This window comes from Watersipora subatra, chromosome 11, assembly GCF_963576615.1.
Source record: "Watersipora subatra chromosome 11, tzWatSuba1.1, whole genome shotgun sequence".
NCBI lineage: Eukaryota > Metazoa > Bryozoa > Gymnolaemata > Cheilostomatida > Watersiporidae > Watersipora > Watersipora subatra.
In genome coordinates this window covers 3,419,366-3,671,580 of record NC_088718.1, presented here as the reverse complement: position 1 = coordinate 3,671,580, position 252,215 = coordinate 3,419,366, and the positions used below count along the sequence as shown (strand labels likewise).

At 35.0% G+C, this 252,215-nt stretch overlaps 7 protein-coding genes, 1 long non-coding RNA gene and 1 other non-coding gene across 11 annotated transcripts; 8 read left to right on the top strand and 1 right to left on the bottom strand.

Annotated features, from left to right (window-relative positions):
* The first annotated feature begins 13,415 nt into the window (after positions 1 to 13,415).
* LOC137408775 (uncharacterized) lies at positions 13,416 to 28,543 on the top strand. The gene is made up of 6 exons (XM_068095358.1): positions 13,416 to 13,578; positions 20,897 to 21,008; positions 23,548 to 23,731; positions 25,191 to 25,329; positions 26,466 to 26,623; positions 27,921 to 28,543. The coding sequence occupies exons 1-6, from the start codon at positions 13,439 to 13,441 to the stop codon at positions 28,238 to 28,240; spliced, it is 1,053 nt and encodes a 350-aa protein (XP_067951459.1). The 5' UTR covers positions 13,416 to 13,438; the 3' UTR covers positions 28,241 to 28,543.
* Positions 28,544 to 32,895: 4,352 nt separating this feature from the next.
* Positions 32,896 to 55,676, top strand: LOC137408408 (uncharacterized). The gene is made up of 9 exons (XM_068094928.1): positions 32,896 to 33,552; positions 33,966 to 34,038; positions 37,391 to 37,523; positions 38,139 to 38,241; positions 41,461 to 41,547; positions 42,191 to 42,321; positions 54,067 to 54,198; positions 55,217 to 55,306; positions 55,478 to 55,676. The coding sequence occupies exons 1-9, from the start codon at positions 33,012 to 33,014 to the stop codon at positions 55,532 to 55,534; spliced, it is 1,347 nt and encodes a 448-aa protein (XP_067951029.1). The 5' UTR covers positions 32,896 to 33,011; the 3' UTR covers positions 55,535 to 55,676.
* Positions 55,677 to 58,766: 3,090 nt separating this feature from the next.
* Positions 58,767 to 62,983, top strand: LOC137408626 (uncharacterized). The gene is made up of 5 exons (XM_068095216.1): positions 58,767 to 58,824; positions 59,362 to 59,397; positions 60,935 to 61,072; positions 62,300 to 62,443; positions 62,759 to 62,983. Exons 1-5 carry the CDS (start codon positions 58,767 to 58,769, stop codon positions 62,953 to 62,955), a joined length of 573 nt encoding a protein of 190 aa, XP_067951317.1. The 3' UTR covers positions 62,956 to 62,983.
* A 22-nt stretch (positions 62,984 to 63,005) lies between these two features.
* Positions 63,006 to 91,981, bottom strand: LOC137408177 (tyrosine--tRNA ligase, cytoplasmic-like). The gene is made up of 12 exons (XM_068094577.1): positions 91,939 to 91,981; positions 89,687 to 89,786; positions 87,567 to 87,713; positions 74,243 to 74,442; positions 72,405 to 72,487; positions 71,276 to 71,431; positions 70,431 to 70,613; positions 69,390 to 69,475; positions 68,803 to 69,042; positions 68,089 to 68,282; positions 65,922 to 66,060; positions 63,006 to 63,513 (listed from the first exon to the last, which is right to left on the bottom strand). The coding sequence occupies exons 2-12, from the start codon at positions 89,738 to 89,740 to the stop codon at positions 63,403 to 63,405; spliced, it is 1,593 nt and encodes a 530-aa protein (XP_067950678.1). The 5' UTR covers positions 89,741 to 89,786; positions 91,939 to 91,981; the 3' UTR covers positions 63,006 to 63,402.
* A 3,101-nt stretch (positions 91,982 to 95,082) lies between these two features.
* LOC137408624 (armadillo repeat-containing protein 2-like) lies at positions 95,083 to 140,111 on the top strand. The gene is made up of 18 exons (XM_068095215.1): positions 95,083 to 95,223; positions 97,453 to 97,574; positions 98,294 to 98,588; positions 101,818 to 101,976; positions 112,371 to 112,530; positions 113,175 to 113,312; positions 114,530 to 114,648; positions 116,106 to 116,208; positions 117,442 to 117,614; positions 118,854 to 119,050; positions 120,166 to 120,268; positions 123,224 to 123,364; positions 125,310 to 125,463; positions 128,259 to 128,381; positions 130,491 to 130,604; positions 134,010 to 134,142; positions 136,057 to 136,217; positions 139,421 to 140,111. Exons 1-18 carry the CDS (start codon positions 95,083 to 95,085, stop codon positions 139,585 to 139,587), a joined length of 2,703 nt encoding a protein of 900 aa, XP_067951316.1. The 3' UTR covers positions 139,588 to 140,111.
* A 9,670-nt stretch (positions 140,112 to 149,781) lies between these two features.
* On the top strand, positions 149,782 to 168,733 carry LOC137408346 (lachesin-like). Its single transcript, XM_068094843.1, has 8 exons — positions 149,782 to 149,813; positions 151,434 to 151,549; positions 154,138 to 154,375; positions 155,061 to 155,221; positions 157,061 to 157,172; positions 165,204 to 165,351; positions 165,911 to 166,062; positions 168,123 to 168,733. The coding sequence occupies exons 2-8, from the start codon at positions 151,508 to 151,510 to the stop codon at positions 168,233 to 168,235; spliced, it is 966 nt and encodes a 321-aa protein (XP_067950944.1). The 5' UTR covers positions 149,782 to 149,813; positions 151,434 to 151,507; the 3' UTR covers positions 168,236 to 168,733.
* Positions 168,734 to 179,164: 10,431 nt separating this feature from the next.
* On the top strand, positions 179,165 to 239,852 carry LOC137408345 (lachesin-like). Of its 3 annotated transcripts, none has more exons than XM_068094842.1 (8): positions 179,165 to 179,236; positions 180,406 to 180,521; positions 184,247 to 184,484; positions 185,348 to 185,508; positions 187,618 to 187,733; positions 235,978 to 236,121; positions 237,036 to 237,187; positions 239,225 to 239,852. In XM_068094842.1, the coding sequence occupies exons 1-8, from the start codon at positions 179,173 to 179,175 to the stop codon at positions 239,335 to 239,337; spliced, it is 1,104 nt and encodes a 367-aa protein (XP_067950943.1). In that variant the 5' UTR covers positions 179,165 to 179,172; the 3' UTR covers positions 239,338 to 239,852. The 3 variants fall into 3 exon arrangements, with proteins under 3 accessions (XP_067950943.1, XP_067950941.1, XP_067950942.1); XM_068094840.1 differs by lacking the exons at positions 235,978 to 236,121; positions 237,036 to 237,187; positions 239,225 to 239,852 and adding exons at positions 195,078 to 195,225; positions 196,141 to 196,292; positions 196,962 to 197,254 and having other exon boundaries at positions 187,618 to 187,729; XM_068094841.1 differs by lacking the exons at positions 235,978 to 236,121; positions 237,036 to 237,187; positions 239,225 to 239,852 and adding exons at positions 195,082 to 195,225; positions 196,141 to 196,292; positions 196,962 to 197,254.
* LOC137408348 (uncharacterized) lies at positions 226,267 to 230,042 on the top strand. Its single transcript, XR_010980078.1, has 3 exons — positions 226,267 to 226,490; positions 226,698 to 226,858; positions 229,926 to 230,042. It is a non-coding gene; the product is annotated as an uncharacterized lncRNA (long non-coding RNA).
* Positions 232,249 to 232,333, top strand: Trnay-gua (transfer RNA tyrosine (anticodon GUA)). Its single transcript is given in 2 exon segments — positions 232,249 to 232,285; positions 232,298 to 232,333. It is a non-coding gene; the product is annotated as a tRNA-Tyr (tRNA).
* Positions 239,853 to 252,215: the final 12,363 nt, after the last annotated feature.

The following is a 252,215-nucleotide window of genomic DNA, read 5'->3' as shown; positions in this document are numbered from 1 at the left end:
TTTCCTGTTTTTAAGTGATGTATTTAAAAAAGAAATATCCCGATCATCTACATTACCACGTAGTTTCTCTTTGCTAGATATATTATATTTCAAGAAGCCTATTTTCGAGAGGCCAATGCTACAGACTCCCGCATGCCTAAATGTGGAGGGGAGCCTAAGGCTTCAGCTGACTTACACGCTCGCGGCCTCTTTGACAAACCAACACCTGGTCCGCCTCCTTCAACAACAACTACATATATTTGTTGGTGGCCTTGGGCTCCTCCTTCCACACTCCCACTTCCACCGAACAATTAAATTGACATATTATAAAGCTGTAGCATTATCTAAATATCAATACAATTAATGTTTATTATTAATAGTATTAATATTTAATATTAATCCCATCTTCCATCACTACTATATACAAATTTTACGCATCAATCTTTTTAAGTGTGTCGTGTTTGTGAGTTTAGTAGAAGTGAAAGAAGTGTATGATGTAACGCAAGCAGATATCGTTTGTATTCTTTGAAGCCTGTGCAGCAACTGACTGGTATAACAACAAGGTTGTGGTTTGTAGGCAGTAAGAAACACAAGTTCATAAGGTCAAAGAGTCAAAGGGTCAGATACCTCCTTAGCATTGACAAGACTATTCTAAGTGCAGCATTGTTCTAGCCAAATGCCGCTGTAGCATGGATATTAAAAACAGCTTATAAACAGTGGCAGACTGCTATGCGCATTTTAACCAACATAGCGACTCATATCACCTAATGAAATCATTACATTTCACATAGCTCAATTGGTAGGATTATCATCTCCCGATCAGGAGGTTCCGAGATCAAACCCAGCATGAAGCGGATAATTTTAATGCCTATAGCTGGACACACCGAATGATGGATTTTGAGATTTATATATATATATGTATATATATATATAACTATTATATATGGATATAATGGTTGAAGCAAGCTACAGAGAATCATGAGAAGCAAGCAATGAGAGAAACATAGGCTAAATAAAGGGATAATGGACTGTAAGCAACTCGTCCATTACAGTGTCAAGATCTTGCATTGTGGAGTTGTTCTCTCTAGCACAAAGCCCTCGTTATATTTTAAAACAATCACAAGTAATGTATTTTCTCAGTCTATCTTAATATTTTGGCATGATTGATTAATTTCCAGTCATCAATATTTAGATACCGTGACTAATACTGCTTATTTACCAAAAAATTGCATCTATTTTCAAGCTTGTCAAACTTTTGCTTGCGAGACTAAGATCCCATTATAGGATCCAGTTTTTATCTCATAAGACATGAAGCTTCCATAATTTCCGTAGTCACTTAAATTCATTATATTCTCAACCCTGTTTGCTCAAAATACTTTGCAAAAGCCTGCATACCAAATATGGCGCATACAATTTTATTTGAACGCCATGGCGCTCTATTTTCCAACCCTTTTCTGAGAGTAGCAGTTAAATGGAGGTGCCGTTCAAATAGAGGGTGGCGTTGTATTTTTAAAATAGCTCATCAGAAATTAGAAAAAAAAATTTAACTCTTTTACGGGCGAAGCAATTGTTGCCTATATTTTGCACTTTCCTTTGGGCGGAGCGACATTAACCCTTTTAGATGTAATGAATCTGTCAACTTGTCAAAGATCTCAAAATAAATATGCATTGGGAACCCAAGAAATAACCAGTTGATATCTAGTGCTTACAATTAAACTGTGATGATATTATAGCCTGTGCACCACTTTCAAATATGTTGGAGCTTTGATTTTTTATTTTATTCTAAATTTGAAGACATAATTTGGTTTTATAACTATATTTAACAATTTGCATAAAAGGCTAAAAACTCATTGCACTCATTGATATGTTTGCTACAGTTTGCAGTTAAAACTGGGTTTTCGTGTGCAATATAAAAAAGTTATGAGCGTTGATCCATCGTAAGCTTTATGTAACTGCAATGAGGCCATCAAATAGTACATGTATGTTATAAATCTGCAAATTTCTAAGTTATATAATAATAATAATCTATCAAAAGCTATAAATATATATTCAAAAACAAGTGAAATCAACAAACCATACTTATAATACATGCAGAAACAAAAATTAACATTTTTGAAACAAAAATATTTTCATCGTTTGCTCGACCAGTTGCGTTCTGATTGTTGCTTTCAATGGAACAAACACCTTCTAGTTGTGCAATACCTTGCACAATTTTTTGTGATCTCAGCTTTTCTTCTGCACTGCTAAACTAGTCAATATTAGTATCCAAACAATTTTTTAAGCAGAGTAAAACTTTTACGCGTTGCATTTCACACAAATGACAAACTTAGCAGCATCGCTAAGCGCAACTTTTGCCTAAAAATAGTCGTTCATATACCATTGTAAATGTAAACTTTTTTCCACCTACGTCGAAGTATCAAGACCATGTTACACAAGAAGCTGCTATTAGCCTGATACAGTTATTACTTTTTCTGTAATGTTGCTTTTAGAGTTTTAACCAAAAAAACGAAAAGCTTGGGAGTTGGAAGACGGACTTCAGTTAGAACAGAAACAACAAATGAATTAATTGTTATTGATGTAACCGAATCATTATTAATACAATTTTAAGGACATTTTTCTACTGATTACTTGCTATTATAGATTCATAAAGATCAAAGAATGTCATAGCGGCGGTCAAATGGAGGTGGTGTTCAAATAAAGGGCGACGCTCTATTTTGATACTCTTCTCCTATAGTAGCAGTAAAATGGAGGTGGCGTTCAAATAAAGGTGGCGTTCAATTAGAGGTTTTACGGAGTGTGTCTTATGTGTGTAAGACACAGAATCATAAGTTTGTAATAGAGTAAAAATAGAAAGCCTTTTTTTCCTAGTCTTGTCAATAAGGCTATTCAATGTAGTTCTTTGCTTCTTTGCTGTGTACATCTGATGCTGAACCAATTGAGCATGGTGTGGAGATGATGTGCTAAACATGACTTTTCAAGTAAGTTCTTTCTCCGACTACCTTACTAATTGGGAGATGATTGTGTCTCGTGTTAGCTTTAAAAATACTGATGCTTTGAGTGAATGCTCCTTTGATTGTTGTATAGGCAACCCTGTGCCTATAAAGCAAGCTATTAAACTATGAGAGAACCATGCATGGCATGCGTTGTGAAAATTCATGCCTTGATGGCTAGCAGGATGTCATGTAAGAGATGATGAGAGCAGCCGTGACCTGGTGGTCTATAACAGCTGACTCCAAAACAGACAGGTTTGGGTTCAATTCCTAAGAAAGGCTACTGGTGGTGACAGTAGTGAAATCCAAATGACCTTAAATTGCTCTCTGCAACTCTGTATGTCTCATGTATGTCTCCTTGCTACCAGACTCAAACAAGTCTAGCCAAGATTATAGAGCCGCTGTTTGTGCAACAATGCTCTCTAGTGTAAGCAGACATACTCGCTCTTCAAGGTACTGCATAAAAGATATGAAGTCAATTTATAGATGTTTTTAAAAGGCTTCACTAGTGAAGTGATTTCATCTTTTAAAATGTGCTTGCAAGAAAAAGAATATGTACTGGCAATATGATGGTTGGCTGTAATTGGTGTACACTCAAAACTACATCAAGCAAGTACTCATCTTGTCTTAGGTCAGAGCTACGTTTTCATTTGAGGCGCTACTGACCTCAACCCTTACTATAATAAGAACCGTGCCCGTCTGTCCAAAGCCACACCAAAAGCATTTGGGGAAAAAGATGGAACCACACAGGAGTCGACCACGGACATTTGGACATTTTGCACCACTCGACCACCTTTCCAAATCTAAGAATTATTGTGCACATAGTTATTACACATGACAATTTCTCAGGGCGCATGGAGCAGCCAGTGTACTAGTTACTGATAAGAAAAAAGGAAAGCACTTCAGTAGTTAATAACTAGATGAAAGGTATTCTAGGCTGTTAGCTAAGATGTGGGACCACTCGATTGATTGAAATTAATTAGAATTCTGTATTAATACCCAGATTAGGGGCTCTATAGGACAATAATAATAATAATAATAATAAGATCAAGAAGGAATACCTTCACAGGCTTACGAAAGTGCTGAAATCAAAGCTGACTGCTGGAAATCTCATTACCGCTATCAATACATGGGCTGTGTCCTTGTACAGATACGGAGCAGGGATTATTCAGTGGACGAAGGCTGAGTTACAGCAACTGGACAGAAGAACGCGGAAACTGATGACAATGCATAAAGGTTTTCATCCAAGATCTGGTGTAGATAGAGTATATTTTGAAAGAGACCAAGGAGGAAGAGGATTAATGAGTGTTGAGGAAACTGTGAATTACGAAAGACACAGTCTGAAAAAGTACACAGAAGGCAGCCCAGTCAAATTTATAAGAACAGCGGGTAAGATCATAAATACCAACAGTGAAGATGGAAGACAAGAGTAAAGAAACCATCAGAAAACTGAACGAAAGCAAAACTGGCATGATAAGCCAATGAACGGACAACATCTAAGACAGACAGAGGATCAAGCAGCAAAGGAGACATGGCAATGGATGAAGAAGGGATGTCTCAAATGAGAGACTGAAAGCCTGATCATTGCTGCCCAGGATCAAGCATTAAGAACCAACTATAGGAAGGCCAAGATGGTAAAGTCAACAAACGATCTGAAATGCAGATTGTGCAAGCAGAAAGATGAAACAGTGTCCAACATAGTCAGCGAATGCAGTAAGATCGCACCGACAGAATATAAAGGGCCGCATGACAAAATGGCAAGTACAGTGCACTGGAGCATATGCAAAAAACATGAGTTGCCCCACACAGAAAAATGGTATGACCACCGTGCAGAAGCTGTATTGGAGAACAAGAAAGTGAAGCTGCTATGGGACTTCAATGTGCAGACAGACAAGGTTATTGAAGCTAGAAGACCAGACCTGATACTAATAAATAAAGAAACCAAACAGTGTCAGGTCATAGACATAGCAATACTTGGAGACACAAGGGTAGTACAGAAAGAAGATGAGAAGATTGGTAAATAAAAAGAGCTTGGGTTTGAGATAAACAGACTGTGGAAAGGGAAGACCGAAGTGATACCAATAGTAACTGGTGCACTCGGAACAATTTCAATGAGGCATATAGTATACTTGGCGGAGGTGGGAGTGAACATGTCTTTTGAGACTATACAGAAGATGGCCATCTTAAAAACAGCTCACATTTTAAGGAAGGTCCTCTCTTAGTGGAATTGAGGAAGATGTTAGATCCTTTGGCCTTGTTTTAAGACCCGGACTCAACATGGACTATAACCAGTCACCTACCACCACACGACTGTGAAGAAAAACTTTTCAATGATAATAATAATACATCTGTGATAATAACGATAATAATCAGCTGCTTGTTTTATCAATTTTATGAAATGCAAGTCAAAGCCAGGTTTATTGAGACCATTTCCATATTTATTTATGTATATCATGTTCATGATATACCTAGGGGTGCTATTTCTGGGCACATCAACACTAAAGTTCAGAAAAACACCTTGAAGTACCGGGTTATGGTCTATTAGTTTAATCTAATAGTTACCTAATCATTCAAGTTCCGTCTCTGCACTACTAGGTACTAGTATAAAAGTAATACATAAATAAATATTTAACATTTGTTTTGCTACAAACATAAAAATTTAACCCGGTTTATAGTATACCCCAACTTTTCTACACAAACTATGGCACTTGGTATTTGGTTACCATCACTAGCTATGGCACTTGATAGCAGGTTACAGTAATAAAGTTTCACATCACCCCTTAAATGGTGCAAGCAGAAAGTTTGTTAGTTTTCGTAACTCACTATAATAATATTGAGTATAGCCTATCTTTACTCCACTTTATTTCTGTGGACAGTGAATAGTGATAATTCTCACAGCAGAATCAGAATGTTCACTTTTCCTGGAAGAGCACGCCTCATAGAGCCAGCTATTAAAAAGATCAAAGCTTCACAGTGTGTGTTTCGGACATGGCGGACTTGCATTGTTTTTATAGAAAAAGATAATCATAGTTTTATTAAGTTAGACAACTTACATACATATATTTAGCTCAACATATTTATATGCAAATGTCTGTTCGAATGTTTGTAACTATAGCCCAGTTTATAAAACAACCAGGCAGAGCCAAAAAAACTCAGTTCATGTGAAAATTATTTACAACTTCAATATGAAGAACAATCTGATAATATAAAAATGATGGCTAAAAGTAGATTAAGGTGTAATTCTAAAACTAAATCAAAGCTGAAAAATTGATGTTTATTGCCAAAAAAACTGACCTAAATATGAATACATGGTAAAATGACTCGTTGATTAGGGTATGGCAGTCAAGTGAGTCTAACGCTCTATAATCTATGAATCTCAGTGTTTGTCTTTTTGTTAAACTTTGTGTCCAGTTACAGCAATTAAAATCTAGTAATGAAATATAGGCTTTGCTCTCAGCCTTCCAGATCTAGAGGCAGCGAACTTAACCCTTACGCTACGCCGAATACAATGGCTTCATTCAGCCAATAGTCATTACATTGGTTCAGATACTCATTCTTGACAAGCTTGTTTGGGGTTACTAACTAGAACTGTTGACCATAACGCGTAGCAATTGTTAAGCTAGCCCAAAACACGGATATTGATTTAGTAAAGATTTTAGTAAAGATCTAGACTTACCAGGGTTGCCTTTGAGAGCTGGGATACATTGTACAACATTGAAAACCCACACACAGTAAGAGCTCATCTGCTCATCAGCTGGTGGTTTAAACCTCTCTGAATTTGTTGACATTTATCACAAAAATAATTTTTGGTTTATATAAACACAGTAAAGTTTATGGTAATTAAAAGGATACAGGTTTTCAAGCCTGCCAATGTTTCAATTTATCAAGCCAGTCATTCTAAGCCTAATAAACAGTCGCTGAAATATATATTACTATTCTCTCAGTATGTATTAGTTAAAATCCTATCACTTAGTGAAATTACTGCCCTTGCTAATCTATATAGATCTCAGTTTGTCGTCAGTGGTTTGGTCTGTCCAGCTATTATGATTAGTACCTAGCAATGACAAATTTGTATCACAGAAGAGTTGATCTTGGAACCTACACCTGTATCGTTCACCAGCCGATAACTTAACCAGTATTGCTACGCAAGAAGCAGCGAAAGATTTTAGTAAAAATCTAGCTTTCCAGGTAAGTTACTCAAATTCAGTGAGTAATATTCTATCACCTGTGCAATGCCGGGCATTAAGCTAGTCTTTACTATAATAAGAGCTGTGTCTGTCTGTCCGTTTGTTCAAAGTCGCACTAAGAGCGTTGGGAAAAAATTGTCTCCCACGGTAATTAAGCCCGGATACAGTGATTTACAGGTAGGCAGCTAACCTCTACACCACTTGGCCACCTTGCCAATTCACAAATTAATTATGGGCGTAGTGATTACTAATTACGATCTCTCACAGTGCATGGAACTGCCAAGAGTACTAATAAAGTCTAATTTTATTAATTTAAAAGAAAATTTATTTGTATGGATGGGTATAGATTATTGGTAATTTGTCTTTTATGAAGGATTAAACTCAATATATCATTAAAAGGCTTTTCAGTTAAAAGCTTGTCAGCATCTTGGATTAATATTTTAAAATGCTTTTATATTTTGTAGTGGGTCCTGTTTACAAATAGCTGTAATGATGTTTTATGAGGGTATTGCCCTTGCTTCCTACAAATGTTTTTATGAGTTCTAGCTTGTGAGGCATTTTATTCAAGTTTTTAAAGATGCTGATTTTCAAAATATGATGATTGATCACAGTACTATACCAAATTAAAGACAAGCAATGTTTTTAAAATGCAATACATTAAAACTAGAAAAGGTAAGAGATTTATATATGTTGTGCACAGCAGCAAAACTATTCAATAAATAATAATTTGACTTTCAAGACTTGGCTTCAAATGTTATAAAAGTGAAGCTGGCTGAGTGTTTTGGAGGCGGCTGGTGACAATGGTGCTACTGGTGCTCACTCATAACTGGCAGTTGGGCTGTACTACTGCTAGTCTCGAACTATCAGATGGTCTCTTTTGCTTTATATTTGTACTTACGTTAGTTTCTGTTTCACCTATAAATTACACGCAATAAAACATCAGACACACACATTGTTTTTTTGTGCTACTTGTCTTGATATGTAAAAAGCCACTCATAGTTTTATTAATTTTTCTCAAGTGATAATGGAAAAGCTAATTAAAATAGGCATGGAATTATTTAAGAGGTAATAGCCCTGACCACTCAGAAGAAAGTGGGATTCAACTGCCATACATCAAGGGTAACTCATGGTAAATGAATTGCTGTCAATATTATAATGCTATCTTTTCTGGAGGTTAAAAGGGTCAGGTACCTTTTCAATGACTTCATAACAGCATTATTCATAATTGTTTGTGTTAGCATTTCTGTAGATACGTGTATTATTGTAGTGCTTATTGCTAGAATAGATACAGCAATGTGTGAAATAAACTGGACCTCTTTGTTGTTAAAGTAAATTTTTCATTTACACTATATTGTTATTAATTGTGAATTCAGACAATAGCCAATAATTACATATTAAATTATATCTTATTTTGTCCATTTTTTAAATATATATAAACCAAACAGCTGTAAAATTATGTTTTGAATGATTATGTAGGCTAAATTCTGAACATTTAATTTTTTAATGGTCAAAGATAACAATCTGTACAAAAGTGATCCCACAACATTCTCAAGTCATATACATGTACATGACTCGAAAGCAGCATTTTTATTTGCTGCTTTCAAGTCATGTATATGTATATGACTGAACATAAACCAATAATAATGATTACTTTTTTATATATTTTAAAATAGTTTTTAGTATATTGGGAACTTGTGGCTAGTGAATTAATTCGCAATAAGTAACAATGTTGTAAATGAGAATTTAAGTTTTTTAACAAAAAGGTTCAGTTTATTTCGCCCCACGAGATATCAAAATTAAGAGTATTATATTATAATAGCAAAGCGCTTCACAACTTTCTCTTGCCATAAAATAATAAAGAATTTTATTTAATTCATGCAATCGTAAAGAAAAATACACTTCAATAGTGATCACTAACAATTGTAATGTAACAATTATGCAACTGTAATTGCATTAATTTATGAACTTTAAAATGAGTTCATAAATTTCTTATTTTTTTAATTTAAGTTCAAAAACTATTTTATTCAATTATTAAATCAAAAGTGTATTATTACCATTTTTGTTCAGAAAAGCTCATTATTTAATTTTTAGCAAAATAAATGTTTGAAAATGAGATATATTTTAGCCAGATATCTTACATCATACATCTTTTCTTCTACCAAATATCCGTTCTCTTAGCAGAGAAAAGCATTTTAAACACTATTTGTCAGACTATTTATTCAATTTTAATGGCTAACTGTTGCTTTTTTCCCCTTTTTTTACTATTGTTGTATCACCTAATTTGAAAAACATTTCTATTTGTGAAATGAAATTATTGCCAATAAAGTACTATATATATACATCATGTAACGTGAGAATACATATTGGTAGTTGTGGGAGTTGGTTTATCTCCTAAACCATAAAAGCATTTCAGGAACAAGAAGGCAGACTGAAGGTGAAATTTTATTATCATATACTATTACAGTGGAAGTCCTGCATGCTGTGAGAGAATCGCCAATTGAAATAAGTATGGCCACAATTATTCATCACCTTCGCAAGGCGGTCCAGTAGCGTGCGTGGCTGAGAACCTAAATACCTCAGGCTGATTCCCGTGTGAGGCAATCTTTGTTCTTTATCTTCGAACCATGACTTTGGACAGACACCGCTCTTATCATAGTAAAAGCTACATTATATAAGACATGTGAACACTTGTGTTTGCTCAAGTCTAACTATGTAATCATTACAAGCAGGTTTCTACCTTTCTGCAAATATTTTGGTGATGTCAGTAAATTCTTCGGACATATCCCGGTTGCCTTCAAGAGCTAGAGTACATTGTGCGACATTGAAAACCCACACACACAGTAAGAGCTCATCTGCTCATCAGCTGGTGGTTTAAACCTCTCAGAATTTGTTGAAATTTATCACAAAATAGTTTTTGGTTTATATAAACACAGTAAAGTCAATGGCAATTGAAAAGAATACAGGTTTTCAAGTTTAGCCGATGTTTCGATTTATCACTCCAGCTATTTTATGCATAATAAATAGTAACTGAAATATATACATGTATTAATATTTTTTCAGTATGTATTAGTTAAAGTCCTATCACTCAATAAAATTACCGCCCTTGCTAATCTATATAAATCTCAAAGTTTGTCATCTGTGGGTCAGTTTGTCCAGCTACAGCTATTAGGTAATATCTAGAAATGACAAATTTGTATCACAGAAGAGTTGATCTTGGAAACTATCGTTCACCAGGTGATAACTTAACCAATAAAGCTATGCAAGATGCAATGATTCATTGGGCGATATGAGTTGTTATCCCGGTTAAAATACACATAACGACTCTGCGTTACGCAACATCACTAAAAATCGTGCTTTCACGGTTTTTATTAGTAAGTTTAGCAACATGAATAGGTGTACTAGCTTACTCAAATTAAGCATTGGCAATGCGCCGGGCTTATGGCAAGTAGCAGACAACTGCATTACCTGCCACTGCATATAAGCGTCTTTTTAATACCCGTGCAATGCCAGTTATTTGGCTAGTAAGCAGGTAAATCCTATGCTCTTATTATGGTACATTTGCATGTCCATTTGGGCCTTTACAGTAATTTCGAGTCACTCAAGCAAATATTTGAGTGCTTACAGTACCTTAATTAAGTGTTCGTAAGCAAATATTTGCTGTTGTGCGTTGTGATTGGAAGTGATATGGTGTTGATTAACCTGGTTTAGCTGGCCTCGGTACTCAGCCATGGGATAGCGGCTGACACGGAGCAGCTAGCTCAGTTCTTGCAAGTATCACTATATTTTTATTACTGCATCATTTTTAAGCATCACAAGAAGCTTTGTTTCTACCGTAGGGTTATGTCTTATACTTTGTATTGTTTGTTAAACATTTCTCGCTAGAAACCTAATAAAGTTATTTTCTAGATAGACAACCTCAAAGTTAATCAACATTGTTTTAACTGATTTAATGAAGCAATTTGCAGCTCAAAAGAAATTTACTCATTGGTATAGTAGGAAAAAACCAATGACATTCCCTTCTAAACTGTTATTAGGTTACCTTCTTGTCAGAAAGTGCTACTTTACATGTTCAGTAGTGAGAAGAGGTAGTTTCGCTGAATACGGTTTGAATTCAGTGAATATTTCGTATTTATAGACCAGCTTGAGAAGACAACAAGATACAAGTATTCCTAACTTGCAGTTAGCTCCAGTATTGAATGGCCACATTGCAACAAACGTGATATTAATTTTTTACTTTTTTCACAGTATGATTTACAATCAGTTGGGTTTCACATATCATGCTGATATGTTGATACCATGATAGCATACTTTCTCTGATGCAGTAAAAACAATAACTTGCAGTTATTTTAAGATTGACGCAGACAACCTGGTAGAGCGATGTGTCACTTATAATTATACTTAACATGTACACAAATAACTGCACTTATCGCCACACATATTTGAGTAAAACTACGCATTTGTTTAAAGGACGTCAAGATGAGCAAACAATTCCAAATAGCAAACATGCTCAAACAACTTGTACTATCCTTTGATGTGCTGTAACCTCAGAGAGGGCATGATAACTGCCTATAGCTGGTAATAGTGTTATCTTTTTATGGTTAGAGCCATGTCTACCTGTTTGTCAGAAGATACGCTCAGAGGTTAGGAAATAAATGCATCACACAGGAATTGAACCCACATGTCCAGCTTTGCACCCAGGCACGCTATCAACTGCACCACTGGACCATATTTTAGCATCAAGGAATATTTATGCACATACTTATTAGACATGATAATCTCTCACGGCGCACAAACTATAATATAATATAGAAGAGGAGTAAATAGGAGCTCAACCACCATGATTATTGACTTTCACAACAGCATCTCTTGTATAGTTTTACCATATTTCTCATTTGATAAGGCAGCTTACAGTTCATTTAATGAACCTGCAACTAAACGTTATCATGAGTATGTGCCAAATCCTTATAGCTGTAAGCTTTCACTTCCTGTTGCCCCGATGACGATAATAATATATGGTAAAAATAGTAGTTCCTTTAGACGTCATGGAAAACTTACCTCTTTGATTGGTTATTTCATTACTAGTAAAGTGCAGTGAAGTGTAAGTGTAACAGCATGTAAAGTAAGTTATCTAAATTATTTAAAATTATTTAAATTAAAATTATTTAAATTTAAATAATCTAAATTGACTTTTCTCACAGGTTTCAAAGTTTCAGTTACTTGGAGAGTTTTTTCAGAGCAGAATCTAATCTCTGAAGTCAAAAACTCAGAATTTTTTTTCAAAGTTCTCTTAAGCAAGTTTCTTTTGGTATTTGGTAGGTGACATAGTTTTGTAAACTTGCTATGATAGTTTTAGAACCACAGCTTTAAACGAAAATAATTATTTATGTGATGATGCAAATCAACTTCAAAAGGTGTTAAGCACATTTTGAGGTGAGATAGATATGTATAAAAGAGAGCAAATGTAACAAAAGATAATAGTGTTTTAAATTTGATAAATTTAGAAGTTTGGAATTTGAAAAATCAGCATACAAGTCCTTACCAGTTCTTTAAGTTTAAATTTAAACTGGTTTTGTGAGTCAAAAAAATTCTTCATAGATATATGTTGATTTCTCACAACCTTCCGTTCTTATTTAGGCGTTGGTTGATTTTTAAGAGTATTCACTGGCAATTTGTTAATCTTCCATGTTTTTAGCCGATAAAATATTATTGTAAAATTTTCAGAGTCGCTTTGAACTACTGCTGTTTAGCATTTTGGATGTAACCAATCACTTACAATTTTGTAACCTTTGGCAATGAATCTAGCCAATGAGCTGCTATTTTACACTTCTCAGACTTCTTAATAACTTACTCGCAGCAAGCCCAGTGCTGCCCAATATTTCCTTTTTTTCAACCAGATAGCCAACAGCAAGCGTGTAGATTTTCAATGTAATTTTCTACACTGTTTTCACTTCAACAAACCGTTAGCAAGTTTATTGAGGACAACTGTCCTTAATGCATGCAAAAGCCTATTCTTGGTTTACTAATAAGGTAGGTCTTTAAGGAGCTGCTCTTCAGCAACCAGACAAAGTTTGGAGGCCAAATATTTTGAGACCATGAGCGTGTGATTCTTAAGTTTTAACAAATTGGGCAAGAAATGTGGAAATGCCTAGTGTTTACGCAGATTAACAGACAGATTAACAAGTGAATTTATTAATACAGAGATCCATCATTGCCTTATTTCAAAGACAATTAATTTAAAATGCTTCTTTTCTAGGATAGAGAAAAGGCGTCTTCAAGTGAGCCATGGAGTCATCCCGTGTCGAGTTCATGGCACAGAAGCAGAATAAGATAGCTCAGCACCTTCTCCTCCATAAGATTGGGGAGATCGATAAAGAGTTCACTCTCTCTAAACTCCAACACAGGATGTTCATCAAGCAGCTCAGGTTAGTAATAATTAAATGTATCCATTCAGAAACAATTGTGAATTTATATGTTAAAATAGTGAAGAATGACCGGCTAACTAATTCTAGTCCTTGTAATATTTTTTTCATCAAACTTCAGTTAGCCGATTCCATGTCAGAGTGTAGACAACTCCGCATTGTTGAATTGCGCAAGTGAGTAATGTACAGATGCCCTTTTTTCACCACCAGGGACCTTCTTATAAACTAAACACTAACAAGTTGTTCTCAGACCAAACACTCTAGATCACTAAATTTTTTCTGCTCCTTACATAATAACTAAAGTTTTGGATGTATACTGGTCAATACGCTTCCTATATAGAATGGTAGCCTGTGTGTTCAGTCACTGCCATAACCTAACACTGGTAAGCAAATAGTAGAATCTGATCTCTGAAATCAAAAACTTAGAGCTAGAAACAACAAAGATTGAGTGACGTTGTTCTTGGAAGCGACCTCTCAAATGCTTAGCCGCTCGAAAATTGGCTCATACGCTCGATTCTCAAATTTGTTTCATATTTCAAAATTAAAGCTAAGTCGAAATTTTGCTCGTCTCTCAACTTTTTCGTATATATGTGCACTCATTTGTCAAGGTATGACTGTATTGCTTTTCTGCTATTGAAAACATTTTGCTGTAAAAAATAGTTTGATGTATTTTTGTAGAAAGTTTGCAAACAACATGCTAGTTGACTTCAGCCTAAAAACCACAATCTGTAAAAACACAAAAGAGGTTTGACTATTTCAGACATAACTACATACAGTCTACATACATGTATATCAAGGTTATGTCAATATTGGCACACTAGTTGAAGACACTTGCATGTGCATGTTGAAGTTACTTATATATTCATATGAAAGCGGATCACATCCTCAAAGTTCACTACATGATGGATTTGCATTAACTCAAGAGCCATTGAGTGTATTACAACATTCAGTTGTGCTAATCATGAGAGGAATTGAACACGTCGGATCTCATTGCAATAAATGTATTTTGCACTCTATGAGTGTTTGTCAAAGGCGCTAGTATTGTCTGCTTTAATCATTCGTACACGATGATAATATAATTCTACATCATAACTATTGAGTTGCTATGCAAATGCTAAACTTAAATTTATAGATATATAAATTTCAAAGCCCATCATTTGGTGTGTTCAGCTGTAGCAATTAAAATCTAAGAATGAAAGATACGCTTCATGCTAGAGTTGATCTCAGGACTTCCCATTCACCAGGCAATAGTCTAATCAATTAAGCTACGCAAGACGCAGTGGATTCATTAGGCAACATGGGTCATTATGTCGGTGAAAATATGCATAGCACTCTGCATTACACGCAGCGTCACTAAAGCTCACTCTCACAGTTCTTATTACTAAGTTTAACAATAGGAACAGTAGCTTACTTAAATCATTTATTGGCAATGTGCCAGGCTAATGGCAAGTGACAGCCAACTACATTACCTACCACCGTTTATAAGGTGTTTTTAATACCTATGCAACGGCAGCCATTCAGCTATTCATTACTATAATAAGAGCTGTGTCTGTCTGTCCCAAACCATGGTTGGAGGTTGGGATGAAATTACGCTTCCTTCAGGAATCGAACTTGTGAAAGCCGGCTTAGTGGCCCAGCTCTTTAACAGCTGCGCTAATCATGTGCCTTCTAACAATTTTAAATAGCTGTGCGCATACTGAATCTCTATGTTTTATTGGTCCACCTGATGATCTCTCATGGCACTTAAACCATAACTGTCACGAACAACTTTTATCGTAATTACTAGGTAAATCAGACACGCTGATTCCGATTTCGTACTCAAAATAAAGATTAGTCCACTAACCTTCAAAGTCATTTAGGCTTTTTTAAAGCGTTTCAATATCCGTTTCGAAAACAACACTGTCGGCATTGCAAGCTCCGACCATAAATATGTGACGAAACCTAGCTTTTTCAGAAACGGAAGTTAGGAATGTTTAGTCCGATTTAAAATAATAGAGATGGGTGTCTTAAAACCCATTATTATCTAAATCCAGCCTATAAAATAATTTCAGTTTTTTATGAAAGGGATATAAACTATTTAAAATTGCTTGCAGCTTGTTACATGACGTTTAAATAGGCTGGACGCCGAGAAAAATGAGCTCAAAAAGCGCCGTTTTAGCACAAGCTAGCGTTGTTATCGCGCTTTTTAAATATGCAATGCTAAATAGCTTATCTACCTTTCAGAAAAGACTGATATTATTTTTAAGGCTGAATTTAGATATTAATGGATTTTAAAACACCTATCTCTATTATTCTAAATCGGTCTAAACATCCCTACATAATTTCTGTTCCTAAAAAGCTAGGTTACGTCACGTATTTATGGGCGGAGCTTGTTATGCCGATCGTGTTGTTTTCGAGACCGATATTAAAACGCTATAAAAAATCCTTCATTACTCTGAAAGTTAGTCGACTAATCTTTATTTTGATTACAAAATTGGAATCAGCGTGTTTGATTTACCTAGTAAATACGATAAAAGTTGTTTGTGGCAGTTATGGTTTAAGACTGCATGGGTGCTAGTGAGAGTAATCTGCTCTTGACAAAGTATTTTACAGAAGCAAAGCTCATGATTTTTTAATACCAGCATTTGGATGAATGTTAATTTGATAAAAAAGCTTCTTGTTTAGACTTCATTTTTTCTCAGTAAATCATGCCGAGTAGGTATGTGAGGCGTTCGATTACTGGCTAACTTATTGGAATTCGCAGTCAGACATTTCAAATTGTAGAAATTTAGGCAGAATAATCCATAATTGTCATTGCACCCTGCTTTGATGTTTTAAAAAGATTTTTGAGAATAGCTAATTTCTACTTAGCGCACTCCACAAAATGTGCGTAACAGCCGATTAGTGTAATTTTACAACCTTCCCTCGAGAGTTGATGCTGGGACATAATTATAAATACAGCACAGACTTTTCCAACATTTGTGAAATCTGCTTTGATATTGCATTATAATTACCTAACATGGTGGGCAACTAAAGAATGTAGCATGGTGACTAAATGTGGAAAATGTATTAAAATGTCAGGGAACAGAAGTGATTTTGTACAAAAAATAGACTGTTTCTTTCTGTTGTTCATCAACTAGTTGAACAGCTCATCTTCTTCTGACTTAATCTGTCTGCTCATTACTCACTCGTATCGCCATATTTATTTATTACCAGAGTGTGTCATCTGCGTGAAAAACACAAGCAGTGACACAAATCATGAATGCCTTAACTTCATTACTGAATGAGTTTAGTGGAAATTGAGTTGAGTATTTTTAACTTTATTTGTAGTTGTCACTCCTGCCAAAGTTGAGTTGGATATTATTAACTTTATTTGTAGTTATCACCCCTGCCAAAGTTGAGTTGGATATTATTAATTTTATTTGTAATCGTCACCTCTGCCAAAGTTGAGTTGGATATTATTAACTTTATTTGTAGTTATCACCCATGCCAAAATGGATTATAAGAAAATTGTACATTATCTGATTAGCTGATGGTTAAGCTATGCATTTTTGCATATTGATATTGTCACAACTCGCCCAATTTGTTGTACATTATCAACTCTGATGTGAATGGTCCTTTCATTTTTTCTCTTATGCCATGCCATCACGCAGTGACAAGCTTTGTATTGTTTAATTTTGATACTAAAATTCATAGAATGATTTATCACACAGTCTAGGTAATGCATCCTCTCTGACTAGTAACATTCAATTAAATAGTATTTATTATAGTTTTGTGTAAAAATTCAAATCGTATCTCGAATTTGACTGACCATCCATTGAATTCTTACTTTTCCCTAAAACCACTACACTTTATACCAGACACCAACACCTTGTTGATCCACATTATAGTACAGTGCTATGAAAAAAAGCTTTTGTCAATACACATAATTTACTTTAGTATTTTTTGTTTTTGTCTCATGTTATAACTTGCTTTAGTTGGCTCTGACAGGTGCAAATAGAGTTAATATTTATCTAAAGCAAATGTCTTTTTACTAAGCCTTCAAGCATTTGTATGTAATGAACACATCACAATAGCCTGTTTCAACCAATTATACTCTGTGTTTAACATGTCTGCTTGCTTTAGCATCTGATGTACAAAGTCAATTCTTAGGAATCTATATCCGTTTGTAGTACGTGAGAGTTAAACTTATATCTGCTATTTGCTCACTTACAAAGGTCTGGAAAATTAACTTGTTGAAACGTTATCAACTTTCCTTCAAGACAAACAACGATAAAACTTCAGATGAAGATAAATATTTGAACTTTTATGAAAAGAATTAATAAATAACACTGAGTAAATATGTTATCAGTAGTTAGTAGACAATGCGTCATACCTGGTTGCAGTGTATACAAGATGCCTTTTATGTCTTGCTACCTGATAGTCTTACACCAATGAGCACAAGCTAAGAGGCTTCCAATACAAACTTACAAACTTATCCTCTTACAAGCTTGCTGGTAACCATTGCACTAAAGAAATACGAAAGACAGTAAAAAGGGTTATAAAAAGATTGCTTTGAGCAGGAATCGAACTCATAACCTTTAGCTTTGTTGATCAATGCTCTACCAGTCACACTAATTGACCATCTTCCTCCAGGCAGAGTTATCTTTACTGTAATAGAAGTGTTGCTCCATAACATTAAAAAATTCTTGCGGGGAGAATAATCCTATGAGCAAACCATCAGAGATCTATGTATTACCTATGACTTATTTAAAGTAAAAATGCAGAGCTAGTCGGAAATCTTAGAACTTTCATTTTACATATAATGCGCTATCATCTATCTGATTAAAAATTCAATAATGTGCCTTCGCAAGCCTTATAGACAACTGCTTTCAATAAACGCATATATGAATTGTTGTCTTGAAAGCAGGATGCCAGTTTGGTTTGAAGATCTACACATGGGCTGCAGGTTATCTGATGGAAGATGAAAAAACCCTAGCTGTTGAGCTGTGCCGGTAGCATAAAGACGCTAGTAAAGCTGTATAATAATAGTTACAAATTTATAATCATTGATTTTGCCAAATAAACTCATTATATTCCTATGATGTGATTTTAAAAAGCAACAGAAACCTATCTGATTTAGTTTTAGTGGTTAAATCATATCTAGAATATTTCAGTCTTGAACAAATTTTCCTCAAGATAATTTTGTGCTTTCACAAGTATACTTGTGAAGTTGATTGTCTCCTCTTGCATATTACTTCTATTGTTTATCTTATATACTTACCAAGAGGATATTTTACACCTGACTGTCTTTGTGCAATCAGACTAGTAGAATGCCCTGCGTTGCACGAATATTAAAAATCAGCTTATTAACCATGACAGGTGAGTAGATGCCTGCTACTTGCCATTAGCTTGGCAAATTACCAATGCATAATGTGAGTAAGCTAGTTAGTAAACTTATTTGCAAATTTACTAATAAGAACCATGAGAGCAAGCTGTAATGACCTGCGTATCGTATCGCAGCGTGGCATGCGTATTTTTACCCACATAGCGACATATGTCACCCTACAAAGCCCTTAATCTCGTGTAGCTAAATTGGTACGATATTTATCTGGTGAACGAGAAATTCCAAGATCGAATACATTATGAATCGGATGTTTCATTTTTAAATTTTAATAGCTATGGTTGAACACACCAAGTCACACACAAACTTGTGAGATTTATCGTATATATATAGGGTAATAACATTAAATATCAACATTTACATCTTTACACTTGAGGAAGTCCCTAATCTAGTATAATTACCCAGCTTGCATCACCTATAAATATGTATGTTTACTATGACACAACGTAATCTACTTGGCAAAGAGATTTCAATATGCGGTACCTTGCGTTGTTTAAAACCATAAGTGTACTTCAAACTGTATATCATTTCAATCCTCAGGATACCTGGCAACACAAACATGTCACTGTTTAACTGTACTGAACTGAGGCTAGGATAAACTTGCAGAATCGCTTGAGGTAGTGTTACATGGAAGGGTTAAGTTACACAGAAACTGATAGACTACTATTACAGTACTATCTGCTCAGGAATATGGTGGTAAAACCTTCCTGCTGTTCATAACCTTTGTTAATCTCAGCACTCGAAGGTAACCAACCACCTCGGTATGTACCGGGAACTAAGTAGGAAAGGTCATGAAGCATTAGAATCTTTCTAGTTTATTTGTGGCCATTGTTCATGACATGTGTCTAAGCCAGTGTTATCAATAACATTTGCATATATATAATCTGCAGATGTCTGTGTAGAGCTTTATTAGACTTATCTAAACAAGTAGCCTTTTAGCTTTCTGTTGAAACAACTTTATCAGTAGAACTCTGCATATGTGATCAGGGCTGGTGACACATTTGTTGCCAAATAATTAGCAGAACAGAAAGTTGTGACAAGTGAAGAGACCCTCCATTTTTAAAAATTCAGATATTGTTTGATAATTACCCTATCAAGCATCATGAATAATGCTAATCTTTCATGTAATAAGAGCGGTGTACGTTTGTCCATCTGTCCGCCCAAAGCCATACGCGTTGGGAGGAAAGTGGGTGTAGAGCGTTGGGAAAAAAGTTTCCTTCGCATGGGTATTGAATCCCAGGTGTCATATTCAAAGGCAAACTCACTACAACTACACTATTTCAGCACCTCAGTGCTTTAAAAGATGATTCTCTATGTACTGATTACTCATGACAATCTCTCACAGTACACAGGACTGGCCAGTGTACTAATACTAATGACAGCATAAGTTTATGTTATTAAATAAAAATAATTTATTTAATAACGATAAGATCAATAACTTATACATTGAACCGCACGACTGTTTACTGTCTACAAACTGTCAATCAAGTGTTGAACACAAAATGACCTCCGATAGGAGGCTAATATTTCCATTCAATGACAGTTAGTGTCTTACCCATGGAGCAGGTCATGATTTTTATTTGCATCTCAAAAATGAGACTTGACTACTGGGTGCAAAAAAATTTAATGAATGATTCAGATGCATATCTAACTTGTCAAAAACTATAACTTGGTCAACTGTGTCTGTGAATTGCACTGTGCTGGCAATGTTGAGTACAAAAAAATGTCTGTAACGTCAACAAAACATTTCAATAAGTTTAGATGTTTGTACTTGTTTTTATATGCGCGCTAGTTCTTGTTTTTGTAACAAGAACTTGTTACAACCAACTTAACTTGTTTTTTCGCATGTTTTTGTAACCATGTATGTGTAGCAACTTTATTTATATGTTTAGCAAGAGAGTTGATGTTGGTTGTTAAACTGAACACACAGTCAATGATTACATGAGTTTTCCTTTGCAGGTATGACTTGTCACAGTTCAGGAAATCTACAGGTAACAGTATACTGGCCAGACCACCTACTGGGGAAGAGGATACTAGGAATACTAAAACCATCTCTTGGAATATTCCTAAGGTATGTCTGTTGGCACATCAATCCTATCCGATGTCATTGTTTCTGCAGAGTATAAGTGCTATTCATTAATGTTTTTGAAAATTTAAAATCATGTAATTTTACCAATTTTAAGCGATAAGTTTTGGAACCATCTTTGCTTCCAAACTCAGCAGTACAGAAACAAGTCGGTTTATTAGTTGTCATTTTTTTGTTAAAAGTTGAATCCAACTTACTTATATCTCTTTGAATATATGAAATCCTTGCCTATTGTATTATGTTGTAATTTTAGAAGACATTAAATTTAGGTTATTTGTTCACATACTTCCGTATGTAAAAAAAACAAAGGCAAAAACAATGTTTTTATATTGCTACTAAAGTTAGCCATCACCATTAAGCTAATGATATGTTGTAAAAACAACTGCAAACAATTAAATCATGTGTCCTCTTGCAAATATTTTTTGGTAACAACCTGCCTACTGTCTGCTTTTCACTAGCGATACCAATAACTACACACCCATCCTTAGTGTATCAGATTTTGTGGCTACTAAACTGGCACCTGTAATTAGTGCTGTTAGAGTGTGTCTAGTATTAAGTTGTGAATATATAAAGACTTTTATGAAATACTTATGGTACTGAATAAATCACCCAACTTTCATTTCGGAGGTCAGGAGGTTAGAATCTGGGTGATTCGAAGACAAAAGAATATTAATGTCTACCAACAGTACCAGTAAAGGTAGATTGTCAATGATAGAAGCACCCCCATTAACTAACCAAGCAAATATTATAAAATCATGTTACCACTGATGTAAACTTGTGGCAGATTTGGCAATCTGCCAAAATATTTCTTGGAATTGATTTTATTTATAGTTTACAACTTAGAATATGTCATTAGTTTTGTAAGTATATGTATGTGTCAAAGTTTTGCAAGTGTATGTAAACTAGCAGAATGATCAGTGTTGCACGGGTATTAAAAAGCAGCTTATAAACAGTAACAGGTAATTTAGTTGCCTGCCACTTGCCATTAGCCTGGCACATTGCCAATGGCTAATTTGAGTAAGCTAGTATCCGTATTGCTAAACTTACTTATAAGAGTCGTGAGAGCAAGCTTTAGTGACATTACCCCGTAACGTAATGCAGAGTCGCAATTCATATTTTAACCTAAATAGTCACTCATATCACCCAATGAATCTAATGCATCTCGATCAATCGCTTAGCTTATTGCTTGTGAAAGGGAGGCTTCAAGATCAAATCTTCTATACATGGATTCTTCATTCCACGATTCTAGTAGCTATAGCTGGACAGACTGAATCACAGACGGACAGACACTGAGATTTATATACAGTTAAACATGGATAACTCGAACTTCACGGGACCGAGCAAAAGTGTTCGAATTATCAGAGCGTTCAAGTTATCAGAGCACTGTCACAAGTCCATGAATTTACTTATTTATTAGTAGATGCATGTACATATGCAAACTATAATATAAATCAAAAGCACAAATGGCTTGTTTCAAATTAAATGCTTCTAATGTAAAGTTTAAAACGTTTTTATCAAAAAGTATAGAGATTTTTTTATCACTTGAGATTGGTTTGTTGTTTGAGGTGATGTTATTGCCAGGACGTTTTTTTAGATTGACATTGGCAAAACTTGATCGTTGTTGAAATGCTCAAAAGAAAAGACATCTTTTTCTTTTGAGCGTTTTACCCACGATCAATTTTGCCGATTTTTCTTGAAGTTTTTGCAACTTCAAGAAAAGGTTACCAAAGAAAAATCCCTTACTTTACCTGGGATTCGTTAAGAGCAACACTCCGAGGCAGTTCAATTAAAAGTTTTACGAGGTTTAACGGTACATTATATATCACTCACGCTTTTTGAATGGATACTTATTGAATGTACACACGTATTCTGTGTTTAGGTCAAACGATGAATAGTTTTTTTAGCTAAGACACGTATACGTTTAATAAAAACAATTTTTAAGACGTTTTAAACATTCAACATTCCGACGTTGATTCAACACGGAATTAACGTCGGAAAACTATTCGTCACGGGCTAGCCGGGTCACGCACTCAAGGATTTTCGCCACGCACATACAAAACAACATGCTGTTTTTGTTTTGTATGTGCGTGGCAAAAATCCTTGCGCGCGTGACCCGGCAAGCCCGTGCTATTAATCGTATTGCAGTATAAATCAAATTTGACCAAACCTTTAGAAAAGTCGTTGACAAAATTATTTTGCCGATGGTGGTAATAACAACGCTTATGAATTACGAAAAGATGAGGTTTACCTCTATGGCTATGAATAAAGTGATTTTCTAAAGCGATAACAACCATTCCGGTAGCCGTTGGGCAAAAAAACAGTTCGAATTAACAGTGTTGAGTTCGAGTTATCTATAGCAATTTATCATTACGTGGGAACGGACCAAAGAAACCGTTCGAATTAACCATGTGTTCGAGCTATCCGTGGACGAGTTATCTATGTTTGACTGTATATAGATATATGACACCAATGTCAGCTTGCCAAAACTCTAATGCCAATGTTTGGGTATTTGGTTGCTATACAGTTCAAAAGGACACGACTGCCATTGGTAAATCAAGGAACAAGTTCAGCAGATCGAGCACTGGTTTCTCAGTCCCATGATTCAGTTTTCCTCACACAAACTGCAGATGATGGAGATAAGAGTATCTCTATGGAACACTTAGACAGTTTCAACAGCCTAGGTTCTTCATCAGCATTCCTAGATAGAGGTATTACTAGTTGGTTCGTTGAGTCAGCAGGTCTATTACAGAAGTAAACTGTATCTAGAGCTTACAGGTAGAAGGGCTTAGAGAAATCATTTAGTAGTTTGGCAAATTGCCACATTATGTCGGATATTTTATGATAATAATGTATTGGTCTTGATAGAATTTTATAACAATTACGATTCACCTTAACCCTTTGAACCCTAACAGCTGGTATTCCGGCATTGCGTAGAGTGTGTCAGAAACCCTAATGGCTAAAATACCAGCACCCGCATGGCTGTTTACAAGGGCTGTTTTGAAGCAACAGCGTAAATCAATCAAATTAATTCTTGCACAGGGTGTTAGAATAGAAATTTCACTTCCATTTTTAACAGTTTTCAAATATCTTCATCTACTTCCTTTATTATAATAACTATTTTGCTTGGACGATACTGTGAAACAAATTGATACAACTCATGGTCATGGATGGCTATGACGCAGATGAAGAACTATACAATACAGACTAAAATTTTTCAAATTATTTGAGTCATGAAATGATGATGAACGTTTGTGTGATGAATATGATACTACTGTAAAAACTTTTAGGAGTTTTCAAAACAGTACAAATTTTTACGGTTTTAGCCTGAAGAGCTGTGAAACACTTTTTTTCTTTGATGACATTTGCTGTGTGTTATCGGACTTTTTTTTACTAGTGTTTTACCAGATATTATTGTATTATGAGCATATTAGATATACTTGATAGAAGTTTTAAAATTTCGAATCGTTAGACAAATTATCTAGGGATACTGACACACATTGGCATGAACGGCCAGGGTTCAAAGGGTTAACAAAGTCTGCTAAATGTTATTTTTTAATTTTTAAATAATTTTAAAACATGATAAATAGTACTAAGCCTTTGTCTTAGAGTATTTGCAAATAGCTCTGACATCTAAAGTAGAGTTGTCTCTACAATAAGTAGACAGTCTTAAAACAAACATTGATAAATGTTATGTTAGAAGATGCTGTTATGAACTTACTTTTATTTTACTTGAAACTTACTGATCAAATTAAAAAATTATTAAGTTGGCTGAACAAACATGCTTTGAAAGTTTATCTAATGGTGGTGCAGAGGATTCAAGATAACGAATTGAAGTTTGTAGTAACAAAGAGCTCATAAACTGAAACATACGATCATGGATGTAGCATGTTAGTGTCACGAAATAGCAACATACTACTGTATATTGTATGTTTTTATATGCTTACATGATTGCGGTAAAATGTTCATCATTAACTCAGGCTAAAGCAGAGTTGTAAATAATACAATATTTTATATTTATTATCAAATTTTGACTTCATGTTTAGAAGGTTATACAATAGAACGTGACTTCTCTGTTTGTACCAAAAATCATTTGCTATGAACTGGTCTTGAACTGCTTGTGCACAACTTACATAGTAATAATTTATAAATTCTCAACTTTTTGTCAAGAGAAACGGACCTCAACCATAAGCCTACCAACTACTCAAGTGCTGAACAAGATGAAGACTGCCAATGCGGTTATAAAAATGCCTTCCGTTTTCCAAACAACCTCACGAAAATTTGAGCACGGCGCCAAATCTTTTAGTAGGTGTGTATCTGCATGCAGCATCTTCTTCTTGGTGAAAATTTTATGAAACATAAGAATAGGCCTAGACATATACTAGCTAGTATAGTACACTTTTCTATGTCAAACTTTGTTAACTGAAAAAATAAAACTGATTAACAACTGCAAAGCTTATAAGGATTTGTTGATTAGCACGAGAATAAACATTCGGTTTGTTTGGGTGTATGAATTATTCATGTTCATTATCTCTTCTGCATGCAGAAAGGAAGCAGTGTGTTAGGGTAGCCTTTACAAATCTAAGATTAAAGACTTTGAACTCATAGTCTATATGTCAAGACAGGATAACTCGTAATTTCTTTCAATTAGATTTATCCGTATTTTATTAGAATCAGGCAACAAGACAAAGTTTCCTTTTATCAATTGTTACAACAGTAAAGTACAAGATTTTGGGTTTATCAAATATATTTTTGTGTTTTGGACTCTTTATTAAAAGTGGACTATTTACATTACTATTATTAGTATTGTTGTAGTATTAATATTATTACTATTAGTACACAATAAAAGTATTATTAGTAGTAGTGGTAATAGTAGTAATAATAGTAGTAGTAATAGTAGTAGTATTAGTAGTAGTAATAGTAGCAGTAGGAGTAGTAGTATTAGTAGTAGTAATAGTAGTAGTAATAGTAGTAGTAATAGCAGTAGTAATAATAGTAGTAGTAATAGTATTAGTAGTAGTAATAGTAGTAGTAATAGTAGTAGTAGTAATAGTAGTAATAGTGGTACTGGTTTCAATAGGTGAGTTTAAGGTTTGTTGTCATTTATGTTTGTTACTGCTTTTTATTTTTTTATATTTTGTACGTAAGCCAAAAGATTTAGAAAAATTTAAATCAGTTAAAATCTAGTGAATGTGAATTTTGAGTTTAATCAAAAATTAAAATAAATCAAATTAGTTTAAAATTTCATTTTAAACTAATTTGAGAAAATGCCAATTGCATGCAGGTGTTTCTTCAACCAGATCTTTAAAACAAGGAAAACACTTGCCCATAGCCTGACAAATAATAGCTAATCAAAAATGTTTATTTTGCTGTTTCCAAGAAACTGTTTTATTCAATTTGTGCCAAATTTTTGCCAAGGTTTTTACTTGAGATGTCTCTGAATAGGTTTTTACCAGATATAAAGACGGAGCTAGCTGAAGAGGTCAAATCCGCTGATCCAGTTCAGACCTCACAGCCGGAGGAGTCCAATTCTTCTCATAAAGACAAAAAAGAGATTCGAATCAGTTTTACACCTAAAACTAAAACAAAACCAACAAATCAAGGTAAATAATGCGTTTTAATTCCCAATGTTACTTCTTTGTTCCTAATGTCGTCTACAATTTGCTGTCAACCTTCGAAATAATACTTTTTATAAGTATTTGCCTCTGTAGCTAGTAGTGAGCTCATTCTGTATTGTTTTTAAATAACTGTTAAGAAGGCTACAATACAAACTATGATATTTTCTAAATAAATAAAACTAGAGCTTCTTAAATATCATCCTTTAGTTCGAAATTACATGCGATTCTAAATCGATTAAGTGCAGTGAGTTTATTGCATCATTTTGTCAAATATATTAAATATGAAGTGTAGTCAAAACACCATAGAAGTTGTTTTGACTAATTTTCTTTTTTTCTTACACCTATTCTTATCGTGAGTCTGTAGACATGTGCATCCTTAGCCTGAGTCCGTAGACATGTGCATCCTTAGCCTGAGTCCATAGAGATGTGCATCCTTAGCCCAAGTCCGTAGACATTTGCATCCCTAGCCTAAGCTCGATGTCTCAAGGGCTAACATTAGCTTCTGATAATTTTAAAGCTCACAGAAATCTAGAGTCTGACACACCGTCTACTTGCATTTTTCTAGTATTGCATTTAACATTGCAATGTTAAATGCAATATTAGCAATGCAATACAACAATGCAATACATTGCAATGTATGCAATACGTTGCATACATGCAAGACATTGAACTACGTTAGGCTAGCCTTTACAACAACTGTAGGATTGAGGACTTTAATCTCATAGCTTATACGCCAAGGTAGGACAACTTCTAATAGCTTCCAACTAGATTCATTCTTATTTTCTTAGGATTAGGCAACATGACAAAGTTTCATTTAATCAATTGTTACAACAGGATAGAACAAGTTTTTTTGTTTATCAAATACATTTCTGTATTTTAGTTACTCATGGCAATCTAACAATCTGACCTCTGCTGAGGTAGAACACTCTTTGTCACCATTGATGTAATGAGAGTACCTCCTATGTTTAACAGTGTCCTATGATGTATTGTGCCTGCAGTTCAGTAATGCCGCTGATCACGTTTAGCCGTCAGCTGGAAGCCCCTCATTTTATATGGTTCTTACGAGCATTTGGAGTTTGCAAAAGTTGATGTTGGCTTACCACGAGCTGATGATCTTGTAGAATAGGAAAAGGCTTATTTTCCGCAAATTTCTCAAATGCTCAAGAATACACTTGAGAGCTTGTCTTCTGTCAGTTGCACAAGTTTGCCTATGCGCACGCATGTACTGCTGGAGTAAAATCATGGTTCATAGGCTATTGCAATGTGATTATTGTTTTATTAGAACAAGAAAGAAAGAAGCCTGGTATAGATGAGATACTCCAGAAGTCACTTAAGAAAGCATCAAGAAAAAGAAAAGAAGACGCAAGAGTGCAGCAAAGACGCAAGACTAAAACAAAGTTGGCCATCGAAGAACCATTCGGACTTTATAGACCTGAAAATGTGAAACTAATAAACAAGTTGTTCAAGCAAGAAGACTTGCACAATCAGCACCGAGTTCTCCTCGAGCAAAACAACACAGCATCTGTTCCGCGTATAGTGCCTAAACCTGGCCTTAGCAAGTTGGAAGGACGACTCCAAGCATTTCTAAATGAGTCCTCATAATTCCTCCTTCGCTGTGCCTGATCACATCTTATTAGATAATATTAATACAATCACCAACATTAGTGGTCATTTTCCTACCTCAATAACTTCTTGCGGTGGCATTTCTGCAACATATATCGTCCAACATCTAAAATTTATGATAAACCTTTTTGGTCCTTTTTCCCTTTTCATGTGACTGGCTAGAATATCAACTCTGAACTTTTGCCGTCTGATCTCAGTCGCAATGTTTTATGTAACATAAGCTATAAGGGTAGCTGTCCTATTCTCACTATTATTTCTAATGCTAGTATTTGAGCTACTATTGCTGCCACTACAACTACAAGTCAGATAAAACTGATTCCACAAGCAGTGATTTTCTGTAGCTGTGAAAAACTGTTAACTCCTTATATATCTGCAAATAACGCTTTCTTGTATCATTTTTACTGCCATTGAACCCACTGGGTACAACAAATGTTTGTTGTACTGCTCAACTTCTGTACATCAAATACAATTATGCATGCATTTCCTGCTAGCATCAATTCAAAGTGCGTATTTAGAGAGATAAACAGGTGCATTATTTTTGAAGTGGGGCACCTAGTTCTGAAAGAAATTTCGATGTGTACTAGAGTACAGTATTTTACTTGTATACTTGCAGTCATTAACTATAACCTATTCTAAACTAGTGAAAAATTCAATGTTTTGATCACAGACCAACATACTAATCACATTTTAAATAAACTCAAGGCGCCAGGTTATATCCAAACAGTTGTTGGATTCCTACTCGTCACTTACAAGTAAGAAGATATCAAGTAAGAAAACTTCATTGCGTGGTCACTTCATATATATAGCCTTTAGGTCATGTGATGCCCTGATCCTAATATGGCGTAGCATCGTAGCTTATAATATGCATAAGCACATATATAACATGCCCTTTTTTTTTTTGAGCCCTGAACCTAGACACTGTAACCATCGGGGTTCAAACATGGGTCCCACCACCACCAGGATGCATGTTAAGAAGCAACTAGCTTCAGACACGGTGGCTAAAATGTGTGTATACTAGCCGCTAGCTCACTTATAGGGCCTGCAGTGATCATTAGGGCTCTTAGGGATTCCTGCAACTTCACCTGATTAGCTCAAGAAGTGTGTTTTTGGGCCGCCACGTCACCTGTTTGACATGGCTAGCCTAACGGCTAGTACAGGATGCTGCGAGAACATCATCTTTTACATCTTCCTGTTTCAAGAGGTGGGAATCTATTTGAGTCTCCCCACTGGCAGACAGTTAATTGTCTGCAAGTAATTTTGATTGAGCTTGAACTCAGCGAGTCGCATAGCTAATATTGGTTGCTGCTAGAACAACATCCTCCGCATCGCCCTTATTTGAGATGTGGGGATCTGAGTCTCCCACCCGGTGGTCACCCTGGTTGTGAGCAGGTAATTTGGTTGTGATCAGGTAATTTTGCCTAAACCTGGTTAGCAGGTACCTTTCCAGCATCTTCAAAACCTAGTATTTCAGGGTACCAAATTTGCAAAGGCATCCTTGAACTCCTGCTCATTCTTGATTTCCAACTAGAGTTGCCGTTTTTTACTTCTACAGCTGCAATAACTTTCCTAGACTGATCTTCAATCATTTACCTGCATTCAGCAAGGGAATTTGTACTCTGCTGAATAACTTCACGTGACATGAAACCTGACTGAACATCATTAAGGAAGCTGCTCACCTGATTCAGGAAAGATTGAGGCCTACCTTGAGCTGCCTGTAGATAGCGCTCCTGCCTACAGAGCTAGATGTAGGCCTAGTTTTTGCTGCTGACTCTGAAGAGATCTTAGCCTTCCATTTACTACCTGAAAGGTAGTCCTTATCTCCATTGAGACAGATGGCCATCCTATGTATCCCCTGGGCACACCAATCATGAACCTGTGCAAAGCACTCTTTAAACCAGTGTATTGACTTGCCACACTTGTTGCAGATGTTGCTACAGCAGGTAGCTGCAACATAGTCTCTAAAAGCCTGAGAAAGAGAGCCACGTTTGTTGTCTGACTCACCATATACTTTTCAAGTGGAAGAATTCCCATCATTCTTGCCCGCCTTGGAGGACTTATTTGTCTCCTTGAAGAGTCTGTCTCTTGTTCTGTCCTTGAATCGTTGATCCTTTCCTGCACCAGAACTAGAGCTCGACATATGTATTTGCATCTAAAACTACAAATAGACCTCAGTTAACCTCAAAGTCTCCCAGTCTAATGAGTGGTTTGCTAACTCTGCCATATCTTGTAACTTGAACACTAATTTAGCTTGCACCCTGAGCGCTTATGGGTCATTGGGTTGCTCAATTTGTAGTGGTATCCCATTCTCTGATGGCATTACATTATCAACCTGTTGTTCAAGCTTGGGTCATTCACTATCTCCTGGTCTCACATTCTCAGTGGGTATGACATCCTCAAACTAATGCTCATATCTGGGGAATGAGATTTTAGTCCTGGTATCTCTGGGAGTGCCTGACGGCTGGCTTTCCTCACCCTCACCATCATTGGATAGTCACAGCCACCAAAAAAATGAGGGTATAACACAAAAAGGTTAATCTGTTCTTCGGAATTTTACTCTGTTCCATCCTAACCCAGTAACTTTCAGAAGAGGTGTCTTCTCTCAGCAAAGTACCTCTAATTCCTAAGTCAGTAAGAGCCTTGACATACACAACTTGCCCAGGTGAAAGTTTATAAAGCTTTTTGCCCTGCATTTTCTATCATAATTGGACTTAACTTTATGTCTAGGTGATTAGTCGGAGTCTTTGAACTGACCATAGTGTACATCGCTTTCATAGGATATGCCTAAGGTTGACCTTATTGGTAGGCGAAACATGAATTCACTAGATTAATACCCTGATGGCAATAAAATTGTTTTATAAGCTGACAAAGCTTCACATCTATGGTGGGTTTTCCGCCACAAAAATTTGAACATGGATACCTCTGGCTACTATTAGCCAATCTAAAACCCCGTTGCTTTGCAAAATCTCTTAACTCGTAGCTGCCACACCAAGGGCCATTGTCTGACCTTACACTTAAGGATTTCAAACTTATAAAACTCATCTTTCATGACATTAACCACCTCTCTAGATGTTTGAGTTTTTATTGGTAAAGTATCAATGCATTTAGAGAAGTAGTCAATGATAACCAAATACAAGTCACCCTTGAAGGTGAATGCATTTGTGCCTATAACTTCTCACGGTTGTGTGGGTAGCTCATGTTCCTGCATCAGATGATGCTTAACCTGGAAATGCATAATACAAATATTGCATCTGCCTACTATATCTGCAATTTCATCGCTGACACCTGGCAACCAAAAATGTTGCTGTGAGCGTCTAAGACATTTTGTAAAATTTTTATGGCCCTCAATGACATTTCTTTAAAAACTCAGTTCACTTTAGTTTACATACATATATTTAGACCTTAGAATTGTATAATACAAGTCCATTCTGCACACTGAGCCTGTCCCTAGCAGCATATAGCATAATATGGCAGAATGATTTATACTGGTTGCTTATCAGTAAGAAGATGTCAAGGGAGAAAACTCTGTGATTTGGTCATTTTGCATATATAGCCTTTTTGTCAAGGGAAGTTCTGACTTAATCCAAGATTCAACGAGTCCCACAGAACCTCTGAGCCTATAATATGCATAGGCGCATAAATGACAACAGTAAGAGTGAATGTAGAAAAAGTGTGCTTTTTATCCCTGAATAAATAAAAGCTGTTACCTTTTAAATTAATAATTACTTGCTGTGCCAAGGTTTTAATGCGCTTACAATTGTGCATAATCTTTAGAAATTTGACAAAACTAATGATAAGCTTTTTGCAGTCTTGTTTGTAGGCTATATATAAGACTTCAATTGACACAAGCACACGTATTTTTAATATGTTTTGTAGGTTCAAATTGTAAAAGATAACTGCATTCTAAAGAATAACAAAGAAAAGATTGGAAGATCCTAACAACTGATAGAATTAGAGATCGAAGCCGTTGCTTTTTACATGCTTTATGCATTCAGTTCCAACATTATTATATTAGTTAGACCAATGATATACAGCCCCCATGGGGGGCTGTATATCCATACCTGCCAACTCTCACGCATTGGGCGTGAGACTCACGCAATCACCCCAAAGAAAAAATGAAAATGCGTGAGATTTTTGCCCCAATTTCCACAAATTTATATATACTATCATTGATACATCAATTGCCCCAAAACCAAATCTCACGCATTGCCCCACTCTTGGGTTGGCAGGTCTGTGTATATCATTGGTTAAACTGTTAGTTTTTTAGTTAAACTATACAGTAGTTTCTTCAATGATATAAAGCTGATATATGATGTATAAAGCTAATGATATAGAAAGCTGTATATCATTGGTTTCTTTGTGTTGTTCTTTTTTATTTTTTTGTTGTACGCTGCTTTTTAGTTAGCTTACTTGCTGTGGTACCTTGTGGAAAACATGTTGTAAAATATGACTATTGATTATCACAATAAAGATTGCTCATATATAAGCCGTTAATTTATTTATCAACCATTGCAAGGGGTTGAGTCAACACATTTTAGTGTTCGTTTACATAACAACACAACTATTCAAATAACGTAGCTTTCTTCGTTTAGTACGAAGGCGCACGCGTATCATCGAGTTCATCCGGATATAGCCGACATGTTGCTTTAAAAAGTCAAAGTTGCCAATGTTTGTGTAGATATTGAACGCATAACTACAATAATTGTTATTATGTAAAAGATACATAGTTAATTATGAGTTTAGTAAAACACTTATGGTTTCTCAGAGTTGTTCTCAAGTATCCAAGCTGATTTTGTTAGGAGGGAATATAACGATGACAGACGAAGTGGACATCGGTGGAGATTTGGCGAATGAAGCCGAACGTTTTACTGGACAACACGAGCACGTGGTTGATGAAAGTATTAGAATTTCTAGCATTGACTCAAACGGGAGTAAGATTACGATTGCTAATCCAACATCCGAGCTAAACGCTGATCAGTTTTTCGTAGCAACTAGTCAAGGTATTTTTCCAGCTGAGCAGCTAACCAATGGTGGCGGGCATTCGCTAAAAAGCTGTATTATCGTTCAAGATCAAGCTGCATTTGACAATCTAAACATCAATTTAAATCAACTGCAACAAGGAGGTCTGAGAGCAATTGGCGTTGGATCTAATCCTTTAATTGCTTCAGCACAAGTAGATGATAGAGCTAGACCGATAACCAAATATCAGTGGGATGATTCGGTTTATGAAGCAGCTTTACCAGTAAGATGTAAGAATACAAATGGGGAACTACACAAGAGAAAGTTTGGATCTGGTTAGTATTCAGGAATGTATGCAATGTATCGTTTTCTCTCAATAGTGTCAGCAAACAAAGATTGTCCGTTTGCGTAGTTATTTCAAGTTCACTCTTTTTACTAATTCAGTGAACATGTTTTTCTTTTCTCCTAATACGTGTTCTAGTATGGTGACGCATGCATTGGCCCACCCGTGGCTCAATAAATAAAACATGTATCGCCGGTTTTTAATCTGGCTGGTTGGTTTTGTGACTTTGATAATTTACTATGATTTCACCATTGAGTGGCAAGTTTCTGTTAACTCTGTGACCTCGGTCCTTGGTCTACCCGACTATATGTCTTCATCTAAAATATCTACTATACGCATATCTAGGGCGTTCAATTACTAGCTTGTTGAACTGAAATAGGCAGATACGTACAATCTTCTCTGCAGGTGGAAGAGGAAAGTGTATAAGATCAAATGGCCAATGGTTTACGCCTAATGAATGGGAAGTCTACTGTGGCAGGTAAAAAGTAAAACTTTTAGCATGTTTATTTTAACATGTTAAAAAAACTTGATCATAGTTAAAACACTCAGATGTGAACGAAAGTACAATATGTTGTCTATGGTTGCACTTCGGCAATGAGATCGACAAAATAGAGCTGCAACTTGAATGCAATAGCTGATATCAATAATGAGAGAGACAAGCAGCCGTATAACTAGTGACATCATTTCAGCAAATATTTTTCTTTTCAGCGTTTGAACCATGATCAAGTCTTGCCGATTTTATTCTTAAAACATCCTGGCGGTCAAGTCACCTCAAACATCAGAAACAATCGTAAGGATAGAAAAATACTGATACTTTCTGATAAAATCTACTTAAATTTTATCTAAGTTGGTCTTTAACATGCTATTGTGTTTGTTTTACTCAAATAATTCATTACATATAATGCCAGCTGTTTTGACCCATACGCATAGGAGTTGACTAATTGAGATACTGCTCTTGAACGGCAAGCCCTTCACTAAAGTGAAGTATTAGGATCAGAGACTATTTAAATGAATGAAAAGTAATTTAAAATAACAACTGGCAATTTCTCACAGACTTCTATCTGCTTTTGATGTCCGTTCACTTATGACGTCTAATAGGTAACTCGTCCTTCTAAAGACAAGCTTGTGGGATCAGGATGAACATATTGTGAATGTGTCTTACAAACAGATTTTGATGATCATCGGAGCACTTTAGAGCGTTGGAAGAGTTCAGCAGTGCAATTGTTTTAGTTAAAGGTTGACTTGCAACAAAATTCACATTACAGTTATTTGATATGAAAAGATTCACCATGTCTTACTCTGTTGTGTTGTAGGTGCAAAATATGTGGGAATGTGATTACAAGCTCTTAAAAGCTCAAAAACGAACAGAAAATCGCAGCCACACGAGACCGCAGTAGTTTGGATTGTCTTTCCAAAACGGCTCAAATATGACGTAGCTGTGGTAGATGGTTTCTGTTTACACTTTCATGCAACCGAAAATTCGTTGAAATATTTTCACAAATATACTTCACGCATTCAATAAAACCATGTCTATTGTTCTTACGCGTCTGTTTTATCGTCATTGCAATGCTGTCACTTTTAGCAGTGATATCTTATAACTTACCGTAAAAATTCATTTAATTTTTTAACCTCATCTCGAAGGAGTACATATCATTGTCTGATAATCATGATGAGCCTGTTGGTCACCTGTGATAATCGAAAAGTGCTGCAAAAATTATTTGTGAAGTATTGGGTCACATGATCAGATTACGACTTGACGATTAGTTCAAGCCGAAACAAAACTGTAAAGTAGCAAGCATCTATATTTGATACGGGGTCTTCGGTAAAACCCGAAGTGTTCGTCATAAACTAGTGCTACGATAAGTTTATATTAAGCTTTTTATTACATCACGTGACAAGACAACAACCAAACTTTCATGGCTACGTCAGAAAAATAAACGGATTCCAATCTACGGCAGCTTTTCGTTTTTGAGCTTTTAAGAGCTTGTAATCACATTTCCACATATTTGGCACCTACAACACAACAGAGTAAGACATTGTGAATCTTTTGATACCAAATAACTGTAATGTGAATTTTATTGCTAGTCAACCTTTAAATTCTAAAAAAAGGCTGAGTTGGAAACTGTTAACACTAATAGACTTGTTTAAGCTAATTTTTTACACAGTTGTTTTCTGTTTGAATCTCTAATGTCTTTTAAGTACTATTAAGTATATCAAAATTAAGTCTATTAGGTACCTGAAAAATTAAGTACCTATGTCTAACCTGAAAAATTGTGTAAAAAATCTAGTCTGTCATGTCCAAGATGGTGTTTACATTTTTATAGTTAAACTTCTTTAAAAGTATGACTTAGGCACTTGACTTGACCTCATGACTTGGCTATAAATCTCAGTGTTTGTCTATTTTTTTGTCATTCTGTGTTCAGTTATTGCGATTAAAATCTCGCAATGAAAAATTGTCTTCGCAGAGGATTTGATCGCAGTACCTCCAGGTCTGAAAACCGGCGATCGAAACCACTACACTATGATCATTCAACTGACCATATTGATGAATGATTGCGATTAATAACATTGGTTAAAACACTCATACTTATAGCGCTTAGGGTTATTAACTAGCACAGTTGATCATTACGCGTCACGTAACAATTATTAACCCGACTTAGAACACTGCTATTGTTTTAGTCAAGATTTAGACTGCTAGCTTACCAAGTAAGTTACTCAAATTCATTTGGTGATTATTTTATTATTTGTGCAACGCCGGGCATTCGGCTAGTCGAATATATGCTTGTCAGTTTTTACAACTTTTTACAAGTATTTGTTTTCTGAGCAGCTATTTTATCGCGTTTGATTTTAGATTAACTGACAGCGCAAATTGCTTTTTGTGTTAACAGTAGCAGATAGCATTGCAAATTGGTGTTTGATATATATTTTTGCGTAATTCACACTAAATATCATTTAACATTACACTTGCCAACTTGACACATTTACCTTTAATAACAGAAAGATCTGCGATTTTTGCACAATATCAACTGAAAACAGCTGCGACGCTATATAATTTTATTAAACAGCTCATTTTTTCAACTAGATTATCTAAAAATCATCTGTTCGAAATAATTATTTATTCCTAAAAGCAGAGCAAGCTTTAATGTTTTAAAATGTGACTTCCGAGAGCAGCTAATGTTCATGAAAGTTTTTCTATTTCTAATTTGTGTGAAGGAAGAATGTCTTACTAACAAATTTCACAAGTTACACACACACACACACACACACCAATTGGTGTAATTTTATAACCACCTCTCGATTTTGCTAGGCTTATTTTTAGAATCTGCTTCGACCTTGTGCTATAATTATCTGCCATGTTGGGTAACCAAAAAGTTTTGTCTCAAACTAGTTTTTTGTGTTTTTAACATCAAAATAATGGCACAAAAGAACAAAATATCTTGATTCTATTGCTATAAATAAGTGTAATTTTGAAGTTTTGTCACTTAACTATTAAGTTACATTAGTGCGTGAAATGTACGCTGTTCAGAGCTGGAAGGACTGAGAGTTGTCCTCACTTATATATGTTGTGCAAATTGATAGCATACATGCCGTTGTTAGCCTGTATTCTTCTATTTGTATGCCAGCCATTCATTTGTCGTTTGGAGTTTTGGATACTTTCTTACAATTTGTTTAACGGCTGAGAGGTCAAGCAAGGTAAGTTGCAATGACCCTTTTGACTTATCAATAGATTTATGAAATCTTCACACTGAGGAATAGTAAGACAACTCCTAGTTTACTACTCGGTTTACTCTATGTTGTCGCTGGTGTCATCTATAGCAGTATATTTTTAGGGCTAACAGCAAGGACTGGAAAAGAAGCATTCGGTATGCAGGAAGGCCGGTCGTCTCTCTCATTGAGGATGGAATCCTCCAGCCACATGCCGGCTGCTGCACGTGTGCTGCCTGCTGTGATGATGAGCATGCAGTGAGTAGACATTGAACCAACAGTTGTAGAACGGCAGCTTTAAAGATAGATTAGTTCAACTCGCTTGTAGTCTAGTGTTATGTAGACCAACCAGTAGCACGTCTGTCCATTACTTTTACACATCTCTTATTGAGTCTGAGATTTTTTACTTGATATCTGGAGAAGATTTTTATTTTTTTGGGTTGTCGAAAGATTTTATGAGTATTAGGAAAAATGTCTTGGAAACCTGCAATGCGTATCAATGCTTGTCATGAGTCTAAGTGTAAAACAAAAACTAGAGTTGCATCCCATTGATAAATCTAATTTTATTTTTATATTTTGGTATTTGTCTCTTAAGACGACTCGATCTATTGATTTGCTACAGATTGTATGACATTTTAACTCCTTTAGAGCTCGATGAGGCATCACTGAATATATGTTTTTTAGATGACAAGTTGTGTTCCATGGCTTGTTCTTAGCATCTTCTATTGTGTGTTCAAGCAGCCAAATAACCATAGCTATGCAGTCATCTTAGTTAGATATCAGCAGAGGATACGGGTTAGGATTGAGGTTGCTTTTAAATGGAAAATAAATGGATACAATAGTCGTTGCTGTATATCTTCATGGTGCTTTCAGACTGGACCGGTGCGGCTCTTCACTCCTTACCGCAAGAGAAGACCAGTATCACCTTCGAGGATTGAATCCCGATCTAAAAATCGTCGAAAAGTCACAGTGGAAGGTACAAAATCTGCAACTTTTTCTGTTAAATGGCAGTCCAGTTAAACTCTTTCAATTTCAACTAATGCCTGTTGCCATGCTGTTGATGTCTGTGGTCCGTTAACATGTTATTGATACCTGGGGTAGTATCTGTATTGCTAAATTTACTAACAAGAGCCGTGAGAGCAAGCTTTTGTGATGTTGCGCTTAACACAGAGCTTTAACCCATGATGACTCATCGCCCAATAATCCATTGCATCCATTTATCTTAAAGGTTGTCTCGCAACAAAATTCACATTACATTTATTTGGTATCAAAAGATTCACCATGTCTTACTCTGTTGTGTTGTAAGTGCCAAATATGTGGAAATGTGATTACAAGCTCTTAAAAGCTCAAAAACGAAAAGCCGCCGTAGATTGGAATCTCTTTATTTCGATGACGTAACCACGAAATTTGGTTATCGTCTTGTCACGTATGTTCTCACGTGAATTGAAAGGCCAATACAAAGCTCAATATAAAACTTATCGTAGTACTAGTTTATGACAAACACTTCGGGTTTTACCGAAGACCCCGTATCAAATATAGATGCTCGCTACTTTACAGTTTTGTTTCGGCCTGGTCTAATCGGCAAGTCGTAATCTGATCATGTGATCCAATACTTCACAAATAATTTCTGCAGCACTTTTCGATTATCACAAGTGACCAACAGGCTCGTCATGATTATCAGACAATGATATGTACTCCTTCAAGCTAAGGCTAAAAAATTAAACGAATTTTTACCGTAAGTTATAAGATATCACTGCTAAAAGTGACAGCATTACGATGACGATAAAATAGACGCGTAAGAACAATAGACATAGTTTTATTGAATGCGTGAAGTATATTTGTGAAAATATTTCGACGAATAAGGTTGCAAGAAAGTGTAAACAGAAACCATCTCTCACAACTACATCACATTTGAGCCGTTTTGGAAAGGGAATCTAAACCACGGCGGTCTCGTGTGGCTGCGATTTTCTGTTCGTTTTTGAGCTTTTAAGAGCTTGTAATCACCTTTCCACATATTTTGCACCTACAACACAACAGAGTAAGACATGGTGAATCTTTTCATATCAAATAACGGTAATGTGAATTTTGTTGCAAGTCAACCTTTAATGGGTTAGTTTGTCGCCTTGTGAACTGGAGGTTCAAAGATCAAATCTTCTGTGAAACCTGATTTTCATTGCTAGATTTTTAATCGGTATAACCGGACAGACACCGAATGATGACAGACGTTGACAAACTCTGAGATCTATATATATAGACTAGCATTTTCAGTCTGATAACTTGCAGCACATGAGTATTACTGCAAGTTACTAGCACGAAGACCTACTAATCATGACCATGTTTTTTGTTTTTAGTCAGATAGTCCCTGTGTAGATTTTCAACACAAATTCTCACATCACTTTCACAACAATAGTTTATTGAAGGCAATTGTCCCTCTTGTACGCAAGAGCATTTTCTTGATTTTTTAGTCGGATAGAGAGTGACGCATATAGAAAATGAAAGTTTTGAGATTGCCATTTGAGTCCGGCATTGCTTGTAGTAGACCTATTTGTTTCATATTAATTGAGTTGTGGGTAACAAGTGGACCTCTGACTGTCTGCTCTCATAACCCATTTGAGCGAGAATTTTTAACTTGATGAAGCACGGCTTTTATTATAGTAATGGTTAGTCTGCAAAGTCGGAAGGCAGTCGATTGCTAATACTTGTAAAACTCTGATCGTGTAAACTTACTTGAAACTGTTATACTAAAGAAATAGCGTAGAAGGTAATTAAAGCGCTCAATAAAAGATTTGCTTTGTACAGCTTTTGAACTCATGACATTCAACATAGTAGACCAACACTCCATTACATATACCTGCAATAATCAACTATCTCTGATTTACTGTCGGGCTAATAGTAAGCCAGGTGATGCCCAGGGTATCTTTCATTCTCAATCATATAGCCTGTTGATTGGTGTTTAAGAGGCTGGTTCCTGAGAACCAGACAGAAATTGGAGACCAAATACTTTCAGTGATCCGGCGGAAGGCATGGAGTAGATGCGTGTCAAGTTTGGATGAAATCTGACAAATGATGTGAATATGGATAGGGTTTTTACGAACCAACAGACATACACATGCACGATTACACTTTTGGCTTTTTAATATAGTTGTTATACTAAATGCTCTATATTTAGCACACATCTTTCAGTTTTCGTCTGAAGATGTAAGGGCACCATGATATTGAGAAAAAACAAGAAGTCAATACAAAGTTATTTCTATTGTAGTCTTGTTCAGGTGCTTTACAGTTTGACAGTGCTTGACAGGTGCTTCGATTGGAACCGCGATGAAAATGTTTAGCAGCTGTAATTCAAATAGTGTTGACAGTTTTCGTTTTCTTTTAATGTAAATTTGTTTAAAAATAGATTTGCTTCGCTGTGCTGAAAATCTTTTCTGCTTTTACCATTTTTACAAAATTATGTATAAAATATGATTGATAATGGCATTATTAACAGTTGATCGAATATGTTAAAGCAGTTTTCATTCCAATGTGGGCCTGACAGTCAAACTTCGATTTAACAAATTTGTTTCGGGGGTGGACTGTAGAGTCAATTAGAATCCTTGATCACAGATAACTTAAATATAAACTTACACAAAATTTTAGTAGATTTTATCAGAAAGTATCGATATTTTTCTACCATTTGAGATTGTTTTTGATGTTTCAGGAGATCTGACTGCCAGGATGTTTCAAAATTAAAATCAACACAACTTGATCATGGTTAAAATGCTCAAAAGAAAAATATGTGCGAAATGATATCACTTGTTGCTATCGTTGATATCGGCTATTACTTTAAAGTTGCAGCGAAGTTGCTCTGTTCTGTCGGCCTCTTTCCAACTATAGATGTCATATTCCCTCTTTTGCTTTATCCAAGTGTTTTAACCGCGAGAAAATTATATTGATTCCAATATTGAAGCATCCTGGCAGTCTGATCACATTAAACATAAAAAACAATCGCAAATGATAGAAAAATACTGATACTTTCTGATAAAATCTACTAAAATTTTGTGTAAGTTCATCTTTATTGGCAGCTCTGGTGCAATGTTAATCCTGATGTAGTCATCTTATGGAATGTTACAACATGTGTGCTATTGTTATCGCCTAACTTTTGTGGCATATGTCTCATGTTATGCTGGTGCCTCTATGTTGACTTGGTTTTTTATAGGATTGAAGGCTGGTGATGTAGATCATGTATCAAGTAACCTCACTCATGAGACAGTTCATGTGAATGACAGTGAAGGAAACCTTGTTGGTGAGTGCTTGATGCTCGTTAGCCTTAGTGCGTTAGAATGTTTTATGCTTCAGATATAGTAAAAAGATTTAAGTTTACTCTATGGCTCAGATCTAATGGAGAGCGGTAAGTTTACTCTATGGTTCAGATCTAATAGAGATATCTAAGTTTACTCTATGGTTCAGATCTAATAGAGAGATTTAAGTTTACTCTATGTTTCAGATGTAATAGACAGATGTAATGTAGGTTTACTCTAGGTTCAGATCTAATAGAGGTATGCAAGTTTACTTAATAGAGGAATCATCATTGTTATGATATAGTAGTATTATTCAATCGGTTTCTATTATTTATCCTCTATAATTTACAGTCTTGATATTCAGCAGATGTTAAATATGAGATACTAGTTTGCTATTGTATCATTTGATCTGGAACTTGTTCAATAGCACTCTCTTTGGGCTTAGTGGAAGCATTAGAAGTTTCGTAAACACGTAGTCACGTGTTTCTTCTCTCTTCATTATACATTTGGCTAGATCATATTGCCACGTAGTTCTGCGGTGGGGTAGTTCTTGTGAAGTTCTTGTAGAGTACTTAATATTACATAGCTGCTCAGTTATGGTGTAACTCTAACAGCACATCAGCTTATATTAATGCTGTCACATTGCAGAGATGCAATTGCACATTCAGCATGCTGATAATTCTACCTCAGATGGTAAAGAGCCATCCACAAAAGCCTCCGTTTCAGAAGATGTCACAGTCAGTGCTGCTGATGATGACTGCTTTACACACTTGGACAGGGTACAGCATGCTCTTTCTTTTTACTCTAGCGAATGTATATGAGTCGTGTCCTAATTCAACTGTCTTCTGCAGTTTATTCTATATAGGAGAGATGTTTATTAAAGATAGAGCAGACAACTCCCCTTTCCTACATAGTTTATGTAGGTGTTAGCAATATGTTGCAAGAAGGTGTGAAGCTTCCAATCTAGACAAAAAGGTGGAAATCAATCTTATATTAGTTCTGTTTAAACTAGAGCAACATATGACAGTTTTCATTGTTATTGAAACTGTCATATGAGTATGCTTGTTAAAGATTATCTGATATTCATAATCAGATAATCTGTTAGGAAGCTAGCATTAGTGCTCCAACATCTTTAGCAGGCGTTTAAGTCTGGTTCTCATTTAGACTGCCAGCACTAGCTACACGCTTGTCGGACTATGTCGTTGAAATACGAACCTGCGCCTCGAGTGTTGTCAGCAGCTGCCAATGATCAGCATGGTGGCTGAGTCCTGTTTCACTTTTTTACGGAATCGCAGACATGCAATGTATATAGACAAGTGAGCCTCTTTGCTGTGCGAGATCGCTGCTGCAGTCACTCGGTTGATGATGGACTCAATTCTTCAAAATTCCTTTGAATTAATATTTTAATGAAAATATTTGTTGGCACTAGTCAGTCGAAACCAAATGTATCAATGAAATAAGAGTTATATGTTACGTGAACTAGAGGACAGACTTGTGTAGTGCTTGAGACAACTAACTTTTTTATAACATTGAAGTCGGCATTTATAAATCTGATGGACCAAGGTTGGATTTCTAAGGATGGATGTTTTGACTGGTAAGTCAATTTGTGATCGACAAGTGAAGTCAATTCATTATTCCTTGCAAAAATATGTAAATTATGTAATAGAAATATAGATTGGCTATTGGACAATAAAAGAAAGCGATGTATGCAGCAAAAGGGGATTTTTCTGAGGCAACCACTAATGTGGCTTGTACGTAACAGAAATTAACAGAAAGGCACCTTATGCATGTGTTGCGAGGCGTAAAACCTACCCAGGGCCTATGCTCAGTGATGCTAAGTCGACAGACATGAAAGACAACTGGTTATTTTCATAACTCGGCCTCTCTTCTAAAGCTCTAACCTTTCAGGGTAGCTAGCACCGTATATACCATGCATTTTGTGAGTTGTTTTAGTCATTTTTTATGCAAAATGTAGGTGTTCTCACTATATGCAGGTAACATTTTTTAGAGGTTACAGACGCTTGCATTATCAGTGACATTCTCACGGTACTTTCAGCAAACCCTGGCGTTACCAGTAAACCTGTTAACATCTCATAGTGTACAGTCTTCTTTCCACTGCTACATGTATAGGGCTAGCCGAGTGGTATTGAGCTTATGGGTACCTCATATAACTTGCAAATGCCTTATTTAAATGAAAACAATGTTTTCTTTTTCTTCTTTAATCAATGCATCTGTTCATTCACATGTGTTTACATTACTGAGGTAATGCCTTGCCCATTGCAACTCTTTTCTGATATGTGCCTGCAATACCTACCCTATCTTTCACCTCTACTCCTTCTGCTTTTTTCATATTTGATTGAGTTTGTTATATTTCTTGCATTTACTTGCATTATTTTATGCTGTAATTCTGTTAGATAATACCATCAAGTCGATTTCTGTTTGTGTATTCACAAGTTACACCAGTTTTAGCTTTAGGTTTTAAATGCCTGACGAGGGCTACCAGAGGTCACATGAGCGTACCTTGTACTAGCTAGGTCAGTCGCGCAGTATCAACTAGATTCTACCTGCATTGATACAAGCCTGTTGCCCTTTTTTATAAAACATGCGGAATGTAAAAGACTGATATACCAAAAGCATGAGTTACATTATACAAAAAGTACATGAAAATGTGTCAGATTTTTATCCAAAAAAATCAGGTGTTGCGCTATACATGCAATAATTGTTGCACAAGAGTATATGCAATAAGTTACCAGAGATAGTGCAAGCTTTTGTATAGAAAAACAAGTAGTACAGTTTCTGCATTCAGTATTGAATTCACCAGACAGAGTGCAGAAATGCTATTCCACGAGACTAGCTGTAGTTTACTCCTATAAACATTGGAGGCTTTAATAGTAGTGAATAAGACGTCTGCTTGTCAATAATTTAGATTTTTCACCCATTTTTATCTTTATTTATTGTCACCGCGCAGGTTATTTATTTATATTTTAATTTTGAACCTTATTGAATTTTGCTTGTGAATTTGTGTATTCGTATAAATGTAGTGTTTATCTACAGTGACTTGCCTCTCCATATAGTGTTTATCTATAGTGACTTGTCTCTCCATAAAATGTTTATCTACAGTGACTTGTCTCTCCATAAAATGTTTATCTACAGTGACTTGTCTCTCCATAAAATGTTTATCTATAGTGACTTGTCTCTCCATAAAGTGTTTATCTACAGTGACTTGTCTCTCCATAAAATGTTTATCTACAGTGACTTGTCTCTCCATAAAATGTTTATCTACAGTGACTTGTCTCTCCATAAAATGTTTATCTACAGTGACTTGTCTCTCCATAAAATGTTTATCTACAGTGACTTGTCTCTCCATAAAGTGTTTATCTACAGTGACTTGTCTCTCCATAAAGTGTTTATCTATAGTGACTGGTCTCTCCATAAAGTGTTTATCTATAGTGACTGGTCTCTCCATAAAGTGTTTATCTACAGTGACTTGTCTCTCCATATAGTGTTCATCTACAGTGACTTGTCTCTCCATATAGTGTTTATCTATAGTGACTTGTCTCTCCATAAAATGTTTATCTACAGTGACTTGTCTCTCCATAAAATGTTTATCTACAGCGGCTTGTCTCTTCATATAGTGTTTTTCTACAGTGACATGTCTCTCCATATAGTGTTTATCTACAGTGACTTGTCTCTCCATAAAATGTTTATCTACAGTGACTTGTCTCTCCATAAAATGTTTATCTACAGTGACTTGTCTCTCCATAAAATGTTTATCTACAGCGGCTTGTCTCTTCATATAATGTTTTTCTACAGTGACTTGTCTCTCCATATAGTGTTTATCTACAGTGACTTGTCTCTCCATATAGTGTTTATCTATAGTGACTTGTCTCTCCATATAGTGTTTATCTACAGTGACTTGTCTCTCCATATAGTGTTTATCTACAGTGACTTGTCTCTCCATAAAATGTTTATCTACAGTGACTTGTCTCTCCATATAGTGTTTATCTACAGTGACTTGTCTCTCCATATAGTGTTTATCTATAGTGACTTGTCTCTCCATATAGTGTTCATCTACAGTGACTTGTCTCTCCATATAGTGTTTATCTATAGTGACTTGTCTCTCCATATAGTGTTTATCTACAGTGACTTGTCTCTCCATATAGTGTTTATCTATAGTGACTTGTCTCTCCATATAGTGTTTATCTATAGTGACTTGTCTCTCCATATAGTGTTCATCTATAGTGACTTGTCTCTCCATATAGTGTTCATCTATAGTGACTTGTCTCTCCATATAGTGTTCATCTATAGTGACTTGTCTCTCCATATAGTGTTCATCTATAGTGACTTGTCTCTCCATATAGTGTTTATCTATAGTGACTTGTCTCTCCATAAAGTGTTTATCTACAGTGACTTGTCTCTCCATATAGTGTTCATCTACAGTGACTTGTCTCTCCATATAGTGTTTATCTATAGTGACTTGTCTCTCCATAAAATGTTTATCTACAGTGACTTGTCTCTCCATAAAATGTTTATCTACAGCGGCTTGTCTCTTCATATAGTGTTTTTCTACAGTGACATGTCTCTCCATATAGTGTTTATCTACAGTGACTTGTCTCTCCATAAAATGTTTATCTACAGTGACTTGTCTCTCCATAAAATGTTTATCTACAGTGACTTGTCTCTCCATAAAATGTTTATCTACAGCGGCTTGTCTCTTCATATAGTGTTTTTCTACAGTGACTTGTCTCTCCATATAGTGTTTATCTACAGTGACTTGTCTCTCCATATAGTGTTTATCTATAGTGACTTGTCTCTCCATATAGTGTTTATCTACAGTGACTTGTCTCTCCATATAGTGTTTATCTACAGTGACTTGTCTCTCCATAAAATGTTTATCTACAGTGACTTGTCTCTCCATATAGTGTTTATCTACAGTGACTTGTCTCTCCATATAGTGTTTATCTATAGTGACTTGTCTCTCCATATAGTGTTCATCTACAGTGACTTGTCTCTCCATATAGTGTTTATCTATAGTGACTTGTCTCTCCAGATAGTGTTTATCTACAGTGACTTGTCTCTCCATATAGTGTTTATCTATAGTGACTTGTCTCTCCATATAGTGTTTATCTATAGTGACTTGTCTCTCCATATAGTGTTCATCTATAGTGACTTGTCTCTCCATATAGTGTTCATCTATAGTGACTTGTCTCTCCATATAGTGTTCATCTATAGTGACTTGTCTCTCCATATAGTGTTCATCTATAGTGACTTGTCTCTCCATATAGTGTTTATCTATAGTGACTTGTCTCTCCATATAGTGTTTATCTATAGTGACTTGTCTCTCCATATAGTGTTTATCTATCACACACACTATCATTCACACACACTATCATTCACACACACTATCATTCACACACACTATCATTCACACACACTATCATTCACACACACTATCATTCAAATCAACATTTATCTGTGCATTGGATTGCAATGATTAGCTGCTATGACATCATTGTGCAATGAGTACCCAACATAGAGTTATTTCCCCCTAGAGTGATAATTGTGCATTCAACAACACGAGCGTTTCCGGTGCCATCAAGGAGCGTTTAGGCCACGCCCATTTTTTGTGCTAGTCGCTCGTAGTGATTGACAGAACAATAACATCAGCCGTGAGAATGATCATGAATTTGCACAGTTAAGATAGTAATTATTGCTCATATTAAAGAGATGATGATTATAGTTTATTACTCTAATATATGCTTATCATTTAAAGCAATTCAATACTTACATAACTTGCAAAGACACTGAATAGACAGTGTTAAGTAAGTGAGTTAATGAAATCAGTAGATAGATACTCAGATACTGCATCCCCATACATATATATATATATATATATATATATATATTACTGGTGTTTATAAATTATCAGTCGTGAGAGAACTGATCTTTCCTTCCCTCCCTCTACAATCAGCCTGTTGTGCTTTGTGATGTAGTGCTTTATCCTGATGTCAAGATATTTGCTGGCTACCATTCTCACAAGCTGGAGCCTATGTTCCAACTCCATCTCAACCAGCTCACATTGGTGTGTAAAAAGCCTGGCTGGTTGATCCTCCATCAGGCTTTTGAACACCAATGCTTCTAGCTTAGCGACTACACACTTTTGAGTCAAAAACATAGGGTCCAGGAATGTGAGAATGACCTGCTCACACCGCTGCAGAATGGTTGTTACTGGCTGTGAAGGAATGATAAGACCCCCCCTATCTTTCGTCTTGATAAGGCGATAATGGCTATCATTGATAGCAAAAAATCCATCATCACAATACGTGGGTGGTTTGAGGTAGGTTAGAGCAGAAGCACAGGTATCACATTTGACTCTACCACTCAGTGATCTTACAATATAACCTCCTATGTATACAAGAATGTTTTCCCTGTGAGTGTTTGACCGGGAAACAAGAGTGCTGAGTCGGTCAACTAAATCTTGAGAAAGCTGGCAATCTTGGTTTGGTAGGGGAGCAGACCGTTTGCTCCATTCAAGGGAAAAAACCCCAGATGTAGACCCACAATCAACAACACTGGCTGCTTTGGAGGCTTTGATGGATTGATTGCACAACAGCTTGCGCAGTGCAGCCTTGAAGTGTTGAGCTGAAGGATTGGAGTTATGGCCACCCATTCTCCTAACCTTGCTGAAAAGGGTTTCAACAAAATCTTGACTTATCCTAAATGTAGAAAAATAACCTAGACCTTTGGAAAACATTTCCTCCGCCAACATTAACACTGCCTTGAATGTACAAAGGAAACCAACAACAAAAGTTTTCCTTCTTGAAGTGTGAAGTGGCTGCCCTTCGATTGTTTTCAGACCCAGTAAGTAATTCTTGAATCTGTCGTAGAACTGCTTCTTGGACTCTAGATTAGATGGTGTGAGAGGTTCCTTGGTCCACTTTCCATAAACACTCTTTGAATTGAGACAGTCAAATGCCTGATCAATCTACAAAAATATATTAGTGTTGAATCAATGGTGAACAAAATGTATGAGCAAAATTTTTTGAGCTTGGATGAGCTGAGTAGGTTATAGCTGGGTGGATTAAAAGTTAGAGGAAGAATAGTGAGCCAGGTTCAAAACAAAGAGGGATAGATAAATATTTAGGTTCATAGCTAGAATCAGTGAGTGGATAAACACTTACAGAGGGTAAAGTCAGTTAGATTTACAGTTTGGTAGGCATAAAGCAGATTGTAAGTTGGTACAAAAAAATAGGCTTCTGACCTGTTTGGTAAACTTGATAGTAGGGCCACAATCCAAAAATCCTTCAGTCTTGCTATCCTGTAGATACTGTAGAGCATCAGCCACAGACTGACTGAATGTTTGGGCCGCAAGCTTGACCTTCATCTTCTGTTTTCTCCAAGATATATGGCGAGAGTTGAGCTTGTTTCCTAGGTGGAGGCCTATGTTATCCTGAAGCTCTGACAGACTGGCGAAGTAGCTCCAACAAATCCTCTCATCACCACACTCAAAAGATCTTGCATCAGCTAGAGCATTCCTGGCAAGCTTTAACATGTGACATATATCTAATGTACAATATATGTTGTAGTTTAATATAGGGTGCATGAAGTAGGGTTTAGGGTTGAGGGGATCTAGATTGGCACCAAGCTTGACCAACATAGACTGATTAGCTGCAGCACCATCACGTGTAATGTTACGGATTTTGATGCCTTTCTCTGCTGTTATACTGAGCAAAGTGTTTACAAGTTCAAGTTGGACTTGAGCATTAACCTTATCAACTAAAAAGTAGCCAACAGGATACTGCATCCGACTGAAGTGCAATGGAACCAGCAGGAAAACAAGTGCTTCTGTGGCAAGATTGACGCTGTCTTCACCTATCAGCCCACCATAATCACAATAACCTGTGAAATTTCCATTCGAGTATGAGGTGCCCTTCATAAGGGACATGCTGTCTACTACAAGCGAGAAATCCTTACAGGTGGACTGAGAACAAACTTCAACAACATTTGCAAGAAAACCTGGCTCACAATCAATGTTACTGAGCCAGTTGCGCAAGGATGAAGAGTGGGGTAAGGATAGGATGGAGCGGCAATACTCATATGCCTGAGGACTATAGTAGTGAAGGGTCATAGCAAATTGTTTTACTTGCTGTGAATACCTCCTTCCCTTTAGAGCTTTACGGGTGTTGTTGAGCTCACTCTTGACCAAATCCAAAATATCTCCATCAAATGCATTCTCAATGACTGATGCTTGCTCCATTTCAATCAGATTCTTTTTTTTGAGCTCCAACATCAAGTCTTTAAGCTTCGTGAGTGTTTGGCTTTGCCTTCTGATTTTGTTGGAAAGTGTCTTAACCTTCTTAGTAAGTTTTTCTTTTGACATTTTCAGCTTCAGGAGAGATTCATCTGAAATCACAGTCAGTTGTATCCAAACAGACTCGCGTATTAATAATAATAACCTTTATACAAAATAGATTTACTGCCACGTAACTTTCATGATGATGGATTATATTTCTTCCAACTAATATTTGTTGGACAGGATGACTCCGACAAGTAACATAGATGAATACTTTTGTCATGCGTCTAATTGGTCATGGTATGATGACTACTGCAATAGTGATTTTGCCAACCTTTATCAGCAAAGTAGTCATGTTCTGATGCTACAGAGGGAGATGGGTCAATAAAGCTAGCTGTTGCAGAGTCTTCTATTGTCTCATCACCGGAGCTCGAGAGTGGTCTCTTCTTCCTTGGTTGAGATTTCTTCGGCTAGGGACATAAACATTGTATTAAACTAATACTATGTAGTTTGCGTCTTGGGCGATCAATATTGAAAATTATGTTAATAATTCCGTGATAATTCATGGGTCTCCACCTGGTATGGAAACACTACAAGAATACCAAAGATCTAAGCCAAACCGGGTGCATACATAAAAGCATTTATAAAAAATCAAGAAGCTTTACATGCACAGTCTATTTTGGATGATAACACTGTTCATAACAAACTAACCTGCATGTGTTCTGGGAAGTTGAAGATAGTAGGAACAGCAGTTGGAAACAATCTTGATTGTTTTGGAGGACCTGTGTAGTCAGCATCTGTGAAATGATCTGAGCACAGTTTGGTTGACGGAGTAAGTTTTAAATTTACTCTCTTGGTTGCAAGAACCCATCTATTTGCCATCTTCTCATTCTTCAGCGGGAATCTGTATACATTATAAAAAATGAACTGAATAGTGAATGAGTGACAAATGAAGGAGGGTCAGTCGCATTAGGTCATAGATAACACAAACTAACAGTAATCAACTCCAGTGGCTGGTAGTGGAAGGACACAGACAAAGGGTAGTGAGGGTTCAGAATCAAACAAGTAACTGACTTGCTTGCATACCTACTACACCATAACAATGATTGATAGAACAAGGGACATGATTCAAATCAATCATCTCTCTAGGTACACCTCTGATCATTCATTTCAGTTGTTGATACAGCTTAATCAAGCCTTTTTAATTTCAACTACTGATGATATTATTGTGTGAATATAAAATATACCGGAAAAAATGAACGAGTAACTTGACAAAACTAAACTACAACGACTCACCCATGGAATTTTCTGTCTGGTGTCTTGCTATTAGAATTGGAGCAGCCAAAGGCTGCACAAAAACTACCATTTGGCATACTGTTAATGTGATGATCACAGTCATAGAATAAGCAAAGCAAACGTAGAAGAAATAGCAGTACTAAAGAACAGTCTGTCTTCTGGAACAGTTTGTTCCAGTCTTCTCTGGAACGGCTGGGCGGCTGAGCCGCCCCAACTTTTTAGTGATTGTCGGCGGCTATGTACTAAGAATTACGTTCTAAGCTCATTCACTTGGGATTTCCAAGTTGGAAATTCCAAGACCGGCTGGAAATTCCAATAACTAATCTATTAGCTACTAGCATTCTACTACTAATGTCTCCGTGGTGATTTCGCCAAATGAGTGATCTTGTAAGACTTTGTTAAGACTTATAAACTGAACTTTATTGCTTTTAATTGGGGAGAAAGGGTGTGAAGACCCCAAACTTGCATTTTCACTAATTTCCAGGCTCACTAATCTAGTATTGGTTTTGACTGCCAGTAATGTAGTGAGTGAGAGATCCTTTTCTGCATTGAAGCAAATCAAAACATCGACGAGGAGCACCATGGAGCAGGCTCGGCTAAATAATCTTCTAATATTTTACATATATAAAGATGTTGAAAGAGATACAGAATCAGTTATGAAATATTTTTGTCATCGAAACATTGACAGAACTAGAGCTATTGCAATAAATAAGTAATAGCTCTTGTTCTGTCAATTTCCCTTACAGAAATCTGTAGTGTCATAAGTTTTATATTGGTCGTTGAATAAAAAAAACGTTTTGCCTACTATGAACCATAAACAATATATTTATATAGATTTTGATACTTACAATTGATTGCCTTTATGCATACTTTGAAGGTTGCTGATGCTTAAAAGGTCTAAAGCTTCGGGGCGCTGCCCCAAACCCCATTGGGGGCTGCCACCACCCCCCAAACCCCCAGGTGTTCATAACGAGTTGCCTAACATTTACAGTTCCAATTTGCAACCAGGGAATAGAGTTTAAAAGTTAGAATGGTAAATGTTGTATACAGTATGTTATAATATGTAAAAATAAATTTTCTGTCCAAAGACTTCTTTATTACTCGAGCAACGCCCGGTAGTACAGCTCATAGTTGATAGCAGTCAATTAGCTTTCTATCACACTAATGTAATACAACCCCAGTATGACCATCTATCTTATCTATGAGTAACTGATTGCATTAACTCACTTACTTAACACTGTCTATTCAGTGTCTTTGCAAGTTATGTAAGTATTGAATTGCTTTAAATGATAAGCATATATTAGAGTAATAAACTATAATCATCATCTCTTTAATATGAGCAATAATTACTATCTTAACTGTGCAAATTCATGATCATTCTAATGGCTGATGTTATTGTTCTGCCAATCACTACGAGCGACTAGCACAAAAAATGGGCGTGGCCTAAACGCTCCTTGATGGCACCGGAAACTCTAGGGTAGTTATCACTCTAGGGGGAGATAACTCTATGGTACCCAATGTCATTGTTGCTAGCGGACTTTCAACGTGTTGAACTTTGACACCGATGAACGCAATTGTTACCATTTTGATTCGCTGTTTGTTGATGGTTGCGGTTTCTGTGATGCCGTAAAGATCTACGTAAACATAAAAGGATTCGCAATAGTTCACCGACAGCTAATCGCTCATAGTGTGTACACCTTATCTTTGTTGCTGATGTAAAAACAGATCATCGTTGCGGTTCATCGTACAGTTGAACGTTGAATTGAACGATAGTGTCCTCGGGCCTTGAAGGTTGACTTGCAACAATATTCACATTACAGTTATTTGGTATCAAAAGATTCACCATGTTTCACTCTCCTGTGTTGTAGGTGCAAAATATGTGAAAATGTGATTACAAGCTTTTGAAAGCTAAAAAACAAACAGTTAATCGCTGCCATCACGAAAATGTCGTAGGTTGGCATACCTTTATTTCGATGACGCGCTCTACTCGGCGTGGTTATTGTTTTGACATGTGATGTTGAATTGAAAGGCCAATAAAAGGCTCGATATAAATTGTCTCGTAGTACTGGTTTATGACAAACATTTTGGGTTCGACTGGAAAGCCCTTATCAAATATAATAGATGCTCGCTACTTTACAGTTTCCTTTCAGTTTGGTCTAATCATCTAGTCGTAATCTGATCGTGTAACCCATACTTCCTGCCAAATGGCACGAACAATTCCTGCAGCATTGTTCGACTATCACAGGTGACCAACAGGCTCCTTATGTTTATCAGAGGTTGATATGCACTTCTTCGAGCTAAGGTTAAAAGAATAAACTAATTTTTAGGCTAGGTTTTTAGATATCAGTGCTCAAAGTGACAGCATTGCAATGATGATGAAATAGATGTGTAAGGACAATAGACATGGTTCTATTGAATGCGTGAAGTATATTTGTGAAAATATTTCGACAAATGAGGTTGCACTAAAGTGTAAACAGAAGCTATCTTGTTCAGCTACATCCCATTCGAGCCGTTTTGGAAAGGGATTCCTATCTACGGCGGTTTTGTGATGACGGCGATTAACTGTTCGTTTTTGAGCTTTTAAGACCTTGTAATCACATTTCCACATATTTTGCACCTACAACACAGCAGAGTAAGACATGGTGAATCTTTTGATAATAAATAACTGTAAAGTAAACTTTGTTGCAAGTCAACCTTTAAAAGGCCGGTTCTCAGGAACCAGGCTGGAGTTTTGAAATTATATAGTTTTCGTAATAGTTCTACAGGTTCTAAACTAATTGGATCCCCGTGTTTGTTTCACATGAGTAGCATTTGTTTGTGTTGGATTGTTTTAAGTTGGAGTGTGTTGAAGCCAATTCTATTTTATCTTCCCTATATAACACGTTATGCCTGTGCATAAAACTTTTCCCACATTGTTTTGTTTTTTTCATTGTAGATGGTGGATAATCTCCAACAGCAAGTTACGGCCCTGAAACACATGATCAAAGCAGCACGGCAGCAGAGTCTCGCTACGACAGCGAGTGCTTTAGAGCAGCAAAGGCAGCAAATGGAAAAAGAAAAGGCAGAGGTGGGTGCTTTTATGCAGTATCTATATTTTGGTGTTCTCTTTTTTCCATGAAAGTTGTCATGAGTTTTATGACCATACTCTCGTCTCCTATCATTGCCTTGGTTGTTTGTATTTATGTAATGCAATTAAGAAAATCTCAGCCATGAAAACCAACAAACAAATGATACCAGCTCAACTCTGTGGGGGCAAATTTATTTTCTGAGTTCCCATTTGTGGGCAACTTAATTTTGAAAAAATTATTGTCATTTTGTTCGCTCACTATTTTTGTCGTAACACAAAACCGGTGTGTTTAATATATTAACCCATAATGAAGTGATCATCGAAAAATTCTTCACAAATTGATACTAATAGTGACTGGATTACATCAATATTCAAGATTTTCTTTTGTTGTCATTGCTGTGGTTTAAGTGAAGGTGTGCCAGAGAAGATCGATTGACAGAATCGTCAGAACTGCAGTATGATTTGAAGTCACTAAGGTTTAAATCTGATCGACTGTTTTCAGATTCGTCCTGAATAGAATGGTTTATAACCTGAAGGCTTTAAAACGTTTTATCAAAACTTTGAAAAAATAAACCATTAAAATAAGTTGTAAATCTATCAGTATACAAAGTTTTTCATGAAATAGTTCCTTGTTTGACTTCGTCTGATGCTTCAACGTATATGACAAACTATTACTTTTAAAATGCTGTGACATAAATGTTGCTCTGCCCGTGGGAGGATGCAGAGGGTTAAATAAGCACGTGGTAAAATCTCTTATATTGACCCCCATATGCACTTTCTCCATGTCTACAGCTTGCAAACTTGTTTTTTATGACTTGTTACAGATTTTATAACCTGATGAAATTGTCTGCTGCTGTTGGTTTTACTGTATTAGTTCCACCAGGTGCTCCCAGTAAGCGGTTGATGGTTAGCGGTTGGTGGTTAGCTGTTAGCACTGGTTGGTGTTTAGTTGTTGATGTTCAGCCTTTAGTTAACAGTTGATGGTTAATGTTTAACAACAGTTTCATTCACATCTCAGGCTCTGAATACTGCTAGACTCTCATGCCAGCTGCAGGTGACACGAGCTCTCAATGAGTTTGGCAAAACAGAGATAGCATCTACAGTGAGCGTAAGTCATTCTCCATACTTTTCCATACATGGAATGCTATTTTCACCTAGAGTAGATGGTGTCAGAACCAAAGAGAGTTTGTTCAGGAGGTGGGATACAATTTTCCATTACTGCACCTTTCTAACATAGTTTTTCATCTTGAAACGGAACAATGTTTTTTTGTTTTGTCAGGTTTATGATGATGAGTCGACACCGTGCAACCTCGATGCAGTTCAGTCCCCAAAATAAGCTCTCTGCAGCCTTGACCTCAACTAGTCATATTCTTTCTCTATAGCTTATTGTTGTACTCTTTGCGCTTTACACTTTTTGTAAATACTATTTATCATTTCCGTTATTGTATCAAATACATACAGTATGAACACTAGTAATTAGTAGCTTCTCTTGTTTGAAAGAAAAGTGTCTACCATAGACAGATTCCTCAGTGATCATTCATCAATGACCAGCAATGAGCTTTCAGTACGGTTTAAGGTTTAAATATGGCTGAAAAAAACTTTTTGTTAATAAAACAATTTGGAAAACCTACAAAATTAGATTGATTCAATATTAAAAATATAAATTTTTATTTTAATTGATCAGTGGTATGTAGAAGATGATGCAGTTACTCAATGATCAGCATCTACTGGTCGACAGAGTGGACTTAATTCAACAAAAGTTCTTCTCTATGGATTTTCTGAGCTGTTCACCGAATTTTTGAACCAAACGGCTAGCAGAATATTGTTGACAAATACTCATTAAATTGGTGGGCACTACAGCATTTATGCCAAGGAATTGTATGCAAATTACATAATTTTAGAATTCAAGTTAAATCGAAAAGAATTCTTAATTTGTATTTTGTGATTCATGGATAACTCAAGTAAATGCTTATTGAATGAAATGAATGTCAAAGCCAATTAATTTATTTCAGGTTACATATATGTCCTATCACTTGCCATATTAATGGTGTGTGTGTGTAGGAATGTTACTATCAGTGTATTGTAGCTATCACAGAAAAAAAACTTTTAACAGTTATTAATACTTCTGCTATTAATTTAATATTGTTATGCTTAGATATCCCAGCTATGGCTATCATACCTGTTACGATAGCGATCAAAAAGTAACTATGGTGATTATGCACTTTAATTTTGGTGTGTATTTGCATGCTTTGGTTTAGGACTAGTGTTTTAATACAACAAAGCTTTCTAGCAAAACCAATTCACTACATTATTACTGATATCAGTAGTAGTTGGGAGTTGTCTGCATGGTGGAGGAATAATTCCCTCTTGTAAATGCTTTCATTTTTTGTTGGATTCTACCGTATTTTCTAATTAAATATGTTTGCATCAATCAGTACTGGGTCAACAATGTCAGAGCTGCTGATCAATAAGAATCAACATAGAATGCAGGAGTTGAACGGGTTGCCAAAGTGAATCAATAAGCTATAAATTATTAATGAGGGTGACATTGTTGTGATTGTCATGTCTTTTCATGCAGACAGCTGCTAGTTCATTTGCCTTGCAAGATAAGTATTAGCTCATCAAAGCGACGATCTGAAGGTAAGTTGAGGTTTATATAAAATATTCCAGTTTTCGAGAATGATTGAAGCATGTTTTAGACATCACTAGAATGGAGATGGCAATGCTGGATTTCCGAATGTCAATTTTGGGGTCGTTGCGACAAGGAATGACTGGAATGTGGCCTCTATGTGAGTATGCAAGTAACGAATGAGAGACTAGCTACTTTTTTAATCCACACATTTCTCTAAAACACAGTATGTTTATTAGAACTCTTGACTTCAAGAATAACCAAACTAAAAGTCATTGTTGGGCCCACCGACTTTGTGAGACAGTCAAAGAAGTCACTAGCTGCTTGTTTAATCCCCATTAATCATGGCTAACTGTTTTACAAGAAAATCAAATTATCCGAGATGTGTAAATCACAGAGATTATATCGACTTCTTCGCACATAGCCGTGCCATGGTAAATATAAACGCTATGCTATTGTCGGGTAGACAGTAACTGTGTTAAAAATGTGTAAGCAACATTGCAAATCGTTGGGCATTTGAATTGATCATTTTTGAAAAGCTCAATTGCATAAAAAATCAAAGTTGTAAAATGGCTGAATATTGAAAACTCTATTGCAAGTGTTAGTATCAGTAGTCACAGTCAGATATAGTCTGGAAGAGTCAAAAAGCGGGATAGCTGAAATATCGATTAAAAATAAACTGGCACTAAATAATCACGGGAGGTAATGATGGTAACCTAACTAGACATTGATGATAGAATTTATACTCTTTTTGCCAATATTTGAGGCCCTTATGCAGTTTTTCACTGCTGCTTGTACTCCTACTAAGTAAAATTTCAATATAATAGCTTGTACTAATTTTTTTCCTAATGTAATAATGAATAATATAATTGTCTCAAACAGTAATTATTATATTATCATTAAAGTATTTAGAGCAATAACATTACCATTGGCATTCTAAGGGTGTGAATGTGTAGTGTTTTCAGGAATGCTTGGAGTAAAACTACAAATGAGCGGTTGAACAAGTATATTACCCATCAGGTTATAAAGAAACTTGGGACAAAGCAATGAAAAATCTAATAAAAGCTGTTGCTCAATAATAAATAAACTTTAATTATTGATGGAAGATATCCTGTGTTTTTCTTTGATTAGTTTGTGGTGTTGCCACTTAGCTAAATCATGCACATACCTAGTTACTACCTGGTAGTAATGGACTGGTAGAAGTACCACTTAGTTAAGTCATACGCATACATAGTTACTACCGGGTAGTAATGGACTTGTAGAAGTATCACCTAGTTAAGTCACACACATACATAGTTACTACCTGGTAGTAATGGACTTGTAGATGTACCACAGGTCTAGTTAAGTCATACGCATACATAGTTACTACCTGGTAGTAATGGACTTGTAGAAGTACCACCTAGTTAAGTCACACACATACATAGTTACTACCTGGTAGTAATGGACTTGTAGAAGTACCCCTTAGTTAAGTCATACACATACATAGTTACTACCCGGTAGTAATGGACTTGTAGAAGTACCACTTAGTTAAGTCACACACATACATAGTTACTACCCGGTAGTAATGGACTTGTAGAAGTACCACCTAGTTAAGTCACACGCATGCATAGTTACTACCCGGTAGCAATGGACTTGTAGAAGTACCACCTAGTTAAGTCACATGCATACATAGTTACTACCCGGTAGTAATAGACTTGTAGAAGTACCACCTAGTTAAGTCACATGCATACATAGTTACTACCTGGTAGTAATGGACTTGTAGAAGTACCACCTAGTTAAGTCATGTACAGTTATAGATGCTCTGTAGTAACCATGAACTGGCATATTTGTAAATCCTGGCTCATAATGCCTGTAGACCAACTTGTCATGCAGTTGTAAACGTTAATGAAAGGTGAAAATATCTATCTATGAGATGGTTACTTGGTAGGGCTCCGGTGAAATGGCCGACGCTGATAAAGATAATATTGCTGCCACTCATGATTACAATCCTTCTCATGGTAAGTTATTTACATGTTCTACACCCCTGCTGTAAATTGTCAGTCATTGTCTACCCTTTCCATCTTATCTACATGTATTTGCCTTCTCTAAAATGCTAGTCAAGGCAAGTAATTTCATATAACAGTGATAGCTCTTGTTTGGCACCAAACTGACTCATTAACATTCAAATTCATTAACTGTTTTACCAAAGGAACTATTAAACTGAACACCAGTAGTACCTTGTTACCAAAATAAATATTTGATTGCTTATGTAAAATAATAAGATTTATAATAAGTATTATTATATAACTATAATATTTTATTGTTATTATATTGTTGTTATATTGTAATTATATTGTTATATAATTTATTGTACACAACTTAGAAGATATAAAAGCTTCCTGAATAGGAGTTGTTCTTGATTATTGGAGTTGTTCTCTTCTTTTCAAAAATGTTAATAGACCTCACACAGTGAGTCTGTGTGTCGAAATATTTGCTACATAGATGATTCATTTTCAACAGCTTTTAACGACTTAACTATCTGTGTACACTTGTAGGAAGCAAGCGAGATGAAGATGAAATTCTCAAACGAGGTATGACTATCTAAATTATACAAACAGAAAATAAAATGGTGTCGTCGGTTTGGTATTCTTTGGTTATCACTGATCCAAAATTCGGTAATTTGGGTAACCAATCAAAAACAATTAGTTGTTGAATTAATTGAAACATTGTCTCAAATGTTTTATCAAATCTTTGCAAAAGACAAAAATTTGTTTTTTTGCGCAAGTTTAAACTGATGCAGTAAAATGGTGTGAAAACTATGAAAAAGACATTCCACCTCTAGGGCGAAGGCGTAACTCCTATTAGATGTTGGTGGCACTGAGAAGGGCTGAGGAGAAGATTGGAGTACGAGCTAAAACTGTACTAGCGAATCAATCTGTGGATATATACCCAACCAGGTGATTTAAGGCGAAACCATTGACGGAGACTAAGGCGCTCGCTGGAATAAATAGAGGCCAGACCCGAACGTGCCTGGTAAAAAAAATATACGGCGCTAGCTACCTTGGACCTGAAAGCAGAAAGAAGAAAAGGAATATTCATTGGTTGTTTGTTTTGCTACCAACCCTCATCTCATATTAAATAATGTATTACAAAAGTGTAGCCAAATTTTCATATTATATATTTACAGTACCTGTAAATTATGTTTCTTTTAAAAACAACCATAATTTTGACCTAAAAGTTTCAACTACTTGTAACCACCAATCACACGTTGAGTTTGCTGTTGCACACTTATGGAAACAGTCATTTTTGCATTTGAGAGTGAGTTGGAATTTAGCTTCATGAGACACTCTACGATACTATAACAAATTTATTCAAGTATAACACACCTTCTTTAGTAAGTTAGACAGCTTAGATCAAAGAGTTGCACTAGTATTTATTCAGTCTGTTATTGACTGTGATATAGAGTCCAAATTATTGGCTCTTGCTGGAGTTGCACTGATATAGTATGCTATTGGCTGTGATATATAGTCCATTCGATCCACTATTGCTTGATTTACACTGATTTATGCAGTCTGTTATTGGATGTGATATAGTCTGTAGTGTCGGTTCTTGCTGGAGTTGCATTGATATATACACAGTCTGCTATCGGCTGTAATATAGAGACTGTATCAATATCATCAATGTATGTATATTTTGACCTGTCTTTGTTGCAGAGCTGCATGGTTTTATTGATGAATTTCATTGCATTATTTCACTGCAGGGTTTTTATTATAGAGTTCTAGATATAGTAGTTTTTCTCTCTTAACCTTTTGGTATAAATGAGCTCTTTGGTAAGAATTCCTAAGCAGTGTTGTGTATTTCTCAAGCCAAAACATGCAGCTACGTCACGTACATCTGTGGTGTAGATACTGTTTTGAAACAAAAAACTATGATATTTAAAACAAATATTATCGTTTGTACAATTTTAAAAGGGGAAGATAAATCGGAAAGTATCATAAATACAACAGATACAGCGTAGCTCTATGTCAATTACATCTGTGGTGTAGATACAGCACTTCTCTAGCTATGTCAGTTATATACACGGTGTAGATACACTATATTTCTGATAGTTTCATTTGTATTATTCAGACAAACCACCAACTATCTTATATGACGACAGATCAACTTACAGACAGAACTACACGAACATTGGACCACCATACTCTGATGAGCTACCATGGAAACCCAATGAGGCTAGATTAACTGGCCGCGAGGTCAGAGGTTCATGTGAGTGATTAACATCTATAATGACAGCTTCTTAGGTTTGAGATAATTTTTGCAATGTTATCATTTTATCTTCTGTCACATGGCTTCAGTAATTGCAGCATATTTCCCCGAATACTCATGTCAAGCTGCATGTATACTGGCTGATAATCTGTTATCGGCTTTACGCCTATTTCTGTGACTGCCTAGTTGGGTTGCGCATCGAGTGATCCATGCTCTCATTATGAGCACAAATAAATTCATAATTATTATTGGTTGTTGATACATGCATTACAAAGCGGTCATATCAATCTAAATATTTACTATGATTATACTTGTCTATGTTATACCATAACATAGAAAAGTTGATCAAATTGTCTATAGAATGTTCAGTGATATTGGAATTGCAAAGAATGATGATTAAAAAGATATTAAATTTTGCATTGGCAAAGTAAAACCAAGCTCGTTTTGCCTGAGAAATTGATGGGAGCCGGCCGACCTACATCTCAGCCTGATGCTTGGCGGTCCGGCCGGCAAGAAGACGACTTGGCCCCGCCAGGCCAAAAGGAAGGAGAGCCGACCTGGCCGAAAGAGAAACCGGTCGACACCGGCTTCTGGAAATAAGTGGGCAAGGCCAAAACTGAAAAAGAGGGCAGCCAGAACCAGAGAAAGGCAGAGCACAAGCCTCCAAGCAGAGAGTTGTATTTTTTTTGCATGCTCTACACTATAAATATACTGTATTATCTTACGCAAACAAGGAGATTTTACATTCTACATGTACATGGAGAAGTACAGAGTCTCTGTGGATCCTTTTTAACTGCGCTCGATATGCTCTGGTTGTCACGACTCGCCGTTCGTCTACAAGTGAACAATGTTCAAACTGCAGTTTGGCCAACTTTATGAAGCACTTTTAGTTGGCCGAACATGACTCTTGTAAAATTTATCAGAAATTCAAGATTTTGGATAAAATCTGGTTGATTATTAGCTTGCAGTACAGCTTTTGCCTCTACGTGTATATGTCTATGTGTCTATGTGTATATAGATATGTCTATATAGATATGTGTATATAGATATGTGTATATAGATATGTGTATATAGATATATACAGTAGATGGAGCCTCCTCGTGAACACAGGGCTGTAAGATGTGACGTGAACACAGGGCTGTAATACAATGCTAGTTCTACTAGCAGTACAAGTGTTTTGTTGGCCTTTGTATCAAGTGCCTGCGTGAATATTTGCATGAATTTCAGTACCTGGGTTCTTTGGACCGGCGTATACCGACCCCTACAGCAGGCTGAATAATGGAGGGCACGTGACCTATGAGAGCAGCGGTGCAGAAAGAATGAAACAGGATATTGCTGAAGAACTGGAACAACAAAGAATACATGGCAAAGGTACACTGGCCTATCTTCTTTTCTTCAAAAAAACTGAGCATGACGACCACCAACAATCTAAAAGTGTGACATAAAATAGTAAATGATAATAATAATAAATTGTTTTTATATAATTTACCAACATAAAATTATTAGAACCTTTTGTGTGACTCCACAAATAATTTTGTGATCATTGTATGATGGTATAGGCTGTTTCCTAAGAACACTTTTAAAAATTCAAGAAAGGAAAGAAAACTCTTAACATAAGAGTGGATGAGAGACAGCTCGACTCTCTCCCAATCCTAATCACATTATAACAATACTACACTATTACAGCGATTCCCGCCGCAAGAATAACATTGCCGGAGGAACCAGTAGAAAAGTTTACGGAGTATCGATCTGTCTACTGTAAAACAGTAGATGGCCAGGAGCCTTTACCAGATGTGAAACCGATGGCAGAGGGCTTGTATAAATACTACCAAGGAGAAGACAACTTTTCATATAACAGCCAACACAGAAACAAGGCCTATTAGCCTTACACTGAAATACCAAAACGCTGAAATATTATTTCTTTATACATAAAAAACAGAAAAAGAAATGCGAACTTCTGCATCGTTCATGCTATTGCTGCCAAAGAATCACACAATTACAGTGATGTACATTTTGTCTATTCCACAATATCATTACGAGTGATGATAAAAACAGAGATCGCTTCACACAACTGATACCTTTTCATACTCTTTCTAAAATTGTAATATCAAACACCAGCCATGGAAAAACTAAAAAGTTGGTTCAAACCATGATTATGAAAATTTTATACATAATTTCAGAAGACATCATTGACATCTGTTGGTGGAACTGAAATGACGTCAACCATTTGATCTAAGATGACTGCTTCTCACCAGAGGTAGCAGGTTCATACAGAGGTTAATGCTATCACATTGAAGGAGTGCAATTACCTATAATACCACAAATAAGGGTTATTTTATGGGGGCTCCTTTCAGTGATGCAGTACCGATGCTTCCTTTATTGGTACGCATGGAACAGTCTCTCCAGAGTGCCTGACATAATGAATCAATCTTTAGGTCAGCCTGAAACATAAATATTCTATTCATAGTGATGACTCCATAAGTAGTTACTCGTATCAATGAGTGTTTTACTGTTGGGGATTGATAATACCAAGCGGTTTAGGTTACAAAAGGAGCTACATAAGCTGGAACATTATTTTCTTGAACAAATTTAGTTAAAAGTTATGAACTTGTGTAGTAATTTTTAAAAGCTTCTTCCACTCCTGTCCTGTGCTCATTACAAGAAGTGTCCTTTTGATAAAAACAAAATATGAGCTACAACAATAGTTTTCGTATACTGTCAAAGAGGTAATTGCGACATTATTAGTTCTGATTAACTGGCCGCAAGTAGAAACAGCCACAAATAGAATCGCATTTCAAGAGATCGTGGATATCAATGTTTGCAACAAATAGCTTAAACATGATCAAATGATAATTTTTTCATGTTAAATATTCAAGGTGTCTCCAGATTGCTATGAATAGCTAAAATAGGCCTTGACAGCTGTTTATGCCTGGTTTACATTGGGCAATGCTCAAACATCCAATTATGTGCAGTTCTTGTCTACGGGAAATTATGTACAGAAGTTTCTTTCAACTGACCAGTTTAAGAGCTAATTTAGCTACCACCTATTACTACATGTTTACTGCCAGATTTGTGTATGTAAAGGTTGGCATGCTGACTGGTTTTTCTGAATAAACCATTTTTATTTGCAAACAGAAATGACATCATGTAGATGAATGGATGTAGTTTGTAAGATGAAAAAGACATCTCCATGATCAGTATTATTTATGAGATCCAGTAAAAAAACCTCCTTTTTTTGAGTATATTTGTGACATCTGCAAGAATATTAATTTGTCCGACGCACTCTCTAAAGGCTGGTTTACACTATATCGCCATATGTCAGCGTTCATCGTTGATTATGTGAGCCGCAAACTGATGGCCTCAACAAAGCCACGCAGATAAGTTGGGAAAGTTTGTAACTGTTAAACTTTTCCAATATTTTTCCGAGCATCGATGACAGCCTGTACAACGTGAACCATTTCGGCGACTAGCGATAGCGAATAGCGTGATTTATTCATTTCCATTTATAATAGTTGCTGAGGAACTAGCATTTGATTCAAGCACGAGCAAACTAAGAGGTTTCTTCACAAAAAGTTAAAAAGAAAAATGAAAACACTACGTCACGGAGTTTGTGTTTTACGTCACGGAAGGGTTTGTGATAGCGTGAACGTGTGTGTGTGTATCATCGGCGATCACCGAAGTAAAGCGCTGAGATACGGCGATATAGTGTGAATCAGCCTTCACTGGTACAACTCCACCTTGAAACTGTTGGCTTGATCTTTTCAGTGCTGATTAATATAAACTATAAGAGAAATTGAATCGCTTAAATATCAGTAGCTGTTAGCAAATATCCTTGCACAAAATTTTGAAATTTTAATTCGGCAAATACAACATAGCTGCAACTAGAGATACAATGTCTGACTATCACAGTTCACACTGGTTGCGCAGGGTGTAAAGGATTGACATTTATATCCATATTCACATTGACGTTCCGATAGTTTCTTGTTAGTTTGTACGTATACAGCGACCATTGTAAACAAGATCTGAAGTATTCCGATGAGGAAGACTGATTTATAACAAGACTAACAGTAGCCTGGTGATGACCAGGAGTTCTTTCATTTTTAAACAGACAGGAACCAGACGATGTTGAGACCAAATATTTTAGCCACCTGGTGAAAGGCACAGAGAATATGGCTGTGAAGTTTGAATGAAAATTGACCAATAACAATGGTTGATTTACTGACACAAATGTGGATGAGTAGCGTTTACACCGACCAACCTACACACACACAATAAAAATGGCTGATTTACTGACACAAATGAATAAGTGCAATTTTTATATTGATAAATATATTGCAATGGCAATAATTATTCAGTGTTAGTTTTCAACAAAGTAGATGTATGCTAGGGTGAATAGCTTGACGAAGCATATGCATATTGCCATGGTTGAATGAATTGGCATACAAAAGACGAGATTTTTAGCTGAGCAATGCTAGCAAATATTTTACAAGTTGTCAACTAGCCAATTTTTATTATTTTTTCATTTTGCCTAAAGCTTTCCGTTTTATATTCATTATTTTATTTCGATTTTGGCATCTTATATAAGAGCGGTTTTAACACGCCCACATCCTCATTACTCGGTATCTTGAATTAGTAAAACATCAACTCAGCAAATCCTTGATTTTATGTTGTTAATAAAGTAATGATTTAGGGTAGAAGAGAGCAATTAAGTAGTAAAGTACTTGATAGAAATCAACTTGATAACTACTTGCACCCTAATGCATATCAACTTGGGAAACATCATTTCTGCGCTAAAATGTGGCAGTTAATTTCACACAAAAATTGATAACGTGTGAGATAGCAACGTTACCTGCAGAGCTTCCCATATTTTCTTCTTTGGATTTAACCTTTCGTCGGGGGCACAACTCTCTACGCCTTCAAATGTGACTCTGTCACCAACTTTACTACCTTCAGGAACATTGAGTGGTTCAACTGCTCTGGGCTCATCACTAAAATATGGCTGTACTCTATCAGCGCCCAAAAGTAATAGCTTACGCGATGCGTTCAGAAAGTGATACGATGTCTTCGTCAGTAACGAAAGCTAAACACTGCACAGATGCAAGTAATAGTCATATTAAATATTCAGTATATCTTCTTGAGTGGTATTTTGTGAAACGCTATCATTCAGGAGGTTTCCTTGCTTCGAATGGGTTTGGAGTTGCTTCCACTCCAAATCATAGAACTGGTTAAATCCGTATTCGACGCCATTTTGCTTCGCAAATTTGTGTGAAGTCATTCGATGCAGGATGGATCTAAATCGATAATATTTGACTAAGCTCAACTACTCGACTACGCATGAATTAAAAAGAGGCCGTGACCAGACAACGAGTCTACTCTTGTTTTAAGGGATGCATCGCAAATCTTGGAAAGATCAATACAGTGCAATTCCGAATCTTTAAAACAGTAAAATGCAAATTCATCAGCAGTGGGCAACTCCGAACCAATTCAAAGCATGAAAACAGTGATAATCTAAGACTTGTCATATGCTGTTTTTATTTTTTTAGCGGCCACTCAGTGAAGCTGTAATGATAGTCCAGCATTTTATAGTCAGCATCAGGGTGATCATCCTTATCTTCTAAACGCACCTTGTCTATTTGAATTTTAAACTGAATTTTATTTTTCATCAAGTAGGACAATTGCTAAAAATACACCATAAAAATTATTGATGGAGGCTCCATGTTCATAATAGCTTGGCTAATTGAGGTGCAGAGAGAATCGGGTCATAAAATACCAACATTGTATTACATGAACATTGTAATGCATTTAAAACAATAGAAATGCATACTGAATCTACGTACATATTGCTGTGTGTAAGTACAATGAGAAATGTTCCATTATTCTAGTACTATGTCTCATTACATGTTTCAACTTATAAATAGCTAAATATCCAGCTAATTAAATTATGCTGTGAACAAGGCATTATTATTGTCATCTATTTATCCAAGAATTCCTTTTTTGCAGAAATTTGATTAAAATAGCTTAATATTTGAAACAAAAGCAAGCAATATAATTATATGTGCATTTCTATTGAAATTATTATTATCAGTAATAATATATCGCTATTGCAGTAGTTCGAGCATCTGCAAAGTATATCACTATTCAATTTTTAGTTTGATTTTTACCAAAATTTGTAAATATTGCAAAAACAAAAAATGCAAAATATTCAATTTTTACGGAATATGAAAATTATCTTATTCTCACGATATGAAGTCTTGTGCAGGAATAAATCGCATAATAATAAGTAACAAATAAGTAACAAATAAGTAACATAATAGTACTATTATGTTATACTATTATGCTATTATGCGACTACAGGTGCAATGTCTGATTGACGGTTTACATTAGTCGAGCAGGGCGAAAGGTTTGATTATAACATTATATCCATGTTCACAAAAATGTTCCGACAGTTTCTTCTCAGTTTTGTACACATTCAGACACACTATCCAATTTAAAGTAGAACGAGGGAGATAAATCCTAATCTGGCTTTGACGTACCTCGGACAATTATGTATTCGCCTCATCTAACTTTCGCATTTTCGCGGAGTCATCCTCTCGCGAAAATTTCATGTGCAAAACTAAACTATCATAACGAACGGGCGAAAACGCGAAATTAAATAGCTTTGTTCATTGATAGTCCAAGAAACAAATGGCAGCAAGCGATCAAATTGCATTATCGATCTCACCCACACCATTCTACCTGCGGTTTACAATTACAAACTAGTCCCAAATTGAAATTTTTTTCTTATCGGTGAACCGAATCTGAGAAATCTAATTATGTTTGTTCCATTGCATTTATTTTCACGTCACTATATTTTCGCAGTCATCAGAGCTGCGAAATTAAGTTGCAGCGGAATTTTACTTTGTATGCTACTCATGAAACTAAATACTAGCGAAATATAAGTGTCCTAGGGTAGATATATACATGAGAACGATATGACGAGATAAAATATTTAACATGATTGGCTAGTGATTACTTGCCTGGAAGCGCATAACAACATAGCTTGTGATTCTATTCCTCTCATCTTCTGCGGTTTGAGATTACAGAGAAATACCCCCAACCTATCTCGAAGACTTTCCTCGGTTACCAGACCAGCTAAACCGCTGACAACGGTGCGTGGTGTGTCTTCGCCCAAGTCTACCGTCTCCACAAACAAGGCATCCGCATCAGGATGCTGCAAGCAAACAATCAAACAAGTGTAGGCGAAATAGCCTGAGATTTCAGTACAACATAAGAAGGGAGGGCACTTATACTAGAAGAATGTCCCACAATGGGGTTTTATTACCAACCAGAGGAATATTAAATTGTTGATTTTAATACTTTAAAAAACTGTTGCTTGTTTTCAATATGCTGAAATCAATGATCGTCTTAAGAACATCACCTAAATACCGTCCAATAAAGTTGGGAAAAAGGTCTTTCAACTCAGACAGCAGTAATTACTCAGATTATATGGCATTATTTGCTGCTGGACCAACGAGCTATTAGCTATTACAGTAAAACCTCGAGAGATGAAATTAGCTCAACAGTTCATTAGAAACCTCATGAAAAATAAATGAAAAATACCTCAGAAAATAAACTGCCGCAACAAAGTAATATCCACAACCATAACATTATTGTACTTATTCAGAGCTAAGTAAAGAAGAATTTAAAAGATTAGAAGGTTGCAATTGCGAATGGTGTAGAACAGATCCTACCTTTTCTACATTTGTGATGCGGCCAATCCTAATATCTAGTCTATTTGGAGTCATGGCATCATTCTTATCTCCAGCAGCAGCGCCCTTTGCCGCTGGTGGCCCTTTTTTCTTTTTTTCTACTGGATATGCCTCAGCGACTAGTTTTTTGTTTTCCGTTGACTCGAACTCGTCTCTGATGGGCTGAAGAAGCTTGTCCAGATCTCTGCACACGGCCATCTTCAAGTCGGCAGGATGAAGTACCTTGAAACGAGCAAACGCTATTAATCAGGGGCCTACAATAGACTGACACTAATTTCAGTGAGTAGAGAAGCAGGTTTTGGATGTTTTTGAACAAGAAGGTGAGTACTGCATGAGTTTCACATCTCAATCGATCCTACAGATATTGCTAAATATAGTTTTACAAAAAATCTCAACACGTCAGGCTAAATCAATAAAATACTAAAACCAAATATTTATCTATTAGCTCTACAGCCTGTCGAGCCGAATGGAGCAACAATCAGCTCGGGGCAAATGACGTTAAAAAAATAAACAAGAAACTACAGAAAGTTATCTCAGCTCCAACCAGTTTAGATGCCCGTGTATATTACTTTTTGACTGAAGTCCTTTTCTACATCCTCAAAGCTAGAGTACGTCTTATTGCCACCATTGGCTTCCTTCCGCTCTATTAGGAACTCTATAAAAATTGCAAAAGATTAAAATCACAGCACAATAACAAGAAAATTCGTTGAGCAAAAACACAAAAATACAGGAAAAAATAATATAAAATAAAGGCTAGTACACAAACTCCTATGCTTGTAAATGGAAAAGATAGCTAAAAGAAGACAACTTCTAAAATCCTACTTTTGCAAAATGAATGAGCTAATAAAACCAGTATAAGATATTTTATGAAGCAACAACTGTTCTTTTTTATGGTTTTCTATTAACATGTTTGTCAAAGGCTGCTGGTTACCTAATTTACAGCCACTTGGGCAAACGTTTGCATAAGCCTATACCACAAAATATTGAAAAAAAAACAAGAAATGCTGCGATTTTTGTGACTTCAATATTTCCACATGCTCTATAAATTAGACTAGGGGAAGAGAACCGTGTCAGTCTTTTGATCACGGATAGCTACTCAGGGATATTAAGTGATATCAAATATGAACAAACAACATGACCTGTAGTACATACATACCCTGAATTATAGACCAAATTATTCCCTGAGTATATATATCGCCTCAATGTGCGACCAAGCTGCCCAACATTTAAAGGAAAGCAAACTATGTAAGAAGATAGCAACCGCAAGGTTGCAAAACTAAAGTCTTAACATTTTTACAGAGCAGTAAGAAAACTACATGCAATATGTACTGTTAAACATCACAATCTGGAGGTCATGTTGAAATCTAACAACTTCCAGATAACTTGAGGGAAGTGAGCCTATGCCCCTAATTTTGCATCTATGAAACTCTAAAACCTGGACAGAGAAGGAACACTTCCAGCCGGATAAAGTCACAAACAAAAGTGAAAACAGTCTACCAAATCCCCCTGTCAAGGCATCAAGTCTGATCCAGTCACAGCTGACTAGTAAAGGAAGTATCTACTGAGGCCCATCTACACGGTGCGCTTATTTATGGATAGTAGAGTCAAACCTTGAGATCTTTGCACGCTGAAAAGGACATATCGAAGGAAAGCGAGAACTCCGTTGTCCTTGACATTTCCTGGCTCACAAAAAGCCATCTTGAGTTTCTTCTTTACTTGAGGGGCCGAGTCGAGCAAGTTTATCTTTGATGACTCATCAGAGGAACTCATCTTGGAGCCAGTCAGGCCAGGAACTACAAAAGACAAGAGTGAAAAGCTTTGCAAAAACAACAGCTACATTCAGGTTTAGCATTGGCAAGGCTTAGCATCAGCGAGGCTATCCATCAAGTCTGAAAGATCGTTTGATGTATAACAACAGGCGTAAGCTGAGAAGTGCATCAGCTAGTTATTCCAGTTACTAATCTTTACTATAATAAGGGTCGTGTCCGTCCAAAGCCGAGCTAAGAGCATTAGGAAAAAATATTACCTTCCACGGGAATTCAACTCCCATAATTGGTTTAGCAGCCAGATATGCTATCAACTGTACCACTTCACTACCTTGCCGAAATGAAAAATTGTACATATAGTTATTGCACATGATGATCTCTCGCGTAGCACAGGACTGTCAGCAAACTACTGGTAGTAAATTATAGAAATAACAAGGGCAGACTCTAGAGATAATTGTTTCCTCAACAGCTCAACTGGGACCAATCAATGCTAAGGTAATGATTGAGCTCTGTAACAACAAGTCTTCAGAATCCAGCTAGTCAATCCTGTATCAAGGTCATTGGACGCAAAGGTTCTCTTCTATTCTCATAACTCCATGAAGTATCACCTCATATGCGCTTTATGGCATCTCATTAATTTTAACAATAAAAGTTCCATAACTTGTTGACCAAAAGACTGTGTTCCTTACCCATTGGATTCATAAGATGGGCCCTTTGAGAGTAGCCCAGCTTGGGGAGATACTTCTCAGAAAAGGTAAAAATCTTTCTCTGATCAACACCTCCAAATTGTGCATCTACCATGAGGTATTCCTCGTCCAGGGCCTGCAGGCCCGGGTAAAGCATCCCTGAGGTAGAGGCACAACAAACATCATCAGCATAGCAAGATATGCGACGGACATTATAATATTATTAACAATATAATTATGAATTATAATTTGATTATAATACCACAGGTGCCTTGGTCAATGATGACAAGAGAAAGCAAGATTTGGGTGTAACATAACATGAGATATTTTCAATGCACCACATTTTTGAACAGCCGAAGTCAATTATGCTGATTGGTCCACAGCTAACGGAAAGAGCTTCAAGACATTTATGTATAGCCTAACATATTCCAACTTGCAAGGAAAACAACAACAACTACATGATAGACCAACATTAAAATATCTTTTGGAAGCCGAGGAGTGTGTAAGAAAAGAGATCTTAACTCTATAACTTGGTTTATTGCAGGATTAGCAGCAAAAATTTAAAATAAAAAATTATAGACTCCGAACTCGTGGCAACATCATCTAACAATAGACCATGGATTACTATTAATTCATATGATCCAGAAATTGATACTGTACTGACATTTACTAAATGTTGTTTCTTTCCACTAAAGTTCTCTTTGAGACGACTTATGCTAGTTTGGATTATTTGAAAAGTAAGATCACTTTTCAATATTGTCACTGAAATAATCAGCATCATACAAAATGTACTTCAAACGAAAAACTAAGTAATTAAAACCGCCACAGAAAGTGATATACTTACCTCAAGTTACTTAAATACAATAATGAGACTTGCTTGAGAGTAACTTACCTCAACTTACTCAATTGCAATAGTGAGACTTGATTGAGAGTAACTTACCTTAACTTACTTAAATACAATAGTGAGACTTGATTGAGAGTAACTTACCTCAACTTATTTAAATACAATAGGGAGACTTGATTGAGAGTAACTTACCTCAACTTATTTAAATACAATAGGGAGACTTGATTGGGAGTAACTTACCTCAACTTATTTAAATACAATAGTGAGACTTGATTGAGAGAAACTTACCGCTGAGGAATGGATGGTCGACTTGCTTGACCACCTCTGCACCGGCCTTCTTCGCATCATGTTCAGTGACAATAGATGAGAGCCTGAGAAGGATGTGAGAGGATGAGGACAGAGCAAGAAGTAATAGAGCTACGTACTGTGACACTTTCCTCATAATTCAGCAACTCTATGTGACATGTAGGAAGTTGTGGGAGTATTTAAAATACATTTCTCCTTCAGGAAGGGTTGGAAAAATCAGAGCTTTTTTATTTAAATCGATATTTTTGATATTTATGATTATTTTGATAAATTTGATTTTTTCGCTATTTTTTTCTCATGCAAACTGTCAGTGTATTGCACTTTTCAGTAGTAATGACGTACATGCTTCAATTTGACAAATTCTTGTATTACTAGTATTCAACAGTCGTACAAAATCATTCTCGTATGTGCAAATTACATGGCAGTTAGTGTAGTAGAGCTACTCGCAGTTTCACACAAAGTGCGAACAGGAATGAATTCTTCTTGAGTGTGATCAATGCTGTTGATCATGGTCCACGTTTCAAAGATCCTTCCATTGCATTGTACTACACATGCAGTCAATTATCTCCATTCGTAACAGAGGAGTGTTTACAGATTTGTTACACAGATATCAGAACAAGGTGGTTTGTCAAAAAATTGTTTGTCAAAAGACACTGATTGCTGCTATTTATAAAATCCATCGTTTTTTTTACGTCATCAAGCCGGTTGCACATGCGCTCGTTCACGAAAAAGCTGCCATATTTGTAAAAAAACGATCGTCATTCTCTTATTTAATAGTATTTTTTGGTGTTGTTTTGATATCATAATAAAAAAAATTGCAAACAAAAGCATCCTTTTCGAAAATTCATTGCGAAAGCTTCGTGTTTTTAACGATAAAAGTTGTCTATAAAGATGGCCAACAACGATAAAATGACGTCGCAAAAAAACAAAGGATAATTGAAAAACTAAAAAAAATCATGATTTTCTCCCCAAAAAATGATTATGTAAATCGTTGGATTTTTTTGCGTCAGCCCTGCTTTTGTCTACCCAAACAATTATTTTTATGAGATTGTAAAACAAGGTACTAAAACAGAAGCAATTAGGAAGGTTTTAAAGAAACAATCATTCTATATTTCATTAAATTAGAATTGTTTGGAAAACACCCTCACATTTATTTACTTATAAAAAAGATTTTATGCCCAAGGACTTTGCCAAGTACAACATAATTGAGTTGTAAAATGTTTATGTCTACATGTAGATGATTCACACTGACAACCAATTTTTGGATGAGAGAACGTATAGTCTATGACAGAGCATACAAATGTTTGATGAACATAAAACAAAGTCTTTAGCAAATGTTTAGTTCCAGAAGCCATGACACTTCTTACAGCTAACTGTTGTGTATTTGACGGAGGTTTTGAAGGGATACAACTGCCTGTTGAAGCCCTAACAACCTTTCATTCATATTGGGTTCAGTGTTGTATCTGGCATTACGCCCGGCATTGTGTTGTCAAATGATCGTATGAGGAAGGAGATACCATTGTCTCCGCTTCCAACCAGTGTTACCTGGCGTGATTGTTCAAAACATTTAAAATGACCAGTTTAACAGTTAATTGAAACACAAATGAGTGCTGTTATTAAGAAACCACTTAGCTGACTAATGAATGTTGAAAAGGTTTGTCTAATGCTGTGCGAACCCAAATTAACTGGACATAAAAGCGTTAATAAAATTTGAAGTCGTTGCCATTTAATTTAAATTTCAGATTTATTAAAGCCTTGAGTCATGTATAGCAACTATACTCCAGCATAAATTCGCAATACTGTATAGCCTGCGAGCCTACTTGTATACGTCGAGAGTGTATTCCCTGCTCAACTGGTAGTCGGTTCCTTTGATAAACCGAAGCTTCTCGAGAGGAACTCCGATAGACTTAAGCATCGACTTGATGGCCCGCTGGTAGTACTCACAACGCTTCTCAAGGAGAGTCCACGGAGCTTTCATATTGTCAAGGAAGGCATGAAGATCAGCAAAAAGAATTGTGACCTGCAAGTGTCCAACTGAACCCTTAGCACTGGCCAGACACGATACGCAGCAGCCATGATCACCTCTATTCAAGTTCTATCAACAACCTGAAAGGTGGACTTCCTCTAATGGTCAAATAGGGATATATAATAATGATATATAATAATATATAATAATGATATATAATAATGATATATAATAATGATGATAATGATATATAATAATGATATATAATAACGATGATAATGATATATAATAATGATATATAATAATGATATATAATGATATATAATAATGATATATAATAATGATATATAACAGTGATATATAATAATGATATATAATAATGATATATAATAACGATGATAATGATTTATAATAATGATATGTAATAATGATATATAACAATGATATACAATAATGATATTTAGTAATGATATATAATAACAATGATAATGATATATAATAACGATGATACTGCACACAGTAATCCCTCGCTTTTCACATTTTTGGGACTGGTGAGCCCGATTGCCCAGCGAAAAGTAAAAATCTGTAAAAAAAATTACTAAACTCATATCTAATAAAGTCACTTTTTATCAACTGTAAGCATTTTCCTTATTTTTCTCAGGCTCAAGAGATGATTTTGAGGGTCAGAGGGCATTTTAGAGACACAATGAAGGGTGTCACAGGAACTTTGTGTACTTGCACTCACAAAATGTAATAAAAAACAGTGAACTGTGACACAGGCTATCACAATGGAGGGATCCCACTGGGCCAGAGTATGAGATTTTCACATTTTTTTGATTTATTAAATTTTTCATGAATATTTTTCACCTCACAAAACGCTAAAGATTCAAAGTAGTAAAGGATTACTTAAGCAGCTGCTAATAGTATTAAGAGACTCTTGCAACTACTGACCATATGCCATCATTTGCTAATAGTATTAAGAGACTCTTGCAACTACTGACCATATGCCATCATTTGCTAATAGTATTAAGAGACTCTTGCAACTACTGACCATATGCCATCATTTGCTAATAGTATTAAGAGACTCTTGCAACTACTGACCATATGCCATCATTTGCTAATAGTATTAAGAGACTCTTGCAACTACTGACCATATGCCATCATTTGCTAATAGTATTAAGAGACTCTTGCAACTACTGACCATATGCCATCATTTGCTAATAGTATTAAGAGACTCTTGCAACTACTGACCATATGCCATCATTTGCTAATAGTATTAAGAGACTCTTGCAACTACTGACCATATGCCATCATTTGCTAATAGTATTAAGAGACTCTTGCAACTACTGACCATATGCCATCATTTGCTAATAGTATTAAGAGACTCTTGCAACTACTGACCATATGCCATCATTTGCTAATAGTATTAAGAGACTCTTGCAACTACTGACCATATGCCATCATTTGCTAATAGTATTAAGAGACTCTTGCAACTACTGACCATATGCCATCATTTGCTAATAGTATTAAGAGACTCTTGCAACTACTGACCATATGCCATCATTTGCTAATAGTATTAAGAGACTCTTGCAACTACTGACCATATGCCATCATTTGCTAATAGTATTAAGAGACTCTTGCAACTACTGACCATATGCCATCATTTGCTAATAGTATTAAGAGACTCTTGCAACTACTGACCATATGCCATCATTTGCTAATAGTATTAAGAGGCTCTTGCAACTACTGACCATATGCCATCATTTGCTAATAGTATTAAGAGACTCTTGCAACTACTGACCATATGCCATCATTTGCTAATAGTATTAAGAGGCTCTTGCAACTACTGACCATATGCCATCATTTGCTAATAGTATTAAGAGACTCTTGCAACTACTGACCATATGCCATCATTTGCTAATAGTATTAAAAGGCTCTTGCAACTACTGACCATATGCCATCATTTGGTAATAGTATTAAGAGACTCTTGCAACTACTGACCATATGCCATCATTTGCTAATAGTATTAAGAGACTCTTGCAACTACTGACCATATGCCATCATTTGCTAATAGTATTAAGAGACTCTTGCAACTACTGACCATATGCCATCATTTGCTAATAGTATTAAGAGGCTCTTGCAACTACTGACCATATGCCATCATTTGCTAATAGTATTAAGAGACTCTTGCAACTACTGACCATATGCCATCATTTGCTAATAGTATTAAGAGACTCTTGCAACTACTGACCATATGCCATCATTTGCTAATAGTATTAAGAGGCTCTTGCAACTACTGACCATATGCCATCATTTGCTAATAGTATTAAGAGACTCTTGCAACTACTGACCATATGCCATCATTTGCTAATAGTATTAAGAGGCTCTTGCAACTACTGACCATATGCCATCATTTGCTAATAGTATTAAGAGGCTCTTGCAACTACTGACCATATGCCATCATTTGCTAATAGTATTAAGAGACTCTTGCAACTACTGACCATATGCCATCATTTGCTAATAGTATTAAGAGACTCTTGCAACTACTGACCATATGCCATCATTTGCTAATAGTATTAAGAGGCTCTTGCAACTACTGACCATATGCCATCATTTGCTAATAGTATTAAGAGACTCTTGCAACTACTGACCATATGCCATCATTTGCTAATAGTATTAAGAGACTCTTGCAACTACTGACCATATGCCATCATTTGCTAATAGTATTAAGAGGCTCTTGCAACTACTGACCATATGCCATCATTTGCTAATAGTATTAAGAGACTCTTGCAACTACTGACCATATGCCATCATTTGCTAATAGTATTAAGAGACTCTTGCAACTACTGACCATATGCCATCATTTGCTAATAGTATTAAGAGACTCTTGCAACTACTGACCATATGCCATCATTTGCTAATAGTATTAAGAGACTCTTGCAACTACTGACCATATGCCATCATTTGCTAATAGTATTAAGAGACTCTTGCAACTACTGACCATATGCCATCATTTGCTAATAGTATTAAGAGACTCTTGCAACTACTGACCATATGCCATCATTTGCTAATAGTATTAAGAGACTCTTGCAACTACTGACCATATGCCATCATTTCTAATAGTATTAAGAGACTCTTGCAACTACTGACCATATGCCATCATTTGCTAATAGTATTAAGAGACTCTTGCAACTACTGACCATATGCCATCATTTGCTAATAGTATTAAGAGACTCTTGCAACTACTGACCATATGCCATCATTTGCTAATAGTATTAAGAGACTCTTGCAACTACTGACCATATGCCATCATTTGCTAATAGTATTAAGAGACTCTTGCAACTACTGACCATATGCCATCATTTGCTAATAGTATTAAGAGACTCTTGCAACTACTGACCATATGCCATCATTTGCTAATAGTATTAAGAGACTCTTGCAACTACTGACCATATGCCATCATTTGCTAATAGTATTAAGAGACTCTTGCAACTACTGACCATATGCCATCATTTGCTAATAGTATTAAGAGACTCTTGCAACTACTGACCATATGCCATCATTTGCTAATAGTATTAAGAGGCTCTTGCAACTACTGACCATATGCCATCATTTGCTAATAGTATTAAGAGACTCTTGCAACTACTGACCATATGCCATCATTTGCTAATAGTATTAAGAGACTCTTGCAACTACTGACCATATGCCATCATTTGCTAATAGTATTAAGAGACTCTTGCAACTACTGACCATATGCCATCATTTGCTAATAGTATTAAGAGACTCTTGCAACTACTGACCATATGCCATCATTTGCTAATAGTATTAAGAGACTCTTGCAACTACTGACCATATGCCATCATTTGCTAATAGTATTAAGAGGCTCTTGCAACTACTGACCATATGCCATCATTTGCTAATAGTATTAAGAGACTCTTGCAACTACTGACCATATGCCATCATTTGCTAATAGTATTAAGAGACTCTAGCAACTACTGACCATATGCCATCATTTGCTAATAGTATTAAGAGACTCTAGCAACTACTGACCATATGCCATCATTTGCTAATAGTATTAAGAGACTCTTGCAACTACTGACCATATGCCATCATTTGCTAATAGTATTAAGAGACTCTTGCAACTACTGACCATATGCCATCATTTGCTAATAGTATTAAGAGACTCTTGCAACTACTGACCATATGCCATCATTTGCTAATAGTATTAAGAGACTCTTGCAACTACTGACCATATGCCATCATTTGCTAATAGTATTAAGAGACTCTTGCAACTACTGACCATATGCCATCATTTGCTAATAGTATTAAGAGACTCTTGCAACTACTGACCATATGCCATCATTTGCTAATAGTATTAAGAGACTCTTGCAACTACTGACCATATGCCATCATTTGCTAATAGTATTAAGAGACTCTTGCAACTACTGACCATATGCCATCATTTGCTAATAGTATTAAGAGACTCTTGCAACTACTGACCATATGCCATCATTTGCTAATAGTATTAAGAGACTCTTGCAACTACTGACCATATGCCATCATTTGCTAATAGTATTAAGAGACTCTTGCAACTACTGACCATATGCCATCATTTGCTAATAGTATTAAGAGACTCTTGCAACTACTGACCATATGCCATCATTTGCTAATAGTATTAAGAGACTCTTGCAACTACTGACCATATGCCATCATTTGCTAATAGTATTAAGAGGCTCTTGCAACTACTGACCATATGCCATCATTTGCTAATAGTATTAAGAGACTCTTGCAACTACTGACCATATGCCATCATTTGCTAATAGTATTAAGAGACTTTTGCAACTACTGACCATATGCCATCATTTGCTAATAGTATTAAGAGACTCTTGCAACTACTGACCATATGCCATCATTTGCTAATAGTATTAAGAGACTCTTGCAACTACTGACCATATGCCATCATTTGCTAATAGTATTAAGAGACTCTTGCAACTACTGACCATATGCCATCATTTGCTAATAGTATTAAGAGACTCTTGCAACTACTGACCATATGCCATCATTTGCTAATAGTATTAAGAGACTCTTGCAACTACTGACCATATGCCATCATTTGCTAATAGTATTAAGAGACTCTTGCAACTACTGACCATATGCCATCATTTGCTAATAGTATTAAGAGACTCTTGCAACTACTGACCATATGCCATCATTTGCTAATAGTATTAAGAGACTCTTGCAACTACTGACCATATGCCATCATTTGCTAATAGTATTAAGAGACTCTTGCAACTACTGACCATATGCCATCATTTGCTAATAGTATTAAGAGACTCTTGCAACTACTGACCATATGCCATCATTTGCTAATAGTATTAAGAGACTCTTGCAACTACTGACCATATGCCATCATTTGCTAATAGTATTAAGAGACTCTTGCAACTACTGACCATATGCCATCATTTGCTAATAGTATTAAGAGACTCTTGCAACTACTGACCATATGCCATCATTTGCTAATAGTATTAAGAGACTCTTGCAACTACTGACCATATGCCATCATTTGCTAATAGTATTAAGAGACTCTTGCAACTACTGACCATATGCCATCATTTGCTAATAGTATTAAGAGACTCTTGCAACTACTGACCATATGCCATCATTTGCTAATAGTATTAAGAGACTCTTGCAACTACTGACCATATGCCATCATTTGCTAATAGTATTAAGAGACTCTTGCAACTACTGACCATATGCCATCATTTGCTAATAGTATTAAGAGACTCTTGCAACTACTGACCATATGCCATCATTTGCTAATAGTATTAAGAGACTCTTGCAACTACTGACCATATGCCATCATTTGCTAATAGTATTAAGAGACTCTTGCAACTACTGACCATATGCCATCATTTGCTAATAGTATTAAGAGACTCTTGCAACTACTGACCATATGCCATCATTTGCTAATAGTATTAAGAGACTTTTGCAACTACTGACCATATGCCATCATTTGCTAATAGTATTAAGAGACTCTTGCAACTACTGACCATATGCCATCATTTGCTAATAGTATTAAGAGACTCTTGCAACTACTGACCATATGCCATCATTTGCTAATAGTATTAAGAGACTCTTGCAACTACTGACCATATGCCATCATTTGCTAATAGTATTAAGAGACTCTTGCAACTACTGACCATATGCCATCATTTGCTAATAGTATTAAGAGACTCTTGCAACTACTGACCATATGCCATCATTTGCTAATAGTATTAAGAGACTCTTGCAACTACTGACCATATGCCATCATTTGCTAATAGTATTAAGAGACTCTTGCAACTACTGACCATATGCCATCATTTGCTAATAGTATTAAGAGACTCTTGCAACTACTGACCATATGCCATCATTTGCTAATAGTATTAAGAGACTCTTGCAACTACTGACCATATGCCATCATTTGCTAATAGTATTAAGAGGCTCTTGCAACTACTGACCATATGCCATCATTTGCTAATAGTATTAAGAGACTCTTGCAACTACTGACCATATGCCATCATTTGCTAATAGTATTAAGAGACTCTTGCAACTACTGACCATATGCCATCATTTGCTAATAGTATTAAGAGACTCTTGCAACTACTGACCATATGCCATCATTTGCTAATAGTATTAAGAGACTCTTGCAACTACTGACCATATGCCATCATTTGCTAATAGTATTAAGAGACTCTTGCAACTACTGACCATATGCCATCATTTGCTAATAGTATTAAGAGACTCTTGCAACTACTGACCATATGCCATCATTTGCTAATAGTATTAAGAGACTCTTGCAACTACTGACCATATGCCATCATTTGCTAATAGTATTAAGAGACTCTTGCAACTACTGACCATATGCCATCATTTGCTAATAGTATTAAGAGGCTCTTGCAACTACTGACCATATGCCATCATTTGCTAATAGTATTAAGAGACTCTTGCAACTACTGACCATATGCCATCATTTGCTAATAGTATTAAGAGACTCTTGCAACTACTGACCATATGCCATCATTTGCTAATAGTATTAAGAGGCTCTTGCAACTACTGACCATATGCCATCATTTGCTAATAGTATTAAGAGACTCTTGCAACTACTGACCATATGCCATCATTTGCTAATAGTATTAAGAGACTCTTGCAACTACTGACCATATGCCATCATTTGCTAATAGTATTAAGAGACTCTTGCAACTACTGACCATATGCCATCATTTGCTAATAGTATTAAGAGACTCTTGCAACTACTGACCATATGCCATCATTTGCTAATAGTATTAAGAGACTCTTGCAACTACTGACCATATGCCATCATTTGCTAATAGTATTAAGAGACTCTTGCAACTACTGACCATATGCCATCATTTGCTAATAGTATTAAGAGACTCTTGCAACTACTGACCATATGCCATCATTTGCTAATAGTATTAAGAGACTCTTGCAACTACTGACCATATGCCATCATTTGCTAATAGTATTAAGAGGCTCTTGCAACTACTGACCATATGCCATCATTTGCTAATAGTATTAAGAGGCTCTTGCAACTACTGACCATATGCCATCATTTGCTAATAGTATTAAGAGGCTCTTGCAACTACTGACCATATTAGTGCTGGGCACGAGTACTTCTTGGTCAACAGGTTTAGACCCGCCCCCTTCTGTTCGGGTTTTTCGAGTATCGGGTAGCTAGTAGTGCTAGGCTCGGGTATTCCTTTGCCTACGGGTTTTTCGGGTATCGGGTTTGTTGATATGGATTTTATGTTTAAATTTTCTAAACAGATATATCTTCAAATTTACAAAGCAATTATATTTCTTTTCAATTTATTTATCATTTTTCAGTTTTCACTGACTGACATTCGTACTCGTAGCGTTAACAGGTGGATTGTTAAACAGTCAAGATAGTCTGGGGCTACAGGGCATTTTCGTGTCAACAGGTGGCAAAAGATAGGGTCTATGGTAGCTTAATACTTAAGCATGTTCTATGTACCTCTCTGACTTTTTGTAGATGGTGCTCCAAATATCATAAAAAACTTTACATTATCGGCTTTTTCCGTTAGTAAGGCTTGTTGGCTTAGTAAAACTTGGTTATAATGAATTATGTAATCCATAATAGCTAGCTGTGGTAATCAATTTAAACAGAGTTATTAAATTTTCACTGCTACTATCAACGCTATAATAGCTGTTTCTAACGAGGTATTTTTACGCACCAAATATGGCTAACAGACTTTTTAACAGACTTTTGTATGATCTCTATTTATATTAGTATATTTTGCTCTTTTTAAATATTTAATGATTAGATAAGTCAATTGTGAATAGCTGAGATAAGTATTTATTGAAAAATAATGACGTTTTTGGTTGTTTTCTGATCACAATCTCACTCAGTCAAAACCACCGTAACGCCATGGAAAACTTTGGGAAATCCTTTTCGCGAATGCTATATGATCTCTGAATGAGATCCGCAGTTTCGCATGAGTGAGATAGTGATCAGAAAACAACCAAAAACGTCATTATTTTTCAATAAATACTTATCTCAGCTATTCGAAATTGACTTATTTAGCCATTAAATATTTAAAAATAGCAAAATATACTAATATAAATAGAGATCATACAAAAGTCTGTTAAAAAGTCTGTAAGCCAATTTCGGTGCGGAAACATATCTGTTCTAACAAGGCGATAGCGGAAACAGACTAAGGACCTATGTGTTATCGGCGATAGCGAACACGCGCCGTATTAAAAATGGCATAGATTTGTTTACGAAGCCGATTTGGCTAATTGCGCAAATAAAATTTGATGTAAGTATTTCTTCTTACCTTTTAATGACAAGTAATCGCTGCTTGACTACAATATTTCTAGTAGGCATAGTAAATAAGGTATGATATATTTTATTCTATCTATTAAATTAATGACTCGTTAAACCCCATTGTCATGTCTCCTTAGCAAAAATGACACAAAAATGCCCTGTGGGCCCAGACTAAGAGCGCAGGGTGCAATAGACCGAGTTTTTTGTTAACACTACCCGACGGATCCGCGTACCAAAACCCGAACTTGAAAGTCAAAACCCGAAACCGAAGGACCGGAATACCCGAAATCTCTATTACCCGATACTCGAGAGAAGATAAACCCGCGAGTTCAACGAGTATTACTACCCGTGCCCAGCACTAGACCATATGCCATCATTTGCTAATAGTATTAAGAGACTCTTGCAACTACTGACCATATGCCATCATTTGCTAATAGTATTAAGAGACTCTAGCAACTACTGACCATATGCCATCATTTGCTAATAGTATTAAGAGACTCTTGCAACTACTGACCATATGCCATCATTTGCTAATAGTATTAAGAGACTCTTGCAACTACTGACCATATGCCATCATTTGCTAATAGTATTAAGAGACTCTTGCAACTACTGACCATATGCCATCATTTGCTAATAGTATTAAGAGACTCTTGCAACTACTGACCATATGCCATCATTTGCTAATAGTATTAAGAGACTCTTGCAACTACTGACCATATGCCATCATTTGCTAATAGTATTAAGAGACTCTTGCAACTACTGACCATATGCCATCATTTGCTAATAGTATTAAGAGACTCTTGCAACTACTGACCATATGCCATCATTTGCTAATAGTATTAAGAGACTCTTGCAACTACTGACCATATGCCATCATTTGCTAATAGTATTAAGAGACTCTTGCAACTACTGACCATATGCCATCATTTGCTAATAGTATTAAGAGACTCTTGCAACTACTGACCATATGCCATCATTTGCTAATAGTATTAAGAGGCTCTTGCAACTACTGACCATATGCCATCATTTGCTAATAGTATTAAGAGACTCTTGCAACTACTGACCATATGCCATCATTTGCTAATAGTATTAAGAGACTCTTGCAACTACTGACCATATGCCATCATTTGCTAATAGTATTAAGAGACTCTTGCAACTACTGACCATATGCCATCATTTGCTAATAGTATTAAGAGACTCTTGCAACTACTGACCATATGCCATCATTTGCTAATAGTATTAAGAGACTCTTGCAACTACTGACCATATGCCATCATTTGCTAATAGTATTAAGAGACTCTTGCAACTACTGACCATATGCCATCATTTGCTAATAGTATTAAGAGACTCTTGCAACTACTGACCATATGCCATCATTTGCTAATAGTATTAAGAGACTCTAGCAACTACTGACCATATGCCATCATTTGCTAATAGTATTAAGAGACTCTTGCAACTACTGACCATATGCCATCATTTGCTAATAGTATTAAGAGACTCTTGCAACTACTGACCATATGCCATCATTTGCTAATAGTATTAAGAGACTCTTGCAACTACTGACCATATGCCATCATTTGCTAATAGTATTAAGAGACTCTTGCAACTACTGACCATATGCCATCATTTGCTAATAGTATTAAGAGACTCTTGCAACTACTGACCATATGCCATCATTTGCTAATAGTATTAAGAGACTCTTGCAACTACTGACCATATGCCATCATTTGCTAATAGTATTAAGAGACTCTTGCAACTACTGACCATATGCCATCATTTGCTAATAGTATTAAGAGACTCTTGCAACTACTGACCATATGCCATCATTTGCTAATAGTATTAAGAGACTCTTGCAACTACTGACCATATGCCATCATTTGCTAATAGTATTAAGAGACTCTTGCAACTACTGACCATATGCCATCATTTGCTAATAGTATTAAGAGGCTCTTGCAACTACTGACCATATGCCATCATTTGCTAATAGTATTAAGAGACTCTTGCAACTACTGACCATATGCCATCATTTGCTAATAGTATTAAGAGACTCTTGCAACTACTGACCATATGCCATCATTTGCTAATAGTATTAAGAGACTCTTGCAACTACTGACCATATGCCATCATTTGCTAATAGTATTAAGAGACTCTTGCAACTACTGACCATATGCCATCATTTGCTAATAGTATTAAGAGACTCTTGCAACTACTGACCATATGCCATCATTTGCTAATAGTATTAAGAGACTCTTGCAACTACTGACCATATGCCATCATTTGCTAATAGTATTAAGAGACTCTTGCAACTACTGACCATATGCCATCATTTGCTAATAGTATTAAGAGACTCTTGCAACTACTGACCATATGCCATCATTTGGCTCTACTATATGCAGCCATGTTAACAGCTTATGGATAGCATACAATATTATAACCGTATATAAAGGTATGTAAAACTAATAGCATTAAACAACTGCATCACGGTGTACAAAGACGGTCAAGAGAAGTAAATATAATATTTGAACATATCACTACATCTATCAACATACAGGATAATAACTAAGAATAACAACACAAACATACAATTTACTAGTTTTTAAAATGAGAATGTTTGCCAGAACCACGATAGTGGCAAATTAACACTTGCACCAGTCGCTTTTCAATATTGTCACTGAAATAATCAGCATCATACAAAATGTACTTCAAAGGAAAAACTAAGTAATTAAAACCGCCACAGAGAGAGATATACTTACCTCAACTTACTTAAATACAATAATGAGACTTGCTTAAGAGTAACTTACCTCAACTTACTTAAACACAATAGTGAGACTTGATTGAGAGTAACTTACCTCAACTTACTTAAATACAATAGTGAGACTTGATTGAGAGTAACTTACCTCAACTTATTTAAATACAATAGTGAGACTTGATTGAGAGTAACTTACCTCAACCTAAATACAATAGTGAAACTTGATTGAGAGTAACTTACCTCAACTTACTTAAATACAATAGTGAGACTTGATTGAGAGTAACTTACCTTAACTTACTTAAATACAATAGTGAGACTTGATTGAGAGTAACTTACCTCAACTTACTTAAATACAATAGTGAGACTTGATTGAGAGAAACTTACCTTAACTTACTTAAATACAATAGTGAGACTTGATTGAGAGTAACTTACCTCAACTTACTTAAATACAATAGTGAGACTTGATTGAGAGTAACTTACCTTAACTTACTTAAATACAATAGTGAGACTTGATTGAGAGTAACTTACCTCAACTTACTTAAATACAATAGTGAGACTTGATTGAGAGAAACTTACCTCAACTTATTTAAATACAATAGTGAGACTTGATTGAGAGTAACTTACCTCAACTTACTTAAATACAATAGTGAGACTTGATTGAGAGTAACTTACCTTAACTTACTTAAATACAATAGTGAGACTTGATTGAGAGTAACTTACCTCAACTTTCTTAAATACAATAGTGAGACTTGATTGAGAGAAACTTACCTCAACTTATTTAAATACAATAGTGAGACTTGATTGTGAGTAACTTACCTCAACTTACTTAAATACAATAGTGAGACTTGATTGAGAGTAACTATGTGGTTACAATTGACAATGCATGCAATGAGCAGTCATTAATTGAATTATCAGGCAGCTGCACAAGGAATATATACATAGTGGTATGCAGAATGAACTGCACCACTTAGTTCATTGACCAAATTTCTCAAACTTATTTATTATAATTGGTTGTTCCCGTCTATGTTACTAGTGAAAAAACAAATTATATGAACTATTGGATTCAAAATCTTGTCAAGATTCAGAATATCCCATCGAATAATGTGTAGGATGCCCCTAATTCAGATCTTTGCTTATAAAATTTATTTGTAATGCTAATTGAAGAGTTGTTCAAACTATATTACTTAATATAATTGAATAAAAATTGGTGCAGTGTGATCATATCTGAACAGATTGTTATCGTCAACCATGAAAAAATGACATGTTCAGAATTTAGCCTACATAATCATTCAAAAACTATTTTACAGATGCTCGGTTTAAATATTTGAAATCGGGGCAAAATGAGTATTAATTTAATATATAATTTATGGCTATTGACTAAACTCTCAATGAGTAACAGAGTAACAATATTGTAAATAAGAATAATAGTTTGCCAAGAAAAAGTTCCAGTCTATTTCCAACACCAGTGTATATTCACTATATGCTTCATGTTATACAATATATACACAAATATAACAGTGATAGCACGTTATCATAGTAATACAGTATAGGCTATATATGATGGTGGGACACGACCCGTACCTCACATCCAGCGTTAAGGAAATCAGCTATCTTAGTCATGGGCACAAAGTAGGCTATGTGAATCATGCCAGTCGTTGCAGTGCCCCAGTAGATTTTAAGGTCTCTCACTGCTAATATCGACTTTATCCTATCCTCTCCCAGCACTTCCTGCAGGAAAAATAGACCAACACTGACTTGCGCGGTCCTCAGTGTCATAGATGTAAGACGCGTGGTTGAGTTACATGGTGAATTATAACAATGATAAAAAACAGTCTTTGACATATCACATCAAAAGTCATGCAGTAAATAAAAAATATTAAAAAAATCAAGGCATTTCTTAATATCACGTATGTGACGTGACTAGATAGATCCGCAGCACAAGTGTAGTGAGCTGTTTAACGCGATGATGTTTAAATTTAGCATACCATGCAGCGTCACCTTCGCCAACCACAGCATCAAGAACTGCATACCTCATGAAGCTCATTCATAAATTCATAAAAAAGTTGAATGAAAACTACAATGAGACCTTCAACATGAAGCCACTGTGAGAAAACAACTCCTTATTAAGAGTGTCTAGAAAATAGACAAGGAATTTCAATGACCTCAATCAATGGTTGATTTCGTTAATCATCTGACTTTAAAGACAACCGACAGCAATAATAAAAACACAACTTTTAATACACATAGCCTACATATTTTCAAATGATAATAAAAATACAATTGATCTAATATATAATAGTGGTTGGCTGGATATCACTCGATAGCTACCGTATGACTAACATATAGTCATGTGAACAGGCAGAGAGTCAATTGACCTTTTAGGCAATGGGTTGAACTACATGTTCACGCATAACAGTACATAACAACCATGTCCCTCACATGGTGATGTTAACCATTTATGACAGATGCATGACCGACCCTTCACTTTGTAAAGAAGAAACAACTAAAAAATGCATACAACGCCACAGCGCTTGTACGTTCAGACTATTTCTCTGAAGCTGAAATTAAGAGAAAACTAGGTAATGTTGAGCTGTGTTGAATTGGGTCTTTTTAATTATCATTATCCAAAGTTGGGAATCTCACAGTAATGAGTTATCATCTCCTGCACTTGAATAAGCTGGGTGCATATGATGTAGGTAGGCTATAAGCAACTGGCTGCATATTGTTATATATTTTCTGTATTGAAGATTGATGAGAAGTTTAACGACATCTCATTCGGTATGTTCAATCAGCCATTAAAGGTACGCACGTGCAAATTATCATATTTTTACAAGTATCAGACTGGCTCATCATCATCATCATCAGAGTATCACCTCAGCTGTGAATATAGTCACGAGAATGAAAGAAAAGACTTTCTCTTTAAAGAAACCAGAATTATTGCCAAAAGTTTTAAAGCATAAAAGATAAAACTTAAATGTGACCACTCAGATGATCCAATATGCACATGCTTCCCTATAGCTATTGTCGTCTCCTGGAGTCACACAAATCAATAATCAATTAGATTAATCTCTTATAACAAGCTTGATCAATCAGCTATCCCTGTGAATAGCAGTCCACAAAACCTGAGCGTTTGTACATAATACCTACTTATACATTGGCCTTTATACATAGGAGTAACCAAGTTTTTGCAGACCACATTTAATGTCATTCATGGTGATTTTTGATAATCATTTTGAATGCCTGAAGACAATATGAAATATTTATTAAATTTGATGGTGGTCCAACATACATCAAGCTGGTAAATTTGGAATTAGCTAAGTGATGACAGAGCAATGAAAAGATGATACAATTTAAACAAACCAGACGAAATGAAGATATTTTAACGCATGCGCAATGAAAACTTTGTGCATTTATTAGATCAACCGAAAATTGAACGCTAAACAAAAAGGAAATAGCTTCAACACAAATATCATTAATAAGTACTCTGGCAGCATCTGTTCAATCACAACCTCTGCCTACCAATTATATCCCTAAATGCTAGAAAACTGACAATTTAGGACAAAACTTCAGGTTTTGTCTCTCCTTCAGGATGAAGAGTTGAACATTTACAACGGCATGCACACACCTGTTAGGAAAGACTGTGACGTCAATAAGGAAAAAATAAGTGACTATGTTCAGTGAACGCCAATAACATGCCTTACTTGGAGGTTTCTTGAGATAAGTTCATACTTCTGGTCCACAGTCAATCCTGCCATAGTCTTTTGAGCGTAAAAAGTAGTCAGGTTTCTTTAGAGGCAAAGGCTATTAAAAACAGGAAATAGATAAATTATTTTCAATGGTAACCATCATGTTAATGTCTTTAATGACCGAATACAGACCTACTGACAAAATAACTGTTTAGCTTTCATATAAGCACAATATCTGCACAAACGCAAAACTACATGAACGGCATTTGAGAAAGGGAAAATGAAACTAAAAAAGGACAAAGCTGGATATTAACTTACCAACGTTGATTACAAATTGAAAAGGTTGTATAAAACCTATCAGCGCTTACAATGGCTGGGAGTTCTTTTTAGTACACAGCCTTAACTCCGCATGCACTAAAGCTAAATACACTCTGGTCTGATTCAAATGCCAAGGGCAATATTTGAAGTTAGTAATGCAACAATGAGCAAATAGATTTGACAAATCAGATGATCCTGTATGCACATACTTCCCTATTGCTATTGTCTTCTCCTGGAGTCAGAATGATCAACAACCAATTAGATTAGCCAATTACAAAAGGCTTGACATATGAACCATCCATATGAATAACCGTATAGAAAACCTGGATATTTGTACATAGCATCTACTCACATTTTCACAAGCAATAACATAGTACATAATGCACTGAAGTTTGAGTACTAAAGAGCTAGTTGAACTCAGGAAGTTGATCCAACCATAGAGTTATTTTCCCTAGAGTGATAACAGTGCCTTCAACAATTTTCATTTAACTCTTCAACAATTTAACCAATCCCTACGTTTGACTAGCACAAAAAAGAGGCGTGGCCTAAACGCTCCTTGTTGGCAAAGGAAGCGCTCGTGTTGTTATCGCTCTAGGTGAAGATAACTCTATGGATCCAACAGTGCTTGCTGACAGTTTCCTATTCTAAACACGCAAACAACCTTTCCATAGCTTCACTGTGATAACTTCAATATTATAGTTCAACATATTTTATCTACACTTCTCCAATCAACATCCTTACTCGCTGTACAGTATACTAACTTTTTCAAAATATGCCAATGAATTTTCACTTTTTCAGTTACTATACACAGAGGTTTTTTCCCGGCCTGCTCTTTTCTCCTTTCTAATATAGGCCTATAATAATTAGTGATATCTAAATAGAAAAAGGTTAAACATTTTATGGATACCGCTGTCCAATGCTGCACTTGGTTGAACTGCCAATTAGGTTTAAGTGAAGTTATTTGGAAATCCTTTTATAATCATAATACATGTATTACACACATATCTAATAACGCAATCCCATTGCATTGACTTTTCACAAACTTTCAACCACTAGGATATTGTATAAGTATAAGAAAATGATATGATAGATGTGCTAAGGATGATGTGCAAAAGGGTGCAGGCACACTATTTTGCACTCATGGCAATATCATGGTACAATCTCTCATAAAACATAAAAATTATATAAAAGATAATGTTAAGTTAAATCATGTCTAATGTCAATTAGAGTAAATTGAACCATGTATTCTTATCATTCGCTACTGAACCCTAGGCATCACGGAGCCTACACTACACTGAGCCTACTATGTGGTGGCCTACTCAGTGTAGTCATGTCTAAAGCCAATAAAAAGTCAAAACAATAATGCGTACTTGAAAGCTTTTATTGTATTTATGCACAAAATCACGGTCTAGAAACCTTTGATCTTGATTCATACTGCCATTAAATAAAAGGGCGTTTCAACATCTTAGACAACTAAGGTTAGATAAACAAACAATAAGGACATATCACCTTTCGGATAATAAGTGCTATAGTAGACCATTCGTGCTATTTAAAAAAATGCTGTACGGACAACGACAGCATACTTGATAGGCGTAATTTCGATTTATAACAACAAGGCATATTTTCTCAATCTATCCATGTCCGGAGTTTCTTAAATTAAATGTCTACATTTTGTATCATATATATATATTCAAATTTCTTACGTGGCACTAACAAAACATAAAAAATTTGACAGAAATCAAATGTTGGGCAGTCTCGACGTTTCCCTAAAATAAAGGAGGCAACACACTCATATTCTATAGCCTGTTTATTAAAAGGGCTTTTGTTATAAATGTTGGCATTGACATTCGGTTAACTCTCTAACTTTTAAAGACTGGAATATAAATGCTCATTTGATAAATTGCGTTGTACAGAATAAATACATTCGAAGCCTAAAACGAAAACAATACCTTTGTTTTCACAAAAGCTCTTCAGTATTACACATGTGGCACGAGAAAGTTTTCAATATCTAGAGTAAATCCTTGCGTCATAGGCTTAGCTTACGGTCGGAGTAAGCGCCGAGATTAATAGAAATTTAGCATGGCATTCTTACTAATTGAATCGTGTGAGGCTTTATAACCGTAGCACAAGATAATTTTACGGGCGTTTTCAAGTTACTCCTATCGTTATAGAATCGAGCTAGAAATCTTATTCGGTTGTTGTTCCGTCGCTTCCGGTAAGAACATTCTTTCCTCTGTTAAGCTGTAAGTTGATTATATTACGCTAACTGTAACGGACAATGCTTTTTGTCGTTGTTATTGCGAATATAATATCATACATGCTAACATCAGATGTTAAAGGGGTAGCATTTTAGCTTCAGCGTTCAATAATTGTGCCAATAAATCGTTCTAAATACGCTTGGCTCGAACAGTTATTTCTGTCAACGCCTTTAGTATTTTATTACAAAATCAAGCTTTTTGTACTAAAAGTGTATCATTTTGATGGGAAAACAGTGATGAGTGCAACAGTGTTTTTACCATGTGTGCGCGGTTTCAAGCAAAACAAACATCAGTGGTGGATTTTCAACAATATGGAAGGATGTTTTAATAAGCTGGCCCACGGGTGTTCCATTTAGAAGTTGCTGAAGTTTGATATATAGCTTATGATTTTATGCACGCGCTTGGAGTGTTAGTAGATCTCTAATTTTTGCTCACTATAGTTCTCATGTATGCGTGACATGCAATATTTCTGTAATTCTGAGCACAAAAACTGCTTTAGGTCTACTGCAGCGTTTTATTGACAAGTTACCGTGCCAGATGAATAAACATGCACACAAATAGACTGGTTATTGAGGATTGTTGGTGGCTAAATACTGCAAGGCAGTAGGTTGTATCTTAGGTATAGTATATCCTTTTATGAAGGCAGCCCTAACCTGCTTCTGCTGTTCAAATACCCGATGTTTCTGAATTTGAAAAAAATAAAAATGTTTAGCGTGCAGCAGATGGAAGCAAATAACTTCTACCATTTTTTTGTTTCTTGATAGAATGTATGTTTTACCTTTTATCGATTGTAGCTATATTTCTTTGGTTTGGGTGCCATATTGTTGGTATAGAAACAAAAAGCTGGTTGGACTATTTCTTATTGCTTGTTTAACAGTAAGATAAAATCATTTTTGCTATAAAATTAATAGCAAAAAGGGTCGACCGACATTTGTGTTCGATTGCATAAAAAGATCGCGAATGGACATCCAAGTGTTTATTATGTTGCTCAGCAACACATTAACTGCTTTATGATTGAAAATAGCAATAGGAGTTGTGGTGCCCATTCAGCTTTTATAATATGGGAAAGATGCTGCAAGACCTTTCTGTAGCAATACCAAAACGTACCCAAGTATCAAAAAATATTTTTCTGCCTCAGACAAGATACAAGTTGAATAATCATGATCTAAAGATATGTTATATAAAATATAATATTACCATGAACTCTTTTTTATGAAAGACATGACAAAAGCTATTATTACAATATTTGTCATTTTATTACCATTATTGTGTTACAGAATTTGAATGATCGAGCTCAATTTTTGGTTTTGCATAAACCTGCTTGTGACTCCAATGTTAAGTTGGTCACTTAACTCTGAGGCTAGGAAATGAGTAATTTAGCATGGAAATAATACAACTACAAATGATTGCGGTATTTTGTTAGGTCGGTTGTTATACAAGCAAGGGGCAACCTTTTGCTGACTTGAAATAAGTTGCTAAACATAATGTATTTTGTTAAATTATGCGGTAAAGACATTGTGATTTTGATGAAAACAATATACTCATATATAATACTGCAGTTGATTTTTACCAAAATTGGATGTGCCAATGAGAACCTGATCGTATAAATAGGTACAAATTATTTTAGTTTGTATTCAATTAGGCAGTTGTTAAGCCAAAGTTAAAAAGAAACACTCGAGTTTAAACTGTCAGTTTTGGTAATGCTCGACTAAATGCAAAAACTCCATACAAACAAGAGTGGACAATAGTAAACAAGAAACACAAAACATGATATTATGACTACTCTGTTTACTCCTAACACAGAAGTTACTTACAGTTGTTCAGTTGGAACTATATGATGATGTGTATATAAGCATGAAGGTTCACAACTTGTTTCTTTGGATAAAAGTATGAGTTCGCCATCATTAAAGAATAGAGAAAGCATAATATTATTATGCTTTATTATTTATCTTGAGGTGTTGAATGGTGTTTTAAAAAAAGAATCAATGAGATTGACCAACCAGAAGCTGAGATATAGCCAGCCAAACATAGGTCTACCTAAAAACGAATCGGAGGAAAAACCCTTAAGCATGAAGGTTCACAACTTGTTTCTTTGGATAAGAGTATGAGTTCACCATCATTAAACATGTTTTTACTTTCACCAGGTGAAACTAGCTGATTTTCTGTCGTGTTTTAAAATACCAGTAAGTAATATGAAGTATAATTTTACCATGCTGACTATAAAAGTAACTCTATTTATTTTAAAAATTCATATTTATACACAGATCGTTTTTGGTTGATAGAGGAAATTAGAAATGCGAGTGAACATTTTCAATTAAGTTTAGAGACTATGTTTTTGGCATTTTGTGTATGCTTAAATATTATATTGTTTGGATTGCTAATGCTTTTCATTTCAAGGGCACCTGTTATGCTTGTCATACAAGTTGGGCAAATTGTTCAGGTGTTTCAATTGACATTAATATTTAAGACTAGCAAAATTCTGTGAGATGGTTAAATGTTCGTGTAATGCAATAGTGCTACTAAATATGTACGTGTGTACGTGTACAATAACACAAATAATCAGTTGCTATAAAATGAACTCTAATAAACAGATTAGAAAATGTATCATTTCAAAAGCATTGCATTTACAGAAATATAGGAGCTATGTTCAAATCAAGAGCATCTCCATTCTCTAGATATAAAGAGTATAGAGATAGATGTAGGCTTAAAGAGAAATATCATTTTTGTGATAGACATGGGAGCTTTATGATAGACCCAGTCCAATCCTGTGATTAGGTCATCACAGATGTTAAGTATTACCTATTTTTTGCCACGAAATTTCATCTCTTAATAGCAATGGATCCCAAACCTCCTGATGAGCCAAAAGGCAAAGATAAGGGAAAGGGAAGGCCTTCACAACAGAGGCCATTCTATGAAGTTCCAAGAGATGTGATAACTCCTGCTCAGATAGTAAGCAAAGCCAAACAAGAACTTGAGGTAGGTTTGTCTTCTCAGCTGCATCTTACTACAGGAATTTTAAAACGAAGGATTGTAAACGAAGCTTAGATTTCAGCCAGTTTAGCGACTCGGACCTATTAGAATCTTTAAATTTTACAATTGCTATCAACTATTGCAGTATTGGCAATATTAAGTTTTTATAGTTTTAATTGTATATTTATATTATATATTTTTTATTTATAAATATGCTCGCCGAATCCCGGCATTGCACGGGTAATAAAAAACGGCTTATAAACCGTGTCAGGTAATGTAGTTGCCACTGGCTAAGTTAACTAATTAACCAATGGCAAAGTTAGTAAATTGGCTAAATTGAGTAACTTAAGCTAGTAATTTAAGCTTGTAAGTTAGTAGCATCACTGTATTAAGAGCTGTGAAGCCGGCTTGTAATCGTTACATGTGATGTTACCTGCTAGTATCTTCACAAGCGCTTCAAGATTGCGCATTTTATCCGATGTAATTAATATGACCACAATTATTCTGTTGTATAGCATTGTAGCCACTTGGCCTAGTAGATAGAATGTTTGCCTGCAGACCAGGAGGATGTATGTTCAAATTTAGTGCCAAACAGATTTTTTGGTCATAAAACTTTATTGCTAAAACCGAACACGCAAATTACAAACACTGAAATTTATATATATATAGGTTTATATGATAAATATATTTGTGCTTAACCAAAAGTGAATATGATCACAGGCGTCACATGATCTTGGAAGGGCTTCATCTTTTATATCATTCTCCTCTGGTTCTTCTATCCCCGAGTGTTCCACGTGGCTGGTTTGTACGTTGGGTATCCGACTGGCGGCATATTTGAAAAACACAGCCGTTTGGCTGAATGGTTTTAGCTGTTACATCCTGTTGGTTTTCACCACAGTAGTAATATTTTATGTAAACATAGTGAATCGCCAGTCCAAATTGAAAATATGGCAGTACGCGGATTTTCTCTCACAGATGTCACTGTTTTCATATATTGTTTTTCCATCATTCTTTTGAGTGAAATTGCTAGTAAGATATGGTCTGTCTGCCAGAAGGATGGATATTTCATAGAATGCTTAAAGACTTCCTTTGTTAGCAGGCTTGTTTACAAATTACTCATACTAATGGAAATGGAGGAGCCTCCGGTAGTAATACAAGGAGAACTAGTTTGTTATATTTATATGCAATATTTAGAGTTGTCTATTTTTGGATCTTTTCCGTCAGCTTTTATGCGCTAGTCAATGCTGTTCTCCCACCAATACGTGGACTCAATGCACACTTGCTGGCAAGTTTTCTGCCAGCATGCGTGCATTGAGCTCGGCTTTCAATCTGCATAATTTATAGTTCAACCAATCACTGAATACTACTAAATTTAATACATTGACTTGTTTTCTTATCATAATATAAATTTTTCTCCTTTTAGTTATTTCAAAGATTTCTACAGATTAAAGGAACTATGATTAAGTGTGTAGCATTGGATTGGGATGTCATTTAATACATGAGATTGATTTCTCCACTTATTTGAGTTGGCTCTTTTTTAAAATCCTTACTTTGTAACGAAGTTAACCGAAACTACAATTCAAAGACTTTTTTTGTAATGTACTGCCTTGAAAATTATGCCAAGGAACACAGCAAAGCAATTCAAAATTTATTGACTATTGTGTTAGTGCGCAGAGATAAGAGATCATTGTAGAGGATTGTAATCACGGTTTGTGATTTATATATTTGTAATGATCTACTGCTGATATCTAGGAGTGGATAATTACAAACCCATAATACCATTACTGAGTCTTTGAAATCAGCTTCTTATTTAGACATGGCAAACAGTTGGCACTTTCTTTTTGAAAGGGGTTTTTCTCTCATGTTCACTTTTAAAGGATTGATGAGTGAAAAAAAATTTGTAACATTCTGTTCATTTTATTAGCGCTGAAATTTTCAAGATTTTTGTGTTTTTTGTGTGCAATGGCAGCACCGCTTTAATTGTGCCATCTATAATTAAGCAAAGTCCTGAAGGTGCAACTGCTAGGATTCTGTTCTGGCCCTGAAAGTTTGTACAGTGATTTTACTTTAGTTTTTACTTGAAGATGTTTATGTTAATATCCCTTTTTTCTGTCAAATTAAACCTGTTTGACACTAAACTCTTCAGGCCTCAAACTGTTCAGTTTGATAAGCCTTGCAAAAAATACATTTTAGCTCTTTGATAATTTAATTTAAGCCCCACTAATTGACTTGCAGGCAAGATCAAACAGGGATAAAGCGAGGGGAGTCAGGGCTCAGCGTCCATTCACCCCTAGAGATGATGATAGAAGTCTATTTGGTGGAGGGGGCGCCTCTGAAAGACCATCCAGTACTGTTAGGTACTTCACTACTTTCATCTCGTATTCACGGAATATTTAATTTGGTCTATAATATTTACTACTGTGTACTAGTTATCATATTTACTACTGGAAACTAGTCTATCATATTTACTACTGTGTACTAGTCTATAATATTTACTACTGTGTACTAGTTATCATATTTACTACTGTATACTAGTATGTCATATTTACTACTGTGTACTAGTCCATCATATTTACTACTGTGTGCTAGTCTATCATATTTTCTACTGTGTACTAGTCTATCATAATTACTACTGTGTACTAGTCTAGCATATTTACTACTGTGTACTAGTCTATCATATTTACTACTGTATACTAGTATATCATATTTACTACTGTGTACTAGTCTATCATATTTACTACTGTATACTAGTCTATTATATTTACTACTGTATACTAGTCCATCATATTTACTACTGTGTACTAGTCTATCATATTTACTACTGTATACTAGTCTATCATATTTACTACTGTATACTAGTCTATCATATTTACTACTGTATACTAGTCTATCATATTTACTACTGTATACTAGTCTATCATATTTACTACTGTATATAAGTCTATCATATTTACTACTGTATACTAGTCTATCATATTTACTACTGTATATAAGTCTATAATATTTGCTACTGTACCCTAGTCTATTATATTAACTTCTGCAATTAAAACATGAGGTAGGCTGTTTACTCTTTTAGCATTGATACTCAGCTGGCAGAAGATTTAACGTTTGATTTCGATCGCTCACGCCCCCCTTCTACTGTATCTGGAACTGCTGCCGACTCTGGTTTGTCCGGTGTTGCTGGCGCATATAGTTCATCTTACCTGTCTTCCGGCTCCTACAACAAACTTCCAATAGATACAAACCCGTCAGTAGGCTCCTCTTCTCACCGTCCACCTTCTACAAGTGGCACCCGTCGGCCAATCTCAGCTTCCACTGGGCGTGTGCGTTTGGAGCCATTACAAACTGGCGATGATACCATGACAGTGACAGTGAGCATTTTACTGAGAGTTCTACTAGCTGAGTTTCCAGCACTTAGATCTGTATAAATATATGTGTGTACTTTAGTTAAATGTCAGGCGTTGCCCTAGTAACAAATAAGTCTTTGGACAGAAAATCTTTTTTTATTTAACATATACAACATTTACCATTTCAACTTTTAAACTTCATATCATGAAAAAAGTGTTTTTTGGGCAGTTCAAATGAATAAAGAGAAAAAAATTAAACAACTGTGAAGGTTTTTAAACCTTTTCAAACAACTAACTTTTAAAATTCATATCATTAAAGAATTTCATATCATGTTTTGTTGAAATAAGTTAGGAGGAAAAATGAAACTAAAAGTGCTTAAAGAATAGAGAAAGCATAATATTATTATGCTTTATTAGTTATCTTGAGGTGTTGACTGATGTTCTAAAAAAAGAATCAAGGAGATTGACCCACTAGAAGCTGAGATATAGCCAGCCAAACACAGGTCTGCCTAATAAAGAATCAGAGGAAAACCCTTCGAAACTCCCGAAAACTGTGACGTATAAAATCGACTCAATGTTCATGTGCCGGAGTTGCGCACTCTTACCGCCGTTACGTATAATGATTGTTTTGGCTACGAGATGTGAAACGCTTCTCGCGATAGTAAATAATTTACAGACTAGCTCTGGTTTCTCAAGAAAATCAAGCAAACATTGTGTGGTAAAGGCATTTGCCCACAACCCCTCGCCGTGATTTTTCAAAACAGAAGAGCAGATTTTGACTATTGGGCGTCAAATTTTAACTCGATCTCCACGGATATGCTCCGAAGATCCTCTGTTCAACGAACGGCGCGTGTATAGTCTATATGCGACATCCGCGATTGCAGTTTGTTTAGAATACGAAATAGGAATGGGACTTTTTGTTGCTTCATCATTTTTCTACTGTGTATCTACTGCAGCATTCAGTTGATTTTCATGATTATCGTCACTGTTAACAGACTGTAAGTTCACTACAGCCATAATCTTAAAAAGAAAAACTTGACCGTGCTGCTCTTGCTGTAAGAAAAGAAAACGATAACTATTGATTTGATTTTTCTATTGATCTATTATCTTATCTATGATTATTTTTTATGATTAATATAATAATCATAATGCATATTATACAAAATAATAATATAACTGCATATAGAATAAATGATGTAACTAATATAATTTGTAGAAAGTGATAGCAGAATGTTGCGAAATAATAGATGCGTGTAATTATTTATTCTAAAACTAATCTACACGTCAGAGGGACTGGTTCGGAATTCTCAGAGCAATGATTGTTAGGCCCAATTTGATTGTTCTATACTTCCAGGGATTAAACCAATTAAAACGCCGTGATTGTTATAGGAGAGCGCATTAGTTGGCTTAATTGACCAATGACACACAAGTCGATTTCATACGTCATATATTGATGATTACCAAAACACTTGTTTTTTGGTAGACCTGTGTTTGGCTGGCTATATCTCAGCTTCTGGTTGGTCGATCTCCTTGATTCTTTTTTTAGAACATCAGTCAACACCTCAAGATAAATAATAAAGCATAATAATATTATGCTTTCTCTATTCTTTAAATATAAATGTGAAATAATTAGCTGGTAATAGCTAAATTAAGTCTGTTTGGCTACGATTACAATAAAAAATGATTTGGTAATAATAGAATTAATACAAACTTAGAAAACAAAATCTAAATCCTGAATATGTTGAATTAATAATAACAATTTTTGCCTAGAAATGGGTGTGTGTGTATAAAAAAGGTTATTATTCCACTAGATATTCATCAAAACTTTGAATACGACGATACTGGTACCTCTCAATACTGGTACAAACGCAAAAATGAGATATCGTAGTCTTTTTCTGACTGAGCGGAGAGCGAATGTCGAGGCTCTTTCTATGGACGTAATACAATTGTCCGTGGGAAAAAGATTGGCATTGACAGCAATTTTTAGCACGTTAACCAAAAATAGTTGAAGAAAACACAAAAGCATTGCTTTCCATAGCGTTAATAGAGTTTATAGTTTTTATTAATACGTTATATAGCGTGTGCATACGTTATACAGTATATGATAGCGTCTTTGATCAATACTCCTTGTTTAGCTCGGTGGTAGTGCATGAGAATATATAACTTGTGGTTACAAATTACGGAAGTTCAAACCCACCAGAATGTGAAATTTCAATTCCAATATTTTAATAGCTATCGCTGGACATATCAAAGGACAGACGACCAACATTTAAATATATATACGTACATAAAAGTGTGTATTGTCTATCAATAGTAAATACAATATACTGTATTTATATTTGTTCGCTTGTATCGGTTGTTTCTGGTTTTTTATATCAATACAAGAACCAGAAACAGCTGATTACAAACAAACAAAGATAATAACAGGCTGTATGAATTTAGAGATTTAGATTGAATATTCAATTAAATACAGATATCATGTGTAACAGTGTTTGAAAGATGCAGTTACATGTATTTGCCAAAAGCTGTCATCCAATTATAGCGGACTCCAAGGCTCATAACCAACTACAGAGTCGTAACCGAAACCCAAGTTTCTATATTTGTACTGATTTTAGATTTTTCTGTCATTCATTTCACAAAAATAGTTACAAATCCTCTACTAATAGAGATTGTACTTTTTATCTTGATTATAGCATTCATGAGTGCTGATGGCTACTGCAGGAGGCATGTAAATGTTACATCGTACGAATGCGTGAAAATCTAGTTACAAAGTCGGAGAATTGTTTTTGTTTTATTAATGACGAGGAAGAGTAAAATTCTAAGTTCTGAGTTTGGCCGCTTTAATGAAAAATCGCATCATTTCTTGTACTAAAATGAAATAATAGATTTTCAAACTGTTATTTTAAATGAAAAACTATAAATCCTTTGATTGGATATTTGTGTACAGTATATTTACGATTTATAAATTCATGAATCTATAAAAAGAATGAGTTTGCATTTGCATTGCAGATGCATTGAATTTGCATTGCAGATGCAATGCATTTGCTTTGCAAAGCAAATGCAATGCAAATGCAATTTTATTCTTTCATGTCATCAGACTGTTTCATTTCTATTTGTTCATATTTAAAATTCCTATATGTAAGTTGCTATACAATGAGCTCTCTGGATATGCTATAAGTGTCATACATTGTGATTTATTTTCAATCCTCAACTTTCATCGTGGCATTATTCACATTGCTATTTACCCTGCCAGCCCCCGAAGAGTTCACGGCCCCCGTCTGGTGATGTCCGGCGAAGACACAAAGTTTTAACAAAGCCAAGTCCGTCACAATCTGACAGCACTGCACCATTAGAACTGGCTGCGGCCGCTAGGTCAGGGTCATGTGGTGACCTCAAGGAAGCATCTGATAAGGTCAGAACAATCAATTCTGTGAGTTTTAATTGTCAGCTTGTAGTGTTTAGGCATTTAGACTGATGGTCACTAGCTTTGGTGGTCTTGTTTAACAACGTACTTGTTTAACGTATCATATCATTGATATGTATGTAACACTGTAAGATTCACCATCAGTTTGCTTTGGGGAATCCTTCTGCATCAGATCTGTTCATTTCCCGTCTCACAACTTATCAAGTAGCCCGTATATTGCCGTAAGCTTCTTTCTCCTGACTTATTTCATTATTAGGCAAATGTGCTTGTGTCTAAAACTCGGGTGTGAGATGCAAAGGTGATGATTTACCCAATCTACTAAGAACTAAGGAGAGACAACTTTCCAAATCCTTCAGTTACTTAGTCCAACCTCTAGCCTTTGCGATTTTTAACATGCTTTTTAAAATATTATTATGCAGCATTTATGATGATCAAAAAATTAAATCATTAAAAATAGATGATTGATCGCGACCCGCTATCATTTAATGTTTTTGCCTCCGTCATTGCTCAAAAGTTACTTCGCATTGCTGTTTCCAATACATACTAATACCATGACAGTCCAGTTGGTCTATCAGCATGACAGATCGTCAAGTGTAATAACTATCATCACAATAATTCTAAAATGTGGCAAGTTGCTTGATTGGTACAGGTGTGGGAGTTCCAGCCTGCTAAGCTGAATGTCATGGGTTCGAATCCCGTAGGAAACCATCCTTTTTCTCGCAACCTTCAACCTTTAACAGTTTTGAACAAATATGGTTCTCATTGTAGGTAAGATATTTTTTTGTTAGATGACATATAGCAGTTCACTTCCAAAATAGTTAGCCAAACCTTTCTAGATGTCTTTACTGCTTACAAGTCATCGCGTCTGATGAATTTAAAGTTTTATAATATGTTTTTGTCTATTATTATTACTAAAATAAAATGATTGTACATCCCTACATAAGTAAAATTATCAAATAGCGACGAAGTAAACACAAGATTAGGCTATGTCTGCTCTGAAGACCATCTAAAATGAGTCTTAGTAAATTCATATCCAAAAGAGAATACTTATAATATGAGCCATGTCTGTCTGTTTGTTTGTCGGAAACCACAATTAGAAGTTGAAAACAAAAGCCTACTTTCAATGGGACTTAAATTTTCAACCTGGTTGATCGACACTCCAAAACCTGCACCAATCGACCACTGCCTGCCTAACATAGCTGAGTAGTCGTGCGGATAGCTGTGATCCTGCTTCATCAGCGCACCTGATGACCTCACAGCGCTCAGAGAGGGTACTAGTCTATGATAGATATGCTTATCCTAGTGTATCCTCATAAAAACCCTGAGCTTAGAAACTGTTCTTTATTCACAACTAGCTGTGCTACCGGGCGTTGCCCGGGTAATAAAAAAGTTTTTTGGACAGAAATTTGATTTGTATTTAACATACAACAACATTAAAACGACTATACAAAAGGTTAGATGTAAATGTGAAATAATTCGCGAGTAATAGCCAAATTAAGTCTGTTTTTCTACGATTACAATAACAGATGATTTGGTAATGATACAATTAATACGAACTGAGAAAACAAAATAAAAATCCTGAATATGTTGAATTAATAACAATTCTTGCATAGAAGTGCGTGTATATAAAAAATGTTACTGTTCCACCAGAAGCTATCCATCAAAACTATGAATACGACGATACTGGTACCTCTCGATACTGGTACAAATGTAAAAAGTGAGATATCGTACTGTCTTTGTCTGGCCGAACCGAGAGATAATGTCTAGGCTCTTCCCACAGAGACGATATAATTTTCCGCGTGAGAAGAATTGGCCTTGACACCAGATATAGTAATTGAACCTTATGAAAAATATTTCTTAATATGGGCATTGTAACGCCCCTATTGAGAAATATTCAGCGTGTGCCATAGTTATATCTATTATTATATATATTATTATATATATTAGTGCATCCAGCTATAATAGCTGGACGCACTAATATGTACACACCTACATATATATACACACACCAACACTGAGAAATATATATATATATATAATGTATATATATAGAATAGTAACAACGAACAGACCCTGAGTTTTTTTGTGAACACTCTACAAATTTCATCCCTAAGACACATGGTGATGCTGGGAGATTTGTTAATGTGTAGTTAATTGAAGCATTTATTGTTGGGCTTTTGGGTTGTGGAATGGATTAAGCTAATTACAGTATATTTTTCTGAGAATATTTGTTTTTACATGCGAGAATTTTAACATATGAAGCCAATATTGGAATGTATCAACTTCGCATTCTTGACTGTCTGTAGCAAAAAAGCTTTGATCATCATTGCGATGTTTCATGCACAAGTCTCAACAATAAAATAACTACTACTCGACTTGCTCTAGTGAAACTGGTTCTTGGTCATGTTAAACTGATACCTAATTCATTCGATGTGTAGGTCATTCCTGATTGGTTATTGCGACGTAATAACTATTTCAAAGTAAACTCGAGCTATTTTGATTTACAACTGGTTGGTTGACTAGTTTTTGATTGGTTCAAAAACTGCTCTAAATGATCAGCTGATCAAGCTTTAGTGAAATCTGTCTTATTATTGGCTAGTGTGGAGCCAGTTCTATCATTTTTTATTCAACTAGCTATGTAATGGCTATTATAACTGAAAACCTTGACAGAGGAGCGTGAAATTTGTAACGGCAATATTGTGTAAATTGATAAATCATGATTAATCAAAAATCTTGCATTCTGTTCTGGCTAGTATGGTGCAGCTCTATCTAAGTCTTTTTTCTAACTATTTGATGATCAGCGTATGTACCGGGAAAAAAATATGATACTTTACTCGCTTCATTCGGTGAACTAAACTACATGTACATTTGCACCGCAAGCAGGGTGAAGGCCAGTGAGTTGACCTTCAGGAAAAACTGCTGGTAAACATGACTAGCCACAAATTTGGTAAGGCTTCGCGCTATCTCACTCTCGAGTGCCCGTTACTCGAGTAACGGAGTCACTTGACTGGAGTACATGTGCGATGTTTGTATTCCAATCACTATTTTCATACTTGTAGGAAATTGATGTTAGTTTGTGCCTTGGTTTAGGTACATTAAGCTACACGATAGTTAATTATTTGACAGTGGATAATTGTGTGTGTCAATGCATTTAAAGCTAAGCCTGAGATCTTTATAAATAGTTTAAGTAAAGCTTTAGTAAGTAGTTAAATAAAGTCTATAGCCTGCCATAACCAAATATGTTCCTTATGACGAACGAGTTTGATATTATGTTAGAATATTTCATCAGGATAGTTTGTGTGTTGTTGAAATACTAAGTGTTGGTTGCATATTGTTAAAAGTTGTATGTAGAGGATAACTCCGAATTTAGGAATACTTTGAGGACTGACCAACTGCTTATCCTGTACTTTATTCTATGATAGATATTTTTTGATCTTTTTTCTAATGTGCCCATGGGAATACGAAATGAAACTACAAAACTATAATTATCTAATTATAGTTTATCTAACTATAGTATATTAATAATTATCTGCAAGCCCACATTTGATTTATTTGATTTTTCAAATGATACAAAATCACAAAATGATAAGATAAACTATCCTTCGCTTTTCGTGATGTCATTTCATCGTTGTCAGCCATCCTTATAGACAATTTTATCGTTAAATACACGAAGTTTTTGCAATGATAATTTGAAAACGATGTTTTTGTTTGCAATTTTTTTATGATAGTATCAAAACAACACCTAAAAGTACTAGTAAATATAAGAAAAACGATCGTTTTCTACAAAATGGCGGCTTTTTCGTGAACGAGCGCATGTGCAAACGACTTGCAAAAACGATGGATTTGGACTAAAGCATTTATTTCCTGCACTCCACAAAGTTCTATTTCAGCTTGTATGCCCAATGCCTATTACTAGTATTACATGTTTTTATTGGTAACAAATGGTTTGATAGAAGTACCTCGTACCCTAATTATCAGTTGCTTATCACTACTGCTGCCAGTTTCTGCGGCCTGGGCGACCTTTCTGCCTCTAGCACCTGGCCATTTAGCGATGGTGATAGGGTTATCTTTAATCAGTCAATAGTCGCTTTCCGCTTGCTCGTGTTATTAGCGCTTTCATAATGCCAATTTCTTGTTTGTGTTTTTTCCATGATTTAATCATGATTGTCGTTAGCCTTTGAGATCAACTCTAAAAAGGGGGAGAAGTAGGCCAAGTCATGCTACTAGCTCCTGGTCTTCATGCGAAGGAACCAAGGTTAGCGCAGATGTAATGATAATATTGCTTACACTAAATACCATGCATCATGCGCTTCTGCCATCTTTATCACTTTATTCTTATGAATGCCAGTTGTTTTTGCTGATTGCTTTGCTAGTGGCTTAGCGCTTATGCCAATCCTGTTCTCATATGTGAACAACTACTTTTGCTAGCATTATTCAAAACAGATCAGAAGAGTAAAGGCGTGTTTACACCAGGACGATTTGTCGGAGTTATGTTTCCGCTGAGAAAGTTGGAATGGCTTCTTGTCGGTTTATAAATTGAAATACATTCTTGCAAAGACTTTACACTAAACAAACTCCAACTATTCAATATGGGTCACTTTTAGCCAATGAAATACAACATCAGTATTCATTCTATTTTGACTATTTATCACCACCAATTGATGATGCTTGTATTTTTGATATTATTGTGAGATATGATTGATCAATTCCATGTTGTACTACATCATTGGCCGTCGTCAAAAATTGACAAACATAGTATAAAACATTTCACCAATCTTGTGTCAGAGACTGGGACAAACCCGTTTTTACAACTGTTCTTTGTTTTATAAATCGTCCTGGTGTCAACGCATCTTTAGACCAAATCAGCAGTCGTTTAATAGAGAAGATAAGCTTGCGACATAAAAATTGTTTTTGGAAAATGTTATTTTTTTATGTTCTAACTGCTGTTAACAAATTCTAGTTGCTTTTTGCGAACTGCTTGTAAAATTGCTAGCGCTATTGCAATTTTCACTTTCTAATCGCAACTGTTGGTAGTCTCCAAGACCTCCGCCCTCAAGTCATGCTAGAAGATGTAGACTAACTCAGCAGCGAGCCATGCCTGTCGCTGCCAACAAAAAGGTTAGCTCAAATAGATTTGGTCAGCTCGCTCATTATTTAAGCAAATCGCTACTTGAAAAAAAAACATTATTTTTGGCACTGGTTGGCTGTAATTGCTATGTAAATGAATAGAGAACGCTAGGCAATGCTAACTGCTGCATATAGAGAAGATAACTCCAAGGTTATAGATGCATGTAGGACTAAATAAATGCTTTTCACATGCCCGACTGCATGAAAGAAAATTTTTCAAAATTTTATCACAATACCTTCTAAGGTACCCATAGAAAAAATGAAATGAAACTACAATTTACAAATTTGTAGTTAAAATCTGTAAACCTACATGTACATTCGATTTATCTCATTTTCCGAATTTTTTATGCGTGGCAATTATGGCTGTTGGCTACAGATATTTCATGTTTGCCAGTCGCATGTCTCTGAACCACCTAGACGGAGAATTAGAGTCAGGCATCAGCTATCTGCTAGCGTTGATGTAGCAAAACCTGCTGTCACTGATAGTTCAGTGACATACACTGAAACCAGGGCTGTCGACCTTCCAAAGGTTAGCGATAAAATAATCGGGTTATTAATCTCAAAATGGTTACTTTTAATATTAACATTGTCCTGCCTATCGATGGATGAACAGTTTTAAAGTATCATTTATGATCTCTGATGCCAGCTGCCACTTTGTTAACAATTGTCCACATTGTGTACTAGCCATCGCGACTTTCTCAAGATCCATGGAGAAGGGTTCAACCGAGTGGCAATGAGCCATTTCCCAAATTTGTTTCTACCGCTTCTGGACAAGCCAGCCCGAAAGATAAGGTCAGCAGACCAGTAGAAGCGCTACATTTTTTATTTGATGCAAACCGATGTGATTATTGAATTTAATAAATGTCATCTTGCTGATTGCTGAATGAATTACTAAATGATTTTTATACTAATTGTTGCCAGTCACCAGGATGGCCGTCTGGCTTTGTTTTGCTACCGCAAATACCTGCTGCCACATGCTCCCGTTCTTGTGAAGATGTAACTGCTGCCGAAGATGAAGACCAGGTCAGCTGGAGCCTTTTTTTTGCAACTGTAAATTAATGATAAAAGTTAGTTATGCTGCCAATTATATGGCAGCATAACTAATATTCAACATCATTCGTTACTCAATTGTTAGTTGTCTTCACTTTTGCTTATTGATTTGCTTTTGGTAGCTTCCAGCAAACGCTTTTGCCAATTGCCTTTACCAATGGTCCATGCTTTTGCCAAATGCTAATTCGTTTGCCAAGCGCTTATTCTTTTATTGACTGCCAATGCTTTTGCCAAATGCTTTATAATGCTTCTGCCTTGCATAAATGCTTTATCACATGCTGATGCTTTTGCTAATTGATGATACTTTTGCCATATGCTACTGCTTTGTTAATGCCTTTGCTCAATGCTTTCGCCATTTGCCAATCATAATTATTTGCCAGTTGCCGAGGGCTTCATCTACGGACTCTTTCAGCAGATATAAGCTAAGCTCTGATAGCGATGAAGATCAGGTTTGCTCAAAGAAATAGCTAGCTGATACATCCTTGACTTGACAGCACCCTGTATAACTCCCCTGTATAACTCCCCTGTATAACTCCCCTGTATAACTCCCCTAATACCTTTATTATTTTGCTATGGCTTTAGATTCATTGATTCTTAATCATTTTTATCCCATTTTATAATTTTCACCGAGTATTATATTTAAAAGCTACAAGTGGTTTTGGGTGTAAACACGGTCACTCTGCCAAACTTGTATGCATCAAATATTTCTTCCGTGCCATTAAGGTTTCAATAACAATATAACTTGTTTTTAAGACAGTTTGTTTACCTTACCTAGTCAATACTTTTGTATGGTTTTTTGACATATTCTTAGCACTCTCACCATGTATGTGTCTCATAGTTGTATAATAAATTATTCATCTCTTTTTCAATACCAACCAATTGTAGTTTTCATCCAAGCTATCAGCTCATCGTCTTTAAAGTAAAGAGTTTCAATTTTAATTAAAAATGAATTGCTTGTTGGGCTGCCTAAGAATCTTGAGTGTCGGAAGTTTAGTTTCCCAGAGTGTTCAACAAATTATATATACATACCGTAAAAGCTCTATTTAAAAGCCACCTTTATTTGACTGCCACCTCTAATAAAACGCCACTATAAAGGGTTTGAAAATTGCAGCGCCATCCTTTGAATGCCACCTCTATTTGCCCGTCACTTTGACATGCTTTGATTTTTACGAAACTATATTAGAAAGTGATCAGTAGGAAAATGTCCACAATAGTATAATAATGACTCGATTACATCAATAATAATAAATTCTTTCATTGTTGCTGTAGTAGTTCCCATGGTTTTAGTGACAGTGTCCCCGAGAAGATCAATCGTTACAATCATCAGAATTACCCTCTCATTTGAAGTCACTAAGGTTTAAATCCTATTAAGTGTTTTCAGATTCGTCCATAATGTGCTTTACAATCTTACTTTTAGAATTTTGATGATTGATGAGAATACTCTTCAAGAACACCTTATGATGTAATAGCAGCCATTCCGATGGCGTATTGTAACTTTAAAACGTTAAAAACACCTTTAAAATTTACAAACGTTATGTCCATTTTCTAACTCCAAATTTTAACAGTTTTTTTAAACTTTGAAAGCAGTACCATCAAAATAATTAGTATTTGTAGCCCGCTAATATTTTATAATCAAAGTAGTTCCTTGTTTAACTCGGTCTGATATTTTGACATATATGAGAAACGGTTTAGTAAAAATGCTGAGGCCAATGGCATTAATGTCAATCTGCCCAAAGGAGAGTGCAAAGAATAGGCAACATTAGCATCGCTTCACCCATAAAAGGGTTAAATTTATCTTTCCATAATTCTGATAAGCTTGTCGAAAAATGCACCGCCACCCTTTATTTAAACGTCACCGTCAACAACACACCACTCTAAGGGAGTGGTTGAAATATAGAGCACCATGGCGTTCAAATACAGATTTAGTGATATACATGTATATATATGTAATATTTGTTATATATATGTATAAATAACTAGCGTGTGGGAATAGATTCACAGTACTTACTGTTTTTTAGCTTGATGTTTTTTCTGTGTTCACCACAGTTCTGTTTCGTGCTTTTGCATATTTACCCTGAAAAGTGCAAAAGTATGAAACAGAACTGTAGTGACTCCAGAAGGAAACATCAAGAAAAGAACATCAAACTGAATGTGATAAGTACAGTTAACCTATTCCAACACTAGTTACGCATACATAAATATACACATATAAAGTGATGTTTTGTGTGTGCCAGTAAGATACAGTTGGTTAGGTGTTGTTTTGTGTGAGTGAGTGAGATACAGTTGGTGAGATGATGTTTTTTATTGTAACCCAGAGATAGCAAAGTTACCAAAATAAGATCACTCAAGAACACTCACCAAAATAAGATAGTACCCACCTTGTATAAGGGTATTATTTCAGTTTGGGAAATGCCAATCCTTTAGCATGACTCTAATCCTTTAGCATGGCTGTAATCCTTTAGCTATGTGACACCCACATACATATACAGATACATATACATAGAGGTATGTCATTTGTTTAGTCGAGGGGACTAACTCTTTTTTTAACCTTTTCTGTTCATCTCTTCCCTTTATCGTATTCTTTTTAGTCGCATGTTTCATCCCACTCATTCATTCTGCCGGGGTTTTTCATTTATCTAGGGCCTATACTTTTGAGGTCATTCACTCGTACCAGTGACAGCTTTAGCGGCAGTTTCTTTATCAGTATAAAAGGCAATACTTTTTGATACACATGAGTTGCTGAGATGTACTTTCAGAGCTTATATTTGCATTAGGTATTTTTCTCTCCAAACGAATTCCTGGCGGTTGTCTGTTTATTAGACATAGATGTATCATTTAAATTTGCAATTACTCAAACACATTATCGTAGAGTTACCATGAGTTTTTGCTTTATTATTTCATTCAGAGTGTTGTGAATAACTTTGAATTTTGACCGGTAGGACTACGTGGCTGAGCAAAAGGTCTCAAAGCTCATAAGTTGAAAACTGCCTAATTTTCCTCGTCGACTTGAGGTGCTAAATTAAAAAGGTAGTAGAGGTTCTCATAAGCTGCATATTACAAATGTCAGCCTATTTGGTTATACCATTTTCTTTACATTTAATCGCGTATTATGCTCTACTCTATGCCTAGCAGTTTCCTTTTTTAAGCAGTAGCCTTTATTCTATACATCAAAGATGTTGTTGTAATTTTTTTTAAACTGTTATTGTTGACACAGATCTTAATATATTTGTATTAACTAAAATTCATTCTAATGAACTCCATGTACATATGTGTGTGTATGTGTGTATATATGCCTGATGAGAGCAGATCTATATCTACTTTAAACGAACTTTCAGGGATTGACTAACCGCCAAGTGCTTTTTATATTATATCTATTAATCTCCGTGTCCGTCTGTCCAGTTATGGCGATAGTGTTTTAGTGACGAAAAACCTGCTTTGCAGAGGACTATGTGTTCAACTGAGCATTGCTATCAGTAATGGTGTAGATATTCATTATATCCGCTAAAATACGCATAAAGACATTGCATCACACGTAATGATTACCAGCTTTCCTCACGAGGAGAATGCCCAGCGTTGCATGGGTAATAAAAATAGCTTGCGGGTAATGTAGTAGGTAAGGTAATGTAATGTTTATAAGCTGTTTTTATTACCCCTGCAGCGCAGGGCTTTCATCTAGTTATAGCATACTTCACTCGGCACATGGAGAATTAAGTGCTCTTTATTATTCTTTATGAAACTAATGTTTCTAACAATAATATATAAATATACATAAAAAATTGTTTTTGTATATCCATTATCGTACAATGTACTACATATATATTATATAATATAGATATTGCATAAAATATATTATTTGAAAATAATAATCTGAAGGATAATTTCTTATATTAAGCTATTACAGAGTGCTCAACACTGAAGGTAGAGCTAAAACTATAATTAGTGTAAAGAATAGTATGTACTTAGCTTTCAGCTGCTGTCAGTTTTCAATATGTATCATATCGTCTCATCAGGCTGAACTCGATTCTCTCAACAGGGCGAAAGTTTTTTAATCACATGAATGCGTTGTAAGAGACCCTATTGTGAGCTCAAGGCTCGCTGTAGCATCAAAAATACAATTTTCCAAGCTTAAATAACTTGAATGATTTATATTGCCGAGAGCAATTAGCATACATTATTGTGTAATGCAAGCAACCATCTTTTGACAGATGGTAGGAGGTAGGAGGGTGCATAGCGGACCAAAGGAGCGGACATCTACCCACTGTTCGCAGGTGTCAGGCTTGGTCAGACGCGACTCTTCTGGTCCATTGGAAGAACGAGGGGAAGGAGATGGTCAAGTTTCCCAGTCAAGAGAAATCACCAGTGCTGGTAATGATCATTTATTCCAACCATCTTTTCTTTAAAACCTGGTCAAATATAAGGCTAAAAGTTTGCTGGAAAGTGTTACTGTCAAAACTTCCGACCTTCGCGATGTCCGAATCTTTCAACCTAGGATGTAAAACTTGAGCAAATATTTAAATCTTTTTCAAGGTCATTTTTAACATACATGATCGATCTTTGAAGTTTTGCGACATGTTGCAGTTTCAAAAGTAAAAAGGTCATTGATAAATTAAAAGTAAAACGTTAGCAGTTGTCAAAACAATGAAAAAGCAAATTTAAATTTTAGCTATATGAACATATGAAGAAAATTGCTGGACAAATTAACTACATATGTACATGTAGATGCTTGGATGACCTTGGCATTTTTAGGACTACCTGCTAATGTGATGCTATAAGGCACATAAAATGCTTTCAGGCATATAAAAAGTTATATAGCAAGCGTTGATCTTTTCTTAAATTACCGGTATATTTTTATATATTATTTTGTAGTTGTTTTTTGATATAATTCGTCTGATACATTTTACTCACATTTGTGGATCGATTTTTATAACCTAGATTATACTTGGTATTGCTGATGTAAATATGTGGCCCATTTTCGGTAGCAGATGCTAATCTAGCCTCTGTACTAACAGGAGAGAGAAGCAAGCTGAAAGGTGTTGATCACATTGATTCAGATGTTCAGTCTCTCGTGGACATACTGAAGACACCAGATGTCACTGAGGCAGTAATTTGTTCTACCTGCAGTAAAATCTATGAGAAACTGGATTCAGGTCGGTTTCTAAATTTGCTATCAATACTATATATCTATTGCTATTAATAGATATATCCTACTTTATATATCTATTGTTATCAATAGATATATCCTATATTATATGGATACATCTTTTGTGAAACTTGTTGTACAATTCATAAAGTTATCCATCGATATTTCTTGCAGGAAGCTTTTATATATAGTCAGTATGTGCATAATTAACTCTACCAAATTAATTTCTTTATCAGCACTTAGTTACATATTTGGCAAAAACCTAATATTTGATAAGGTCACATATAAACCGTCATAACTTTTGAACCACTTGGTTTATAAAAATATTTTGATACCAATTTAATCATCATAAAATTTTACATCAGTTGATGCCGTGAAAAGTACCACAAATGTGTTGCAGAATGAGAATGGACACTTTTTCAGCCATTTTCGAAAAAACCGTGAGCTTGCTAAGTCGGACGATTTATCAATATTATTACAGTTTACGGCATGATTGTTACTAATAAAATATGAATAATAATTATCAGTATTAGTTTTGTTCATTTAAAATCACCCAAAGTCCACAGATCTAAAATTAGTAAAATAGTGTAGCCATATTGCATCGAGCACGACTGGTCATCGCTAACAATGAATTGCTATAAAAAATTAGGTTTTTGCATGCAAAGCGAAACAACACTCAAGATGAGTTGTTATCATGTTTTTTATTGGCAAAGCAAAACTACACTCAGGATGAGTTGTTACCATGTTTTTTATTGCATGCAAACAATTGTTTTCTTTCGTTTAAGTACAGATACGATAGGTTAATTTACGTATTAACTATTCACTAATCAGAAATGATTTGTACGAAGCCTATTAAAGCCCCGTCATGAGGCTCTTGGCCATATGAGAACACGTTGCTGAGCCCTGCTCGGCAAAGCTTTTTCATATGGCAACATTTTCTCGCTGCTCATAAACTCACGATTTAATGCAGTTGTAGGTTTAATGCAGTTGTAAGGTGACCGAGTCAAATAATGGCTACGTTATTGCCTATGAATCTGATGCCTCGGGTTCGATTTCGTTCGAGGTTGTCTTTTTTCCTAATGCTCTTTATTGAATAGTTGAACAATCTTTTTGTTTGTCTCGGCCTGCGGCCTATCTGCAGACGGTTTAAATGTTAAACTCAGTCTACGGTTATATGACTAGGATGTATCAAATGGCTGAGTGACTCTACGGTGTATATTTCAGCTCACCTCCTTGGATGTGCATCTACTAAACGCAGCCATATTCTCAAGGCTGTTGTTGGTTTACTGCGAGAAAGATCTAATGCCCGGGTGCTGCTCTCACTTGCATCTCTTGCACTCGCTGTACGTTACACTCTTCTACTTCTTTATCAACTTATTTGACTACGAGTTGGCTGATAGAATGGCTGCCAGTGAACTATTAAATAAATTACTGAATTATTAGATTCAATAAGTACAACAACAATGAGAGAGTTCAACAAACAATGTACAGTATATATACACTATATATACTGTATATGTGTACAGTTAATGTGTACAGTATATATACACTAAATATACAGTATATGTGTACAGTATTTAGCCACTATATATACATTATATGTTTACATTATATATACACTATATATACAGTATATGTGTACAGTATATATACAGTATATATATACAGTATCTGTGTACAGTATATATATACAGTATTTGTGTACAGTATATATATACAGTATCTATGTACAGTATATATATACAGTATATGTGTACAGTATATATACAGTATATGTATAGGTAAGATTGCTGGTAGGCAAAGTTTAGAGCTGAAGATGTTCTGTATTCGAAATCTCAGCAAATTGTAACATTTAGTACTTGATATATATATATATATTACAGTAAGGATTAAATTATATATAGATATACATGTAGATATATATATATGTAGATATCTATATATATATGTAGATATCTATATACATACATGTATATATATATATAAATATATATATATATATAATTATTAAATGTTACAATTTTCTGAGCTTTCAAATACAAAAAATCTTCAGCTCTAAATTTCACCTACCAACAAAGCATATTGAGAGAAAATTAATGATGTTATAGAACACAGATCTAGTTTTTTTAATGTTATTTGAGCCATTATATGTATATATATATATATATATCTATGTATAATGGCTGCAAATATATATATCATAAATGCTGTATATGTATTTATTTAATATATATTTATCTTATATATCATTAATAACGCTAGTTTCATATAGACTAATAAAGAAAAAGCACTCAATACGCTATATGAATTAGTGCAGAGTGAATTATAGTAAAATATGAAGAGTCCTTAGCTGTTAGTCAATTCAATACAAATTTGTTTCAAGCAGACATAGATCTACACTCATAAGTTGGTAACTTCAGAAAGTTACCAAGGTAACTTCAGAAAGTTACCAAGCTCAGAAATTTTTATGAAGTGTTTTTAAGTGAATACTGATTTGGGATTGACAAACTAACTTGACCCTCATCTATATATGGTAGTAGGTGAATGAAGTACTATATATGTACTAGATGCATACATGAGCATCACTATTCAAGCATTATATTATATTCAATATGTTCTAACATTCAACATAGTTAGTTCATAAGTCTAATGTTTAGATAATTATTTCTTGCTTTATCTAACGAGTTTTCTATTCCAGCGAATGAGACTTTGCAAAAAATGTTTTTCATTTGTTTTGCTAGTAGTTTTTACACATAATGTACGTTGTGAGTAAATGTTGACATTCACTCATGCTGTACAGGTACGAGTCAGTGGAAAGCATCTGACAGCTGTCTGTAAAATAATATTCAAAGTCAGTAAACAGGGAAACAATGATCAGCTCTTTATATCAACAAATGTTTTGGGTGAGTATCAGTCCCCTGTATGTTTAGGATTAGATATGATCATTCCCTTGTATGTTTAGGATTAGGCATGACCAGTTCCTTGTTATATTGTGGTTTGAGGCGATACGTAAGACATTGTGATTAAACGGTGCAGTTGTTTACTTATGTATGCAGTAAGTTTGGTTAAATATAAAATTACTCATGTGTCCTTTAAGGGTAGATTGACTGTAGGTGATCTGGCGATACAATTTGTGTTGCAAAAACGCATCTGTACACTGGTGGTACATCATGCGCAATAAGTGTGGCTATGGTGTGGGCCAATGGAAATAAAAAATCACCATATGGACTATCGTCTTTTTGGCAATTTGCTATGAATCAAAATATTTGCAAGTTAACAGGGTTGTGCGAATAATCAAGAAGAAATGTGCAATCGTTGAAAAATAATTATAACCTACTGTTAGTCGATAGGTCGCTATATAGCTTTGCCTCAACCAAGCTGTTACCGTCACTACTGATGATGCGAGACATAATTTACAGCTTATATATATGTAAACTATTCTTGTGGCGGTTGTTTTAAAACTACTTTGCTGCTCATGAATAGTCTCTTATCATCTAACCATAGCGTGTAGTGCTTATTATGAATGTCAAGGACTGTTCCCTGGAATCATGCTAGAATGGTAAAGTACAACAACAGGCGAGTCTCAGTTCACGATGAGCGCCTTTCAAAGCAAAATTGACCGGAAACCTGTGGACATAGGCATACTAGCCATACGCCTGTCATATGATAAAACTATGAATGTTTATGTTGGTCAAACTCGCTAACTTCATGTGACCCATGCCAATCCTGAAGGAATCTGTGTAGGTGCAGTTACAGCCAAACCTCTACTTACAAAGTTAATCTATTCTGGTATTTTATTTGTATGTCAAATCAAATATACAAGTACAATGCATTTTGTGAAACTTTTTCCATGACTCAATGTTTTTGGTTCAAGTTGCAAGTCTCTGCTCATTTTTTATTAGTAGGTACGCAACTATAAGGACAAACATACAAATGTGCTTACTTTTTATACCGGATATGATAAAGAATCTAGAGACATAAGTGCTTCTCATATTAGACCATTAAATTTGTGTGCATGTCACAACTTAATATTAGGCAATTGTTTTTAATTTCGCGATAAATTTCACCAATTTCATTACAAAATAAACCGTCAAACATTTGCCATATGTTATCTCTATATTTACTGAACTTTACAGAGCTCTTGTATGATACAATGACAAGCATAGAGTATGAACATAACCGTGAAGCTCTCCTCTACTGCTGCGGGGTCATAAAGAATCTTGCAGGAAATCCGAGTCTTTCCGAGACTCTATCCAGAAAATACACTTTGTATACCCTGGCAACCATCCTAGCCAAAGTGAACAAACTAGTAAGTGGGGATAAACACTCAACAAAGGAAGTTCCTCAGTCTAGGTAGCTCATTACACGCTCTAGTGTTTTTAAGCATAGCTTTTATTTCCTCTTGCGAACCCTAACTTCTCGTTGCTGTGCTGGGTGCAATAAAGAAATTACTGAATGATAGTTGCTTGTGATTCGCCAATTGCTATGGATGTGAGCCACTAGTTGTTAAGGGGGAGAGTTGGTAGTTGTTTTGGGTGTGAGTCGGTAGCTGTTTTGGGTGTGAGTCGGTAGTTGTTCTGGGTGTGAGTTGGTAGTTGTTTTGGGTGTGAGTTGGTAGTTGTTTTGGGTGTGAGTCGGTAGTTGTTTTGGGTGTGAGTCACTAATTTTTATGGATGTGAGTTATTAGTTATGGGTGTGATTCACTAGTCGTTATGGGTGTGAGTTGCTATTTACTATAGATTTGAATTGGTAATAGCTCTGAGTAGACTTGATGTGCCCAACAATCACGTTCCTATGTACCCCATAAATGCTGTCATGTTTATTAGACCTATTCATATTAAGTGCAGCTCTATTCAGAAAATATTTGCGTATATATATATATATATATTGATGTCACTAGTTTTGTGCCGTAATGTGATAGTTTCTTAATTATTAGTGAGCATTAGACTGGAAATGCAGTTATGTTTGTTAGTCATGCGCCTATTGGAAGGCTTTGATGTACGATTCATTGTTTCTGGCTAATAGGACTGTGTGCCCAAGTTTACTTACCATATTTCAATGTAGAATCAAACCTCTACATTCATTTCATTACAAAGTTAGTTTATTTCAACATTTTCTTTGTATATCTAGAGTTGATCCTAAGTAGAGATTTCACTGCACGTATTCCTCTGGATCAGTGGTTCTTAACCTTGTTGGACATACTGAACCCCCACTAGTTTCATATGCGCTTTCACCAAACCCTTCTATATATTAAAAAGTAAAATATGATTCTTTTTCTAATTCGAGACAGGTATATGTTTTACTGGTGCTCAAAGTGAACTGTGTATTAACATCCCTGTGTTCAAAGAACAAGCCAATACAATGCATGAACTTGGAAACAAATTACATATCTTTTCATAAAGAAATGACCTTGCAAATCAGTGTGACTTTTGCTGTTGCCTATGAGAGACCTCCACTGAATCTCTGAGACTCACTCATCAAACCCAAAGGGCTAGTTCGAACCCATGTTAAGAATCACTGTTCTAGAATGATCTAGTCTTTTCTTCAGGTACTTGACTCAAGCAACGGCGATGAGAAGCTAACGCAAGTGTTGAACCAGCTGACATCAGCGCTGAGGAAGTTCGCTTCTCAGACAGTCTTTGTTAGTCAGTTTGTCTCTCATTCCATCATAGATGAGCTTTGTGTTACAAGCGTTGCGTGCTCCTCCGATTACGAGCTCATGCTGAATATATGCAGCACTCTAGGGTTGGTAACTCTATTATCATATGTATTATATACATAGCACCCTAGGGTTGGTAACTTAATTCTCATTTGTATTATATATGTAGCACTCTAGGGTTGAATTTAGCCGAGATTTTGCAAGACACGTGCAACAAATTTTCTAAGCACGAGCAGACAATTGCTGTTGCTGAATTTCATCACTTTAGTTCTACCTATTTGAGTAGCAGGCATGTCGAAGTTATTTTGTTCAGGCCAGCTGATGAGAGGATTGATGATTGCAAAAATTTCTTGTCCTATACTTGTATTAGTTGCTTAAACTAGACAAGCGATGAATCAAATCAGTTGCAAGGGTATAATTGAATAATGTTGCCTTTTCTCTAAACACAATAGATAGTTGATCTTAGAGAGGATTTTCAATGTTGTTGTATTGACATGCTTGTAAAACAGAAGTCTAGCTAATGGAATACTTTTGATGAGGTTAGTACTATAATAGCAGTCCTACTGACTAGTTATAGTCAACTAATTGTAGAGTTATTTCATTATTGTGGGAGTCATCATCACTGCATTGGAGACAACTTCTAATATTGTGGGCATTTTTACTAAAGCCATCATCACTATGTAGGGGACAAATTGTCTTCTAGTATGGTGGGCCTTGTTAATAAAGTCATCATTACTACATAGGAGACAACTTGGCTTCTGGTATGACGGATGTTTCTCCTAAAGTCATCACTACTACGAAGGAGACAACTTGTCTCTGGATATGGTGGTCATTTTTCCTAAACCATCATTACTACGTAGGAGACAACTTGTCTTTTAATATGGTGGTCATTTTACTAAAGCCATCATTACTACATGGGAGACACTTTATTTCTAATATGGTGGGTATTTTTACTAAAGCCATCGTTTGTACGTAGGAGACTGCTCATCTCTTCATGATGTGGGCGGTTTATCCTTAAGCCATCATTACGACATAGGAAGCTATTTGTCTCCCGGTAGGGTAGGCGTCATTCTCATAGCCCGCAAACATTGAATCTTTTTCCAAGGGGCAGCAAACTGGGCAGTTTTGTGTTAAAGCTTTTGTATGCTATAGATTCTAGATGGCATGTATCAATTATCTTCCTATGTTCCCTTGGTTGCAGGAAGTTGACAGATCACACGCCCCTTTGCTGTACGGCTCTCAGTAAACACCCTTCCTGCTACAGATCACTTCTCAAGCTCCTTACTATCTACACACATAAGAAGGTGTGTATCATTGTCATGCATGTTCATAGCTGCTAGTATGACACGGTGGAGTGTCTTTATAGCTGACGTTGAGTTATGATTTCATCTGTACTGAGATACTAACTTGCTTTCAGTCATTAGTGATAGGAAATGCATCTGACTACAAAAAGGATTTTATATCGGGAAGAAAACGACATAAAAAAAAATTTTTGTATCAGTATTTCATGTTGTGCCAAATGATCTGTACATTGGAATTGTTTGCTCTTTGTTTATAATGTTTGCTTGATTGGCTATATGTGTGCCTGGACTTTTTCTAATATAGGAGAGGTGTCTCTAAATCACACCATAAAAGTTGCTATATTGTATATCACTAAGGAGCCTCAATGTGAATTCTTCAATTGACTAAACCTAGTTTATTCAGTTACAATTGATAATGTTTTTGTAGCCCAGCTAGTCAAGAGGTGAGAGGTGCAGGTTCAATTTCCATGCTGGTCACATTTTTTTATGATATGAGCTGTGTGATTTTAATATATTTAAAGATTTGACTTGTCAAACTGCAGTTTCTATTGTCTAAATGTACGGACGTCTATGTGTGGCATCTTGCGAGTCTAAGTACAGTCAAACCGCAGCATATGAAGTTCATTTCCTCTGGGATCGGTTTCATAGGTGCAATTTGTCATCTGTTTGAAAAAAACATTCTTATGAGAATGCACTATATATTCCTATAATTGGTGGTATTTTCTAAAGACTTATGATACCTCTTTAATAAATTTACATAGAATTAAGTCAAATGCATCATATAAAACTACAGTCGTCTTCGGGCTACAACGATTTCGACTTACGTTGTTTCGAGGTTACGAATGCGCCCCAAGAAAATATCATTTTCTCGTGGCGCGTTCAAAACAAAAGTATGTTAATTAATATTTAACATGGTTTTGTTCTGTGCATTTTATGACAGGTGGGAACTAATATCCAGGGTGCGGGAAATAAATACGCTTGGTTGTGCTTGTGGTGGAAGAGGACAGCGTCAGTGTGTCACTCAGTTTTAGTGTTACACTATTTTGGTTGTGTTTACCGGTTCTCATTCCGTCGCCTGTTTGAGGTTGTTCTTTTTTTTTGTCCTTCATTTTGATGTTAAAGCACAATGCAGATATTTTTAATGGTATCAGAGAAAAGAAAGGCCATTACCATAGAGATGAAACTAGATAATACCAGGAGTATAGAGTAATTCGTTAAGGTTGTTCTGACATACACTGAAATTTGAGTTACACCACGTCTTAGAAACAGATCAACGATGTAATTGAAGACCCCCTGCATGTGAAAGATTACATTTTACGTAAAAATCTAAATTAACAAAATAAATATCAGTAAAAAGGAGTTTTTATTATTTCTTTGCCATAGAGACACTAAAAGGAAATGTAGACTGTGTGATGCGTAGGTTCAGAAGGGAGGTAAACATGCCCCAACTAAAACTAGGTTATGTTAAACCATTTTAGCTTTAAGTATTTTCTATTATTTGTGTCTTTTTGTGCTTCGTTTTTAATTTTAATAGGTTCTTCACATTCACTGCGATACTGCAATGCTTAAAAAAACTTTGTATGTCACATTTTGGATATTACTTCAAGTGCAGCATTAAATATTTGCTCGAATTTTAAATGGTCTTTTAAAAAAACCACAAGTTGAGGTGATCTTAAAGGTTGACTTGCAACAAAATTCACATTACAGTTATTTGATATGAGAAGATTCACCATGTCTTACTCTGTTGTGTTGTAGGTGCAAAATATGTGGAAAGGTGATTACAAGCTCTTAAAAGCTCAAAAACGAACAGAAAATCGCAGCCACACAAGACCGCTGTAGTTTGGATTCTCTTTCCAAAACGGCTCAAATGTGACATAGTTGTGAGAGATAGTTTCTGTTTACACTTTCATGCAACCTTATTCGTCGAAATATTTTCACAAATATACTTCACGCATTCAATAAAACCATGTCTATTGATCTTACGCGTCTGTTTTATCGTCATCGTAATGCTGTCACTTTTAGCAGTGATATCCTATAACTTACCGTAAAAATTCGTTTAATTTTTTAGCGTTAGTTTGAAGGAGTATATATCATTGTCTGATAATCATGACGAGCCTGTTGGTCACTTGTGATAATCGAAGAGTGCTGCAGAATTTATTTGCGAAGTATAGGGTCACATGATCAGATTACGACTCACCGATTAGACCAAACTGAAACAAAACTGTAAAGTAGCGAGCATCTATATTTGATACGGGGTCTTCGGTAAAACCCGAAGTGTTTGTCATAAACTAGTGCTACGATAAGTTTTATATTGAACTTTTTATTGGCCTTTCAATTCACGTGAGAACATCACGTGACAAATAAAGAGATTCCAATCTACGGCGGCTTTCGTTTTTGAGATTTTAAGAGCTTGTAATCACATTTCCACATATTTGGCACCTACAACACAACAGAGTAAGACATGGTGAATCTTTTGATACCAAATAACTGTAGTGTGAATTTTATTGCAAGTTAACCTCTAAGGAAAGGCTTTACTGTTATAACTGCGCTGGAGATGGTTTTTCAACAGTTAAATCTCGAAGGAGTCCATATTATAAGTAGTAACTTGTTGGTTCATTAAATGAATCTGCATTTTTTGTGCTTCCCATATCAAAGTTTGACAGTAATTAAGGAATGTCTGTCCTAGTCTTATATTTGCCAATAAAGTTACTTTTTTCATGCCTTTTCAACTCTTTTCACCCTATTGATAACTTTCCAAAAAGCACAAAAGATGTGTTCGTCACTAACAGCATTATTCAATGAGCGCAGATGTCAGACATGTGTTGATGCCATCAGTGCCACGAATTGGCTCGTATAAACCAATTCCGACGGTGGTTTTTCATTCATCAATATGTCGTATTTTAATCAACGTTTCTCTGCTCTAAAGACCATTCTAACTTGTTTTGTTTGTGGCTTTAGGATTTGGTGCTGAGGATAGCCTTTGTGCTCGGAAATCTTGCTGACCAGGATGAGGAGTGCAGACTAGCTCTCTTCAATGAGAAGGATTCTATACTAACTCTGATGAATGTGTTTGAGCACTACATGCAGCTGAGCCTCAAGGTCAGTGTCATCAGTTAAGGCGCTGTTTTGTACCGCAAGCAGCCACCAGTTCACATGTAGACTTCGTTACACCTTGCTATTGTTTTATTGGATTCCCTGGACAGCCACCACAATTTAAAGCTCTCGTTGTGCAATTGGTTTAGACAAAAAGAAATGTTTTGCACCAAAAAGTTAATCGTTAACCGAAAATTTACTTGCATTTCATGATGAGCTGTATGCACAAATCTTTGAACATTTTTTGGACTAATGATCATACTATAGAAAATACTTTTTTAAGAAGATATACTTTTTTAATCTAACACGCTAACAAATATAATAAATGGAGTTTTTCTACCCATCAGATATAAATATCTAATGAATTATAATCTTATTGAATTACTGTTATTTTTACCTGAGCAACAGAGCAATGTAGTAAATAATACATGTTGTACTTCTCAAATTTCTAAAATTCCTCTAGGCACATGTTTTTGTTGTTATGAACCCATTGCTTGCTTAGCTAGCTGTATTTCCAAAAGCTAGTTATAAGTACGGCATCAAATTTGTAATTGTTTGAAATCGCTATAAATTCGTAACATGAAAAATGTTATAAAATTAAGCAAAATTTGCTTCCAATTTTAAAGAAAAATGTTTGCCATTTTGTTTAACTCTTTTAGGGCTGATGGCTGTTTATTGTAACAAAATTAAAGGTTTATAGTAGGATAGTTGATAACTCACCTTCTCAAGGTCATGGAGCTAAAGACAAGGTACTACACAGCAGATGCTGTTGAATGTAAAACCTGTTACACAGTGGAACCTCGGTTCTCGAACGCTTGGGTTCTCGACCAAAAAAATTGAGATTTGTTCGTTTCGGATCTCGAACATAAATTTGGTTCTCGATCAAACCAGAACATGCGCATTAGAATTAAACATTCAGAGCAGCTCCGGAAACAGCATGGAAACATTCGTTAACAGAGGGAGAAGCAAATTGTGCCTCATAAATTCTTTACAAAAGGGAAGGAATCATCTGGGACGACGTTCCTCTACCGAACAGATTTGCTAGAGAGGCAACTCCTCCAGTCGAGTTCTCCTAAATTGTTTTGGAGGAGGATTCTCCTTTAAAGATGTGAAGTAAACATATTATTGCTGTTTATATTTCTTTTTTCAAATGATTTTTGATGTAACTGATCTGTTGTATTTTTCGCTGTTTCGTTATCAATTTCTGCAATTTTTGATATTGTATCTTATTGTAGATTGTTTTCGATGTTTTAGAGCAAAACATACAAAATTTTTACTTTTTGTTTTTTGTTTTCATCATCATAGATGGAAAACCTTTTATTAAAAATAAACACGATCTATATTTTTTTATAGTATGCAGTATACAGTACAGTGTATGGTGTAAAATGTTAAAAAAATACTTTACTAAAGTTGTTATCTTGGCTTGGAACGGACTAAAATTCACATACATTAATTCTAATGGGAATAATTGTTTCGGATCTCGAACAACTTGGTTTTTGAACAACCTTCTGGAACGGTTTGAGAACCGAGGTTCCATTGTATTACGTTTCCGTAAGCTCTCTTTGTTGCAGAGCACTAGTAGTAATAGTCTGCATTGCTCACTGATCTTCACTACTGCCTATAGCTAATTGGTTAAAAGTGTTTTTATAAGGAATACATACCGGATAGGAATTAGGATGTCTCTCTCTACATTTTCCCAAAATCTGTACTTTGCTGGTATACCTTAGAGTGGTCGTAGCCATCATGAAAGTTTAAAATTTGAATTTGCTTCATCTAAATGGACGTATCTACGAACATGTTGCACGAAACTCTGAAATGATTATTTTGGAGTCGGTAAGTGCCAATCTTTCCAAACGCTGCCAAATTTCAACTCTTTCAATGGGGCTAAAATACTCTACCTATTCAATAGAATCTATTGCTTACTTTGTCATAAATATTATCTGATATACAGGACACTAGCGAGGTCGGTTCAGGGAGCAGGAAGTCATTAAATGATGTTCTGACGAGGCTCATCAGGGTGATAGCAAATCTCTCTATAAGTGAGCATGTTGGCACTATGCTGGCAGATGACAGGCGGTGTGTGGAGTATCTTCTGCATATTCTTGGTGAGCCATTATACTGCTGCCTTTACTAGCTCGAACTATGGCTTCATTGCTGATAAGAAAGTGTTGGAAACAGGCTCTTGCAATTGTTAAATGTAACGTTTAGTCAAGTAGTAAAGTAACTCTAATGTTTCATGTATATACTCATATGTTGGAGTTATCCTCTCATCCCGGTCAAATGATCGAGATTATTGACCTCTGATTGGAGGGTTTTTATCATTTGAGCTTGGATGAAAATTGAAAGTTGAATTTGTTTTTATTAAACTTAAATCTGGAACCGCTTGTTATTGTGAAGGACTAGATTTTACATCAAGGAACGTTTTCATTTTCTAAGTTACTTAAACTAAATTTAGATTTGCTTCTCTTTGTCTGCCTTTTACATGAGGGTACACTCAAGTCCTGCTGACTGTACATTCGTGTCGCTGCCTCTGCCAGTTCATATAAGCCTATATCATGAAAAGTAAAAAATTTAGTTTTCAATTTTTTGTATTATCTCAAAATGAGAAATTCCAAATTTTTGTTTGTGTACAATTTGAAGCCCTTTATTAAAAATCGTAAAAAAAACATCAATTTGAACTGGTATTGAGCTGAGAATCGCTTAGAATTGTTAGAATGGTGTCATAACAAGGTACTATAATAGAGCATAATTAAATTATTAGAATCTCAACTTGATGAGAGAATCCTTCATTTCTATGAGTCTACAGTAACAGTAATAAAGAAGCTATCTTGTTAGATTGTTGAACAATTACTCCTGGAATGCATTGTTAACTTATGAGATAGGGGGAGATAACTTTAGGGGGAGATAACTCTATGGTGTAAACACCATATGGTGATATCACACCTAATTGTGATGATGGGGCCAAAACCTTTTTGGCATATTCATGCGTTACTGTTTGATTACCAAAGATTGTATCAGGTTATAGTGAATAGAGCACTGCACTGGCTATCAGCATTTGAGGTGTTACTGTACCACTTACTAGACTGATTATATCAGCACTTGAGGTGTTACTGTACCACTTGCTAGACTGATTGTAAAACTTCTAAACTTCTCAGTTAGGTATAGCTAGCATAGTTTACATTTCATCTCCACATTTCCATAAGATTACAAAGGCTGCTTGGAAAGTACCAGGCAGATCAAAGGGGAAGAAAAAGCACTCCGTGTTCATTAAGAAGCTACTGACACTATTTGATGAGTTTGTCACAACTACCATTAAATTCTTTATGTAGTTTATTATATTTAAAACTGATTTAAGTTAGAACCCGGACTATATAATTCACTTAAATACTACCCCTACCTTGACAACTGTAACTAAGGTAAAGGTACAATATACACTTCCGCATAACCTTTTTACTTAGCACAGCATCATTAATTTATTTTTATCTAGAATCTAGTTTTTACATTTAGAATTTTGCATAGTCTGAGAAAATAGTTGTTTATGTCAGGTTTAATTACTTGTAGTTTTTATTGAGGAGTTGTTGTAGATGTTTGGGCTGGGGAACAAATTCAGCAAATTGCAATGTATTCTTATGGAAATATTTACTGTATATGTTTCAAACTTGTCTGTGATGGTACATGCTGAGATATAATGCAACTAAAACATTCATTATGTTTTCGGAGCAATCGGAGTAATTTTAAAGGTTGGCTTGCAACAAAATTCACATTACAATTATTTGGTATCAAAAGATTCACCATGTCTTACTCTGTTGTGTTGTAGGTGCCAAACATGTGGATATGTGCTTACAAGCTCTTAAAAGCTCAAAAACGAAAAGCCGCCGTAGATTGGAATCTCTTTATTTCTCTGACATAGTCATGAAATTTATTTATTGTTTTGTCATGTGATGTTCTCATGTGAATAGAAAGGCCAATAAAAAGCTCTATATAAACTTATCGTAGTACTAGTTTATGACAAACATTTCAGGTTTTACCGAGGACCCCGTATCAAATATACATGTAGATGCTCGCTACGTTACAGTTTTGTTTCGGTTTGGTCTAATCAGCAAGTCATAATCTGATCATGTGACCCAATACTTTGCAAATAATTTTTGCAGCACTTTTCGATTATCACGGGTGACTAACAGGCTCGTCATGATTATCAGACAATGATATGTACTTCTTTGAGGTAAGGCTAAAGAATTAAATGTATTTTTATAGTAAGTTATAAGATATCACTGCTAAAAGTGACAGCATTACAATGATGATAAAACAGACGCGTAAGAACAATAGACATGGTTTTATTGAATGCGTAAAGTATATTTGTGAAAATATTTCGACGAATAAGGTTGCATGAAAGTGTAAACAGAAACCATCTCCCACAGCTACGTCACATTTGAGCCATTTTGGAAAGAGAATCCAAACTACGGCGATCTCGTGTGGCCACGATTAACTGTTCGTTTTTTAGCTTTTAAGAGCTTGTTAATCACATTCCCACATATTTGGCACCTACAACACAACAGAGTAAGACATGGTGAATCTTTTAATATCAAATAACTGTAATGTGAATTTTGTTGCAAGTCAACCTTTAAAGAGGTCACAAGAACAAATGGCCTGCTTGGCGCACTCTATTCATGTGTTGATAACTCCAATTTAGATTTCGGAGATCCAATAACTGCTATTTAATATGCTGTTGCACTTTAGTAGTGTGTCTGATGTCGGTCAGGGAATTTGAGTTCTTACTACCTCAACTCTTTGGAGTTATGTTCTCTCAAAGTAGTGAGTATTGCTCTTACAGTAAAGAGATGACAGGGTGACAATGTCTCAAACGTTTGGTATGATATTGTGATGGTAAACTGTTCTGTAGATGTCAAGGACATTACAGAACATGAGGAGCTCATGCTCACGGCCATGGTAGCGATGAACAATTTGAGTTTTTACAACTCTCCTGCTACTGTCATGGAGGAGAAAGAAATAGAAGCATCTAGATGTAAGTCACATGATCATTATGTCCTGTCTGATTGGTCAAGTCGCTGGAATCTGGGCATTGATTGGCTAAAATGTATAAGGTACCAATTCTTGCTAATTTTTGAATGATCACATCTCTTCTTAGCCTTAGCCTCTCAGCAGGCAATCCTAACAAGTATAGAGACTTGATAACTCTGTGAACCATAGCTCTCGCTAATTTTGGTTGTCAAATATCTTCATCCTAAATTGATAACTAATACCGTACAGGATGAATTTATTCGCGGAGTTATATTTTGCCAAAATTGTCTTTTCATGCATATTCGCGGATACATTTATTCGCGGCTGAAAACTGCCACTCTCTAGGAAAAGTTAACTCTATTGCGGCTAGTAATAGTTATTCCTACGCATGCGCACACTGCGTGTTCTGGTTTATATTTAGCTTACGACTGCCAGGCGATCATGCTATTCTACGTTACACAATTTTTGCTGCGTTCAGGGGTTTTCACGAATATTCATCGCTTTGGATGCCTTTGATAAGCCAACAACTTGTGGTAAGTAATGAGTTTTTTACATTTACTAAATTAGTTGAATTTTACTTTGGTTCTTCGGTAAAACGCAATACTATTTTTTTCCATCCCTACTGCTTTATTATTTGTTTTAGTGTGAGAGAGAGATTTTTCATCATACACCGAAGAACAATGATTGCAAGGGTGGTAGATGTCATTCTTAGAAGATTACCAATCATTCAGGGAGGTCTGGAAATTGAGGTTGAAGTGGCCGCAGCTACTTACGAGAAGAATATATCTGTTTTTAAATAAGGAACAAAAACGCCTTTACGAGCACAAATCTTTGGCCAACCGGCAGAACTTTGCAATAGTAAGCCACAAAGAGAGTTCTGATGATAACTTCCTTACCAGCCATGTAGTAGCGAGAGAATCGCCTTCAACACCTACCCAAGACAGTGACAGCGACAGAGCTGCTATTACCAAAATAACTAGTCAGGAAGCACCATTACACGCTAGTAGTCTCTTATCAAGAGTACCAGTTTAATTTGATTGCTAGACAACCGCCATATGGACTAAACTGTTTATATTTACTCCATTCATCGTTTGTAAAATTTTATTTGTATTTGAAATATTTTATTTGTACACGCAAGTTTGTAATAAATTATAATACATCTATACATGAAATAAAATATATAATTTAATCATGTTTCTACAGCGATATCAAGGAGTTGTTGTCGATGAAGGGGTCTAGGTTGACTGGTTGCCTCTCTGCCAATATTCCTGCCTTGATGAATATTAATACTTGTCTCTAGTTTTCGTAATCGGAGTAGGTTGTTTCATTCTCAATCTGCAGTAAACACAAAAAAGAAAAAATATTAACGAGTGTTGAGGAAGTACAAAAACAATAGCTGAAGTATTTGATGAAAGCGATCAGTTTTTAAACAAAAGAATTAACTAATGCAGTTGATTATGGAAAAACGTATCTGCACTACAAATCAAATACATACCATTATGTCCAGATCAGAATCATGATCGTCCTTGACTTCGGTATTAGAGATTGATGGAGTTGATTCTAATGTAAAAAGACTAGGAGAGCTTTTTTGCTATGCTGAAGCCATGCCGAATAACTTGTAAAATCCTTGAATAATTTTGTAAAGTTTGACGCAATGGCAATAAAGCTTGAAGCCTGGCGATGATTTTAAAGAAGTTTTGGAACTCGGCTACGTTTAGTACTTCTGCCTCGCGGCTATTTTCGCGATGACGCCATTCTGCATATCTTGTACAACCTCAAATAATTTTGTAAATAAATGTGATGTATTGCCCATGGTGTTAGCTCAAAGCTCAGGCAATGATCTTAAAAATGTTTTGGAACTCAATTACGTTTAGTATTTACATTAAAAACTAGGCTAGCGACTAGTTTTCAATTTGATGCAGTAGTTATTCTCTCTTGTGATTAAAAATAGAACTAATTATTCACTGAATTTAACAATTCGCGAAACCGCGAATTTTTATGACCAACGAATATTTTCATCCTGTAGGGTATACATATCTGCTAGCTTATGCTTGGATGAAACAACTCCAAGTAATTTATTTGGCTGAGTCAATGAATAGCTGTGTTTTACCAGGTCTTATGAAGCTGCTATTGAAAGACCACAAAGAGGGACTGGCTGAGGTCTGTAGGATCTATGGCAATCTAACAAGGAGCAGACGTGTTCGTGACTTTCTTGCAGCTAATACTGGTTAGTGTATTAAATCTGTTGGCAAGGTTTTAACCTTTTAGCGAGCAAAGTGACATTTGTGTTTTGTATATTTTGCACTCTTCCAAGGACAGGGCAACAATGTCGCCGGTGTCAGCATTTTTCTAAAGCTTTTTTCTCGTATAGGTGAAAATATCAGACAGAGTTAAACAACGGATTATTTAAAGTAAAACGTACTAGACTAATAGAATTATAACTTATTTGGGTCATGTTACTTAGAAAGTTTTGGGAAAACACCAAAATATTTTAAAGTTTGAAGAAGACATGCCGTATTATTTTAAAAATTTATCAAAAGGCATTTACAAGTCTTCAGATATGATTGTAAGCCACTCATAGCACTTCATGGATGAATCTGAAGGCAGTGGATGAGATTTAGACTTTAGTGACTTCGTATCAGAGTGTAGTTCTGATAATTCTGGTGATCGATCCTCTCAGTCATTAAAACCGCCACGATGACAACAACGAAAAAATTTCATGTATATCTGCATGAAATATATATTACATATAAACATATATAATATTCATACATATATTACATGTAAACTAATCTAATCTATTTGCAGCTCTGAAACTCTAAAACAAAATTGTCCACCAAATGGTTAAGATCGCTGTAATTGCGGCAGCAATTCCTATGTTTCCTGTTTCTTATGACATCGTTTTAACTTAATAGCAATCACAGCAACGCATCATTCAGCTCAAAAGTACCTCCTTTTGTGCATTAAACTCAATTTGCTAAATGGAAAAATTAATTTAGTTTTAAGTATATTGAGCTTTGTAAAACATTTTTATTTTTATTGGAAAACTTTGACCGATTAAAACATTTTTGTGCAAAAACTTTTCGCATTTTATAAGAATTGCTATGAATTCCTAGACCTGTTGGTCTCCAAAGCTTCCAATACTCGCTATGACGTTTGATTTTGCTTCAAAAATACTTATGTTTGGATGAGACAACTCCAAATTATTTATTTGGAGTTGTCTCATCTTAGACAACATATGGTCTAGCATTTCATATTAGAGAATGTCACGAGTGCATTCTTATCATAAACTTAGAACTCTCTGTTTTGTGTTCACCAACAATTACTTTACTGCCAACTCTTGTCTCTGCAAACACTGACTTACAATTGCGTTACCTTTCTAGCAGCAGTACAGTTGCAACTCAAGGAGTTGTGTTCACTATGCCGTGTATTGCGAGTGATTGGTATTTTACTGCCAAGGCTATTATTTCGGTTCACTTCACTTAATTATATAGTAAGTTATTTCCAACTGTCTAGTGTAAGGTAGGGTAAGTAGGTAGGTAGAGTAAGTTAAACCGCGTACTTTTATTACTCATTCAAACTCTCGTTTTAAGTATTGCCGAGCCTGCGCTTCTATTCACCAATCTCTAAGATGAAATATGAAAACCTCTTTACTGCTTACTCCTTTATTATTTTTGTTTTTATACACAACTAGCTGAATTTTGACTATATCCACCATTGCACGGGTAATAAAATGTTTTTTGCTCAGAAAATTTATGTTTATTTAACACGTACAACATTTACCGCTCTAACTTTTAAACTTCATATAATGAGAAATTTAATAAAATATGATATCTTTAGTGATATCTTTAGACATCGGAAGTATCTAAAGATATCACTGAAGTAGCGTAGCACACGAAACTACCTTGCAGAGGCAATTCCTATTCGAGATAACACAACATACAACTGTTCGTGTGAAATGATTCAAGTTTTTAGTTTTTAGCGATTGATCTTAGGATTAGTTGCTAGTAGAAAATGAAGGAATTGAAATGGCACATTTAGAAATGACAAGCTAAAAAAATAGGTTACGGCGATAAGACTTAAAAACTTTCAAAAGAAAGTCCCCGCTAAAAGTAAAAGTGGTTATACAACTCCAATATGCCGAACCGATGCAATGTGAAAAAGCAATGCAGAACCAATGGATTTTAGATAGCAATAGATAACCAAAATTAGTAAGGATAGTTTAGCGTAGTGGTTACGAGTGCCTGTTTGTACACCAGATGTTGTAAGTTCAAATCCAGTGTAATGCAGATTTTTCATTAAACTAAATAACTGGACAGATGACAGACAGTCAAACACTGAGAGAGATATATACAGTATATATATATATATATATATATATATATATATATATATATATATATATACACTAGCTGTGCCTCCCGGTGTTGCCCGGGTATTAAAAATCGGCTTATCAACAATGAGAAGTGATGAAAGTTGCCTACCACTTGCAATTAGCCTGGCACATTGCCAATGGAAAATGGCAATAAAAATCAGTTTACAAACAATGAGAAGTGGTGAGAGTTGCCTACCACTTGCTCACATACCTCTATCAGCCTGGCACATTGCCAATGGAAAGTTCCAGTAAGCTAGTTAATAAGCGCTAGGCTTCTAATGGCGGTAAGCCATGAAGTTGCATCAGCATTGTCCAGCTACGCTGTTCTAATAATAGCTATAGCCTTGATGACACACAGATATATCCGCGTCCATACTTTGAGAAATATATATATATATATATAGATGTAGATATTGATTCAGGTTTTACATACTTAAATATATTACATTTTAATACAATATGTAACCACTTGAAAGATCTGTAGTTTTTTAGCTCTGTAAAGAATTAAGCCAAAACATAATGTATGCATATACTAATACTAGAAAATAAAATAAAGGATATTTAAGCAAAATTATGTGTAATGGAAGAAAAAGCTTTTTTGGCGCAACACTGTTCTATAATGTAGATTTATCTTCTCTCTGGGTTTGACTGCAAAGATTGATATGAACTTTATTACCATCAGTCAATGCTGTTGAAATCAAATTATACCATGAGACAGAAATAGAATTCAAATAAAGTAAAGAATAGTAAATGAATTATGTGTATTGAAAGAAAAAGCTATTTTTGCATAACACTGTTCTATGAAATGGATTGGCAAGGTGTTGGTGTCTGATATAAGGTTTAGTGGTTTTTTGGGGAAGCAGGAATGTAATGGATGGTCAGGCAGATTGGAGATGCTCATCAGCATTAAGGGCATTTAGAGGCTGGTTGTGACTGTCCATATCAGGTAGCATAACCCTAAAGTATAATTTTGGAAAACATTCTAATGTTTCTTTGTCTTTAATACAAAGGGCTACCAGCTTGGAACAGCATATAACAGGAAGGACAATGTTTGATTCTGGTGAATGAGTGATGGGCGTTTCGGTTTTACACCTATCTTTCTGAGCTGAATTAGAACAGGAGTTGATGGTCTATTTTTAGAAATAATAAAGTCTACATGGCTTGTGAACCTTAAATGACTGTCTATTTGTATGCATAACCGGAATGCATCAAGCAGTCAGGAATGAGCATATATAAACTTTGAGTTCTCTGACACAGTTCTAGAGATAATGGTGACACTGCTAGACTCCGGAGACCAAGACCTCGTGTATTTCTGCTGCGGAGTTCTTGTCAACTGTATGCTTGATGAAGATAAGAGACCAGTGCTAAAAAGAGAAGGAGGCATTTCCAAGTAAGTCAGTCGATTTTCGTGCATGTCATCAGAGTGAAATGTACTGGTGTAACAAATGTCTTTTAATTTATAGTTCGGCTTTCGTAGAACAGTTGATGCTTGCACATGAGCAGTAGTAGCGGGAGTCAATCTAGCCAATCATCTTATTAGCAAATTTACAGTTTTTATGTTGTTTGTTACTGCATAGTTTTTAGTTATCTAAGGCCTTTATCAAACTCTGTTTAAGATAGCCTGATATCCATCATGAAACAGATCATACCACCATATAATTGTGGATGCGTTGTTATCAAACCTCATGCTTCTGGTATGCAATGCTCAAGAATTTAGCTGAGTATTATATTTCTTATCTGCAATCATTTATTATTACGATCAATCTTGTATTGCTGTCAAAGTATTTTGTGTCTGTCTACTCAGTTTTGAATATTTTTTTAATCCGACTTGTTCAAATGTTGTAAAACATTGCATGCAGGAGCTTTAATTATAAGTCCCATGAATACGTAAACATTTTGTCATTTAAAATTTTTTTAAATATAAACGCTAATATAGAATATTGAATAGGCATCGGTAAAAGTGTGTAGTTATCAGCATTTCACTGCGCCATCAAGCAGAGATCATTTCAAGGAGAAAAAACCTTTAAAAAATTGAAAATTTTTAAACAGCAAATCTTTGCATATAGTTTTTAAAATTTTGCTGCCAAATGGTCAGTCACGCCTTCTGCTACTTTAAATTCAGCTCTAATGGATTTAGGAAACCGCAATTTCTTTTATTGAATATCAAATACTTTTTCGCTTCAAACTAATTAATATTTATGTTGTCACTTCCTCACATATTTGTGAATTCTATTAAACTCTAATATACTGTCACGGAAATCAAATATCACACCGAGAATCTGATTAAATATTTTTTGCTTGTTCAGAGAGAAGCCCTGAACAAGCTTCCAATGATTTTCAATAAGCAGTCACTTGCCTCATTTGATTAGTTGATAAACTCATTCGTTCATTCATTATTTTAAAAAAACTATTAAATAATTTTCTTTGTGAATATATAATATTTTAACTCTTTCTTGACACCACAAAAACTTGTGATTTAAACCAATGATCAACTTCGCAATCAAAGCGTCATTTTTCCTATTAATTTTATTAATGACGAACAAAGAAGTACTTTAGCCTAAAATCCTATTTTATATGAGAGAAAAAATTGTCTCAAACTTCATGAAACTGGTCAGTTTTTACGGTTGCTTCTAGAAGATTGCCAGCATCTGAAGTTTAAGTGGTAATCTTTTTTTGTGAATATACAATATTTTAACTCTTTCGTGACACCACAAAAAACTTGTGATTTAAACCAAAGATTAACATAGCAATCAAAGCATCATTTTTCCTATTTATTAACAACTAACAAAAAAGGAGTTTAGCCTAAAATCCTATTTTATATGAGAGAGAAAACATTCGTCTCAGACTTCATGAAACTGGTAAGTTTCTGAGGCTGCTTCTAGAAGAATGCCAGCATCTGAAGATTAAGTGAAACATTCAGAAAAGGTTTTTAGTCGGTAGGAAATGAACACATGGTCTATTGTACAGGAAGGTGAAGGATTAGAATTCCTGGATTGTGAGTCGACAAAATTAAAGCCTTGCTCCACAATTTAATTAGCTAACTTCATTGATTCAAGCGTACATACCAAAATATAGCTATAGCTTTCTACTGCATGGGGCAGACAAATCCAAATGTTAGGTAAAGTTTTGTCTACCATAAAAAGGTTCATTGGCCGATTAGTTGTAGCATTGCATGTTGTACTAACTGCAGTTTTCAATCTAAACCTACAGTTCGTGTTATAAATGTAGCCTTAGACAGGACCCATTGATCTCTTATAGTTCTACTGTGTCTAATAACCATCAGATGAATCATATCTCTCTGTAGACTAGCAGACGTATTAAAGGACTTCGCAATGCTAGACTGGTCGCTCGCAGGACTCGTCTGCCAGGTTCTCTGGAACTACAGCACCAATATTAGAAGTAGCAACAACACCTTTGGTGATGCTGATTCACATAAGCTTATCACATTGCTCACAGATTATATAGGTCAGTGTTTTACTATGTATCGCTTGATAACATAATAAGCAATAAACATATACAATGTATGTCTATATAAATCTCAATGTTTGTCTGTCTTCTGTCATTCGTCTGTCCGGTTATAGCGCTACAGTTGTAACATTGCAAAATCACTGTCGCAATGGAATTGAACTCACGACAGTCAAATTGCAAGTCTACTAACAAGTGCCCATAACCACAAGGCAAGGCCATTCTTATTATTCCCATCGCTTTTACCATATACTGTATATCCTTTTACAATATACTGTATATATATATATATCTATATATATAAATACAGTATATTTTTTGCGATTGCACTTGCTAAGGTATTAATTAATAAAGTGCATCTTCGGGTTACGATGCCTCTGTTATAAAAAAATTTTCGTCTCAGAATATGGAACAAAATGTTTTTCGTCCTCGCCATATGAGGACGAAAAAACATGCATATACATACATATATACAGTTACTATTACTAAAATAGTAACTGAAGAGAACTCTACACAAAAGAAAAAAAAAAGAATTTCCTTCGAGTACGATAATAATAACACGGGTAAGAATGACCAAATTATATCTTGCATAGTTATCTTCTTTCTTGAAAGGACAACTCCCAAACTTTCCGTAAATGTGTTTTACCATTACATTATTTTCGTTTTAGTTGCCCTGTAATATATTAAAGATGCTTAAAGGTTCCACATTCTATGGCAATTTCATCATCTAATTTGGATTCCTCTTTTCTCTTGTTTCTTGCATCTAAAATACATTAGATAGGGTTGGATTGACGAAATATGAACATAATGATTTTGTGTGTCATTTCGTCAGAGTTTCATCAAGTTTAATAAGTCACATCAACCTGGATGTAAACTATCACATGTCTATCACTAAGTAGAGTATCCCCGTAGAGTACATAATTATTTGTGTGAGCAGAGGTATGCATTTATTGTGGTATTTCTCATAAAAATAAATCGGATGAAGACATCTTATTGCCTTTGCTTCAACTTTTGAAAATGGACACTCTGACAGGAAATATAATTTTTTGGATTTTACGGTGTTTTTGGCTTTTTTATCTTAACGGTTTATTGCTTTGTGTAAAACTGTTTTTTAAGAATTCTATGCTCATGTTCAGTTGGTAAACAATTACTGATTAGTACCAAAGCTTGTTTGTTTTTAAAAAATGAGTAAATAACTTTATATTTTGGCTGCACTCACAATTACAACATTCTTTTTGGTGATAACTGTCAGCTGAATACTAGTAGTATTAGCTGAATACTAGTGGTACTAGCTGAATACTAGTGGTACTAGCTGAATACTAGTAGTACTAGCTGAATACTAGTAGTGCTAGCTGAATACTAGTAGTACTAGATGAATGCTAGTAGTACTGACTGAATACTAGTAATACTAGCTGAATACTAGTAACACTAGCTGAATACTAGTAATACTAGCTTAATACTAGTAGTACTAGCTATATACTAGTAGTACTAACTGAATACTAGTAGTACTAGATGAATGCTAGTAGTACTGACTGAATACTAGTAATACTAGCTGAATACTAGTAACACTAGCTGAATACTAGTAATACTAGCTTAATACTAGTAGTACTAGCTATATACTAGTAGTACTAACTGAATACTAGTAGTACTAGCTGAATACTAGTGGTACTAGCTGAATACTAGTAGTACTAGCTGAATACTAGTGGTACTAGCTGAATACTAGTGGTACTAGCTGAATACTAGTAGTACTAGCTGAATACTAGTAGGACTAACTGAATACTAGTAGGACTAACTGAATACTAGTAGGACTAGCTGAATACTAGTAGTACCAGCTGAATGCTAGTAGTACTGACTGAATACTAGTAATATTAGTCAAATACTAGTAGTACTAGCCGAATACTAGTAGTACTAGCTGATTACTAGTAGTACTAGATGATTACTAGTAATACTAGCTGAATACTAGTAACACTAGCTGAATACTAGTAATACTAGCTTAATACTAGTAGTACTAGCTATATACTAGTAGTACTAACTGAATACTAGTAGTACCAGCTGAATACTAGTAGTACTAGCTGAATACTAGTAGTACTAGCTGAATATTAGTAGTACTGCTGAATACTAGTAGTACCAGCTGAATACTAGTAGTACTAGATGAATACTAGTAGTACTAGATGAATACTAGTAGTACTAGCTTAATACTAGTAGTACTAGCTTAATACTAGTAGTACCAGCAGAATACTAGTAGTACCAGCTGAATTCTACTAGTACGAGCTTAATACTAATAGTACTAGCTGAATACTAGTAGTACCAGCTGAATACTAATAGTACGAGCTTCATACTAGTAGTACTAGCTGAATACTAATAGTACGAGCTTAATACTAGTAGTACTAGCTGAATACTAATAGTATGAGCTTAATACTAGTAGTACCAGCTGAATACTAATAGTACTAGTTGAGTACTGGTAGTAGTAGGTGAGTAATAGTAGCATGAGCTGGATGAGAACATGTTAGGCATCATGTCAGGTTTCAACTATTGCACCAATTTTTCATTCTGTTTATGTTCTTATTACTTAAAATGTCAAAACTTTGGGGAACTTGTATATATTCCGGAATAGAATGAGATTTTCTCACTCTCTGGCATTTGTGTACGTAAATCGAACTTGATTAAATACACTGTCAAGTTCATTACAGTATTTTCCATAGAGGGGTAGCAGTGGGTGAAACTGGAATGCTAGTAGCAAAAGGTTTGTGCTTCTGGTATTATATAGTTGTCAGTTGATATTATTCAAACAATGACTTGCCATGACAGTTTCTCGCATTCACTTTTCGAGGTTATCCAAATATTTGTAAATACACAGAAAAAAAAATTTTCAACGTTGCAGTATCTGAATAGTGTCATTAACAATTTATTTTAGATTATATTTTTAAAAACTTGGCAATGACAGTAGGCCTACCCATATGAAATCCCAAATCATTTTTTTCTTCTCTGAGTTTCTTGGAAAAAAATGAGTTGCTCAGCCAAGGGTCTGAGATGTGCTGCCTTGATTGTTTTGTAAAAACTAGCTATCGCTAACCTCACAGACAAATTAATGTTTCTATAACACTTTTTCAATGTATAAAATTTTTCTGCCTAAAAGCTTACCAATGATGTCTAACAATCTCATAAAGCATGACGTGATGCTGTTTTGTTTGATATCTTTGTAGACAATGCCCATCTACCACCAGTAGATGGTTCAACAGAAGAGATGAGATCGTATTTACATGATACTTGGAGGATGGAGTTCTGTTCGGTAGCGGCACAACTTCGCAAACGTATCAAATCCAACCTGTCTAAACTTGTCGAGCTGTCAGCGCCATCCAGTGACCCATAGAACAACATTCCAATCTATTTTAATGTAATATATTTTATATTTATTTCCTTTCGTTATTTGTTCTTTCCTTAGGTAATGTTTTGTTTGTATTTTTGCAAGTTGTTATTTTTTGTTAGGTGATCGTGTCAAATCTTTTTGCGTCCAAACAATTGCAGTATTATATATGGTTCGCTGTTTACTGGCTGCCAGATACCAAACTTAAATATTCTTGAATACAAAAAAATTAATTTCTTTCATGCTTAAAACATTTAGTTAAAACTAATACTTGAAATCATAAAAATGATCCTGTCATGGCTTGGAAATTCCTCATGCTGTAGCGTGTTACTAATTTCTGTATCGACAGTCATTCCATCCTGACCCCATTGAATTCAGATAACTTTTTCAATCAATCTTTTGGTGCAGCTAAGCTGCTTGTGTTCACTAGACTTAAACATTTAATTACCAGACTTCTCAAGAGCTTCTCAAGCAGCACAGCCATAATAACTTAAGCCCACACAGGTCAGCCCTGAAATCTTGATAAATTATCACCCAGACACTCTTGAGAGCTCAACAAATTTACATGTGCCCCATCATCTAAGTGTTATTTATTGCTCTCAACTTATATGAACAAATTTAAATCAAAACCTGTTGGTTCTGTTTAAATTGCTGGAAGACTGTTGTTGCTCAACTCTGCTTATGGTTCTATGGCTAAAGTTTGGTTATAATCACCATGCTTAGCCTGAGGGTATGGGATTGGAGCATTCATGTTGTGAAAAGTTTTTAAACTGGATGTTAAAGCTAGTCGAAGTTTTTTTAATATTTCGATTACAAAGAGTCCCTACATTCCTTTGCCAAACATCTTTAGATATTAATGTCTGGAGAGCTGCCATTACGATTATATTAAATATATTTTGGCAGTGTATTTTGTGTATAAAACATGACTAGTATTTTTCTGTTGCTAGGTTGTATTGTTATTTTAATGACAAGGTCCGTCCATTTGTTATTGCCTAGCCGTGTTTCTGAGTTGCCTAGGATATCTGTCTATTAGTGAGCTATATATAACAATATTTTATAAATAAACTTGTGATTGACCACAAATGCTTGTAATACATGTTTGCACATTCTTGTTTCATCACTGTTAGTTGGCAGGAATTATTAGCCGCCACCCATCCTTATTTCATGTCACGTTTTAGCATTGAGTTTCCTTATTGTTTCAAGTAAATAATGTAAAGCAGGACATGTGACTACTTAGTGTCTACAATATGAAACAGTCACCTGTTGACACTGATCATTATCTATTTATGGAAACGACCCTGATCCAATGTTTAGAAATCTTTTAAGCCTATCTAGCTGATTTTCACATAGCTTACATTAGTGTTGTGTTTTTATGAAACTTGCATTAAAAATGATTGGAGAAGTTTCCCCTACTCAAATGAGACAGAATTGATGGTTTATCATGATATACTGAGATGATAATATGTAGATCTTACAATAATACCGTATAAAACTATGTCATTTAACAGAACTCTGAAAACGTTAGGCGTCGGCCAAACTGTACTAACAACAGATAACAAGTTTAAAACTAAAGAAATTTGCAATATTTTTTGTCATGAAACAAAATGTGTAATCAGCCCTGATTTACTGAAGTATGCTGTTTTATCCAACGCAGCTCAATCACTGGATGGGATTGTTATCTATATAAACTTGGCTCGATAAAATTCTGATTTGGGGACAAATTAGCACTCAAGAATGGAAATTATTTTTGCTCAAGTTTTTGTATTTTTGGCTCCAGAGAAGCTGGGAGTATTAGGAGACTAGTTTCAAAAAATATTGGAGAAGCTAAGTTTAGCTAAATGAGACGTTTGCCTGTGCAGTCAGACTCCCTACTCTAAATGCTAGTTCACACTATATTGCCATATCTCGGCGCTGATGCCACAATACTTCGGTGATCGTCAATGATAACGATGTTCACACTATATCCAACCCTTCCGTAGCCCTTCCATGACGTAGTGCTTTCAGTTTTCTTTTAATATTTTGCGAAGAAACTTCCCTGTTTTTGCATGCTTGAATCAAATACTAATCTCGCAGCAACTATCATAAACGGAAATAAATCACGCTATCAGCGACTGCGAATTGCTGTCACCAAAGTGATTCACATTGTACAGGTGCACAAATATCAGGAAATTTTGACAGCTGCAAACTTTCCCAACGTGTCTGCATTGCTTTGTCCGATTCCACTGGATTATGGTTCACATAATCGACCATGAACGCCGAAAGGAAAACACCGTCACATGGCAATATAATGTGAACCAGCTTCAAGGATATTGTGAAAAAAATTGGGTAGGTTCGAAGTGTTTCACTGCATAGTGACTCATTGGCTGGAATGATTGTAATTTACCCAAGGTTATTATCTAAGGTTACATAATGTGTGTTTTTGTTCTATTTCTAACTGTCCGTTTATACCTACTCTTGTTATATGGACAGCATGGGCTGTCCATATAACAAGAGTCATATATAACGCATATAATAACACACCTGACATATAATAGCACACCTCTCAGCCCATGGCTGAGTGGTGTTATTATATTTAAGGTGTGGAACAAACTGCGAAAATGGCAAAGCTATCAACTTTTTTGTACAGGAATTCGCAGCCTACTATGGTTACAGCATGAATAGTATGTATTACTCGCATGGATAACTCCTGTCATTTTGCGATAGCTCGAGATCTGGTGTTTATGACATATCTGAACAGTGCATGTAACATTGGTAAATAATTGTAATACATGGTAATGGGGCGAAAACCCGCCTTGCGTTAAAATTCTTGTTAAATTTAAATAGCAGTTAGTTTTTTTATGGGACTTTGGAAAAATAAAACAAAGTAGCATACAAATTTTTTATTATCTGACAAGGAAGCAACCTACAAAATTTGTAAAAATCATAAAATATGGTTGCGCGGTCAAGCAGTGAAAACAATTTTAATTTTATTGTTCAATAATAAATATTATTATTGCTAGAATCACCTAATTTTTCATTTTATTATCAATTTTTGTAGTTACTGTTGTTTTACTTTGCATCGGTCTGATCAGCTGGTTGTTGAGTTTTTTAATTTACACAAAATTGGGTATTTTCCATCTTATTCTGGTGAATCTAATAAATAAGGTAGATAATATCTGTATATGCAAAGAAAGGTTATTATCTAGCAATAGAATGTTCTAGTCTATTTAATGTAAGGATCAGCTATGGGTCATTAATTTTAATACCGGTGGGTTGTATCACGCCATGACCGGTGCGCAGAAATGTCTGGCCACTTTTCTATCAGCTAAGGTTACAGCTAAAGCTCCTTTGTGTACAATGTTACTAATTTTACACTGGCTATGATTTGACATTGTTAGGCAGCATGGCACCACCAGGTATAGCATATTCCTAAATTCAATACTAAAAAATATTATATATCTTTATTAGTAAGATATTGAAAGGTGTTGTTAATCCTATCACACATTTCGTGTCAAAAATTTGTGTCAAATTTGTCAAATCCTGTCAAATTTGTGTCAAAAATCTAAGTTCAGATGCCCGACCTTGAGAATAAAATGGCCATGATTTGATTGGCTATCAAAGTAATTATTCGTTGCTTGTATGCATGTAAGCACATGTACTATGCTATATACATTCATATAAAGTATATTTCACTATATATGTATATGTAATTATATAGTAATTTGCATGTTATATTTTTTGCAACAGATATAACACATCATGTAATATATACGTAATATGTTGTATGCTATAACATATTATTTATATGTTATAATATGTTATATGTTATAATATGTAATTTGTTATATCGCATTATAAAAATTAGTTGCAGTAGGTGTTAAATACTGTGATTATGTTTAATTCTGCTATAATCTGCCCATCTATTGAGCAACAGAAGTATATGTATAGGAAGTTGGAGTATTTACCGCTAGTTTATTGCATTTCTTTGTACTTTCACTCGAGGATGACATGAGTTGTAGCGCTCTATGAGCAGACTGCCGGGTAAATCACTTTCAAGTGGGTTTTCTACCAGTGGATTGCTCCGGGCGAAAATAGAAATTTGATGGGCGCCGCTACACTCTAGCCTATAAGGCACTTTAAATCAACTTACTGCAAACTTACTCTTTTAGTTAAACTGTATTCCTTATGGCAGACCAGGGCAGTACTTGACATGAATATTACTATTAAGCTTGCTATCAGTTTGAGTAAACAAGTTTATATGTCGTGACAAAACAAACTCAAATAACTCGCAAATGATTCGCTCATTTAACTTAAAATTTTAACAGACACAAAACTGCATTCATAGTCTTGCACCGACTATCATAAATGGAAATAAATCATGGTATCAGCGACTGTGAATTACTATTGCCAATGTGGTTCAAATTGGACAGGTGGTCAAAATTTAAAATAAAAAGTCATTTGTGAACAACATTTCTTGTTTTGTGTTTTTGTCATAGGTTCGTGATTCAAGCCCGGAATTAAAAGTTCTAAAAATATCTCCTTGTAGTTATAATATTTGCCCAGCCATAGACAGGCCCTTGATATGACAGATTAGAGATTATTATTCCGCCAGTGTTTCTTTTGAAGTCACGAGTAGATTGAGATTTTTTTTTTATTCCAATGTAACTGTGCACTTCGACCTGTTCACCCATCTATTAAAAAATTCTAGCAGACACACAAAATGGCATTTATTTGTTATTTACATTTGAAATAACAATTCACCCATGAACAACATTTCTTGTTTTGTGTTTTCATCACGGATTCATGATTCAAGCCTGAAAATTAAAAGTCCTAAAACATCTCATTGTAGTTATAATACTTGCCCAGCCATCGACAGTCCCCTGATATGACAGATTAGTGATTATTATTCCGCCAGGGGTTACCTTTAAAGTCAGGTGTAAATTGAGATGTTTTTCATTCCTGGGTAACTGTGTACTTTGATTTGTTCACTCATCTAAAAAACAAGTTCATAGCTCTGTTTTCAGAGATTGACAAGTTTTACTGTCAAACTAGACACAGTTTAAGAAGTGAATGTAGAAATGTGCACGGGCGCAGAGAAGTCCCGAAAGTTAGAATAAAAGCTTAAGTAACTCAGTCTAAACCTATTCATATAATAACAATAAATTATATGTTATTTTTTAATATTACCAACACTGTGGCATACATTACACTGTCAGATTCAGCATGAAACCAACAATTTTAATCAATTTGAAGGGTTCCTAGTTGCATAGTGTGTAACAAATAGTACAAGTTGTATTGTTACCTGATGTGTTGTTAGCATACAGAAATTAGTCTAAGTGTGTGTACCAACAAAACTAATAGTTTTATTACTTACTAGCGGTGAGTCTGGTGATGCCTGAAGTTTCTTTTATCTTCAATGAGAAAACTAGCAGATGGGTCTTTAAGGAGCTAGTTCTCAGGCTAATTGTCAAATACCAGATGAACATTTGATACCTAATGTTTTAGAAACCTGTTGAAAGGCACGGAGTATAGGCGCGTGAAGTTTGAATCAAATCGACAAATAATGTGTAAATGGATAGCGTTTACACTAGTGCTGGGCACGACCACTTTTTTTTTCTTCACTTTTTTTTCTCTTTTTTTTGCCAACGGGTTTTTTGCGCATCGGGTTTGTTGATGCGAGTATTTTATGTAAAGTTTCTAAACATCAGACTTATCATAAAAATTACAATGCAATTATAATTCTATTCAATTTATTTATTATTGTTTGCTATTTTCTATCAACTGATATTAACAGGTGGGTTAAACAGAGCTTAGAGCACAGGGCGTGGTAGATCGAGATTTTGCCTACTCTGCTCTGCGGATCCGTGTACCAAAACCCGAACTCACAAATCAAAACCCAAACCTGCAAAATCAAATTGCTCAAAATTTTTATTACTTGAGACTCGAGAGAAGATAAACTCGCAAATTTTACGAGTTTTATTACTTGTGCCCAGCACTAGTTTACACAGACTAACAGACAGACACAATGACAAACTGGGATTTATTAATATAGATTGTAAGGACAACTCCTGTCATTCATGTACCCTATGTAAAATTTAATTAATTTTGTGGCTCATTCTTGATCTAGTGGTTCCATATTTTCCATACAGCATTAATACAAAAGCTCGGAAATAGTTTTCTTCCATCAAGCGTTACATAGATACCAGAAGGAGTAGAACTAATGTTTCTTTATCTTGAGTATTTATCTTAGCAGAGGATGAATAGTCTAATCTGTTTTAAAAATACACTTCAAACAGAGTATGAAGTGCCCTTGATTGCTTTATCATCATCGACTCTATACAAGTAGATAAAACCTGTAGTCGTAGCAACAGTTAAATATCAACTAGATCATGCTGTGCTCTCTGGTGTACTGCTGTTAAGTAGCAGTGAGAATTACAGCAGCAAGTGAACTTTTATGGATCACAGGCATCTGAAATAATGGCTCCTTCGTAGACGGTACTTTCTGTTTTCATGAAGGGTTTGTGATTCTAGCCCGGAAACAATTAAAAGTTCTAAAAATAGCTTACAATAGTGATAGTCCTTATCCAACCATAAACAAGCCTCTGATATGACAGATTAAAGATTATTATTGATCTAGTGTTTCCTTTGATGTCAGAAGTGGATTGACATGTTTTCTCTGACTCTTAGGTAACTGCGCATTCTGATTGAACGATATTAACTAAAGATTCTAATCAGCATTTTATATTTTATACCTAAATCTTCAGGTAGCCTTGTGATTGGTCAATTCTTTCCATCAAGCAATGATTCTATAAATAACTACATCATCCATTCGTTTAATAAAATTGTTTTGAGAGCAAATGCTTTATAATTAGTTGATGAATTTTGTGTCAACATCTGTACTGTTGTGTGCTAGGATGAACTTTCTCCCTTTCATCGATCTGCATGCGAGTTTGTAGTTAGTTTATCATTATAACTGCACTCCACTCTTACCTGTGCTAAGTTGTGTCAACAAATTGGTTGGGTTATTAGATTGTAACAGAGTGTTGCCTGAAGTTTTTCACATTTTTAATCAGATAACCCGCAGAACGCGTGTAGATTTTCAACCCAAACTGCTACATTTCTTTCACCATAATGATTCATGAATGCGTTCATCGAGGGCAATCATTTGTTTTGCATGTGAAGGCCCACTTTGGTGCTGTTTAAGTGGCTGGATCTCAAGAACCAGGAGGGTTTTGAACCAAATATTTCTGACTTGGCAAAGAGCATGGAGCATATGCATGTGAATTTATGACTAAATTGCCTATTCTACTTATGGCTATCACAACTTAGACTCATACTATTCAGTCTCTATTTAGAGTATTTACTTAGCCTTTAGGTGAACACATTGAAAACCTTCATGTTGATCCTGTTACTTAAAAGAAACCCTCCAGTCATGAGAGTATCAGCTGATAGAGTTTGAGAACTTATTTGTAGATAAAGCCTAGTTCCAATATCGATTGCCAGACTTCGGCGGTTACTTGCGCAGCAAAACGCTTGCGATGCTAGGCTCGGCGGCTTCTGTTCTCATATAAAGCTGCGTCGCTTACCATATCGCATAATCAAATAAAATGTTCGCTCGCCATGCCGTTTCGATAATGGTGACCTTCACTTGTACAGTGCATTTCGGGAAGGTTTTGCCTGCGGCTTTTTGCAAAATTTGAACAGTACTAAACTCTTGTGTTGACCACTGGCAACTACCGGCGGTACTCGGCGGTATCCGGCATGTAGGTTCACATTTCACCGCAATAGCCTGCGGTGCTGTCGCCGGTGCTTTGCGACCTATATGGGAACCAGGCTTGAGCGAGCTTTATTGTGACCACCCAAGTAGAGAACAGAAAGCAAAGTGACTGTCATTATAACATGTAAAGAATGCTAGAACAATGCTGGAACACTAACTGTGAACTATAAAGTTACAAACAATTTTTATAACAACACGCCCACTTAGTTCACAGTTAACAACATTAGCAAGATTCTATGCTCTCATAGTTAGTTAAGATTGTTTTTGCGATAGATAGGTCTCTCGTGTCATAACCTTCTCCAAGTGCTCGACATTTCACGAGTTTTCTTGAAAAGTACTGATTCGAAGTGGATTTCCGTGTCTTGCCTAAGGTTTTCTGTCAGAGTCTCCTATGTCCTCAAAGCTACCAAATTTTGTTTAATGATAATTAATATTTGTTTGCTCTTTCCCTGTCAAAGTACTGCACTATTGACCTGTGTAACCTTGACCCTTTATTAAAAGTCTGCAATGTAGCCATTACCCTTTATTTATATTTCCTGTTTGTATGTAGCAACAACTATGTTCAGAAAGTGCAAGACCGTGCAACTTGTATAGAATATTGCTACAGTGGTAAGGGTGTCATCTTTAGGAGTGTTTTATATACTACGGAAATGTGTAGTCATCTGTAATTGAGTATGTCCATGCCATACAAATGAATAAAAACTAGAATAAATTGAAATTTAACACAAACATGGTTTTGCCTTTGTAATTAATCAATAGACTACATATGAGGCACTCATTGGTTATAAGGTAAAATGCTTGGAGTTGTCTGTCTATGCTCATGTTCATTTATTTTAGGTGGATGGCTGTAAGTTCTCCAGTTAGTTTTTTCAAAAGATGGAGCATGGTTAATCTTATTTTCAGATTTTTTCTTTTAATGACATATTAAGTAAGTCATTTGTTTTTTTATTTGTCATCTAGGTTCCTGTAAGCGATACGACTAGAATGTGTACCAGTTTTGTGTTTAAGACCAAATGAGGTCAAAAGGCATCAATTACCATTTTGTTTAACATTGTTATAAATGTAGTGGATATTTATATTATATACTAGACTAATGCCCGGTATTGCACATGTATTAAAACAGCTTATAAACAGTGACATGTAATGAAGTTGCCAATGGCTAGTTTGGGTAAGCTAGTATCCTTATTGCTAAACTTACTAATAAGAGCTGTGAGAGCAAGCTCTAGTGATGTTGCGTGTAACGCAGAGTCATTAAGCGTATTTTAACCCAGATAATGACTCATATCACCCAAAGAATCCATTTCATCCGGTGTAGCTTAATTGATTAGCTTATCACCTTGTGAATGGGAGGTTCCGAGATCAAATCTTCTGTGATGCGAATTTTCATTTTTTGATTTAAATCGCTATAGCGATTAAATAACTACAAACATTGAGATTTATATATTCAGATACATTAAACATGAAATTAATCTTACATGTTTGATAGCATAACTTCATTTTTATTTGTTCTAGCTTGGTTTCCAATCTTCGCTGATTGGAGAATATGATACAGGGATAGGGTGAGGCTCTTTTATGGAAAGTGATTGATACTGCTTTCAGAGGTTGTTTATAAAATGCTTATAGCAGCACGGTCAACATTAGCTAGTAGCGCTGGTGATGGTGGTTGTTGTGGTGGCAGTTGGATGATGGAGGTGGTTGTGGTAATATATTCGCGATGTTTTTCGGTGGTTGTAGCGGTGACAGAAGTTTGGTGTTGGCGATGGTTTAGGTGTACAATAAATTATGGCGGGTTTTAATGATAACTCATGAAGAATTTATATAAAAAATCATGTTGCTTTTTAGCAGTTGGATAGGCTTATAGATCAAAAACAATTTTGTTCAATTGAGACTACCAAACTGAGATGTGATTAGTTGGTATGTCTCATATGACTAGTAAATCTTCTAGTTACGTTCTTTATTACCGGTGCCATTTTTCAACTCAGCTATTCAAAGCAACAAAAGCTGCTTTTCCTCTTTCTCCTGCAGATATTTGTGTATTTTGGTTCTCTTTCTTCATGACTTTAAATTCCTATGGTTTCCTTCGCTAACAAGAAGTCACTATTTCAGGTAAGTGCGATGACACTCCTCGATGTAGCAAGCCTTTCTAATTAATGCTACGACTGAAAAAAAGGCCTATTTCTCTTTAGTGAACTCTAATATTATACATTTTCTCTAGTTTAAGCTAGATTATTATTTTCTTGCCATGATTATCATCATACGATACCAGAAGATCTTATCGTGTCATTTAGAAAGCGAGCCGTCACGCGAGCGCAGATGTTAATAACTATGATTAATGTTTAATTCTGCTGATATATAAATGGACTGCCCGCAACACGGACACATTTACTGAAGGAAAAGAGCAATAACTACAGGATGGGTCTCAGATGGCAGTTATTTGTATCTTTCTCATTGGTGGCAGCATTTTGGAATTGCTTTGGTAAGTTTATCGCTTTAAACATGCAGTTTAATTCAGTCGTATAACGTTGGCAGGTTGTCAAAAAAGTGGTAGATCCTAAAACATAATCAAACCACTAATGTTACCAGCACTGAACTGGGGTTAATAGATCTCTCATGTTTGTCAACTCTGGAATGATAGTGAAAGTCGATAGATGTCTAAGCTGATTTTAACAATTCAAACACTAAATATATACAGACATCAATGCAATGCAGTTCTCTGTCTAAACTAATATTGAATTAATACATGTATTAGTAAAATAAATCAAGTTAAGATTAATAAACTATAGAAACTCTATTTAAGATGAAATTTAAGTTTTGTGACTAGAATGGAGACGTGAATAGTTGTCTTACCCATATATTCACAGTGTCTCGTGTCTAGGGGTGAGACAGGTCTAGAGAGAAGCAACTTCTAAGTAACTATTCACATTGCAAGCTTTACATTTCATGAGAAGTGACATCATCATTCCTGTCAGAGGTTTACTATTTCTGCAGTTCTGCAAGGAGTATGAGATTGTGTGCGATCTTGTAAATATTTCTGGTTGCATTCAATTTTTCAAATATTTCTTTTTAAATTTGAAAGTCAACTCTTACGTATTTAACAAAATAATTTTTCTATTACTACTTTGTTTGTCAATAAAAGTGGACATCAGTCTATGGTCTTAAAATATGATAAAAAGCATGAAGTTTTTTTAGATTCAAACTTTATGCTATCTGTAAGATTTTGGTGATCTGAGTTTTGGATTTCAGCAGATTCTTATTTGGTGTGTTAATAGTAGTTTAATCTATATTAGTAACTTGGTGCAAATAGCAATTTTAGGTTCAGATGCCATTCATGTTATCATCAGTTGTCTTTCTAGAAATCCATCCTTAAATATAAACTTGTACAAAATTTTAATAGATTTTATCAGAAGGTTTCGCTATTTTCTATCATTTCTGTTTGTTTTTGATAATTGAGGTGATCTGACTGCCAAGTTATTTTAAGATTAAAATCGACAAAACATGATCGCAGTTGAAACGCTCGAAAAAAAAATATGTGTGAAATGACATCACTATTTGTTATTGTTAGTATAGAAGATATCAGCTATTGTGTTCAAGTGGCAGCATTACTCGCCTTTATTCTGTCAGTCTCTTAGCAACTATAGACATCATAATTGGTGTTTTCACTTGATCTGTTTTAACCGCATCAAATTTTGTCGATTTTAATCATGAAACACCCTGACAGTCAGATCACTTCAAACAACAACAATAATTACAAAGGATAGAGAAATACCAATACTCGCTAATAAAATGTACTAAATTATTGTGCAAGTTATTCTTTAACCCATTTTGCGCAGATTAAATGATCTAGATTGTTTTGGCGTGAAAGTTGTCACCTTATGCCAAGAATAAATGTACTCAAGAAGAGACAAATATGTAAATCGTTCAATTATTTGGTTGTATTTTTTGTAATGTAATCTCTATTTATGTTAGCCTTACTTTTTGACCTTGTTTTGTTGCCTCGGAGACACTTATAAAAAACTTAGATAAGTTTTAAAAGTTTTTTTCCAAAATCATAGTCTGTCAACATAGAGTTGCGGAGTATATGGTTTTATGTCTGCAGTAACAGGGTTGGATCCTTGGCCCATTGTAAAAAGTTCTGGAAGGACTATCACAGCAGAAGCTGGAGACTCTGTGATGCTTGAGTGTGAAGTAGAGAATGTTCCCAGGAAGCTCAAGGTATGAGTGTTTTTGTCATAAATCCAATAAACCTAGAAGAACAAGACAATAATATGCTTTTATTTGAACTATGAATAATGTAACTTTGTTAACAATGTAGCTCTACTAATGGTGTAACTCTATTGATAGTGTGGTTTTACTTATAGTGTAGCTCTACTAATGGTGTAACTCTATTGATAGTGTGGTTTTACTTATGGTGTAGCTCTACATATAGCGTAGCTCTACTAATGGTGTAACTATATTAATAGTATAGCTCTTCTAAGGGTGTAACTCTATTGATAGTGTAATTCTAATCATAGTGTAACTCTATTGATAGTGTAGCTCTACTAATGGTGTAACCCTATTGATAGTGTAATTCTAATTCTAGTGTAACTCTACTTATAGTGTAACTCTATGGATGGTGTAGTTCTAATCATAGTATAACTCTACTATCAGTGTATCTCTATTATTGATGTAACTCTATTATTAGCGTAACTATACTAATAGTTTAGTTCTATCAGTAGGGTAGTTTTATTGTTACCAGTTTTCTATGGAAAAGAAATACGTGAGGATATGCTATATTCAGCTTTTGATATAAATGATAGTCTTCCACATTGATTACACTAGGCGTACTTGCTAATGCATTGTTCTTATTGGTTAAGGTTTGGCAAAAAAGTTTTACTCTGTCTTACATTCCTGTCTTGTACCCTAAAGTTCACATAGCTTCTCTGTCAGTTTCCTGGCAGTTTTGCATGTAAACAGTAACTAATGTGAACCAAGCTGAAAGACTTTTATTCTTTTGTGTTATCACAGTTTATTAGGACTCAACAGATAAATAAAAGCTGTCATACTCATGCTTCAGTTTGACTCACTTAGTCAATAAAGGTAGTCACACCAATAAAGGTAGTCACACTCATGCCTGGGGTTGACTCACTCAGTTCTTTGAGGTACCATTTCATCATACTTGTTGCTTCATACAGTTAACTAATTGTCTGACTAAATCAAACAGCTGCGATTATTTTGTCATCCAATAAGGAGCAACATCTAAGAAGAGATTTGTAAATTTTTGTATATTTTACGGCTATTGACTAAATTTACAATGAGTGGCAATGTTATTAATAGAAATTTTAGTTTTTCAACAAAGAGTTCTAATGTCAATCTACAGCTAATCTGAATGCAGCGGGATTCGATCCCACTACATTCAGAATAGTAGACCAACACTAGCACCTGAAACAATCAACCGTTTGTTAAACTAATAGTGCAGGTGTTTAATCTCTGTGCTTTATCAGTCCACCTGACAATCTCTTACGGCACACTGCACTGACTTATAGTGATGTTAAAATATCAGTTGCTCATATTTTTCTAAATTATTTCAATTAGGTTGTACATTATACTGTTTACCATCAGCTGTAGTGTAGATCACTGTCTTTAACAAATAGCCTAGCATCGTCAATTGCTGACCCTTTTGGCTTCTCTAAAACAGACTTATGCACAGATACTAGACAATCATCTTTTGAATGAACTAGCAGAAGACTCGGAATTGCTGGGATTTCCTTATTTCCAACCAGATAGCCCGCAGCAACCGGGTATAGATTTTCAACACAAATTGCTACATTATTTTTGAAGGCATTTATTTATTAAGACAGTTATCTTAATTATCTTTAATGCATTTTTGTGTTTCTAATAGGATAGATGTTGGCGCATTTATATGGAAAACGAAAGTTCTAAATTTGCCAATCTAGCCTAGCATTGTTTGAAGTTGTCTGCTTTTTCACATTAAAATTATGAGTCGTAGATAGCACATGAAGCTCTGGAAGTATTTTCTTATAACTCTGGCCTTTACTCTCTTATTATAGTACAGATTATTTTCATGACATGTTAGGGTGGTTGAGTAGTGCAGATAATAAAGTTTTGGTTTACTAAGCAGAATGTCATGAGTTCTAGTCCACCGCTGAGCAATCTTTTTTGAAGCACTTTAATTACTACGTCTATTTTTTCTTCAGTGAGACAGTATTAAGCAAGTTTACATGTTCATAGTTTTATAGGTATATACGTAGAAAATAGTTGACATAGGCAAAGACATGTAGACACATGTAGTAATCTTTAATCTAAAATTTGATTTAAAAGTTAGTTGAACTAGATCATTTATTGAAAGAACGAGACGGCTAAATTAAGGCCAACTAAAGGGTTACAGCAGACATCTGTTCTTTTAGGTTTAAGTACCAGCAGATGATGCAGTCTACCAAACACGTAAATGTCATTTTATTCAAAAAAAAACAAAATTTTAAATTATTCTGTTAAAAAGAAAGAAACTTAGCAAATTGTGTTATTTTAATCAAAATATGGCTCATATTTTGATTTTGGCACAGTTATATGCCCGGAAACAAGACTACATTTATGTAGTGGTATATTGTGAGTTATCTCCTTTTCTTTTAGAATACTCAGACTAAATACGTATTATGTAAGTTGTCTCCTACTACTGTTTAAGATTTTTTAAATTTAGAATTTACAAACCTGCAGTAATTTGTATAAATTACTTAAACAGTTTCAAAACGTTAGACTGATTATAGCTAAATTGTTTTATAGTTTTTCAGACTTCGGTTTTCTAGGTCAAGTGGGAACGGTGCAAACGCTTCAACTCAGTTGGTAGGTGCACAGCCTATTCAGGTATTTCTTCCCGTGACAAGGTTAAGTATGCAAGAGATTATGGGATGCGTCAGGAGGGTGCTGAGATGTATATATTGTATATATATGACATCCAGCCCAACCAAGCCGGCACCTATTTCTGTTCAATTAGAACACGGATATATGCCCGGACGGAAGACTACATTCATGTGTTGGTATATCGTGAGTTATCCCCTTTTCTTTTGGAATACTCAGTCTATAATTTGTATTATGTAAGCTGTCTTCTCTTTCTTAGAATACCTATTTAACATGGCATGCCAAGAGTTCTTTTATACTTTCCTAGGACTTTATTAATTTTTATGTTACAATCGTGCTTCGGCGTACAAGCTTGATGCGTCCCAGAACTGAGCTCGTATGTCAATTCTCTTGTATCTCAAAGCAATATTTCTTATATAAAGTAACTAAATACAAAGGAATCTGTAATCGCTTTCTAAAAAAACACCTAAACTGGTATACTATAATAAAAAATGAGTTTGAAGTCAGCCTCAACCGCAAATATAATACTTTTTGCTTGAAACCAAAAATGAAAAATGCTGCCTTATTCCGAAAAATGACCTCTTTGGTGAAAAATTCCATATTTGTTGTTTTCTTTATAACTGAGAAAACCGAAGCTTAGCAAACTGAAATTTTGTTCTCCTAAATAAATTAAAGTCAAACGATCAAGCGATGAAAAGTTAAAAATTTAAGAGCCATTGTGGTTTGAGTAATTGCTTTGTTCCGCTGCATGTAAATAGCAACATTAGTTTATTGTTGTTGTAATTGGCTTGTTTAGATGCTTAAAAATGGAAAGTATTTAAATAATTTCATCTCTAAGAATTATTGGAATTCATTTCCTACTTTTTCATAGAAAAGCCAGTGATAGACAACATGGAAACCACTTCAGACCTAGTGGCTCGTGAGGGCGATGCTGTTACACTGGATTGTTTAGCATCGGGTACACCAGAGCCACTCGTCATGTGGCAAAGAGCCGGGGCTAGAGTTATTCCAGACGTTGGATATCATAAGCTAGTAAGTATTTTTGTATACTTTTTTCTTTAATAAAAGACATATTATTATTTTATTGACTAAAATAGTATAATAAACAATACTGAATATATCATATACTAATTATTACTTCAGCCCGATATGCACAGACATCCTCTCGGCAGCACTGAACAGAACCGTCTTTGACACTTGAGAGCCAACAAGACTTGAAAAACAATTTTTGTTGGAAGAAAATTCTAAACACGAAAAGTTTTGCCATGTCATCATCAGCTTTTGTATCAAGTACCAAGCTTTACCTATAGTCAACCATATTAGTATAAAGCATGTCGTGTACCTAAGAGAAATACGCAAAGCCTAAGAGCTTGGAAAAAGGTTAAATTAGAACAGCCATTTTTATCAAGTAGTCATTTGAGACCGAAAAGCTCTTTTTGTGGTATTTCTGTTCATTTATTTATTAACAAGCATTACATTTATTAAATGTAAAGAATTGTCTTCTTTTGATTGGCCGCAGTAAAAGCAGAGTTTAAAAAAATCCAGACGGAGTTTTGAAACCAAATATTTTAACAAACTGGTGAAAGGCACTCTGCATATGCATATGAAGTTTGTATGAAATCAGCCAAAAAATGTGGAAATGCATAGCATTTGGACATACTGACACACGCCCACACAGACACAGACACAAGCAATGACAAAGTGTGCTTTATTAATATAGTGTATGATACAGAAAATTACAGAATAAAAATACTGCCGTTTAAGGTGTTCAAAAGTGAAACTTGCCGCTGTTCATGGTAAAATGACACCGCATACACTTCCTGTTGAGCCCTTATTAGTTGACTAGCTCTGAATGCTCAGTGTGACTCAGGCGATAAAAAGTTTTTGCAAAGAAAATTTATTTTTAATACATATACAAAATTTACCATTCTAATTTTCAAATGAAGGTGTCTGTCTATTTTTGTGTGTGCTATAAGTTTACTTAGGTTTATGCTATATATACATATATTTATAACATTTTGGGGAAGTCTGGGCACATATGTTTTTTTCTAATAATTCAAGTGCGCTAGCTGAAGCCTTAGTATTTTAACCAATCGCCATTAAAGACTGCCAGATGTAATAAGTATGTCAACAATTATTCCATAGTATGGGAAGGTGACCGTGTGGCATAGTGGTACGGGTGCTTGTTTAAAAAACCGGTGTTTTGAAGTTCAATATCAGTAAGAAGCAGTTATTTCGTTTCTATAACTTTATTGTCATAGCTGGACATACGAATAACAGACCAACAAATGGTTAGATATAGATAGATTACCACAATAAAATTATCTTTTTAACATAAAACACTAACAATAAGAGCTTTGATTAATTCTTCAGCAAGTCCATTATTATATGGTCATAAATTTATGGGAATTATTTGATTACCAATTTTAGCAAACTCTGTCTGATTGCATATTATAGACTGCGTACTCTCTCTGATTCATGTTTATTTAGTAATACGTACATGGGGTTGTCCTCTATAATTAAATATTTTTTGGCGCGATAAATGGCCGTCTTGTTTTTGGAAAAAAGACTAAATTAGCATTTATTTGGTTTCTCTCAATTCTCATGATGGTAACCACAATGTCAAATTTCCTCCTATTTAACATTTAGCTTGACAAAAGCAGATTTCTACAAACGTAGCGTCACCAGCCATCTAACGTATTTATAACAACTGTCTAAATTTTTGCAGGTTGTAAAGAGAGTTTCTAATTGTAAATTGAAGTCAGAGTTTGTTGTTGATTGATTTCCCAGACTGCTATAAATGATCTGAGATGTAATCGAGCGGCTGAAATTATATTATATTAGTAGGGTGATTTATATTATATTTTACAGAATAAAAGCCTCACGATAGCGAGTTGTGATCAAGATGCAAAAGGTCTGTATGTTTGCACTGCATCGAACGCGTATGGAAAAACTATCCGAACAATCTCTGTTGACTGCTTAGGTAAGTTTTTACAAATTTTGAAACTTTGAAAACCTTTATTTACCTTAACAAATCTATCAAAGCAATTTCAACTCAATACAAACACTAGAATCACCCATTATTATTGTATCTCTCTTCTCATTCCCGTATGAACAGAGCGAAAATGTTCTCTATGTTTAACACTAGGCATATGTCAATGTATACAACATTACCAATGTTATATACATAACAATGTATATAACTATTTTTGTTTTAAATTTTATCTGTGTAGCATATGTTAGACTATCTGTATAATTTGTCATTGATGTCAATTTTCTATGGTGACAAAATTAATTATAAATTAAAATGAAGCAATTACAATCTGAGAAGTCTATGCAAAGTATATGAGAAGTATCTGGAAAGTTGGTAATACGGTTTAAGGTCAGAGGGTTTGTTTGTATATACAAGACTAGGCTTCAAAGTGTTAAAGGATGCAAATGTGAAAGCATAATTGTCATACAAAAACATCTTTCAAGTTTTTATAATTTATGTGTTTACATGTGGTGAGTATTGCCATGCAGGATCAACCATTGAAGCATGAGTTGTTATGATTATGTTGGTCAGAATCAAAGCAATATATTATAAATATAAACAGTTAAATATAACAATTCCTTTTGCAAATTAAAATCACGAGCTGAGGTTACATCAGCTCATCAAATCTCTTTCATCAGCGTTACTGCTGGTACTTGCAATGATTGATAGCTGTAATGAAATCACTCTTTCAAGGAAAAATTATTTAAGAAAACAACAAAACGCATTTTATAATTGAACTTTTGTTATGGTACAAGAACTTGAAAAAATTTTTGCGAAAGTTTTAGTTTGATGACACATCTGTGTTTTGTATTATGCATAAGTTTATTATTTAATTAAACACGCCTGCTCAGTTTGAGAATGTAAAACCAAAATCATAGCATTATTTTTTGGCAAAACAAACAGGGCAGATTTATTACAGCTGGTTGTAGTATTTGCTATATTATAAGTAATAGTTCCCTGGTAGTTTAGAGTGCCATGAGAGATTGTCAGGTGTGTTGATAAAACACAGAGAATAAGTGTCTGTGCAATTGTTCTTCATCTCAGTGCAGGGGATACAGGGTTGGTCTACCAAGTTGAAAATCAAGATTTCAAATCCTGTTGAAAGCAATCTTTTTCCTAATATGTTTGTGCGGCTTCAGACAGTAACGACTCTTATTATAGTAAAGATAATAAAGAAAAAGATTAATATTTCATTTATTAATAATAATAATATTAATATTGATATCTATTTATTAATAATATAGTTTTTGCTGTAAATTTTAATACAGTAAACTTTGAACTTACTTGGTGATGAGATTTAATCTTTTATGCAAGCTTTAAAAATTTAATGATTTTTTAGGGAAAATTGTTGAACTCGCAATTAGCCAAAATCAGTTCATCAAATTAGTTTTAAACATAATTCAACAATGAAGTGTGCATGAGTGAATCGATTTTCTGATACAGCTGGGGCTGGTCACGCTATTAAGCCAGTTTAGACAAACATAGCTTTAGGGCTTTAGGAAATTAGGCTATGATTAAACAATGAACTGAATAAATATACTGGTACTAATGGGCTAGTCACAAACATAACCATAAGAACTTAGGCTACATGACCAGGATTAAAATCAATTTTAATCTAAATCAGTTTTCATGTTAACTTAAGTATATAATTTTCATTTTCTGACCTCCAAGTGAAATGAGGTTATGATGGTGTCTTGCCAACTGGTCATTTAAAGCAAAGAATCATTTCATCAACTGAATGCTATGAGATGCATTACATTGAAAATAATTCACTTCCCTGAGCAAAGTGAGAAAGAATTTGCTGCATAGCAAGTATGGTACATAACAAATTTGAAAGTATAAACTAAAAAATTTTTTATTTGCTCAATTCTCATCTCTCTAGCTTTCCTAATGTCTAAAATATTTTATTTGACTGAAAAGAATTTAAATCTATTTATTCCTGAGTAAATATAACTTGTGGCAAGTGGTTGTTTAGTTTATTTAAGAGCTGAAGTCTATGAAGTTTTATATGGAGTAGAACTAGTTTGGTTAAAATCTTTTTTACAAATTAATTAAATTTTATTTTCGTTTAGTGTATAGAAGTATTATAACAAATCAAGTAAATTTTCAAGGGTCAAAATTGTGGCCTGCAATAGCTCAGTTGGTAGAATGGAGGACTGTAGTGGGATGAAGGAATCTTTAGGTCACCGGTTCAAATCTGGTTTGCAGGACTGTTTTTTTCTACTGCGAATTGGACTCAGTCGACAAGCATATAGTTTTTTTACAAATCAAGTAAATTTTTAAAGGTAAAAGCTGAGGTGTGCAGTAGCTCATTTGTAATAGTGGGGGGGGAATGTGAAGGTAGAGTGGGATCCTTAGGCCACTGCTTCAAAGCTGCTTTGCAGTAGTTGTTTTTCTGTTGGGGATAGGACTCATTAAACCGTATAGTACATGTTTGAGTCATGTGTGACCCACTCGACAGCGCTATTTAATCTGACCAAATCAGATAGCAAATTTAATAACAGATAATCTCATTCAAGTCAGCTGAGACTTTTCTTCACTCCGACTGCGTAACCATAGAAACAGTTTCATGATAAATTATACAATAAGCTACAGTGATATAAAAATGAAATTAACCTTACAAAGTGTAAAAATAGAATCGATGTTGAACGACCACCAAAAATGACATTGACAAATATACAATAATACCCCTAGTAATTTATTACCCTGATCTGATTACTATGTTACGATGTTGTCTGATTACTAATCTTTTTAAAAATTCTCAATATTTTCCGCGGTCAGCCTTTCTTTGAAGATGGTTTCATAACACTGTTGTCAGATACAGCTTGAACAATAATAACTCTTTTTAAGCAATACATCTTCATTTTTAAGAAATGCGTAGCATTGTACTTGATACCATTAATCCACAATAGCTGGAAAGAAAAGATTGATTTAAAATAATAATTTCTGTAGTTTCATGTGTGGTGATAACAATAATAATAATAATGGAATAATTAATAATAAATGGAATAAATAGAAAAATGGAATAATAAAGATAAAAAGGAATACATTCACAGGCTCATGAAAGTGCTGAAATCAAAGCTGACTGCTGGAAATATCATTACCGCTATCAATACATAGGCTGTGTCCCTGTACAGATACGAAGCAGGGATTATTCAGTGGACGAAGGCTGAGTTACAGCAACTGGACAAAAGAACACGGAAACTGATGACAATGCATAAAGGTCTTCATCCAAGATCTGATGTAGATAGAGTATATGTTGAAAGAGACCAAGGAGGAAGAGGATTAATGAGGGTTGAGGAAACTGTAAATTACGAAAGTCACAGTCTGAAAAAGTACACAGAAGGCAGCCCAGTCGAATTTATAAGAACAGCGGGTAAGATCATAAATACCAACAGTGAAGATGGAAGACAAGAGTATAGAAACCATCGGAAAACTGAACGAAAGCAAAACTGGCATGGAACAGTTGCCAATGAACGGACAACATCTAAGGCAGACAGAGGATCAAGCAGCAAAGGAGACATGGCAATGGATGAAGAGGGGATGTCTCAAACGAGAGACTGAAAGCCTCATCATTGCTGCCCAGGATCAAGCATTAAGAACCAACTATAGGAAGGCCAAGATAGAAAAGTCAACAAACGATCCAAAATGCAAATTGTGCAAGCAGAAAGATGAAACGGTGTCCCACATAGTCAGCGAATGCAGTAAGATCGCACAGACAGAATATAAAGGGCGGCATGACAAAGTGGCCAGTGCAGTGCACTGGAGCATATGCAAGAAACATGAGTTGCCCCACACAGAAAAATGGTACGACCACCGTGCAAAAGCTGTATTGGAGAACGAGAAAGTGAAGCTGCTATGGGACTTCAACGTGCAGACAGACAAGGTTATCGAAGCTAGAAGACCAGATCTGATACTAATAAACAAAGAAATCAAACAGTGTCAGGTCATAGACATAGCAATACCTGGAGACACAAGGGTAGTACAGAAGGAAGATGAGAAGATTGCTAAATACAAAGAGCTTGGGTTCGAGATAAACAGACTGTGGAAGGTGAAGACCGAAGTGATACCAATAGTAATTGGTGCACTCGAAACAATATCAATGAGGCATATAGCATACTTGGCGGAGGTGGGAGTGAACATGTCTTTTGAGACTATACAGAAAACAGCCATCTTAGGAACAGCTCACACTTTGAGGAAGGTCCTCTCTTAGTGGAATTAAAGAAGATGTTGGCCTTTTGTTAAGACACGGATTCAACACGGACTAAAACCAGTCACCTACCACCACACGACTGTGAAGAAAAACCTTTACACCAACAACAATAATAATAATAATGGAACAGCTCACATAATAATTAGTAACAGCTCACATATTTAGGAAGGTCCTCTCTTAGTGGAATTGAGGAAGATGTTGGATCGTTTAGCCTTTTGTTAAGACTCGGACTCATCACGGACTAAAACCAGTCACCTACCACCACACGACTGTGAAGAAAAACTTTTACAATAATAATAGTAGTAAAAATAATAATAATAATAATAGTAATAAATAATAATAATATTAGATTCTGTGGCCTTTTGTTAAGGCCCGGACTCAACTTGGACTAAAACCAGTTACCTACCCACCACACAATTGTGAAGAAAAACTCTATTTACAGTAATAATAATAATAATGACGGTAATAAAGAGAATGTATTGGTGTTCCTGGCTCTCCACCAAATTGATTTTGCTGGAGGTTAACCAAATCTCAAAAATTCTGGTCACATGAAAGAACTCGGTGCATACATAGAGCTGGGATAATTTTAGAAATATAATTTAGAATTCCACCAAAGGAAAAAACTCATCTATCTTTTGTTTAGCTCAACGATTGTGACAAACTTTCTGCTCAGGTACTAGAAACACTCACTGGAAGTAAACCTATCTTTTAATAAAATCTTAGTGTTTAGTTTGTATGAAGTCACCTCTCTCCATGGTTCAGTTTTAGAAGAGTCCACAGTTGCCAGTAGATACCGAGGTACTGCTGTAAATATTTGGTGTTATGTTGGGTGTGCTCAGCAATTGCACATTTGTTGGAAGGCAAACACAATTTTATTTTTTATTTTGATCTTGCAAGTTCGAGACTCCTAACAAATACATTGTTCGGTGTTGAACATTGGGTGGTCATACCCTGGGCATGGCTCTCGTGGGGAATTGGGAGAGAGAGCCTGGGACACATAGCAACACGCGGGGAAGACAACTCTAAAAGTCGACTTCTGCAGTCGCTAATATCACAATCGTTATTTCCGAAGGAGTATCATGTGACGGTCTTTTTTATGATCTTCGCGAGTCTTATGTATTATTTTTAATCTGAATTGGTAGCAAACAAACGCTGGTTGGTAAGTATGAAATGTCGGTTGCATAATAAATCAATCACGGGAGTTATATTATTTCAAATGTTTAATTAATTAGGTTTTGATTCAATTATAATCAAAAAATAAATCTATTGAATGAAATATTTTCACAATAACAATACAAATGAATAGCAATAGAACAACAAAAATGAATCACACGCTGCTAGTAAAGAAAAGTTTATCTAGTAAAAAGTAATCTCAGTTTTATTTTACTCGCGAGTATTGCTATTACTTGCGATAGTTATTGTGAACAACTCGGGCCTACCACTGCAAAACGGTGCCATCTGAAAGCAAATACTCTTTCCAAAGCCAGTAGGAAGAACTATAAATTAGTCAAAACCTACAATAATATGTTGTAAAGCTTGAGACTGTTTTGGTCTCAGCGCAGACCTGCCAACCCAAAAGTGGGGCAATGCGTGAGATTTGGTTTTGGGGCAGTTGATGTATCAATGATAGTATATATAAAGTTGTGGAAATTGGTGCAAAAATCTCACGCATTTCTCACGCATTTTCATTTTTTATTTGGGGTGATTGCATGAGTCTCACGCCCAATGCGTGAGAGTTGGCAGGTATGTCTCAGCATGACTATGCCTAGCTTTGATAGACGATTTTTGAATCGCTCCATTTTTTATCAGTAAATGAAATGAAACCGCAAACGTGAAAACGCAAGAAAATAGTAACCTATGGTTCTTATCGTTTTGTAATCAAACGGGGTATTGCATAACTACCTAGTCTATCAAAAACATAGGGCCTTTCACTAGATCAAGTCACATTACCGTGACGATAGACTTTTAAACGCGCCACATCTAATACATCGTGAGATCTGAATCTATCGACACGCTTTCATTAGTATCAGTCTGAGCGTCATATGTAACATATGTCGCTCGTTTTGCCGAAGTTATCTTACCTTTTTTTGCTATGTGTCCCAGGCTCTCTCTCCCAATCCCCCACGAGAGCCATGCCCAGGCAAGGGTGGTCACATGAGAGATGACTGGAGAGATAAGAATACAATGTATAAGGAATTGTGCATAGTTGAACATGTGACACCTGGCATCTGTCCAAGAGAATAGATATGGTATTATCAAAGTAGGCCAGCCAAGATTTTGCAAACCGGTTATTGCTCAGACATAAAACATCGAAACATTTGGTTTCAAATGTATGTTTGTGTTTGTTATATATACAGCTTTTTTATATACAACTTTTTTGCTTTTTTTGTCGCAAAAATAATTGCATTTTCTTTGTGTAATCAAACAACATTTTAAGACATGTTTATAAAAGTAGGCTATTTTACATTTCATCCATAGTTTTTTAGTTTTTACAATATTAAAAGTTTAAACTTGGTGGAGAAAGATATAACCATAGTCAGATATAGAACAAAGATATGTACTGATAAAAAGTGATGAATGTTGAACCTAGTTAAAACTGGTTATGTAATCGTTCTACCTTATGTAGGCAACTTGTTTTATTGAAGTCCATGAAACCTGTAAAATGGTTGTATACATATTTGTATAAGATAAAAATAGGTGAAGTTGCAGATCTAATGGGTGAAAGCTTGAATCATTCTTATTGCTTTCTTCTCTTCTCTGCTTTGACCCCATTAATCAGATTATCAATAGATGAGATAATCAGAGCTTATGTATTGAGATTCAATTAAGGATAAAACTAAGAGGTATGGTTTTATGTCTCTCGCCTACATTAATAGCATTTTATAAATTCCTCTAGGATTCCAGTCCAGGAGAACTTTTCACCGGGTTGACCTCCTTTATATTCAAATGGCTAGGGTATCCATAACAACCTACACTAACTATAAGAACATTGGTAGACATTCTTAACAGTGTCCGACGGTGTTTTCTTACGCTTCATGATGTGATAAGGCAGCTAATTCGGCTGCCGTTTTCAAGATTCAGCTCATGTGTAACATAATCATGCTTTACATACAAATATCTTTTGTTAAACCTTGTGTCCAGTTATAGCAATTAAAACCTAGCAATGAAAAATTTGCACAGCATCGGATTTGATCTCAGGACCTCTGGATCCAGAGGTGGCAAACATAACCATTAAATTACATGGAATATACCAATTCCATCATGCTAATAGTCATTACATTGATTAAGATACTCATGTCTAAAGCGTTTGCTTGGGATTATTAACTAGTACTGCTAACCATTACATGTAACGATTGTTAAGCTGACCCAAAACATACATGTAGGTATTGTTTTAGTAAAGATTTTAGTAAATATTTAGCTTTCCAGGTAAGTTACTTGAATTCATTAGGTAATAATTTTATTACCTGGGCAATGTTGCGCATTTGGCTAATATTAAGTATAAACTGATAACTGCTGATAGCAGCTAACACTTTTTAAAGTTACCTTTCAGCAAAACCAGTTTTTAAAGAATACATCTTGCAATTGTATGAGCAGTTTTTTATAAAATTTAATCCTCACATTGATATAAAGACCCGTTAATTAAAGCCGGGAAATACATCAATTCGCAATAGATCTGTAATATAGTAGCATGTAATTTTTAATAGCCTTTGTAAATATACTTCTAACAATATTTTGCAATAACAGCATTGATGATTTATTCTTTTAAGGAAAGCCAAGTGTTCGTCCCACTACTAGCCACATATACCAAATGGTTGGATACCAGACTAAACTCACATGCACTATAGAGTCATCTCCCTTGGCTACCAACTTTTGGTGGACGAGAAATGGAGAGATGATAACACCTGACAATGGAAGGTATGTTAGTTGTTTGATAGTGGGAATGTTTTATACATCACTGAATATTAGTTTTTATAACTTGCACACACATGACTATGGTTCCCTTCAAAGCACGAAACTAATTTCGAGCTTAAATTTTAAAAATGGGTTGGGATTTTGCAAGTTTTAATTCTTTGTGTTCAACATGGTTGCCAATTAACGTAACCAGCATGGATTTAGGACAATGACATGCTGACTGAACTAATTGGCAGCCATGTTGAACATTGTGTGTATAATTAAAAAAGTGTCACACCGATGATTCCAACTTCCTTCTTTGACAGCATTAAAAAAATGAGCAGCATTCATATTATTTGGGTTTAGTTACATGGGGGTTTATCCACTAATTGGTGGCCGTGTTGAACAGTGCAAGTATAATAAAAAAAGTATCATACTGATGATTCATCCATAGAAAGCGTTCATATTCATTTGGTTTAATCATGGTGAAGTGTATTCACTAGTAACTTAGAATATAGAATTCTGACGATTACTTCACTCCCTATAGTTAGGTGGAGCAAAGAATATGTATTGTCTTGTGTAGGTACATAACTGGTAACACGCGTGCAGCACTCGGAAGGGTCATTTCCAAGCTAGTCTTAATAAAAGGAGTAGTAGCATCGGATTACACTGCCATATACTCGTGTCATGCAGAAAACTTTTATGGAGTTGCTTCCTACAACATCACTATAGAAGGTGAGAGCAGACAACTATTTTTACTGATTTTACATAATGTTAGCTATTTAATAATACGGTAATAGATTTAATATTACAGTAATAGTTAAGTGTTGTGAAAGGAGTGTCATAACTGTTCAACAAGTTAAATTTGGTACTTATAGACTAGTATGTTACTATTTAAAATTATAATTTATGGAGTTTAATATCGCTCAACAAGGTTAAATAAAGAAACTATAAATATGAGGCAGGGTGGTTCAACTCAATCAACCCCAATTATATGCAGTTCAAGTTTAAATTCTTCAAGACAAGTTCACAGTGTTTAAAGGATTCAAAGGCCAAAGTTTAAACAACACCTTGTATATGTCATGACTCCTTCATTAGCTTATTTGTGTAAGTATGCAGTGTCTATCATCTCAGATACAGTATTTGTATTTTAATGTAGAGTAAACTGGTACACTACTTTTAAAGATATTGTAGAGACTTTTTTTAGTTGTCTCCTCATGTACAAAAATCATTACACATTACACAATATTGACACTTATTATAGTGCATTTCATAATGTGTTATGCTATGTTATTATTTTTTATTTTATCCTTTTGAACTAAAATTGTATTATTACATCACTGTATGTATATCATATTATATGTTTATGTGATTTACACACTTGTTGCCTAACTGTTTCTGTGGGCCTTGGTCAGACAGTGATTTCTGCTTGTGCTAGCTTTATCTTGACTGATTGCATTATCAGTGACCAATGCAGAAATGCTATCTGGAATCTGACTGTCTCTCTTGTCGAGGTTTTTCTTAAAGTCCCCCTAGTAAACTTTATAATTTAAAATGTTATAATAATAAGATAATCAAACAAAATATAATAAAAACTAAATAGTTTCATTACTTTTAGATATTTCTTGAAAATTAGTTTTTACACCTTTGAGCTAAAAGTGCAGTCTGATAATAGTATTATATTTAATATTTTTAAACAGACTTTAATCAGTTTTAATTTTATTCATTCACTTTAGTAAAATGTGAAGATTTTGTTTCAAATGCCACTAGTTCATTGTCAACAGGAAACTGCTAGGACCATATTTTAGAATTCTAGACTTTGGCATTACTCGTCGTAACTTCTGCCTACATAATTTTCTCTAAGAGACTCTCAACAATAAAACCACTTGATTTTGTTGTTTATATGATTGTAGTTTTTAGGGAAGAGTTTCCATCAGATACATAAACGTAGTGCTACTCAGTTGGCTAGCTTTAAGTGACTAAACTTCGAAAAATATTTTTTTGATAGTAAAGAATTTTGAGAAGTTCATTAGAGAGTTAAACATATTTGAAACTCATTGTTTTAAACTTGACAGTCCGAGTTGATGGCTAGTGGAAGATAAATCTTATCACATCATTATTAATAATACTTTATTAATAATACGATTATGTATTGGATATAGATAACACTCTGCATGCATATGCTACAGTTTATATAGTTCAACTAAAATCTTTGTCATTATTTACAAATAGAACAGACTATAAAATACCATTTATACACATATTTAAATTATTACAAATCTTTTTACATTTGAGTTTGTCAAACATTGTAATGAGTAGATATATTGGCAGTAAAACATCCAATCCGTCCCTTACTATTCACTAAATATAAATATAATGTTACATCTTTTTAAATGCTATTTTATATATAATTGTGTTTGTTTAGTTAAGTGTTTTTATTATTATATGATTTTGTATGAGAGTTCATTTTTTCTTGTCGATAGCTCTTTTCAATAATATTAAAATTAATAATTGTTTCAAATGTGTCAGGCATTTTCATTCTCATGTAAACAATATTTTATATGCAATATAAAATAATATAAAAATACATATTTTATATGCAATATATTTTCATTCTTATGTAACCAATATTTAGAAAATCAGCAAGCATCTGTTACAATATTTTTATTATAAAGCTGATCAGCCTCATGAGAATATATTGATTATTAGAAGAATAAGGAATGACAAAGGAAAATTGGTCAATTTCATCCTTACGAATGTTTACACCATGGTTTCACCTAGACTCGTTTTTGTAGAGTCAAACACACCCCAGTCAATGGAGGGAAGGCTACTCCAAGCATCATCAGCATCTCATGCAAGCTTTTTGTCCTTTCTGTATATTTTCACCCTGTGCCAGTTGGTTAGTTGAAACGGATGGGTGGCAATGTATAGGGGTAGACTTGGCTGACAGAATGTTGCTGTACAACGTGTCTATGTACATCTGTTCAATTTGAACTTGGATGTAAGTTCTCCTTGATTGTTTTGTGATGTTAGATTCTTTGTAATACTTTTAAAGATATCACTGGTTAGCCAAATTGTACAATGAATGGGCTAGGGCCACTAAGGGAGTTGTTTTCCCATTGTGAAGACTAACCCAATTGTCTACTGAGCTGGTTGGCACATTTGAGAACCAGCCTTTTTGCTTTGCTCACTTTGTAAAAGAAACTTTTTATGTTGCTCAGTTTATTCAAGTGAAGCTTTAGAGACCTGAGCTACATATAGCTGCATAGAATTGCTACATATAGCTATTGACAATGTTTTTTGCAGATATTTAAACTGACTTAGAGGCAAGCTAAAGTAGTGTGTATTTCTCGAGCTAATTTTTTGGTTTCTGTTAAGTTTTGCTTCTGATGCATGTTTTGATTACCACTCCAGCACTTGTAGCAGTAGTGAATTTATGTATTTTTTAAGTTTCTAGTTTTAATAAAAATTCCTTGATTTTTAAAAAGTTTTTAGTGGTTAAAAAATTCAATATGTTGATACTGGCTTATAGCTCATATTAGAAATGCATCAAAGTTATACCAATTGATTGACTTATGAAGTGAGACCACCAACTCTCTTGATACTACTGATACATTGATATACTGATACATTGATACATTGATGCATTGATACATTGATACATTGATACACTGATACACTGATACATTGATACATTGGTACATTGATATATTGATACATTGATACATTGATACATTGATACATGATACATTGATACACGATACAATGATACATTGATACATTGGTACATTCATACATTCATACATTGATGCATCGATACATTGATACATTGATACGCGATACAATGATACATTGATACATTGGTACATTCATACATTGATACATTGATGCATCGATACAGTGATACATTGATACATTGATACATTCATACATGCAAACATTTATGCATTCATACTTTGATGCATTGATGCGTTGATACATTGATACATTGATACATTGATACATTGATACAGTGATACACGATACACGATACACGATACAATGATACATTGATACACGATACATTGATACATTGATACAATGATACATCGATGCAGTGATACATTGATACATTGATATATTGATACGTTCATACATTCAAACATTTATGCATTCATACTTTGATGCATTGATGCGTTGATACATTGATACATTGATACATTGATACAGTGATACACAATACACGATACAATGATACAATGATACATTGATACACGATACATTGATACATTGATACATTGATACAATGATACATCGATGCAGTGATACATTGATACAGTGATACATTGATACAGTGATACATTGATATATTGATACATTGATACAGTGATACATTGATACAGTGATACATTGTTACATTCAAACATTCATACTTTGATGCATTGATGCATTGATGTGTTGATGCGTTGATACATTGATACATTGATATATTGATAAATCGATATATCGATATATTGATAAATCGATATAACGATATATTGATAAATCGATATATCGATATATTGATAAATCGATATGTTGATACACGGATACATGGATACACGGATACACGGATACACGTATACACGGATACACGAATACACGGATACACGGAAACACGGATACACGGATACACAGATATCATGTTTTCCAGGTTGCAATGTTTTTGTCATTCTGTGTATGTTCCTATTACTTAAAAGATCAAATCTTTGTAGAACTTTTGTATATTCCGGAATACAATGAGATTTTCTCACTCACTGGCATTTGTGTACGGAAATAGAACTTGAATAAATATATTGCCAAGTCCATTACAATATTTTCCATAAAGGGGTTGTGAATTTAATTGTACGTAAAAGAATACCATGGAAAAAATGATAAGTGTGAAGCAAAACACTTTTTTTGAGTTATACCTGTGTTAGTTACACTGTTTGGGCTAATAAAAAGTGTTGCTGTCCTATAACAAGGCAGTTGCTATGAGTTCAGCAACGAACGTTCTGTATACCAGGAACGGCTTGATTTTGGCAACAACTTTTTATGTCATGTTTTAATTTACATCGTATCAATCAACGTTTGCTTCAACATCAGATTTATCCTATTGTCTTCAACTTGGCTGATAATCTTTCATAGTGTCACCAATAATGTTGTATAGTCTCCTTTTCCATCCATACGAGATGGCAAACATTTGAAAGTTTTGTAATTGGCTGTTCAAATCTTAATAAGCCTAAAGAAGAATCCAAGAGCCAATTCAGTTGGTCATCATCAGCAATTTGTACAAAATTTTGAACTATTGACCCTTTAAATGTCATTTACCATTGTTACATCGCTCATTAGGGGTTAAGCGAGATTGGTGCAAGACTTAGAGTCTGTCATGCGAAAACAAAAGTTTTAGGGTTGTTCTGGAGCAATATTGTTTGTGGTAGTAATAAATACTGTGGCATAGTTTATGAATGTTTACAAGGAAGCTAAATCTGCATGCAATTAAATTTGCACTATATAATTATGCTTACCTTGCACAAGAAGAGATAAATCTAATGACATTTTCATCACGTTTTTGTAGCAGTGGTGAAACTGAAATGCTAGTAGCAATAAATTCGTGCCTCTGGTATTAGCTGTCAGTTGATATTATTCAAACAATGACTTGCCATGACAGTTGCTCGCGTGAAATTTTCGAGACTATTGAAATATTCAAAAATACATCAAAATCTTTTTATTTTTGTCAGCGTTGCAGTATCTGAATAGTGTCATTAACAATTTGACGAATTTGACGAATTTAAAAAGTTGGCAATAACAGTACCCATATTGAATCCGAAATCGTTCTGTTCTTTTCAGAGCTTCTTGGAAACAAATGAGTTGCTCAGCCAAGGGTCTGAGATGTGCTGTCTTGATCGTTGTGTAAAAACTAGCTATTGCCAACCTCACAGACAGATTAATGTTTCATTAACACTTTTTCAATATATAAAACTTTTCTGCCAAAAAGCTTACTAATGATGTCTAACAGTCTCATAAAGCTTCATGTGATGTTGTTTTGTTGAATATCTCTGTAGAAAATGCTCACCTACTACCAGTAGATGGTTCAACAGAGGATACAGTTTACATGATACATGGAGGGTGGAGTTCTGTTCGGTAGCGGCACAACTTCGCAAACGTATCAAATCCAACCTGTCTAAACTTGTCGAGCTGCCAGCGCTAACCAGTGACTCATAGAACAACCTTCTAGTCTATTGCAATGTAATATGTTTTATATTTATTTTTTTAAGTTATTTGTTCTTTCCTTAGGTAATGTTTTGTTTGTATTTTTGCAAGTTGTTATTTTTTGTTAGGTGATCGTGTCAAATCTTTTTGGATCCAAACAACTGAAGTATTATATATGGCCCGCTGTTTACTGGCTGCCAGATACCAAACCTAAATATTCTTGAATACAAAAAAAAACTTTAATTTCTTTCATGCTTAAAACATTTAGTTAAAACTAATACTTGAAATCATAAAAATGATCCTGTCATGGCTTGGAGATTTTTCGTGCTGTAGCGTGTTACTAATTTCTGTATCAACAGTCTTTCCATCTTGACTCCTTTGAACTCAGATAACTTTTTCAATCAATCTTTTGCTACAGCTAAGCTGCTTGTGTTCACTAGACTTTAACATTTAGTTACCAAACGTCTCAAGAGCCTCTCAAGCAGCACAGCCATAATAACCTAAGCCCACACAGGTCAGCCATGAAATCTTGATAAATTATCATCCAGACACTCTTAAGGGTTTCACCAAATTTACAAGTGCTCCCATTATCTAAGCATTATTTATTGCACTCAACCTGTATGAACAAATTTAAATTCAAATCGGATGGTTCTGTTCAAATTGCTGGAAGTCTGTTGTTGCTCAATTCTGCTTATGGTTCTATGGCTAAACTTTGGTTAAAATCACCATGATTAGCCTGAGGATATGGGATTAGAATATTCATGTTGTGAAAAAGTTTTGAACTGGATATGAAAACTAGTCAAAGATTTTTTATAACCTGGTAACAAAGAGTCTTTACGCTCCTTTGCCAAACATCCTTAGGTATTAATGTCTGTGAGAGCTGCCATTACAACTGTTTTAAGTATATATTGGCAGTCTATTTTGTGTATGAAAACATGACAAGTATTTTTCTGTTGCTAAGTTGTATTGTTATTTTAATAACAAGGTCCGTCCATTTGTTATTGCCTAGCCGTGTTTCTGAATTGCTTAGGATATCTGTCTATTAGTGAGCTATATATAACAATATTTTACAAATAAACTTGTGATTGACCACAAATAGTTGTAATACATGTTTGCGCATTCTTGTTTCATCACTGTTAGTTGGCAGGAATTATTAGTCGCCACCCATCCTTACTTCAAGTCACGTTTCATCATCCAGTTTCCTTAACCCTTCAAGTAAATAATGTAGAACAGGACGTGTGACTACTTGAGTGTCTACAATATGAAACACTCACCTGTTGACACTGGCCATCATCTATTTATGGAAACAACCTTAATCAAAGGTTTAGGAACTTTTTAAGCCTATCTAGATGATTTTCACATAGCTTACATTAGTGTTGTGTTTTCAGGGAGACAGAATTGATGGTTTATCATGATCTACCGAGATGGTAATATGTAGATCTTACAATAATACCATATAAAACTATGTTATTTAATAGAATTGTGAAAACGATAGGCGTCAGCCAGACTGTACTGACAACAGATGACAAGTTTAAAACTAAAGAAGCTTGCAATATTTTTTGCCATGAAATAGCATGGGGGGACTCAAGTTAGAGTTCTACATGGTATGAGGTCTGTGAGAGAGCTTTCTCTTTGAGCCGCTTGACAAGGGAGCTGCCAGCTAGGTCACTCATGAGCAGACATTCTATGAGTATGTCACTCGGAGTGGATCACTCTATGAGAGGGACATTCTATGAGTGGTTCATTTTATGAGTGGTCCAATTTGTGAGTTGGACATTCTAAAGGCGTGGTCACACGATCACCGAATCGACGTAGGATCGGTTCGGAGGCTGGTTCGGTTCGTGGCACATGTCACACGGCATCCGAAGTAACTTCGCTTCCTAGATACCATACGTATAGAGATAGGACATGGTTTCATTAGTAGTTGTTATGTATTTGAGTTAAATATATTTCTATTGTAAACAAAAAACTTTGAGGAACAATTATAATTACACAGCAGATTTATTAGAAGATCGTTCAGCTGCTCAAAATAAATCACTCGATACAAAAATTTTGTCAACCCTTCCCATCAACATAATTATATTTTTTTATTAACATATGAATGTTTTTCTATGCTGAGTACATAACAAACAAAAACATTCTTTATCATAGTAATGTGGTTTTACATAAATTAATCGGTCAACGATACTTCATCAGGATGAATATGACACATTACTTATATTCTACACGAAAGAAAATCACAACCATTCTCTTACATTTATGCAAAACTTAAGTGCAACATCTTACATTTATGCAACACATTCACAAGTCCGGGTGAACTTTGTCATAAATTGCTTCATGTTGTTTATTTAACGAAATAAAAGTATCGTCCCATTTCTTTTTTAACTTTACTCACACGCACGTAAGGAGAAATGTGAAGCGTGCTCGCTAGTATTCTAGAAATTTAACCAGCCAATAAGAGCAAGGGTTCGGCCACGAAATTTCGAGCAGTACCGAAATGGTTCGTTTCGGCTTGAAATGTCTTCGGCCGAACTTTTTACAGCTGAGAGCGACGTCGTTTTGCGTCATTTAGTTCGGTTCGGTGCTCGTGTGACCACGCCTTAAGAGTGACCCACTCTATGAGTGGGCTGCAGCTTGCGAGAGAAGAAAAGTGGTATGTGCCACTTTTCTGGGGTTAAAGGCATCATTTGCAATTGAAGTCCCACTAAAAATTTCTTCTCAATTGGTCATTTAATTCCCATGCAACGTGTTTCAAGTTATTGGCAATGCCATCCCTCTAACTTCGATAAACCCACTACAAAATGCTATTGCATTTGCATCTTTGCAGTTTGTTTTAATAACAAATTAACTCAGTGCAAATGTGTTCGCATAATTTCAAAAGTTTTATTCTTTTTTCCAATACAGAGGTAGCACATTTGAAAGCTGGTTTAAAAAGTTGAATGTAGCACTAAACATAATTAAATTGATAATAAAGTAATATATACATATGTACATTATGCTACAGACAGTAATGTTTTGGCTATTGAGGCTTCATCAGTGCAGCTCAGCTATATATATAATGAATACACACCAAAATTTTACTTATCCCATTATAAATTCAACTTTCACACTTTAGAATACCTAATCAACAATTAACATAAGTTTCGCAGTCCAACTAAAGATAAAATATTAGATTTCTCAGTCAATCTAAGAGCTGAGTCTACAAATTAGCCTGTAGCAAAGAGGCTTATCGAAAGCTGAAAAAAAGTTGAATAAATCTGTCCAAACTTGCTCATATAACTATAGTATTATACATGTGTTTTCTTATTTGAATACTTAAGCATCACTAAAACATAAATTTTACTGTCAAACTTTGCATGAGATGTTGCCAAATTATTTTGAAGTGGCCCATGGCTGAGAAATGTGGAACAAACTGAAAATAGCAAAGCTATCAACTTTTTTGTATAGAAATCAGTCAAAATCGTATGAATTCGCAGCCTGCTATGATTACAGCATAAATAGTTTGTATTACTTGCATGGATAACTCTTGTCATATTGTGATAGCTTGAGATCTAGCATTTATGACATATCTTAGCAGGCCATATAGTGTTGGTAAACAATTGTAATACATGGTATTGGGTGAAAACCCGCTTTCTGATAAGTTATTGTCAGTTTTAAATGGTAGTTTGTTCCTTGTCGGATTTTGAAAAAATAAACCAAAGTAAGGTACAAGGGTTTTATTATCCAACATGAAACAACCTACAAAATTTGTAAAAATCATAAAATATGGTTGCCAGATCAAGTAGTTAAAACAGTTTTAATTTTATTGTATAATAATAATTTATACTATTGCTAGAGTCATCTAGTTTTTCATTTTATTATCAATTTTTTAGTTTCTGTTAGTTTTATTTTGCATCAGTCTGCTCAGCTGCTTGTTGAGTTTTTTCATTTACACAAAATTGGGTATTTTCCATCTTATTTTGGTCACTCTAATAAATAAGGTAGATAACATCTGTATATGCAAAGAAAGGTTATTATCTAGCAATAGAATGTTCTAGTCTATTTAATCTAAGGATCAGCTATGGGTCATTAATTTTAATATCGGTGAGTTGTATCACCCATGACCTATGCCCAGAAATGTCTGGCCACTTTGCTATCCGCTAGGGTTACAGCTAAAGCTCCTTTGTGTACAATGTTAATAATTTTACACAGGCTATGATTCGACATTGTTAAGCAGTATGGCACCACCAGTTATAGCATATTCCTAGGTTCAATACTAATAAATATTGTATAGCTTTATTAGTAGGATATCGAAAGGTGTTGTTAATCCTACCGCGCATTTCACAAGTTGTTGTTATCATCAACGGAGAATTTGTGTGAAAAACCCAAGTTCAGACAGAGCCTCGAACTTGAGAATAAAATGGCCATGATTTTATTGGCCATCAAAGTAATTATTCATTGTTTGTATGCATGTAAGCACATGTACTATGTTATATGCATTCATATAAAGTATATTTCACCATATTTGTATAAGTAATTATATAATAATTTGCATTTTATGTGTTTTGCAATAGGTATAATACATTATGTAATATATACGTAATATTTTGTATGCTATAGCATATTATATATATGTTATAATATATTATATGTTATAATATGTAATATGTTATATCGCATTATAAAAATTGGTTGCAGTAGATGTTAAATACTGTAATTATGTTTAATTCTGCTATAATCTGCCCATCTATAAAGCAACAGAAGTATATGTATAGGAAGTTGGAGTATTTACCGCCAGTTTATTGCATTTCTTTTTACTTTCACCAAAGGATGACATAAGTTATAGCACTCTATGAGCAAACTGCCAGGTAAATCGCTCCTAAGTGGGTGTCCTACCAGTGGATCGCTCCGTGTGAAAACAGAAATTTGGTGGGCATCGCTGCACTTTAGTTCATTAGGCACTTTAAATCAACTCCTTGCAAACTTACTCTTCTAGTTAAACTGTATTCCTTATGGCAGACTGGGGCAGCACTTGACATGAATATTACTATTAAGCTTGTTATCTGTTTGAGTAAACAAGTTTGTAAGTTGAGACAAAATAAACTCAACTCGCAGATGATTCGCTCATCTAACTTAAAATTTAACAGACGCGCAAAACTGCATTTATAGTCTCGCAGTGACTATCATAAACGGAAATAAATCACGCTATCAGTGACTGCGAATTACTATTGCCAAAGTGGTTAACATTGGACAGGTGGTCGAAATTTAAAATAAAAAGTCATTCGTGAACAACATTTCTTGTTTTCTGTTTTCATCATGGGTTCGTGATTCAAGTCCGGAAATTAGAAATTCTAAAAATAACACATTGTAGTTATAATACTGGTCCAGCTATAGACAGGACCCTGATATGACAGATTAGTGATTTGACAGACTAGTGTTTCTTTTGAAGGCAGAAGTAGATTGAGATGTTTTTTTTACTCCAAGGTAACTGTGCGCTTCGATCTGTTTAACTATCTAACGAAAAATTCTAACAGATACACAAATTGGCATTTGCTAGTTATTTACATGTAAAAAACAATCTATCGTGAACATTATTTCTTGCATCGTGTTTTCATCACGAATTTGTGATTCTACTCTGAAAGAAATCAGAAGTTCTAACGATAGGTCATAGTCATGATAATCCTTGCGCAGTCATAGACAGGTTATTAGCATACAGAGATTAATCCAAGTATGTGTACCAACGAAACTAATAGATTTGTTACTTATTTAGCGGTAAACCAGGTGATACCCAAGAGCTCTTTCCTTGTCAACCAGATTGCCTGCAGGTGGGTCTGTAGGAGGCTGACTCTCAGGAACCATATGAAAATTGGAAACCGAATATTTTAAAAACCTGGTGGAAGGCACTGGAAAATAGGCTTGTCGAGTTTGAATCAAATCAGCAAAAAATGCTGAAACGCATAGAATTTATCCAGCATGGAAAACACACATAGTGACAAAGTGGGATTTATTAATATAGATTGTAAGGACAACTCCTGTCATACATGAGCCCAATGTAAGATTTAATTAATTTTGTGGCTCATTCCTGATCTAGTGGTTCTATATTTTCCATACAGCATTAATACAAAATCTCGAAAATAGTTTTCTTCCATAATGCATTACATAGATACCAGAAGAAGTAAAACTGATGTTTCTTTATCTTGATTAATTATCTTAGTAGAGGATGAATAGTCTAATCTGTTTTAAAAATACCCTTCAAACAGAGCATGAAGTGCCCTTGATTGCTTTATCATCATCGGCTCTATACAAGTAGATAAAACCTGTAGTCGTAGCAACAGTTAAATATCAATTAGATCATGCTGTACTCTCTGGTGTACTGCTGTTAAGTAGCAGCGAGAATTACAGCAGCAAGCGTGCTTTTATGGATCACAAGCATATGAAATAATGGCTCCTTCGTGGACGGTACTTTCTGTTTTCATGAAGGGTTTGTGATTCTAGCCCGGAAAAAATCAAAAGTTCCAAAAATAGCTTATAATAGTGCTAGTCCTTATCCAACCATAAACAAGCCTCTGATATGACAGATTAAAGATTATTATTGCTCTAGTGTTTCCTTTGAAATCAGGAGTAGATTGACATGTTTTCTCTCACTCTTAGGTAACTGTGCATTCTGATTGAACATATTCACTAAAGATTCTAATCAACATTTTTATATTTTATACCTAAATCTTCAGGTAGCCTGGTGATTGGTCAATTATCTCCATCAAGCAATGGTTCTATTAATAACTACATCATCCATTCGTTTAATAATATTACTATGAGAGTGAATGCTTTATAGTTAGTTGATGAATTTTGTGTCAACATCTGTACTGTTGTGTGCTAGGATGAACTTTCTCTCTTTCATCAACCTGCATGCAAGTTTGTCATTAGTTTATCATCATAGCTGCACTCCACTCTTACCTATGCTAAGTTATATCTACACAATTGTTGGAGTATTAAATTTTAACAGTGTTGCCTGAAATTTCTCACATTTTAAATCAAATAGCCCGCATAGATTTTCAACACAAATTGCTACATTTCTTTTTCCATTGAGACCAAACTGAGATGTGATAAGCTGGTATGTCTCATATGACTAGTAAATCATTCTGTTACATTCTTTATTACGTTGCCATTTTTCAACTCAGCTATTCAAAGCATCAAAAGCTGCCTCCTTGATTCTTTTTCTCTGCTTTTCCTTTACTCTTCTTCATGCAGATATTTGCGTATTCTGGTCTTCCTCCTTCATGTCTTTAAATTTCTATGGTTTCCTATGCTAATAAGATACCCTAACCGCTAAAGAGATAACCGCTAACCCTAACGGCTAAAAAGATATTCCTCCATGTAACAAGCCTTTCTAATTAATGCTACAAGGGAATGAAAGGCATATTTCTCTTTAGTAAGCTCTAAAATTATACATGTTTTCTAGTCTAAGCTAGATTATTATTTTCTTGCCATCGTTATTATCATACGATACCAAAGGATCTTATCGTGCCATTCAGAAAGCGAGCCGTCACGCGAGCGCAGATGTTAAAAACTATGATTAATGTTTAATTCTGCTGATATATAAATGGACTCCCCGCAATACGGACACATTTACTGAAGGAAAATAGCAATAACTACAGGATGGGTCTCAGCTGGCAGCTATTCGTATCTTTCTCAGTGATGGCAGCATTTTGGAATTGCTTTGGTAAGTTTATCGCTTTAAACATGAGGTTTTATTAAATTGTATAACGTTGGCAGGTTGTCAAAAAAGTGGTAGATCCTAAAACATAATCAAACCACTAATGTTACCAGCACTGAACTGGGGTTAATTGATCTCTCATGTTTGTCAACTTTGGAACGATAGTGAAAGTCGATAGATTTCTAAGTTGACTTTGTTTGTCAATAAAAGTATACATCAGTCTATGGTCTTAAAATACGATAAAAAGTATGAATTTTTTTTAGATTCAAACTTTTTGCTATCCATAAGATTTTGGTGATCCGAGTTTTTGATTTCAGCAGATTCTTATTTGGTATGGTAATATTAGTTTAAATCTGTATTAGTAATTCGGTAAAGATAGCAATTTTAAGTTCAGATGCCATTCATGCTATCATCAGTTGTCTTTCTAGAAATCCATCCTTAAATATAAACTTATGCAAAATTTTAGTAGATTTTATCAAAAGGTATCGATATTTTTTTATCATTTGCGATTGTTTTTGATGTTTGAAGTGATCTGACTGCCAAGTTATTTTAAGATTAAAATCGACAAAACATGAGCGCAGTTAAAAGTCTCAGAAGGAAAATACGTGCTAAATGATGTCACTATTTGCTATCATTAGTATAGTTGATAGTGTGTTGTGTTCAAGTGGCAGCATTAAACGTCTCTATTCTGTCAGTCTCTTAGCAACTATAGATGTCATAATTGGTGTTTTCACTTGATCTGAGCATTCTAACCGCAATCAAGTTTTGTCTATTTTATTCTTGACACATCTTGGTAATCGGATCACCTCGAGCATCAAAAACAATTGCAAATCATATTAAAATACTGATATTTTCTGATAAAATCTACTAAAATATTGTGCAAGTTAATCTTTAACCCATTTTGCGCAGATTAAATAATCCAGATCCTTTTGGCATAAAAATTGTTACTTTATGCCTAAAAAATGCAATCAAGGAAAGGTAAATATGTAATTAATTCAATTATTTGGTTGTATTTTTTCTAATGTAGTTTCTATTCATGTTAGCCTTACTTTTTGACCTTGCTTTGTTGCCTCAGAGACGCTTATAAAAATAACTTAAATTAGTTTCAAAAGTTTTTCCACAAATCTATAGTCTGTCAACACAGAGTTACGGAGTATATGGTTTTATGTCTGCAGTAACAGGGTTAGATCCTTGGCCTATTGTAAAAGGTTCTAGAAGGACTATCAAAGCGGAAGCTGGAGATTCCGTGATGCTTGAGTGTGAAGTAGAGAATGTTCCCAGGAAGCTCAAGGTATGAATGTTTTAGTTATAAATCAATTATATCTAGAGGAACAAGACAATAATATGCTTTTATTTGAACTATGAATAATGTAACCTTGTTAACAATGTAGCTCTACTAATGGTGTAACTCTATTGATAGTGTAGTTCTACTTATAGCGTAACTCTATTGATGGTGTAGTTTTAATCATAGTGTAACTCTATTTATAGTGTAATTTTAATTATAGTGTAACTCTATTGATAGTGTAGCTTTAATCATAGTGTAACTCTATTGATAGTGTAGCTTTAATCATAGTGTAACTCTATTTATAGTGTAATTTTAATCATAGTGTAACTCTATTGATAGTGTAATTTTAATCATAGTGTAACTCTATTGATAGTGTAGCTTTAATCATAGTGTAACTCTATTGATAGTGTAGCTTTAATCATAGTGTAACTCTATCTATAGTGTAGCTTTTGTAAGAGAACCCTAGCAACATTCCCTGTCTATGGAAGAACTTGTAAATATGTTAATCAATTGTAGATTTCACGTTTCGGTGTTGACTGAATAAAACAGCAACGAGTCATTTCCAAATCAGTGAATCAATTCCAGCTTAATACACTTGCCAGCTACGAACCTAGCGTAAACCCCTATAGCTTTGCTAATAGTGTACCTTCATTGATAGTCTGGCTCTACTAATGGTGTAATTACATTGATAGTGTAGTTCTACCAACGGTATAACTCTGTGAATGGTGCAATTCTAATCATAGTGTAATACTACTATCGGTGTAACTCTATTATAGGTGTAACTACGTATACTAATAATTTAGTTCTATCAGTAGTGTAGCTCTATTGTTACCAATTTTCTATGGAATAGAAATATGTGAGGAAGAACTACATTAAGCTTCTCATATCAATGATAACCTTCCACGTTGATTATACTAGGCGTACTTGCTGATGCATCGTTCTCATTGGTTAAAGTTAGGCAAAAAAGTTTTACTCTGTCTTACATTCCTGTCTTGTACCCCAAAGTTCATAGCCATTCTGTCAGTTTCCTTGCAGCTTTGCATGTAAACAGTGACCAATGTTGAACCAAGCTGAATGACTTTTGTGCTATCACAGTTTATCAGGGCTCAACAGATAAATAAAGGCTGTCATACTCATGCCTCAGTTTGACTAATTCAGTTCTTTGAGGTACCATTTCATCATACTTGTTACTTCATACAGTTAACTAATTGTGTGACTAAATCAAACAGCTGTGATTATTTTGCCATCCAGTAAGGAGCAACATTTAAGAAGATATTTGTAGCCTTTTATATATTTTACGGCTGTTGATTAAATTTACAATGAGTGGCAATGTTGTTAATGGAAAATTTAGTTTTCCAACAAAGAGTTCAGTTTATTCCGCACATCACTGTATGTTCCACTGATGTTGTTATACAGAGTAAAGAACAAAAAAGTATTGCGCTAGTAATTACTAGACCTCAAGTGCATTCCTTGTAAAATATCCGTGATGACACATCGGTTGTCGACTGCATGGTAAAATAATCGTCACTATATATCAAAGTTACAACTTCAGCTCTTAATAGTAACGTACTATTACAGGTTAGAAGATTTACATCCTGGAAGCTACACTATAATTTTTTGTATTAGTTAATAGCCCATTACTTATCAAATACTTGCTATTTATTAAAAATCTCTTCTTAAATGTAGCTCCTTACTGGATGGCAAAATAATCACAGCTGTTTGATTTAGTCACACAGTTAGTTAACTGTATGAAGTAACAAGTATGATGAAATGGTACCTCAAAGAACTGAGTGAGTCAAACTGAGGCATGAGTGTGACACCCTTTATTTCTCCGTTGAGCCCTAGAATAACACCAAAGAATAAAAGTTTTTTCAGCTTGGTTCACATTGTTTACTGTTTACATGCCATTTAGTGTCATTTAGAAGTCACTTATTTTTCCAACAAAGACGTCCAGTTTATTTCACACACCACTGTAATTGAAATGAATTCTAACTTATATAAGAGATGCAAAAGTGATGCTACCAGTGCTTGTCACAGATATGATAAAAAGGAGCGCATGGCTCTCTGTGTCTTTTGCCACCATCCACGCTTGTCAAACCAAATGTTACTGAGGCGCTTTGTTGCGGTTGGTTCAGATTAAATCCTACCTCATTCTATGAACGCATTGAAAGTTTGATAGTGCTAGCAACATAAAATTATTTTTGATCAAATGAAATAATCTTTGCTATAATAAAGTCCATGTCTGTCTGTTCGAAGCCATGACTGAAGGATGGAAAAAAGATTGTTTTGCACAAGATTTGAACCCACTACATTCAAAATAGTAGACCAACACACTAGTACCTGCATCAATCAACCGTTAGTTAAAATAATGGTGCAGGTGTTTAATCTCTGTGCTTTATCAGCCTACCTGACAATCTCTTACGGCACACTGGACTGCCTGATAGTGATGTTAAAATGTCAGTTGTTCATATTTTTCTAAATCATTCCAATCAGGTTGTACATTGCACTGTTTATCGTCAGTAGTGTAGATCACTGTCTTCAACAAATAGCTCAGCATCATCAAACGCTGACACTTTTGGCTTCTCTAAAATAGATTTATGCATAGATACTAGACAAACAGCTTTTGAATGGACTCGCAGTAAGCTCGGCATTGCTTGGGATTTCCTTATTTTCAATCAGATAGCCTGCAGCAAACGTGTTAATTTTCAACGCAAATTGTTACATTATTTTCACAACACCAATCCCTGAACACATTTATTTATTGAGACAATTATCTTAATTATCTTTAAGGCATTTTTGACTTTCTAATAGGATAGATCGTGACGCATTTATATGGAAAACGGAAGTTCTAAATTTGCCAATCGAGTCCAGCATGCTTGAAGTTGTCTGCTTTCTCACATTAAATAAGCCGGAGATAGCACATGCAGCTCCAGCAGTATAATCTTATGACTCTTGCCTCTCCTCTCTTATTATAGTACAGATTATTTTCATGACATGTTAGGGTGGTTGAGTAGTGCAGGTAATAAAGTGTTGGTCTACTAAGCAGAATGTCATGAGTTCTAGTCCAGCTCCGAGCAATCTTTTTTGAAGCACTTTAATTACTACCTCTAGTATTTCTTCAATGGGACAGTATTAAGCAAGTTTACATGTTCATAGTTTTATAAGCATATACGTAGAAAATAGTTGACATAGGCAAAGACATGTAGACACATGTAGTAATCTTTAACCTAAAATTTGATTTAAAAGTTAGTTGAAAATCACTTATTGAAAATAGGATACGGCTAAATTAGGACTGACTAAAGGAACTCAGCAGACATCTGTTCTCGAAGGTTAAGTACCAGCAGATGATGCGGCCTACCAAACACATAAATGTCTTTTTATTGGAAAAAACACATTTTACAAATTATTAAATTTTTCTGTTAAAAAGAAAGACACTTAGTAAATTGTGTTGTTTTAATTAAAATATGGCTCATATTAAGATTTTGGCACAGTTATATGCCCGGAAAGAGGACTACATTCATGTAGTGGTATATTGTGAGTTATCTCCTTTGATTTTGGAATACTCAGACTAGATACGTATTATGTAAGTTGTCTCCTACTACTATGTAATATTTTTTAAATTTAGAATTTACAAACCTGCAGTAATTAGAATGAATTACTAAAACAGTTTCAAAGCGTTAGACTGATTATAACTAAATTGTTTTATAGTTTTTCAGACTTGGGTTTTCTAGGTCAAGTGGGAACGGTGCAAACGCTTCAACTCAGTTGGTAGGTGCACAACCTATTCAGGTATGTCTTCCCGTGACAAGGTCAAGTACGCAAGGGATTATGGGATGCGTCAGGAGGGTGCTGAGATGTATACATTGTATATATATGACATCCAGCCCAATCAAGCCGGCACCTATTTCTGTTCAATTAGAACACGGATATATGCCCGGACGGAGGACTACATTCATGTGGTAGTATATCGTGAGTTATCCCCTTTTCCTTTGGAATACTCAGCCTATAATTCGTATTATGTAAGTTGTCTCCTCCTTCTTAGAATACCTATTTAATATGGCATGCTAAATAATGTATCTGACAAATGGTAAATACATGTATTTATCACTTAGTACAGTGTGACAGTTTTTTACCTTTTGCTGTATTCAAGTCCTCATTCATTTGTAACAATTTTAACTGTGTGTTGTCTTCTCTTTTGGAATGTTCAATTTTGGAGGCGGTTATATAAAGATCACGATGCACTCTCTGCCAAATTCTGACAGGCAATCATCTAGCTAGTTTAGTGAGAAATGCTTGCACTGAGTTTAAAGTCAGCCTCAATCACAAATATAATACTTTTTTGCTTGAAACTAAAGATAAAAAATGCTGCCTTATTGTGAAAAATGATTTCTTTGGTGAAAAATTCCATATTTGTTGTTTTCTTTATAACTGAAAAAAAACAGAAGTTTAGCAAACTGAGATTTTGTTCTCCAAAATAAATTAAAGTCAAACCTCATATGAGAACTGCCTCATATGCTCGTATCTCAAATGTGTCTCATATCTTAAAGCAAAAAGTTGAGCAAAATTTTGTTCTCTTAAATAAGTTAAACTCAAACGATCAAGCAATGAAAAGTTAGAAATTCATTGTGGTTTGAGTAATTGCTTTGTTATAGGCTACTATTATAATAGACCGCTGCATATGTTAATAAAGTGATAATTTAAATGCTGCATATAGATAGCAACATTTCTTTTATTGTGATTGTAATTGGCTTGTTTAGATGCTTAAAAATAGAAAATATTTAAATAATTCCATCTCTAAGAATTATTGGAATTCATTTCCTACTTTTTCATAGAAAAGCCTGTGATAGACAACATGGAAACAACTTCAGATCTGGTGGCTCGTGAGGGTGATTCTGTTACACTGGATTGTTTAGCATCGGGTACGCCGGAGCCACTCGTCATGTGGCAAAGAGCCGGGGCTAGAGTTATTCCAGACATTGGATATCATAAGCTAGTAAGTATTTTTGTATACTTTTTCTTTAATAAAATACATATTATTATCTTATTGATAGAAACAGCATCATAAACTATACTGAATATATCAAATCACTAACTATTACTTCAGCCCGATATGAGCAGACATCCTTTCGGCAACACTGAACAGAAATGAGTTTGGCATTTGAAAGCCGACAAGCTTTGAAAACAATTTTTGTAAGAAAACAATTCTGAACACGAAAAGTTCAGCCATGTCATCATCAGCTTTTGTATCGAGTACCAAGCTTTACTTATAGTCAGCCATATTAGTACAAAACATGGCGTGTATCTAAGTACAAATCAGCAAAGCTTAAGGGCTTGGAAAAAAGGCTAAATTAGAATAGTCAATTTTATTAAGTAGTCATTTGAGAAAAAAAGCTCTTTTTGTGGTATTTCTGTTCATTTATTTATTAAAAAGCACCTGTCATTTATAAGGAAATGCAAGGAATTGTCTCCTTTCAATTTGCGGCAGTAAAAGCAGAGTTTTAAAAAGCCGGTTCTCAGAATCCAGACGGAGTTTTAAAACTAAATATTTTAGCAAACTGGTGGAAGGCACTCGGTGTATGCGTATGAAGTTTGAATAAAAATTGGCCAAGGAAATGTGCGAATAAAAAAGGTTAGTGCTGTAACAGAAGTTATCCATCAAAACTTTGAATATGACGAAACTGATACCTCTTGATATTGGGTATCTCAAAAATGAGATATCAGACTGTTTCTGTCTGATATCTTGTCTGACCGAATAGAAAGAAAATGAAGATACAATTCCTATTTGAGATAATACGACAGTCCACAAGTAAAAGTTTAAGTTGCTTTTTTTATGGCGATAGCCCTAAGGAAGAACCGGAAATTGAAACTGGTCACGGGACATTTGAAATTGAAACATCATACTCGAAAACCACAGATTAAAGAAATAGGTATTGAATTTTGAAATACTTTTAAAATTTTTTAAAAAGGATTACAAACGCAAAAGGTAATATTAATTAGTAATAAAAAGTGCATCTCTATTTAGTTTGTAACCTGCAATAAGGATACCGTTGATAAAATAGATAAAATTGATAAGATCGGTTTAGCCTTGTGGTTAGGTGGTGAGTTTGTCGCCTTGCAATTGCAAGTGTCATGAGTTCAAATTCTGTGTGGTTTTTCATTGCTGGATTTTAGTTCCTATAACTTGACAAAGCGATGAAAACAGACAGACCAACAAAAGACAAATAAAACAGGAATTAATATATATTGGTTTATAGTATTTTGGAGAAGTCTGGGCACATATTGTTCTTCTAATAATTAAAACCTGCTAGCTGAAGCGTTGCTAATTTAACCAATCACCATTAAAGACTGGCAGGTGTAATGAGTATCTCTACAATTGTTCCATAGTATGGCAAGGTGACAGTGTGGCGTAGTGGTAAGGGTGCTTGTCTGCAAAACTGGTGTTTAGAAGTTCAATTTCAGTAGGAAGCAGTTATTTCATTTCTATAACTCAGTTATAACTGAACATACAAATAACAGACCAACAAATACTAAATATATATAAATTATCGTGATGAAATTATCTTTCTAAAATAAAAGACTAAAAATAAGAGCTTTGATTAATTCTTCAGCAAGTCCACATATCATATGGTCATAAGTTTATTAGAATTGTCAGATCACCACTTTTAGCGAAATCTGTCTGATTGCATGTTATAGACTGCATAGTCTTTTTGATCTATATGTTTATTTAGTAATACGTACATGAAGTTGTCCTCTATTGTTTATATATTTTTTGGCGTGATAAACGTCCATCATGGTTTCGAAAAAAAAGGACTAAATTAGTATTAATTTGGTTTCTCTTAATGCTCATTATGGTAACCACAATGTAAAATTTTCTACTATTTGACATTCAGCTTGACAAAAGCAGATTTCTACCAACGTAGCGTCACCAGCCATCTAACCTATTTATAAAAACTATGAATTTCTGCAGGTTATAGAGGGAGTTTCTAATTGTAAATTGAGGTCAGACTTTGTTGTTAATTGATTTCCCAGACTGTCATAAATGGCTTGTGATGTAATCAAGCAGCTGAAATTATATTATATATATTTATATTAAATTTTACAGAATAAAAGCCTCACGATAGCGAGTTGTGATCAAGATGCAAAAGGTCTGTATATTTGCACTGCATCGAACGCGTATGGAAAGGCTATTCGAACAATCTCCGTTGACTGCTTAGGTAAGTTTTTACAAAGTTTAAAATTTCAAAAAACTTTATCTACCTTAACAAATCTATGAAAGCAATTTTAACTCAATACAAACACTAGAATCACCCATTATTATTGTATCTCTCTTCTCATACCGTATGAACAGAGCGAAAATGTTCTCTATGTTTAACACTAGGCATATAAATTATTGGTGATACTTTCTACGCTCTTTCAATTCTCATTCTGATAAGGTTTTATTTAGCTTGTCAAAGCTGCTAGTAGACAGCATTTAGCTAAACTATGTATCTAAACATAATATCAAACAGTTCTGTTACCAACTAGCTCGAAGTTTGTAAGTTTGATAGTTGGCTTTATTATTTTTGACAGTTTGTTCTTAACAAATGTTTTGTCCAACGACTTTAAAGAAAAACTTGGCAAAACAGTTATATATTGCGATTTAAGGCAGCTGGTTTTTAATGTTTATTCAACATTCTTTACTATTAGTTATTATAAAAATGCTAGTGAGATTTGAAAATCGTCTGCAATACTGCATTTCAGTGTTTCAAAGTTGGTTGTCTCTAGCATCAATCACTGCATGAGAAATAAAATAACTGTTAAGATAAGATGTACAGTGCTTCAAGTCAATCATGATTCTTAATCATGTCTACGTATTTCTAGACCAGCAAAAAGAAGGAGATTTGCATGTGCTCTTTTTGCCGTACTCAGGAAAAATCTATAATGCAAAAACTGGTCATATAAACATAATATATAAATATAGGTAATATTAGCTCTGCTAGTTTTTAAGCTATTACAATAGCAATATAATATTGGCTGCCTTGATGGACAGTAGCACACCATTAATTATTAATACAATTTTTAAAAGTTAGGAGCAATAACAATGTATATAGCTATGTTTGTGTTAAAACATATTTTTGTGGCATATGTTAGACTATTTGTATAATTTGTCAATTATGTGAGTTTTATATGATGACAAAATAAACAATAAATTAAAATGAAGCAATAAAAATTTGTGTACTTGTAAATTTTTTAATATAAAAAAGAATTAACAGTGAAAGTGTCAAACAACTAGAATATGTTAACAACCAACCTCAACAGCTCTTTAGTTCCTGAACCTAGTTCTGTCTCACCAAAACTATCAACTGGAGTTTCTGAAATTTAGCTATAAACAATTTCTATGTTTGTATGAAGATACTCCTGAAGTTGTTTTCATAAAGGAATAAAAATTCTGATGTCTTTAACAGTTTGAAGTCTGGCGCTAAAATAATTTAGGGAGTTGTCTCTCCACCAGAGCCCACGCTCGCGTAAACTCGATTGATTAGTTTCACTTTAATTTTCCGCACTTCCAGTTTACATAAGATCACAAAATTTTGCTTGCTTCCTGTGTAATAATTATGTTTCAGTTAATTCCAAAGTTTCAGGTTGATTGGACTATTAGTTCTGGTTTGATATTGTCGAAATAGTGAGTGCATTTCTTATTGACCACGAAATGATAAATGGCTGCAGACAGAACATTAGATTCTAATGACACACTGATTGACATTCTTAGTAATGATGGATTAAAAATAGACAAAGTTAGAGAAGTTCTTTTCCTTAGCAACAAGAACTTCACAGTAAAACATTTTGTTTTTCTATTCATAACAAAAACACTAATTACTCTGTTTCCTTTTGGTTTTTTCTTTGAGTCTTGCAAGCTATGTGCTTCACAATGTCATTCAGTTCAACAGGAACTGTGCTATTTTAAGTGCTTCTACAGTAAATTGAAAGTTGTTAGTATAGTCAAGGATTAGGGGGTTTGTTTGTGTATACAAGACTAGGCTTCATAAAAGTTAAAGGATGCAAATGTGAAAGCATAATTGTCATACAAAAACATCTTTCAAGTTTTTTATAGTTTTCTATGTGTACATGTGGTGAGTATTGCCAGCAAGGATCAACCATTGAAGCATGAGTTGCCACGATTATGTTGGTCAGAATCAAAGCAATACGTTATAAATATAAACAGCTGGTTAGCTCTGACAGAATAACAATTCCTTTTGCAAATTAAAATCACGAGCTGAGATTACATCAGCTCACCAAATCTCTTTCATCAGCGTTACTGCTAGTACTTGTGATGATTGATGGCTGTAATGAAATCACTCTTTCAAGGAAAATTTATTTAAGAAAACAACAAAATGTATTTTATAATTTAACTTTTGTTATGGTACTAGAACTTTAAAATTTTTGCAAAGAATTTAGTTTGATGATACATCTGTGTTTTGCATTATGCATAAGTTTATTATTTAATTAAACACACCTGCTCAGTTGGAGAATGTAAAACCAAAAACATAGCATTAGATATCGGCAAAACAAACAGAGCAAAATTATTACAGCTAGTTGTTTTAGTATTTTGTATATTATAAGTACAAATGTCCTGGCATTAGTTACATGCCCTATTATATATACTAGTACCCTTGCCATGAGTGCCATGAGAGATCATCAGGTGTGCTGATAATGCAGAGAGAATAAGTGGTTGTGCAATTAATCTAATCTCTGACAGTGTTACAACAGTGCAGGGGTTACAGTGTTGGTCTGCAAAGTTGAAATCATAAGTTCAAATCTCGTTGAAAACGATCTTTTTTCCTAACATTCTATTGTGGCTTCAGCTAGATGGTCACGGCCCTTATTATAGTTAAGATGATAAAAAAAATTAATATATCTATAATATAGTTTTTGCTGTAAAGTTTAATACACTAAACTTCGAACTTACTAGGTGTTGACATTTAATCTTTTTTGCAAGATTTAAAAGTTGTATAATTTTTCCGAGAAGATTATCAAATTCACAGTTAGCCAATATCAGCTCAGAAAATTAGTTTTAAGCATAATTAAGCAATAAAGTGTGCATGAGTGAAATGATATTCTGATACAGCTGGGGCTGTTCACGCTATTCAGCCAGTTTAGACAAACATATAACTTTAGGAAATTAGGCTATGATTAAACGATGAAATGAATAGATGTACTGATACTGGTGGGTTGGTCACAAACATAACCATAAGAACTTAGGCTACTAGACCAAGATTAAAATAAATTTTAATCTAATCAGATCAGTTTTCATAACAATAAAGGAATCCTTAGGTCGTCGGTTCAAATCCGGTTTGCAGGACTATTTTTTCCAACTGCAGATAAGACCCTGTCGACAAACATTAGTTTTTTAAGTGTATTGAGCTATTTTCACAGATCAAGTAAATTTGAAAGATTGGAAATTGTGGCCTGAAATATCTCAGTTGGTGGAGCGGAGGACTGTAGTGGCTTGAAGGAATCCTTAGGTCACTGATTCAAATTCAGTTTGCAGGACTGTTTTTTTCTACTGTGGATAGAACTCAGTCAAGCATAATATGCTTGACTGAGTGAGACTTGACTGAGAATAAACTATATTATAGTTTCTACTTGAGCAATGTGTGACCCACTCGACAGTGCTGTTTAATCTGGCAAAAGTGCAAAAGTATTACGTTTTATTTGCATAAGATAGCAAATTTAATAACGGATAATCTCATTCAAGTCAGCTGAGACTTTTGACTGCTACTGCGTAACCATAGAAACAGTTCCATGATAAATTACACATTAAGCTACAGTTAAATAAAAATGACATTAACCTTACAAATTGTAAAAATAGAATCGATGTTGAATGGCCACCAAAAATGACATTGAAAGATATACACTACAATCCCTAGTAATCTATTACCCTGATCTGATAACTATGTTACAATGTTGCCTAATTAGTATTCTTTTTGAAAATTCTCAGTCTTTTTCGCTGTCAGCCTTTCTTTGAAAATGGTTCCATAACACTGCTGTCAGATACGACTTGAACATTAAAAACTCTTTTATAACAGTACACCTTCACTTTTTGAGAAAAGTGTAAAATTGTACTTGATACCATTAATCCACAATATCTGGAAAAAGAAGATTGATTTAAAATGATAGTTACTATAGTTTCATGCGTGATAATAATAGTAATATTTTAGGTACATAATTCAAAACTCCATCAAAAGAAAAGTTCATCTGTCTTTTGTTTAATTCAACAACAGTAACAAACTTTCTGCTCAAGTACTAAAAACACTCACTAGACATGAATTGTCTCCTAATAAAATCTTAGTGTTTAGTTTCTAGGAAGTCACCTCTCTCCATGGTTCAGCTTTAGAAAAGTCCACAGTTGCCAATAGATACCGAGGTACAGCTGCAAATATTTGGTGTTATGTTGGGTACGTTCAGCGATTGGGCATTTGTTGGAAGGCAAACACAATTTTATTTTTGACTTTGATCTTGTAAGTTGGAGACTTCTAGCAAATAAATTAGATATGCAGCTTCACCTCTTTTTGTCTTATACATAACTAGATGAATGCCTGATGTGGCAAAAGTAATGAAATACCCAATTAATTTGAGTCACTTGAACTAGTCTAAATCTTTACTATAATAAGGGTCGTGGGGCCAGCTTGATGTTGTGAGACATCATGATGTCACGTGTTAGTTATGCTAATTAAATAGTTAAATATGTGCACAGTTATTACTTAGTATTACCAATTGGATGCGTAGTTTAGTGTATATTATGCCTATCTAGAGAACTGAGGTTCTGAGTTCAAATCCAGTGCCAAGCAGAGTTCGCATGACTAAAGCTTTTTCCCTGTAATTGGACTGGAAGGTTAATGACAAACACTGGGATGATAGATAGGCTATTGGTTCAACTAAAAGGGGCTGATCCTTATTGCAATGGTTGATGAAAAATAATTACAAATATGCATACAACCATTTTACAGGTTTCCTTAACATCAAAAAAAATAAGTTGCCTACATAAGGTAGAAAGCTTACGTAACCATTTTTAACTAGGTTCAACATTCATCACTTTTTATCAGTACATATCTTTGTTTCATATCTGACTATGGTTATATCTTTCTCCACCAAGTTTGAAATCATAGTATTGTAAAAACTAAAAAACCATGAGTGACATGTAAAATAGCCTACTTTCATAAACACGTATTAAAATGTTGTTTGATTACACAAATAAAATTTAAATGTGTTTGTGACAAAAAATCAAAATAAAGCAAAAAACTTGTATATAAAAATGCTATGTATATGAAACCATGGTTAAGTCGGGTGTGTGAGATTTAGAGTTATCTACACTAGCAGAAGGAGAAAATTCTCAGTTATTTTGCAAAATCAATTGATTTCATTTAATTACAGCAGATTTTATGGTCAATAAACTGAATGCATGTTTACCATTAGTGCGAAAACATAGTTCTGTGAAAACTGGTGTTTAAGTTTGAGAAGCGAAAACCAATGCACAATTTTGTTTACATTTCAAAACGTCATAGCAACCAATATCAAGAAGTTGTGATATTTATCTAGATTTTTGTATTTATTTCCAAAAAATTATGCTGAATTTAAAAATCTAAACATATTTTAGTTGGTTGTCATAAAAACAGCTGTATATCTATAAGAAAATGGAAGCCTATTACTTAATTTTGCAGATATTAAAAACGGCTTGGCAGTACCGCGATATTGGGCATAGCCGTAGTATCATCAATAAAATCTTTAGAAAAAAATAACAGTAACATATTGCACACCATCAGTTGCTATATACTTCAATCTTGTAAATTCGAATGATTATTCTTATAATTAAATCTTATAATAATCTTATAAAATCAAATAATCATTCTTATAATTAAATATTGTAATAATCTTATAAGAATCGTTAGAAAAATATCATCATTTCCTTTACTTTCACTGCTTTGGACATCAGTTGGAATACCAAAGTACTCATTATAAGTGTCCAAAATGTCAGAGTTATCTTTAAAATCGACAAAACAGAAACGAATACTTTTCAGTACTTCTATGTTAATTACAGAAACCTTCGGCAATTGGACAATGCCATAGACTGGTGAAATGTGCACATTTTTCTTATGAAATGCGCACGGCTTTAAGGTTCTACTATCTGTCGCATGGCTTTATCAGCGTTTTGTTGGCCGGTCTTAATTTTAATTAAAACAGGCTTGTCAGGTTTTAATAGCGATTTTAGGCCAATTTAATCTTTCTAGTTATGTATAGTTTGATCAGATGGGTAAGTTTTAGGACATTGTCTACACTTTTCAAAGACTTGGTAACATATTTAAATAGCTTTATATGTGTTTTGTATCGTTATTATACTTAAACGACTCCACACAAAAATGGTTAAATTTTTGATAAGATTCCGGTACAAGGGTTTGGGTACGGCCATTGATGAATAATTTTTGGGATTTGTGTGCACATATGCATTTATCATAAAGCTCCCAAACACTTGTTTCGCTCGTGCTTGGTTGTGAGATTATAATCTATGAGTACCATGGCAGTTTAGTGTGCAATGGGAAATGGTCAGGAGTGCCGATAAAGCACAGAGAATAAATGTCTTCATGATTATTCCAAACTGTGGTTGGAATCCAAAGATTGGCGCATATGGTAGACCATATGTTTGTTAAGCTGAAAATTAAGCATGGCTTTTATTATAGTAAACAATTGAAATCCACTGCTGTATTCTGGCAAATAACATTGTTTATTTTACTTCTTACTAAAAGACCTGCTGTGATAATGCAGTAAATTTCCTTAGTACTGCATGTGTAAGATTTTTATCTGGTTCATTATGAATCAGCTGTTTTCTTTTATTTATTTCAAAAAGGTTATCTAAAACTATTCATTAATCAATTAATATTATACTAGTGATTATGCAGGACTACTGTGGTCACCAACAAAGACATAGATTCAATGAAATTTATTATAGTGAACTGTCATGAGCAACCATGATAACAACTGCAACATAATCTCTATATATATCCAGTGTTTGTCTTTATGACTTTTTATTAAACCTTGTGTCCAGTTAGAACCATTAAAATCTAGTAATGAAACATCCGCTCAGTGCTGGATTTGATCTCAGGACCTTCAGATCAAGGAACAGCGAACATGACCATTAAGCTACACGGAATACACCAATTTCATTTGGCTTTTCATACAAACTTCATTGCAATTTCATTCGGCTTTTCATGCAAATTTTATTGCAATTTCATTCATGGGCATTCGGCTAATTTTAAGTATAAACTGAACACTGCTGATAGCAGCGAACACTTTTTAAAGTTACATTTCAGGAAAACCAGTTTTTAAAGGAAACATCTGGCGATTGTATGAGTAGTTTTCTATAAGATTTAATCATCACAATGCTACAGAGACCCGTTAATCAAAACAGGGAAACACATCAATTTACAACAGGCCTGTAATATAGGAGTATGTAATTTTTAATAGCCTCTGTAAATATACTTCTTTTAACAATATTTTGCAATAACAGCATTGATGATTTGTTGTTTTAAGGAAGGCCAAGTGTTCGTCCCACTACTAGCCACATATACCAAATGGTAGGATACCAGATTAAACTCACATGCACTATAGAGTCATCTCCCTTGGCTACCAACTTTTGGTGGACTAGAAATGGAGAGATGATTACACCTGAAAATGGAAGGTATGTTAGTTGTTAGATAGTGAAAAGGTTTTATAAATCACTGGATATTAGTTTTTATATCTTGCACACATATGACTATGGTTACCTTTAAAGCATGAAACAAATTGTTAGCTTAAATTTTAAAAATGAGTTGGCATTTTACAATTTCAAAATACTACAATACTGGTTTTGAAAAATTCACAAAAATGATGGTAGTTGTGTTCACCGGTAAAACTTCATGAACAGATAAACCTAGTATTAGGCATACATTAATAAAAATACACTCTAGTTATGCTTTTTCATAAAGAGCTTGAGCAATCTGGCTCAAACCTAATACCCTTTTTTGGCGTACTAACTATCAATTAGCGGTGCTTCTCTTGCAGTCCTCAGGGTCTGACAACCTTTTCCAATCTTATGGGCTAATAAATATGTAACCGGTTGTTAAGCTGTGACTCAAGCTAAAGGTTTTATTAGTCAAAAAGGTTTTTCCTAAAACTAACTCTAAAATTTGACTCCCAAGGATTAATTGTTTATGTTCAACATGGCTGCCAATTAACATAACCAACATGGCTTTAGGAAAAAGCTATGCTGACTGTACTAATCGGCGGCCATGTTGAACATTGTGTGTGTATAATTAAAAAAAGCGTCACACTGATTATTCCAACTTCCTTCTTTAACAGCTTTAAAAAACTGAACAGCATTTATATTTTTTGGTTTTAGCTACATAGAAGTGAATACACAAATTGTCGACCATTTTGAACAGTGCAAGTATAATAAAAAAATATCATACTGATGATTCATTCGTAGAAAGCGTTCATATTTATTTGGTTTAATCAGGGTGAAGTGTATTCACTAGTAACTTGGTATATAGAATTCCGACGATTACTTCACCTCCTATAGTTTGGTAGAGCAAAGAATATGTATCGTCTTATGTAGGTACATAACTGGTAATATGCATGCAGCACTTGGAAGAGTCATTACCAAGCTAGTCTTAGTGAAAGGAGTAGCAACATCGGATTATACTGCCATATACTCGTGTCATGCAGAAAACTTTTATGGAGTTGCTTCCTCCAACATCACTATAGAAGGTGAGAGCAGACAACTATTTTCACTGATTTAATAATACTAGCCAGCATTAAATGGTAATAGCTAGGTGTTGTGAAAGGAGAGTCACAACTGTTTAATAAATAAAACTTTGTACTTTTAGACTAGTATGTTGCTATTTAAAATAATACTCTATGTAATTTAATATCGCTCAACAGGGTTAAATAAAGAAATTGTAAATATGAGACAGAGTGGTTCAACTCAATTAATCTTAAAGTATATGCAGTTCAAGTTTAAACTATTCAAGTCAAGTTCACATAGTTTAAAGGGTTCAAAGTTCAAAGTTTATTTGTTTAGTTAAATGTTTTTATCATTATGTGGTTTTGTATGAGAGCTCATTTTTCCCTGTCGGCAGCTCTCTTCAATAATATTACAACTGATACCTGCTTCAAATGTGCCAGGAATTTTTATTCTTATAGATGTAACCAATATTTAGAAAGTCAGCAAGCATATTTTACATTATTTTTATTATAAAGCTGAGCAGTCTCATGAGAATATTTTGATTATTAGAAAAATAAGGAATGACAAAAGAAAAGTGGTCAATTTCCTGTTTTACAAAAACATTTCTTTTAGCCATTCGAATCCTTCCTTGTGTAGATCTGCAATCCTTATGAATGTCTACACCCTTGTTTCACCTAGTCTTATTTTTGTAGAGTCAAACACACCCCAGTCAATGGAGGGAAGGCTACTCCAAGCATCATCAGCATTTCATACAAGCTTTTTCTCCTTTCTGTATATTTTCACCCTGTGTCAGTTGGTTAGTTGAAACGGATGGGTGGCAATGTATAGGGGTAGACTCGGCTGACAGAATGTTGGTGTACAAGGTGTCTATGTACATCTGTTCAAATTGAACTTACATGTAAGTTCTACTTGGTTGTCTTTTGATGTTAGATTCTTTGTAATACTTTTAATGACATCACTGGTTAGCCAAATTATACAATGAATGGGCTAGCGCTACTAAAGGAGTTGTTTTCCCATTGTGAAGACTAACCCAATTTTCTACTGAGCCAGTTGGCACATTCAAGAACCAACCTTTTTGCTTCGTTCATTTTGTAAAAAGGAACTTTTTATGTGGCTCATTCAATTCAAGTAAAGCTTTAGAGACCTGTTCTTATTTTGAACTAAAAACTTGACAAGTTTGTTATTTTTCTTATATTCAAAAGAAACTGCCTGTTTGCAATTGCTGCATATTTTTGAAAGCTATTCCTATAGCTGCATAGCTACATAGAATAGCTACATATAGCTATTGACAATGTTTTTTGCAGATAGATAAGCTGACTTAGAGGCAAGCTAAAGAAGTTTGTATTTCTCGAGCTAATTTTTTGGTTTCTGTTAAGTTTCGCTTCTGATGCATGTTTTGATTACAACTTCAGCTTGTGTAGCTGTAGTGAATTTATGTATTTTGTTGAAGTTTTTAGTTTTAATAAAAATTCCACGAGTTCCAAAAACTTCTTACATACAAGGATACATTGATAAATTGGTATGTCGATATATTGATACACGGATACACGGATACACGGATACACAGATACGCGGATACACGGATACACGTTATAAATGGATACATATATATACATGGGTACATGAATACATAGATACATTGATACATAGATACATGTGTCCATTGTAATTCATTTAATTTATTATATTTAAAACTGAATCAAGTTAGAACCTGGGCTATATAATTCATTTAAATACTATCAATACATTGACATTTGTAACTCAGGTTGTAGCGGATTCCACTGAAATTTTGCAGTAGCTGAAACTGCTGTGCTGTGTACAATCATACCTGTTTATTTTACAAGCATGCAATCACGCTTCCACCTAATACCTATTATACCCATCACACTATCAACCTATTTTCATTACGACATGTTATTGGCAGCAAGGTGCAAAGTACAAATATCGCTATAATCACATCATCATAAACAATTCCAAGCACAGCGCGCAGTTGACCACAGAATATGATTCAGGCAGTGTTTTGTCAGCATTTGCAAAATAGAAAAGAATCGTTTGACGATGATTCCATAGGAAGTTATCTGAACCTTCTGCTTGGGGATTGGCTGGGGTTGGTGGCCCAGGTTCAATAACCAATGAGACAAAACTCTTGTTTTTTTGTTTTGTTTTTGTTTACTGAATTCTCCCCTGAAGCTCTGGTAGATGGTAAGCTCTCCTGGTCAGTAGGCATCAATATCTTCAGCTGATCACCAGCATTTTATTTTACCCTTACTTATATTGAGTGGTTACATTTAAATACGTTAGTCTACTCACCAACAACTATTTACTTAGTGCAAGCCAAGGAGAACAAAAGGTTCGTTTTTGTTTGTTTATCAATGGATTATTTCTCGTCTTGTCACTGCTTTTGGGAAAATGGTTAAGATCTGATTTTTGCTGTTATAATCTTTGCTTACTTCAATTATCATTTATGTCTTAATTTATATTCTAGCATCGTGATTTGTGTTTTATTCATGTTAACCATTTTCCTATAAACTTTACGTTGCTGACTTTAATAAGAAAATACAATATAGAAACAGCGTCAATCAACAAACAAATCAAGCTGCTTCTTATTGTTATATGTATATTGGATAGCATAAGTAAAGTTCCACGCTCTCCAATTAAGCTTGCAGGGTGTCTAGCAGACCCAAACTGCTATACAGGCAAAGGTTCAATATACACTTCTGCATAGCCTTTTACACGGATTGCTAAATCATTAATTTGTTTTTACCTAAAATTTAGTTTTTTACATTTGGAATTTTGCATAGTCTGGGTAAATAGTTCTTTATCTTATGTTTAATTACCTGTAATTTTTATTCAGGAGTTTTTGTAGATGTTTTGGTTGCACAACAAGTTCAGCAAATTACAACGTATTCTTATAGAAATCTTTGCTTCAACATACAAAGGTTTTAATATAGGATATGTGACATATCTCGTCATTCCATCTATAGTGTATTTATGTGGAATGAATTACCGTAAAACCTATAATTGAATGCCACCTCTATTTGAATGCTACTCTCCAATTGACTGCCACTTTGACATTACTTGATCTTTACGAGCCCGTAATATCAACTGACCAGTAGAAAAGTGTCTATAAAATTGTACTAATAATTAATCATTTATATCAATAACAATTAAGTCTCTCGTTGTCCAATTCCAAAGCTTTTTGGTTTTTTGTCACTAAATCTTTGAAAGCAATAGAATAGCAATAATCAATAATGGTCTCAAGCTAGTAGTAATTCTCTCTTTAATGCAGTCTTTGTATTTTGAAGTAGCCTACATATATAAAAGAAACGGCTTAAATTTACAATGGTAGATTAACTTTCAAAGCAACACTAAAGAAATAATTACTGTCTCAGGCTAATAGTGGTTCCTTGTTTAACGCCGTTCTGATACTTCGGAGTACATGTGCACATATAAACAGCGGTTTAAATTTATAATAGTAGATGGAACTTTGAAAGGAGCGCCATAGAAATAACTACTGACTGTCTCAGGTTAATAGTAGTTCCCTGTTTAATGTGGTCTCAATACTTTGAAGGACACGCATATAAAAAACCGGTTTGCAAGTTTTGGACCAAAGGAGCATATACCGAGCATACTATCATTGTGCTTAATGCAGCGCGTAAAAGTATTGCTCTGCCATAAATTGTTTGGATGCTAATATCAACTAGTTTAGCAATTCAAAAGAAGAGTTGAGGTCAGAAGATATTGTGGAAGGTATTGGACAACTAAAAGATGTTCACTCCATCGAAAACAACAATCAGAACGCAGCTATCCGAGCAATAGAGGAAAGCTTTTTATTTTTTCAAATGTTAATTTTTTGTTTCTGTATGTACTATATGTATGATTCGTTTATATCACTTGTTCATTAATGTATATTTGTATCATTTGATAGATTATTATTGTGCAGACTTATAAACAGACTTATATAAATATGCAGATTCATAGCATGTTATTTAATAGCATCCTTATGGCTATCTTAAAACAGCTTACACTGGATCGATGCTGTCATGCAAGTGCCAAGTATTACTGGTACTTTGCCAACAAACATTATGCTTTTTAGCTAAAGCTTTATACAAGCTAATATTATATAGTACTGTCTCATTATAGCTATTAATAATGCTTGTAGCTTTTTACAAAGCTTTTCTATGACCAAACATATAAATACTTGGGTTTTCTGTTATCAAATCAGTTGTCTCTGGAGTGTGCAATAAACCATTTCTCTAATTTAATACTCTATTTAATTGCTTCTGTGCAGAAACATAACAGAAGCTAATTGGCAACAATGATTTCTCTTTTGAACAGTTACAAAGAGTTTTGTTCAGATTTTATCATTGATAAAATCGATACAAAGAGTTCTGGTTTATTACAAGAGTAACTGTTCAAAATTGCACCACTACAATGGCAGAAGTAGCAGACCTGATCAAGCTAATGCAGAAGCAGCAGGAGGACCAGAGACAGCAGCAAGAGGAGCAGAGAAAGCAGCAAGAAGAGCATAGACAACAGCAGCATGAGGAGTTCAAGCAGCAACAAGAGGAATACAGACGTCAGCAAGATGAAAGAATGGAGAAGAATAAGAAACTGATGGAGCTACTACTACAAAACCTACAACGGAAACAAGAAACAGCTGCAACCGCTGTTCCAGCCTTCCCAGGTTTTGACCCAACAGCAGAGCTACTAACAGATTACATAGACAGATTCAACACATTCATTGCAGCAAATTCTATTCATCAAGACAAGATTGCTGGCACTTTTCTCACCAACCAACAGCCTACACTCTACAAGCAGCTTAGTAATATGGCAGCTCAGCTTTCAACACCCAAGCAGATCAACGACCTCAACATGGATGAAATACTGGAATTTCTCAAAGACCAGTATGACCCTAAGCGCTTCATTGTTAGAGAGCGTTACAAGTATTGGAGTGACATGCAGAGGAAACCTGGAGAAACTATTCAAGAGTTAGCTGCCAGAATTCGTCAAGATGCAACTACATGTGCCTTCATAGACATTACAGATCCATTAGATGAGGCTCTCAGAACAAGATTTATCTGCTCTGTAAACAATGAAGCAGTTCTCAAATCTCTCTTCAAGGTCAAGGACAATGAACTCAACTTCAACAAAGCTATACAGGTAGCACAGGAAACAGAAGAAGCAGCTAAAGTTGCCAAAGAGACAGTTTATGGAAACTCGTCTAAAGTCAACAAGGTTGCTCAACAGAAATCAAGATACAAACCAATCCAGAAAAACAACTCTACACCTGACAAGCAGAAGGAAGGAAAGCTATGCTACAGATGTGACCGAACTAACCATACAGCGGATGACTGCAGATTCAAAGCAGCCACCTGCAACTTTTGTTCTAAACAAGGTCACATAGAAAGAGCATGCAAGAAAAAGAAATCATCTGCAGCAGAAAAACCAGTAAAGATGATAGAATGCACATCAACCAAGATGGTGAAACTTGCTGAAAACATCAAACTGGAGGGAGACAACTTCACACTTGAACTGGACACTGGAGCATGTGACAACTTCATCTGTAAATCAATATGGGAGAAGCTAGGAAAGCCAAACCTAAAACCTACTACAGTTAACTACAAATCAGCCTCAGGACATCTCATAGAGACGCTTGGCAGATGTGAGCTAACTGCCCAATTGGATGCACAGAAAGAAGTCAGACTACCATTTGTGATTAGTGCTGTACAAGATCTCAACCTACTAGGAAGAACTGCTATACAGCAACTAGGCATCTCTATTGATGACAAGCTACAACAGAACCTTGTATCAACAATCACAGAGAACCAGCCAGATGGGAGGTTACAAATCAAGTGTAAGGAGATGTGCAAAGAATTTCCAGATATATTCAAAGACAAGCTAGGATGTCTCAAGAACTTTGAACTAGAGATAAACTTCAAACCTTCAACAAAGCCAGTCTTCTGCCGACCCAGACCAGTTCCTATTGCCTTGACAGAAGAGCTCAACCAAGCATACGAAGCAGGTGTAGCTAAAGGCATATGGGAACCAACTCAATTCAACCAGTATGGAACACCAGTTGTACCTGTACGCAAATCTACAACAGGTCAAGCTGCAGGGAAGATCAGAGTATGTGGAGACTACTCCAAGACTATCAATAATCAGCTAGAAACACATAGGAAACCTATCCCACTACCAGAAGATCTAATCAGAAAACTAGGTGGAGGCTATTGCTACACAAAGATTGATTTAGCAGATGCCTACAATCAAATATTGTTGGCACCAGAAAGTCAACGACTAGCACTATCAACACACCGAGGAGTACTACTACAGAAGAGGTTGCCCTTTGGCATAAGCTCAGCACCAGGGTATTTTCAAGAAATCATGGAGCAACTGACACAAGACCTCCCAGGAGTAGCAGTATACCTAGATGATATACTAGTGAGTGGAGCCAATGCAGAGAGCCATCTACAAAACTTACGTCGACTTCTTCAAAGATTAGAAGAAAGAGGACTCAGATGTAGAAAAGACAAGTGCTGTTTTGCTCAACCTACAGTAGAGTATCTGGGACACAAACTCACTTCAAAGGGAATCACTAAAGGAAAGAAGGCAGATGCAGTACAACAGATGCCAGTCCCAACAGACTTAACTCAGCTAAGATCTTTCTTAGGAGCTACACAATTCTACAGCAAGTTCATACCCAATCTGTCACAACTCACAGGACCATTGCACAAACTGACACGCAAAGGAGAGACCTGGAAGTGGGGCACTGAACAAGAAAAGAGCTTCAACAAACTGAAAGATATGCTATCAACTGATAGTGTCTTAGCACACTTCAACCCAGATCTTGACATTGGAATCTCATGTGATGCTTCAGAAACTGGACTGAGAGCTGTACTATTTCATCATCCTGATGGAAGTGAGAGACCAATAGCCAATGTTTCAAAAACACTGACCAGCACACAGAGGAAATATGGACAAGTACAAAAAGAAGCTCTCTCAATCATATTTGCTCTAAAGAAGTATCACCAGTACCTGTATGGTCGACGGTTTATCTTGGTAACTGACCACAGACCTCTTCTCACACTTCTAGGACCTACCAAAGGAGTTCCAGCTCTAGCAGCCAACAGACTAGCAAGATGGGCACTGGTACTAAATCAGTATGACTACACCATAGAATACAGATCTACCCAGCATCATCAAAATGCAGATGTCCTCTCAAGACTGCCAGTTGGACCTGATAAAGAGTTTGATGCAAGAGAAGATGAGGATGATGTTGATACAGTATGCACTATTCACACTATTGGGCAACAGCTCAACTCTACAGACTACAATGTTCTAGCAAAAGATACAAAGAAAGACACAACACTAGCCACAGTAATGCGCTACACAGCAGAAGGATGGCCTGGTAACAAAGAGATGAAGGAGACTCAGCTGTCACTCTTCCACAAGATCTCAGATTCACTTTCTATCACTGAAGGTTGTCTTCTATATGGCAACAGAGTAGTCATTCCTGTCAAGTTACAACAGGAAGTATTAAAGATCCTTCACCTTGGACACTTTGGAATGGAAAGAATGAAAAAGCTAGCTCGAACTGCTGTCTATTGGCCTCGCATTGACTCTGATATAGAGGAGACAAGCCGACAGTGCACTGCCTGTGCTGAACACCAGAAGCTTCCACAGAAGTATCCTATACATCCCTGGATGCTACCTGAGAAGCCATGGAGTCGTCTTCACTTAGATCATGCAGTGAACTTCATGGGCAGCCAATGGCTAGTGATGATAGATGCCTACTCAAAGTATCCATGCATACACAGGACGTCATCTACTTCTACCAGAGCTACCACAGACATCTTAGAGGAGATATTCGCACACTTTGGATACCCTCACACCATAGTCACTGACAATGCTACCAGCTTCACCTCAGGAGAGTTTCAGCAGTGGTGTCAAGAGAGAAGCATTGTACACCTCACTGGAGCACCCTACCATCCAGCTACAAATGGCGCAGCTGAAAGACTAGTACAATCCTTCAAACAAGCCATGAAGAAATCGTCACTCTCACCTAAATCTGCACTACAACAGTTCCTGATGCACTATAGAAGGACACCACTTCCTACAGGATACTCTCCCAGTCAGCTGCTGAATGGAAGACAGATGAGATGCAAGATTGACACCCTATTGCCATCACCCGCACACATAGCACAGTTTCATCAATCCAGAGAAGTCAACAGATCGGCAGAAAAGACAGTTAGCAAGATACACAGCTACAATCTTGGAGCACCATGCTATGCCTTGTATCATGGACCTAAACGCAACAGACAACCTAGATGGGTTCCAGCCATTGTTACTAAGATATATAGAACTCGTAGTCTCAATGTCAAAGTGGTACCAAAGGGACCTACTTGGAGAAGACATGTTGAACAACTCAGACCAAGATACTCAACAGAAGAAGATCAAGACCCTGGAGATAAACCTGATATAACAGAGGAGACAAAACTGCAACTACCAGCCCCTACAACTGTAACAGAGCAACCTCCGTCTAGAAGAAGACCACGCAACCCTCGTCTACCTGATGGAGATGAGTATAGCAGAGACAAACCCCGAAGGTCTAAGAGAACCAGAAAGAACCTTTAGCTTAGTGAGGAGGTGTCATGCAAGTGCCAAGTATTACTGGTACTTTGCCAACAAACATTATGCTTTTTAGCTAAAGCTTTATACAAGCTAATATTATATAGTACTGTCTCATTATAGCTATTAATAATGCTTGTAGCTTTTTACAAAGCTTTTCTATGACCAAACATATAAATACTTGGGTTTTCTGTTATCAAATCAGTTGTCTCTGGAGTGTGCAATAAACCATTTCTCTAATTTAATACTCTATTTAATTGCTTCTGTGCAGAAACATAACAGATGCTCATAACTACGCTTGAGCTACAAAGCTAGTTTTTACCATAAACTGTAGCAAACATATCATTGAGTGCAATGAGCCTTTATTCAGCCATGTTAGATATAGATATAGAATAAAATTATGTCTTCAAATTTAGAATGAAATAAAAATTGAAAATGACAACAAATTGCAAAGAAGAATACAGGCTATAATATCATTGCAGGTCAATCGCAAGCAATAAATATCAATGGTAAAGAGATTTTTCAGTTTCTTGATGCACATTTATTAAGAGATCTTTGGCAAGTTAGAGGTAAGTTAGAGGTAAGTTAGAGGTAAGTTAGAGGTAAGTTAGAGGTAAGTTAGCATATTTATTGCATCCAAAAGGTTTAATGGTTTAAAGGTCCAAAAGGCTCCTCCGAAAAAACAGAGCAAAATATGAGCGACATTCGCTTCACCCGTAATAGGGCTAAAGCTATCTTTGAAAAATTCTGACGAGCCACTTAGAAAATAGACTGCCAGCCTTTATTGGAACGCCACTTCCAATTGACCACCACTATAGAGGAAGAATTGAAAAATAGAGCGCCATGGCGTTCGATTAGAGGTTTTACGGTAACTCAGTGTATCAAGGTTATGAAGAGCCGCACTAATCATTGGTAATCAACTCAAATAGATGTCCTACTGACCTCCCTTTAATCAGTGGCACTTAGGTGTGAGGATTGTGGGAATAGATCGCGCGTGTGCCGTAGTTTTAAGTGCACACAACTCCATTGATTGGTATGTTTGGAGGAAACTTTGGATATGGAGGGAATGAGGAATATTGTTTAATAGTTGATGCATACTATACAACTTATGAGTTATTTATATTATTTAATTTCACATTGTCATTGCGTGTCTGTCTATTAGTCCGTGTAAACGCAGTGTGTTTTCACATTTTTCACCTGATTTCACTCAAACTTCACATGCATATGCTCCGTGCCTTCCATCAAGTGGCTAAAAATATTTGATTTCAAAACTCTATCTGGTTCCTGAGGACCACCCACTTAGACGCTCACCTGCAGGCTATCTTATTGAAAATGAAATTGATGTCATGTAAATCAAAAATCACCTGTTTATCAAAGCTTTGTTATTGGTCAATGTCAAAAACTCTATCACAAGTCATGAAGAAATGTTTCAAACCTGTCTGTGATGACACATGCTGAGATATAATGCAATTAAAACATTCAATATGGAGCAAATGGAGTAATCTTAAAAAGGTCACTAGAACAAAATAATAGGCTTCTTGGTGCACTCTATTCACGAGTTGATAACTCCAATTTAGATTTCAGAGACTCATTGACTTCTATTTGATATGTTGTTACACTTTAGTAGTATGTCTTATGTGGGTCAGAAAATTTGAGTTCTTACTAGCTCAACTCTTTAGAGTTATGTTCTCTCGAAGTCGTGAGTATTACTCATACAGTAAAGATATGACGGGGAAGATAAAGCTGAATGGAGATGCTCATCAGCATAAAGGGCATTTAGAAGCTGGTTGTAACTGTCCATTTCGGTTGCACAACCCTATAGCATAATTTTTGAAAGCATTCTAATTTTTCTTTGTCTTTGATGCAAAAGGCTACCAGCTTGGAACAGCATATAACAGAATGGGCAATATTGGACTCTGGTAAATGAAGGATGGGCCTTTTGGTTTTACACCTATCTTTCCAAGCTGAACTAGAGCATGAGTTGTTGGTCTAGTTTTAGAAATAATACACTCGCCATTGCTTGAGAACCTTAAATGATTGTCTATTTGTATGCATAACCGGAATGCATCAAGCAGACAGGAATGAGCATATATAAACATATATATATATATACAGTGCTAGAGATAATGGTGACACTGCTAGACTCCGGAGACCAAGACCTCGTGTATTTCCGCTGCGGAGTTTTTGTCAACTGTATGCTCGATGAAGATAAGAGACCAGTGCTAAAAAGGGAGGGAGGCATTTCCAAGTAAGACTGTAGACTGTCGTGCATATCATCAGAGTAAAATGTGCTGGTGTAGCAAACGTTTTTTAATTTATAGTTCATCTCTAGTAGAACAGTTGATGCTTGCACATGAGCAGTAGTAGCGTGAGTCAATCTAGCCAATCATCTTATTAGCAAATTTGCAATTTTTATGCTGTTTGCTTCTGCGTAGTTTTTTGTATCCAATCCTTTTATCAAACTTTGTTTAAGATAGCCTGATATCCATCATGAAACACATCATACTACCGATATAGTTGTGGATGCGTTGTTATCAAACCTCATGTTTCTGGTATGCAATGCTCAAGAATTTAGCTGAATTGTCTACTTTTTATCTGCAATCTATTTTATTATTATGAGCAATCTTGTATTGCTATTAAAGTATTTTGTGTCTGTCTACTCAATTTTGAATATTTTTTTAATTCAATTCGTTCAACTGTTGTAAAACAGTGTATGCAGGAGCTTTAATTATAATCGTGCCATGAATATGTAAACATTTTGGCATTTAAAAAATTTTCAATATAAGCACTAATATAGAATATTGAATATGCATCGATAAAAGTGTGTAGTCATCAGCATTTTACCCCACCATTACGCAGAGATCAAATCAAGGAGAAAAAACTTTAAAAAAACTGAAAATTTTTACACAGCAAATTTTCGTATATTAAGTTTTTAAAATTCTGCTACCAAATAGTCAGTCACGCCTTCTGCTACTTTAAATTCAGCTCATATGGATTTAGGAAGCCTCAATTTCTATTATTGAGTATCAAACAATTTTTTGCTTCAAACTAATTAATATTTATGTTGTCACTTCCTCACATATTTGTGAATTCTATTAAATTCTAATTTACTGCCACGGAAATCAAATATCACACCGAGAATCTGATTAAATATTTTTTTCCTGTTCAGAGAGAAGCCCTGAACTATCTTCCAATGATTTTCAATAACCAGTAACTTGCCTCATTTCATCAGTTGATAAACTCATTCGTTCATTATTTGAAAAAAACTATTTAATAATTTTTCTTTGTGAATATATAATATTTTAACTCTTTCTTGACACTACAAAAGGAACTTGTGATTTAAACCAATGATCAACTTAGCAATCAAAGCATCGTTTTTCCTATTTATTAACGACAAACCAAAAGTAGTTTAGACTAAAGTCCTATTTTATATGAGAGAAAACATTCGTCTCAAATTTCATGAAACTGGTAGGTATCTAAGGTTGCTTCTAGAAGAATGCCAGCAGCTTAAGTTTAAGCGGAACATTTAGAAAAGGTTATTAGTCGGTAGAAATTGAACACATGGTCAATTGTACAGGAAAGTGAAGGATTAGAGTTCCTGGATTGTGAATCGACAAAAATCAAGCCTTGCTCCACAATTGAATTAGCTAACTTCATTGATTCAAGTGTACATACATAAATATGGCTATAGCTTTCTACTGCAGAGGGTAGATAAATCCAAATGTTAGGTAAAGTTTTGTCTACCATAAAAAGGTTCATTGGCCGATTAGTTGTAATATTGCATGTTGTAATAACTGCAGTTTTCAATCTAAACCTACAGTTCGTGTTATAAATATAACTTTAGACAGGACCCATTGAGCTCTTATGATTCTACTGTGTCTAATAATCATCAGATGAATCATATCTCTCTGTAGACTAGCAGACATACTAAAGGACTTCGCAATGCTAGACTGGTCGCTCGCAGGACTCGTCTGTCAGGTTCTCTGGAACTACAGCACCAATATTAGAAGTACCAACAACACCGTTGGTGACGCTGATTCACATAAGCTAATAACATTGCTCACAGATTATGTAGGTCAGTGTCTTGCTATATATTGCTTATTAATATAATACGCAATACATGTATATAAATCTTGAAGTTTGTTGTCGTCTGTTCGGATATCTGCCTGTCCAGTTATAGCTATTAAAATCTTGGAATGAAAAGCTTGCTGAATTTGAATTCACAGAGATTGCAACTGCAAGTTTCATAATCACGTGTTTAACAACTGAGCTATACAGTCCTTAGCATTCACTGCTTTTACCATTATGGTAAAAGAACCTTACTATTGACAACCGTTTTTGTCATTTTGTGTTGTTATTACTTAAAATGTGAAAGCTTTGTGGAACTTGTGTATATTCTGGAATAAAATGAGTTTTCTCACTTGTTACGTATAATACGTAAAGTACATAAAGTAAGTAAATAGATCTTGAATAAATATACTGCCAAGTCCATTACAATATTTTCTATAGAGGCGCTGTGAAATTAATTGTACGTAAAAGAATACCATAGAAAAATGATAAGCGTGAAGCAAAACACTCTTTTTGAGTTATACCTGCATTAGTTACACTGTTTAGGCTAATAAAAAATGTTGTTGTCCTAAAACAAGGCAGTTGCTATGAGTTCAGCAACGAGCGTTCTGTATGACAGGAATGGCTTAGTTTTGGTAACGACGTTTTATGTAGTGTTTTAATTTACATCTTATCCATCAACATTCGCTTCAACATTAGATTTACCTTATTGTCTTCAACTTGGCTGATAATCTTTTATAGTGTCACCAATAATGTTGTATATTCTCCTTTTTCATCCATCGAGATGGCAAACATTAAAAAAATTGTGTAGGTTTTTGGTTTTTGTTGCGTAATTGGTTGTTCAACTCCTAATAAGCCTAAAGCCCAATATAAATGTTTACCTTGCACAAGAAGGGATAAATCTGATGACATTTGCTCAGCATTCTTGTCGCAGTGGGTGAAAATGAAATGCTAGTAGCAATAATTTCGTGCCTCTGGTATTAGCTGTCAGTTGATATTATTCAAACAATGACTTGCCATGACAGTTACTATTGTGCACTTTTCGAGACTATTAAAATATTCGTAAATACATAAAGATTTTTTTATGTTTGTCAACGTAGCAGTATCTGAATAGTTCATTAACAATTTATTTTAGATTATATTTTTAAAAACTTGGCAATGACAGTACCCATATGAAATCCGAAATCATTCTGTTCTTTGCAGAGCTTCTTGAAATGAAATGAGTTGCTCAGCCAAGGGTCTGAGATGTGCTGCCTTGATAGTTTTGTAAAAACTAGCTATTGCCAACCTCACAGACAGATTAATGTTTCTTTAACACTTTTTCAATATATAAAACTTTTCTGCCAAAAAGCTTACCAATGATGTCTAACAGTCTCATAAATCGTGATGTGATGTTGTTTTGTTGGATATCTCTGTAGACAATGCCCACCTACCACCAGTAGATGGTTCAACAGAGGAGATGAAATCGTATTTACATGATACTTGGAGGATGGAGTTCTGTTCGGTAGCAGCACAACTTCGCAAATGTATCAAATCCAACTTGTCTAAACTTGTCGAGCTGTCAGCACCATCCAGTGACCCATAGAACAACATTCCAGTCTATTTTAATGTAATATATTTTATATTTATTTCCTTTCGTTATTTGTTCTTTCTTTAGGTAATGTTTTGTTTGTATTTTTGCAAGTTGTTATTTTTTGTTAGGTGATCGTGTCAAATCCTTTGGTGTCCAAACAATTGCAGTATTATATATGGCCCGCTGTTTACTGGCTGCCGGATACCAAACTTAAATATTCTTGAATACAAAAAAATTTAATTTCTTTCATGCTTAAAACATTTAGTTAAAAACTAATACTTGAAATCATAAAAATGATTCTGTCATGACTTGGAAATTTCTTGTGCTGCAGCGTGTTACTAATTTCTGTATCGACAGTCTTTTAATCTTGACCCCATTGAATTCAGATAACTTTTTCAATCAATCTTTTGGTGCAGCTAAGCTGCTTGTGTTCACTAGACTTAAACGTTTAATTACCAAACTTCTCAAGAGCCTCTCAAGCAGCACAGCCATAATAGCCTAAGCCCACACAGGTCAGCTCTCAAATCTTGATAAATTATCATCCAGACACTCTTAAGGGTTTCACCAAATTTACAAGTGCCCCATCATCTAAGCGTTATTTATTGCCCTCAACTTATATGAACAAATTTAAATTAAAACGTGATGGTTCTGTTTAAATTGCTGGAAGACTGTTGTTGCTCAATTTTGCTTATGGTTCTATGGCTAAAGTTTGGTTATAATCACCATGCTTAGCCTGAGGGTATGGGATTGGAATATTCATGCTATGAAAAGTTTTTAAACTGAATGTTTAAGCTAGTCGAAGATTTTTTTGATATCTCGATAAAAACGAGTCCCTACATTCCTTTGCCAAACATCTTTAGATATTAATGTCTGTGAGAGTTGCCATTACGATTATATTAAATGTATTTTGGCAGTCTATTTTGTGTATAAAAACATGACTAGTATTTTTCTGTTGCTAGGTTGTATTGTTATTTTAATGACAAGGTCCGTCCATTTGTTATTGCCTAGCCGTGTTTCTGAATTGTCTAGGATGTCTGTCTATTAGTGAGCTATATATAACAATATTTTACAAATAAACATGTGATTGACCCCAAATGGTTGTAATGCATGTTTGCACATTCTTGTTTCATCACTGTTAGTTGGCAGGAATTATTAGCCGCCACCCATCCTTGCTTCATGTCACGTTTTAGCACCCAGTCTCTTTATTCCTTCAAGTAAATAATGTAAAACAGGATATGTGACTACTGAGTGTCTGCAATATGAAACATTCACCTGTTGACACTGATCATCACCTATTAATGGAAACGACCCTGATCCAAGGTTTAGAAACCTTCTTAAGCCTATCTAGGTTGTTTTCACATAGCTTACATTAGTGTTGTGTTTTTATGAAACTTGCATTAAAAAGGTTGGAGAAGCTTCACTTACTCAAAGGAGACAGAATTGATGGTTTATCATGATATACCGAAATGGTAATATGTAGATCTTACAATAATACCGTATAAAACTATGTTATTTAACATAATTCTGAAAACGTCAGGCGTCAGCCAAACTGTACTGACAACAGATAACAAGTTTTAAAGTAAAGAAGTTCGCAATATTTTTTGCTATGAAATAGCATGGGGCACCCAAATTAGAGTTCTATATGGTATGAGCTGTGTGAGAGAGCTTTCTCTCTGAGCCGCTTGACAAGGGAGCTGCTAGCTAGGTCACTCATGAGCAGACACTTTATGGGTGGGTCATTCTATGAGTTGGACATTCTATGAGTGACCACTCTACGAGTCGGACACTCTATGAGTGACCACTCTACGAGTTGGAGATTCTATGAGTGACCACTCTATGAGTTGGACATTGTATGAGTAACCACTCTACAAGTGGGTTGCAGCTGGCGAGAAAAGAAAATCGGTATGCGCCACATTTCTTGGGTTAAAGGCAGCATTTTGCAATTAAAATGCCACTGAAAATTTTTTTCCAATTGGCTATTTTATTCTTATGTAATGTGTTTCAAGTTATTGGCAATGCCATCCCTCTAACTTCAATTAGAACCCACAACAAAATGCTATTGCATTTGCAATATTTTTTTGCGGTATAGTGTTAAAATAACAAAATAACCCAGCGCAAATCTACTCGCATAACTTTAAAAATTTATTTCTTTTTTGAATACAGAGATAGTACTTAATATAACTTGTCCTGTTCAACTTCAGATAGAACGCTAGAACACGTAATGCGTTTGAAAGCTGGTTTAAAAAGTTGAATGTAGCACTAATCATAATTAAATTGATAATAAAGTATATATTTATATATACAATAAAGTATAGGCTAAAAGTCAGCATAGAGTGCTCAATACTAAAGTAGAGCTTACTATAAATTTGGTAAAATTTATTAAAATTTGACTAAGCAAAAATTACTAAAAGTTTCATATTACACAAAAGGTTTGTAACACTCATCAGATAAAATGCTTAGCCTAAGCATTTCATCTGATGAGTGTTACACACCTTTTGTGTAATTTGAAACTTTTAGTAATCTTTTGCTTAGTCAAATTTTAATAAATTTCTAGCCAAATTTATATATAAAATTGTTTCCTCATTCCGGTTAACCCGTATGGGTGGTAATTTCTGCTTTAACTCGGGTCTTCTACTAGAGACCTGGGAGTTTGAGCACTCGCCTCAAGATCTTAGCTGTTCCCAATAGCACACTTTTCTGCAACTCACCTGAGTTGATTGCTGTCGGTATTTGGGCAGACCACATTTTATGCGCCGGTGTTATTGCGCCCAGTGTCCCGATGACTACTGGGATTACAGTTGTTCTTACATCCCAACATTTTGCAATCTCTTTTCCAAAAGGGAGATATTTCTTTACCTTTTCTTTTTCTTTGCTGGCTATATTGTTGTCATTGGCTACTGCTATATCTATTATAGTAGCTCTCTTGTTCTCCTTGTCCACCACCACTATATCTGGTTGGTTTGCTAGGACATGTTTGTCAGTCCGGATGTAAAAGTCCCAGAGGATCTTAGCGCGGTCATTTTCATTGACCTTACCAGGAGCTTCCCACCAGTGTTGTGGTTTATTAAGGCAATACTCATCACATAGACTTCTATACACAACACCTGCTACATGATTATGCCGCTCAGTGTATGCGTTTCCGCTAGTTGCTTGCATCCACTGATGATGTGTTGGATGGTCTCAGGTGCATCTTTGCACAGTCTGTATTTAGGATCGTCTCTAGTGTGATGGATTTTTGTTTGGAGTTGCCTTGTTGGGAGCACTTGCTCCTGGGCTGCCATGATTAGCGACTCTGTATTGGCCGTTAGGTTTCCTTTGTTCAGCCACATATATGTCTGGTGAAGATCGCCAACCTTAGATATCTGTCGGTGGTAAGCATCATGAAGAGGTTTCATGTGCCAGTCAGTTTCCTCATCATCACTGCGAAGCTCCATTGTCAGAGCAGCCGATTGAATTTCAGCTAGCAACTTATCTGAAGTGGCCATGGAGGCTGCATAGGCTTTGATGCCTTGTTTTTCCTCTTTCACTGTCTGCTGTACGTTTTTGAGTCTCCTACCGCCATCTTTCCTATCGAGATACAATCTAGTAGTATCAGATTTTGAGTGGAGTGCTCCATGCATGGTCAGCAGCTTACGAGTTGTTACATCTGTTTCCTCGAAGGCTTCCTCAGTCCACTTTATTATGCCTGCTGGATATCTTATTACTGGCAGTGCATATGTATTTATTGCCATGACTTGATTCTTGGCATTGAGCTGACTCCGTAGGACTTGCCGAAGGCGTTTTTTGTAATCGGTAATGGCTTTGTGACGTACCTCGGCTTCGTGGTTGATGTTGCTTTGCATAATCCCCAAGTACTTGTAACCTTCTTCTATATTTTTGATGGTACCATTTGGCATTCTTAGGCCATCTGTGAGCCATGGAATGGTCTTTCTTAAGAATTAGCCTTCTCAATACCAAAGGTCATTTCGATGTCCTTGCTGTATACCTGAGTGAGGTGTATTAGCGAATCAATGTCCTTTTTTGTTAGCGTACAGCTTGATGTCATCCATGTAGAAGAGGTAGTTTATCTTGGTGCCACTTTTAAACTGGTACCCATATTGAGTCTTCTCCAGCATATTGCTTAGAGGGTTTAGGCATATGCAGAAGAGCAGCGGTGATAAGGAGTCACCTTGATAGATGCCTCGCTTAATTTTTACACTCGCCAGCTTTTTGCCATTAGCCTCCAGTTCCGTCTTCTATTTGGTCATTGACATTTTGATGAATGCCACAAGAGCAGAGTGAACACTGTACATACTGAGGCACTCAAGTATCCAACTATGGGGAATTGAGTCGTAGGCCTTTTTGTAGTCAATCCAAGCCATGGCAAGATTGGTATGCCTTCTCCTGCTGTCTTGACAAACCGTCCGATCCACCAGTAACTGATGTTTGGCTTCTCGGGTGTTGCACCCAATTCCTTTCTGAGCACTGGTCATATAGCGACTCATGTGCTCTTCCAGTTTGTCTGCAACTATTCCTGAGAGCAGTTTCCAGGTAGTGGACAAGCATGTTATTGGTCGATAGTTTTTGGGAATCGGCTCCTGCTTTGGATCTTTTATCAGAAGTACAGTTCGTCCTTTGGTCAGCCATTCTGGATGGTCACCTTGTTTTATTAGGCATTCCATCTGCTCAGCCATTCTAGTGTGAAGGGAATATATATATATATATATATATATATATATATATATATATATATATATATATATATATATATATATATATATATATATATATATAACTCATGCTACAGACAGTACTGTTTGGGCTGATGAAGCCTCATCAGTGCAGCTCAGAGCAGGCAAGGAACACAAATCCCATTACCAATGAGAGTTGACTTCTTGCCAATTATATATATATTTCTAAAATATATACATTTATATATACATACATATATCATGCTATAGACAGTACTATTTTGGTTATTGAAGCCTCATCAATGCAGCTCAGCTATATATATGTATATATAATGAATACACACCAAAATTTTACTTATCCTATTATAAATTCAACTTTCACACTTTAGAATACCTAATCAACAATTAACATATGTTTTATAGTCCAACTAGGCATGAAATATTAGATGTCTCGATCAATCTAAGAACTGAGTTTAAAATTTGCCTTTAGCAAAGAGACTTACCGAAAGCTGAATAAATCTGTCCAAACTTGCTCATATAACTATAATATTATACATGTGTTTTCTTATTTGAATACTTAAGCATCACTAAGACATAAATTTTACTGTTAAACTTTGCATGAAATGTTGTCAAATTATTTTTAGGTGGCCCATGGCTGAGAATTGTGGAACAAGCTGTAAAAATGGCAAAGCTATCAACCTTTTTGTATAGAAATCGGTTAAAAATGTAGGAATTCGCAGCCTGCTATGATTACAGCATGAATAGTTTGTATTACTTGCATGGATAACTCCTGTTATTTTGCGATAGCTCGAGATCTAGCATTTATGACATATAATAGCAGGCCACATAACGTTGGTAAATAATTGTAATACATGGTACTGGGCAAAAACACGCCTTCTGTTAAGTTATTGTTAAATTTAAATGGTAGTCTGTTTTTTGCCAGATTTTGAAAAAAATAAACCAAAGTAAGGTACAAGTGTTTCATTATCTGACAAGGAAGCTTCCTACATGATTTGCAAAAAATCATAAAATATGGTTGCGGGGTCAAGTAGTGAAAACGATTTTAATTTTATTGCATAATAATAATTTATATTATTGCTAGAGTCACCTAGTTTTACATTTTATTGTCAATTTTGTAGTTACTGTTGTTTTACTTTGCATCAGTCTGATCAGCTAGATGTTGAGTTTTTTAATTTACACAAAATTGGGTATTTTCCATCTTATTTTGGTCACTCTAATAAATAAGGTAGATAATATCTGTATATGCGAAGAAAGGTTATTATCTAGCAATAGAATGTTCTAGTCTCTTTAATGTAAAGATCAGCTTCGGGTCATTAATTTTAATACGGGTGAGTTGGATCACGCCATGACCGGTGCGCAGAAATGTCTGACCACTTTGCTATCAGCTAGGGTTACAGCTAAAGCTCCTTTGTGTACAATGTTACTAATTTTACACAGGCTATGATTTGACATTGTTAGGCAGCATGGCACCACCAGTTATAGCATGTTCCTAGGTTCAATACTAATAAATATTATACATCTTTATTAGTAAGATATCGAAAGGTGTTGTTAATCCTATCACGCATTTCACATGTTGTTATCATCAACAGAGAATTTGTGTAAAAAACCTAAGTTCAGAGCATCAACCTTGAGAATAAAATGGCCATGATTTTATTGGCTATCAAAGTAATTATTCATTACTTGTATGCATGTAGGCACATTTGCTATGCTATATACATTAACATAAAGTATATTTCACTATATATGTGCAAGTAATTATATAATAATTTGCCTGGTAAATTTTTTGCAATAGATATAATACATTATGTAATATATACGTAATATTTTGTATGCTATAACATATTATTTATATGTTATATTATATTATATTATATGTTAGAATATGTAATATTTTATATTGCATTATAAAAATTGGTTGCAGTAGATGTTAAATACTGTGATTATGTATAATTCTGCTATAATCTGCCCATCTATAGAGCAACAGAAGTATATGTATAAGAAGTTGGAGTATTTACCGCCAGTTTATTATATTTCTTTTTACTTTCTCCAGAAGATGACATAAGTTGTAGCGTTCTATGAGCAAACTGCCGGGTAAATCGCTTCCAGGTGGGTTTCCTACAAGTGGATTGCTCCGGGCGAAAATAGAAATTTGGTGGGCGCCGCTGCACTCTAGCCTATAAGGCACTTTAAATCAATTTATTGTAAACTTACTCTTCTAGTTAAACTGTATTCCTTATGGCAGACCAGGGCAGTACTTGACATGAATATTACTATTAAGCTTATTATTAGTTTGAGTAAAGAAGTTTGTAAGTCGCGACAAAAAAACTCAAACAACTCGCAGATGATTCGCTCATTTAACGAAAAATTCTAACAGACACAAAGCGGCATTTATCTGTTATTCACATTTATAATAACAATTCATCCGTAAACAACATTTCTTGTTTTGTGTTTTCATCATGGATTCATGATTCAAACCCGGAAATTAGAAGTTTTAAAAATAACAAATTGTAGTTATAATACTTGCCCAGCCATAGACAGGCCCCTGATATGACAGATTAAAGACTATTTTTGCGCTAGTGTTTCCTTTGAAGTCAGGAATAGATTGAGATGTTTTTTTTATCCCTAGATAACTGTGCGCTTCGGTCTGTTTACCTATCTAACAAAAAATTCTAACAGATACACAAATTGGCATTTACTAGTTATTTACATGTAAAATAACAATTTATCGTGAACATTATTTCTTGCATTGTGTTTTCATCACGGATTTGTGATTCTACCCTGGAATATATTAGAAGTTCTAACAATAGCTCATAGTCATAATAATCTTTGTGCAGTCATAGACAGGTTATTAGCATACAGAGATTAATCAAGTATGTGTACCAACGAGGAAAACATGGAAAATACACACAATGACAAAGAGAGATTTATTAATATAGATTGTGAGGACAACTCCTGTCATTCATGTGCCCGACGTGAGATTTAGGTAATTTTGTAGATCCTTCCTGATCTAGTGTTTCCATATTTTCCATACAGCATTATTACAAAAGCTCGGAAATAGTTTTCTTCCATCATGCGTTACATAGATACCAGAAGAAGTAGAACTAATGTTTCTTTATCTTGGGTAATTATCTTAGCAGAGGACGAATAGTCTAATCTGTTTTAAAAATACACTTCAAACGGAGTATGAAGTGCTTTTGATGTCTTTATTATCATCGGCTCTATACAAGTAGATAAAACTTGTAGTGGTAGCAACAGTTAAATATCAATTAGATCATACACTGCTCTCTGGTGTACTGCTCAAGTAACAGCGAGAATTACAGCAGCGAGTATGCTTTTATGAATCACAGGCATCTGAAATAATGGCTCCTTCATGGACGGTACTTTTTGTTTTCATGAAGGGTTTGTGATTCTAGCCCGGAAACAATTAAAAGTTCTAAAAATAGCTTATAGTAGTGCTAGTCCTTATCCAACCATAAACAAGCCTCTGATATGACAGATTAAAGACTATTATTGCTTTAGTGTTTCCTTTGAAGTCAGGTGTGGTTTGAGATGGTTTTTTCACTCTTAGGTAACTGTGCATTCTGATTGAATGATATTCACTAAAGATTCTGATCAACATTTTTATATTTTATATCTAAATCTTCAGGTAGCCTGGTGATTGGTCAATTCTTTCCATCAAGCAATGATTCTATAAATAACTACATCATCCATTCGTTTAATAATCTTACTATGAGAATGAATGCTTTATAGTTAGTTGACGAATTTCAAGGTACTGATGTGAAGTAGATTTCCGTGTCTTGCCTAAGGTTTTGGATCAGGGCCTCCTTATGTCCTCATAAAGCTACCAATAACTTTTAATGATAATTAATATATGTGGGCTTTTTCACTGTCAAAATACTGCACTATTGACCTGTGGGACCTTGACCCTTTATTAAAAGTCTGTGATCTAGCCATTACCCTTTATTTATATTTCCTGTTTGTATATAGCAACAACCATGTTCAGAAAGTGCAAGACCATACAACTTGTATAGAATATTGCTACAATGGTAGGGTGTTGTCTTTAGGAATGTTTTAAATTCTACAGAAATTTGTAGTTATCTGTAATTGAGCATGTCAATGCCTCGGTGACAGAAAAGGGAGGCAAATCCACATTTTTAGCAAATTAATAAAAAGTAAATTAAATTGAAATTTAACAAAAACATATTTTGGCTTTGTAATCAATCAACGGACTACATATTAGGCACTCAGTGGTTACAAAGTGAAATGATTGAAGTTGTCTGTTCATGATGATCTTCCTTTCTTTTTGGTAGGAGGGCTGTGAGTTCTTCAGTTGATTCTTTCAAAATATGGAGCATTGTTATTCTACATTTTTCAGATTTTTTCTTTTATGACATGTTAGGGAAGTCATTTGTTTTTTATTTGTCATTTAGGCTCCTGTAAACGATACGACTAGAATGTATACCAGTTTTGTGTTTGAGACCAAATGAGGTCAAGTGACATCGATTATTATTTTGTTAAACGTTGTAATAAGTGTAGTGGATATCTATATTATATACTAGGCAAATGCCCTGCATTGCACAGGTATTAAAAACAGCTTATAAACAGTAGCAGGTAATGTAGTTGCGATTGGCTAGTTCAAGTAAGCTAGTAATCGTATTGCTAAACTTACTGACAATAGCTGTGAGAGCAAGCTTTAGTGATGTTGTTTTTAATGCAGAGTCACTGTGCGTATTTTAACCCAGATAATGACTCATATCACCTAATGAATCCATTTCATCCGGTGTAGCTTAATGGGTTAGCTTGTCGCCTTGTGAATAGAAGGTTCCGAGATGAAGTCATCTGTGATGCGGACTTTTCATTGCTTGATTGTAATCGCTATAGCGATTAAATAACGACAAACTTTGAGATTTATATATTCAGATACATTAGACATGAAATTAATCTTACATGTTTGATAGCATGATTTCATTTGTATTTGTTATAGCTTTGTTTCCAATCTTGGCTGATAGGAGAATATGATATAGGGATAGGGTAAGGCGGTTTTATGGAGAGTGGTTGAAACTGCTTTCAGAGGTTGTTTAAAAAATGCTTATAGCAGCACGGGCAACATTAGCTAGTAGCGCTGGTGATGGTAGTTGTCGTGGTGGGCGGTTGGATGATGAAGGTAGTTGTGGTGATATATTTGCGATGTTTTTGGTGGTTGTGGCAGTGACAAAAGTTAGGTGTTGGTGATGGTTTGGGTGTACAATAAACTGTGGTGAAAATTAATGATAACTCATTAAAAATTTATATGAAAAATTATGTTGCTTTTTAGCAGTTGGATAGGCCCATAGATCAAAAACAATTTTTTTCAATTGAAACTACCAAACAGATGTGATAAGTTGGTATGTCTCATATGACTAGTAAATCATCTTGTTACGTTCATTCTATGTTACTGTTGCCATTTTTCAACTCAGCTATTCAAAGCATCAAATGCTGCCTTTCCTTGAATTCATGCAGATATTTGTGTGCTGTGGTCCTCCTTCTTTATGATTTTAAATTCCTATGGTTTTCTATGCTAACAAGATACCAAGATGTCACTATCTCAGGTAAGTGTGATGACATTCCTCGATGTAACAAGCCGTTTTAATTAATACTACGAGAGAAGGAAAGGCATATTTCTTTTTAGTATCCTTAAAATTATACATGTTCTTTAGTCTGAACTGGATTATTATTTTCTTGCCATCATTATTATCATACGATACCAGAGGATCTTATCGTGCCATTCAGAAAGCGAGCCGTCACGCGAGCGCAGATGTTAATAACTATGATTAATGTTTAATTCTACTGATATATAAATGAACTCCCCGCAATACGGACACATTTACTGAAGGAAAATAGCAATAACTACAGTATGTGTCTCATCTGGCAGCTATTCATATCTTTCTCAATGGTGGCAGCATTTTGGAATTGCATTGGTAAGTTTATCGCGTTAAACATAAAGTTTTATTAAGTCGTATAACAGTGACAGTTTGTCAAAAAAGTGGTAGATCCTAAAACATAATCAAACCACTAATGCTACCAGCACTGAACTGAGGTTTATTGATCTCTCATGTTTGTCAACTCTGGAATGATAGCGAAAGTCAATAGATGTCTAAGTTGAATTTAACAATTGTGAACACTAAATATACAGATAACACTGTATACAGATATCAATGCAATGCAGTTTTCTGTCTAAACTAATATTGAATTAATATTAGTAAAGTAAATCAAATTAAAATTAATAAATTATATAAGCTCTATTTAAGAGGAAATTGTAAATTCGTGACTAGAATTGAGACATGAGTTGTTGTCTTACCCGTATATTTAAAGTGTCTCATGTCAAGGAGTGAGACAGGTCTAGAGAGAAGCAACTCCTGTGTAACTATTTACATTGCTAGCTTTACATTTCATGAGAAGTGACATCACCATTCCTGTCAGAGGTTTACTATTTCTGCAGTTCTGCAAGGAATATGATTTTGGTAAGATTCTGTAAGATTTTGGTGATCTGAGTTTTCGATTTCAGCAGGTTCTTATTTGGTGTGTTAATAATAGTTTAATCTATATTAGTAATTTGGTGAAAATAGCAATTTTAGATTAAAATGCCATTCATGTTATCATCAGTTGTCTTTCTAGAAATCAATCCTTAAAATGAACTTGTACAAGTTTTTAGTAGACTTTATCAGAAGGTATCGATATTTTTCTACCATTTGAGATTGTTTTTGATAATTGAGGTGATCTGACTGCCAGGTTATCTTAAGATTAAAATCGATTAAACATGATCGCAGTTGAAACGCTCGGAAGAAAAATATGTGCGAAATGACATCACTATTTGTTATTGTTAGTATAGAGGATATCAGCTATTGTGTTTAAGTTGCAGCATTACTCGCCTTTATTCTGTCAGTCTCTTAGCAACTATAGACATCATAATTGGTGTTTTCACTTGATCTGAGCATTTTAACCGCAATCAAGTTTTGTAAATTTTAATCTTGAAACACCCTGACAGTCAGATCACCTCAAACATAAAAAATAATTACAAACGATAGAAAAATACCGATGCTTGTTAATAAAATGTACTAAAATATTGTGCAAGTTAATTTTTAACCCATTTTATGCAGATTAAATGATCTAGATCGTTTTGGCGTGAAAGTTGTCACCTTATGCCTGGAAAAAATGTACTCAAGAAAAGGCAAATATGTCAATAATTCAATTATTTCATTGAATCCTTTGTAATTTAATCTCTTTTTACGTAAACTTTACTTTTTTACCTTGTTTTTTGCTTCGGAGACGTTTATAAAAAACTTAAATGAGTTTTAAAAGTTTTTTCACAAAGCCATAGTCTGTCAACACGGAGTAAATTATATGGTTTTATGTCTGCAGCAACAGGGCTAGATCCTTGGCCCATTGTAAAAGGTTCTGGAAGGACTATCACAGCAGAAGCTGGAGACTCCGTGATGCTTGAGTGTGAAGTAGAGAATGTTCCCAGGAAGCTCAAGGCATGAGTGCTTTTGTCATAAATTAATTATACCTAGAAGAACAAGAGCATAATATGCTTTTATTTAAGCTATTAATAAAATAACTCAATTAATAGTGTAGTTCTACTTATTGTGTAGCTCTATTGATAGTGTAGCTCTACTAATGGTGTAACTCTATTGATAGTGTAATTCTAATTCTAGTGTAACTCTACTTATAGTGTAACTCTATGGATAGTGTAGTTCTAATCATAGTGTAACTTACTATCAGTGTACTCTATTATTGGTGTAACTATACTAATAATTTAGTTCTATCAGTAGTGTAGATCTATTGTTACCAGTTTTCTATGGAATAGAAATATGTGAGGATGTACTATATTCAGCTTTTGATATGAATGATAGTCTTCCACATTGATTATACTAGGCGTACTTGCTAATGCAGCGTTCTTATTTGTTAAGGTTTGGCAAAAAAGTTTTACTCTGTCGTACATTCCTGTCTTGTACCCTAAAGTTCACATAGCCTCTCCGTCAGTTTCCTGGCAGTTTTGCATGTAAACAGTAACTAAGGTGAACCAAGCAGAAAGACTTTTATTCTTTTGTGTTATCACAGTTTATCAGGGCTCAACAGATAAATAAAGGGTGTCACACTCATGCCTCAGTTTGACTCACTCAGTTCTTTGAGGTACCATTTCATCCTACTTGTTGCTTCATACAGTTAACTAAGTGTGTGACTAAATCAAACAGCTGCGATTATTTTGCCATCCAGTAAGGAGCAACATCTAAGGAGAGATTTGTAACATTTTATATATTTTATGGCTATTGACTATATTTAAAATGGGTAGCAATGTTGTTAATGGAAATTTTAGTTTTCCAACAAAGAGTTTAGTTTATTCCGCACACCACCGTATGTTCCACTGACATTGTTATACAGAGTATAAAACAAAAAAGTATGGCAAAGCATTGCGCTAGTAATTACCAGACCTCAAGTGCATTCCATGTAAAATATCCGTGATGACACAACGGTTGTCGACTGCGTGTTAAAATAAATGCCCCTATATATCAAAGTTACAACTTCAGCTCATAATAGTAACGTACTTTTACAGATTAGAAGATTTACATCCTGGAAGCTACACTATAAATTTTTGTATTAGTTAATAGCCCATTACTTATCAAATACTTGCTATTTATTAAAAATCTCTTCTTAAATGTTGCTCCTTACTGGATGGCAAAATAATCCTAGCTGTTTGATTTAGTCACACAGTTAATTAACTGTATGAAGCGACAGGTATGATGAAATGGTGCCTCAAAGAACTTAGTGAGTCAAACTGAGGCATGAGTGTGACACCCTTTATTTATCTGTTGAGCCCTGATAAATTGTGATAACACCAAAGAATAAAGGTTTTTCAGCTTGGTTCACATTAGTTACTGTTTACATACCATTTAGTGTCATTTAGCAGTCATTTATTTTTCCAACAAAGAGGTTCAGTTTATTTCACACACCATTGTAGTTGAAACGAATTCTAACTTATATAAGAGATGCAGATGTGATACTACCAATGCTTGTCACAGATATGATAAGGAGGAGCGCATGGCTCTCTATGTCTTTTGCCACCATCCACACTTGTCAAACCCAATGTTACAGAGGTGCTTTGCTGTGGTTGGTTCAGATTAAATCCTGCCTCATCGTATGAAGGCATTAGAAGTTCGATAGAGCTAGCAGCATAAAAATTATTCTGGATCAAATGAAATAAACTTGCCTATAATAAGTGTGTCTGTCCAAAGCCACGACTGAAGGTTGGAAAAAAGATTGTTTTGTACAGGATTCGATCCCATTGCATTCAGAATAGTAGACCAACACACTAGCACCTGCATCAATCAACCGTTTGTTAAACTAATGATGCAGGTGTTTAATCTCTGGGCTTTATCAGCCCACCTGACAATCTCTTACGGCACACCGGACTGTCTGATAGTGATGTTAAAATGTCAAATGTTTATATTTTTCTAAATTATTTCAATCAGGCTGTACATTGCACTGTTTACCGTCAGTAGTGTAGATCACTGCCGTTAACAAATAGCGCAGCACCATCAATTGCTGACCCTTTTGGCTTCTTTGAAACAGATTTATGCACAGATACTAGACAAACAGCTTTTGAATGGACTAGCAGTAAACTCGGCATTGCTTGGGATTTCCTTATTTCCAATCAGATAGCCTGCAGCAAACGGGTGTAGATTTTCAACGAAAATTGCTACATTTTTTTCACAACAACAATCCATGAACAAATTGTTTTATTGAGACAATTATCTTGTCGACTTTGACAAAGTTAAACTCGACGCTGGTAGAGAATTTCCTTATTTTCCATCAGATAGCTGCAGCAAACATGTTGATTTTTAACGCAAATTTTTACACTGTTTTCACAATCTATGAACACTTATTTATTGAGACAATTATTTTTACTGCATTTTTGAGTTTCTAATAGGATAGATCGTGACGAATTTATATGGAAAACGAAAGTTCTAAATCTGCCAATCGAGTCCGGCATTGCTTGAAGTTGCCTACTTTCTCACATTAAATGAGCCGTAGATAGCACATGGAGCTCTGGCAGCATGTTCTTACAACTCTTCCCTCACGGCTCTTATTATAGTACAGATTATTCTATGACACGTTAGGGTGGTTGAGTAGTGCACGTAAAAAAAGATTTGGTATAATAAACAGAACGTCATGAGTTCTAGTCCAGCTCGGAGCAATCTTTTTTAAAGCACTTTAATTACTGCCTCTAGTATTTCTTCAGTGAGACAGTATCAAGCAAATTTACATGATTAGAGTTTCATAAGCATGTAAAAATAGTTGACATAGGCAAAGACATGTAGACACAAGTAGTAATTTTTAACTTAAAATTTGATTAAAAAGTTAGTTGAAAACCACTTATTGAAATTAGGAGACAGCTAAATTAGGACTGACTAAAGGAACTCAGGAGACATCTGTTCTCTTAGGTTAAGTACCAGCAGATGATGCCGCCTACCAAACACATAAATGTCATTTTATTCAAAAAACACATTTTAAACATTTTTAAATTTTTTTGTTAAAAGGAAAAAAACTTAATAAATTGTGTTGTTTTAATCAAAGTATGGCTCATATTTGGATTTTGGCACAGTTATATGCCCGGACAGAAAAGTACATTCACGTAGTGGTATATCGGGAGTTATATATATATATATATATATATATATATATATATATATATATATATATATATATATATATATATATATATATATATATGTATATATATATATATATATATATAAATATATATATATATATAATATATATACAACTATAGGTATATCTCCTCTTTTGGAATACTCAGACTAAATACGTATTATGTAAGTTGTCTCTTACAACGGTGTAATATTTTTTAAATTCAGAAGTTACAAAGTTGCAGTAATTTGTATGAATTACTACAACAGTTTTAAAGCATTAGACTGATTATAGCTAAATTTTTTTTATAGTTTTTCAGACTTCGGTTTTCTAGGTCAAGTGGGAACGGTGCAAACGCTTCAACTCAGTTGGTAGGTGCACAGCCTATTCAGGTATTTCTTCTCGTGACAAGGTTAAGTACGCAAGGGATTATGGGATGCGTCAGGAGGGTGCCGAGATGTATATATTGTATATATATGACATCCAGCCCAACCAAGCCGGCACCTATTTCTGTTCAATTAGAACACGGCTATATGCCCGAACGGAGGACTACATTCATGTGGTGGTATATCGTGAGTTATCTCCTTTTTTTTCTCTGTTATAGGTTACCATAGATCATAGTATAGACCATAGACCAAGTAATAATTCAAATGATGCCATAAATAGCAACATTTATTTTCTTGTGATTGCAATTGGCTTGTTTAGCTGCTTAAAAATGGAAAATATCTAAATAATTCCATCTCTAAAAATTATTGGAAATTCTTCCCTACTTTTCATAGAAAAGCCAGTGATAGACAACATGGAAACAACTTCAGATCTAGTGGCTCGTGAGGGTGATTCTGTTACACTCGATTGTTTAGCATCAGGTACGCCAGAGCCACTCGTCATGTGGCAAAGAGCCGGGGCTAGAGTTATTCCAGACGTTGGATACCATAAGCTAGTAAGTATTTTTGTATACTTTTTTTTATTAAAATACATTATTAGTATCTTATTGATAGAAACAGCCTCATAAACAATACTGAATGTATCAAATCACAAACTATTATTTTAGCCCGATATGCACAGACGTTTCTTTGGCAGCACTGAACAGAAATGGCCTTGACATGTGAAAGCCAACCAGCTTTGAAAAACAATTTTTGTACAAAAACAATTCTAAACACGAAAGATTTAGCCATGTCATCATCAGCTTTTGTATCAAGCGATAAGCTTTACCTATAGTCAGCCATATCAGTACAAAACATGGGGTGTGTCTAAGTAAAAATCAGCAAAGCTTAAGAACTTGGAAAAAAAGTTAAATTAGAACAGCCAATTGTATCAAGTAGTCATTTGAGACAAAAAAGCTCTTTTTGTGGTAATTGTGTTCATTTATTTATTAACCTGTCAGCACCTGTCATCTATAAGCAAATGTAAGGAATTGTCTCTTTTCGATTGGCCGCAGTAAAAGCAGAGTTTTGAACAAACCGGTTTTCAAAATCCAGACGGAGTTTGAAACTAAGTATTTCCGCGAACTGGTAGAAGGCACTCAGCGTAAGCATATAAACTTTGTATGAAATTAATCAAAAACTGTGGAAATGCATAGCGTTTAGACGTACTCACGCACGTGCGCTCGCGCGCACGCATGCACACACACTCACACGCGCATAGACACAGACACAGGCAAAGACAAAGTGTGCTTTATTAATATAGTGTATGATACAGAAATTCAAAGAATGAAAATACCGCTGACGTACTGACACATGCACATGCACATGTACACGCACACGCACACGCACACGCACATGTACACGCACACGCACACGTACACGCACGCGCACACACACACGCGCACACACGCACACACGCGCACACGCGCACAGACACAGGCAAAAACAAAGTGTGCTTTATTAATGTAGTGTATGATACAGAAATTCAAAGAATAAAAATACTACCATTTAACGTGTTTAAAAGTGAAACTTGCCACTGTTCATGGTAAAATGACACCGCATACACTTCCTGTTGAGCCCTTATTAGTTGACTAGCTATGAATGCCCAGCGTGACACAGGTGATAAAAAGGTTTTGCACAGAAAATTTATTTTCAACTCATATACAACATTTACTATTCTAAATTTCAAATCAAGGTGTTTGTCTATTTGTGTGTGCTATAAGTTTAATTATGTTTATGCTATATAGACATATACTAGCAGAATGCCCGGTGTCGTCTGAGTAATAAAAACATCTTTGAACAGAAAATTGATTTTTCTTAACGTATACAACATTTACCATTCTAACCCTTAAGCTTCATATAAAGTATTTTGTGCAGTTCAAATAAATTTTAAAAAAAGTAAAGCAACTATAAAGGTGTTCAAATGTGAAGAGTAAATAGCTAGAAATGGCTCGATAGTCTGTTTTGCTACAATGTTACAGAGGTTATTCATCAGAACTTTGGATACGACACTCTCGACACTGGGTACCTCAAAAATGAGATATCAGACTGTTGTGGTCTGATACTTTGTCCGACCAAATCGAAAAAGAATGTAGATGCAATTCCTACCTGAGATAATACAACGTGTAAAAGTTTAAATTGCATTTTTTATAGCGACAGCCATAAGAAAGAACCACAAATTGAAGCTGGTAAAGGAATATTTGAAATTGAAACATCACATTTGAAAATTACACATTAAAAAATAGGTAACAATTTTTTAAATACTTGAAAAAATTTTTTTTAGATTACAAACGCAAAAATCACAAACACAAATATTATTAATATGAATTAATAATAAAAAGTGCATCTTCATTTAACCTGCAATAAAGATAATGTAGATAAAGTAGATGAGATTGATAAGATCGTCTTAGATTTGAGGTTAGGCGCGTGAGTTTGTAGCCTTACAATTGCAATTGCTGCGAGTTCAAATCCAGTGTAGTACGGGTTTTTTATTGGTGGATTTTAGTTGCTATAGCTGGACAAAAGGATGAAAACAGACAGTTGTGATAACTGAACATAAGAATAACAGACCAAAATATGGTTAAACTAGCTGTGCCACTCGGCGTTTCCCGTGTAATAGAAGAGTGTTTGGACAGAAAATTGATTTATATTTAACATATAACAACATTTGCCATTCTAACTTTTAAACTACATATCATGAGAAAAGATTTTTGTCATATAAACAATGAGAAGTAGTGAGAGTTTTGCTATTAGCAAGTTTAATAATGTGAGCGGACAGCTTCTCATGACGTTATGCTATGACCCGCGGCACACGCAAAGCAGTTAGATTTTGCTCTGATATAATGCCTTATATTGGCAGGTTAGCAATTCAACTTCTGTAGTCTTGTGGTCAAGGCGTAAGACTAGTGAACAGCTTGGTCTGAGGTTGAGTTCTCTTTGATACCAAATATTTTTTCCAAGATTTTAAGATCTATAGCCAGATTTCCGACGAATGGACACACAGACTTTGAGAAATATATATATAGATTATTGCAATAAAATTATTTTTTTAAAATAAAACAACAATGGCTTTAATTAATTCTTCAGCAAGTCCATTATCATATGGTCATAAATTTATTATAATTATCTGATTACCACTTTTAGCAAAATCTGTCTGATTGTATGTTATAAACTGCGTACTCTTTCTGATCCATATGTTTATTTAGTAATACGTACATGGAGTTATCCTTTATTGTTTATATTTTTTGGCGCAATAAACATCCATCTTGGTTTTGGAAAAAAATACTAAATTACATTAAATTGGTTTCTTTCAATGCTCATGATGGTAACCACAATGTAAAATTTTCTACTATTTGACATTCAGCTTGACAAAAGCAGATTTCTACAAACGTAGCGTCACCAACCATTTAACCTATTTATAAAAACTGTATGAATTTCTGCAGGTTATAGAGAGAGTTTCTAATTGTAAATTGAGGTCAGACTTTGTCAGTGATTGATTTCCTACACTGTCATAAATGGCTTGAGATGTAATCAAGCAGCTGAAATTATATTTTATATATTTATATTATATATTATATTTTACAGAATAAAAGCCTCACGATAGCAAGTTGTGATCAAAATGCAAAAGGTGTGTATATTTGCACTGCATCAAATGCGTATGGAAAGGCTATTCGAACAATCTCCGTCGACTGCTTAGGTAAGTTTTTACAAAGTTGGAAATGTCGAAAAACTTTATTTACCTTAACAAATCTATCAAAGCAATTTTAACTCCATACGAACACTAAAAGCACCCATTATAATTATTGTATCTCTCTTCTCATATCCATATAAACAGAGTGAAAATGTTCTTCATGTTTCACACTAGACATATGGCAATGTATACAACATTGCCAATGTTATATACATAACAATGTATGTAACTATTTTTGTTTTAAAGTTTTTGTGTGTGGCATATGTTAAACTATCTGTATAATTTGTCATTTATGTCAATTTTCTATCATGACAAAATTAATTATAAATTAAAATGAAGCAATTACAATTTGAGAAGTCTATGCAAAGTATATGAGAAGTATCTGGAAAGTTGGTAATACGGTTTAAGGTCAGAGGGTTTGTTTGTGTATTCAAGACTAGGCTTCAAAGTGTTAAAGGATGCAAATGTGAAAGCATAATTGTCCTACAAAAACATCTTTCAAGTTTTTATAGTTTTCTATGTGTACATGTGGTGAGTATTGCCAGCAAGGATCAACCATTGAAGCATGAGTTGTTATGATTATGTTGGTCAGAATCAAAGCAATACGTTATAAATATAAACAGCTGGTTAGCTCTGACAGAATAACAATTCCTTTTGCAAATTAAAATCACGAGCTGAGGTTACATCAGCCCACCAAATCTCTTTCATCAGCGTTACTGCTGGTACTTGCGATGATTGATGGCTGTAATGAAATCACTCTTTCAAGGAAAAATTATTTAAGAAAACAACAAAACGCATTTTATAATTGAACTTTTTTTACTGTTCAAGAACTTAAATAATTTTTGCGAAGAATTTAGGTTGATGATACATCTGTGTTTTGTATTACGCATAAGTTTATTATTAAATTGAACACTCGTGCTCAGTTGGACAGTGTAAAACCAAAATCATAGCATTATTTTTCGGCACAACAAACAAGGCAGACTTATTCCAGCTGGTTGTATTAGTTGTTATATTATAAGTACTCGTGCCCTGGCAGTTTAGAGTGCCATGAGAGATCATCAGGGGTGCCGATAAAGCACAAAAAATAATTGTTTGTGTAATTATTCTACATCTCTGAAATTGGCTAATTGGTGCAGGAGATACAGTGTTGGTCTACCAAGCTGATAATCAAGAGTCCAAATCCTGTTGAAAGTGTCATTTTTCCTAACATGTCACTGTGGTTTCAGACGAACGAACACGGCCCCTATTATAGTAAAGATAATAAAAAAAAGATTAATATATCTATAATACAGTTTTTGCTGTAAAGTTTAATACAGTAAACGTCGAACTTACTGGGTGATGACATTTAATCTTTTTTTTAAGATTAAAAAATTCAATGATTTTTTAGGGCAAATTATCGAACTCTCAATTAGCCAAAATCAGCTCATCAAATTAGTTTTAAACATAATTAAACATTGAAGTGTGCATGAGTGAATCGATATTCTGATACAGCTGGGCTCGTCATGCTATTCAGCCAGTTTAGACAAACATATCCAAACCAACCGATCACTTAAAGTAAAGAATAGTTTACCAGTTGATTTACCAGTTTACCAGTTTACCAGTTTACCAGTTTACCAGTTTACCATAACTTTAGGACTTTAGGCTATGATTAAACGATGAACTGAATAGATATACTGATATTGGTGGGCTGGTCACAAACATAACCATAAGAACTTAGGCTACATGACCAGGATTAGAATCAATTTTAATCTAATTAGATCAGTTTTCATGTTAACTTAAGTATATATATATATCATTTTCTGATCTCCAAGTGAAATGAGGTTATAACGGTGTCTTGCCAACAGATCATTTAAAGTAAATAATAGTTTACCAGTTGAGTGCTATGAGATGCATTGCATTGAAAATAATTCACTTCGCTGAACAAAGTGAGAAAGAATACGCTACATAGCAAGTACGATACTTGGTGCATAACAAAGTTAAAAGTATGCACTAAAAAAATATTTTATCTGCTAATCTTTTACTCCTTTATATCTAAAAATGTTTTACTTGACTGAAAAGAACTTAAATGTATTAACTACTGAGTAAATATAACTTGTGAAAAGTGGTTGTTTGGTTTATTTGGGAGCTGAAGTCTGTGAAATTTCATATGCGGTAGAACTAACTTGATAAAAAGATTTTTACAAATTATGTAAGTAAATTTTCAAGAGTAAAATGTTACCTGCGTTAGCTCAGTTGGTAGAGCAGAGGACTGTAGTGGCATAAAGGAATCCTTAGGTCACTGGTTCAAGTCTGGTTTGCAGGACTGTATTTTTTGATTGCGAATAGGATTCTGTCCACAACCATTTAGTTTATTGAACTATTACTACAAATCAAGTAAACTTTCAAAAGTAGAAATTGTTGCTAGCAATAGCTCAGTTGGTAGAGTGGAGGACTGTAGTGGCATGAAGGAATTCTTAGGTCCCCGGTTCAAATTTGGTTTGCAGGACTGCTTTTTCTTACCGCAGATGGGACTTTGTCAACAAGCATATAGTGTATAGAAATGTTTTAACAAATCAAATAAATTTTCAAAGACAGACATTTTGGCCTGCAATAGTTTAGTTGGTAGAGCGGAGGACTGTAATTGTATAAAGGAACCCTTAGGTCACCGGTTCAAATATATTTTGCAGGACTGTTTTTTCTACTGTGGATAGGACTCTGTCGACAATCCTTTAGTGTATAGAAATATTATTACAAATCAAGTAAACTTTCAAAAGTAAAAATTGTGGCCTGCATTAGCTCAGTTGGTAGAGCGGAGGACTGTAGTGGCATGTAAGAATCCTTAGGTCACCGGTTCAAATTCGGTTTGAAACCAATTTTCTACTGTAGATAGAACTCAGTCGAGCATATAGTTTATACTTGAGCCATGTGTGACCCACTCGACAGTGCTGTTTAATCTGACAAAATTGCAAAAGTGTTACGATTTATTTGCATAAGATAGCAAATTTAATAACAGATTATCTCATTCAGGTCAGCTGAGACTTTTCTTGTCTCTGACTGCGTAACCATAGGAACAGCTCCATGATAAATTACACAATAAGCTACAGTTATATAAAAATGGCATTACCCTTACAAAGTGTAAAAATAGAATTGATGTTAAGCGACCACCAAATACGACATTGAAAGATATGCATTAACACCGGAGTAATCTATTACCCTGATCTGATTACTATGTTACAATGTTGCCTGATGACTATTCTTTTTGAAAACTTTCAATCTTTTCCGCTGTCAGCCTTTTTCTGAAGATGGTTTCATAACATTGTTGTCAGATATGACTCGAACATTAAAAACTCTTTTTATCAGTACATCTTCACTTTTTGAGAAAAGTGTAAAATTGATCTTGATACCATTGATCGACAATAGCTGGAAAAAAGATTGATTTAAAATGATAGTTTTTGTAGTTTCATGTGCAATAATAATAGTAATAATAACAATAAAAATAATAGTAATATAAATAATAATATTTATAGTAATAATAATAATAACAATAATAATACTGATAATAGTGATTATAATAATAATAAAGGGAATGTATTGGTGTTCCTGGTTCTCCACCAAACTGACTATGCTGGATGTTAACCAAATCTAAAAAATTCTGATAACATGAAAAAACTCGGTGCATACTTAGAGCTGGGCTAATTTTAGGTACATAATTCAAAACTCCATCAATGGAAAAACTTCATCTGTCTTTTGTTTAGCTCAACAGTTGTGACAAACTTTCTGCTCAAGTACTAAAAACACTCACTGGACATGAACTTATCTTTTAATAAAGTCTTAGTGTTTAGTTTCTAGGAAGTCACCTCTCTCCATGGTTCAGTTTTAGAGGAGTCCACAGTTGCCAGTAGATACCGAGGTATCGCTGCAAATATTTGGTGTTATGTTGGGTGTGTTCAGCGATTGCGCATTTGTTGGAAGGCGAACGCAATTTTATTTTTGACTTTGATCTTGCAAGTTGGAGACTTCTAGCAAATAAATTTTCCGTTGTTGAGCTTTGGGTGGTTGCATGAGAGATGACTGGAGAGATAGGAATATAAGTAATTGTCGACAGTTGAACATGTGACACCTGGCATCTGTCCAATAGAATAGATCTGGTATTATCAAGATTTTGCAAACCGGTTATTGCTCAGACGTAAAACATTGAAACATTTGGTTTCAAGTGTATGTTTGTGTTTGTTGCATCACAGCTCTTTTATATACAAATTTTTTGCTTTATTTATATATTTGTCACAATTACATCTGCATTTTATTTGTGTAATCAAACAACATTTTAAGACGTGTTTATAGAAATGCGCTACTTTACATGCCACTCATAGTTTTTTAGTGTTTACGATATTAAAAGTTCAAACTTGGTGAAGAAAGATATAACCATAGTCAGATATAGAACAAAAATATGTACTGATAAAAAGTGATGAATGTGGAACCTAGTTAAAACTGGTTACGTAATCTTTCTACTTTATGTAGGCAACTTGTTTTCTTGAAGTCCATGAAACCTGTAAAATGGTTGTATACATATTTGTAACTATTGTTCATCAACCGTGGAAAGAAGGACCAGCCCCTTTTAGTTGGACCAACAGTCAATATAATTATATTCTCGGTGTTTGCCATTTATCTTCCAGTCCAGATACAGTGATAAAGTTTTAGTCACAAAACTCTGCTTGGCTCTGGATTTGAACTCAGAACCTCTGTTCCCCAGTTAGGTATACTATACACTACACTATGTGTCCATTTTGTGATACAAAGTAATAACTGTGCACATATTTAACTATTTAGTTAGCATAACTAACACGAAACATCATGATGTGTCATAACATCAAGCTGGCCCCACGACCCTTATTATAGTAAAGATTTAGACTAGTTCAAGTGACTCAAATTAATTGGGTATTTTATTACTTGTGCCACATCAGGCATTCATCTAGTTATGTATAAGATAAAAATAGGTAAAGTCGCATATTTAATGGGCGAAAGCTTGAACCACTCTTATTGCTTCCTTCTCTTCCTTACGCTTTGACCCCATTAATCAGATTATCAATAGATGAGATAACCAGAGCTTATGTATTGAGATTCAATTACGGATAAAACTAAGAGGTATGGTTTTATGTCTCTCGCCTACATTAATAGCATTTTATAAATTCCTCTAGGTTTCCAGTCTAGGAGAACTTTTCACCGGGTTGACCTCCTTTATACTCAAATGGCTAGGGTATCCATAGCAACCTACACTAACTATAAAAACATCAGTAGACCTTCTTAAGAGTGTCCAAGGGTATCTTCTCACATCTCATGATGTGATAAGGCAGCTAATTCAGCTGCTGTTTCCAAAATTCATCTCATTAAATAAAAAACTGTAAAGCATGATCATGCTTTACATTCAAATATCTTCAAATATCTACATTCAAACCTTGTGTCCAGTTATAGTTAGTTATATAGTTATAGCTTTAAAATCTAGCAATGAAAAATTTGCACAGCATCGGATTTGATCTCAGGACCTCTGGATCCAGAGGCGGCAAACATAACCATTAAACTACACGGAATATACCAATGTCATCGTTCTAACAGTCATTAGTCTCATTACATTGGTTAAGATACTCACGCCTAAAGGGTTTGATTGGGGTTAATAATTAGCACTGCTGACCGTTACGGGTAACCACTGTTAAGCTGGCTCAAAACATGGCTATTGTTTTAGTAAAGATTTTAGTAAAGATCTAGCTTTCCAAGTGAGTTACTCAAATTCATTAGGTAATTATTTTATCAACCGTGCAATGCTGGGCATTTACTTAGTTTTGAGTATAAACTGAACACTGCTGACAGCAGTTGAAACCTTAGTAGTACGTAATTTTTAATAGCCTCTGTAAATATACTTCTTCTAACAATATTTTGCAATAACAGCATTGATCATTTATTGTTTTAAGGGAGGCCAAGTGTTTATCCCACTAATGGCCACATATACCAAATGGTTGGATACCAGACTAAACTCACATGTACTATAGAGTCATCTCCCTTGGCAACCAAATTTTGGTGGACAAGAAATAGAGAGATGATAACACCTGACAATGGAAGGTATGTTAGTTGTTTGATAGTAGGAATGTTTTATACATCACTGAATATTAGTTTTTATATCTTGCACACATATGACTATGGTTGCCTTTAGAGCATGAAACAACTTTTTAGCTTAGGTTTTAAAATTGGGTTGACATTTTGCAAGTTTTAATATACTATTATACTGGTTTTGAAAGTTTCACTAAAAATGACGGTAGTTGTGTTCACCTGTAAAACTCCATGAGCAGATAAACCTAGTATTAGGCATACATCAATAAAAATACACTCTAGTTATGCTTTTTCATAAAGAGCTTGAGCAGGCGGCTCATTCCTCATACTTTTCTTTGGCGTACTAACTATCAATTAGCAGTGTTTCTCTTGCAGTCCTCAGGGTCTGACAACTCTTTTCAATCTTATGGGCTAATAAATATCTAACCAGTCGTTAAGCTGTGACCCAAACTAAAGGTTTTAATAGTCAAAAAGGTTTTTCCTAAAACTAACTCTCAAATTGGACTCCCAAGGTTTAATTTTTCGTGTTCAACATAGCTGCCAATTAGCGTAACCAACATTGCTTTAGGACAAAGCCATGCTGATTGCATTAATTGGCGGCCATGTTGAACATTGTGTGTATAATAGAAAAAGCGTCACACTGATAATTGCAACTTCCTTCTTTGACAGCATTAAAAAACTGAGTTGCGTTCATATTACTTTGGTTTAGTTACATAGAAGTGTATCTACCAATTGGCGGCCATTTTGAAGAAATCAAGTATAATAAAAAGAGTATCATACTGATGATTCATCCGTGGAAAGAGTTCATATTTACTTGGTTTAATCAGGGGGAAGTGTATTCACTAGTAACCTGGGATATAAAATTCTGACGACTACTTCACCCCCTATAGTTTGGTAGATCAAAGAACATGTATTGTTTTATGTAGGTACATAACTGGTAACATGCATGCAGCACTTGGAAGAGTCATTACCAAGCTAGTCTTAGCGAAAGGAGTAGTAACATCGGATTATACTGCCATATACTCGTGTCATGCAGAAAACTTTTATGGAGTTGCTTCCTCCAACATCACTATAGAAGGTGAGAGCAGACAACTATTTTTACTGATTAAATATACTAGCCAGCATTAAATGGTAATAGCTAGGTATTGTGAAAGGAGAGTCATAACTGATTGATAGGTAAAACTTTGTACTTATAAACTAGTATGTTTCAATTTAAAATTATACTTTATGTAGTTTAATATCACTCAACAAGGTTAATTAAAGAAATTGTAAGTATGAGGCAGAGTGGTTCAACTCAATTAACCCCAAAGTATATGCAGTTCAAATTTAAACTATTCAAGTCAAGTTCACAGAGTTTAAAGGGTTCAAAGTTCAAAGTTTAAAGTTCAAAGTTTAAACAACACGCTGTATGTATCATGACTCCTTCATTAGCTTATTTGTGTAAGTATGCATTGTCAATTATCTCGGAGACAGTCTTTGTATCTTAAAGTGGAGTAAACTGGTACACAATTTTTAGAGATATTGGAGAGACCTTTTTGAGTTATCTCCTCATGTACAAAAACTTCTCCACATTACACAATATTGACACTTATTATAGTGCATTTATATGATGAGTTATTCTATTGTATTTTTGAAACTTTCCTGTGAACTAAAATTGTATCATTACATCACTGTATGTATATCGTATTATATGTCTATGAGGTTCACACACTTGTTGCCTAACTGTTTCGGAGGGTTAGACAGGGATCACTGTTTGGACTAGCTTTCTCTTGACTGATTGCATTATCAGTGACCAATGCATAAATGCTATCAAAAATCGGACAGTCATTTCTGGCCGAGGTTTTCTATAGGTCTTTAAAGTCCCTCTAGGAAACTTCATAATAAAAAATGTTACAATAATTAAATAATTTAACAAAAGTTAATAAAACCTAAATAATTTCATTATTTCTAGATATTTCTTAAATAGTAGTTTTTACACACTTGAGTTGAAAAGTTCAATCTGATAGTAGTATTACACTTAATCTTTTTAGACAGACTTTAATCAGTTTTAATTTTATTCATTGACTTTAGTAAGGTGTGAGGATTTTTAAAAAAAATTGTTAGTAGTTCATTGTCAATAGGAAAATACTAAAACTACGTTTCAAAATTCTAGACTTTGGCATTGTTCATCATAACTTCTGCTGACATACTTTCCTCAAAGAGACTTCCTGCAATAAAACCACTTGATTTTGTTGTTTACACGATTGTAGTTTTTAGGGAAAAGTTTCCATCAGATACATAAACGTACCGCTACTCTGTTGGTTAGCTTCAAGTGACTGAACATCAAATTATTTTTTGGGGTTTTAAAGATTTTTGAGAAGTTCATTAGAAAGTTAAACATATTTGAAATTCATTGTTTTAAACTTGATAGCTTGAGTTGATGGCTGGGAGAAGATAAATCCTATCACATAGTTATTAATAATACTTTAACAATAATGCGATTATGTATTGGATATAGATTACACTCTGCATGCATATGCTACAGTTTATATGTTTAACTAAAATCTTGGTCATCATTTACAAATAGAACAGACTATGAAATACCATTTATACACAGATTTAAATTACTACAAATCTTTTTACATTTGCGTTGGTCAAACATTGTGAGATAGTAGATATATTGGCAGTAAAACATCCAATCAGTTCCTTATTAGTCACAAAAGATAAATATAATGTTATCTCTTTTTACATATTAATTTATACATAATTGTGTTTGTTTAGTTAAATGTTTATATCATTATATGATGTTGTATGAGAGCTCAATTTTTTTGTCGGCAGCTCTCTTCAATAAGATTACAATTGATAACTGCTTCAAATGTGTCAGGCATTTTTGTTCTCATAGATGTAACTAACATTTAGAAAGTCAGCAAACATCTGTTACATGTTTTTTATTGCAAAGCTGAGCAGTCTCATGTGAATATATTGATTATTAGAAAAATAAGGAATGACAAAGGAGACTTGGTCAATTTCCTGTTTTACAAAAACATGTTTTCTAGCCATTCAAATCCTTCCTCGTGTAAAGCTGCAATCCTTACAATTGTCTAAACCATGGTTTCAACTAAACTCGTTTTTGTAGAGTCAAACACACCCCAGTCAATGGAGGGAAGGCTACTCCAAGCATCATCAGCATTTCATGCAAGCTTTTTGTCTTTACTGTATATTTTCATCTTGTGCCAGTTGGTTAGTTGAAACGGATGGGTAGCAATGTATAGGGGTAGACTCAGCTGACAGAATGTTGGTGTACAAGGTGTTTATGTACATCTGTTCAAATTGAACTTACATGTGAGTTCTACTTGATTGTCTTTTGATGTTAGATTCTTTGTAATACTTTTAATAACATCACTGGTTAGCCAAATTGTACAATAAATGGGCTAGTGCTACGAAGGGAGTTGTTTTCCCATTGTGAAGACTAACCCAATTGTCTACTGAGCTGGTTGGCACATTCGAGAGCCAGCCTTTTTACTTCGCTCACTTTGTAAAGAGAAACTTTTCATATTGCTCAGTCCTTTCAAGTGAAGCTTTAGAGACCTGTTTTTATATTGAATTAAAAACCTGAAAAGTTTGTTATTTTTCTTATATTCAGAAGAAGCTGTCTGTTTGCAACCACTGCATATTTTTGAAAGCTATTCCTATAGCTGAATAGCTACATTGAATAGCTACATATAGCTATTGACAATGTTTTTGCAGATATGTAAACTGACTTATAGACAAGCTAAAGAAGTTTGTATTTCTCTAACTAATTCTTTGGTTTCTGATGCATGTTTTGATTACAACTTCAGCACGTGTAGCAGTAGTGAATTGATGTATTTTGTTGAAGTTGTTAGTTTTAATAAAAATTCCATGAGTTCCAAAAAGTTTTTAGTGGTTAAAAAATTCAGTATGTTTATACTGGCTTATACCTCATATTGGAAATGCATCAAAGTTATACCAATTGATTGACTTATGAAGTGAGACCACCAACTCTCTTGATACTACTGATACATTGATATATTGATACATTGGTACATTGATGCATTGATACATTGATACATTGATACATTGGTACACTGATACATTGATACACGAAATACGATACAATGATACATTGATACCTTGATACAGTGATACACTGATACACTGATACATTGATACACGATACATTGATACATTGATACAATGATACATTGATACATTGATAAAGTGATGCATTGGTACATTGATACATTGATACATTGATACATTGATACAGTGGTACATTGATACATTGATACATTGATACACTGATACATTGATACACGATACATTGATACATTGATACAATGATACATTGATACATTGATAAAGTGATGCATTGGTACATTGATACATTGATACATTGATACAGTGATACATTGATACATTGATACAGTGGTACATTGATACATTGATACAATGATACATTGATACATTGATACAGTGATGCATTGATACATTGATACATTGATACAGTGATACATTGATACAGTGGTACATTGATACACTGATACATTGATACATTGATACATTGATACATTGATACAGTGATACATTGATACATCGATACATTCATAAATCGGTACATCGATATATTGATAAGTCGATATAGCAATATGTTGATACACGAATACACGGATACACGGATACACGTATACACGTATACACGGATACACGGATACACGGATACACGGATACACGGATACACGGATATTATTTTCTCTAGGTTCCACTGTTTTTGTCATTCTGTGTATGTTCCTATTACTTAAAAGGTCAAAGCTTTGTGGAACTTTTGTATATTCCAGAATACAATGAGATTTTCTCACTCACTGGCATTCGTGTATGTAAATAGAACTTGTATAAATATACTGCCAAGTCCATTACAATATTTTCCATAGAGGCGTTGTGAATTTAATTGTACGTAAAAGAATACCATGGAAAAAATGATAAGTCTGATGCAAAACACTCTTTTTGAGTTATACCTGTGTTAGTTACACTGTTTGGGCTAATAAAAAGTGTTGCTGTCCTAAAACAAGGCAGTTGCTATGAGTTCAGCAACGAACGTTCTGCATGACAGGAACGACTTGATTTTGGCAACAACTTTCTATGTAGTGTTTTAATTTATATCGTATCGATCAACGTTTGCTTCAACATCAGATTTATCTTATTGTCTTCAACTTGGCCGACAACCTTTCATAGTGCCACCAATAATGATGTATATTCTCCTTTTTCATCCATCGAGATGGCAAACATTTAAAAATGGTGTAATTGGTTGTTCAAATCTTAATAAGCCTAATGAGGAATCCAAGAGCGAATTCAGTTGCTCATCATCAGCAGTTTGTACAAAAGTTTGAACTATTGACCCTTTATATACCATTTACCATTGTTACACCGCCCATTAGGGGTTAAGCTGGATTTATGCGAGATTTTGAGCTCGTCATGTAAAAACTAAAGTTTTAGGGGTGCTTCTGGAGCAATATTGTTTTCTGTAGTAATAAAGTATGAGGCATGCTTTATGAACGTTTACAGGGAAACTGAAACTGCATGTAATTAAACTGGCAATATAAATGCTTACCTTGCACAAAAAAGGTTAAATCTGATGTCATTTCCTTTACGTTTTTGTAGCAGTGAATGAGACTGAAATGCTAGTAGCAATAAATTTGTGCCTCTGGTATGAGCTGTTAGTTGATATTATTCGAACAATGACTTGCCATGACAGTTACTCACGTGCACTTTTCGAGACTATTAAAATATTCGAAAATACATCAAAATTTTTTATTTTTGTCAACATTGCAGCATCTGGATAGTGTCATTAATAATTTATTTTAGATTATATTTTTAAAAACTTGGCAATGACAGTACCCATATGGAACCTGAAATCATTCTGTTCTTTTCAGAGCTTCTTTGAAGGAAATGAGTTGCTCAGCCAAGGGTCTGAGAGGTGCTGCCTTGATAGTTTTGTAAAAACTAGCTATTGCCAACCTCACAGACAGATTAATGTTTCTTTAACACTTTTTCAATATATAAAACTTTTCTGCCAAAATGCTTGCCAATGATGTCTAACGGTCTCATAAATCGTGATGTGATGTTGTTTTGTTGGATATCTCTGTAGACAATGCCCACCTACCACCAGTAGATGGCTCAACAGAGGAGATGAGATCGTATTTACATGATACTTGGAGGATGGAGTTCTGTTCGGTAGCGGCACAACTTCGTAAACGTATCAAATCCATCCTGTCTAAACTTGTCGAGCTGTCAGCACCATCTAGTGACCCATAGAACAACATTCCAGTCTATTTTAATGTAATATCTTTTATATTTATTTCCTTTCGTTATTTGTTCTTTCCTTAGGTATTGTTTTGTTTGTATTTTTGCAAGTTGTTATTTTTTGTTAGGTGATCGTGTCAAATCTTTTTGCGTTCAAACAATTGCAGTATTATATATGGCTCACTGTTTACTGGCTGCCAGATACCAAACTTAAATATTCTTGAATACAAAAAAAAATAATTTCTTTCATGCTTAAAACATTTAGTTAAAACTAATACTTCAAATCATAAAAATGATCCTGTCATGGTTTGGAGATTTCTCGTGCTGTAGCGTGTTACTAATTTCTGTATTGACAGTCTTTCCATCTTGACCCCATTGAATTCAATTAACTTTTTCAATTAATCGTTTGCTGCAGCTAAGCTGCTTGTGTTCACTAGACTTAAACATTTAATTACCAGACTTCTCAAAAGCTTCTCAAGCAGCACAGCCATAATAACCCAAGCCCACACAGGTCAGCCCTGAAATCTTGATAAATTATCACCCAGACACTCTTAAGGGTTTCACCAAATTTACAAGTGCCCCCAGCATCTAAGCGTTATTTATTGCCCTCAACTTATATGAACAAATTTAAATTAAAACCTGATGGTTCTGTGTAAATTGCTGGAAGACAGTTGTTGCTCAACTTTGCTTATGGTTCTATGGCTAAACTTTGGTTAGAATCACTATGCTTAGTCTGAGGGTATGGGATTGGAATATAAATGTTGTGAAAAGGTTTTAAACTGAATATGACAACTAGTCAAAGTTCTTTTGATAACTTGGTAACAAAGGGTCCCTACACTCCTTTGCCAAACATCCTTAGATTTATTCTGTGAGAACTGCCATTACATTTATTTTAAATACATTTTGGCAGTCTATTTTGTGTATAAAAACATGACTAGTATTTTTCTGTTGCTAGGTTGTATTGTTATTTTAATAACTTGGTCTGTCCATTTGTTATTGCCTAGCCTTGTTTCTGTATTGCTTAGGATCTCTGTTTATTAGTGAGTTATATATAACATTATCTTACACATAAACATGCAATTGATCACAAATGGTTGTAATACATATTTGCACATTCTTGTTTCATCACTGTTAGTTGGCAGGAATTATTAGTCGCCACCCATCCTTGCTTCATTTCACGTTTTAACATCCAGTTTCCTTAATCCTTCAAATAAATAATGTAAAACAGGACATGTGACTACTGAGTGTCTACAATATGAAACATTCACCTGTTGACACTGATAATCATCTATTTATGGAAACGACCCTGATCTAACGTTTAGAAACTTTTTAAGCCAATCTAGATAATTTTCACATAGCTTACATTGGCCTTGTGTTTTTATGAAACTTGCATTAAAAAAGGTTGAAGAAGCTTCAGCTACTCACAGGAGACAGAATTGATGGTTTATCATGAGATACTGAGATGATAATATGTAGATCTTACAATAATACCATATAAAACTATGTTATTTAACAGAATTGTGAAAATGTTAGGCGTCAGCCAGACTGTACTGACAACAGATAACAAGTTTAAAAGTAAAGAAGTTTGCAAGTTTCCTGCCATGAAACAAAATGTGTAATCAGCGCTGATTTACTGAAGTATGCTGCTTTATCTAACGCAGCCCAATCACTGGATGGGATTTTTTTCTATTCTTCTCGGCCTAATAAAATTAGCTATGAAATATGAAAAAGAGTTTTGCTTAAGGTTTTGTATTGTTGACTCCAAAGAAGCTGGGAGTATTATGAGACTAGGATTGAAAATATTGGAGAAACTAAGGCTAGCAACATGAGGCGTTTGCCTGTGCAGTCAGACTCTCTACTCTATTGGCTGATTCACACTGTATCGCCGTATCTCGGCATTGATGCCCCAATACTTCGGTGATCGTCGATGATAACCATGTTCACACTATTTCAAACCTTTGTACGTTTGCAGTTTGCATCAGAAAATACTCCATGACGTAGTGTTTTCATTTTTCTTTTAAATTTTTCGCAAAGAAACCTTTCTGTTTTCGCTTGCTTAAATTAAATACTAGTTTCGCAGCGGTTATCATAATCGGAAATAAATCACACTATCAGCGACTGCGAATTTCTATCGTCAAAATGGTTCATATTATACAGGTGGTCGTCGACGCTCGCCGAAATATGGTTGTGGTTCCCAATATGTGATGTCATAATTATCATTTAGTCTTAGATCATCGATCCCTTTTACTGCCATTGAGGCTCCACTTTTCTGTGACAATCAGTGCTGTTAATCTCAGAGAGCGCAAATAATAAACTAGGATTCTAGATAATCAACAATGCTCGGAGATCATGCTAACGCCGACCAATGCAAACACATGTTCTGGGTTAATTAATTATGCTTCAATAAATATACTGTCTTTGATAAAGGTAATGATATCACATCGATTAAATTGTGACCTGCAGTGGTGTGGCCCTAGAACTATATGTCAATTGCACCTTCGGAGATCACTCAATGCTTGAAATTAATTAGTCTCAGTCGTGCTCCTCAACATTACAATAAAAAGAGAGAGAGCTAGTGCATAATATCATCGGGAAAACATAGTATGGTGCTTGGAATCTGAGCTATTTATCATAGAAATAATCTGTATATGGAGAGCTAATGACACTGATTCCTTTGTCATCTTCATTGGTTCTCTGGAGTTGTTTTACCTTCGCCTGCCACTAGCATAGTTATTGTAGTTGATAAATATAAGCGGTAAGCAATAAAATAAACGGTAAGAGCACACAAAACTGACTATGAAAATTGTGACGTCACAACTTTCGAGCCTATACCATTGAACATTTCTTCGGTAGAGCTCGGGAGAAATCTTATAAACACCAACCAATTTCTGTCTCACCATGTCAAACAATGGCTCATTTAAAAGCCAAGATATTGAAGAACCTGAATAAGCTGAAAAATTACTTATGTAATTGATGTGCTTTAAGGGTATTTTGTAAAAAAATGGTAGCTTCGAACTGTTTCACTTCATAGTAACTCACTGATGGAATGAATGTAATTTACCCAAGGTTCTTATCCAAGGCTACATATGGTGTGTTTTTCTTCTACATGTATATTTAACTGTCTGTTTATATCCACTGTTGTTATATGGACATCATGGGTAGGACTCAAATTGGATATTTACAAGGTGGGAGCTGTGAGAGAAGATATTTTTCTCTATGCCCGCTAGTTCCCTCATGAGCAGACGCTTTATAAGTAGGTCACTCTATAAGTTGAACATTCTAAGAGTGACCCACTCTTTTAGGGGGCTGCAGCTTGCGAGAGAAAAAAAGTGGTATGCGCCATTTTTCTGGAGTTAAAGGTATCATTTGCAATTGAAGTCCCAGTGAAAATTTCTTCTCAATTGGTCATTTTATTCCCATGCAACGGGTTTCAAGTTATTGACAATGCCATCCTTCTAACTTCGATTAAAACCCACTACAAAATTCTATTGCATTTGCAATATGTTTTGCGGTGTAACGTTCAAATAACAAATTAACTCAGTAAAAAATCTACATGTACTTGTATAGCTTTTTTACAAAAGTTTTGTTCTTTTTTTGAATACGGGTATAGCACTCAATATAACTTGTAAGGAAGAAGTGGGTAATGTGAACAGTTTCTCTTTTCGTTACAGTTACCACTTATCTATTCGCTTTAGAATATTCTAAATTATATCTTTAGATTGCAGTGGCTCTCTTTTCTTAATTGTATGTTTTGTAATACAAGCAATAGTTTTTCCAGAATCCACCATTAACTTGTACTGTTCAACTCAAATGAAACGCTAAAACATGTAATGAGTTTGAAAGCTGGTTAAAAAGTTGAATGTAGCACTAAACATAATTAAATTGATAATAAAGTAACAGATATATTACTATATATATACTGTATATATACTGCATATATATATATATTTATATACTGTATATATATATATACTGTATATATATATATAAATATATATACTGTATATATATATATATACATATATATATATATATATATATATCTACTATATAAACGGCAATCGTTGTCTATCTATCTGTGTATCTGTCTGTCCGCCTTATAGAGCGGTCTTTTCTTTTATCGTCGTACGAATTTCGGTCGTACGAAGCGAACTGAATTAATATGTGTAGTAACGGTAAATAAATTATAGAACGGTCTTTCTTTTTCCATTCGGTCGAACGAAGCCAACCGAATTAATATGAGTACTAATTATCGTAATTTCGTAATATGGACTATTAGCCGCTACTTTTCTCTGACGATTTGAGCCAAGCGGCTTATATAAAGGTGTGGCGATTCTGTTGTTTTTCTTTCACCGCTCGAGCGCATTAACTGAAATCCCCGGTTAGCACGCTTTTTAAATGGCAAATTTTCTGCCGTGTTAAAAAACACCTTTCCTGAGTTCTGCGGCCTATACAAAGGTGTCTATACAGCTATACAAATGTACTATTCATTAAATTAAATAAATTAATGAGTAGTTACTTACATGCAATTAAGGTTTACTGCCAACGTGTACCGAGAAGGTCACGTAAACGTTTGTTTCTTGGAGCCACTGGAAAAACGCATTTCTCACCTACTAAATTTCCACATCAAAAAGGTAAGTGTTTCTTATACGATGTTGTATTGTCTATGAATTGCCACATCTCCACTACTTAATAACGTTGGATTTGCCTCTGTTCGTGATAGTGGGTCATGTTCATTTCCTTCAGCAGCCGAGTTACTAATTTTTTTCCAGCTACGAGTAGGCCTACTGTAACTTACTATTACAGAACTTTCACGAGTACTCCGAGGGTTGCGATACGCTATTGTGAAAAGAAAGAGAGCAGCTGCTATCGACTTACTGTCACCCTGCATCAGCCATGACCAGCTATACGTCGCCTGCTCAAAAGTAGGCACACGCCGAAAACTGTTTCTTCATACGCCTGACAGAAAAACCAAAAATGTTGTCTATCCGCATGTGTTGCGTTGAACTAAGGGAGAGAGAGAGAGAGAGAGAGGGAGAGAGAGAGGGAGAGAGAGAGAAAGAGAGAGAGAGAGAGGGAGAGAGAGAGAGGGAGAGAAAGGGAGAGAGAGGGAGAGCGAGGAGGAGAGGGGGGAGAGAGAGAGAGGAAGAGAGGGAGAGCGAGGAGGAGAGGGGGGGAGAGAGAGAGAGAGAGAGAGGGAGAGGGGGAAGAGGGAGGGAGAGAGAGAGAGAGAGAGAGGGGAGAGAGGGAGAGAGAGGGGAGAGACGGAGAGAGGGAGAGAGGGGAAAGAGGGAGAGAGGGAGATGTAACTGCATATTTAGAGTTGTTTTACAGTATGAAAGCCAACTCTCAATAAACCTTATGCTGCACGTGAATCTGTTACTGTAGGCGGGTAATGCAGCTAGTATATATATATATATATATATATATATATATATATATATATATATATATATATATATATATATATATACTTTGTGCAAAGCTCATCACTTTTGTGATTTGAGCACTCCGGTGCCAGCACATTGATTTTCTTAAAGTCTGTGAGGCAACCTAGTTGTTTCATGGCAGGAAGTTAACTCTCATTGGTAATGGGATTTGTGTCCCTTGCCTAAGCTTTTCTAGTGTTTTTTGTGCATCAGCATGCAGCGAGCTCCGCCAGTTAGGTCTGTCTCTGGAGGGGGTTACAGAGATTACGCCTACAAGAGGATTCGGCTACAAGAGGTTTCGCCTACACTTCCTGGAGGTTACGTCTACACTTCCTGGAGGTTACGTCTACACTTCCTGGAGATTACGTCTACAGTTATGGAGATGGTGCGTACCATTGATTGTTGAAGAAAAAATGTAAGAAAAATGGTAAAAAGTAATGCAATAATAGTGTTTTCACTTTACATTGATTGAAAAACATACTATTGATTAAAGTCATCTATCAATCAGAACGAAAATCGTGGAAGTGTCAAATAAAAACAATTTATTATCTCCTTTCCTTTCTTGGCTTTCTTAACGATTACTACCACTGCTACTATTACTACTGGTGGCTGTTCGGAGCCACAAGAACGCTAAGATGTGTGCTTAAAATCTCAAAGCTTTGGTAGATGCTTTGAGTCTGATAAAATCATCACCACCTTAGGGTGGTAGTACCATTCGTTGTACTACGAATTATTATTTATTGATAGTTTGTAATTAATTAATAGTCTGCAACTAACGGTAAACTAGTATTAATACTTCGATATATTGGGCATTGGTCTGTCTGCTTATAGTAATTTAATAGTCAAACGAGTGTGGGTAAATGAATGAGACAAAATAATATGATTATTTGCGAATAAATAACAAAAAAATAAATAGTTGTTTTATAACTAAATTGTTCTATTCTTCTGGTCACTTTTAATGTTTTACGCATTGCTTTGTTTTAGCTTGCTTTGTAAAACATTGTTTTAGCAATGTCTTATGCATTGCTAATATATATATAGTAGTAGTAATATTATATCTTTGGTATATTATACCATATACATGTACATAATATATATTACATATAATTATGTAGTGGTTTTATTATTTTGTGTTGCAAGCAAGGTTGATTCATCGAAAGGTTGAATCATGAGTTAAAACTGTTTGCCTTGGGATGGCTAATTGTGATAAGTAACATTACATTAAAAATTTCATCCTCTGAGCAGTACAATTAGTCTAAAACTGTAAATTATGAAACGCCAATACCGTGTAGCAGGCTGTACGCTACCATTTTCCATGTATGTAGCTTTGTACGCAACATCTAAATTACAAGTCCCAGGTAGCGAATGGGACCAATGTCAATATTGGTATATTGATATTGGTCCCGATCAATAAGTCAATATCACCACCCAGAATTTTACTAAAAACATTATGACAAAGTTTAACTCATCTGTCTTTCAAGGTTTCAAAATAATTAATTTCTCATAGTTGAAGAAAACTAACTCTGCTTTTTTGTCTATACAAAAATCTCAGTGCAGCGTTTTGAGTTCACTTTAGTAAAGTAATATCCTTTGTAAGGTAAAGGTCCCAAACCATGCAGCCATACTCAAGACCAGGTCTAACTCGTGAAGTATCAGCTATCTTTCTTGTCTTTTGATCTGCATCTTTCAGAACCATTGTAAGCATGCCGATTAATTGCTCTTCCTCGGATTCAATTTTAAAAATATGTTGATTAAATTTCAGATCATTCTGCAACTCTACCACAAAATAAGGATTAGAAGTCACACTTTGAAGATGGTGCTCATATAAGATGAGAAAGTTATTTGTATCCATCGGCAAAGACGACTTGCCAATAGAAAGATGGTAATACTTTTGTGGATTAAATTTCATGTGCCAAATTTTGGCTCAAGATTCAAGAGAGCATAAATCTTGTTACAGCATGGGAGCTTTGTCTTGTGTAGCTGTTGAGGCTTTGTGTTATCAGCTAAGTTGTCAGTTCATCTTCGGCCACTTTCTCGGCACTCGCATGGAGTCCCTTAATACCTCGTTTCTTAGCCTACCAAGCATCATTTTATGCAATATGTAGCAGGCACAAAAATAGCTCTAGACTCTCTCAACAAGCGATTTGGGAGTTGTCTGTTAGAGTTTTGCTGTTGTTGAACACACGACTCCTTTCTTAAAGCTAGTCTAAACAGGCTAAACTAGCTCATACAATGATTAGCAGGGCTTTTGGCTCACAAAAATGAAGCAAAAGTTTAATCATTATATTACTGTTTGAACATTTTAGAATATTATACCTATAACCTAGCTTAAGTTGATTTGTTCTGTATCTGGCAAAAATCTTGCATTTGTTCTCTGTGCAAATTTTCTTATCCGCTCAGTGTTGGGTTTCTGATGTATCGAGCTAGAGAAAGTAAATTGCATTATCATACTTTCTAATATTCTCAAAAAACATATTGCTTTTTCATGACCTTCTACTCTACTTTGTAGAACATTGAAAGTCGATTGAGAAAGAATGATGACAGTCAGAAGATAGGGTGATATGACGATACATACGTTATTGAACAAATACTAGTACAAGTACAGATACTACCATTTCAAGATGTATCACTGACATGGTGGTGCTTATATGTGATGAATGAGAAAATGGAGCAAATAAATCTGTAACTGGATGATTGTATTTTTTTGCAGAATCAATCCTAGACTTATAATCTATCTATTGATTCAATTGATGAAATAGGAAAACTTCAGCAAGTAAAAATACTGCAATAATGTGTACTTAGCATATGAACTGTTGTGTGTACAAAATTAGCCCAATTCCTCCAAATTATACAAAAGTGAGTAATTTTGTATAAGTCTAAATGATATTCACTTCGAAATAGTCTTTTAATGTATGCTTATTATATAGCAAAGCTAAAGAGAAGGAGCAGTTATAGTAGCCATGCAAGGAGATTGAGAAATGGGTTTTTACTTCATTTCAAAGATATTTATTACAGCATTACAAAGTGGTTGAAGCTATGGCCACTTTAGCATAATTTTATCAAACGTGCTTAATTGTTTTGTGGTCTTTTTGTTAATTTAGAGTTGGCTCCTTTATATGTCATATTTTTCTTGCTAAAACAATATTGTTTAGTAAATAATTTCTTTTGTATCAAAGTGAAATAACAGGTTATATGCAGAAAAATCAAATTTTTATGTGAGCCTTCTTTTGCTCATTTATGATGGATGACACTATTGTAAATCATATAACTTGTATTTGTAATTTACTCTGTATATATGCATATGTACCCAAGGGTGATCTCAACCGGCTGTGAGGGAGGCTCCATGTAAAAGTGAAACATAATGGTATGCAATAGGAGATAAAAAACAACTCCAAAGTTATGAAATGATATATTGACCAACAACCATTGATCACTTTTAGTGATGGGCTGCTGATAACATAGAAATACTCAGTTATTGATATGTGTCTGTATGTATAAGAGTAACAACTTCAAAAGTACAAACGCTTGTTTTTTGCTTAATAATTCAATAAAAATGTGGTTTTAACTTCAATAACACGGTTTGTTGCAAATAAACGGCTGTTAAATCACCATGGTTCCCAATAATCAACTCGAATTAAATTTATATATTTGCAAGGATTTGATATATGGATGATTATAGGATTTGATATAAAAAATAATTTACATAATAAAATACATCAACACACGTTCATAACATGCATTCATCGTGCCATTCGTAATTTTCTGCATCACAATTCACAGAATTAAAGTAGGGGCAATATCCTAGATCGTAGGCATAGTCTATCAGCTTGTAGACGTAATCTCCTGTAGGCAAAATCACTTGTAGACGTAATCTCCTGTAGGCAAAATCACTTGTAGGCGTAATCTCCTGTAGGCAAAATCACTTGTAGGCCTAATCTCTGGCACCCTCTGGAGGCAGAGGTCCATGTCTCAGGCTGCATGGAGAAGTCCTTCAGGTCTCGTTTCAGGTCTCGTTTATATATATATACATATATGTACTATGCTATATATATATATAGATAGGCCTATATATATATATATATATATATATATATATATATATATATATATATATATATATATATATATATATATATATATATATATATCGTGCTACACACAGTAATGTTTCAGCTATTGAAGCCTCATCAGTGCAGCTCAGCTATATATACATAATGAATACACAACAAAATTTTACTTATCTGATTATAAATTCAACTTTCACACTTTAGAATACCTAATCAACAATTAACATTTGTTTTACAGTACAACTAGACATGAAATATTAGAATTCTCAATCAATCTAAGAACTGAGTTTACAAATTTGTCTGTAGCAAAGAG

Coding starts and splice junctions, on each gene's coding strand:
- LOC137408775 (XM_068095358.1), top strand. CDS start 13,439: ATGGAGTCATCCCGTGTCGAGTTCATGGCACAGAAGCAGAATAAGATA. Junction 23,732..25,190: donor ATCAGCATTCCTAGATAGAG/GTATTACTAGTT, acceptor CTTTTTGTCAAG/AGAAACGGACCTCAACCATA. Junction 25,330..26,465: donor GGCGCCAAATCTTTTAGTAG/GTGTGTATCTGC, acceptor GTCTCTGAATAG/GTTTTTACCAGATATAAAGA.
- LOC137408408 (XM_068094928.1), top strand. CDS start 33,012: ATGGTTTCTCAGAGTTGTTCTCAAGTATCCAAGCTGATTTTGTTAGGA. Junction 37,524..38,138: donor GCTGTGATGATGAGCATGCA/GTGAGTAGACAT, acceptor TGGTGCTTTCAG/ACTGGACCGGTGCGGCTCTT. Junction 42,322..54,066: donor GCTTTACACACTTGGACAGG/GTACAGCATGCT, acceptor TTTTCATTGTAG/ATGGTGGATAATCTCCAACA.
- LOC137408626 (XM_068095216.1), top strand. CDS start 58,767: ATGGCCGACGCTGATAAAGATAATATTGCTGCCACTCATGATTACAAT. Junction 59,398..60,934: donor AGATGAAATTCTCAAACGAG/GTATGACTATCT, acceptor TGTATTATTCAG/ACAAACCACCAACTATCTTA. Junction 62,444..62,758: donor ACAAAGAATACATGGCAAAG/GTACACTGGCCT, acceptor ACACTATTACAG/CGATTCCCGCCGCAAGAATA.
- LOC137408177 (XM_068094577.1), bottom strand. CDS start 89,740: ATGGCAGGATTGACTGTGGACCAGAAGTATGAACTTATCTCAAGAAAC. Junction 69,476..70,430: donor CAGCGTGCAAAGATCTCAAG/GTTTGACTCTAC, acceptor CAATTTTTATAG/AGTTCCTAATAGAGCGGAAG. Junction 68,283..68,802: donor GCATCACAAATGTAGAAAAG/GTAGGATCTGTT, acceptor GTTTGCTTGCAG/CATCCTGATGCGGATGCCTT.
- LOC137408624 (XM_068095215.1), top strand. CDS start 95,083: ATGGATCCCAAACCTCCTGATGAGCCAAAAGGCAAAGATAAGGGAAAG. Junction 125,464..128,258: donor GTATCTTCTGCATATTCTTG/GTGAGCCATTAT, acceptor ACTGTTCTGTAG/ATGTCAAGGACATTACAGAA. Junction 134,143..136,056: donor AGAGAAGGAGGCATTTCCAA/GTAAGTCAGTCG, acceptor ATCTCTCTGTAG/ACTAGCAGACGTATTAAAGG.
- LOC137408346 (XM_068094843.1), top strand. CDS start 151,508: ATGCTTGAGTGTGAAGTAGAGAATGTTCCCAGGAAGCTCAAG. Junction 155,222..157,060: donor ACGTTGGATATCATAAGCTA/GTAAGTATTTTT, acceptor TATATTTTACAG/AATAAAAGCCTCACGATAGC. Junction 166,063..168,122: donor CTACAACATCACTATAGAAG/GTGAGAGCAGAC, acceptor TCGTTTTTGTAG/AGTCAAACACACCCCAGTCA.
- LOC137408345 (XM_068094842.1), top strand. CDS start 179,173: ATGGGTCTCAGCTGGCAGCTATTCGTATCTTTCTCAGTGATGGCAGCA. Junction 185,509..187,617: donor ACATTGGATATCATAAGCTA/GTAAGTATTTTT, acceptor TAAATTTTACAG/AATAAAAGCCTCACGATAGC. Junction 236,122..237,035: donor ATAACACCTGACAATGGAAG/GTATGTTAGTTG, acceptor TGTTTTATGTAG/GTACATAACTGGTAACATGC.